The sequence below is a fragment of the Lactuca virosa genome, chromosome 8 (genome assembly GCF_052849685.1).
Source record: "Lactuca virosa cultivar CGN04683 chromosome 8, Lactuca_virosa_CGN04683_v6, whole genome shotgun sequence".
In the NCBI taxonomy this organism is placed as follows: domain Eukaryota; kingdom Viridiplantae; phylum Streptophyta; class Magnoliopsida; order Asterales; family Asteraceae; genus Lactuca; species Lactuca virosa.
Genome location: NC_136433.1, coordinates 358,629,928 through 358,918,285, shown reverse-complemented (window position 1 = coordinate 358,918,285; position 288,358 = coordinate 358,629,928). Strand labels below are relative to the sequence as shown.

The 288,358-nt window shown below is 38.3% G+C and overlaps 1 protein-coding gene and 1 long non-coding RNA gene across 2 annotated transcripts; both read left to right on the top strand.

Annotated features, from left to right (window-relative positions):
- The first annotated feature begins 203,209 nt into the window (after positions 1-203,209).
- Positions 203,210-204,367, top strand: LOC145134926 (transcription factor bHLH168-like). The gene is made up of 3 exons (XM_079069730.1): positions 203,210-203,333; positions 203,407-203,727; positions 204,196-204,367. Exons 1-3 carry the CDS (start codon positions 203,217-203,219, stop codon positions 204,268-204,270), a joined length of 513 nt encoding a protein of 170 aa, XP_078925856.1. The 5' UTR covers positions 203,210-203,216; the 3' UTR covers positions 204,271-204,367.
- Positions 204,368-206,121: 1,754 nt separating this feature from the next.
- LOC145129579 (uncharacterized) lies at positions 206,122-206,572 on the top strand. The gene is made up of 3 exons (XR_013717553.1): positions 206,122-206,199; positions 206,274-206,397; positions 206,482-206,572. It is a non-coding gene; the product is annotated as an uncharacterized LOC145129579 (long non-coding RNA).
- Positions 206,573-288,358: the final 81,786 nt, after the last annotated feature.

The following is a 288,358-nucleotide window of genomic DNA, read 5'->3' as shown; positions in this document are numbered from 1 at the left end:
TAACCTAAGTGGTTAACCTAGCACTTGATAAGGGATAAGATTATTTCTAAATAAAGGCATTGTTATAAAAGTGCACTTAGTTTCTAAGTGTATCTAGATGAATGCCTATAATATGCAATGCCCGTACGCACACCGAAAAATATTGTTTTTCAAAAGTTTAAGTTGAAAATCGTTTTGAACATAATTCTACTATAACCGTTTCAAGCCTCACATTAAGTTTCCTTAATTAAGCATAGTTGGCCAGGCTATACTTAATTAAAGTCCAATAATGCGTACTCGAATTAGTTATACCAGTAGTATGTTCTATATTTTAAAAACGTTTAGAAATTTTTTGGCTATAGTTGTGGTTTTCCAAAGGAAAATCGGTATTCTCTATAACCTTCGGCTCTGATAATGACCCCTCTCTAACTGACTGCCGGGATACCTGTTTTTAACTAATTAATTATGATTAATGCAAGATAATTTATATTTCTATTTCATTGGTATAATCCATAATTTGATTAATAAAATGACCCCTCTCTAACTGACTGCCGGGATACCTGTTTCATTGGTTTTTCCAAAATAACATTGTTCAAAGAAAACTCCACAATTAACTTCAACACGATGCAGCATGCTCTATGATGATGAATCTTTATATCCACTTACTAATTATTTCCTGAAAAAGCATGTAAAACGAGCGTCAACTATGAAAATAGTTGGTGAGTTCACAAGTTTATAAAATCGAGCTTGGAATAAGGCTTTTCGTAAATACAAGTACATTGCTTTGATGATAAACAAAGTTGATTGCTATTAATGCATACAAGATTATTGCTATAACGAGAAACGAGTTTGTATGTGTATGAGCAAACAATGAGTCTCAACCAAACCTATGACTGAAGCCCTATCGAGATCTATGCTTATCGTTCCATAGATGAATATGGTATCATGCACTCCAGCGATTCGGGCGAGTGAGGAGTTGTCAATTCCTAATAGCGCTATCCATAATGACCATTGGCTCAAAGAGTTAATGGTTAGAGATAAGGGAAGGGCCTTAGTACGATAAGTTCTCATGTTCCGTGTTGCATAGACATACATAAAGAGACATAGCAATACAATAGCAATCATGTTTGATAATAATCAATTTAAATACAACATGCAAACAATAGTTTTTCTGGACATGCTTTTCCACCCCAAAACATAAAACGGAAAATAGGGGAGTGCGTGAATACTCACAATGTTTCGAGTAGGTACAAGGGGTACTTCGGAATGCACCAACGTCTTACTACCGGGATCCTACGACATCAAACACACACTAGTGAGTTTCCATGTCGAAATCTAATGCTAATATACTAAATTCTACATATAGTGAAATGCCAATTTATGTTTTAGTATTTGATTTTATATTAATTGGTTACACGTTTTCTGAAATAATGAAATTCTACAAATCGTGCGATTAATTACAACATTGGAATATAAATTTTCCAAATTTTTAAGTCCTTATTACAACATAAATTTACGAAAATAGCATTCAAAGGATAAAAATTCTCAAACTTTTTATTTAACTGTTATTACACAATACTAAGCTGGGAAAATTATAAAAATGGATTTCCAAGCTGTTTAATTATATTTTATGATTTTTGAGCATTTATTCCAATAAAAATTGAAATAAATAGAAAACAGTTTCCAAAATTACCCAAACTTTTTAATTAACTGTTATTGTACATAAATAGGCTGGGAAAAATATAAAAGATATTTTTCAGTGGGTATTTCTATTTTTCCTTGTTTTATTCCTTTAAATAATCATTAATTGAAGAAATAATATTAAACAGTTAAAATAATTTACCAAAAATTTTTGTAACATCATTTACAGTATAAATAACCTGAGAAAAATGCCAAAAGTGGTTTTTATATTGTATAATCCGGTTTTGGGTATTTATGTGAATTTAAGTGTAATTATCTTTAGAAATTAAGAGAAAAATAGTTTACAGTGGAGAAAAATCCTCAAAATTTTTATGTAACCTCCTACTGTACAACATGATGTTCTGGTAAATTTTCATGAATTTTGGATAATCATAACTATTTTTCCTATTTTTAAACCATTATAATTACCAAAAATTGGGAAAAATAGCAAGGCATGATGAAAAATGTTGAAATTATTTTTCTGAGTCATCCATCACAGGTAAGGTATGCGAAAATTGTTAGATAAAATTTTTACACTCTCTAAAGTGGTTTTGTGATTTATTATATCCTAACAAAAAGAAAATCGGAAATCATACCAAACAGCAACAAAAATTAATGAAATTTAGTGAGGGGTCATTATCCATCATAAGGGTCATCCATGAATTTGTTCCGGATTTATTGACCTCTAGAAGTATTTTATGTGATTTATGCCCTTGGTTTCTAGCAATAATTTAAATAAATCAAAGAAATAATAAAAGCTTTTGGTATTTTACAGATTATCACATGCATGTGAGGGCTTTCAAAAGGAAAAATGTTCGGAATTTATTCTATGTCATTGCTTGTCATCGCCTGGGAAAAGTTGTTGATACTTTTCCTTCATGAAGTCCTCACGCTCCCAGGTGTACTCCGGCCCGCGTTTTGAGTTCCATCGAACTTTCACAATCGGGATCTTACTCCGCTTAAGTTGTTTTACCTCCCTGCCAAGGATTTCTATCTGTTCCTCAACGAAGTTTAGCTTATCATTGATCTTAATTTCCTCCAGGGGTACTATCAATGCTTCGTCGGCTAGACATTTCTTAAGGTTGGAGACGTGGAATGTGTCATGAATGGCGCTTAACTCTTGGGGCAACTGGAGTTTATAAGCTACCGGACCAATCCTTTCAATGACTTCAAAGGGTCCAACATATCTCGGGCTTAGTTTTCCTTTCTTACCAAAACGTATAAGCCCTTTCCAAGGCGACACCTTTAGTAGTGCCTTGTCTCCAACTTGGAATTCTAATGGTTTACGACGATTATTCGCATAACTTTTCTGACGATCTCTAGCAGCTTTAAGCCTATCCTTGATGATAGCAATCTTGTCAGATGTTTTCTGGATAAGTTCGACTTTAGTCAACTGTCTGTCTCCGATTTCTGTCCAGCATAAGGGCGAACGACACTTGCGTCCATACAATGCTTCATATGGAGCACATTGGATACTCGTGTGGTAACTGTTATTGTAGGAAAACTCAATTAGAGGCAAATGAGTATCCCAATTTCCTTTGAACTCAATGACACACGCTCGTAGCATGTCTTCCAATGTTTGTATTGTTCTCTCTGTTTGCCCATCTGTCTGAGGGTGGTAAGTTGTGCTCAAATCTATCTTGGTTCCTAGTGCCTTCTGTAACATCCACCAAAATCGAGATGTGAAACGACTATCTCTATCCGAAATGATAGACAGGGGTACACCATGCAGAGAAACAATTTTGTCGATGTAGATTTGGGCCAATTTTTCCATCTTGAAATCTTCCCGAATGGGGAGAAAGTGAGCAGATTTCGTCAGTCGATCCACTATGACCCAAATTGAGTCATGACCTTTAGCAGTTCTAGGAAGTTTGGTAACGAAATCCATAGATATTTGCTCCCATTTCCATTGGGGAATTTCAGGTTGTTGCAACAACCTGGATGGTTTTTGATGTTCAGCTTTGACTATTGAGCATGTCAAACACTTCCCAACATACAAGGCAATATCCTTTTTCATTCCAGGCCACCAATAGTACTTTTTAAGATCCTTGTACATCTTATCCGCTCTAGGGTGGATTGAGTATTTAGATCGATGAGACTCCTCTAGTACCATGTCTCTCAGATTGTTAACCCTTGGAATCCAGACTCTGTCCTTAAAATAACGAACTCCATCAGGTTTGGTTTCAAATCTTTCTTCCAAACCATGTAAAGTCTCGCCTGGAAGATTTTCCTTGAATAACGCTTTCTCCTGGGCATCAATGATTTGAGATTTCAAGCTTGTCTGAATTACCATTCCTAAAGCTCTCACACAGGAAGGTTTCACTCTTTCTTTCCTACTAAGAGCGTCGGCTACTACGTTAGCCTTTCCTGGGTGATATCGTATCTCACAATCATAATCACTAAACAACTCTACCCATCTTCTCTGCCGCATGTTTAACATTTTCTGATCCAGGATATGCTGAAGGCTTTTGTGATCGGTATAAATGGTGCACTTGGTTCCGTACAAATAATGCCTCCATATCTTAAGAGCGAAAACTATTGCTCTTAGTTCAAGATCATGGGTGGTATAATTCTTCTCGTGCGGTTTGAGTTGTCTGGAAGCATACGCAATGACCTTATCTTTCTGCATTAACACACATCCTAATCCTTGATGAGACGCAGCACAATACACCACAAAGTTCTCTGATCCTTCTGGTAAAGCCAGAATTGGTGCATTGCACAGCTTGTTTTTCAGGATTTGAAACGCCTCTTCTTGTTTCTCTTCCCAGAGAAATTTTCTGTCCTTTTGGGTCAAAGATGTTAATGGTTGGGCAATCCTATAGAAATTCTCAATGAAGCGTCTATAGTACCCAGCTAATCCTAGGAACTGTCGTATTTCTGTCGGGGTTTTGGGGGCTTCCCATTTCTTGATTGCCTCAATCTTAGCTGGATCTACATGAATTCCTCTTTCGCCGATCACATGACCAAGAAAATGTACTTCCCGAATCCAAAATTCACACTTAGTGAACTTGGCATACAATTTCTGCTCCTTCAACATCTCCAACACTAGCTTCAGATGTCTATTGTGATCTTCTTTGGTTTGCGAGTAAACAAGTATGTCATCGATAAATACAATTACAAACTTGTCTAGGTATGGTCTACAGACCCTATTCATCAAATCCATGAATACAGCGGGTGCGTTCGTTAGTCCAAAAGGCATGACTAAGAACTCATAATGTCCATAACGGGTTCTAAATGCTGTTTTGTGAATGTCCCCTTCGTGAATTCTTAGTCGATGATACCCTGACCGAAGGTCGATTTTTGAGAAGTAGGAAGCGCCCTGCAACTGATCAAACAAGTCATCTATTCTAGGGAGGGGATATCGATTCTTGATTGTCATCTTGTTCAGTTCTCTGTAATCAATGCACATTCGGAAACGCAAGGTATGACAGCGATAACGGTTTCATTGCAAAAGATAATGATCCATCACCATAGCAGTATTTAAAAGTTTACAACCCATAGCTTCAAAAGAAACAAAATACAAGTTTTTCCAAAATAACACTGTTCAAAGAAAACTCCACAAATAACTTCAACACGATGCAGCATGCTCTATGATGATGAATCTTTATATCCACTTACTAATTATTTCCTGAAAAAGCATGTAAAACGAGCGTCAACTATGAAAATAGTTGGTGAGTTCACAAGTTTATAAAATCGAGCTTGGAATAAGGCTTTTCGTAAATACAAGTACATTGCTTTGATGATAAACAAAGTTGATTGCTATTAATGAATACAAGATTATTGCTATAACGAGAAACGAGTTTGTATGTGTATGAGCAAACAATGAGTCTCAACCAAACCTATGACTGAAGCCCTATCGAGATCTATGCTTATCGTTCCATAGATGAATATGGTATCATGCACTCCAGCGATTCGGGCGAGTGAGGAGTTGTCAATTCCTAATAGCGCTATCCATAATGACCATTGGCTCAAAGAGTTAATGGTTAGAGATAAGGGAAGGGCCTTAGTACGATAACTTCTCATGTTCCGTGATGCATAGACATACATAGAGAGACATAGCAATAAAATAGCAATCATGTTTGATACAAATCAATTTAAATACAAAATTCAAATAATAGTTTTTCGGGACATGCTTTTCCACCGCAAAACATAAAAACTGAAAATAGGAGAGTGGTGAATACTCACAATATGCAAAATATAGCAACGAACATAAATAGTTTATACGAGTCAAATAAATACAACGAACATAAATAGTTTAGGACATGCTTTTCCACCCCAAAACGTAAAAACCGAAAATAGGGGAGTGGTGAATACTCACAATGTTTCGAGTAGGTACAAGTGGTACTTCGGAATGCACCAACGTCTTACTACCGGGATCCTACGACATCAAACACACACTAGTGAGTTTCCATGTCGAAATCTAATGCTAATATACTAAACTCTACATATAGTGAAATGCCAATTTATGTTTTAGTATTTGATTTTATATTAATTGGTTACACTTTTTCTGAAATAATGAAATTCTACAAATCGTGCGATTAATTACAACATTGGAATATAAATTTTCCAAATTTTTAAGTCCTTATTACAACATAAATTCACGAAAATAGCATTCAAAGGATAAAAATTCTCAAACTTTTTATTTAACTGTTATTACACAATACTAAGCTGGGAAAATTATAAAAAGATATTTTTCAGTGGGTATTTCTATTTTTCCTTGTTTTATTCCTTTAAATAATCATTAATTGAAGAAATAATATTAAACACTTAAAATAATTTACCAAAATTTTTTGTAACATCATTTACAGTATAAATAACCTGAGAAAAATGCCAAAAGTGGTTTTTATATTGTATAATCCGGTTTTGGGTATTTATGTGAATTTAAGTGTAATTATCTTTAGAAATTAAGAGAAAAATAGTTTACAGCGGAGAAAAATCCTCAAAATTTTTATGTAACCTCCTACTGTACAACATGATGTTCTGGTAAATTTTCATGAATTTTGGATAATCATAACTATTTTTCCTATTTTTAAACCATTATAATTACCAAAAATTGGGAAAAATAGCAAGGCATGATGAAAAATGTTGAAATTATTTTTCTGAGTCATACATCACAGGTAAGGTATGCGAAAATTGTTAGATAAAATTTTCACACTCTCTAAAGTGGTTTTGTGATTTATTATATCCTAACAAAAAGAAAATCGGAAATCATACCAAACAGCAACAAAAGTTAATGAAATTTAGTGAGGGGTCATTATCCATCATAAGGTTCATCCATGAATTTGTTCCGGATTTATTGACCTCTGGAAGTATTTTATGTGATTTATGCCCTTGGTTTCTAGCAATAATTTAAATAAATCAAAGAAATAATAAAAGCTTTTGGTATTTTACAGATTATCACATGCATGTGAGGGCTTTCAAAAGGAAAAATGTTCAAAATTTAATCAGAAGGGAAATAGGGGTATTGAACCCAAACAAGATAAGAAATGTTGCATGCAATGGTGCATGATATGTAAATGTGGCTGAAGTTCATGAATTTATGAAGCACATTCTGTGGGGTTTTAAGCCACGAAATTTCAACCATCATTCACTGGATATGTTAAGTTTCTAAAGTATTTTTCCCCAGATTTATGGTTGGGTTTAAGGCCATTGATCATGCAAGGCAAAAATGGTGATCATAGAAAAAGAGCTGTTTGCGCAACCATTTTGTAAAATTTGCCAAAAATCGGATATTTAATATTTTACAGTGAGACCAGTTGGGTTTGAAAGTTAACTCATGGAACTATCCAATACAAAAAGAATATCATGATTTGGTTAAGTAATGACCGAGATATGGTCGTTCAAAGCTGAATAAAATAATCTGGCAGATTGCATGTTTGCTTTGAGTGCATCCTTAGGACATTTTGACAAGAACATCATGCATGCCTTTGATAAGGTCCGATTTCTAGCACATGCATGGAGTGAATGAGCATCCAAGATGTACTAGAAATGGTTTAAATGCTTTTGATCATGCAAGAACACAAAAGAAATGGAGAAGAAGATGTAATACTTGTTTTTGAAGTCACATGAACATATGTGCATCATTTTCACTCCTTGCATGGGTTTGATCCCGGATTTTCACCATTTCAAACACATGCATTGTGTTATGGTGAGAATCTACAAACCACAAGGGAAAAATAAAGATTTCTAGCCATGGAAAGGCATAGAATCCGAAAAGAAGAGAAAACTAAGAAGAAGGGGTAGTAGAATCATGAAATTATGGAAGAAGATGTTGTTGTTTACCTTGGTTTTGATCTTGAGGGAAGTAAGAACACTTCAAAGTCTTCAAAATCTCGAAATTTGGCAGAGGAATGAGAGAAATTTCGTGAGTTAGAGAGAGAGAGGAAGAGAGTTTATGTGTTAGGAGGGTGGAGTGTGAGAGAGTGAAGAGAGAAGAGGTAGAGTGAAGGTTTAAGTCTAATGATTGAGTTTTTGGAAGAGAGAGTGCATGGGGAGGGGAGAATGGCTGGCTCTATCATGCATTAGGCCTCCTCTCTCCTAATTTCAAATTTTATAAAATTCCCTCCATTATTTTTATAAAAACCCCAATTTTTATAAAAGCATTTATTAAGCAATTCTTGATTTATTTTAAAATCTTGTTTTTAACTAATAAATTATGATTATTGCATGATAATTTAATTTCTATTTCATTGATTAAAATCCATAATTTGATTAATAAAAATTTGATATTAGAAAGTTTATAGCCAAATTTTATAAGGTTTTTAAGCTTTATGATTTATAAATTTGGATTTTTAGCTCTTTTAGGGTTTTTGGAATATTGTTTGATATTCATCACCATAATGAAGTATAATTAGAATATTTTAATTTATTTTTAGGGTTTTATACCCTTTTTAAATTATAACAAAGGTAGAAAGTTTCATTCAAATTATAGCATTGACATTTCCTATTGTAGTTAAGCAACTTACTAGAATCGTAAGTGTCAAGTATATTAGTCCTAGGTCTTAGATGGATCCTAGTTTATGCAAGATTTTGACCTAATTTATACTACTAGGCCATGGCATGATGTGCATGAATGGTTATTATAAAGATGCATGAGTCCAAGAATGACCTGAATTGACAGTTGTCACAGTATCCCCCACTTAAAAAGAATTTCGTCCCGAAATTCATTCTATGTCATCGCTTGCATCGCATGGGAAAAGTTGTGGATACTTTTCCTTCATGAAGTCCTCACGCTCCCAGGTGTACTCCGGCCCGCGTTTTGAGTTCCATCGAACTTTCACAATTGGGATCTTACTCCGCTTAAGTTGTTTTACCTCCCTGTCAAGGATTTCTATCGGTTCCTCAACGAAGTTTAGCTTATCATTGATATTGATTTCCTCCAGGGGTACTATCAATGCTTCGTCGGCTAAACATTTCTTAAGATTGGAGACGTGGAATGTGTCGTGAATGGCGCTTAACTCCTGGGGTAATTGGAGTTTATATGCCACCGGACCAATCCTTTCAATGATCTCAAAGGGTCCAACATATCTTGGGCTTAGTTTTCCTTTCTTACCAAAACGCACAAGCCCTTTCCAAGGCGACACCTTTAGTAGTGCCTTGTCTCCAACTTGGAATTCTAATGGTTTCCGACGATTATCCGCATAACTTTTCTGACGATCTCTGGCGGCTTTAAGCCTATCCTTGATGATAGCAATCTTGTCAGTTGTTTCCTGGATAAGGTCGAGTCTAGTCAATTGTCTGTCTCCGATTTCTGTCCAACACAATGGAGAACGACACTTGCGTCCATACAATGCTTCGTATGGGGCACATTGGATACTCGTGTGGTAACTGTTATTGTAGGAAAACTCAATTAGAGGCAAATGAGTATCCCAATTTCCTTGGAACTCAATGACACACGCTCGTAGCATGTCTTCCAATGTTTGTATTGTTCTCTCTGTTTGCCCATCTGTCTGAGGGTGGTAAGCTGTGCTCAAATCTATCTTGGTTCCTAGTGCCTTCTGTAACATCCACCAAAATCGAGATGTAAAGCGACTATCTCTATCAGAAATGATAGACAGGGGTACACCATGCAGAGAAACAATTTTGTCGATGTAGATTTGGGCCAATTTTTCCATCTTGAAATCTTCCCGAATGGGGAGAAAGTGAGCAGATTTCGTCAGTCGATCCACTATGACCCAAATTGAGTCGTGACCTTTAGAAGTTCTAGGAAGTTTGGTAACGAAATCCATGGATATCTGCTCCCATTTCCATTGGGGAATTTCAGGTACTTGTGAACCTTCACGCTTGATACTATATTTAAACTTCTTCCTGGCTTCTCACCGTGTATGATAAGGGTTTCTCTATTAGGGAGAGGCACTCTAATGACTTTCTCGAAACAACCAATATCTGCTTTAGTTTTGGATAACCAATCCATCCCTACTATCACATCAAAACTACCTAGCTCTATAGGAATTAGGTCAATGCTAAAGAGTTTATCAGCTAAATTCAGAGTACAACCAGGAATTATATCATTAGCCCTAATTTCATACCCATCAGCAAGTTCAATAGCATAAGCATTCCTCATCTTTCTCGATTTCAAGCCAATTAACGGTCTAAATGCTAAAGAAACAAAACTCCTATCTGCTCCCGCATCGAATATTACTGATGCAAAATGGTTGTTCAGGAGAAACGTACCTGTTATCACTTCAGGGTTCTGACGAGCTTCTTCTGCACCAATCACAAAGGCTACACCTCATGGCCGTCCAACTTGATTTCCTTGAAAGTTTTGCCTGGCTTGGCCTTGTCCATTGTTACCAGGTCCATTGTTCAGTTTGGGACATGCTCTACGGAGATGATCGGTACTCCCACACTCGTAACATGTCCTTTTTCCCTCCTTATTCACCTTACAATACTTCGAGTAATGGCCTGTTTGCTTACAGTTTTGGCACACTGGGCAAGCTCCCTTGTGATGGAAGTTACACTTATTGCACTTCGGAAGCGGCCCTGAGTACTGCTTTCGTTCCTGCACTTCCCGTTCTTGAGTTTTCACTGATTCTTGCTCCTGGGCTCTTACTATAAAGTTTCTTGAGACTTTCTGCTTCCTCCCTGACTTGCCTCCATACTTCTTCTCTCCCTGATCTGCTGGCTTCCTCTTGCTACTAGAGCTTTCCTTTGTCGATGCTCCCATCCTAATCACATCATTGGTTAGTCGATTTTCTAGGCTTACTGCACTTTGAATAGTAGTTGGGTTTGCTGAGGTAACCATTCCCCGAATCTCTGGTGCCAGACCCCAGATGTAACGATCTATCCGTTTCTCCTCAGGAGTAACCATGTGAGGTACCAGTTTTGCTAGTTCATTAAATCGGACTGTGTACTTCTCTATTTGTGTTCCAACCATAGAATGGTTCCAGAATTCAGATTCAAGTTTCTGAAGTTCATCCTTGGGACAATACTCCTCTATCAGTAGCTTCTTTAGGTCTTCCCAAGTTAGCTGATATGCCGCTGTACGGCCTCGGGTTTGCACTAGAGTATTCCACCAGGTTAATGCCCTATCTTGGAATAGGCAAGATGCATACTCAACTTTGTTGCGCTCGAGGCATTTGCTAATGTGAAGGACCGACTCCATGCTGTCAATCCATTGCAGCAACCCGACCGCACCTTCCTTTCCATGGAATTCCTTAGGTTTACAGGCCATAAAGGACTTGTAGTTACATTCTCTTTCATTGTTTCCCCGGTTTCCTCCACTACTTCCTTGGTTAGCATTAAGTCTTGCAGTTACTTGAGTAACAATGTTTGGAATTGCTTCCATGAGTTGTTGTGCTACAATTTAAGCAACATCGGGTGTTTCGTTCTGTGGGCGCCCGCGATTAGGCCTTCCTGACATGGTTCTATTACACAGGAGAAGAATACTGAAATCAGAACCAAACACTAATCGCTATCCCAACAAGAAACATCAACACCACAATCAGTAATAGCCCAACAAGCACATAATATGCGGTCATCGCACGACATGCCACTCGTCTAGCAGTACTAGCAGTGTCAGCAGTCTCCGTCGAATGCTGAAACATGATTTCCATTCCTGTCAAGACTTCATCCAAAACTTCCCGATGTCCAGCTATCACAGCGAGACTGTGACGTAGGCTCGCTGCTATCTACTGCAATCTCCGGGACTCCTCCGGGGTCATACCTGGCTGTCTGACAGGTATCCCTATGACTTGCTGTGGTGAGGGTGCTCTCGGTCCTGCATCGCTGGGTCCTACCCCGCTAGGTCCTGCCGTGCCATGTCCTGCTGTGCTGGTGGGTATCCTTCCTGGAATGGGAACACTCTTCCTCGCCGTCCTCCGAATACGAAGTCCATAAAGTGGTAGCTGTGGCAACACTGATGTAGGTGATGCCTCGCGTTGTTGACTCGGGGCGTTGTCATCGCTGATCTCCACCGAGTTCCCTGTATCTTCCGTATCCTCTGATGGGTCTTCTTCTACCGAGGCAGGGGGATTACGTCGAGGGATAATAGTGACGTAGCCGGACTCATCGGCTGAGGCGGCAGCGTGGGAAGATGTCGATGTTGACATAGTGGACTGAGACATAATTTCAATGAGATATGGAATAAATAACAATGTATACCTATAATATGCAATGCTTACACACACCAAAATTAACCTTTTTGAATTTTTGAAATAAAGTTTTCTCAAATATTTTTGTGGAACATATTCCCATTATAATTAGCTCAAGCTTTGTATAAATCTTTCCTTAATTAAACATAGGTGATCAGGCTATGTTTAATCGAGGTCCAATAATACAACTCCCGACCTAATTATACTCGTAATATGTTTGATGTAAAAAGAATTTCTTTGTAAGTTTTAGTTATAGGTTGTGTTTTCTTAAAGAAAAACCGATGTTCTCTATAAATTTAGCTCTGATACCACTTCTGTCACACCCCGCTAAAGCGGAAACGCAAGGTATGACAGCGATAACGGTTTCATTGCAAAAGATAATGATACATCACCATAGCAGTATTTAAAAGTTTACAACCCATAGCTTCAAAAGAAACAAAATACAAGTTTTTCCAAAATAACATTGTTCAAAGAAAACTCCACAATTAACTTCAACACGATGCAGCATGCTCTATGATGATGAATCTTTATATCCACTTACTAATTATTTCCTGAAAAAGCATGTAAAACGAGCGTCAACTATGAAAATAGTTGGTGAGTTCACAAGTTTATAAAATCGAGCTTGGAATAAGGCTTTTCGTAAATACAAGTACATTGCTTTGATGATAAACAAAGTTGATTGCTATTAATGAATACAAGATTATTGCTATAACGAGAAACGAGTTTGTATGTGTATGAGCAAACAATGAGTCTCAACCAAACCTATGACTGAAGCCCTATCGAGATCTATGCTTATCGTTCCATAGATGAATATGGTATCATGCACTCCAGCGATTCGGGCGAGTGAGGAGTTGTCAATTCCTAATAGCGCTATCCATAATGACCATTGGCTCAAAGAGTTAATGGTTAGAGATAAGGGAAGGGCCTTAGTACGATAACTTCTCATGTTCCGTGATGCATATACATACATAGAGAGACATAGCAATAAAATAGCAATCATGTTTGATACAAATCAATTTAAATACAACATTCAAATAATGGTTTTTCGGGACATGCTTTTCCACCGCAAAACATAAAAACTGAAAATAGGAGAGTGGTGAATACTCACAATATGCAAAATATAGCAACCAAGTTTATACGAGTCAAATAAATACAACGAACATAAATAGTTTAGGACATGCTTTTCCACCCCAAAACGTAAAAACCGAAAATAGGGGAGTGGTGAATACTCACAATGTTTCGAGTAGGTACAAGTGGTACTTCGGAATGCACCAACGTCTTACTACCGGGATCCTACGACATCAAACACACACTAGTGAGTTTCCATGTCGAAATCTAATGCTAATCTACTAAACTCTACATATAGTGAAATGCCAATTTATGTTTTAGTATTTGATTTTATATTAATTGGTTACACTTTTTCTGAAATAATGAAATTCTACAAATCGTGCGATTAATTACAACAATGGAATATAAATTTTCCAAATTTTTAAGTCCTTATTACAACATAAATTTACGAAAATAGCATTCAAAGGATAAAAATTCTCAAACTTTTTATTTAACTGTTATTACACAATACTAAGCTGGGAAAATTATAAAAATGGATTTCCAAGCTGTTTAATTATATTTTATGATTTTTGAGCATTTATTCCAATAAAAATTGAAATAAATAGAAAACAGTTTCCAAAATTACCCAAACTTTTTAATTAACTGTTATTGTACATAAATAGGCTGGGAAAAATATAAAAGATATTTTTCAGTGGGTATTTCTATTTTTCCTTGTTTTATTCCTTTAAATAATCATTAATTGAAGAAATAATATTAAACAGTTAAAATAATTTACCAAAAATTTTTGTAACATCATTTACAGTATAAATAACCTGAGAAAAATGCCAAAAGTGGTTTTTATATTGTATAATCCGGTTTTGGGTATTTATGTGAATTTAAGTGTAATTATCTTTAGAAATTAAGAGAAAAATAGTTTACAGTGGAGAAAAATCCTCAAAATTTTTATGTAACCTCCTACTGTACAACATGATGTTCTGGTAAATTTTCATGAATTTTGGATAATCATAACTATTTTTCCTATTTTTAAACCATTATAATTACCAAAAATTGGGAAAAATAGCAAGGCATGATGAAAAATGTTGAAATTATTTTTCTGAGTCATCCATCACAGGTAAGATATGCAAAAATTGTTAGATAAAATTTTCACACTCTCTAAAGTGGTTTTGTGATTTATTATATCCTAACAAAAAGAAAATCGGAAATCATACCAAACAGCAACAAAAATTAATGAAATTTAGTGAGGGGTCGTTATCCATCATAAGGGTCATCCATGAATTTGTTCCGGATTTATTGACCTCTGGAAGTATTTTATGTGATTTATGCCCTTGGTTTCTAGCAATAATTTAAATAAATCAAAGAAATAATAAAAGCTTTTGGTATTTTACAGATTATCACATGCATGTGAGGGCTTTCAAAAGGAAAAATGTTCGAAATTTATTCAGAAGGGAAATAGGGGTATTGAACCCAAACAAGATAAGAAATGTTGCATGCAATGGTGCATGAGATATAATGTGGCTGAAGTTCATGAATTTATGAAGCACATTCTGTGGGGTTTTAAGCCACGAAATTTCAACCATCATTCACTAGATATGTTAAGTTTCTAAAGTATTTTTCCCCAGATTTATGGTTGGGTTTAAGGCCATTGATCATGCAAGACAAAAATGGTGATCATAGAAAAAGAGCTGTTTGCGCAACCATTTTGTAAAATTTGCCAAAAATCGGATATTTAATATTTTACAGTGAGACCAGTTGGGTTTGAAAGTTAACTCATGGAACTATCCAATACAAAAAGAATATCATGATTTGGTTAAGTAATGACCGAGATATGGTCGTTCAAAGCTGAATAAAGTAATCTGGCAGATTGCATGTTTGCTTTGAGTGCATCCTTAGGACATTTTGACAAGAACATCATGCATGCCTTTGATAAGGTCCGATTTCTAGCACATGCATCGAGTGAATGAGCATCCAAGATGTACTAGAAGTGGTTTAAATCCTTTTGACCATGCAAGAACACAAAAGAAATGGAGAAGAAGATGTAATACTTGTTTTTGAAGTCACATGAACATATGTGCATCATTTTCACTCCTTGCATGAGTTTGATCCCGGATTTTCACCATTTCAAACACATGCATTGTGTTATGGTGAGAATCTACAAACCACAAGGGAAAAATAAAGATTTCTAGCCATGGAAAGGCATAGAATCCGAAAAGAAGAGAAAACTAAGAAGAAGAGGTAGTAGAATCATGAAATTATGGAAGAAGATGTTGTTGTTTACCTTGGTTTTGATCTTGAGGGAAGTAAGAACACTTCAAAGTCTTCAAAATATCGAAATTTGGCAGAGGAATGAGAGAAATTTCGTGGGTTAGAGAGAGAGAGGAAGAGAGTTTGTGGGTTAGGAGGGTGGAGTGTGAGAGAGTGAAGAGAGAAGAGGTAGAGTGAAGGTTTAAGAGAGAGTGCATGGGGAGGGGAGAATGGCTGGCTCTATCATGCATTAGGCCTCCTCTCTCCTAATTTCAAATTTTATAAAATTCCCTCCAATATTTTTATAAAAACCCTAATTTTTATAAAAATATTTATTAAGCAATTCTTGATTTATTTGTAAAAAATCTTGTTTTTAACTAATAAATTATGATTATTGCATGATAATTTAATTCGTATTTCAATGATTATAATCCATAATTTGATTAATAAAAATTTGATATTAGAAAGTTTATAGCCAAATTTTATAAAGTTTTTAAGCTTTATGATTTATAAATTTGGATTTTTAGCTCTCTTAGGGTTTTTGGAATATTGTTTGATATTCATCATCATAATGAAGTATAATTAGAATATTTTAATTTATTTTTAGGGTTTTATACCCTTTTTCAATTATAACAAAGCTTGAAAGTTTCATTCAAATTATAACATTGTCATTTCCTATTGTAGTTAAGCAACTTACTAGAATCGTAAGTGTCAAGTATATTAGCCCTAGGTCTTAGATGGATCCTAGTTTATGAAAGATTTTGACCTAATTTATACTACTAGGCCATGGCATGATGTGCATGAATGGTTATTATAAAGATGCATGAGTCCGAGAATGACCTGAATTGACAGTTGTCACATGTAGGCTCATAACCTACAGACATAGATGAAAGGAAATCTCATATTCTTCAAATACTCTAATGGCTCATGTACCTTTATGACTTAAACTATCCAAGGAAGCTCCTAGCTATGTAGTCCATCCCTTTAAACTATTCATCGAGTAAGATAAAAGTTCCTGATAATCGTGGACTAGGATTTGTTGGGATCAATTAGGATGGGTAGAGGGTTCTATAGATATTTAAATTGTATCTATATTTTTTGGTAATTGTTGGTTTTGCAGGTTTGATAAATAAGGAATATTATCATGAAACCATTATGGGATTGAAATCCATATGTGTCTTACCAGGTTTCCTAACCTAACCCACTCCGTTTACATGAATCATCAGTGGCAAGACTTAATCTACTAGAACTTGATTAGGATGCTGAGTGATTAAGAGACAACATGCAATAGAGTTTAGGACCATTAGGTCTTTACGTTGTAACTTATGTTTCTGTTTCGATTATGAAATCCGTAGATTTTTATTAATACAATCACTGGTACTCAAAATATTTCAAATGTACTGGGAATTTCCGCATCAATGATAATATATTTGTAAAAGCAAAAAGAAAATTTTTAATTTGTTCTGAAAATTTGAGGATATCACACTTGGTATTAGAGCAAAGCGAACTTGGAATAAAGATTTATTTCTAGACTTAAAATTATAATGCTAAGCGATGATGATGAGATTAGTGTCTAGAATTGTATACCTAAAAAGACACATGCACTAAAATATTTTAGGGTAAATGCCTTAAATAATATTAGGTTCTAAATAAGAAATTTTTATATAGCATAACTTAGGTTGTATTCCTTACTTTCAATAATATTCCCTAGCATACTTTAGGAAGAGATGACTTATATGCTAACTGATATATAACAGAGCATACATTAGGTGCTTACCTACCTTGCTATAATTAGAGAAGTTTAGATCTATTGCCGACCTAGAATCAGGAAACCTTTGTGTCCACTATTCTAAACATATCATTACTGTACTAGAACATGAATGTAATGTTTTAGAGTGATAGGGAGGACTAATGCGTCTAAAACATAAATAAAACCTTCCCTGTCATAATATATTCACAGCCAGACAACTAAAATCTGGAGTGTTGAGTTGGTGGAAACGGATGGCTAATGTTATGCCAAAAGGAGAAGCAAGGAAGATGTCATGGTAGGAATTCCTTAAGCAATTAAAATGAGAATACCTCTTAGAGAGAGACCTCTTGGAATCATGTAATGAATTCCAGAACTTGAAGAAAGGAGAGATAAACGTCAGCCAATATGTTGTAGACTTTCTGGAAACGTTTTAGCTAGTTCCTTACCTAACTCCTACCGAACTCTCCAATATATGGAAATTTGCTAATGGACTACCAGCGAATTTCGTTCCAATGCTAAAACTAGCAATTATGTTAGTAGTAGCTATCCGAGTTGCAAAATCGTTGGAATATGTATTGAAAAGCGTAACCACATATAAAGCAGAAGTTGGAGGAAAGAGGAAGAATGAAGAATCCTTGGAAGTTAATAAAAAGGAAAGGTGAAATGGTGTAAAGAATGCAAGAAGAAGCATTTCACATAATGCAAGGAAATGTAATCGGGCACAAGTATGGAATTGATGTTAATTATGCTAGCGAAGGCATATATATCAAGAAGGTATCCTTTAAATGTAGACAAGAAGGATATGTAGTGAAGGACTGCCCACGAAAGAAAGGAGTTGCACAAGAATTTCGGACGACTCGTAGGACTGTAAAGAAGGAAGTAGACATCGCTTCCGGAAGTCAATAGTATGGAGCTGCTTACCCAGGAAGATAAAAGTATAGAGTGGTCATTCCACATAGATAATTTATAGTACCTAGCCTGATATAATAGGCATATAGTATAATAAACTTTGAATATTGTGACAACCCGAAATTTCTATGTTGTAAAGATATAGATCTATACACAAATTCACGCTCTCCCTCTAGGAGACTCTGGGTACAAAACGTGACACAACAGTATATTGCCGAGCCATGAAGTAGTATCTCACATTAATGTTATAGTATTGTTGTATTTATATAGTATGTTCTAGTGTAGTGTATGTTCTCTCTGTCTAGTATATAGTATGTTCTCTAGTGTATAGTGTGCAGTATGTATTGTTTCTCGTAATAGTATGTACTCTTTCTCTTTATAGTAAGTATTGTCTCTCATTATAGTATGCTCTATCTGTTTCTCTTTATAGTGAGTATTGTCTCTCGTTATAGTATGCTCTATCTATTTCTCTTTATAGTGAGTATTGTCTCTCGTTATAGTATTTTTGTACTGACTCATGTATGAACTGACTCTTTGTATGTTCCATTGTTCTAGTAATAGTATTAGTGACTTCCTAAGCTATACATATTATAGTTTACTAGAAATGTTGTTTGTATGAATGAACATGTTTGTACACCTTTGCTACCCAAAGGTATTGAACTGAATGAAGAACTTTCATATATATATATATATATATATATATATATATATATATATATATACATACACATAATATATAACTAAGATTCAAACGACCTTCGGACAAACAACCGATACGCTAAGTCCACAACCAAACAAGGAACAGGAAGTAAGGCGAGTCATTAGTACTAAGTCCTTTCAATCCTACTTATATAACTATATCTATATAGACATGCTTTTGACAAAATATAAGTTTAAAAGAGTTTGATAAAGAGTTTTGCATATAAAAGAGTTTATCAATTAAATCAAAATTCAGACTTGTTTCTGTTATGTTGTAGCTTTGTTAAGGATCTGTTTGAGAGTTTCTAAGCCTAGTACACTCAAGGATTGTATGTTAGGAAGTGTTAGCTTGAGTTCTTTGAGTTGCAATCGAGCCGGAAACACCATCAAAAGGAGTTCACAACCACATCTAGGTTCATGGCCGTGAACAACTCCCCATATATATATATATATATATATATATATATATATATATATATATATATATATATATATATATATATATATATATATATATATATATATATATATATATATATATATATATATATGTATGTATATAAAAGAAATTGGCTCATTTTCTTCAGTTCTTCAACTCTACCCGTGAACACACCCATTCTCTGTCAACTTTCTTCAACCGTGAACAAGATAAAGGCTACCAATAAGTAAGTATCTCATCCATATTCTTGTTTTCCATTAGAAACACTTGAATTCCACCATGTTACAAACTCTTATTTGCATGAATCTTCAAGAGTTCACAGCCGTGAACCATTCATAGGGCCATGAACCCTTCTTAGATGAAAGTTTGGCCGTAAACCCTTCATATGATGAAGCTTGGGCCGTAAACACATCATGTGTTCTATGGCAGTGAACACTCATTGTGTGGCTGTGAACACCCTTCAATCAATCATATGTGATTCTAACACTCCATTGAGAGTGTTTCATAGTTCCTAAGATTGTTTCCCTTACATGTTAGTTGTTATATACACTAATTGTATGCATATATGTGTCATTATATTCTTAATAGGATACGTTTGTGCTCAAGACTTCACTTGGCATACTTAGCATCCTATATCGATCTTTCATTCAAATCACTCACTACAGGTGAGTTCATACCCCTACAACTACACTTTTAAATGCTTTTTAAATGCTTTTAGGGGGGAATACAAGTAGAACACAATGAAATTGTGTTAATCATTTACATATGAAAACAACATCCAAAAAGGATTTCTTATACTCAAAACTTGTTAAAACTCTTTTAAAGCTTTTATAAACTTCTTTTATATCAAATCATATTCGTCTAACTATTTACGTATAAGTATGCTTTAACAGACTTAGGACTATTGCTAGATACCACTCCTGTTCCTTGTTTGGTTGTGGGCTTGGAGTAGGATTACTAGGCCGAATGTCGGTTAAATCATAGTTATACTTATTAAATACATATATAAATATTAAACTCATTTTTAAGGTACATACTTAACTTAGTTGCTTATGGTTAGTAATTAAGTCTTTTCTACAAATAGTAACAGTCAAACAATCATACTTGTAAACTATAATAGGTATAGTTTAGAGGATTACCACTTACTACTTCTAGAACAGTGAAACTTAGATGAGTCAGTTCTTACAGGAGTCAGTTCATAATGAGTCAGTTCAAACATACTATAACTAGAATGAGAAGGAACATACTATAACTAGAACGAGAAGGAACATAGTATAACTAGAACAAGAAGGAACATCCTATAACTAGAACAGAAAGGAACATACATACTATAACTAGAACAGGAAGGAACATACATACTAATACAAGAACAAGATAACATTAATGTGAGCCACTACTTCATGGAATAGCAATATACTGCTGTGTCACGATTTGTAACCAGAGTCTCCTGGAGGGAGAGCGTGAGTTTGTGTATAGATCTATATAGGATTGACCATCTTACACCTTTCTGCTAGCTACAGTGGGACCTGCAGGTCTACAGGTGACAAATGTCATACCATTTCGATGTCTTTAGAACGTCGTGTTTATACTAGTCAATCAAGCATGGTTGTAACCTCATCACATTTTACCTTAATTTAACTTATTGGTTTTAAGGTAGTCAGTATGTTTGTAGTTACTTTATACAATACTACCGTACACTTTCATTTTCCCATTACATTCATATAGTGATATTCTCACATAAAAGGTAATGCAAACTATTTTCTTGTAAAGATAGTCATAAACTTGGGAAAACATACATTATTACAAAAGAAAAAACATACAAAAAAGTCGAGTCTTGGTAGAAGACTACTTTCCATTTTAGTAGAAAATATAGGATTTTCTAGGAAGTATACAAACACTTACATTAAAACACTTACAAACATTTTCATGAAGCTAATGAAATCATTTGACACTAAAATACTTATGAACTCACCAACTTAAATGTTGATCTACTCTTTCAAAATAACTTGTATTCTCAGGTCACCAGTAGACAGGTGCACTGGACCAGGTTTTGAGAAGACGAAGCATGTTCAAGACTCTTATTTTATTTTGATTACATATTTTGGTGTCTTTCAAACTTTACACAGAACACACTTGTATTAAATTATATTATTAATGCAATGGATGATGTTGTTGCTTTTTTTACTATTGTGCATTGTTATGATACGGTACGCGACGTCCTCCGCCACCGAACGTTTCTGCCGTTCCGGTTTGGGGGTGTGAAAGATTGGTATCAGAGCTTTGTTTATAGTGAATTGGTTATATCAACCCATAAAAGATATACAACTATAAACACATCAGGATTAAAGCACTCTAACCAAGAGTTTATACTTTTAAAATAATAAAATATTTTACTAAAAGTATACATACAAGAATTCATACTAGGATCAGTGTCATACTGGAACAGAAAAAAGTATTGCGGTTGTTGAACATCGCAAGTAGGCTTGGGGACATATAATCAGTTCTGAGATGGATATAGCTTGATCAACTATATCTACCCAAGAAGTGATTAGCATGTGCCTAGGGATGATTGTGGTGTTGCAACAAGTCTAAAAACTTACCAACTCTACTACAATGAAAACTTTAGAACATAACATAAACTTAAAATACTATAGGATTATTTTGTGGTACTAGAATTACTTATGTGAGAACTAAAAGGTATTTACTAGTAGGTCAATACTTGCTGAGTGGATACGCTAAGGTTATATATGACTAAGGTGTCATAGACTGAGAATCTATGATCTTTGCTTTACTTCCCGTTCCTTGTTTGGTTGTGGACTTAGAGTTAGGGTCACTTATTCTAAGGTGTATTCTATCTTGGTTACATATGACTGGTATGCACTACACAAATATTGAAGTAACTAGTAAGGATCATCTTATAATTATCTATAGTAGTACGTCTATTATATGTTTCTTACACTCATTTTCTCGCTTAGATAACATGGCTGGATTCCATCTCCTTAGCGACCCGTACTTTCCTGATCAAGGGCGTGGTAGATGGCTTGAGGCTGAACCCGAAGAAGAAAACCTGATGGTCCCACCAGAAGAAGACCCCAAGGATAACTCTGATGAGGATAACGAGGATGATCATGAAGACTCCGACTCATACCCCGAGGTCTATAATCTACCCCAAGTTGCTCAGAATCCTAACCCATGTCCGACTTTTCATGGCCCGACGCCTCTGTGGGCGGTGAATTTGGAAAGGTGGAGCAACGAACAGGGACAACCACCTCCTTACAATAAGGACCAAAGCTTCTACAACCTGAATGAGGGAGGCTCAGCAAACAGAGTCCTTCCTGTCTTGGTGCGTCGAGTTGCTCGCAATGGTGAGCAGGGAAGAGCAAACTTCGACCAAGTCATGGAGATCCGTGTTATCTCTTGTTGGATAAGGTGTCTAAGTCCATAACTATTTATGGTATGTACTTGACCTGGTTTGGCATGGTCCATTTGGGTTGCATGACATCATGCATTTCGATGGATTAAAATGAGAGAAATAACACTTATGGTTTATTAATATATTATAAGTTCTAATATATTAATAATATTATTTAATTAGTATTGATCAAGAATTAACCTAGAATTAATTAACTGATCAAAAGGAGACTAATTAAGTATATGGGTTGATTGTGTAAATCATCCATACTTGTATAGTGGGCTAGATGCTCCATGGATTATCAAGTTGGGCTAAGGTCCATAGGATGCTCCATGGATGCTCCATGGGAGTTACAAACCCATGGGTCATGGAAATGAAGAGTCATGTCACATTAGGGTTTACATGGCGTAACCCTAATTGTAACACACTAAATAAAGGATATGAAGCTCACCAAAATCGGCCACTAGAAGCAATACAAAGGGCAAGCCGATTTCTAAGTGTGACATTCTCTCTCAAAGTTTATTTCAAGAGCATTTGGTGTTGTGTGAAATATTTGAGGCATCACACTTGGGGTGCTAGGCTCTCAAGGTTTTCAAGGAATCAAATCAACTACAAGGTATGTAAATCTTGCTAACTTTTATGTATAAAAGTTCCTCATGTATGCTACATAGGATTAAGAACCTTGAAAATCAAATTTTGCATGTATTTTAGACAAACATAGATCCAAGGTTTCTAGGGTTTCATTTACACCTTAGGAGTATTATAATGCTCAACACCCATAAGTGGTATTAGAGCCTAGGCTTGTTTATTTGATACTTGATGCAAAAGAGTTGGAAAAATCGAAATTCTTGCTGTCTGCACAGGGGACTCGCCGAGTCCATGGGGGGACTCGACGAGTCCAAGCGTATCTTCAACCAACTCGGCGAGTCACTTCATGCACTCGACGAGTTGGTCAGGTAGAATGCAGATTTTCGATTTTAGCTGCTGGAAATGGACTAGAAACATTACCCTAAACTGTTTTGGTGTTTTAAAACTTGTTTTAGATGGAGTAATGGTTGTTCTAATCCATTTACAATGGCTAATATCAAAATTCCATGTTTATATGTGTTCATATGTTCTTGGAATTTTGATATGAATATTCATGTTCTTCTGAGTTCTTGATAGATCATAGGAATTACTTGTTAAAATTGTTTAATGTTTAATTCATGATCATTATGTGTTTTAATGGAATCCATAATTTGTCCTCAAGTTATGGATTACCAAAAGTCTTTCTTTTAAAGTCCATTAAAGAAAGACATAGGTTACATAAAATGAAGAGTCACTCATTTTATTACATCATTAACTCATAAGTTATGAAAGATGAAAAGTTTTGAAAGTTACAAAACTTGCCCTCAAGTTTTGGAACATGTAAAGTCACTTTAAAAACTTTAGTTCCAACCCCTAGAAATTTTAAAGTTAAAATTCAACCCTTATACTTTATAATATTATAATTTAATAATATATATATGTATAAGATCAAGTCGTTTTATCGTTAGTAGGCCTCATTCACGAACTCGGTCTATAAGGGGGGTATAAGGTTGTTGCCTATAAAATGGCAGCTTAATGGGTGTCCATTCTCACCCACCGCTTCCTTGATCGGTGGAGAGTCGTTAGCCGAACGGGTAGGACAATGACTTAATAATTCTCATTAAAAGTATAATGATTATTATAAAGTAACTAAATGTTTTTATAAATTCCCAATCTTAGTTACTTTAGGAAAATGTGAAAAAAGGTGCTAACCCATGAAATTACACTTTGCACTTTGATTAAGTCGTTAGTGGAACATGTGTGGTTAACCGACACACTAACATGGACTTAACAAGGTAGGTAAAGGGTGACTTAAGGTTTTTCATAGGTCGGTGGAGCACGTGTGGTTAACCCGAACATCGATTAAGTGAAAAACATTAAGGGTACCAAGTAATTTGCATAGTTACTTCACACCTTGTTTTGTGATCCTCAGCATCCCAGTCGCAAAACCCGAAGGGCACACTCGAGATTGAAACATGTCATTGAAAAGTTCAATGAATCTCAAAAGAATCTAGGAGTTTTCTAAGACCAAATAAAACCTAATAATTTAATATTTCGTTTTTTCCATGGTGGAAACTGGTGAATCGTCATTCACCTACCTTTCAAATATGTTATAGCCTAGATTACGACATCCCTCTTCTAAGTTGTAATATATTGTGATTGGGTCCAAGCCTTAACATTACATTTGGGTGTTTTATTTAGGACTATCTGTATATCTAAACTAAACTTGTTTTTTCTTCTTTTTCAGATGTCTTCCAACAATGTTGCTTCTGGCTCAAACCCTACCGGCTCCTTGTCTCTCATGAACCTTTGTGGGAGAGTCATCTTTGATGGATCCAACTTTACAGTTTGGATCAGAAACATCAGGATGGTTACTCGGTATGAGAACAAGGAATATGTTCTCGACAAGGAGCTTAAGGTACCCGAGCCATCTGCTACTCCTGAGGAGATCGCTGAATATGAGACAGATGAAAGAGATGCTACCAAAGTGTCATGCATCATGTTGGCCACTATGACAGCCGACCTTCAAAAGTCCTATGAGGACTACTATCCTTTTGAGATGCACCAGGATTTGATGGACCGCTACCATCAGAGTGCTCATCAAGAGCGATATGAAATCATCTCCTCCATGATAACAACCCGAGTGAAGGATAGTGAACCCATCACGGGCCACATGCAGAAAATGCAAAGGTATGTGGACCGTTTGATGAAGCTGAATGTGAACTTCCCCGAGGAGTTGGCAATAGATATCATTTTGCACTCCTTAACTTTGTGTTATGAACAATTACGCATGACATACCACATGAACACGGAGGAATTTACACTTAGCAAACTTCAAGGACTCCTAAAAACGGCTGAAAGTGGTCTTAAAGGAAAGTCGGTTGTTACCACTCCTACTTCTACTCAAAACTCCACCCCTGTCTTGGCAATCGGGAAAAGTAGAGGGAAGAAGAGGAAGAACCCTTCGAAGGGTACCAAGGGTAAGACCCTTGATTGCTCCTCTACAAGTGGAACCAAGAAAGGTTTCGTCACTTCTTCTTCTGATCCAAAAGAGGCTGAATGCTTCTATTGCTATGAAAAGGCGCACTGGAAGCGGACCTACCCAAAGTACCAGCAAGATCTGAAGGGTGGGAAAGTAAAACCCAAACATGCAGGTATTTACACTATATTATCTGATAACTCACTCTATTCTAACTCTTGGGTCCTTGATACCGGCTGTGGTATTCATATTTGTTCTGATTTGCAGGGACTAAGAAGAAGTGAGAATGTGGAGCATGGAAAGATAAACTTGATCATGGGGAATAAGAAAGCTTCACCTGTCACCCAGATTGGAGTTTACTCTTTATTTATCATCAAATGTCAATTACACATTACAAATTTAAAAGCTATCTAACTACTAGAACTAATATCATCCTTTAGCCCTATGCGTCTCGCATGCTGGAGATGCTTAACCCTACCCAGTCCCTTCGTGAGGGGATCTGTTGGGTTCTCATCCGATGATACCCTCTTTGCGACGAAGAGTCCTTCTTCTATTCGATGTCTGATGAAATGGTATTTTCTGTCGATGTGTCTGGATCTCCTGTGATCCCTTCGTTCCTTGGCTAAGGCAACTGCACTTTCACTATCACAAAAAATCTCCATAGGCTCCTTTATCGCTGGTACAACCCCAAGGTATACAATGAAGTTCTTTAGCCATATAGCCTCCTTTGCTGCCTCGCTTGCTGCTATATACTCTGATTCGCAAGTTGAATCAGCCACTGTCTCCTGCTTGGAACTTTTCCAAGAAATTGACCCTCCGTTTAAGGTAAAGACCCAGCCTGACTGAGAGCGGAAATTATCCATATCAGTCTGAACTCTAGCATCAATATACCCTACTACTCTCAAGTCATCACTCCCACCGAGGGTAAGGACCCAGTCCTTAGTCATCCGCAAGTACTTGAGAATGTTCTTTACCGTAGTCCAGTGACCCTTGCTAGGGTTCCCCTGATATCTTCTGACCATGCTCAAAGCAAAGGACACATCAGGACGAGTACAAGTCATAGCATAAATGATCGAGCCTACAACGGAAGCATACGGTACTCGACTCATCTCAGCTATTTCAGCCTCTGTACTCGGGCTCTGAGTCTTACTCAATCTGGCATTACTCTGGATCGGTAACTCTCCTTTCTTGGAATTTTGCATGCTAAACCTATTCAACAGCTTATCCAAGTAGGTACTCTAACTAAGTCCAATTAGTCTTTTACTCCTGTCTCTCAAAATCCTTATCCCTAGGATATAGGCAGCTTCACCAAGGTCCTTCATAGTGAAACACTTCCCATGACAGGACTTCACTTCCTGTAGATTTGGGATGTCATTTCCTATGAGTAGTATGTCATCCACATACAATACCAAAAAGCTAACTATACTCCCACTAGCCTTGACATATACACATGAATCATCTTCACTCCTCGAAAAACCATACTCTTTGACTTTCTCATTAAAACAAAGATTTCATCTACGAGGTGCTTGTTTCAATCCATAGATGGATTTCTCAAGCTTACACACTCTATTCGGGTACTCTATGCTGAAAAAACCCTCTGGCTGACTCATGTAAACATCCTCAGCCAACTTTCCATTAAGGAAAGCGGTTTTGATATCCATTTGCCATATTTCATAATCATTAAATGTAGCAATGGATAACATAACCCTAATAGACTTAATCTTTGCTACTGGTGAAAAGGTCTCATCATAATCAACTCCCGTTGTTTGAGAAAAGCCCTTTGCAACCAGTCGCGCCTTATAAGTGTGTACATTACCATCCATGTCGGCCTTCTTCTTGAAGATCCATTTGCACCCGACTGTCTTACGACCTGGTACATTGTCAACCAAGTCCCAATCTTGATTGTCATACATGGACTGTATCTCGATGTCTATAACCTCTTTCCATTTAGCAACCTCAGTGCCTGCCATGGCTTCCATGTAGTTGTTAGGCTCAACCAGACATACCAGTATGCTATCACTGATAAGTGTATCACCTTCCACAGTAATATGGAAACCATAGTAATGCTCAGGTGCATTCCTAACTCTCGTGGAACGCCTCGGGGGTATAGACTCATCTGTCGGATTAACAACAGTTTCCTCCTCAGGTTGATTGCTAGGGTTTGAGGTTCCTTCACCACTTGACTCTTGAATTTATTAAAGGTCAATTTGCCTCCCACTGTTTCCTTGGTTTATGAATTCTCTCTCGCGAAAGACTCCTCTCCTTGCTACAAAGACCACATTATCATTGGTTCTGTAGAAGAGGTAACCAAAGGATTTCTGTGGGTAGCCGATGAAAATACACCTCTCACTTTGAGGTTCGAGCTTATCGTGAGTCTCGCGCCTCACGAAAGCCTCGCAACTCTAAATCTTGATGTGGTCTAGATTGGGAACTTTTCCAGTCCACATCTCGTGAGGTGTTTTGGCAACCTTCTTTGTAGGGACTAGATTAAGGATATGAGCGGCAGTCTCCAAGACATACCCCCAAAATGAGATTGGTAGCTAAGCTCGACTCATAATGGAACGAACCATACAAGGTTCGATTGCGCCTCTCAGCCATACCATTCAACTGCGGTGTCCTGGGAGGTGTCAATTATGAGACAATCCCACATTCCTTAAGATAGTCAAGGAAGTCTGTACTAAGATACTCACCACCTTGATCGGATCGAAGCATCTTAGTGTTCCTTCCCAACTGATTCTCCACTTCCTATTTAAACTCCTTGAACTTTTCAAAGGTTTCTAACTTATGCTTGTTTAAGTAGACATATCCATGTCTACTAAAATCATCAGTAAAAGTCACATAGAAGCGGTTAGCATCCCTTGTGGTGGTTCTGAAAGGTCCACACACATCTGTGTGTACAAGATCCAACAAACCTTCACCCCTAGCACAAGTACCAGTGAAGGGTGACTTTGTCAATTTTCCAAGTAAACAAGATTCGCAACTATCATCCGACTTTAGGTCAAATGACTCCAAGACTCCATCCTTTTGGAGTTGGCCTATGTGTTTCTTGCTTATATGTCCAAGACGACAATGCCATAATGATGCTTTATCCAAGCTAGTGGAAGAATAGATACACAACACATTATTTCCTAGGTTATCAACAACCGACATAGTTTCATATACACCATCACAAGGTAACGCTTTAAAATAAAGAACATTATTAAAGAAAACATTAATACCACCACATTCATTATCAAACGAAAAGGTAAACCCTTGTTTGTACAAACCATGAAAGGAAATAATATTTCTCGCCATTTCAGACGAGTAACAACATTTATTCAAATCTAATGTTAACCTACTACTTAGCAACAAAGAATAAACTCCAATCTTGGTGACAGGTGAAGCTTTCCTATTCCCCATGATTAAGTTTATCTTCCCATGCTCCACATTCTCACTTCTTCTTAGTCCCAGCAAATCAGTACATATGTGAATACCACAACCTGTATCAAGGAACCAAGAATTAGAATAGAGTGAATTATTAGACAATATAGTGTAAATACCTGCATGGTTGGGTTTTACTTTCCCATCCTTAACATCTTGTAGGTACTTCGGGCAGTTTCGCTTCCAGTGCGACTTTTCATGGCAATAGAAGCATTCAGCCTCTTTAGGGTTAGCAGAAGGACTGACAAAACCTTTCTTGGTTCCACTTAAAGAGGATCCATCATGGGAGTTTCCCTTGGTACCCTTCGAAGGGCTCTTCTTATTCTTTCCTTTTCCTTCCCCGATTGCCAAGACAGGGGCCGCGGTAGGAGTAGGAGTGGTAACAACCGATTTACCCTTAAGACCACTTTCGGCGGTCTTCAAGAGTCCTTGAAGTTTGCTGAGTGTAACTTCCTCCTTGTTCATGTGGTATGTCATTCGGAATTGATCATAACACGAAGGTAAGGAGTGCAAAATGATGTCAATTGTCAACTCCTCGGGGAAGTTCACATTCAGTTTCAACAAACATTCCACATAGTCCTCATCTGTGTTGTTATCATGGAGGAGATGATTTCATACCACTCTTGACGAGCACTCTGATGGTAGCGGTTGTAACAACTCGAAATTTCTTTCTTGTACAACCAATCACTTCAATAGAAGTAAGATTTGTTTCTGCCAACTTTTAAGCATTTTTGAGTCAGTTTGAGTGTTCTAAAGCCTTGTACTTCAAGAGGTAATTATAGGAAGTATACTTTAGAGTAAATTGTGCAACATTTAAGTGCCAAAACTCCACGATTTTGGGGGTTTACGGCCCAAAAATGGTGTTAGGGCCGTAAACCCTAAAGGGTATATAAATGACACTTTGAAGCCAAAACTCCAAGATTTTTAGCCATTTTTACCATTTTGAAGCCAAGAACCCATTCTCTCTCAAGTATCATCCGATTTTTCTTCAAGATCTTCAAGATTGTAAGTGTTTCTTTCCTTGTTTAGTGGATACCTTTCATTATCTAGTGATCTTACATGATTTCATCCATGAAATCATTCCATTTTCGTAGATCTTCAAGTGTTCTTCATTTCACCAAGAACACCAAGAACACACACTAGTGTTCTTGGGCCGTGAACCCCCTTACAAGCCTCTATATTGTAACTACTCTTACCTTGGCTTGATATAGGCTTGTTTCACTTGTTAATCAACTAGAAAACATCAAGAAACACAAGTTCATAAGGTGTTTACGGCCAAGACAATGTTCTTGAGCCGTAAACCCTAATAAAGGGGACATAATGAGCCCTAGTCCCTTCCTAAGCCTTGGATACAAGTCTAGATCACTTCCTTGAAGAGTTTAGGACCTTAATCATCAAAGGAATCAAGAACACATGAAGTTTACAGCCAAGATAATGACCTTGGGCCGTAAACTCTAAGAAGTGGTGCAAGTGTGCCACTATTACTTCCTAAGGCTTGGACTTGATCATAAGATACTAAACCTTGACTTATAAGACCTTTAAACACAAAATGGTACATAATACCATGAGTTTACGGCCGTAAACTCATGGGGAAATGACCATGGGCCGTAAACTGAAGTAATATGACCATTATGGCCATAAACTCTAATGTGAGGCCATACTCCCATTAGATGCAACCCTTACGTACTCCAGACACTTGAATCAAAGTGTTATCCATGTTTTAGGGTGTCTTTACTAGATTAATTAGTTGTTAATTGACTAATTGGATGCATATATGTGTCATTATATGTTAAATAGGATCTGTGTGTGTGTTCAAGTCTTCACTTGACACTTAGCATCCTATACCAACCGTTCATCCAGACCACTCACTACAGGTGAGTTCATACCTCTTAATCAACCTTTTAAATGATTTTAAATGCTTTTATGGGGGGGAATAGAAGTTTAACTATTATAGTTATTATATCAATCACATGTGATTAATAACTATCAAGCATATGGATTTTCTTACTTTTCAAACTATGTTATCAAACAAACTACTTCAAACTATTTTGCAAACTCTTTTACATGTTAAATACTTTTATTAAACTCTTTTAAACTTATACTTTGTTAAATGTGTATCTATATAGATATAGTTATATAAGTAGGATTGAAAGGACTTAGGACTGATAGCTCACCTTACCTCCTGTTCCTTGTTTGGTTGTGGACTTAGGGTATCGGTTGTTTGTCCGAACGTCGTTTGAATCCTACTTATATATTATGTATATGTATATAGATATAAAAGTTCCTTCTTTCAATTCAATACCTTTGGGTAGCAAAGGTATACAAACATGTTCATACATACAAACAATATTACTAGTAAACTATAATAGGTATAGTTTAGGAAGTTACTAATACTATTACTAGAACAATGAAACATTCAATGAGTCACTTCATACATGAGTCCATACATACTATAACGAGATACAGATAGAGAATACTATGATGAGAAACAAACAAAACATACAAATAGAGAATACTATGATGAGAAACAAACATAACATACAAATAGAGAATATTATGATGAGAAACAAACATAACACACAGAGAGAACATACATACATGCTAGACAGAGAGAGCATACAATACAGCTAGTACATACATTACACTAGTACATACAATACATATACAAGAACATTACAACAGTTATGTGAGCCACGTAACGGGGCATGGCATCACCTGTCATGGCTCGCTTTGTATCCAGAATCTCCTTAAATGGGGAGCGTTGAATTTGTGTATAGATCTATACTAGATTGACTATCCTACACCTTGCTGCTCGCTACAGTGGGACTTGCAAGTCTACGGGTGCCAAATGTCATTTCTTCCGACGTCTTTCATCGTCGTGTTTATAGTCGGTTGTATGGTACAGGCATATCACATGTTACTTTAAATAACAATTGGTTTAAGGTAAGTAGTACCTCAGTAGTTACTTAATACAACACTACAGTACTTTATTATTATTTCCCCATTGCATTCACTTTGTGATCTTCACACAATGAACAGTAATGTAAAACTGTATTTTTGGTTAATGATAGTCATACTTGGGGAAAATACACACTTTTACATATAACAAACATACAAGACATTTGATGCCTTGGTAAAAGGCTACTTTTAGTAGAAAACATAGGGTTTTCTAGGAGATACAAACATTTACAAACATTTACAAACTTATACATCAAGTACTTACAAACACTTTCATACAAACAATGACACTAAAATGCTTATGAACTCACCAACTTTAAAGCTGATAAACTCTTTCAAAATCACTTGTATTCTCAGGTGTGACAACCCAAAATTTTCACTTGTACAAAATCTAAAGTCAAGCACTTCAATTTATAGTCAAATCCATCTTTATTGATTTTAGCCGGTTTCAAGTCCGTTTGGGTGTTTTGATTTTAAATTCGTCAAACGAACAAATAAAAAGGAAGTATCTTCAAGGAGTGATGTGTAACAAATAAACAAATAACACCTTAATTAGGTGTTTATGGCCAAACATGAGGAGTTTGGGCCGTAAACTCCCCTTTGACCATGAACTCATGCTTAAGGCATGAGTTTACTCCTCATTTTCCCCACTTCTCACTTCCAAGCTCAAGAACACCCAACTTTCTCTCTCAAGTATCATAACATAGTTCTTCCAATCTTCCAAAAATGTATGTGTTTATTCTCTTGATTTGTTGTTATAACACTTCATCTAGTAGTTATACATGATTTCATTCATGAAATCTTGTCTTTTTCATAGATCTTCAAGTGTTCTTCAAAACACCAAGAACACCAAGAACACACACTAGTGTTCTTGGACCTTAAACACTCTTACAAGCTTCCTATAAGTAAGTACACTCCTCCTAACTAGTTATTTACTTAGAATACTTGTTAAACCATTGAAAAACATCAAGAACACCCAAGAACACATGGGTTTACGTCCAAGTCAATCTCCTTGGACCGTAACCACCATAAGGTGGTGCATATGCACCACCATTACCTTCTAGGGCTTGGATAATGGACTGGAACCTTGCATGCATGATCTAAAGACCTTAAACCACGAAATGGTAGGAGTTACCATGGATTTACGGCCGTAAACCCACTTGGACAAGAAACCCAAAACCGTAAACTCCATGGGAGTTGGTGTCACACCCCAAAACCAAGAACGGCGGAAACGTTCGGGGGCGGAGAACGTCATGTACAGTATCACAACAATGAATAGTAGTAAACAAGCAACAACATCATCCATTGCATTAATAATAATATTTTAATACAAGTGTATTCTGTCAAGTTAAATAGACACCAAAATATAAATCAAAATGAAAGATGAGTCTTGAACGAGCTCCATCTTCTCTAAACCCTGCATCGGTACTTGTCTACTGGTGACCTGAAGATACAAGTTATTTTGAAAGAGAGTATCAGCTTTAAAGCTGTTGAGATCATAAGTATTTTAGTGTCTGTATTTGTATGAAAGTGCTTGTAAGTATGTGTTGTGTAAGTTTGTAAAAGTTTGTGAATGTTTGTAAAAGGTTTGAATCTCCTAGAAAACCCTATGTCTCCTACTAAAAGTAGCCTTCTACCAAGGCATCAAGTAACTGTGTGTGTCTCTTGTAAGAGTATGTATTTTCCCAAATCTGACTATCATTAACCAAAAATATAGTTTTTGCATTACTGTTTATTGTGTGAAGATCACAAAGTGAATGCAATGGGAAAAAGAAATAGTACTGTAGTGTTGTATTAAGTAACTACTGCTGTACTAACTACCTTAAACCAATTATTATTTAAAGTAGCATGTGATAGGCCTGTATCCTGCTACCGACTATAGAACGCGACGATGTAAGACGTCGGAAGAAATGACGTTTGGCACCCGTAGACTTGCAAAGTCCCACTGTAGCGAGCAGCGAGGTGTAAGATAGTCAATCCAGTATAGATCTATACGGAAACTCATATGCTCCCCACTTAAGGAGATTCTGGATACAAAACGGTCATGACATGTGATGCCATGCCCCGTTACGTGGCTTACATAACTGAAATCGTATTCTTGTGTATGTACTGTATGTACTAGCTGTATTGTATGTTCTCTCTCTGTCTAGTATGCATGTATGTTCTCTCTGTAAAATGTATAGTATGTACTAACTGTTTTGTAATGTATTGTATGTACTAGCTGTATTGACTCATGTATGAACTGACTCATTATATGTTTCATTGTTCTAGTAATAGTATTAGTAACTTCCTAAACAACGCCTATCGTAGCTTACTAGTAATGTTGTTTGAATGTATGAGCATGTGTGTATACCCTTGCTACCCAAAGTTATTGAACTGAATGAAATAAGGAACCTTTATACCTATATACATATACATGATATATAACTAGGATTCAAATGACCTTCGGACAAATAACCGATACCCTAAGTCCACAACCAAACGAGGAACAGGACGTAAGGTGAGTTATCAGTCCTAAGTCCTTTCAATCCTACTTATATAACTATATCTATAAAGATATACAGTTTGAAAAAGAGTTTGTAAAACAGTTTAAGTAAAAGTATTTGACATGTAAAAGAGTTTGTAAAACAGTTTGAAGTAAAACAGTTTGGTAACACAGTTTGAAAAGTAAGAAATCCACTTGTTTGGTAGTTATTAATCACATGTGATTGATATAATAACTATAATAGTTCAACTTGTATCCCCCCCATAAAAGCATTTAAAAACATTTAAAAGGTTAATTAAGGGGTATGAACCTACCTGTAGTGAGTGGTCTGGATGAACGGATGATACAGGATGCTAAGTGTCAAGTGAAGAGTTGAACACACACAAGGATCCTAGTTAACATATAATAACACATATATGTATTCAATTAGTCATTTAACAACTAATTTACCAAGTTAAGGCATCCTAAGACATGTAAAACACTTGATTTAAGTGCTATAAGCACTAAGGATTGCATCTAAGGGTTGTAGGACCTTGCATTTGAGTTTAGGGTTCAAGGGGACACTCTTTTTGAGTTTACGGTTTTGTGACCAACTCCTTTGGAGTTTATGGTCGTAAACCCATGAGTTTACGGCCGTAAACTCATGGTAATTCCACCATTTTGTGTTTTGAAGCTTTACAAGTCATAAGAAGCATTCCTACTTTAAGTATAAGCCTTTTGGAAGTGATTAGGGCAACATTTCACCTCTTTATCGAGTTTACGGCCCATGGACCATTTCTTCATGTGTTTACGGCCGTAAACCCATATGCTTTATGGTCTTTTTGGTGTTTTAAGTCCTAAGCACATCAAGGATGGGATCTAGACTAGTATACAAGGCTTGGTAAGGGACTAGGGCACACTTTGGCCCCTTCATTAGGGTTTACGGTCCAAGAACATCTTGGACCGTAAACACCTTTGATCTTGTGTTTCCTTGTGTTTTCTAGATGATTAAGAAGTGTAACAAGTCTTATAACACACTACGGTAAGAGTACTTACTATGTAGAAGCTTGAAAGGGTGTTAAAAGTCCAAGAACACTAGTGTGTGTTCTTGGTGAAACTTGAAGTCTACACATATGGAATGATTTCACAGATGTAATCACGTAAGATCACTTGATTAAGTAAGATATCAACTTATTAGGGTAAGAAACACTTACATAGTTGAAGATCAAGAAGGAAATTCAGATGCTACTTGAGAGGAATTGAGTTTCTAGTTCTTGAAAATGTGAAAAAGTGAATAAAATGGCTAAGTGCCATATTTATACCTGTTGGGGTTTACGGCCGTAAACACCATGTTTAGGCCGTAAACTCCAAACTCTTGGAGTTTTGGTACTTTATTGTTGCACAATAAACCCTAGGGCATCCTCTCTCCTGTTATCTCCTGAAGTACTAGGCTTTAGAACACTTAAACTGACTCTACACAGCTCAAAAGTTAGCAGAAACTGTTCTGACTTCTATTGAAGTGAATGGATGTACAGAATAGAAATTTCGGGTTGTCACATCACCCCCCCGTTAGAAGGAATTTCGTACCGAAATTAGAGTCTAAGAAAATAAGTAGTTACAAATAAATAAGTAAAAAGATGAGGACATTTCAGTTTCATTTGATCCTCTCGCTCCCAAGTGAATTCAGGTCCTCGCTTGGCATTCCAGCGAACCTTCACTATCGGGATACGGCTCTGTTTCGTTTGCTTGACCTCCCGGTCCATGATCTCTACAGGTTCTTCCATAAAGTTGAGGCTCTCGTTGATCTCGATCTCGTCGAGTGGGATTACAAGAGTCTCTTCGGACAGGCACTTTTTCAAGTTCGAGATGTGGAAAGTAGAATGTACGTTACTGAGTTCACGAGGTAAGTTAAGTTTGTAAACTATAGGGCCGATTCTGGCAAGAATCTCGAAAGGCCCTACGTACCTTGGATTTAGCTTTCCACGCTTTCCGAAGCGTATCAAGCCATTCCAGGGTGAGACCTTCAATAGAACACGGTCGCCCACCTGGATTTCCAATGGTTTCCTTCGTTTATCAGTGTAGCTTTTCTGTCGGTCTCTAGAGGCTTTCAATCGTTTACGAATCTGAACTATCTTCTCTGTCGTTTCCCGAATGATCTCCGGACCCGTGAGAGTGCTTTCAGGAAATTGTCCCTTAGCTAACTGGGTATCACCCACCTCAGCCCAGCACAGAGGGGATCTGCACTTTCGGCCATAGAGGGCCTCGAATGGAGCATCCTTTATGCTCGTGTGATAACTGTTGTTTTAGGAAAATTCGACAAGGGGTAAATGAGTATCCCATGCTTTCCCAAAGTCGATCACACAGGCTCGCAACATATCTTCCAAGGTTTGGATAGTTCTCTCACTTTGTCTGTAGGTCTGTGGATGGTAGGTTGTACTCAAGTTCAGCCTAGTTCCTAGGGAACTTTGTAGCGACTGCCAGAACCTCGAAGTGAACCTACTATCTCTGACTGAGATAATGGATATGGGAGCACCGTGCAGTCGTACAATCTCCCAATGTAAGTTCTTGTAAGCTTCTCCATCTTGTCTGTTTCCTTGATAGGCAGGAAGTGTGCGGACTTGGTCAATCTATCGATGATGACCCATATGGTATCAAGTCCACCCGTTGTCTTGGGCAACTTGGTTATGAAGTCCATTGTGATCCGTTCCCACTTCCATTCCGGTATCTCCGGCTGTTGTAGCAGACTCGAGGGTTTCCGGTATTCGACCTTGACGTTGCGGAGGAAATCCTGGGAGTTTTCTGTTCTATTTGAATCTATCGTCTCGATTGGTGGGAAAAGTATCTGATTGGAATCTAAGTTTATCCGCATGGCAGTACGATCACTCGTAGTCTTGGACAGTCTCCGTCCTAAAGTTCATATCAGAAGTCATATTTGGTTCATCAACCACAGCTTCGTGTATACGAGTCGTATATAATTAAGACTGAAAAGGCAGTCGAATAAATGATTCTTCCTTAAGCTCACATCCAAACAAGGAAAAGAAGTTAAAGCGGAATCATCAATTCTAAGCCTTTAGAACCTTGATTATATACCACCCTTGCGTATACCTTTTCCAGCGATAGATCAACCTTATGGATCTTCGGGTTGAACTTGACGTACTGTACGAGTGGTACTCCGGGGAGTTTTGCCGAAGTGCCTTCGGGAAGGATACAAGACATAAGGTACTCTCTGCACGAGTACCTCGGAGTTCTGGAATGACGGCTTCGCTAGAAGGGCGATTTCGGAGAAAAGAATCTACGCATGAAACTGGCATTGTGAGGATCGAATTTACTCAAGTTAAACGATAATGTCGGACTACTCTGAATAAAAGGGCGTTAGACTAGATCATAAAGGTGTTACAACACATAACGGTGCAACTTTTACAGAGTTTAAGTACTTTAGTTTTATCTATCAGACTACTGCTGCGAACAGGAATACTACAAAAAGCTTGTTCATGCAGCACGAGAGTCTCTTGACTGACGGGGTCTCGCAAAAAGATTAGGCTCGAGTTGCACTAGTTTTTAACAGTATATAAGTCTACTAAAACGAAACGCCCTAGTATTTCAACGTGGGTCCGGAGTAGTCTCTCCTGCGGCGGTGATCCTTAGTATCTTCCCGTCTGCACCGGAGTTTTTCGTTATTGGACAATCCTTCTCGAGGTGTCCTATCTCACCGCATAGGTGACATATCTGGCTTGCAACTGCATTGGTGGTGGAAATGATGTGCCGGGTCAGAGTTATGTGGACACGGTTGCTTTCGCTGCTCCTCCGTTTCGAACAATTCCTCTTAAGGTGTCCGATTTCACCGCAACCATAGTAAGCCTGGTTGCCTCCTATGTCAGGGACTTGAGTGATGGGTCGTGCCGGTGCTCCACAGCTACGAGCATGGTGCCCTATTTTGTGGCAATTGCAGCATTGCATTTCATTGCAAGTCCCATTATGGTGAAATCTACACTTGTCACAATTCGAAAGTTTTCCCTCATATGGTCTGATCGGTGTTGGGATGGCAGCGGTTGCCACTTGTTGCTGTTTCATGGCAAGTCTTTGGGATCGCTTGCGCTCCTTTTGGGCTTGGCGCTTTCGTTTTCTTTTCTCGGTTTTACGGCTTGGCAAGTCTGTGACTTTTATCATTTGTTGGTTTCCCGGACTGATACAACGATCCAAATTATCAACCCCCTTGTCAGCCTCGCTTGCGTTGTTAGCGCTGAGGTTTGCAAGGACAGTTGCCACGGCAGCTGATACCACGGCTTGGAAAGTAGCGGCGTCGATATGAAGGATAGGGTTTTCGTTGCTCGGCTGGTTATTTCTGGGTGACGACATGATTTTGTTATGCAAAAGAAAATGAGTTCGTGAGTGATTATGGTCGGCCCTAGATGTATGCTACTCAATCATGTAATTGTAAAGATTCTGTTTTGCTAAACTGTTCTCGATGGCTTGACCTACATCCCTATGATGCAGAACTGGAAAAAGTTGAAGTAAGTTCGTAGAATGTTTAGTAGACAATTGTTATTTCGCACTAGACTATCATTGGTTGGTGGATAACCGGATCCAACTTTTGACAAGAATTTGAAAGAAATCATTGAGTTAATTCACCACAGCTCAATAATTTGACGAAGAGAGTGTTTAGATAGGATTCTAATGATAACAAAACGGAAGTATTTGAACAATGATTGGCACCAAAAATTTGCCGACTTTCAATATCATTGATATTTAAGATGTAATACGTTTGGGAAAAATGACCTTGGAGTAGGTCTTACATCATATTCGAAGTAACAAAAGTTTTGACGGCATACTGGCCTAACTAGAAGGTACTTACAGTACAAAGTTAGTTACTTAGAAAAGTAGTACTTAGAGCATAGCTAGGAAGGCTATTCTTTCAACCAGGGAAAGAAAGGTAGAATATCTCCTACTGGGGACGGTTATCCCTTGGGTGAACCCTTAGTTCAGCCAGCTGACGCTCCATATCAATTAGGTGCCTTTCGTACACCCTTTGGCCTACTCGGAGCTCTATGACTTCAGCTCGAGTTTTAGCTAGCTCTTGCTGCAGGGTCTCATGATTAACTCTAGATCTCTCATGAGCATCTTCCAGACGAATGGTACAGATTGTATGCATTCTTGCATTGGTGTCAACTTCCGTGATTCAATGGAGGGCTGTCCTGCCTTGAATCTCATTTCGGTCCACTCTGCGGACCAGGATTGGCAAGAATCTGTCTGCTGAGCCCCCCTCGCTCAGGTCATAAAAGCTTCAGTCTCCATTGAATGGCATGGGCTGATCCTGCCCTTGGCTCCACGTTTCCAAGCTTTCCACCCACGGAGGCGTCGGGCCTTGAAAAGCCGGACGAGGGTTAGGATTTGGAACAAGAGCCATCGGGGGTAGGTTCTTAACTTCAGGCTCGGAGTTAGAACCATCTGCAAAGCCTTCAACCTGGTGACCATCCACAAGGATTGGGTGATTATTTTCTGGCTCGGCTTCAAACCCTCCTTCATTACCTTGGTTAGGGAAGTACAAGTTGCCGTGGGGATGGAATCCAGCCATATTATCTACGCGAGAAAAGGGATATAAGAAATAAGCACGTAAGTAATTTATAGTAACACAAAATACCCCTATAGTATTTTAGGTTTATGTTCTGTTCTAAGGTTTTCATTGTGGTAGTGTTGGTAAGTTTTTAGACTTGTTGCAACCTCACAACCATACTTAGGCACATGCTAGTCAATCCTCGGATAATATAGTTGATCAGGCTATATCTTCCCAGTTTTGACTATATATCTCTAAGTCTACTTGTGCTGCCCAACAATCGTAATACTTTTGTTTTGTCCTAGTGACACTGATTTTAGTATGAATGCAGGCATGTATACTTATTTAAATATTTTATTATTTAAAAGTATCAACTCTTGGTCAAAGTATTTTAATCCCATTGTATTTATAGTCTGTATATCTTTTATGGGTTGATATACTCAATTCACTATAAACAATGCTCTGATACCAATCTGTCACACCCCAAAACCAAGAACGGCGGAAACGTTCGGGGGCGGAGGACGTCATGTACAGTATCACAACAATGAATAGTAGTAAACAAGCAACAACATCATCCATTGCATTAATAATAATATTTTAATACAAGTGTATTCTGTCAAGTTAAATAGACACCAAAATATAAATCAAAATGAAAGATCAGTCTTGAACGAGCTCCATCTTCTCTAAACCCTGCATCGGTACCTGTCTACTGGTGACCTGAAGATAAAAGTTATTTTGAAAGAGAGTATCAGCTTTAAAGCTGGTGAGATCATAAGTATTTTAGTGTCTGTATTTGTATGAAAGTGCTTGTAAGTATGTGCTGTGTAAGTTTGTAAAAGTTTGTGAATGTTTGTAAAAAGTTTGAATCTCCTAGAAAACCCTATGTTTCCTACTAAAAGTAGCCTTCTACCAAGGCATCAAGTAACTATGTGTGTCTCTTGTAAGAGTGTGTATTTTACCAAATCTGACTATCATTAACCAAAAATATAGTTTTTGCATTACTGTTTATTGTGTGAAGATCACAAAGTGAATGCAATGGGAAAATGAAATAGTACTGTAGTGTTGTATTAAGTAACTACTGTTGTACTAACTACCTTAAACTAATTATTATTTAAAGTACCATGTGATCGGCCTGTATCCTGCTACCGACTATAGAACGCGACGATGTAAGACGTCGGAAGAAATGACGATTGGCACCTGTAGACTTGCAAAGTCCCACTGTAGTGAGCAGCAAGGTGTAGGATAGTCAATCCAGTATAGATCTATACGCAAACACATACGCTCCCCACTTAAGGAGATTCTGGATACAAAACGGTCATGACAGGTGATGCCATGCCCCGTTACGTGGCTCACATAATTGAAATCGTATTCTTGTATATGTACTGTATGTACTAGCTGTATTGTATGTTCTCTCTCTGTCTAGTATGTATGTATGTTCTCTCTGTAAAATGTAAAGTATGTACTAACTGTTTTGTATTGTATTGTATGTACTAGTTGTATTGACTCATGTATGAACTGACTCATTGTATGTTTCATTGTTCTAGTAATAGTATTAGTAACTTCCTAAACTACGCCTATTGTAGCTTACTAGTAATGTTGTTTGAATGTATGAGCATGTGTGAATACCCTTGCTACCCAAAGGTATTAAACTGAATGAAAGAAGGAACCTTTATACCTATATACATATACATGATATATAACTAGGATTCAAACGACCTTCGGACAAATAACCGATACCCTAAGTCCACAACCAAACGAGGAACAGGAGGTAAGGTGAGTTATCAGTCCTAAGTCCTCTCAATCCTACTTATATAACTATATCTATAAAGATATACATTTAACAGAATATAAGTGTAAAAGAGTTTAAGTAAAAGTATTTGACATGTAAAAGAGTTTGTAAAACAGTTTGAAGTAAAACAGTTTGGTAACACAGTTTGAAAAGTAAGAAATCCACTTGTTTGGTAGTTATTAATCACATGTGATTGATATAATAACTATATTAGTTCAACTTGTATCCCCCCCATAAAAGCATTTAAAAACATTTAAAAGGTTAATTAAGGGGTATGAACTCACCTGTAGTGAGTGGTTTGGATGAACGGATGATACAGGATGCTAAGTGTCAAGTGAAGAGTTGAACACACACAAGGATCCTAGTTAACATATAATAACACATATATGTATTCAATTAGTCATTTAACAAATAATTTACCAAGTTAATGCATCCTAAGACATGTAAAACCCTTGATTTAAGTGCTATAAGTACTAAGGATTGCATCTAAGGGTTGTAGGACCTTGCATTTGAGTTTAGGGTTCAAGGGGACACTCTTTTGGAGTTTACGGTTTTGTGACCAACTCCTTTGGAGTTTACGGTCGTAAACCCATGAGTTTACGGCCGTAAACTCATGGTACTTCCACCATTTTGCGTTTTGAAGCTTTATAAGTCATAAGAAGCATTCCTACTTTAAGTATAAGCCTTTGGAAGTGATTAGGGCAACATTTCACCCCTTTATGGAGTTTACGGCCCATGGACCATTTCTCCATGTGTTTACGGCCGTAAACCCATATGCTATATGGTCTTTTTGGTGTTTTAAGTCCTAAGCACATCAAGGATGGGATCTAGACTAGTATACAAGGCTTGGTAAGGGACTAGGGCACACTTTGGCCCCTTCATTAGGGTTTACGGTCCAAGAACATCTTGGACCGTAAACACCTTTGATCTTGTGTTTTCTTGTGTTTTCTAGATGATTAAAAGTGTAACAAGTCTTATAACAGACTAGGGTAAGAGTACTTACTATGTAGAAGCTTGAAACGGTGTTAAAAGTCCAAGAACACTAGTGTGTGTTCTTGGTGTTCTTGGTGAAACTTGATGATCTACACATATGGAATGATTTCACGGATGGAATCACGTAAGATCACTAGATTAAGTAAGATATCAACTTATTAGGGTAAGAAACACTTACATAGTTGAAGATCAAGAAGGAAATTCGGATGCTACTTGAGAGGATTTGAGTTTCTAGTTCTTGAAAATGTGAAAAAGTGAATAAAATGGCTAAGTGCCATATTTATACCTCTTGGGGTTTACGGCCGTAAACACCATGTTTAGGCCGTAAACTCCAAACTTTTGGAGTTTTGGTACTTTATTGTTGCACAATAAACCCTAGGGCATCCTTTCTCCTGTTATCTCCTGAAGTACTAGGCTTTAGAACACTCAAACTGACTCTACACAGCTGAAAAGTTAGCAGAAACTGTTCTGACTTCTATTGAAGTGAATGGATGTACATAATAGAAATTTCGGGTTGTCACAGTTGGTCCATGAACCGTAAACCCTAATAAGGGGGCCATATGAGGCCTAGTCCTTTCCTTAGCCTTGGATACTAGTCTAGATCACTTCCTTGAAGTGTTTAGAACCTTAAACATCAAAAAGTTCAAGAACACATAGAGTTTACAGCCGTAAACTCATTGGGAATGGTCCATGGGCCGTAAACTCTATAAAGTGGTGCCATTGTGCCACCACGACTTCCTAAGGCTTGGACATGACTATAAGATGCTAAATCATGACTTGTAAGACCTTTTAGCACACAATGGTACAAATTACCATGAGTTTACGGTTGTAAACTCATGGGGGAAATGACCATAAACCGTAAACTTATGTGGTGTTACCATATGGGAAGTAAACTCCAATGTGAGGCCATATTCTCTTTAGATACAACCCCTTGATACTCCTAGCACTTGAATCAAAGTGTTATCCATGTTTTAGGGTGTCCTTAACTGATTAATTAGTTGTTAAATGACTCATTAGATACATATATGTGTCATTACATGTTAAATAGGATCCGTATGTGTGTTCAAGTCTCCACTTGACACTTAGCATCCTATCCGGCACTTCCATCCAAACCACTCACTGCAGGTGAGTTCATACCCCTTAATCAAACTTTGAAATGATTTTAAATGCTTTTATGGGGGGAATACAAGTTGAAATATTCTAGTTATTGCTTTAATCACATGTGATTAATGACTAGAACAAACAAAAAGATTTACTACTACTTTCAAGTTACTATCCAATTTATGGTTTTCAAGCGTTTCAAAACCCTTTTATTAAATTTTATATACTAAAACTGTTTCCAAACTCTTTTAAACTTGCATTGTTTTCAAACTCATATCTACACTAATATATTTATATAAATAAGACTTGAAGGACTTAGGACTGATAGCTCACCTTATTTCATGTTCCTTGTTTGGTTGTGGACTTAGGGTATCCTGTTATTTGTCCGAATGTCGTTGAAATCTTAGTTATATATCATATATATATATATATATATATATATATATATATATATATATATATATATATATATATATATATATATATATATATGTGTGTGTTAGATATAAAAGCTTTCACTGCAGTACAGTACCTTTGTGTAACAAAGGCATACAAACAACTTTACTATGTAACTATAATAGGTATAGTTAAGGGATTACTACTTACTATTACTATTACAACGACCTATACAAGAGAACACACTATACACTATACAAGAGAACATACTATACACTATACAAAGGAACATACTATATACTAGAAAGGAGAAAACATCACTACACTATGAATTACTACACAAACATTTGAATACTATAACAGAATGTGACATACTACTTCTCGATACGACACTTCTTCGTGGTATCACTTTGTAACCAGAGTCTCCTGGAGGGAGAACGGGCATTGCGTGTATAGATTCATACGTGACATACACTCCCACATCCTGACTGCTAGCTATAGTCCCAGCCGAAAGGCCAAGGGGTGACAGAATTTTACCTCACTATATATGACATGGAGGATCATCCGTTGTTCAGCCATCGATCAGCATGGTTACATACGAGTTCACATTCAAAACTTTAATTAACCAATTAAGAATTAAAGGCAAAACGGACTCCCCGAGGTGTATTGTACATTTAATAGTACCTGGAATCTGCATTTTCATCACTATTAGTCGGCAGTGATACTGCTGGGGTAAAAAATTAATTTCCCCTATTACACTTATTTTGTAATCACCTTACAAGAGTGAAGTCTAAAACTATATTTTCATACTGATAGTTTCACTGGGGAAAACCCTTACATTTACAAAAGAACAAACATACAAACAATCGGGTCTTGGTAGAAGACTACATCTTACTGGAAAATATAGGATTTTCTAGGGAGTATACTATTTACAAACATGTGAAATCAGTTACTACATTACATTATTACAAACATTTTTATACAAGAAATGACACTAATTACTTATAAACTCACCAGCTTTATGCTGATAAACTCTTTCAAAATAACTTGTATTCTCAGGTCATCAGTAGACAGGTACCGATGAAGCCTTTTGAGAAGATGGAGCACATACAAGACTCATCTTTTATTTTGATCATACTTTTGGTGTCTTACAAACTATACAGAACACGCTTGTATTACAATTATTATATTAATCCAATGGATGTTGTTTCTTGTCTTTACTATTATGCATTGTTGTGATACTGTACATGACGTCCTCCACCCCAGAACGTTTCCGCCGTTCCGGTTTTGGGGTGTGACAGATTGGTATCAGAGCATTGTTTATAGTGAATCGAGTATATCAACCCATAAAAAATATACAAACTATAAACGCATCGGGATTAAAACACTCTGACCAAGAAGTTATACTTTTAAATAATAAAATATTTAACTAAGTATATATACATCTATTCATACCAAGGTCAATATCATACTAGAACATAACAAAAGTATTATGATTGTTGAACATCACAATTAGGCTTAGAGACATATAGTCAAACCTAGGGGGATATAGCCTGATCAACTATATTTTCTGACGAGTGACTAGCATGTGCCTAAGAATGATTGTAGTGTTGCAACAAGTCTAAAAACTTACCAACACTACTACAACGGGAACATTAGAACAGAATACTATAGGAGCATTCTGTGTTACTATAAGTTACATATGTGAGAACTAAAAAGGTCGTTACTAGTAGGGCAATAGTTGCTAGGTAGATACTCTAAGGTTACATGTGACTAAGGCGCTATAGACTTAGAATCTGTGATCTTTGCTTTATTTCTTGTTCCTTGTTTGGTTGTGGATTTAGAGTTAGGGTCACTTATTCGATGGTCTATCCTGTTTTGGTTGCATGTAATTGCTATGCACTATGCAAGTATTGAATTAACGAATAACGATCATCTTATAATTATCTTAATTAGTGCGTCTATTAACTATTCTTTTCCCCCTATTCTCGCGTAGATAGCATGGCTGGTTTCCATCTCCCCGACGATCTGTATTACCCCAACCAAGGCATTGGTGGATGGCTTGATGAGGAGCCAGAAGATGATTACCCAATCCCTTTGGATGATCACCTCGCAGAAGGCTTTTCGGATGGCTCCGACTCCGAACAAGAGGTCAACAACCTACCCCAAGAAGGTCAAGTTCCAAACCTCAACCCCCGCCCGACATTTCAAGGTCCCACTCCCTTGTGGGCAACAACCTTAAATCGTTGGAGTGATGAGCAGGGTCAGCCTTTGCCTTACAATGGAGACCGGAGTTTTTTTACAATCTAAGAGAGGGAGGATCAGCTGACCGAGTCCTACCCATCATGGTCCATAGGATTGCTCGGAACATCGAACAAGGTCATGCAGCCATCGACCGAGTAGTGGAAATTGACGCCAACTCTGGCCTTAACACGGTTCGTATTCGTCAACTCGAAGAGGCTATGGAAAGAACCAGGAGAACCAATGAGACTCTACAGTAACAACTAGCTGCATACCGAGCCGAAGTCATGGAACTCCGAATGCGTCGGAGAGCGCATGAACGACATCTTCAGGAAGTTGTACGTCAGCTGGCAGAACTGAGGGTTCGCCCGAAGGATACCCGTCGCCGGTAGAAGATGTCGACTCATCTTTACTTTTGAATTAAGGAATAGCCTTTCTTTTCTGTGCCCTATGGAGCACTTTTCTGTAAACATTCCTAACTTTGAAAGTACTCTAACTAGACTTCTAAGGTGCCAACATTTTCCCTTATGGTTTGATGTAAGACCTACTGTTAGGTCATTTTTCCCGAACTCATTTTACATCATTAATACCAGTAATATTGGCAGTTGTCTAATCTATGGGAAAGTCTATACTTTTGTGTTTCCCTACTCTATTGTAATGACTCTATCTGATAGTTGGACTATGGCGATTTAGTCCACGAAACACGCTCATCATACTTGCAATTGATTCTTACTATTATCATCATCTTTATGAAGTTTCAGTAAAAGATGCCGCCTCGAAAGCCTCCGACCAGAAACACGCCAGCAAATCAAACTCCACCACCACCAACCCCTCCGCAGTTCGATGCGGTGATGTTTCAGGCAGCTGTGACCGCAGCCATGGCCTAAGTAAACTCTGGTGGCGTTAGTGGAACGGGGACTGGCACCAACTCTAGCCATGGTGAAATCCATCCACGTGCACGGGAGTGTACCTGTAAAGATTTCATCAGCTGCAAACCTACATACTTCAATGGAACCAGAGGGATCATTGTACTGTCCTAATGGATCGAGAGAACATAAGCAATCTTCGAGATGTGCTCATGCCCTGAAGGAAGCAAGATAAAGTTCGCTGCTTGCACCTTCACCCAAAGGGCCCTGACGTGGTGGAATGGCCATGTCAAATCACTCTCACTGGTAACAGCTAACGCCATGGGCTGGGATACATTGAAGGACCTTATGACAAGGGAGTACTTCCCGAGGGGCAAAATTCAGAAACTCGAGGAGGAACTGTGGAACCACAAAATGCAGGGTTCCGACATAGTGGCTTATACAGCCAGGTTCTGGGACCTGGTGACTCTATGTCCTAACATGGTCCCCACCGAAAACAAAAAGATCGAAAGATACATCTGGGGTCTGGCACCCCCATATCGAGGGAACGTTCTAGCATTACACCCTGCGACCTTCGATAGTGCCAAAGAATTGGCCCAAAGACTCATCGATCACGAGGTTCCTTCTAGTCCAACAACAACTACAACGACTGCCCCCGCACCAACCAAAAGCACTGACAACAAGACCAAACGTTGGGACCGAAAGAAGGGAAACCAGCTCAACCCTCTTCCAAGAACCAACATACCGTGGCTGTCCATGCTGCCACTACTCCTGATGCCCCTGTACCAGCCAAACCATATGCAGGGAGCCTACCTAAGTGCACCAAGTGCTCCTTCCATCATAACGGCCCCTGCCGTGAAATGCACTGCACAAATTGCGACCGGAAGGGCCATACCGCCTGGTTTTGCAGAACACAACCTAAACCCATCAATCAGGTTCCCGGTGCAGGAGTGAGTCAGGCCTGCTAGAGGTGCGGCGAGACAGGACACTTCAAAAGAAATTGTCCGAAAGCTGGGAGTACGGGAGGAGCAGGAAGACTACTTGCTATTGGCGACAATGAAGCCGTGGCAGACCCCACAGTAGTCACGGGTACGTTGCTTCTCGATAACTCTTATGCTTGTATCCTATTCGATAGTGGGGCAGAAAGGAGCTTCGTAAACCAAAAATTTAAACACTTACTTAAACAATCACCACAAACACTAAAAGAAACCTTCGTCGTAGAAATGGCCAATGGCAAGACAGAGAGTTCTAACGAGATTTACATAGGTTGTACCCTCACGCTAGATAACTATTCATTCCCAATCGATCTCATACCCGTATTGATCAAGAGTTTCGATGTCATTGTGGGCATGGACTGGTTGAGTCTCCATCGTACCGACATTCTGTGCTTCGAAAAGGCATTCCGCCTGATCCTACCGAATAACGAAACCTGGTTGATCTACGGAGACAAACTGAAGGACCCTGGAAATGGTTTGGTCTAGGCTTTCATTTTTTTGTGTTCAGAATGAGTCTGTTATAGTGTTTATGGGTTGTTTGTTGATTGTTGAACTTTTTGTGTGTTTACGACCGTAAACTGTGTTTACGGCCGTAAACACGTTTACGACCGTAAACTCTGTTTACGGTCGCAAACCTAGTTTATGATCGTGTCTTGTATATATAGAGGAGGTGTTAGTCTTATAGTGGTTGTTGATGCCATAGAGTCCTATCGAGTTGTACCAGACGATTTTCTCAATATAATCGTGTGCAAGCTTGATTTCTTTTCATCTTATTCTTATTCTGTGATTGATTGTTGCTTAACTACTGGTAAAGATCCATATTTGGACCTTATAATTGGTATCAGAGCAATAACCGGTGTTAAAGCTTCTTTCAATCGATTTTTGGGCTATTTCAACCGATATCTTTGAAGTTCGAACCTGCTGTTAGTGTTTACGTAGTGAAGGGAATCGTTTCTACTGAAAAATCGTGTTCATAAGGGTTTTCTGGGAGTTTGCTGTAAACCGTAAACTCCATTTACGGTTGTTGAATCAAAAACATCAACAATCGTAAACACTGAATCTTCATAAACCGTAAACCAAGTTTCAAGAACCGTAAACACATAAACCGGAAACTCACAAACCGTAAACTGTTCAACCGTAAACACAGTTTACGGTCATAAGCTCAGAGCCGTAAACTCCGTTTACGGTCGAAATCATCTGGACCGTAAACTCGGTTTACGGTCGTAAACCCTTTCAACTGTAAACTCAAATTTTGAACTTAATTTGCTTAATTTGCATAATCTCAAATGGATTCTCATGGTCAAAATCATTTCCGTGAACTTGACGCTGTTATGGGCACCACCACACGAATTTCAAGATTGATGTCTGCTGATGGTTTCCCCGAATGGAAGTATAGAATTGAAAAGTACATCAAAATGAAGGACTTTAAGGTATGGAGAAGCATTCTTAGAGGCCCTATTAGAATCACTACAACAGTTGCAGGCCAAGTGATTGACAAGGAGGTTGAAAACTACACTGATGAGGAGTTTGAGAAAATAGAAGACCAAGAAAGAGCTTTAGCCACTTTAACCATGGCATTATCTCCTGATATTGCTGAAGGTTTTCGTGAGTACACTTCAGCTAAAGATCTATGGGAAGCCCTAATTGAAGTTTATGAGGGCAATGAGGATATGAAGGAGAGTCGCCAGGACATGTTGAGGCAAAAGTTCAACATGTTCAACTACATTCCAGGAGAGACTCTTGAGGCTCAATTGCAGAGGTTCACAACTCTCACAATGGATATGAACATATCTGGGATTTACTTGACCAAGTCAGAAATCAACAAAAAGCTTCTCAATGCTCTTCCCATATCATGGGATATGAATGTTGCTGTGATCAAGAAGACTAAGGATCTAAACCGCCTCACTCTTGCTGAAACCATGGCAATCATCAAATCTTGTGATATTGATGACAAACATAGAGAGATCAATCACGTGAGCTCATACTCTACTACAAATCTTGGGATCTCATCCAACAATGCTCTTTCCTCAATCATGTCCTCTTCAGGTCAAGGGTTTACTGCTAAACCACCTCAAATTCAGACCTTCGCTGCTGCATCACCTATTCCTCATCCTCAGAATCAACCATTTATCTCCCCACAAGTTGTTCCTTCCCCAAATGTACCTACTGTAGCCTCTTCCTCAAACCCTAAGGATACTGATGAAAATCTGGCTCTAGCTACTGGGCTTGTTAACTGCTATAATGCTTTTGTAGCTGGAGAGCTTCCACCTCAGCTGTCATTTGCTGACCTGGACCAGATTCATCCTGAAGACGTAGAAGAGATGTACATCACGTGGCAGATTGCTATGGCTGTTTTCAGGGCCAAGCAGTTTGCTAAGAAGACTGGGAAGAGCAATTGGGGCATGAATGCTGACAAGAAGTTGGGATTCAACAAGAGCACGCTGAGATGTTTCAACTGCCACGAGCCGGGTCACTTTGCTCGTGAATGTCCTAAACCAGATCGCAGGGTCAACAACAACAGAATGATGGTAGCAGTGGGAAACAACCGTGCAGGTGTTGCAGCTAATGGTGAGACCGCTATGGTCGCTCAGTCTTTTGACTGGGAGGACCAGATTCAGGCTTTGAACATTTCAGGGCCAGAAAATGCTCACCTTGCTCAGATCGATGATGCCTCATTAAAGACTGATGAAGCTGATCCCGAGGCAGAAATGATGGAGCTGCAGTTTGCTTTCATGGCGTCTACTTCTTCTGAGCCTAAGAGAAGCAAGGTAATCCTACCATCCTGTTCTTATGCATGTAAAGAATATGTTAAAGTTCTTCGTGATGAAGTCCAATTATTGCGTAGAGAAGTAGAGGACCTTAGATATGAGGGCTACCAACTTAGGAAAGGACAAAAGCCTCTTAAAGTCCAATTAGAAGCTAAGATAAACGATTTTAGAAGAATCCAGGGAGAGTACAGTGAGAAATGTGAACTGTATAATTATGTTAAAAGACAAAATGATGCGCTAACTGCCGAGCTTGATACATTAAAGGAAAGGTTTAATTCTGCAAACTTTGCTTTTCAAAAATTTGATGGATTAAGCGAGGTAGTTGCCACCATGATTGATCACTGCATGGACTTTAAACGAAATCAGTCTAAGGGTTTAGGATATGATAGCGTGCCTCCTCCATATAATCATACCTATCAGTATCAACCCTTGTCCAAAGATGAGATTGCCAATGAATCTTTTATGGTTTATGGCAATCCATCTAGCTTCGTTTCAGGAGGATTTATAAATGTTGAAAGTACTGACGCTTCTTCTTCCTCTGCAGATCATCCTTTAGATCAGGCAAAGCATGGAGTTGGTGTTTCTGTTTCTGTTCCTATTTCTGATGTTTCTATTCCTATTTGTGATTCTAATGTTAAGACTGATAGTATTTTGTGTGATGTTCCTATTTCTGATTCTGTTGAATTTAATTTCTTTGATATGTTTGATGAACTTTTTGGTAATTCTGATGCTGGCAATTCTCATGAAAAACCATCAATTCCACATGTCATACCTTCTGAGGCACCCTCACTTATATCACAATCTGTCTCTCATGTATGCTCCTCTGAGAAAAGTAAGAGTGTCCATCAAGAAAATAAATCTGATAAATGTAGCACAAGTTCAAATAATAAACAGACTTGTTTTAATTGTGGCGTTGGTGGTCACATAGCTAGGAATTGCCATAACAGGATCTTTGTGAACTATCTGTCACCAAGAGGAGAGAACGAATCTCGAGGAAGGTCTTTACTTAGAAAATCCTCAAGAAATTGTTCTCGAATTGATGATTGGAAAGATGACCGAAGTAGAAAAAGAGCTGTTTTTCAAAAGAATAAAAGGTTTTTATCAACAAAACTCAAAAGAGCTTGCTAAAACCGAACAAGGCTCCGCCAAGATCGGTTTCGTCAAAAAGCAATTCTAGATCTTCAACCACTTCTGGTAGAACATCCAGAAGCTTTGTGCAAACTCCTAAGAAATCTATTTCAAAACCACAAGAGAATGTTGTAAAACCTAAACTTCAATGGAAGCCTAAATCACTTTCTAATCCATCTTTGCCACCCTCTGAAGTAATTAGGAATGAGGATCCTAGTTTGAAACCTTTAAATGTTAATTCAGAGAAAGTAAAAAGGAAACCCAGGACTGTAATGACCTGGGTTCCTAAATCTAAATGATTCCGCTTAATTTGGAGGGACAGTTGCGGAGGAATGTCGTTCGTCCCTGGTACGTCGACAGTGGCTGCTCCCGGCATATGACTGGAGACATATCCCAATTGAGCGAAATTCAATCCTTTAATGGGGGGTATGTTTCCTTTGCGGGCGGAGATGGAGGAAAGATCACGCAAAGAGGAACTATTACAAATGGAGTGTTAAGCTTTGAGAATGTCAACTTCGCTCCCGAGTTAAAGCACAGCTTGTTGAGCGTTTCCCAAATTTGCGACAAAGGCTACTCCACCCATTTTACCGACAAGGAATGTATGATCTTAAAGCCAGGCATTGTCATCCCGGAAGAATGGATCCTCGTCAAATCTAAGCGGGATGGGAATGCTTACATTATTGACATGAACACCAATCTCCCTGAACAAGTCACTTGCCTCTTCTCAAAAGTCGCCGAACAAAACGCAATGCTGTGGCACCGAAGGCTCGGTCATGCTAACGCGAAAAACTTGAATCGCCTTACCAAGAATGAGATGGTCCGAGGCCTACCTGTCAGAGACTTTATTATATTTGAAAAGTACGTTTCCTGTGCTCAAGGCAAACACCATCGGAAACCACACCTGCCCAAGCATGTCAACTCAATAAGTCAAGTGCTCCAATTGTTACACATGGACCTATTTGGTCCGGTCAACGTCCTGAGCATCAACAGAAGCTCATACTGCCTCGTTGTGATCGACGATTTCTCTCGGTTTACGTGGTTTTTCTTCTTATCAAACAAAGCGGAGGTTGCTGACCTGATAAAGAAGTTCGTGGTGATGATTGAGAAACAGACCAACAATCAAGTGAAAGCGCTTCGTATTGACAATGGAACTGAGTTCAAGAATTCGGTTCTTGACCATTTTTGCACAGAAAAGGGGATAGTGCGTCAATATTGCTCCGCTCACACGCCTCAACAGAACGGTGTTGCTGAAAGGAGAAATAGAACATTGAAAGACGCCGCAAGGACGATGCTTTGTGATTCCAAACTACCTGTTTTCTTCTGGGCCGAGGCGATTAATACTGCTTGCTACGTGCAGAATCGTGTTCTAATCAACAAAGCACAGATGAAGACACCGTATGAAATTCTCTATGGACACAAGCCCTCTGTCAGCCATTTCCGTGTATTTGGCTGCCCCTGCACCCTTCTTCATTTGGAATCCAACCCTAAATTCCACGCCAAAGCCGATGATTGTTACTTTGTAGGGTATGCTGCGCGCACCGCGTATAGGGTTTACAACAAGAAGACTAAGCAGATAGTCGAATCCTATGACGTACGCTGGCTGGAGGAGAATGAAACAGACGCTCGAGTGGGTCCTGACTGGTTATTTGATTACACATTGCTTTTGAAATCTTTAAATGTGTCTTCAAATAGTTCAAGTGGATCCTCTTCTGGTTCGAAGATCGTGTATGAAGACGAAGACGAAGAAGTTGTCTACAGACCTCCAACGATTAAGGGGGAGTCCTCTGCTCCATCTGGGGAGGAGTCCTCTGATCCACCTGAGGGGGAGCCATCTGATCAACCTAATAGTCCAGAGGCTAAAGTTCAAGATGGAACTCCTAATACTGATGCTACACCTCTTACACCCGTTGAAAGAGAGTTCATGTCCAGAGACGCTTCCGCTGTCAATCCAACGTTTATGGAACTCCTCTTTCCCGAAGAAATCGCAAATGAGTTTGTAGCAGATTCATCTAATGTGAATCAATCAGTAAATGATGGAAGTTTCAATATTCACACTCTTCCTGTTTCTATCAATGATATCAGCCAAGACATTCCCTCACGTATTCAACGCAATCATCTGATCGATAACGTCATTGGCCGGCTGGGAGATGGAGTTAAAACCAGAAGTCAGAGTGGAGACGTTAATGCATGTCTCTACTCTTGCTTTATATCTCAAATAGAGCCGAAGAATGTTGACATGGCTTTGAATGATCCTAGCTGGGTGGATGCAATGCATGAAGAGCTGAATCAGTTTGAAAAGCTCGGGGTTTGGAAGTTGGTTGACTTACCGAAGGGAAAAAGGGCTCTTGACACGCGTTGGGTCTATCGTAATAAGCAAGATGATTCGGGTGTGATCGTACGAAATAAAGCAAGGCTGGTGGTTCGCGGGTTTCGACAAATTAAGGGTCTTGACTATACTGAGGTATTTGCTCCCGTGGCTCGGTTGGAGGCTATTCGCATCTTTCTCGCATATGCTTCCTACATGAATTTCACGGTCTACTAAATGGATGTCAAGACTGCCTTCTTGTATGGCAAGGTGAAGGAAGAAATTTATGTTGATCAACCCCCTGGGTTTGTTGACTCAAAGTTCCCTAATCGTGTCTACAAGTTGGACAAAGCATTGTATGGGTTACATCAAGCTCCTCGAGCATGGTATGCGACTCTAACAAAGCATTTGCTCGAGCATGGATACTCTCGCGACACCATTGATCAAACTTTGTTTATCAAGCATGTGGGTAATGATCAGATGCTAGTTCAAATCTATGTTGACGATATTATCTTCGGGTCAACCTGTCCACATCTTTGCAAGGAATTTGAAGGTGTGATGAAGAAAAGGTTTGAGATGAGTTCTCTTGCGGAGATGACCATGTTTCTGGGGCTTCAGGTCAAACAATCTTCTACCGGAATCCTAATTCACCAAGCGAAGTATGTGGATGATATGCTGGAGAAGTTCGGGTTCCAAGACGCGAAACCTGCTCTTACACCCATGGCGGAGAGACCTTTACTGACTCCTGATCTTGAAGGCGAATCCGTAGATCAGACGTATTATCGATCAATGATCGGATCGCTTATGTATCTGACTGCCAGCCGCCCAGATGTAATGTTTGCGGTCTGTCAATGCGCACGCTACCAGGCCAATCCTAAACTCTCTCATCTAATTGCTGTTAAACGGATTTTTCGGTATCTTAAAGGTTGCCCAAAATTGGGCCTTTGGTATCCGAAAAATCCCGAATTTGACCTTTATGCTTTTGCAGACAGCAACTATGGCGGGTGTGAGCTTGATAGAAAATCGACTTCAGGAGGATGCCAGTTTCTTGGAGATAGACTGGTCTCATGGCAGTGCAAGAAGCAGCATACGGTCTCAACCTCAACAGCAGAAGCGGAATATGTAGCTGTGTCTGCCTGTTCTTCTCAAGTCATATGGATCGAACATCAGCTGTTGGACTACGGTTTGAATTATCTAGAAACCCCAATTTTTGGTGATAATGAGGCTGCTATTCAAATCGCTAAAAATCCTGTCCAACATTCCAAAACCAAGCACATTGACATCAAAATTCATTTTATTAGAGATTGCTATGAGCGTTCGCTCATTAGGCTAGAACATGTTCACACTGATAATAATGTAGCGGACTTGTTCACAAAGCCTTTTCACAAATCTCGATTCGATGTGCTTGTGGGATTTTTAAAAATGATTCGTTTTGAGGATTTTTTTTAGGTTTTTCTTAGTTTAAATTTGAGCATTTCAGTCATTTCATTCTCTTCCATGCACAAATTTAGGGGGAGAAATAAACAAAAATCCAAAAACATTAAAAATTTCAGAAAAGTCAAAAATATTGTCTCTAACAGTTTTGCTTGTTAATAAAAGACTGGGAAGTGATATTATCAAGTGATAACAGGCAATCTGAGTCTGCGTAACGTACCCAAAATTGAAGGGTCTTTACTCTGGGCTGATGCATCGGTAGGCACGAAAGATTATAAATGGACTTGACTAGGCAGAGTTGAACTTAAGAAATTCTTAGACTTAACAAATCTTGACCTAGTTAGATCCGGTTAGCCTGACAATACGATGCTTGGATAGTTTGAGCAGGGAGATATATATGGGAATCGACTCGTCACATTAAATGAACCCGTACTTGGAACCGTGTATTAACTTCTCCTCGATGTGCGGATTCTGTCCTTAAATCCGGTATTGATGGGGCGACTGGTAAATTCCGATAAGTTAGGTCTGTAGAAAATTGTTTTCTTTCTCTTCCTATCTGTCAGTCATATGTTGCCTCCTCTGCGTGATTGGAAGAGATCCGACCTGGACAGCAACATATGCAAATCTATCTTTCTGCATATTAAATCTATGAAATTCTTCCCATCTGTTAGCCATATACTGTCTCCTTTGCGTCACTCATAATCCGACCTGGTACACAGTATATGCACCCTTCTACATCTTAATCCCTCTAAAAACTATAATTAATAATAGTCTGAATTCATCCTCTCTCTTAATGATTGTCTTCTCACCCGATGTAAGGAGTACTCTGGAAGTTCTTGATTACAGGGGCATATCAGGAAGCGGGAAACATGTTCCAGTACAATTAACAATTGAACTCTCAAAGATTGTCTATAGATCTCGCTGCTCAATTTAGGTGGACAACAATATCCCTGGTCGTCGTCAGCTGAATGGTCCTTAAGATATAGTGTCTAGGAACTTAAGCTCACCTGTCTTGTAACAAATAGTAATGTCCAAAATCTGTCACAATTTTTCGTGTTTAAGTAGACCACAATACTGGCGATCGACCAGATAAAGATGTGAAGATGAAAGGTACCGACAAGCAGATTAAGGCTGTCTAACAACTTTGATCCCAGTGTCACAAGATCTTGTTAGTAGTGTTGAAATAAATTTTGTTTGTTCAAAATTTAAATTTTCCTTTGTTTTATTTTATTTTTAATTTTTATTCTAATTTTATTTTATTTTTTATAATTGTCAAAATTTATTTTTTAAATCCTTTAATTCTTAAATTTTAGAAATTAGTTTATTTTTAGTTTAATTTTAATTTTATTTTATTTTTTATTTTTATTTTATTTTTATTTTAAAAAAATCCTCAAGAGATTTATTCTTAAAAATTTTATCGGGATAAAAGACTGAGTTTTACACTGTGTGGGAGACTGGTTACTTCGAGGAAGTATAAAACAAAGAGTTTACTTCCGTAAACCCTTTTCCACCTCCTCCTCTCCCTTTACAGTCGCAATCACATTCTCTCTCTCTACTCTCTCTCATCGAAATTTTTGTTGAAGTTTTTGAGAAATCGGCCTAGTACATCTCGAAGGTATGATGAATCCGACCAAGGATATGCTCTCTATTCGCCATTCCGACCAAAAACGAAGGAGTAATCGAAGTTTAAAGTTCTGTCGGCGTTTACTGTTCACGAGGAGTTTACGGTTTCAGATCATTCAAGAACCGTAAACCCAAAGTGGTCTTACGACCGTACACCCGAGTTTTGGTCTTACGACCGTAAACCCGAGTTTTGGTCTTACGACCGTAAACCCAAGTTTTGGTCTTACGACCGTAAACTCAGTTTACGGTCTGTTGACCATCTTTGACCGTAAACCCATGCTTGACTTCCTTTGACCGTAAACTCCAATGTTTGACTATTTTGACCATAAACTCCAATATTTTGTAGTCAAACTAATTTTTAAAAGCCAAAATAAATTGTCTAATTGAGAAAACTAAATGATTTAACTTGTTAAAATCCTGTGTTTTCTTACTTGGCTTGTTTAGTGCAAAAAAAATGGCCAATCTTAAGTTCGCGGATATGCACAATTTGGCGATTGTGTTGGATGATCCTCCAGTCGCTCATGTGGAGTTCAAATCCATGATCTACAGGCTAAGGGAGTCCTGCTTATCCTATGCCATCACAGTAAATCCCATCATTTATCAAAACATCATCCGGGAATTTTAGCAAACTGTAAAAATGGAAAAGGTTAACGGAGAGATAACAATTGAAGCCATAGTCAAAGGTTGCAAGATCACTATTACGGAGGAGTACATCTGAAATACTTTGCTTGTCGTTGATGAATCTAATTTCCCTACTGAAATTGGAATTGAAGATGTACAAAGGGTTCTTGAGGGGATGGGATACGAGGGTATCTACCCTCCCACAGTGAAGAAGCTCCTGCCTCCTTACTGGCGATTCCTGGCACACGTGTTCGTGAGCTGCATTTCTGGCAGGAGATCAGGAGCCGATGAGATCTCTCTCAGAAACACCGGGGCAATTGTCTCCTTGGCTGCTGGCATAAAGTTTAATTTCTCAAAGTTCATTCTTGATGAGTTCTCGGTGAACATTAATGCCATTACGCGGGGGACCAGAGATGCATTTCTACTTTATCCAAGGCTTATCCAAGTGTTTGTCGACGATCAGTTTCCAGAAATGGTCAAGGATGGTGACAAGTTGGATATCAAATCCTTATGCCCTCACACAGTTGGTCTTATCAAGCAAAATAGAAAGGGCAAAGTCGTTTTTCAAGGATTGCATCCTCTGGTCAAATTTGGAAAATTTGCTGAAATTGACAAGTCTTCTGAGTCGTATGGAACGTCAGAGAAAATGTCATCTGAGCCAACTTCCTCCGAGAGGGTCATTTCTGAAAATGTCATCACTGTCTCATATCATGAAGAAGAAGAAGATCCAGCTGTTAATGCTGATGTAGCTTCGGAACATGAATTGACATCTGCTTGGGTTGAAGAAGATTCTCACAGGGGGTCGGGGTCAGAAACTGACTTGTATGAAGACCTAGATCTCACAGGTTTTGACAATGATGAAATTCCTGTTAATTTTGGGAGTAACGAGGATTTCCTGACAGGGGTAAACCTCAATGAGTTGCTCGACAATGTCAATGAAGTTGCTAAACCGGCAACTGAGACAAGGGAAGAAGAAGATGTTCTTGAAGCTACACCTCCACCAACCAAAACATCGGCGGAAATAGCAATTCCTATGGTGATGACGTCAGGAATTCCTCCCCTTGATGTTGTCTTACCTACATCTGCGCCGATGGAAAGTGATCCTCCAGTCACTCAAACTACACCTTCTCCTAGCAAAAGACGAAGACTTGACCCAAGACTGGTGACTCAAAGTGCTTCAGCTCCACCAACAACAACCCCAGTCATAGTCTCAACTGAGCCAATCAGTGAAGGTCCCAGTACCTTCTACGAAACCGGTGGCTCGTCCTTCCCAACGGACTTCTCTCCTCCGAGGCAAGAGCACGACGCTACCTCTGTCAAGTTAGCAACGCTCTTGGCCAGAGAACCATTTTCAACATCACCCTTGCGTGGCAAAGGAATTTATATAGGGGGTGATAACACAGGAGAAGAAGGTCTTACACTTTTTGGTCTTCAGAAGCAGGTCGATGCTCTGAGTCAGAAAAATGTCGAGTTGGATCTGAGGAATATTGAGCTTGACATTAAGGTCGCAGGCCTTCAAGCTGAAAACACACAACTCAGTATTCAAATGGCAGAACTTAATGAAGAAAATGCTGCGAAGACCAAACAAATTACAGATAAGTTTGGGCGCGAATTCAAGTCATCTGTTGAAGAGCCACAGATTTATCTTCCTAATCAAGATGCTCCCATTGCTCCTACAACTATCAGAACCACCACCGTCGTAGACCGCTTTGAAAAGGAACCAGAGCAAGCTCCACGTGGAAAGGCCTTAAAACGCAAGAAGTCGACCCAGGAATCTGAAAAGGGTCAACTTCTATTCAAACGAAGCGCAGATCATAAGGCGCCCTGGGATAAACAACAGGTTACTGTTACGGATCTGGGCAAAAATCGCTTCAGAGACATTTATGGTGACAGGTCTGGAATCATCTCATGGGGATTCCATGACACGATGAACATGTTCATGGTAAGGAGAAAGAGCGGCAAAAATGAACTATACAAAGACGCTCACGACTTTGACTCTTTTACCAAGATTGATCTTATTGAGCTGTCTAAGGCTCCTTTCTCCAATCCTTCAAATAATCCCAGGGCGAGCCAGTTTAAATCGTTTTTGGAAGATCAAGTTGCCAAAGGATTTCCTTCGATGAAGACTGCTCAGTCAATCGTCAAGGTTCACCCCAATGTGCTTGATCCCAAGACTGATCAGCCACTTAAACAAGTGATGTGGCCAGCTACCACACAAGTGAAACAAGTCCCTGTTCTTCAAAACTACCCTGATGGTTCTCTTGCATCCATGCTGTATTGGGTATATGATGAATTAACAGATGCCGCTGTCATCAAGCTTAAAGATGATTGCATCCGTCTCTATGAGAAAAGGGACTTGCTTCAATTTCACAAATGGGACATTCATCATCTTGCTACTCAGCAGATTAAGGTGGCTGAAACAATATTCGAGCCCGCGGCGAAAGAATACACGGTGATGGTGGCTGAGATCATTGAAAAGAAGATGTGGAATGGAGCGATGGGAACGTCGGATGTTCTGGTGGTCGACAAGGATTGAGTCTAAGCTAGAACCAAACCAAGGGGGAGATTGAAGGACCCTGGAAATGGTTTGGTCTAGGCTTTCATTGTTTTGTGTTCAAAATGAGTCTGTTATAGTGTTTATGGGTTGTTTGTTGATTGTTGAAGTTTTTGTGTGTTTACGACCGTAAACTGTGTTTACGACCGTAAACACGTTTACGACCGTAAACTCTGTTTACGGTCGCAAACCCAGTTTATGATCGTGTCTTGTATATATAGAGGAGGTGTTAGTCTTTTAGTGGTTGTTGATGCAACAGAGTCCTATCGAGTTGTACCAGACGATTTTCTCAATATAATCGTGTGCAAGCTTGATTTCTTTTCATCTTATTCTTATTCTGTGATTGATTGTTGCTTAACTACTGGTAAAGATCCATATTTGGACCTTACACAAACCCAGTACGAGCCTTCGTATCATCTCAAGTATCAAGCCCAAAAGTACCTGCATAAGGAATATCGTGCATTCCTGGCGCACGTTGTCGATACAAACCAGAAAACAAAAGACCTAAAAGACCTCCTCGTAGTACGCGATTTTCCGGATGTCTTTCCGGAAGAACTCCCAGGATTACCCCCGCAATGTCAAGTCGAGTTCCGAATCGACTTAATTCCGGGAGCGACCCCCGTAGCCAAATCATCCTATCGTCTAGCACCTACTGAGATGCAAGAACTGTCCGGTCAACTTAACGAACTGCTCAACAAGGGCTTTATAAGACCAAGCTTCTCACCCTGGGGAGCACCAGTCTTGTTCGTAAAGAAGAAAGACAGATCGTTCCATATGTGCATCGATTACAGGGAACTCAACAAGCTTGCAATCAAGAATCGTTACCCTCTTCCTCGCGTAGACGATTTATTCGACAAACTGCAAGGGGCGAGCTACTTTTCCAAGATTGATCTGAGGTCCGGGTATCACCAGTTACGAGTGCTTGAGGAGGATGTTCCGAAGACAGCCTTCCGAACTCGTTACGGACACTACGAATTCGTAGTAATGCCATTCGGATTGACCAATGCACGCGCAGTATTCATGGACTTAATGAATAGGGTATGTCGTCCTTACTTGGATCAGTTCGTCATCGTATTCATCGATGACATACTTAGCTACTCTCGAAGTAAGGAGGAACATAGCGATCATTTACGACAAGTCCTAGGAACATTGCGATCAGAGAAGCTTTATGCGAAGTTCTCTAAATGCAAATTTTGGATCCGAAGAGTCGAATTCTTAGGACACGTGGTTAGCGAAGAAGGAATCCATGTGGACCCTTCCAAAATTAAAGCCATCGAGAACTGGTCAGCACCGAAGACGCCTATGGAAATTCGTCAATTTCTAGGCCTCGCTGGCTACTACCGTAGGTTCATTCAGAACTTCTCTCGAATTGCGAAACCCCTTACAACATTGACCCAGAAAGGCGTGGCCTTTGACTGGGAAGAGAAGCAGGAGAAAGCGTTCCAAACGCTAAAACGAGCCTTGTGCACCGCACCGATACTGTCCCTCCCCGAAGGAACAGAAGACTTCGTGGTCTATTGCGATGCGTCAAATCAAGGGCTCGGTTTTGTTCTGATGCAACGAGGAAAGGTCATCGCCTATGCCTCAAGACAGCTGAAGACACACGAGGTTAACTACACCACTCACGACCTCGAATTAGGAGTAGTTGTATTTGCCCTGAAGATCTGGAGACACTACCTGTATGGTACGAAGAGCACTATATTTACAGACCACAAAAGCCTACAACCCATATTCAACCAGAAGGAGCTCAATATGAGACAATGACGGTGGGTCGAACTACTCAATGACTACGAATGCGAAATTCATTATCATCCGAGTAAAGCCAACGTAGTAGCAGACACCTTAAGTCAGAAAGAATATTATGGTCGAAGATTCAAGTCATTAACAATGACTATCCATTTGAATCTATCCGCACAAATTAAAGAGGCTCAGCTCGATGCCTTAAAACCTGAAAATGTGGTGGGAGAATCCATGCGTGGAATGGATAAGAACTTGGAAGTCAAGGGTGACAGAGCCTTATATCTCATGGACCGGATCTGGACACCGAAACATGGTGGCTTCAGAGACTTGGTCATGAAAGAAGCACACAACACTCGATACTCCGTCCACCCTGGTTCAGATAAGATGTATCTGGATCTTAAAAAGTCATACTGGTGGCCTAACATGAAAGCAGAAATTGCTACCTTCGTAGGAAAATGCTTTACTGGCGCAAAGGTTAAGGTCAAATACCAGAAACCATCAGGTTTACTTCAGCAACCAGAGATACCTGAATGGAAGTGGGAGCGGATCACTATGGACTTCATAACCAAGCTACCAAAGACAACGGGTGGGCTAGATACCATTCGGGTCGTCGTCGACAGATTGACCAAGTCTGCACACTTCCTGCCTATCAAAGAGACTGACAAGATGGAGAATCTCACAAGAACATACATTAGGGAGATCGTACGACTGCATGGTGTTCCTATATCTATTATCTCCGACAGAGATAGTAGATTCACTTCGAGGTTCTGGCAGTCATTACAAAGCTCCTTAGGAACAAGGTTGGATATGAGTACGGCCTACCATCCACAGACCGACGGACAAAGTGAGAGGACTATTCAAAAATTAGAAGATATGTTGCGAGCCTGTGTGATCGACTTTGGGAAGGCATGGGATACCCACCTACCCCTTGCTGAATTCTCCTACAACAACAGTTATCACACGAGCATAAAGGCTGCTCCATTTGAAGCCCTCTACGGCCGGAAGTGCAGATCTCCTCTGTGCTGGGCTGAGGTGGGTGACACCCAATTAGCTAAAGGACGAGTTCCTGAAAGCACTCTCACGGGTCCGGAGATCAATTAAAAGTTTCGACGTCATTATCGGCATGGATTGGTTGAGTCTTCATCGTGCCGACATCATGTGTTATGAAAAGGTTGTTCGCCTTAATCTGCCGTCTAGAGAAACTCTAGTAATCTACGGCGACAAACCCGACACGAACTTTCGTATCATCTCAAGCATTCAAGCCCATAAATTCTTGCGAAAGGAATGTCGCGCATTCGTTGCTCATGTTGTAGATGTGAGCCAAGAAACGAAAGACATTAAGAACATTCCAGTAGTACGCGATTTTCCCCATATCTTTCCAGAAGAACTCCTAGGATTACCTCCGCAACGTCAAGTCGAGTTCAGAATCGACTTAGTTCCAGGGGCTACCCCAGTAGCCAAATCGCCCTATCGTCTAGCACCTGCAGAGATACAAGAACTGTCCGGGCAACTTAACAAACTGCTCAGCAAGGGCTTTACAAGACCAAGCTTCTCGCCAGGGGGAGCTCCGGTCTTGTTCGTCAAGAAGAAAGATGGATCGTTTCGCATGTGCATCAACTACAGGGAGCTCAACAAGCTAACCATCAAAAATTGTTACCCTCTACCTCGCATAGACGATTTTTTTGATCAACTACAAGGGGCGAACTTCTTTTCGAAAATCGATCTAAGATCTGGATATCACCAACTACGAGTACTAGGGGAGGATGTTCCGAAGACAGCCTTCGGAACTCGTTATGGGCACTACGAATTCGTAGTGATGCCGTTCGGATTAACAAACGCGCCCGCAATATTCATGGATTTAATGAATAGGGTGTGTCGTCCTTACTTGGATCAGTTCGTCATCATCTTCATTGATGACATACTTATCTACTCTCATAGTAAGGAGGAGCATAGTCAACATCTGCGACTGGTCTTAGAAACACTGCGTTTGGAGAAGCTCTATGCGAAGTTCTCGAAATGCGAATTTTGGATCCGAAGAGTCGAATTCTTAGGGCACGTGGTTAGCGAATAGGGAATAGACGTGGACCCTTCCAAAATCAAAGCCATTGAGAGCTGGTCAGCACCGAAGACGCCTACCGAAATTCGTCAATTTCTAGGCCTCGCTGGCTACTGTCGCAGGTTCATACAGAACTGCTCCCAAATTGTGAAACCCCTTACCACTTTAACCCAGAAGGGCGTGGCCTTTGACTGGGAAGAGAAGCAAGAGAAAGCGTTCCAAACGCTCAAGCGATCCTTATGCACCGCACCAATACTATCCCTCCCCGAAGGAATAGAAGACTTCGTTGTCTATTGCGATGCGTCAAATCAGGGGCTCGGATGTGTTCTGATGCAGCGAGGTAAGGTCATCGCCTATGCCTCGAGACAGCTGAAGACACTCGAGGTCAACTACACTACACACGATCTTGAGCTAGGAGCAGTTGTGTTTGCTCTGAATATCTAGAGACACTACCTATACGGTACGAAGAGCACTATCTTTATAGACCACAAAAGCGTCCAACACATATTCGACCAGAAAGAGCTCAACATGAGACAACGACGGTGGGTCGAGCTACTCAGTGATTACGAATGTGAAATTCGATATCATCCGGGTAAAGCCAACGTAGTAGCTGACGCCCTAAGTCGGAAAGAATAATCTGGTCGTAGAGTCAAATCATTGACTATGACTATCCATCCACACTTGTCCACACAAATTAAGGAGGCTCAGCTCGACGCTTTGAAACCTGAAAATGTGGCGAGTGAATCCCTGAGAGGGATGGATAAGAACTTGGAAGTCAAGGGTGGCGGAGCCTTATATTTTGTGGATCGGATCTGGACACCGAATCACGGTGGCTTCAGAGACTTGATCATGTCATAAGCTCACAACACACGATATTCCGTCCACCCAGGTTCAGATAAGATCTATCTGGATCTTAAAAAGCTATACTGGTGGCCTAAGATGAAAGCAGAGATTGCTACCTTCGTAAGTAAATGCCTTACTTGCGCCAAGGTCAAGGTCGAATACCAGAAACCCTCAGGTCTACTACAACAGCCGGAGATACCGGAATGGAAGTGGGAGCGGATCACTATGGACTTCATAACCAAGTTGCCCAAGACAACGGGTGGACTTGATACCATATAGGTCATCGTCGACAGATTGACCAAGTCCGCACACTTCGTTCCTATCAAAGAAACAGACAATATGGAAAAGCTAACAAGAACCTACATAAGGGAGATCGTACGACTGCATGGTGTTCCTATATCTATTATCTCCGATAGAGATAGTAGATTCACTTCGAGGTTCTGGCAGTCGCTACAAAGTTCCCTAGGAACTAGGCTGGACATGAGTACAGCCTACCATGCATAGACCGACGGACAAAGTGAGAGGACTATCCAAACCTTGGAAGATATGTTGCGAGCCTGTGTGATCGACTTTTGGAAAGCATGGGATACTATTTTACCCCTTGTCGAATTTTCCTACAACAACAGTTATGACACGAGCATAAAGGCTACTCCATTCGAAGCCATCTATGGCCGAAAGTGCAGATCCGCTCTGTGATGGGTTGAGGTGGGTGATACCTAGTTAGCTGAAGGACGAGTTCCTGACAGCACTCTCACAGGTCCGGACATCATACGGGAAACTACAGAGAAGATCGTTCAGATTCGTGAACGATTGAAAGCCTCTAGAGACCGACAGAAAAGCTACGCAGATAAACGAAGGAAACCGTTGGAATTCCAGGTGGGCGACCGTGTTCTATTGAAGGTCTCACCCTGGAAAGGCTTGATACGCTTCGGAAAGCGTGGAAAGCTAAATCCAAGATACATAGGGCCTTTCCAGATTCTCGCTAGAATCGGCCCTGTAGCTTACAAACTTAACTTACCTCGTGAACTCAATAACGTACATTCTACTTTCCACGTCACGAACTTGAAAAAGTGCCTGTCCGACGAGACTCTTTTAATTCCACTCGACGAGATCGAGATCAACGAGAGCCTCAACTTCATGGAAGAACCTATAGAAATCATGGACCGAGAGGTCAAGAAAACAAAGCAAAGCCGTATCCCGATAGTGAAGGTTCGCTGGAACGCCAAGCGAGGACCTGAATTCACTTGGGAGCGAGAGGATCAGATGAAACTGAAATACCCTCATCTTTTTACTTAGTTATTTGTAACTACTTATTTGATTAAACTCTAATTTCGGGACGAAATTCCCTCTAACGGGGGGATGATGTGACAACTCGAAATTTCTATCTTGTAAAACCAATCACTTCAATAGAAGTCAGATTTGTTTCTGCCAACTTTTAAGCTGTTTTAAGTTAGTTTGAGTGTTCTAAAGCCTTGTACTTCAAGAGGTAATTATAGGAAGTATACTTTAGAGTAAATTGTGCAACATTTAAGTCCCAAAACTCCAAGATTTTGGGGTTTACGGCCCAAAAATTGTGTTAGGGCCGTAAACCCTAAAGAGTATATAAATGACACTTAGTCATTTTTAGCCATTTTTACCATTTTGAAGCCAAGAACCCATTCTCTCTCAAGTATCATCCGATTTTTCTTCAAGATCTTCAAGATTGTCAGTGTTTCTTTCCTTGTTTAGTGGATACCTTTCATTATCTAGTGATCTTACATGATTTCATCCATGAAATCATTCCATTTTCATAGATCTTCAAGTGTTCTTCATTTCACCAAGAACACCAAGAACACACACTAGTGTTCTTGGGCCGTGAACCCCCTTACAAGCCTCTATATTGTAAGTACTCTTACCTTGGCTTGATATAGGCTTGTTTCACTTGTTAATCAACTAGAAAACATCAAGAAACACAAGTTCATAAGGTGTTTACGGCCAAGACAATGTTCTTGAGCCGTAAACCCTAATAAAGGGGGCATAGTGAGCCCTAGTCCCTTCCTAAGCCTTGGATACAAGTCTATATCACTTCCTTGAAGAGTTTAGGAACTTAACCATCAAAGGAATCAAGAACACATGGAGTTTACGGCCAAGATAATGACCTTGGGCCGTAAACTCTAAGAAGTGGTGCAAGTGTGCCACTATTACTTCCTAAGGCTTGGACTTGATCATAGGATACTAAACCTTGACTTATAAGACCTTTAAACACAAAATGGTACATAATACCATGAGTTTACAGCCGTAAACTCATGGGGAAATGACCATGGGCCGTAAACTCAAGTAATATGACCATTATGGCCATAAACTCTAATGTGAGGCCATACTCCCATTAGATGCAACCCTTAGGTACTCCTAGCACTTGAATCAAAGTGTTATACATGTTTTAGGGTGTCTTTACTTGATTAATTAGTTGTTAATTGACTAATTGGATGCATATATGTGTCATTATATGTTAAATAGGATCCGTGTGTGTGTTCAAGTCTTCACTTGACACTTAGCATCCTATACCAACCGTTCATCCAAACCACTCACTACAGGTGAGTTCATACCCCTTAATCAACCTTTTAAATGATTTTAAATGCTTTTAAAGGGGGAATACAAGTTGAACTATTATAGTTATTATATCAATCACATGTGATTAATAACTATCAAGCATATGGATTTTCTTACTTTTCAAACTGTGTTATCAAACAAACTACTTCAAACTGTTTTGCAAACTCTTTTACATGTTAAATACTTTAATTAAACTCTTTTAAACTTATACTTTGTTAAATGTGTATCTATATAGATATAGTTATATAAGTAGGATTGAAAGGACTTAGGACTGATAGCTCACCTTACCTCCTATTCCTTGTTTGGTTGTGGACTTAGGGTATCGGTTGTTTGTCCGAAGGTCATTTGAATCCTAGTTATATATTATGTATATGTATACAGATATAAAAGTTCCTTCTTTCAATTCAATACCTTTGGGTAGCAAAGTTATACAAACATGTTCATACATACAAACAATATTACTAGTAAACTATAATAGGTATAGTTTAGGAAGTTACTAATACTATTACTAGAACAATGAAACATTCAATGAGTCAGTTCATACATGAGTCAATACATACTATAACGAGATACAGATAGAGAATACTATGATGAGAAAAAAACATAACATACAGATAGAGAATACTATGATGAGAAACAAACATAACATATAGAGAGAACATACATACATGCTAGACAGAGAGATCATACAATACAGCTAGTACATACATTACACTAGTACATACAATACATACACAAGAACATTACAACAGTTATGTGAGCCACGTAACGGGGCATGACATCACCTGTCATGGCTCGCTTTGTATCCAGAATCTCCTTAAATGGGTAGCGTTGAATTTGTGTATAGATGTATACTGGATTGACTATCCTACACCTTGCTGCTCGCTACAGTGGGACTTGCAAGTCTACGAGTGCCAAATGTCATTTCTTCCGACGTCTTTCATCGTAGTGTTTATAGTCGGTAGTATGGTACAGGCATATCACATGTTACTTTAAATAACAATTTGTTTAAGGTAAGTAGTACAACAATAGTTACTTAATACAACACTACAGTACTTTATTATTATTTCCCCATTGCATTCACTTTATGATCTTCACACAATTCACAGTAATGTAAAACTATATTTTTTGTTAATGATAGTCATACTTGGGGAAAATACACACTTTTACATATAATAAACATACATGACATTTGATGCCTTGGTAGAAGGCTACTTTTAGTAGAAAACATAGGGTTTTCTAGGAGATACAAACATTTACAAACATTTACAAACTTATACATCAAGTACTTACAAACACTTTCATACAAATAATGACACTAAAATACTTATGAACTCACCAGCTTTAAAGCTGATAAACTCTTTCAAAATAACTTGTATTCTCAGGTCACCAGTAGACAGGTACCGGTGCCAGGTTTTGAGAAGATGGAGCTCGTTCAAGATTCATCTTTTATTTTGATTTATATTTTTGGTGTATAATAAACTTCACAGAACACACTTGTATTAAATTATATTATTAATGCAATGGAAGATGTTGTTGCTTGTTTACTACTATGCATTGTTTTGATAGTGTACATGACGTCCTCCACCCATGAACGTTTCTGCCGTTCCGATTTTTGGGGTGTGACAGCGGTCGATCAAGTCCTGGTGCATCTCAAAAGGGTAATAGTCCTCATAGGACTTTTGGAGCTCGGCTGTCATTATGGCCAACATGACCCATGCCACTTTGGTGGCATCTCTTTCATGAGTCCGGTATTCAGTGATCTCCTCAGGAGTAGCAGACGACTCATCAAGTTCCTTAAGCTCCTTGTCGAGGACATATTCCTTGTCCTCATACCGAGTTACCATCCTGATGTTCCTGATCCAATCCATAAAGTTGGATCCATCAAAGATGACTCTCCCACAAAGGTTCATGAGAGAGAAGGAGCCCGTAGGGTTGAGCCAGAAGCAGCATTGGTGGAAGACATCTGAAAAGAAGAAAGACAAGTTTAGATTAGATATAAAGATAGTCCTTAATAAGACACTCAAATGTAATATTAAGGCTAGGACCCAACACAATATTTTATAACATAGAAGAGGATGTCGTAATCCAAGCTATAAAATATTTGAAGGTAGGTGAATGACGATTCGCCAATTTCCACCATGAAAAACGAGATAAATTATTAGGTTTTAATTGGTTTTTGAAACTCCAAGATTCTGTGAGATTCATTGAACTTTTCAATGGCATGTTTCAATCTCGAGTGTGCCCTTCAAGTTTTGTGACTAGGATGCAGAGGATCACAAAATAAGGTGTGAAGTAATCATGCAAATTACTTGGTACTCTTAATGTTTTATCACTCAATCGATGTGCCGATTAACCACACGCGCTCCACCGACCTATAATAAACCTTAAGCCACCCTTTGCCTACCTTGTTAAGTCCAGGTTACTGTGCTGGTTAACCACACACTAACGGTAAAACGACTTGTTCTTCTACATATATAATTATTATTAAACTTATAATATTATAAAGTATAAGGGTTGAATATTAACTTTTAAAATTCTAAGGGTTGGAACTAAAGTTTTTAAGGTGACTTTACATGTTCCAAGACTTGAGGGAAAGTTTTGTAATTTTCAAAACTTTTCATCTTTCATAACTTATGAGTTAATGGTTTATTAAAATGAGAGACTTTTCATTTTATGTAACCTATGTGTTTATTAATGGACTTTAAAAGGATGACTTTTGGTAATCCATAACTTGAGGACAAATTATGGATTCCATTAAAACACATAATGATCAAGAATTAAACTAACAAGCAAGATGCAAATAATTCTTATGATCTTCTAAACTCATAAGTTTATGAACATTCATATCAAAAATTTCAAGAATCATAAATAAACCATACAAAACTTGAAATTTTGATAATAGCCATGCAAAAATGGATTAGCATAACCATGACACCAACCAAAACAGTTTAGGGTAATGTTTTTAGTCCATTCCTAATAGCAAAACTCGAAAAACTGCACTCTGGGCATTCTACTCGTCGAGTGCATGAACCTATTCGACGAGTAGGATGATTTTACACATGGACTCGTCGAGTCCCCCCATGGACTCGGCGAGTTCATTCAGCAGAATACATAAATTTTGACTTTATTCAACAATTTGCATCAAGTATCAAGAAAACAAGCCTAGGCTCTGATACCACTGAAGGGTTTTAAGCATTCTAACTCTCCTAAGGTGTACATGCAACCCTAGAAACCTTGGATCTATGTTTTACTAAGATACATGAAAATTTGATTTCCAAGGTTCTTAACGTATCTAACATGGCATTGGGAACTTGAATCATAAAAGCAAGTAAGAAAACATACCTTTCTTGTTCCTTGGATTCGTTGAGAACCTTGTGAGCCTAGCACCTCAAGTGTGATACCTCAAATGTCTCACACAACACTTCAGCACTTGGAATAACCTTGACAGATGACACTTATCATTCAAAATTGGCTAGCCCTCTTGTTCTTCACTTAGTGGCCGGTTTTTGCTTACCATAGGGCTTCTTATATAGTGTCCCACATGTAGGGTTACTCCATGTAAACCCTAATGTGCATGGCTTTTCATATTCCATGATCCATGGGTTTATAACATCCTGGAGCAACTTATGGGTGTTAGCCCAATTCACATAAACCATGCATCATTGGCCCACTGTACAAGAATGGATTATTTACACAATCAACCCCGTATATTTAATTAGTCTCTTTTTGATCAGTTAATTAATTCCAAATTAATTCTTGATCAATAATAATTAAATAATATTATTAGAATATTAGAACTTATAATATATTAATAAACCTTAAGTGTCCTTTCTCTCATTTGGTCTATCCAAGTATTGTGTCACAACTAGGAATTTTGATGCTTTGTAACAACAACAATGATAACATTTGTGAACCAAAAATGTGAAAGCATGTATGATGCTTATTCAATAAGAACAAAACTTCCATCAAACACTTTATACAAGCACTGCAAATAGTCAACAAAGAATTGGAAACCCTAGAAATCCCGGTTTAAGTCCATTTTGGACTAGGATTTTCTTGTTGGGCCTAATGGACCGATAAGCTTCCAATTTGACTATTTTGGGCTTAGAACTCTTAAATGGACCCTAATTGGACCCATATGCATGGAAATTAATATTTTGGGCCTTATAAGCCTAAAATGAACTAGGATATATTCAATGGGCCTTATTGGGCCATAACAAATTTAAATAGCCCTAATGGGCCATAAAACTCATTCCTTGACTTATTTTGGACTGTGAACCCTCTCTAAAGACCAATTGGGCCAAAAATCATCTAATTGGGCCAAAATATGGACTTAAGCACAAAAATGCCCAATTCCTTTTCTTTCTCCTCCTTCTCTCGGCCCAACTACACAAATTGGGGGGGGGGGGGGGGAAAGAGTTGACGTTCCTACATGCCACCTCAGAATTACACATATGATATCCATGCAACATCTCATACTTCCAAGCACGTATCACTTCACACTCTCTCTTCTCCCCTCTCTTTTCTTCTTCGGCCGAGAACACATCACACATACTCACACTCTTCCAAATTCTCTCAAACACTCACAAGAACATCCTTATACTTTCCCTCAAAATTTCGAGAATCACAAGGGCTACAAGGAGATCTTTTCTTAATATCACAAATCTTTGGTAAATTATTGCTTGATCCATACTTTAACTTCTTGATTTCCTTAAAAATCTTCCCTTAACTCATACAAAATTCGTGATCTTGCCTCTTAGAACACATCTAAGCCAAAAATCCTCCAAGAAGCTTGCTAGGCCGAGAATAGCATCAAACTTCTTCCATTCTTCTTCAAAACCGAACCCACAAACTCAAGGTGAGTTCATACCCCTCTATTTTCGGTTTTCATAAGTTTTATGGGGGAGAATACAAGTAAAATGTGTAGATCTATGTGTATGTGTATGCTATGTATGATTTTATGCATGTATGTGAGATTATATGTGTTTATGTGGTAAATATGTAACAAAAAAGGAAGAAATCACGAAATCTATGGCATAATAAGGAAAACAAACATGATCTATGAAATATTACACTAAACAAGTCAAGAATATTACCCTCTAAGATTATGATAAAAACATTTCAACATAAAACCAATTTTTGGGCTTAAATTGTCAAATAAACAAAAGTTGGGTTAAAAATTGCCCTTCACGGTTTTCTTAAGGGTCAAAAGAGTCAAAACAGTTAAAATAAATGTTTTTATGAATACTATGCTTTTCAAAGGACTTGAAATGTAAATTGTAGCTTAATGGGCCAATTTTTGGGCCTTTCAGCCCATTAAGCCCAAAATTGCGGAAAACATGATTTCAAGGGGATGAAATGATAAATTCCTCAAAACAAGGGATAAAAAGTTAAACAAAACTATTTCAAGGGTTAAAATGCTTTTCTTTTCCAAAAAGGATAAAAAATGTAAAGTTTTTGGATTTTAGGCCAAAATTGTAAAAGTTGCAAAAAGTTTGGACTTTAACCGAAAAACACTTTTCTGGAAGGGCTGAAACTGCTAAAGAATAAGTTTTGAGCTAAAAATATCACTTGAACAAGTCTATGGGTCAAATGTGTCAAGAAAATGGTTTAAGGGCTAAAATGTCTTTTTTATATATAAGGGACTAAAATTGTCATTTTTGTTAAAGAAAGGCGGAAAAGGTCAAACCAATATTTTGAATCAATTATTTCACTATTAAGATTTTTGAGTCAAAAATACCAAAAACTACAACTCATGAAAATGGGAAGAGGAATATATGTATAATTCCAAAAATCGTTATAAACAACCGAAGGGCCTCGTGCCAATCCAAAAATATCAATCGTTCAATCAAACCTTCTAACAATTATACAATACCTAAAACAAGTAAACATTCAAAACTTTGGGCTTGAAAGCTCCAATCATGCTTGTTGGGCCTTCGTGATCCATTAACATGATCTTTGGGCCCAAGGGATAATAATAATAAATGTTATTGGGCCTTCTATAACCCAATTTCATATTAAAGGGACCCTCGATGGCTTTTAAGTGCTATTGAGCCTTAGTGACCCATTAGCATTGCTAGTAAGGTCCAAGTAATCAAATGCGAGATGGGCCAATGTGTCCTTCGTATACCCAACAGCCTAAAATAACTCACGAAAGTAGCAGGACTTTGTATTCCTCTTCTCCTCGTTTGTTATGCTTATGTGTAATCAAAGTAAACAAATTCAGGTCGTTAATCAATAGTTATCAATGTTGTTTGGATTAAGTGAGTAATAACGGGCGACACTTCTAAGGGTCGTTCGTAGTCTGTAGTTATAACTAGTCATTATCATGCATGGTTATAACGACTCACGAAATTAATTAATCCAATACCATCCGAGTAATCAAGGAAGAGTAATCAAAATCATTCGTTGTGGCGGTATAGCAATGTGAAAAACAATTATATTTTTACGTATTCGGAAAACAACGGGTTTTTCGAGGAAATCAACATCACTCGCTTGTATTTTTCTATGACTATAATACAAAACTCCCTTTTATACACGTTTTGAAATCATTCATGCATCAACTTATGGATCTTCACACTTTGGTAAACAATTGTCTTTTCAGAAAATATCGGATTTTCTGGGTTTTTATAAACAACACAAATCATTTTTATCACAACCCTGCTTATGAACTCACCAACATGTCATATGTTGATGTTTTTCAAAATAACTTGTATTCTCAGGTAACAGGTAAGTTGAAGGGTAATACCAAGTATGTTAGGATGTTATGTTTTGAAAACTCTCAAACAATTTATGTTATGGATGTGTAATATTTAAAACAATGTACTGGATGTGAACAATATCAGTTGTAATGTATTGATGCATGGTGATGTTTATGTTATGATTCATGTATATTCATTGTGATGATATTCAATTTAAGTCACGCGAGCCCTCAGACGTTTCCGCCGTCTGGTTTCGGGGGTGTGACAGGTTGGTATCAGAGCTCTGTTTATAGTGAACTGGCATATCTAACCACACATTGATATGCAACTATAAACCAAAGAGGGACTGAAACAACTCTGAACAAAACAAAATAAAACACAACGATAAAAACACCTTTACTTGTGCGATATAGGAAAAAGAACATAATACCAAATCAAATAAGATAATGCTGACATCTCAGTTAAGTCGGGACTGTTCATGGTTGTAGTAAGGGGTGAATGTAGCCTGATCAACTACATTTTCTCCGAGGTACAACTATCACATGCCTCGGTAAAAACCTTGATGGACGGTAAACCTAAAAACATACCCCTTGTTACCAAGAAAAGAACATCAACTTAAATTACATAATAACTAAGACATCTTAGGAGTAATAATAGTTTATTCATATACCTCCTCTCAGTCGCAATGGAAGGAGAACACCAAGGCATTCAGTTTCATCAGGTCTTAGTGGCCCACGGGATGATCGAGGATGAGCCTAAGGGAGATCAGGGAGGAGCACACGGCGTGGGGCCCGATCGAGGATGAGCCTGAGGGAGATCAGGGAGGAGCACACGAAAACAGACTACGAGTTTGATGGGACCAACGACGACATGGATGAAGAACAAGACTCAGGCAAGGATTCTGCCACATCACCTACCAGTGAGATGCAGCAGGACTACCCCGCCCCACCAGGGAATCCCGCGAGGGAGAATCGCTCTCCAGAAGCTGAGATTGCTGCTCTGCGGCAACAGCTATTCGCCATGGAAGCACGAGCGGTGCAAGCTGGACATAAAGATGCCCCAACGACCAACCCATGGAAACCCTGGACCAACCCCACCCGAAGTTAACTCACCTGCATTCCAAGCAGTTGTATCTGCTGCGGTTACTGCAGCCATGGCGCAAATCCACCAAGGGAACAATGGTGGAGTCAATGGACAAGGGGCTGGAAGTTCGAACAACCGAATAAATCAAGGACCTACCAAGGCATGCTCCTACAAGGATTTCACCAACGCCAAGCCACAAACCTTTAATGGCACGGGTGGAATGATAACCCTAAAGAGATGGATGGAAAAAGTGGAATCGGTATTTGAGATATGTGAATGACCCGAGCAGGTGAAAGTGAAGTTCGCCGCATGCACATTCGTTGACCAAGCTCTCACTTGGTGGAATGGACATGTAGAGGCCATGACTCTCCCCGTAGCCAACGCTATGCCGTGGGCAGAGTTGAAAGAAATGTTGATGACCGAATACTGCCCGCGAGGCGAAATTTAGAAAATGGAGCAAGAGTTATGGAATCTCACCGTCCGAAACGCTGACATAGATCCATACATATCAAGGTTTAGCGAGCTGTCATTGTTGTGCCCTGGCATGATTACTTCAGAGGGAAAGAAAATCGAACGATTCATCTGGGGATTAACCTCCCCAATTCAAGGAAATCTAATAGCTGCAAATCTTGAAACATTCGACAGTGCCAAGAGGTTGGCCAAGAAACTATACGATCACAGAAACAAAAAGGGCGAGAAGCCAGTGGAAACTGAGAGCAAGAAGGAGAGTGACAACAAGAAAGGAAAGAACAACAAAAGAAAAGGGCGACAAGGCTCAGAGTCGTCAAAGAAGCAACAGACAGTGACATTCAATGCTGCAACCACCCAAGTACCCTCCACACCACATGCTCCAGCCTCAGCTAATCCAAGTGCCCCTAGGCAGTATTCTGGGAATCTCCCAAAGTGCAACAAGTGCAGCCTCCATCATAATGGTGAATGCAGGGAGATGCATTGTACCAGTTGCAATCGGAAGGGTCACACGGCAAAATATTGCAGGACCTATCCTCCCCAAAACCAGCAACAAGGAAACAACAACAACAACAACCGCAACAACAACAACACCAACAACAACGGCAATTTGAAAGTAAGACTTGAAGGACTTAGGACTGATAGCTCACCTTATTTCCTGTTCCTTGTTTGGTTGTGGACTTAGGGTATCCTGTTATTTGTCCGAATGTCGTTGAAATCTTAGTTATATATCATATATATATATATATATATATATATATATATATATATATATATATATATATATGTGTGTGTGTGTGTGTGTGTGTGTGTGTTGGATATAAAAGCTTTCACTTCAGTTCAGTACCTTTGTGTAACGAAGGCATACAAATAACATTACTATTTAACTATAATAGGTATAGTTAAGGGTTTACTACTCACTACTACTATTACATCCACACATACAAGAGTCAGTACATATATGAGTCAATACACACTATATACTATAAAAGAAAACATACTATACACTATACAAGAGAACATGCTCTACACTATACAAGAGAATATACTATATATCAATACAGAGAAAACATCACTACACTATGACATACTATACAAACATTTGAATACGTTAAATCAGAATGTGACATACTACTTCTCTATACGACACTTCATTGTGGTATCACTTTGTAACCAGAGTCTCCTGGAGGGAGAGCGGGCATTGTGTGTATAGATCTATACGGGAGAGACACTCCCACATCCCGACTGCTAGCTACAGTCCCAACCGATAAGGCCAAGGGGTGACAGAATGTTACCTCACTACATATGACACCGGAGGGTCATCGGTTATTCAGCCGTCGATCAGCATGGTTACATACGAGTTCACATTCAAACCTTTAATTAACCAATTAAGAATTAAAGGCAAAATAGACTCTCCGAGGCGTATTGTTCATTTAATACCACCTGGAGTCTACATTTTCATTACCTTAGACTCCCTGAGGTGTACTGTACGTTTAGTACTACCTGGAATCTGTATTTCATCACTTTATGACCAGCAGTGTCACTGCTGAGGAAAAACATTATTTTCCTATGACATTTACTTTGTGATTCTGTCACATACACATTTAAGTAAACTATATTTTTCATAATGATAGTTTTATTGGAGAAAACTCTTACATTTACAAAAGAGCAAACATACAAATAGTCGGGTCTTGGTAGAAGACTACATTTCAGTAGAAAATATAGGATTTTCTAGAGTGTTCAACTATTTACAAACATTTACAAACAATTATGAACATTTACTCTACGTTGTTACAAACATTTTTATACATGCAATGACACTAAATACTTATGAACTCACCAGCGTTATGCTGATAAACTCTTTCAAAATAACTTGTATTCTCAGGTCATCAGTAGACAGGTACCGATGAAGCTTTTGAGAAGATGGAGCACATACAAGACTCATCTTTTATTTTGATCATACATTTTGGTGTCTTACATACTATACAGAACACGCTTGTATTAAAATTATTCTATTAATGCAATGGATGTTGTTGCTTGTCTTTACTATTATGCATTGTTATGATACTGTACATGACGTCCTCCACCCCAGAACGTTTCCGTCGTTCCGGTTTTTGGGTGTTACAGACTCTGACATTACTGCTTACACAACCAGATTCAGTGACCTGGCTATTCTGTGTCCTGGGATGGTCACTACGGAAAGTAAGAAAGTAGAGAGATACATCTGGGGACTATCTCCTTAGATCCAAGGGAATGTGATAGCTGCAAATCCACTCACTTTCGATAGTGCCAAGCGTCTGGCACAAACACTAGTGGATCATGGAGTTCGCCAAAGCTTCATGACAGTTGTTCCTGAGCATCCCAAAAAGACTGGAAGTAAAAAGAAGTCATGGAACAAAATAAAGGGCCAATCTTCGCAAGAGTCCTCAAAGAAACAGCAAACCGTGGCAGTCCACGCTGCTACTATTCCTGGTGTTATTCTTGCCGCTCCAGCACCTATCAGTTGATATGCTGGAAACCTTCCTAAGTGTAACAAGTGTAACTACCATCACATTGAAGTTTGCTGGGAGATGTATTGTAGAAATTGCAACAGGAAGGGGCATGCTGCCCATTTCTATAGAGCACCAGCACAACCGATCTCCCAAGTTCCATGCGTCGGAGTAAGCCAGGCTTGCTATGGGTGTGGTGAAACGGGAAACTTCAAAAGGGATTGTCTGATAGCAAGGAATGCTGGTCAAGATGGAAGAGTGCTAATGATCACCGCAGGAGAGAATTGATAGGTTTTGAGCATTCTAACACTCCTATGGTGTACATGCAACCCTAGAAACCTTGGATCTATGTTTGACTAAGATACATGCAAATAATTATTTTTCCAAGGTTCTTATCCTATCTAGCATGGCATGGGGAACTTGAATCAAATAAAGCTAGTAGAATTACTTACCTTGTAGTTTTAGTTGATTGCTTGGAGTTTTAGAGCCTAGCACCAATAGTGTGGATGCCTCAAATGGAAATCACAAATCACCACAAACTTGGAACTTTGAGAGAATAGTAATCACCTTCTTGAAATCGGCCCTCTTACTTTACTCACCACAACTCGTGTGATTTCAAGAACCAAAGCCTCCTTTATATAGTGTGGTGGATTAGGGTTACACCTATGTAAACCCTAATACCCATGTCTTTTCATTTCCATGAGATCCATGGGTTAAAGCTCCATGGAGTATCCATGGACTTTCCATGCAAGCCTAGCCCATTCCAAATAAGCATTAGCCCACACTATATAAATACAAGAGCCCATATTTAATTAGTCATACTTTGATCTCTAAATTAATTCTAGATTAAGTATAGGTCAATACTAATTAAATAATATGATTTTATATTAATATATTAGGACTTATAATATATTAATAAATCATAACTTATACTATTCTCAAACGATTATCCATAAATTGTTCGGGTGAAGTGCAACCCAAATGGACCATGCCAGGTCGGGTCAAGTACATACCAAATATAGTTATGGACTTAGACACTATATCCAACAGTCTCCCACTTGGATAAGTCTAATAACTATAGTTGCAAGTATGACTTCAGGAACCGATCAGCAATCGTAGCTCTTTAAACTCTGTTGAACTATGAAGCGCCATTTTAGATAAGTGATCATATAATCCTCTGTTCTAGATATCAGCCGGACAAATACATGGAACATGGTCTTGCTTATTGTCCTGCATTTGTTTCCCGATTTCCGATTTATTTGACATAGAACTTAACTGAACACATCAATTTAGTTCTGACCGGGCCCGGTACATAGGTCAAAACAAAATCATCGAGGGGCCCAAATATTGCTTCTAATCCTAGAAGGAACAGATAAACTTCAACTCATATGTTTGCTCTACTACTTGTTGAATTATACACAAAACCACGGTTTATAACATCGAGTTACCAATGCGTTTTCGTGCAATCAATGCATAACCAACTCATAGGCAACAAATCATATCTCTAGGTTTGAAGACTTATATGATATTATCGTCTCACGATCACTCGAGATAAATTCCATGAAGTGATACAAGTGAGCATGGGTTGAATCCAATACTCAGAACTTATGAGCACTCATGAGTGCTGTAGCCCCGCTTTGTCTAACATCTTAGACCTCTACAAGCCAACCCATGACAGTCTTGATTCATATCTACTTCCAACATATGACCGACTGTGGAGAGTTTGAATAATATGATATAAACCATAACATAATTATTCTGGAAGTCAAAACATGCAAAAAAGAAATAATAGTAAACGATTGACAAGAGATAGCAACACTTTACTCATAAATAACAACTTTTATTTATCATCAAATGTCAATTACATTTTACAAATTTCAAGATTATCTAACTACTAAAACTAATATCATCCTTCAGCCCTATGCTCCGAGCATGCTGGAGATGCTTAGCCGGAGTCAGTCCCTTCGTGAGGGGATCTGCTGGGTTCTCATCCGATGATACCCTCTTTGCCACGAGGATTCCTTCTTCTATTCGATATAAATGAAGTGATATTTTCTGTCAATGTGTCTGGATCTCCCATGATCTCTTGGTTCCTTGGCTAAGGCAACCGCACTATTGCTGTCACAGAAAATCTCCATTGGTTCCTTTATAGCTGGTACAACTCCAAGGTCTCTGATGAAGTTCTTTAGCCATATAGCCTCCTTTGCTGCCTCGCTTGCTGCTATATACTCTGATTCACAAGTGGAATCAGCCACTGTCTCCTGCTTGGAACTTTTCCAAGTAATTGCCCCTCCGTTTAGAGTAAAGACCCAGCTCGACTGAGAGCGGAAATTATCCCTGTCAGTCTGAAAGCTAGCATCACTGTACCCTACAACTCTCAAGTCCTCACTGCCACCAAGGGTAAGGACCCAGTCCTTAGTCCTCCGTAGGTACTTGAGGATATTCTTACCGCAGTCCAGTGTGCCTTGCCAGGGTTCCCCTGATACCTGCTAACCATGCTCAAAGCAAATGCTACATCAGGTCGAGTATACGTCATAACATACATGATCGATCCTACAGCTGAAACATAAGGTATTCGACTCATTTCTGCTATCTCAGCCTCAGTACTAGGGCTTTGTGTCTTACTCAATCTGGCATTACTCTGGATGGGTAACTCTCCTTTCTTGGAGTTATGCATGTTGAACCTTTTCAACACTTTATCCACATAGGTGCTTTGACTAAGTCCAATTAGTCTTTTACTCCTGTTTCTCAAAATCCTTATCCCTAGGATATAGGCAGCTTCTCCAAGGTCCTTCATAGCGAAACACTTCCCATGCCAGGACTTTACTTCCTGCAGGGTTGGGATGTCATTTCCTATGAGTAGTATGTCATCCACATACAGTACCAAAAAGCTAACTATACTCCCACTAGCCTTGATATAGACACAAGATTCATCTTCACTCCTTGAAAAGCTAAATTCTTTGACTTTCTCATCAAAGCAAAGATTCCATATGCGAGGTGCCTGTTTTAATCCATAAATGGATTTCTCGAGCTTACACACTCTACTGGGGTACTCTGTACTGACAAAACCCTCTGGCTGAACCATGTAAACATCTTCAGCCAACTTTCCATTAAGGAAAGCGGTTTTGACATCCATTTGCCATATTTCATAATCATGAAATGCAGCAATGGCTAACAGAACCCTAATAGACTTAATCTTGGCCACTAGTGAAAAGGTCTCATCATAATCAACTCCCGGAGTTTGAGAATAACCCTTTGCAACCAGTCGTGCCTTATAAGTATGTACATTACCATCCATGTCGGTCTTCTTCTTGAAGATCCATTTGCACCCAACTATCTTACGATCAGGTACATTTTCCACCAAGTTCCAAACTTGATTGTCATACATGGACTGTATCTCGCTATCCATAGCCTCTTTCCATTTAGCAGCCTCAGGGCCTGCCATGGCTTCCGTGTAGCTGTTAGGCTCATCCAGATTTACCAGTGTGTTATCACTGATAAGTGTCTCACCTTCTGCAGTAATATGAAAACCATAATAATGCTCAGGTGCATTCCTAACTCTGGTGGAACGCCTCAGAGGTATATATTCTTCAGTCGGCTCAACATGAGTTTTCTCCTCAGGTTGAGGGCTAGGGTTTGAGGTTCCTTCACCACTTGACTCTTGAATTTCCTCAAGGTCAATTTGCCTCCCACTGTCTCCTTGGCTCATGAATTCTCTCTCTCTCTCGAAAGAATCCTCTTCTTGCTACAAAGACCACATTATCACTGGGTCTGTAGAAGATGTAACCAAAGGATTTCTGTGGGTAGCCGATGAAAATACACCTTTCACTTCGGGGTTCGAGCTTATCGTGAGTCTCGCGTCTCACGAAAGCCTCGCAACCCCAAATCTTGATGTGGTCTAGATTGGGAACTTTTCCAGTCCACACCTCGTGAGGTGTTTTGGCAACGTTCTTTGTAGGGACTAGATTAAGGATATGGGCGGTAGTCTCTAAGGCATACCCCCAAAATGAGATTGGTAGCGAAGCTCGACTCATCATGGAACGAACCATGTCCAACAAGGTCCGATTGCGCCTCTCAGCTACACCATTCAACTGTGGTGTCCTAGGAGGTGTCAATTGTGAGACAATCCCACATTCCTTAAGATAGTCAAGGAACTCAGTACTAAGATACTCACCACCACGATCGGATCGAAGCATCTTAATGTTCCTGCCCAACTGATTCTCCACTTCTTGCTTAAACTCTTTGAATTTCTCAAAGGTTTCTGACTTATGCTTGATTAGGTAGACATATCCATATCTACTAAAATCATCAGTAAAAGTCACAGAGAACCGATTAGCCTCTCTTGTGGCGGTTCTGAAGGGTCCACACACATCCGTGTGTATGAGGTCCAACAAACCTTCACCCCTAGCACAAGTGCCAGTAAAAGGTGACTTTGTCATTTTACCAAGCAAACAAGATTCACAACTATCATCTGACTTTAGGTCAAATGACTCCAAGACTCCATCCTTTTGAAGTTGGCCTATGCGTTTCTTGCTTACATGTCCAAGACGACAATGCCATAAGGATGCTTTATCTAAGCTAGTGGAAGAGTTAATACACAATACATTATTTCCTAGATTATCTACAACAAATACAGTTTCACACACGCCATCACAAGGTAATCCTTTAAAATAAAGAACATTATTAAAGAAAGCATCAATACTACCATTATTATTATCAAAATAAAAGGTAAAACCTTGTTTATACAATGCATGAAAGGAAATAACATTTCTTGCCATTTCTGGCGAATAATAACATTTATTCAAATCTAATGTAAACCCACTATTTAGCACTAAGGAATAAACTCCAATCTTGGTGACAGGTGAAGCTTTCCTGTTTCCCATGATCAAGTTTATCTTTCCCTGCTCCACATTCTCACTTCTTTTTAGTCCCTACAAATCACAACATATGTGAATACCACAACCTGTATCAAGGACCCAAGACTTAGAATGACGTGAGTTATTACACAATATAGTGTATATACCTGCATGGTTGGGTTTTACTTTCCCATCCTTCAAATCTTGCTGGTACTTTGGGCAGTTTCGCTTCCAGTGCGACTTTTCATGGCAATAGAAGCATTTAGCCTCATTAGGGTTAGCAGAAGGAGTGACAAAACCTTTCTTGGTTTTGCTTGAAGAGGAGCCTTCAAGGGTCTTACCCTTGGTACCCTTAGAAGGGTTCTTTCTCTTCTTCCCTTTGCCATGCCCGATTTCCAAGACATTGGCCGCAGTTGGAGTAGGAGTAGGAGTAGTAACAACCGACTTACCCTTTAGACCACTTTCGGCGGTCTTCAAGATTCCTTGAAGTTTGCTGAGGGTGACTTCTTCCTTGTTCATGTGATATGTCATGCGGAATTGATCATAACACGATGGCAAGGAGTGCAAAATGATGTCTATTGCTAACTCCTCAGGGAAGTTTACATTCAGCTTCAGTAAACGGTCCACATACCTTTGCATTTTCTACATGTGGCCCGTGATGGGTTCAGCATCCTTCATTCGGGTTGTTATCATGGAGGAGATTATTTCATATCGCTCTTGACGAGCACTTTGATGGTAGCGGTCCATCAAGTCCTGGTGCATCTCAAAAGGATAATAGTCCTCATAGGACTTTTGGAGCTCGGCTGTCATGGTGGCCATCATGATGCATGCCACTTTTGTAGCATCTCTTTCATGTACCTCATATTCAGCAAGCTCTTCAGGAGTAGCAGTTGGCTCGGGTACCTTCAGCTCCTTGTCGAGAACATATTCTTTGTTCTCATACCGAGTGACCATCCTGATGTTTCTGATCCAATCTGTAAAGTTGGACCCATCAAAGATGACTCTCCCACAAAGATTCATGAGAGAGAAGGAGCTAGTAGGGTTTAAGCCAGAAGCATTGTTATTGGAAGACATCTGAAAAGAAGAGGGAACAGATTAGATTAGATATAGAGATAGTCCTTAACAAAACACCCAAATGTAAAATTAAGGCTAGGACCCAACACAATATTTTATAACTTAGAAGAGGGATGCCGTAATCTAAGCTATAAGATATTTGAAGGTAGGTGAATGACGATTCACCAATTTCCACCATGAAAAACGAAATATTTAATTAGGTTTTAATTGGTTTAGAAACTCCTAGATTCTTTGAGATTCATTGAACTTTCTTCAATGGCATGTTTCAATCTCGAGTGTGCCCTTCAAGTTTTGTGACTGGGATGCCGAGGATCACAAAACAAGGTGTGAAGTAACCATGCAAATTACTTGGTACCCTTAATGTATTACCCCTCAATCGATGTGCCGGTTAACCACACACGCTCCATCGATACTATGATAAAGATTAAGTCACCCTTTACCTACCTTGTTAAGTTCAAGTTAGTGTGCCAGTTAACTACACACGCTCCACTAACGACTTAAACAAAGTGTAAAGTGTAATTTCACGGATTAGCACCTTATTCACATTTTCCTAAAATAACTAAGATTGGGAATTCAATAAAGTTTAGTTACTTTAGTATTATCATTATACTTTTAATGAGAATTTATAAGTCCTTGTCCTACCCGTTCGGCTAACGACCCTCCACCGATCAAGGAAGCGGTGGGTGAGAGTGGACACCCATTAAGTTGCCATTTTATAGGCAACAACCTTATACCCCCCTTATAGACCGGCTTCGTGAATGAGGCGTACTAGCGGTAAGACGACTTGATCTTATACATATATAAATATTATTAAACTTATAATATTATAAAGTATAAGGGTTGAATTTTAAGTTTTAAAATTCTAGGGGTTGGAACTAAAGTTTTTAATATGACTTTACATGTTCCAAAACTTGAGGGCAAGTTTTGTAAACTTTCAAAACTTTTCATTTCTCATAACTTATGAGTTAATGGTTATTAAGAATGAAGACTCTTCATTTTTTGTAACCTATGTGTTCTTTTAATGGTTATTTATAAATGTGACTTTTGGTTATCCATAACTTAAGAACTAGTTATGGACTCCATTAAAACACATAAAGATCAAGAATTAATCTAATCAATTATTAGCACATAATTTCTATGATCTTCTAAACTCATATGTTTATGAATGTTCATATCAAAAATTTCAAGAATCGTAAGTACATATACAAAACTTGAAATTTTGATACGAGCTTTTGAACAAAACTTCGATTTTCAAGTTTTTTTTTTTTTTTTTTTTTTTTTTTGCATCAAGTATCAAATAAACAAACCAGGCTCTGATACCACTGATGGGTTTTGAGCATTCTAACACTCCTATGGTGTACATGCAACCTTAGAAACCTTGGATCTATGTTTGACTAAGATACATGGCATGGGGAACTTGAATCAAATAAAGCTAGTAGAATTACTTACCTTGTAGTTGTAGTTGATTGCTTGGAGTTTTAGAGCCTAGCACCAATAGTGTGGATGTCTCAAATGGAAATCACAAATCACCACAAACTTGGAACTTTGAGAGAATAGTAATCACCTTCTTCAAATCGGCCCTCTTACTTTACTCACCACAACTCGTGTGATTTCAAGAACCAAAACCTCCTTTATATAGTGTGGTGGATTAGGGTTACACCTATGTAAACCCTAATACCCATGTCTTTTCATTTCCATGAGATCCATGGGTTAAAGCTCCATGGAGTATCCATGGACTTTCCATGCAAGCCTAGCCCATTCCAAATAAGCATTAGCCCACACTATATAAATACAAGAGCCCATATTTAATTAGTCATACTTTTGATCTCTAAATTAATTCTAGATTAATTATAGATCAATACTAATTAAATAATATGATTTTATATTAATATATTAGGACTTATAATATATTAATAAATCATAACTTATACTATTCTCAAACGATTATCCATTAATTGTTCGGGTGAAGTGCAACCTAAATGGACCATGCCAGGTCGGGTCAAGTACATACCAAATATAGTTATGGACTTAGACACTATATCCAACAAGAATCTCCCGGAACCACATGTGAATAACGGTACGCTTCCAAATAAAAATATTTAAAGCTTAAATTTTTCTAAAACTGGTGAAAGTTAAATCATAATCGTAAATTGCTCCCTCATCCGAATAAAACACATCATTCATATTAAAACTAAGGAACCTTGAAGGTAAGCTATGATGGCTTAGTGTAAACATTAGATTCATATATAATTAAGATTCTATAGGCTTAGAATGAGTGATTCCGCCTTATTTCCTGTTTCTGGTTTGATTGTGGATTTAGGGGAGAGTTACTCAGTCGACGATCTTTTCAATCTTAATTATATATGACTTGTATATACTAAGCGATTATAGAGGGACTGGGTAGGGATCATATTACCAGCTTTCATCACTAATTTTCGGAGCACTCGTACTGCCTGTACTCGCTAAATGTGGTACACATGTTCACATTAATAATAACAAGGATAAAACGGAAAGCACTAAAGACATAAACATAGAATACACCATCGCTCTAAACAGTCACTCCTTCCAAATTGACTTAAAACCTGTCACCATAAGAAGTTCTGATGTCGTCATTTGACATGGATTGGCTTGGTCCTCACCATACCAATTTCATGTGCTATGAAAAGACCCTTCACCTTAACCGACCGTCAAATGAAATCTTTTCAATCTATACCGACAAATCCGACACAAACCTTTGTATCGTCTATCGCTTCCTAACCCACTCCGTAGATAGGATGATTGAAGCAAAAAACACTGAGGATGTTCCGGAAGTCCGTAACGTTCCTGAAAGTATTCCCATCAGACCTCCCAAGAATACCACTCGTACAGCAAGTCAAGTTCAAGAATAGAGACTAAGAACCCATACGGCTAACTTATCACTGCTAAGTATATCCGCGAGGGCGGTATATAATTAAGATTATATGGACTTCATATGTTTCATTCCTCCCTACCTCTTGTTTCTTGTCTGGTTGTGGACTTGGGGCAGAGTCACCCATCCGGTTGTCTTTACAATCTTAATTATATGTGACTTGTATACACGATGTGATGATAGATGAACCAAGTATGAGTTCAACCATGAACTTCAGGACAAAGCTGCCAAGACTACAAGTCGATATGCTACTATTCGAGTGAACGTAGACAAGTAAATCAAACCCACACTCTCTCTCCCGTCTTAAGTACAATTTACCATCCCTAGACAGGCAGTCAGATTAAACGAAACAAAGTCACATAATAATAAAGGTCCGCTGGAACACCAAGCGAGGACCTAAATTCACAAGGGAACGAGAATATCAAATGGAACCAAAGTACACACCTCTAACGGAAGGATAATATCACAACCAGAAATTTTTTGATCAAGCAAGGTCTAAACCCTAACCGAGTACAAGCGAAACTACATTGCAATCCTTGCTGCATTTAAGTTATCTATAACCATGAAGGCATGATTATAAACTAGTAACTAAGCATGCATTGAAACCTAAGTTAATTTGGCTTAGTATAAAACAACCTAAGGAAAAAGGTTAAACTTAAAACCATGGAATAACACCCCACATTGGTGTTTTCGGTCATAGGATTCTAAAACAAGTAGTTTTCGGTCCGAAGATCTAAGAATCATATAGTTTTCGGTCAAAGGAATCTAATCTAAATGGAGATTTCGGTTTGGAATCAATTCAAAAAGGGGTTTACGGTTTGGAGCATGACTGAAATCTCAAAGTATTCACTCTATGGTCGAAATCTCTAAATCCAAGGTTCATTAAGGACCGAAAACCCAAAGCCTTTTTAAGGATGAAAACACATTGTGTATATATATATATATATATATATATATATATATATATATATATATATATATATATATATATATATATATATATATATATATGTTTAACCGTGAACTCAATTCATTTCTCAATTCCCAAACCTTAAAAATCTCAAATTTGCTCTCAAGTATCATCCATAAACCCCATATGTTCCTAAGAATTTTGCCCATATCTTCTTATTTTCACAAAGAACACCAAGAACAAGCTTCATATCTTCAAGTTTTCACCCAAGAACACCAAGAACACTTCAAACAATTTTAAGAATTGTTTTTGTAAGTATTTCTTACATAATTTAGTGTTGTCTAGAACATTAAGTTATTATTTAAATTATTATTATTAATTTAAATACGATATCGTGTATAAATATTATTCGGATACGGCTACTTTCACGTATTCTAACTCGAGGATTATTCACAACCACTTTGTATCTAAACAAGAACACGCGCTCAAGGTGAGTTCATACCCCTACGTTTTCAAGATTTTTCAATTTTTTTTTTGGGGGGGGGGGGGGATACAAGTAAAACACAAGAAATCTTGTGTTTAAAAATATAAATTGCATATTATGTTTTCTTACCGTTAATATGCATTTAAACGTGAAATTTATTAAATACTCAAAACATCGTTACTATCAAATTTAAAAATGTTTACAAAACATGTTAAGACATAACGGTTTTCATAACAATGGAAACAAACATATAAACTATAATAGGTATAGTTTATGGAACATACGTATTATTTAACAAAGTTCAGGTTACAATAAGGAAACAAACATATAAACTATAATAGGTACAATTCATGGAACATACGTACTATTTTACAAAGTTCAGGTACAATACGGAAACAAACATATAAACTATAATAGGTATAGTTTATGGAACAGATATACAGTTTATTCATTACAAAGTTATATTTTTATTTACTAAAAGGGTTTTCAGTTCATTAATTGTAAACTCGTTGAAGGAATTTGTGAGACGTCTTCGTGTACTTACCTAAGTACCATCCAAGTCCTAACTTATAACTTGAGTCTCTTGTAGAGAGAGAGAGAGAGAGAGAGAGAGAGAGAGATATTTGTGTATAGATCTATACGGGACTGACAATCCCGCATCTTGACGATTAGCTACAGTTAGGCCGGCAGGCCTGGGGTGACAAATGTCGTTAACATTCCGACACCTGAAGAATGTCGCGATCATGCCATCTTAGGTCATAGTATGGTTATAAGAACTCACATGGAGAAAACAATGATACATTTACAGAGTAATATATGTTCAAATAATTTTATTTGAACATGAACTTTACAAATGGATTACAGGGAAAACATACTTTCAATGGTTTTATTTAAATAATAAAACTATATTACATTATTTGCAAGTACAATATTTCATACACATCGGTTTTAGGACAACAGAGAATCATATTTCCTTCTATAATTGCTTAGCGTGTACGCTAGAGTTATATAAAATTAAAACCCGATCGACTTAGAATTTTTGGGTCCGCCTTACTTCTTGTTGCTTGTTTGGTTGTGGGCTTAGGGCAGATCCATTACATTCGACGACCTATTGAACCTTGATTTTATATAACTTGTGTACACTAAGGAATTATAGAAGGAAGCTACGAGATTTCTAGATTTACACATAGTTACACAAAAAGCAATACATTATACTACTTAGTAATACGGTACGAATAGAAGTTCAGAAAAACATATATCGAGGACTCTTTTTGCTAAAGTCTATGATTACATTCGACGACCTATTGAACCTTGATTTTATATAACTTATATACACTAAGGAATTATAGAAGGAAGCTACGGGATTTCTAGATTTACACATAGTTACACAAAAAGCAATACGTTATACTACTTACTAATACGGTACAAATAGAAGTTCAGAAAAACATATATCGAGGACTCTTTATATAACTTTTGTACACTAAGGAATTATAGAAGGAAGCTACGCGATTTCCGCCTTACTTCCTGTTCCTTGTTTGGTTGTGGGCTTAGGGCAGAATCACCCAATCGACTGTTCGTTTGATCTTAATTATATATAATTTGTTTACACTAAGCAATCAAAGGAGGTAACAGTACAGGTCATACCAATTACATGAATCAGAACCTCGAATCACAGATTATAAACATAAGAAACTTATAATTGTTGGTCTTGAAGTACTAAGACTATAACTTATTTACGATGAAAATATTGGATTTTCTGGAAGAAAACATTAACGTTTTCAATAAAAAACAACATACCTTTTCAAACAAAATACTTATGAACTCACCAACTTAAATGCTGTCACTTTTTAAAACCACTTGTATTCTCAGGAAATTAGTAGACACATACCCCCATAGGTTTTACGAAGACGGATCATAGTAGCATCATGTCTTATCTTTTGCTATAGTTTTAATGTTAAACAAACAATGTTTTGAACACAATGTAAGTACTATGTTATCAATACAATGGTTGTTGTTACTTTGATTACTATAATACATTTGTTTAGATACTGTACATGACGTCATCCACCGCCGAACGTTTCCGTCATTCCGGTTTGGGGGTATGACAACACTCACCTCGACAGCAGAGCCCACGAATAAATATCTGACTGTAGATCCGCTAGAACCCCCGCACTATCAAACATGAATAACATTCAATTAATGACTGGGTCCCGACTCAAACTAGGAGTCCAAATCAGCGTAAAAGACCTTTTTACCTTTCTCCAAACTTGGCCCAAGGCCAATGCCCAAAATAGATGACCTAAAAACCAAAAATCTAACAAAAGCACCCAAGGCCCAAATATGGGCCAATTTTCCAAATTGGGCCCAATCCCTTTCATGGGCCTTCACCGAAGAGAGTCCAATAAAGTCTCAATAGCCTACCCATAAAATCCAGATACCCTAACATGGCCCAAGACAACCAAGCACATCCTAGCCCAAAACCGAAGCCCAAAATGAAGGAATCCAAGCATGCTGAGTACGCAGGGCGTACTCATCCTGTACGCTCAGCGTACTGCATAAAAGTCTTGTACGTATAGCGTACAAACTTATACGCCCAACATAGTCACCAATCTTGGCCAACTTTCCAAATCATCTCTTAATCCATTAATACTTTGATCCAAACTCAGATCTGACTTCCCCAAGGTGGTTAATCACATAAACTTGGCAAATTTATGTACATGCATAGCTAAATGGGACTCAAGAGATCAAAGGAGCTTAATACTTGACTTAATACATGCATGGGACCAAAACCACCACAACGTTTGTAGCTTTATGCCCAATGAACCCATAATATATACATATCTACAAAGATAAGTTCCAAAACAACCTTAACTCCCAATCACCAACCAAAAGGAGCAAAATGACCAAAAATGTGCCAAGAAGTAGATCCATGAAATGAAACGACAAGGTTTGAACTTCATACCTTCCAAGCCACCAAAAGAAGATGCTAACGTTGGATCTCAAAGCCTTCATCCAAAGAAAACATCTTCATGCTTCTTCTTCTCCTTCTAGGTGCCGAAAACCCTCCACAAAAACTTCACAAGAGCTCAAGATCATCAAACGTGGGCTATGTAACGAGTTAGGGTTTTTAGGGTATGGAGGATGGCAAGGAAATGATCAAAAAAAGATAACCTAAGGATTATATAGGGTACACTATAGAAATTAGGGTTTTCATACCTCCCCCTCGAATGACCAGCATACTCCTCATATGCCCAGCGTACGGGGCCTCAGACATGCGACCATCCATCACTAGTACGTTAAGCATACACATGAGGTATACCCCGCGTACTAGCTTCATCTAGTACACTAAGTGTATCATGTTGTATGCCCCGCATATGACTTACTAGGGTCAAAAATGCAACTCTTCCAATGCCAAAGGGAAACTAGGAACATCTTCATTCTCGACACACCACACAGCTTGAACAACACAATCACAACCCCACGCATACCTTAACCTTCCCAATGGCGACCAAAGCAAACCCTAGCAGAAGCTTTCCAACCCGCTTAAGAACAAATCCTTAATACCAAACAGAACACCACCTCTACTTTCCCGAAACCTGAAATCTCGAATTTGGTCTGAATCCCCGACAGACCGCCCACATTGAATCACTACGGGGCCAAAACCTCATCGAAGTCCAACTTAAACAAAACGATTCCAATCCTTGACTATTTAGATGCTTCTATAAGGACAAAATGATTGGATTAGGTGTCTAAGCCCATAACTATAATTGGTCTATAATTAAATTAATAGTAGCACAGTCCTTTTGAGTTCCCTTTGAACCTGGCAATTGAATAGGATGATTGTTAGAGATAGAAGAATGATTTGTTAATTTATTACATGCTTAATAAATTAATTAGAAATCAAAATAACTGATTAATAAATGTATTATGGAAATAATATATTAATTATAAATCATATTGTTTAATTAATAATTAATCAGAAATTAACTGGATTAATTTTGGGATTAATTGGATTAATTGAAAGTAGGAGGACTAAAGGAGATAATGTTCAATAGTTGAGCATTGGACAATTCTAGAACCTCCCTAAAGAGGAGGGGGATGAAATCTAGAGTATCTCTAGGGTTTCCTTGGGCTCTAAGTGTGCCTTGGATGCCTTAGGGAGGAAGTTAAGGGAATAGGGTTATCTTGGAGGTACATGCCTTATCCAATACCTTCCTAACACCTATATAAATCCTCCTTAGGGTAAAATTTCGGCCAAGACTTCGTTCTAAGTGCCTTGGACGAAATTTTGGTGTCGTCCCTCTCTCTTTATAGTTTTCCTTGGTTGTTAGGGTTTGTTTATTAACCATTATAGGCACGACACTTGTGGTGCTTGCTACCAAAGGTCTTTCAAGCAAGGATTCAAGATTGTTTACAATAACAATCTTAAAGGTATGTATCATTACCTTTATCATGTGAATTAATTGATTGCATTATTGTTCATATTGTATGTTCAGTTAGAGAGAACATACATCTTAATTAGGGTTGCATGCATACATAGGATTGTATGTTATGGTTAAACCCATCAATGGTATTAGAGCCTAGGTTTAGTTTTCTATTGAATTGAGACTAATATGAACTTGAAGAAAAGAAGAAAACATAATCATCATTCTGTTTTTCAAACACGGCGTGTTGGATTACAACACGGAATGTTGGCATGCCAGCACGGAGTGTTGGCATGCCAACACATAGTGTTGTGCTGTCATATCCTTATTTTTGGATTTTCATGCCTAACTTGATTTATTTGGTTATTATTATCTTTTATTAAATCTACCATAATCTGATTTTTGGTAGTATTATCTAATTAAATAAGTCCTAAATGTTAGGAGATAATTATACATTAGATAATGATGAATTTATTTGATTATAATTATCTTTATGGAAGCTATTAATATTTTAATCAATTGATTAATTAAAGGATAATTATTAAATCCATAATTTGTTTAAATTTAATTAAATTAAAAGTTACTTTATTAAAAGATTAAACCCTTGTTATTTTAAAATGTTTTAAAATACACCCTTTTATATATATATATATATATATATATATATATATATATATATATATATAACAATTCAATTGAACCGCTAGTACGCCTCATTCATGAAGCCGATCTATAAGGGGAGTTTAAGGAAGTGGCCTATAAAAAGACCGTCATTGGGTATCCACTCTTACCCACCGCTCCCTTGATTGGTGGAGGGTCGTCGGGTTATATAGGACATAACCTCATTAAAAGTATAATGATGAAATGTAACTAAACTAGTTTCTAAAATCCCACTCTTTGTTACTTTAGGAAAAATGTGAATTTGATGCTAACCCATGAAATTGCACATTGCACCTTATTAGTCGTTAGTGGAGCGTGTGTGGTTAACCGGCACACTAATATGGACTAATATTGTTGGCAATGGGTGTCTCGTAAATTATCATTGATTAATGGAGTGTGTGTGGCTAACCGGCACATTAATTAGATGATAAATGACATCGAGAGTACCAAGCTAATTTGCCTGGTTATTCACATCTCGTTTGTGATCCTCGGATCCCAGTCACAAAGTGAGAGCATAATCGAGATTAGACTTTCCATTGAATAGTTCAATGAATCTCAAAGATCTAGGAGTTTCATGAGATTGAAATTGGTAAATGATTTACCTACCTAAAATAGATTCGAATTTTATTACGGCATCCCTCTTAAAATTTCGAATCAAAAGTATGGCTCCTAGCCTTAATTTAAATTTTAGGATAATAATTAAGAATTAAAAATAAACTAACTTGAATTATATTTTCTCCCTTTATATATGTCAAGTTCAGACAAAAATGGTCTCCCTCGTCTTTCTGTAAATGTTTTTCCCCTATTTGAAGATGATATTTCACATGTTGATCAAGGTAAAAGAATGTTCCCTACTTCAAGCAATGGTGGAACTGGAAATCATGCTTCTCCAACTCTTCCTCCACCTCCTCCAGTAACTCTCCCTGAGCCACGTTTTCTTCAAGCTGAAAAATACAAAGTCACTCAAGCCCTATTGGCATGCAAACATCAAGATGGAAAGTCTATGTGTGCACATGTTCTCAATATGAAATCGCACATTAACAGATTGGGGATATCGGGTGTTGTTTTCCAGAAGGAGTTGGTCATTGACTTGGTTCTACTTTCGCTTCCTAAGTTATATAGTCAGTTGATTAAGGACTATTATATGAGGGACGACGACGTGACCGTAAACGATCTGACATATATGTCGGTTGCTGTTGAAGCATAAATTCTTAAGATCACAAATGAAGCAAATGTGTTTGAAGGATTTGTCTCCAAAATTTTCATGGACGTTGAGAATGGCGATGGTAGTCCAGAACAAATTTCTCTTCCCAATGGAAAGGGATCGGCCAAGGTCAAACCGTTTGACCGTATGGTAAAGAGAAAGGCTAGTTCTGAGATAGTTCCATGTGCTATTCCTGAGAGGTCCATATGTTTCTATTTCCAATTGAAGGGGCGTTGGATGTCAAGCTGCCTAGACTGCTTGAAAGATCTTAAATATAGTAAATTCAAGTCGTGTGACTCTACTTCAGGTACATCCACTATCTAACTCGATTATTTTATTACGTTCCTATTCATAGATTCTTAAGAAATGATGTGATAGTCACATTTTGATGTTTTGCAGGATCTAAGAGAAATAAGGAAGCTTAAGGAGAGTAAGCTAAATTTGATCATGAGAGATGGATTTTGGTCGCATGGTTCAATGATAAGATTTTGGAGACTACTGTATAAGAGTTATGATAGATTAAATGATTGCTTAGGAAATATTTAGAGACATAGTTTTCATATATTTGCATTGTAAGGACAAATTTTTCCGCTTATTATCAATAAAAGTGATTTTTGATTGATTTACTTTATATTTCCTTGCAATGGAATTCATGAAAAATGGTGGTTATATTTCTAATATTAGCAATTTTAAATATGGATTTAATTCTTAGTTATATCATTTGTGCTAAATGTCATAATTGACCAAGTAAAAAGGAATTCTCATCTTCTAGGTTTCAATTGGATAGAAACTTGGAGTCATGCAATTCGAATTGTGTGATGTATGAGAATCCTGATCGTTGGAAGATCATGGCTAATTTATTGGTCACATGTTTATATGAGTCAAGTGAAGGACTAAAGAATCTAGTGCACATTGATGTGGACTATTCAGATCTGCCAGAAAGGATGATAACTTTATTTGTCATGATTTGCTGATGCTTTCAATAAATATGGTTGTGTTTATAAGATTAAGCATAATTCTAACACTTTGAAAAGTTCTCAAAGAGTGGTAGAACGAATAAGAAGAACCTGTTAGGCAGAAAGATAAAAGTTTCTCCAATCTGAAAGGAAATGAGAGTATTTCAGTATCATGTTTTATGATCGTCTTAATGGTTATATAACTATATCACAATTGATCCTTGATTATCGTCTTAGTGCAATTATTTGACTAATAAGTGGAATCATATATTGTTCAAATAGTTCAATCGAGAGATGTGTCATACTTCATTTCCAATCAAGTTTTAGAGTCGTACTCTAGTAAATATAAATCGAATGTAGAAGCTTGTTTCGTACTAAGTAGGTTTATAACACCTCATGAAATATGGAGTAATAATGTTTTCTTACTTTAGCACAATCGGGATTGGAAGTCGCAATGTTTTGGGTAAAACAAACGATAAACTTAGACCAATTCTATGAAGTGTTTTCTTGTGGAGAATCCATACTAAATTTGAATATGTGTTTCTTGCTCATCAAAGATTGTTCCTCAAAAGAGAAACTTATATCTCAAAAAGTCAGTGGGAGTCTCATTGTTCTTGAAAAGTTTCAGGAGTCAATCGACAATGAACCTTTTAGTCATCACTAGCACACGATTTGAGGTTGATAACCTATCATATTAAGTTGACACATTCTTGTTTTTGTGCATCTTCTAGTTGAGTTGCCAATGCTTATGAGTTCTATGGTTCTCATTTGACTGTAAAGGTAGAGCACGTTGGTCAGTGATGGTACATTGGTCAATGGAAGTGAGCTGCTTAAAGAACATGGAAGTGTTGGTAGGCCCTTATACTACCAGAAGGCAAGAAATTAAGAATGAGCGAAGTTCAGTCCATGTAAGCTAAATTTGAATTTGGTTTCGTCATAAACCTTGTCTTATGACTGTACGTTGGATATGATGGATTTACATGGATAGGAAGACGTACACCATAAAATCTAGGTGGAAAAACGTTTCGCTCTAATTCATGAAAATGATTACCAGGAAACACTTTGGCTAGTAGATTTTAAAGATTTGATAAATATCATTATGGTTAGCAGTTATGATAATTGCATTCTTAAATTCGTATACGATTACGACATCCCTTTTATAGTTTGAATTGTGAGAAATGGCAAGGTACAGTTTGAACGTTTAGGACTTATAACTGTAGTTCTGAAAGGGTTAAACACACATATGCTATCTAATTAAAGGTGTATAAGATTGAGAAGTCTAGTTGAAGACTTATCAAAGCATCACGTATTAGAAATTTACACTTTAGTAAGAGAATCAAAGAGTATTGATTTCTAAAAGTCCGACTGATTTCTGGGTACATGTCAAAGCTAGTGGGAGCATAATTGTTATGCAGATGGAAGAATAATTCTTATGCAAGTGGGAGCATAGTTGTTATACTAAGTATTGCAGGTTGGCAATACTGGTTGTAGGAAACAAATATTTCAGTTTACAAGTTGCAAATATTGGGAATTGTTTCGCTACAAAAAGATTTAGGGGAGAGGGCGCTCATACTTCATTTCAAATCTAAAAGTTTAGATTGAAGTTTTAATAAAACTTAGTCTTGGACATATATGAATATCATGTTGAATTGGTTCAACATAGGAAATTCGATATATGGAAATATTATAGCAAGAAGCTGATCAGATATCAGGAATTTATGTAAGACATTATGAATCGAATTACATATGCTTCGGATATAGGATCGATCTCATATGTTATAATATTCACTTGTTCTGATTTTTCCAAATGCCTAGTGCATTTAGAAGAAAAAAGGACTAGAACTTGATGTGAGTAAAGTTGTTAACAAACTATCAAGAACACTCTGAGGTTTACTGAAGATTGGTTGCTTGAGGACAGTTGGAAGTATAGCATCGGTTGGAAGGACCATAATGACATTTTTTAGATTGGGATGATTCTTTATCAAAATTAAGGTTCATATAGGAATATGGAAATATTTCCATAGTGGGAGTTAGTTATTGAAATCTACATGTTAGTTAGGAACTTTAATGCAAGGAAGGTATTCGAGGATTGTATCTTGAATTTGATACTTCGTTTCCATAGAATTGTTTTAAGTAACAAAGTTTCAATGGTGCATTTTGTAATATCGTTGGCAAAGTCTCGATGACTTTGAAGCCTTAACATTGTAGAAGATCATTGCATGTAAGGTTGTACTCTAACATATTCTAGTAGGGACTAGACTCAGGAATTGTGAAATGAGCATCGTTGGAATAATGTCCAATCGATATGTTCACAAAGGAAGGACCATAGAGAGACATAGTATACATGTTTATAACATGACATGACTTATGTTTAATTCAAGTGTTTAGTTGATTACTGGAAACATTATACAATGAATAAAGTCTAATTAATATGGTGATTAAATAATAAGAGTTTTATTTATATTCAATAGTTTTGAGACCATAGTTAATTAGGTTATTATTGTGTTTCACTTCACATGTTTTTACTTCCCGAATAATTGGATTATTCAAAACTCGACATTCGATCGTACTTTTAGAAGTAAGTAGCAAATTAAGACTATCATGAATTGATTTTTAGATTTTCTAAGGGTTTAGACATAGCAATAGTTTTGCTGGAATGTTCATTAGTATTTGAAAATGGGGATTTTAAGTATTGGATAAACCCACACTCATAGAATTACTTCATAGATTATATCACGAGTAATATTGAGACGATAATATCTTATATTCTTAAAATGAAGATATATGAGTTGTTGTTTACAAGTCAGTTGTGCATTGATAATACGTACACGCAACAGTAACTTGATGTCATAAATCGTATTGTTGTGTGTGATTTGATGAGTGCATAATGCAAGCATATAATTCGAAGTTTATCCGTTCCATTTTCCCAAACAGGAAAAGCAATATGTGTGGGCCCCTTGATGATTTGATGATGACATCTAAGCGCTTGGCCAAGCCTGGACTAAATTGATGTGTTCATTTAGTAGTCTGATTTCAATCATCATAAATAAGAAATCGGGAAATAAATCTTAGATAGAAATTGATTATAATCCATGTCTCATGTCTGCGTGATATCTTGTATAACGGAGGAATAGTTGATCACTTATCTAAAGACATGTCACTGACTCGGTCAAAGTTCGACATCGGCTTTTGGTAGCTACAATTTGTTAGACAATTTGGTAGTTATACTGGCAGTTATATTTATTAGACTAATCCAAGTGGGAGACTGTTGGATTAGGTGTCTAAGCCCATAACTATAATTGTTATATACTTGAATTGATAGTAGCATAGTCCTTTTGGGTTACCTTCAAACCTGACAATTGAATAGGATGACCGTTAGAGAGAGAAGAATAATTTATTAATTTATTACTTGGTTAATAAATTAATTAGAAATCAAAATAAATGATTTATTAATGTATTATGGAAATAATATATTAATTATAAATCATATTGTTTAATTAATATTTAATCTGAAATTAATTGGATTAATTTTGGAATTAGTTGGATTAATTGAAAGTAGGAGGACTAAAGGTGATAATGTTTAATAGTTGAGCATTGGGAAATTCTAGAACCTCCCTAAGAGTGGGGGAGGGAACGAAATCTAGATTATCTTTAGGGTTTCTTTGGGCTCTAACGACGCCTTGGATGCCTTAGGGAGGAAGTTAAGAGATTAGGGTTATCTTGGAGATATCTGCCTTATCCAGTAGCTTCCTAACACCTATATAAACCCTCCTTAGGTTAGAATTTCAGCCAAGACTTCTTTCTATGTGCCTTGGACGAAATTTTGGTCCCTTCCCTCTCTCTCTTTATAGTTTTCCTTGGTTGGTAGGGTTTGGTTGTGAACCATTAGAGGCGCGACATTTGTGGCACTTGCTACCAAAGGTCTTTCAAGCAAGGATTCAAGATTGTTTACAATAACAATCTTAAAGGTATGTATCATTACCTTTATCATGTGAATTAATTGATTATATTATAGAGATCTAGAGTTTACAATTGATTGTTCATATTGTATGTTCAATTAGAGAGAACATAGATCTTAATTAGGGTTCCATGCACACATAGGATTGTATGTTATGGGCAAAACCCATTAAAAATCACTGACCATATAATACTGCAGAACACTTAAACTTGACAAAAAGCTCAGATAATCCTTCGAGTAGAAGACTCATCCCTGTAACGGTTAGACTCAGAAAAGAGTTGCGCAACAGGGTCAAATCAATTACTCTGAGATTATTTAATCCAAACTGCAAGTGGCTTAGCATATTCCCCGATTAACAAGCAACTCCACACATGAATTCCCAAATCACAATACCGTCGCGACCCATCTTGTTTCCTCCTAGCTGCTTTCCAAAAGAAACCAAAACCTCCCATGTCCCACTTCACTGCCAACTAACCGCTTCACTGGATCCCCACCCGGTTACTGAGTCCAAAGACATACACAGTCACCCTATACGACTTCCGAATGAAAAGCTCATCTGGAAATAATTGCCCTTTTTATCTCGTCACTCATGGTTCCAACAATCCTTTTGATCCAACCGATCATAACAGCCCGATACAACAGGCTCCACCAAGACCCATGCTAAGAGTGAATGCTACATGACCAACTGTAGTCTTATATCATAATCGGCCTCCAATGACCTATCACTCCCTGATTCCATGCATGTTGTGGCCCTCCGACAGTCTTTCGAACTGACCCACCCTAGTCTAATCCATCTGAAGAAATCCATGACTAATCATGGACTTGCAATTCCCTCACCGTTGCACAAGAACCGGTGAATGTTACGGGCCACCTCGTGGTCTTACAACACTCCCACACTATCTGCCAACCTAGTGAATGCTACAGGTCATCCCACAGTCTTACAACACTCCTACACTATCTGCATAACTAGTGGATGCTACGGGCCACCCCACAGTCTTACAACACTCATATCTTTCCATGGGCACTTCCCATTGTCTTACCGCTCATCGATCAATCCATCCATTATCATCATGTGTCGAACACGCACCATACTATGCACCCAAACCGGGGCTCGGTTCGCGCTTGGAACCCCAACCTGGGTCCATCAAAACCTGCTATCCATCACCAAAAATGTGTGAACCAACTACTGGAAGTTTCCTAAACTCCCAGCTCACGCAACCCTCAATCTAGACGGCCACTAGAGTTGTCTTCCCTCCCAACGGGAATTTCAAACTCATTCAAGTTTCACGCCTGATTCGGCTTTCGGAAATCTGAACAATTCTCCCTCACTTGAATTCGTTGAAGCTCTCCCGGCACACCAAGTTGAAGGATTCCCAATCCATCTTAACCTTTATAATATTATCGTTGACAACCTACGCTTACCAATGCTAGTGTTCCATCACTAGCCAAACCCAAAGACCGCACAACAATTGAAGACCAAATGAAAACTCCAAGAAATCTCAAAAATTCCAACAACCCCAAATGTTTCTGATGATACAGCCCCCAAAATCCTGAAATCCTTTATGCTCGTGACAAGACCAAAACCCTAGTGATAGATTAATTTCCTGACACTCCCAGACGCTAACCAAGCTCAAGCGACTGCCACCACTATCTTCTGTCTACCGTTCCTTCCCTAGCAACGGTAGTGATTGAACTCAAAAGTTCTTCCACAGATGACTGCCAACCCCACCAAATCAAATGGTAAAACCATTGAACCCTAAACTTAATGGAAAACCAAACCATTGACCTTAATTATAGACCTTCCAAACGATACCCCTGAACCTCGCGACAAAGAACCGGAACAACCAACTGTGACAACCCGAAATTTTTTTGCTTTTTAAAGCTCAGTCAGTCAACTCATCAGAGTGTCAGACTCATTGGTAATGAGTTCTAGCCTGGTTAAAGGCCATTCTAGGGAGTTTTAAGCCCATACACTTAAGGAATGAGTGTTAGAATGTATCTGCTAGAGACACTGTACAACAAATCAAGCATTAACCTCATTATAAGGAGTTCACGGCCACCATGCCAATGAGTTTAAGGCCATAAACTCATGTGGCAGTAAACTCAAGAGTATATATGTGGTCCTTGATCATTTTCAGCCATTTCTCACATTCCAACCTCAAGAACACTCCAAATCCTCTCAGGTATCATCGAGTTCATCATCTTAGATCATCAAAAACGTAAGTGTTCTTTCCTTGATTTGTTGTTACACTTCATCTCCTAGTTACACTCCTTGATTTCATCCATGAAAACATTTATTTTCATCTAGATCTTCAAATCTTCAAGTTTCACCAAGAACACACACTAGTGTTCTTGGCCAAAATCGACCATTTCAAGCATGTAGATAGTAAGTACTCCTTCCTATACTTCATATCTACTAAGAAGTCTTGGATCACACCCTTGAAACTGATGGGTTTTGAGCACTACAACAATCATATTGTGTACATGCAAACCCTAATAGCTTTGGATCTAGTTTGTCTAATGAACAAGCAATTGATAATCCAAAGCCATAAACCCTAGATCTAATAAACTATACTGAAATTAGGGTTTAGATCTTACATTTGATTGTTATATAGCAATAACAATCAATCCTTGGCTTTAGAAAGCTTAGTGCCTCAAGTGTTGCACCTCTAATGGAGTCACAAACACTACTAAGCAACTTGGATGAAGAGGGAGGAGAGAGGAGGCACCAAAAACGGATGGAAACCCTAAAGGAACCTTTTGCCACGTTTTTGGGGCACAGGGGTCCTTTATATACATGTAGGCTATTAGGGTTTGCAACTAGGAAACCCTAATCTGACTGCTTAGGCCTTAAGCAGTCCAATGGACCATTCCAGAAGGCCCTTGGACGATTTCTTTATGGACCTCCATATAGAATTCGTCCATTACCATCTAATGGATCCAAAGCCCAACTTTGTAACTATCTTATAAGTACAATATCAGTCCTCTTAATTTAATTAATCTCTTTTAGCCACAAAATTAATTCTTAATTAATTCTTGACTAATATTAATTAAACAATATGATTTCTCCTTTAGTATATTATTCTCATAATATATTAATAAATCATAATTAAACCTTTCTCTCCTTAATTCATCCCACATATTGCTATGGTGAAGGCAACCCAAAAGGACCATGCTCACAATCGGGTCAAGTACATACCAAAATAGTTATGGACTTAGACACTAATCCAACAGTCTCGCACTTGGATAAGTCTAATAACTATTTTCCATAACTTTAGAACCTGATCAACAATCGTAGCTTTGAAAAGCTGCTGTCAACTCTGATCTTATCAGATACGAGTGTCTTTTAGATAAGGGATCATATATTCCTCCATTCTCAAGATATCGTATAGACACAAGACATGAATTTCGATCATTCTCTCTATACTGTTTCCCGACTTCCGATTTATGACGACTGAAAACAGACTACAATTGAACACATCAACTTAGTCCCGGCTTGGCCAAGCGCTTAGGGTGTCATCACAAAATCATCGAGGGGCCCACAGATATCGATTTTATCCCACTTTGGTTAAAAGGAATGGATAAACTTTGACTCAAATGCTTGCTTGCACTGACTCATCAAATTACACACATAACTAAGTTTTATGACACCAAGTTACTGGTGCGTTTACTTATTATCAATGTGCAACCGACCAGCAAATAGGAACTTACACGTTTTGGTTTCAAGAATACCGGTGCCAGGTTTTGAGAAGATGGAGCTCGTTCAAGACTCATCTTTTATTTTGATCTATATTTTTGGTGTCTATATAACTTGACAGAACACACTTGTATGAAATTATATTATTAATGCAATGTATGATGTTGTTGCTTGTTTACTACTTTGCATTGTTGTGATACTGAACATGACGTCCTCCACCCCCGAACGATTCCGTCGTTCCGGTTTTAGGGGTGTGACATATGCCCCTTCTCTTGGAAATAGAAGCAAATGGACTCCTTTGGCAAAGCACATGGGACAATCTCATACTAAGTCCTTTCTGGACTTCCAATGTTGCCAGTGTCCATTGAAGTTTGGGAGTTTGATTCACCAAACAAATTTGCTTGATAAGCACGCCAAATCATTGCTGATTCAGCAGCTATAAGCAAATAGGTCAAATCAATGAGGGTCACGTCGTGGTCCATCATATAGTACTCTCTTACAAACTCACTATATGATTCAGGAAGTGACTGAAGAACCCAGTCAACAGCCAACTCACCTGAAATCTCGACACCCAACATCCTTAACCTGTCAATGTGTGACTTCATCTCTAAGACGTGTGCACACACAGGTTTCCCATCTTCGTGTTTACTTGCCAAAAGGGCTTGAGTGAGCTTGAACTTTTCAAGCCTTCGAACTTGTGGGTCAGGGAGAATAATTGGAGGAGGTGGAGGAAGTGAAGCATGATTTCTGGTTCCTTGATCATAGCGAGGAATATCATCTTCATTTGGAAGACTTGTTCCATGGGATTTGGGAAGACCATTGTTAGATTCAGACATCTACCAAACGGGAGAAAATTCAAGTTAGTGATGGGTTTTATGTATAAGAAACAATCCTATGTGCTCATACAAACCCTAATGCTTGGATCTAGGTTTCTCTATTGTACATGCTTTGAATCCAAGACTTACAAACCCTAGATCTATCAAATAAGAACTGAAATAAGGGTTTAGTAATTACCTTTGATTGTTATATAGCAATAACAATCAATCCTTGCTTTGATTTGCTTCAGAAAGCTTACTGCCTCAAGTGTTGCACCTCTAATGGAGTCACAAACACCACTCAGCAACTAGGTGAAGAAGGAGAAGAGAGGAGGCACCAAAAAAACGTCTAGAAACCCTAAGGATTCAGTTAGCCACGTTTTTGGGGCCTAAGGGGTCCTTTATATATTTGTTTGGGTTGCTAGGGTTTCAGTCAAAACCCTAATGGACAACTTAAACTCTAAGCAGCCCATGAAACCTTCTGGATAAGGCCATGGACGAAAATATGATGGACTCCCATCATAATTTCGTTCACCCCTTGTTCCTTTAGCATTCCTTAGCCTAATAACTCAATTATCCAATAATTGCAGTCTAGTCCCCTATATTTAATTAATCTCTTTTAGTCACTAAATTAATTCTTAATTAATTCTTGACTAATATTAATTAAACAATATGATTTCTCCTTTAATATATTATTCTCATAATATATTAATAAATCATAATTAAACCTTTCTTTCCTTAATTCCTCCTACATATTGCTATGGTGAAGGCAACCCAAAAGGACCATGCTCATAATCGGGTCAAGTACATACCAAAATAGTTATGGGCTTAGACACTAATCCAACAGTCTCCCACTTGGATAAGTCTAATAACTATTCTGCGTATGACTTCAGAACCTGATCAGCAATCGTAGCTTTCAAAGCCGCTGTCAACTCTGATCTTATCAGATACGCGTGTCCTTTAAATAAGGGATTATATATTCCTCCATTCTACAATATATCGTATAGACATGAGACATGGTTTGAAATCATTCTCTCAGTCTACGTGTCTTTTCCCGATTTCCGATTTATGACAACTGACTAATTGAACAAATCAAATCAGTCCTGGCCCGGCCGAGCACTTTCCTTTGTCATCACTAAATCATCGAGGGGCCCACATATATCTCTTTTATCCCACCTTGGGTAAAAGGAATGGATAAACTTTGACTCAAATGCTTGCTTGCACCTACTAATCGAATCACACACAACAATAAGTTTTATAACACCAAGTTACTGGTGTGTTTACTTATCATCAATGTGCAACCGACCAGCACATAACAACTCACACGTCTTGGTTTCAAGAATATACAATGTTATCGTCTCACCAATCACTCGTGATAAAACCATGAAGTGATTCAAGTGAGCGTGGGTTTAATCCAATACTTTAATCTTATCAAAGCACTCATGAACTCTGCAGCAAACTTGTGCTATGTCTAAACACTTTAGACAATCTACAGACAGATTCATGACAGTCTTCCTTCATACTTACTTCCAACGTATGACCGACTGTGGAGGTTCGAATAACCTAGTTATTCTGGAAGTCAAAACATGCAAAATGAAACGCAATAATAATATTAATCCTATATGGTCCCAAAACTTTTGAGCGTAAATGAAAACCCTTTTATTTAAACACCATATTGATTACTCGTTATTCATTGCTTACTGTTTCAGAAAATCAACTTATTACTCGAATTATAACCACACTTGTCCCATGCTCCAAGCATGCACACTTTGGTTTCCTATGGTCCATACTTTATGAAATAGATCACTTGGAAAACTTTTCCAATGAAACTCATTTCATAATCCCCAATATGTCAGATTCTAACATTTTATGCAACGATCCTTTCGTAAAGTCATAGCACAAAAGACATCAAGACTTGGCCAATGAAATCACAAAGTACTCTATCTGAAATTGTTACAAAACAATTATATAGATGTGATGTCTCTCACTCAAAGTACATTCCTTTGAACATCCTTTTTGCATAAAGGTTTCTAATCTAGACATATTTCTTAATATCCAACTCCCATTAATGGAAACATTTCCATATTTACCATATGACAACTCATTCTTAATAGAATCTTATCTATTCACAATAATGTCAATATAGTCCATCCAATACTATACTTCCAACTACTCACAAGCGACAAATCCTCAGTCAACCTCAGATCGTCCTTTGATAGTTGTTTAATTATTTTAGTCAGAACCAGTTCTAGTCCCTTTTCCCTCTTAATGCCCTAGGCATTTGGAAAATTTTAGAATGGTCAAATAATATAGCATATGCAATCGATCCTATACCCGAAGCGTATTGGACACGATGCATAATGTCTCACATAAAGACATGATACTTCATCATCCTTCAGCCATAATATTTTATGTGCCATGTTCCCACAATTCGAACTATGAAGAAGGATGCCGTAATCATAATCGAATTTTGAGAATGCACTATGTATCCTTGACTAAATTTATTAACATTTCTTGATCTAAGCTTTAGAATTTTGAAACGAAGTATAATATTCTCTCCCTTAATTATAGCAAAACAACTTTTCAACCCTTACAACTTTGCAAAACGAATCTTTGTTTTCTATAATTAATATTGCTAACTTGCAATAGTTACCATAATAATCATGCTCCCACTAACATGATGATTATTTTCTTACCAGCATAACACTTATGCTCCCACTAGCTTTGACATGTATTCAGAAAACAATTGAACTTCTAGAAAAACAATGCTTATTGAATTCCTTAAGTTCATATTTCTAATACCTAATGCTTTGATAAGCCTTTATCTAAGCTTTTTAAGCTCATACACCTTTGCCTTAGATATCTCACATGTGTGTCTAAACAATTCAGAATTTATGTTACTAAGTCCCAAATGTTCAGATCAATTGCCAAATCTCACAATTCGAACTATGAAAAGGGATGCCGTAATCATAATCGAATTTGAGAATACAATTTTCTCAATTGCTATCTTCTTAAAATCTCTCTTAGTGAAAGCATTTCCTCACAATCATTTTCATGAAGGAGGAAAACCTTATGACACTTAGATTTTATGATGTATGTGTTCCTATCCATGTGAATTTGTCAAAACAAAGGTTTGCGACAAATCCAAAACCATATGGACTGAACTTGTTCAATCTTGATTTCTTGCCTCATGGTAACATGAATGCCCACCATGTCTTCCAAGCAACTCACCCTTTCATATCAATGTACTTTCCATTGATCAAGGTGCTTTGTCTTTATGCATTCAAATGAGAACTCATAGAACTTACACATATAATTAACTCAATTGGAATGGCACAGAAAAAGAGTATGTCATCCACGATAGCTTTAAACCTCAATTCGAGTGCTAGTGATGATCAACTAGGTTTACTCTTGATTTGTTCTTGAAACTTTTCAAGACCATTAAGACTCCCACTGACTCCTTGACATATAAGATTCTCTTGTCAAGAAACATTTCTTGACAAACAAATATTCAAGAGTTAGTGTAGCCTTTTGTCAAGTTTAACACTTCACATAATTGGTCCTGGTTGGTCTTTGTCTTATCCAAGACATCACAACTTACCAATTTCAAATGTGCAAGAATAAGAAAACTTTTCCAAATTCCACATTTGTCGAGTGTCATAAACCTACTTAAGACTTGTCACTCATGTCAGAATCTTGACTCTAAGACTTGATATTGGAACGAAGTATGATTGACTTCTTGATTTAACCATTTCTACAATTCTCGATTCCTCTTCTTAGTCATGCAATTGCACTAAGACTCACTTAGAGGATCAATTGAGATATGGTTCTTAATCATTAAGACTTATCATAAAACACAATAAAAGGTACTCTCCCTTCTTCTTAGAATAGAGAAACTTTTATCTTTCTGCCTACTTGATTCTTCTTATTCGTTCTGCTATTGATTGAAACTCTTTCAATCAACTCAGAATTATACTTAATCTTATAAGTATAATCATATTTACTAAACATTAGTAAATCATGACGAATATCTTTATTACTCTTGTGGTGGACTTGATCAACGCACAACCTAGTGTACTCGATCTCCTAGTCCTTCTCTTGACACTTTGCCAAAGAATTAGTCTAATTTCCAAAATATGAAGTTTCTCACTCATCACGCAACCAAGTTCCATGACTCCAAGTTTCTGTCCAACTGAAACTTGGGCGATGAGAATCTTCCTTTATTTGGAAAATCCTCGACATTTCACAAATAACATAATCAAGAATCACATCCAATTCAACATTGCTAAAATTAGAAATACATAAACATCCATTTTCACATATGCCATTGCAAGGATAAATAAATAGGATGAAATCAAAATTCATTTTATCGCGGAAATACTTGTCCTTACAATGCAATTCAAATGAAAACTATGTTATTTCAATTTCTAAGCAATCTATTCTAACTCTAAAGTAGTAGCTCAAAAATCCGATCTTCAAGCAATGCGATCGAAATCCATTTCTGCACGATCAGATTCAGCTTACTTCTTCCCTTAAGCTTCCTCTCTTTTCTTCGATCCTACAAAACATCAAAATGTAATCTTATCACATCATGTATTGAAAATCAAAGAATAGGAACTTATAGAGTTAGTTATTGGATTTTACCTGAAGTAGAGCCATACGTCTTGACTCTCCCATCTCTTAGATCTCTCAGGTAAACAGGGCAGCTTCGTCTCCAATGCCCCTTCTCTTGGCAGTAGAAGTAGATGGACTCTTTTGGAATGGCACAAGGAACTATCTCAAAATTTACCTTTTCTGGATTTCCAATGTCACTATTATAAATGTCCATTGAAGTTTGGGAGTTTGATTTGCCAGACAAATTTGCTCGATTAGCATGCCAAATCATTTCTGATTCAGCAGCTATAAGCAAATAGGTCAAATCAATGAGGGTCACGTCATGGTCCATCATATAGTACTCTCTAACGAACTTACTATATGATTCAGGAAGTGACTGAAGAACCCAGTCAACAGCCAACATTTCTGAGATATCGACACCCATCATTCTTAACCTATCAATGTGTGACTTCATCTCTAAGACGTGTGCACACACAGGTTTCCTATCTTAGTGTTTACTTGCCAAAAGGGCTTGAGTGAGCTTGAACTTTTCAAGCCTTTGAACTTGTGGGTTAGGGAGAATAATTGGAGGAGGTGGAGGAAGTGAAGCATGACTCTCATTTCCTTGATCGTATCGAGGAACGTCATCTTCATTTGGAAAGCTTGTTCCAAGGGACTTGGGAAGACCATTGTAAGATTTAGACATCTACAAAACGGGAGAATATTCAAGTTAGTTGATAAGAATCCTTGATGTAACACCCAAATGAAACATCAAGGCTAGGATCCAACACAACATTCTACAACCTAGAAGAGGGATGCCGTAATCTAGTTGCAGAATATTTGAAGGTAGGTAAATGACGATTTACCAATTTCCACCATGAAAAGCAAAAAAGAAATTTAAGTTTTAAATGAATTGAAACTCCTAGATCTTTTTGAGATTCATTGAACTTTTCAATGGCATGTTTTATCTCGATTATGCCTTTCTATTTGTGACTGGGATGCCGAGGATCACAAATAAGGTGTGAATAACCATGCGAATGTACTTGGTGCACTCAATGTCATGCTCACCTAATCAATGTGTCGGTTAACCACACACGCTCCATTGATCTATGACAGACATCGAATCACCCTTCGCCACCAATGCCAAACCCAAATTAGTGTGCCGGTTAACCACACACGCTCCACTAACGTTTCGACAAAAGTACAAAGTGTAATTTCATGGATTAGCATACAATTCCACATTTTTTCCTAAAGTAACTATGATTTGGGAATTTATAAAAACATTTAGTTACTTTGTACTTCATTATACTTATAATGGAAGGTTTCGTCCTATCCTACCCGTTCGGCTAACGACCCTCCACTAGTCAAGAGTGCGGTGGGTAAGAGTGGATACCCATTCAATCGCCATTTTATAGGCAATTTCCTTAAACACCCCTTGTAGACCAGCTTCGTGAATGAGGCCTACTAACGGTAAGACTGACTCTTTACTCATATATAATATTAGACTTTTAATGTTACATATATATAGTATAGGTTGTATTTTACACTTTTAAAATACTAGGTGATTTTATTAACTTTCTCTTTTAATTAAACTTTTAATTAACTTAACAAAACCATGAAGGTATAATTTGAACTTTTCAAAATACTAGAGTTTTAGAATTTAAATATTACATAATTAAACTATTAATCAAAATTTTAAATTCCAAAACTTGAGGGCAAGTTTTGAAACATTTCAAAACATTAGGGTTTAACTATTTAAATTTCAAAAACAAAACTTTTAAGTTCAATTTTAAACTATAAAACCTAAAGGGAGTAATCTGAAACTATTCAAACTTACTATGGATCAAATAACAAATAATATAAATCAAATAATTAATTTAGTGATTATCTATATTTGACCTAATCTAATTTTCGTCATTAGATAATTACCAAATAACTTTAAATAATCCATATTTATCAAATAAACAACTAATATTCAAAAGATTTGAAATTATCTATTGTTTTGGCAAGGATAATCATTTAATTAAGATAAAATTCGGATTTTAACTCTAAAAAACGATTTAGGCATCAAATCCAAGACAAAACAGCAACTAAATCTCGAAATATCCTCTGCCTGACGCACAAACTCGCCGAGTCAGCTCTGAACTCGCCGAGTTGAGTCGGGCAGAGGCAAGAAAACGTTTTTTCAGCAAACAAAATAGTTAAGCATCACATACAATTGAAACCAATCAAGGCTCTGATACCACTGATGGGTTTTATGCATAAGAAACAATCCTATGTGCTCATACAAACCCTAATGCTTGGATCTAGGTTTCTCTATTGTACATGCTTTGAATCCAAGACTTACAAACCCTAGATCTATCAAATAAGAACTGAAATAAGGGTTTAGTAATTACCTTTGATTGTTATATAGCAATAACAATCAATCCTTGCTTTGATTTGCTTCAGAAAGCTTAGTGCCTCAAGTGTTGCACCTCTAATGGAGTCACAAACACCACTAAGCAACTAGGTGAAGAAGGAGAAGAGAGGAGGCACCAAAAAAACGTCTAGAAACCCTAAGGATTCAGTTAGCCACGTTTTTGGGGCCTAAGGGGTCCTTTATACATTTGTTTGGGCTGCTAGGGTTTCAGTCAAAACCCTAATGGACAGCTTAAACTCTAAGCAGCCCATGGAACCTTCTGGATAAGGCCATGGACGAAAATATGATAGACTCCCATCATAATTTCGTTCACCCCTTGTTCCTTTAGCATTCCTTAGCCCAATAACTCAATTATCCAATAATTGCAGTCTAGTCCCCTATATTTAATTAATCTCTTTTAGTCACTAAATTAATTCTTAATTAATTCTTGACTAATATTAATTAAACAATATTATTTCTCCTTTAATATATTATTCTCATAATATATTAATAAATCACAATTAAACCTTTCTTTCCTTAATTCATCCTACATATTGCTGTGGTGAAGGCAACCCAAAAGGACCATGCTCATAATCGGGTCAAGTACATACCAAAATAGTTATGGGCTTAGACACTAATCCAACAGTTAGTTGATAAGAATCCTTGATGTAACACTCAAATGAAACATCAAGGCTAGGATCCAACACAATATTCTACAACCTAGAAGAGGGATGTCGTAATCTAGTTGCAGAATATTTGAAGGTAGGTAAATGACGATTTACCAATTTCCACCGTGAAAAACAAAAATGAAGTTTAAGTTTTAAATGAATTTGAAACTCCTAGATCTTTTGAGATTCATTGAACTTTTCAATGGCATGTTTAATCTCGATTATGCCCTTCATGTTTGCGACTGGGATGCCGAGGATCACAAACAAGATGTGAATAACCATGCGAATCTACGTGGTGCACTCAATGCTACTATCACCTAATCAATGTGCCGGTTAGCCACACACGCTCCATTGATCTATGATAAACATCGAGCCACCCTTCACTACCAATGCCAATCCCAAATTAGTGTGCCAGTTAACCACACACGCTCCACTAACGTTTCAGCAAGGGTACAAAGTGTAATTCCATGGATTAGCATACTATTTCACATTTTGCCTAAAGTAACTATGATTTGGGAATTTGAAAAACATTTAGTTACTTTGTACTTCATTATACTTATAATGGAAGGTTTCTGTCCTATCCTACCCGTTCGTCTAACGACCCTCCACTAGTCAAGAGTGCGGTGGGTAAGAGTGGATACCCATTCAATCGCCATTTTATAGGAAATTTCCTTAAACACCCCTTATAGACCAGCTTCGTGAATGAGGCCTACTAACGGTAAGACTGACTCTTTACTCATATATACATATATATATATATATATATATATATATATATATATATATATATATATATATATATATATATATATATATATATATATATATATATATATATATAATATTAGACTTTTAATGTTACATATATATAGTATAGGGTGTATTTTACACTTTTAAAATACTAGAGTTTTAGAATTTAAATACTACATAATTAAACTATTAATCAAAATTTTAAATTCCAAAACTTGAGGGCAAGTTTTGAAACATTTCAAAACATTAGGGTTTAGAATTTAAATATTTCAAAATTAAACTTGTAATTAAAAAATTTTAATTCCAAAACTTGAGGGCAAGTTTTGAAACTTTTCAAAACATTAGGGTTTAACTATTTAAATTTCAAAAACAAAACTTTTAAGTTCAAATTTAAACTATAAAACCTAAAGGGGAAAATTGAAACTTTTTCACAAGATAATTCAAATCTAAATTACAAATAATCAATCTTTATCTAATAAAAAAAAAGATTATCTAAATTTTGACAATTATCTTCTATTTTGGCAAGGATAATCTCCAAATATTGATAAAAATTGTTTTTTATTAATAAAATTCGTTTTAGATAAATATCCATAGCCAAAACAGGTCAAAATCCCGAAATCAGCTCCATCTGACTCTCTGACTCGTCCAGTCAGGCTTGGACTCGTCGAGTTCACTATGGACTCGGCGAGTCAAGTCGAAAAAACTCAAGAAATTCGATTTTCAGCCATATTTCGATCAAATAAGCATCAAATTCACTACCAAACAGCCCTAGTCTCTGATACCACTGATGGGTTTTGAGCACTACATCAATCCTATGGTGTACATGCAAACCCTAATAGCTTTGGATCTAGTTTGTATAATGAACATGCAATTGATAATCCAAAGCCATAAACCCTAGATCTAATAAACTATAACTGAAATTAGGGTTTAGATCTTACCTTTGATTGTTATATAGCAATAACAATCAATCCTTGGCTTCAGAAAGCTTAGTGCCTCAAGTGTTGCATCTCTAAACACCACTAAGCAACTTGGATGAAGAGGGAGGAGAGAGGAGGCACCAAAAACGGCTGGAAACCCTAAAGGAACCTTTTGCCACGTTTTTGGGGCATATGGGTCCTTTATATACATGTAGGCTATTACGGTTTTCAACTAGGAAACCCTAATCTGACTGCTTAGGCCTTAAGCAGTCCAATGGACCATTCCAGAAGGCCCTTGGACGATTTCTTTATGAACCTCCATATAGACTTCGTCCATTGCCATCTAATGGATCCAAAGCCTAACTTTGTAACTATCTTATAATTACAATATCAGTCCCCTTAATTTAATTAATCTCTTTTAGCCACAAAATTAATTCTTAATTAATTCTTGACTAATATTAATTAAACAATATGATTTCTCCTTTAATATATTATTCTCATAATATATTAATAAATCATAATTAAACCTTTCTCTCCTTAATTCATCCCACATATTGCTATGGTGAAGGCAACCCAAAAGGACCATGCTCACAATCGGGTCAAGTACATACCAAAATAGTTATGGACTTAGACACTAATCCAACAAAAACATGCATTTCCCAAGAACATCTTGAGTTTACGGCCCAAGATCTCCCTTGGCCGTAAACTCAATGTTATGGCATGTGTGGGCCATAAACCCTCCTAGATGCAAAGCTAGTGACCCAGAACCCTTCCTTGATGAGTATAGGACCTTAAACCACCCTCACTTCATAATGTCCATGAGTTTACGGCCGTAAGCTCCTTGCTTGGCCGTAAACTCATCAAAAGCCTCAATAGAGGTGGTCTTTTTCATACTAGGGTAGAGCAAAAATCCCTAAAGCTTCCCTAGCCTTCAAATACCATCATGTGCAACTTTGACCATGAGTTTACGGCTGTAAACTCCCTTGGCGGTAAACACATGACCGTAAACACCAAACCATGGCCATAAACACTCTTTAGAAGAATCACATGTGATTCCAACACTTGGCCAAAGTGTTTCCTAGTCCCGTGAAGTGTTTTCTTGCATTTGGTTGCTTCCAAGCACTATATTTATGTCAATACATGTCAATATATGTCATTTAGGACTTTTAGTGTCTCGGGACTTCACTCGTGGAACTTCTCATCCTTACACGCGTATTCGTTGAATCACCCGCATCAGGTGAGTTTATACCCCGTAATGAATCTTTTAACTGTTTTAAATGTTTTAAGGGGGGGAATACAAGTTGAACACAATGTTATTTATGTAATTGTTTGTTATAAACATTTTCAAAAGGATTACTTATGTCATTTATAAGTTGTCAAAACATTTCAAAAACTCTTTTAAAGTTATGTTACTTTATAGTTTTACCAAAACTCCGTTTTAAAGTGCAAGCATAAGTTAGTAGATAAAAGAGTCTTTTCAATAACAGTTCAAGGAAAACATTACTAGTAAACTATAATAGGTATAGTTTGGAGTCAGTTCATACATGAGTCAGAACACACTATTATGAGAAACAGTACACACTATACACTATACAAGAGAGTATACTATACACTAGTACAGAGTCAACATTACTACACTATACAAACATTTGAATACTATAACTAGAATGTGACATACTACTTCTCGATACAACACTTCATTGTGGTATCACCTTGTAACCAGAGTCTCCTGGAGGGAGAGCGGGCATTGTGTGTGTAGATCTATACGGGACAGACACTCCCACACCCCGACTGCTAGCTACAGTCCCAGCCGATAAGGCCAAGGGGTGACAAAATGTTACCTCACTACATATGACACCGGAGGGTCATGAGTTATTCAGCCGTCGATCAGCATGGTTACATACAAGTTCACATTTAAACCTTTAATTAACCAACTTAGGATTAAAGGCTACTTTAGACTCCCCGAGGTGTATTGTACATTTAATACTACTTGGAGTCTGTATTTCATAACCAGCAGTGTCACTGCTGAGGCAAAACATTATTTTCCCTATTACATTTACTTTGTGATCTCCTCACATAGTCATTAATGTATAAATTATATTTAGTTAATGAGAGTCTCATTCGGGAAAATACACACTCATATAAGAAACAAACACATGTAACATTTGATGCCTTGGTAGAAGGCTACGTTTAGTAGAAAGGACCATAATGCTAACCTTATGATTCCTTAATGTATACATCAAATGATACATATATATCAATAGGATCCGACAGGTAATAGGATGTGTGTTCTCCGCTTCATTTCATGTTCCTTGTTTGGTTGTGGGCTTGGAGCAGGTTCGCCCGGTCTATTATCTATTCGATTCTAGATATATATGTCCAGTATACATTGAGGTACCAGGAATGGGTCAAGTCATAGGACACAGAGTCAATGCACATCTTTCTAGGACAAAACATACTTTCCAAATCAGAACGTTTGGTATACAAAAATAGAAAGTTACCAGTTAAGGGTTTAATCCATTTTATTAAACCAGTATAAACTCGAAGGACCTTAGGTGACTAACTCTATATTACTTCATTTTATACAACACGGTTATATATCATTAATACCCAATAGATATTTGGATGTGTGCTTTGCGCCTTACTTCTTGTTCCTTGTTTGGTTGTAGGGTTAGGGCAGATTCACCCAATTAACTATCTAATCGATATTAGATTATATATAGCCAGTATAAACTAAGTGATTATAGAAGTAATCACTATGGTCACCATTTTATTATAAGAAATAAGGGTTTTCTTACAAATACAAAGGAACTATTACAGTTAACTTCGTGAGTACCAAAGGAATACACTAGGGTTATACACAATAAGGATCTAACAACCAATGGGATGTGTGTCATCTGCCTCATTTCCTGTTCCTTGTTTGGTTGTGGGCTTAGGGCGGATACACACAATCGATTGTTTGTTTACTCCGAGTTTTATGTAACTTGTATCCATTTAGTACACATACAAAGGATGGTAGAGTCATTTTTACGTATCTTTCTTCAAGGCAGGAAATATAGGATTTCCTAGAGGAACAAGCGAGCTTTTCTAAACAGAACTTACAACTTACTACATTTTTTCAACTACATTTTCAACAGCAGTTTACCACAACATTTTACAACTTACGTCACTAAAATCATATGAACTCACCAGCTTAATTGTTGATCAACTCTTTCAAATAACTTGTATTCTCAGGAGCCTAGTAGACAGGTACTCGCACTGGGATTCAGAAGATGGAGCAGTATAGCTTCAAGTCTTGATTGTTATTTGCTTATGTATTCTATGTTTTGTGAACACACCCGTTGTAAACACTTTCTTTCTAATGAAATGGTTGTTCATTACTTTGCTTACTATGATACATGTCTTGTGATACTAAACATGACGTCCTCCACCCCCGAACGTTTCCGTCGTTCCGGTTTTGGGGTGTGACATATTGGTATCAGAGCATTGTTTATAGTGAACTAAGTATATCAACCGAGAAAAGATATACAACTATAAATACAATGGGGCTTAAGTGCTCAGGATAATGGTATAGTTTAAGAGTATAATGATGAGTTATAAAAATATACCTACTTGCTTATACATGTACATACTAGGCCAAGTATCACAAGAAGAACAAAACTAAAAGTATTTAAAGGTTGAACACTGTCGTCAAACCTAAACAGTTATGTAATCATAGCTAGGATCAATATAGCGTGATCAACTATATTCATTCGATATGTGACCGACATGTGTTTGGGAGTGATGTGGTGTTGCAGCAGTCTTAAAACTTACCGAATACTAAGTCAAGAGAATACTAGAACAAGTACATTTGAGTTAGAATACTATAGGAGTATTTTATGATACTATAACGCGATAACAATTTCGAAACATACCAAGTACCTTACATTAAAATACTATAGGAGTATTTTAGGCTCTATATAAACAACTTACATGATAACTTAAAAGACCCCTACGGATAGGTCTATAATCTTGCAATGTATACTTCCAAGGTTATATATAATTGGGAATCTATAGACTTAGAATTTGTGATCTACGCTCCACTACATGTTCCTTGTTTGGTTGTGGTTTTGGAGTAGGATCACTTATTCGAAGGTCTATTTAATCTTAAGTTATATACAACTTGTATACATTGTGTAATTATAGGAGGAATCTGTAAGGATCACCCCATAAAGTTACCTTAAATCTCATAGATTCTTTAGTCATTTCCATTCTCGCACGACAGACCCAGATAGATGTAACCACTTCCTCGTAGTAAACAACAGAAGAATCCAGAAGGAACAAGAGCAAGTTCAGGAGAAGTTTTCAGAGAAGGATCAACCAAAATAACCAAAACGTCTTATGCGTCACACTAATAAATAATAATCTTGTTAACTTAATGAGCGAGTGGAAGCACTGCTCACATTATGTGTTAGGATTATTTTCTTACATGCAGCTGGTAACAGTTAGTCAGGTAACAGATATTGTCACACCCCAAAACCGGAACGGCAGAAACGTTCTGGGGTGGAGGACGTCATGTCAAGTATCACAACATATGCAGTATAGTAATCAAAGTACAACAACCATTGCATTAATAGTAATAATTTTACATAGGTTACATTTAACAACAACATCAAATTAGATATAGGAAATAACATAAGCTGCAGCTTGGTACTAGGCTGACTTCGCAAAAGCTCCCGGAGTGTACCTGTCTACTGATGACCTGAGAATACAAGTTATTTTGAAAGCGACTATCAGCATGTTAATGCTGGTGAGTTCATAAGTATTTAATGACATTGGTATAAATACATGTTTTTCTTCAAAATAATCTCACTAGATAATGGTGATTTGAGTTTACAGAGTATTAGAATTCTTTCCAGAAAATCCTATATTTTCTAATAAAAGTAGCATTCTACTAAGACCCAATTGTTTTATGTTTAAGGAGTAATTTCCCCCAAAGGTAATTATTATTATCAAAATATAGTTTATACTTTAAGGAATATGTGAGAAGATCACAAGCAATAGTAATAGGGAAAATACTATTTTACCTCAGCAGTAACGCTGCTGACTAAAAATGAATAAAACATAGACTCCAGGTGGTATCGAATGAACCATATGCCTCGGAGAGTCTAAAGGAATGAAGTATAGACTCCAGGGAGTATTAAGTGAACAATACGCCTCGGAGAGTCTAAGTGAATGAAATACAGACTCCAGGCAGTATTAAGTGAACAATACGCCTCGGAGAGTCTAAGTGAATGAAATACAGACTCCAGGCAGTATTAAGAGAACAATACGCCTCGGAGAGTCTAAGTGAATGAAATACAGACTCCAGGCGGTATTAAGTGAACAATACGCCTCGGAGAGTCTAAGTTAACCTTTAATCCTAAGTAGGTCAGTTTAAAGGTTTAATATGAGGCCTAGTGTATAACTAGGAAAATATATTATGATGGTTTCAAATGTAGAAAATACCGTGATAATAGTTATTACCTTAAAGCCATGAATTATAAGGTAAATATAAAGATACTCGTAACCATACTGATTGACGGATGTAAACACGACGACCTGCTGGCGTCGAAATGAATGTGACATTTTTCACCCCTTGGCTTGGTCGGCCGGGACTGTAGCTAGCAGTCAGGATGTGGGATGGTCTGTCCCGTATAGATCTATACACACAATGCCCGCTCTCCCTCCAGGAGACTCTGGTTACCAACTAGACAACGGTGAAATCTGCGTCATGAGGATGTATCTCGTGTTTTGATTTCTATAAACCTTTCTTTTTACTAAAAGTACAAGTTCTTAGAATATAGATATAACTAAGTTCTCCTTCATGAAAGTTATGGTTGGTTTCTAAACTATACCTATTATAGTTTACTCGAGAGGTTATCTAGATGCCTTTGCTACCCAAAGGTGTTGAACTGGATTAAGAGTATTAACATCTAACCAGATATACATAATATATAACTAGGACTTCAACGACACTCGGACAAATAACCGGATGCTCTTAGTCCACAACCAAACAAAGAACAGGAAGTAAAGCGGGTTATCAGTCCTAAGCCCTTTAAACCCTACTTATATAACTATATCTATATAGACATGAATCTATCAAGAATATAAGTTTAAAAGACTTTGATAAAAGCTTGGTAATTTAAAAGAGACTTTGGTACTTTAAAAGAGATTTGAAAACAAGATATGAAAACCTTTAGCTGGATAAAACAGTTTAACATGCAGAAATCTTTTTTCTATATAGTTATTAATCACATGTGGTTGATATAATAACTTTATGGTTCAACTTGTATTCCCCCCCCCCATAAAAGCATTTAAAATCATTTAAAAAGGTTGATTAAGGGGTATGAACTCACCTGAAGTAGGTGATTCGGATGAACGGGTGGTATAGGATCCTATTGATCATGCAATGATACATTTATGTATCTAATTAGTCATTTAATAACTAATTAAGCAATTAAAGACACCCAAATACATGAAAACACTTTGTTTCAAGTGCTAGGAGTGCTAAGGGTTGCATCTTAAGAGAGTATGGCCTCACATTGGAGTTTACTCCCCATATGGTAGCACCATATGGGTTTACGGTTCTGGGACCATTTCCCCCATGAGTTTACGGCCGTAAACTCATGGTAATGGTTCCATTGGGTGTTTTAAGGTCCTACACCACACAAGGAAGTAAGCTAGACTCGAATCCAAGGCTTAGGAAGTGACTAGGGCTCGAAATGGCTCTTCTTTGGAGTTTGCGGTCCTTGGACCACTCCTTGGGAGTTTACGGTCGTAAACTCATGGTTACCCAACCATTCCGTGTTATGGTGTTTCTAGCTCATGCATGCAAGGTTCTAGTCCTTTATACAAGCCATAGAAGGTGTTAGGGGCACCTAAACCCCACTTGAAGGTGTTTACGGTCTAAGGAGATCTCCTTGAACCGTAAAAACATATGTTCTTGGGGATTTTGATGTTCTTCAAAGGTTTAACATGTATTCTAAGCAAACAACTAGTTAGGAGGAGTGTACTTCCTCATGGGAAGCTTGAAGGAGTGTTTAAGGGCCAAAAACACTATTGTGTGTTCTTGGTGTTTTGAAGAACACTTGAAGATCTAAGAAAAGAGGAGATTTCCATGGATGAAATCGAGTATAAACACTAGATAAAGTGTTATTTGAACGAAACAAGGAAGGAAACGCTTACATTTTTGGCGGATTTGAAGAAATGTGATATGATACTTGAGCGAGAATCTTGGGTGTTCTTGAGTTAGGAAGTGAAAAGTGAGCTAAAACTGACTAAGTGTCATATTTATACTCTTTAGAGTTTACGGCCGTAAACTCCATGTTTGGGGCCGTAAACTCCAAACTCTTGGAGTTTTGAGACTTACGTGATGCCCGACAACCTCTAAACTATATTTCCTTTTATTTGATCGCTTGACGAGTATAAAATAAAAACACCCAACGGACTGAAAACCGGCCAAAAACATACTAAAATGAATTTGGATTTAATTTGATGTGCTTGACTGCGGAGTTTATACAAATGAAAATTTCGGGTCGTCACATTATCCCCCCGTTAGAGGGAAGTTCGTCCCGAAATTAAAGTTCAAGCACACGCGTAGATACAACTTAGTGAAGCAAAAAGATGAGGATAATTTAGCTTCATCAGATCCTCTTACTCCAAAGTGAAATCAGGTCTTCGCTTGGCGTTCCAGCGAACCTCCACTATCGGGATACGGCTTTGCTTTGTTCGCTTGACCTCTCGGTCCATGATCTCTACAGGTTCCTACACGAAGTTGGGGCTCTCATTGATTTCGATCTCGACGAGTGGGATTACATGAGTCACGTCGGACAAGCACTTTTTCAAGTTGAGACGTGGGATAGATTCAGATGGAAATTATGGAATCCCTAAAGTAGTTGAGGTCTGACGGAGGTTGGACCAATTCTTATCAAGAATCCCTGATTGTCCTAGGTTCTTGGGAAGATATAATGTTTCAGTACTTGGAACATAATGTACTTCCATGGTTAGATCATCACTTGGCGTGATCGCCATTCTGAAGTTCCACAAGTTCTCTCTTACTGGAGTGCAGTCTTCCGGGTTGGTTCTTAGAAGGCTCAGGTCGTCTTCGGATTTGTATTTCCTACTGATTGGTTTTCGGAGGTTTTCTGGATCATAGGAAGTATTGGCTATATACTGGCATCTATTGGTTACGTGGCATCTATCTCGACCCTGTACAAAATGGACCTGCACTTCTGACTCTCGAGGTGTTTCTAACAGAAACTCTCAAAGTCAGCGAGATAGAGGGTTTTACGAGACGATGCTTAGAAAATTGCAACTTTTCTCATCGTCTAGTAGATGCTTTCCCAGTATGATTCCTAACTGGAAAGAATCATTCCCTTACTCGCTTCGCTATTTCATGGATAGCAGTCTCTGGTCGGGGCTAGCTTCGCCTTTAAAGATTTTCTGAAGTGATTGACTATATCGGGAGGTGGATCTACTATCTCTTTCGGGATACTATTATTTGGAACACCTAGTAGTCTAACAAATCTCTAAGACTTGCACCATTCTCCATCGCGTCTGCTCCCTCCAGTTTGCAGGAAGCGCGTGTTCTTGTATAACCCATCGACTAACATCTAGACTGGTGTCGAGTCTACAATCTCTTTATGATCTGGGTTATAAAGCTTAACGCAATTTACCATCTACTTTATTCAAGTATTCTTGGTTGCGGAGGTAGTCATGTGGTTCTTAGCATTTTAGTATTTACTTTGGAGAATGCAGTCTATCGTCTATAGGGTGACGGTGACTTTTCTCGCATGAGGAGGCGTTGTATCCTAGGCACTCCTCGTCTGTATTTGGATGGACGAAGTGACTGAGTAATGCGAGTATCCCTTGCAACTAGTCTTCCGGTGTTACCGAGTTTCTCTATCTAGATTAAACCTAGATAGCATAAGATTCTGCTACTCAGAACCTCTATTTTCCTCATCCATTCATCTCTGTCACAGCTTTCCAGGTTTCATAGCCCACTACTGAGATGCTTAATTTGTGGGATTAGGCGCGAATGGATGGTCGTAGTCAATATTTTTGACTCTTACTACTTGAGTTACTTTTCCTAACTGAGGGTGTTAGCTACTATGTTGGCTTAACCGGGATGAGAACAAATTTCGAATTCGTCGTCATTTTAGTAGCTCAACCCACAGTGGTTCTCTTGACTCTAGCTCCTTTATCTATGGGATAGGATGAAGGGTCTTATTATAAGGTTCGTGGTAGACCTCATATTCGGCTCAATCACTAATACTCGGTGTATGTAAGTCGTATATAATTGAGATTTACAGGATGTTCAGATGTGTGGCCCCACCCCAAACCCACAACCATACAAGGAACAGGGAGTATGGAGGAAGCACCCATCTTAACTCTTATCGATCTAAATCATATACCACTCTAATGCATATACTCAGTAGTAGTAAGTTAATCCCATGAGTTCTTTCTCTTGGTTCACGAACCTGGTTGTGTGGTGCTAATGGCCTTTCTGGGGGCTCCACTGAGTAGGCCTCGGGCGGTTATTGTCTTCCGGAATATCTGCAGTGCCTTTCGTTTCTGGTTTTAAAGTCTAACGGGGTAGGTTAACAGCGCGCGGTACCCCTCTCCTGGTTACTTCTGAAGGTTGGATGAGAGAAACTACTGACGGTTCGCATTAGGTTTTCCTTATTTGGTTCGAAAGAATTTTCATTCGATGCTTAGGATACGGTGAAAGTTCTTTTACACAGCACCAGGAATTCTCGCATGGTTGAACTAAGTCAAGCCATGACTGACGGTAGTGTCGAAATTTACAATCATCGACACGATATGGAATGAAGATCGATAGGACTATGTGTTGAACAGGGTACACAAGTTCTTAGCGTCTCGGGTTTCGTCCACGGCATCACTATCGTGGATACTTGGACCGACATGGTTGACGCTGAACTTTAGGGGTCCTGATGTTTCGGAATAATGTACTTTTCATGAACGTATTTCTCACGAGGCCTCTCTATAACCGCCTAGTATACACTAGTCATGTATAATTAAGATTAAAAGGACTATTGACTGAGAGACTCCGCCCTAAATCCACAACCAAACAAGGAACAGGAGATAAGGCAGCATCACTCACTCGAGGTCTATCAATCTTAATTATAAATGGCCTTAACATATATACTAAGCCATCATAGCTTTACCTAATGGGTTTTTAAGTGTTACAACAGTGCTGCAACTTTCGCCTTAACGAGGGAGTAATTACAATTAGAACGGATTATTTTAAGTTTTCGATTAGCTACTTAAGGTTTGAGAAATGTACCAAAATTCTACCGGGTTCTTGATGTTCCCCTAGGCATTAGGGTTAAACTCCTCCTGCGTTCTTGTCATTCCCTTCAGTTGGGCAGTCCCTCTTGAAGTGCCCAATCTCACCACATAGGTGGCATACTGGACTGGTCCCTACATTGGTGGTTGATGTAATGAACTCAACCGGGGTCCTGCAGTTGCGAGCGGTATGCCCCTTGATGTTGTACCTAACACAAAAGAGTTCTTGACAGGTACCATGATGATGGTAGTTACATTTGCTGTAGCGGGGGAGGTTTCCTAGGTATGGTCTTCCAGGTGTCGAGGCAGAAGGGTTGACAGAGGCATTGACCACTTCAGCTCGTTTTCCTTCGGAAGGTCCTTGAGTCGAGGTACTTCCCTCCTCGTTCTCAAACTTCCTTTTTCAGTGGGTTAGGTTGGAGTTCTTGGGTGGCTTTACACACCGGTGCTCGTTGCTGCTGTCCGTTGCTATGATCGGGATTCCCGATAGGGCTCCTGCTAACATTGGCGTTGTTAGCGTTCAGGTGAGCCATGACAGCTGCTACGGCTGCTGAAACTGCAGCTTGAAACGTAGCTTCATCGATTTGAAGAATCGGTGTCTTACCAGCGGGTTGGTTATGTTTCTTTGGAGGCATGGTTTTTCCTACACGAAAAGGAACACAGGCTGATGAGAAACGATGGTTAACCCTAGATGTATCTTTCTTTACTATGATAGGCATAAATTTTTCCCGCGCCTTGATTTATGGTTATCTGAGCGTCGACCTACATCCCTATGATGGAGTCTGGGAAACAGAGTAGGAGTAAGTGTATCGGAAAGCCATCAAATGGGTGTCATTCCTACTAAGTTATCTTTATATCGGAGAGGTTCACTCTCCGGCTTTGAAAAGATTTGAGAGAAGTTTGGAACGAAGATTACGAAAGAAAAGGCTCATGAAAACTTATGGCTAAACACTCTCAATCGAGGTTTTGTGATCTGATCTATTTATATTAATCGCGATGGGAAATACGATTTGCCTAGCACATAGTGTGAGTAGTGTAATCACTAACTCACTAAATTGTATTATTTTATGGATTATTAGCGTGACGTTAAAGAGGTAGAAACACTTCTCGGCTCCATGCATTGGCTCTCTGTCCACCTCTTATTCCTGACTGGAACAAGCGTTGGTTTCCTTCGGGTATCTATATAGGGTTCTCCGCTCTCGTAGACATATTGAATTTCTGCTCCGCCTTACTTCTGATTCTGATTCTGAGTGTCATCACTTCATAATGGATGACTGGAATCTCAGAAGTTCAGGTGAATTTCCCCACCGATGTCCCTAAAAGGTATAGGCACATGGTGATTTCAATAGCCTCATCACTGTTCGTTTACTTCCTACTTGGAAATCTTTCTCAATGAACCTCTTCTGGGTCTTTATCGACTCCTCATCTAATTACTGAAGTGGATAAGGTTTCCTAAAGGGGTTTGTGCGAGAATGGGAATGTCTAAAGAATCTTAAGAGATTATTAAAACATTTTACTGGGTGATCCATATCGAGTCCGGCTATAATTACATAGTGTACACAAATCATATATAACTTAGATCTGATAGGCCTTCGAATATATGATACTACCTTATATCCACATCCAAACAAGGAAAAGGAAGTAGAGCGAAACTACACATTCTTAGCCTATGAGATCCTCACTATATATAACCTTGGGAGTATATACTCTGTAATCATAGGTCTATCAATAAGGATCTCTTTTAGTTTTCACGCAAGGTTATTTATGGTTCCTAAAATACCCCTATAGTATTTTAATTACATGTTTGATTCCTAACTTCTGAACATTCTTTTGGGTTTATTGCGAGTCTTTTAGTATCCTAAAATACTCCTATAGTATTTTAACTTTATGTTTGGCTCTAGCATTCCTATTTGGTAAGTTTCAGATTCATTGCAACACCACCATCACTCCTAAGCACACGTTAGTCGCATCTCGAATAAATGTAGTTGATCAGGTTACATTTATTCCAGCTTACGATTACATAACTGTCCAGGTTTGACGGTAATGCTCAAAATCCAAAGACTTTTATTCTTGTTCTTCTTGTGATACTTGTTCGGGTTTTCATATTCTGGATGTTCTTATACTTTTGTAAAATATGGTTATATTTTAATGTATAATTCTTGGTCAGTGTATTTTATCCCATTGTATTTATAGGTTGTATATCTTTTATGATTTGATATACTGAGCTCACTATAAACAATGCTCTGATACCAATCTGTCACACCCCAAAACCGGAACGGCGGAAACGTTCTGGGGTGGAGGACGTCATGTCAAGTATCACAACATATGCAGTATAGTAATCAAAGTACAACAACCATTGCATTAATAGTAATAATTTTACATAGGTTACATTTAACAACAACATCAAAGTAGATATAGGAAATAACATAAGCTGCAGCTTGGTACTAGGCTGACTTCGCAAAAGCTCCCGGAGTGTACCTGTCTACTGATGACCTGAGAATACAAGTTATTTTGAAAGCGAGTATCAGCATTTTAATGCTGGTGAGTTCATAAGTATTTAATGAAATTGGTATAAATACATGTTTTTCTTCAAAATAATCTCACTAGATAATGGTGATTTGAGTTTACAGAGTATAAGAATTCTTTTCCAGAAAATCCTATATTTTCTAATAAAAGTAGTCTTCTACCAAGACCCAATTGTTTTATGTTTAAGGAGTAATTTCCCCCAAAGGTAACTATTATTATCAAAATATAGTTTATACTTTAAGGAATATGTGAGAAGATCCCAAGCAAAAGAAATAGGGAAAATACTATTTTACCTCAGCAGTAACGATGCTGACTAAAAGTGAATAAAACATAGACTCCAAGTGGTATCGAATGAACCATACGCCTCGGAGAGTCTAAAGGAATGAAGTATAGACTCCAGGCGGTATTAAGTGAACAATACGCCTCGGAGAGTCTAAGTGAATGAAATACAGACTCCAGGCAGTATTAAGTGAACAATATGCCTCGGAGAGTCTAAGTGAATGAAATACAGACTCCAGGCGGTATTAAGAGAACAATACGCCTCGGAGAGTCTAAGTGAATGAAATACAGACTCCAGACGGTATTAAGTGAACAATACGCCTCGGAGAGTCTAAGTTAACCTTTAATCCTAAGTAGGTCAGTTTAAAGGTTTAATATGAGGCCTATTGTATAACGAGGAAAATATATTATGATGGTTTCATATGTAGAAAATACCGCGATAATACTTATTACCTTAAAGCCATGAATTATAAGGTAAATGTAAAGATACTCGTAACCATACTGATTGACGGATGTAAACACGACGACCTGCTGGCGTCGAAATGAATGTGACATTTGTCACCCCTTGGCTTGGTCGGCCGGGACTGTAGCTAGCAGTCAGGATGTGGGATGGTCTGTCCCGTATAGATCTATGCACACAATGCCCGCTCTCCCTCCAGGAGACTCTGGTTACCAACTTGACAACGGTGAAATCCGCGTCATGAGGATGTATCTCGTGTTTTGATATCTATAAACCTTTCTTTTTACTAAAAGTACAAGTTCTTAGAATATAGATATAACTAAGTTCTCCTTCATGAAAGTTATGGTTGGTTTCTAAACTATACCTATTATAGTTTACTCGAGAGGTTATCTAGATGCCTTTGCTACCGAAAGGTGTTGAACTGGATTAAGAGTATTAACATCTAACCAGATATACATAATATATAACTAGGACTTCAACGACACTCGGACAAATAACCGGATGCTCTAAGTCCACAACCAAACAAGAAACAGGAAGTAAAGCGGGTTATCAGTCCTAAGTCCTTCAAACCCTACTTATATAACTATATTTATATAGACATGAATCTATCAAGAATATAAGTTTAAAAGACTTTGATAAAAGCTTGGTAATTTAAAAGAGACTTTGGTACTTTAAAAGAGATTTGAAAACAAGATATGAAAACCTTTAGCTGGATAAAACAGTTTAACATGCAGAAATCTTTTTGCTATACAGTTATTAATCACATGTGGTTGATATAATAACTTTAGGTTCAACTTGTATTCCCCCTATAAAAGAATTTAAAATCTTTTAAAAGGGTTGATTAAGGGGTATGAACTCACCTGAAGTGGGTGATTCGGATGAACGGGTGGTATAGGATGCTAAGTATCAAGTGAGGACTTGAACACACACGCGGATCCTATTGAGCATGCAATGATGCATTTATGTATCTAATTAGTCATTTAATAACTAATTAAGCAAGTAAAGACACCCAAATAAATGAAAACACTTTGTTTCAAGTGCTAGGAGTGCTAAGGGTTGAATCTTAAGAGAGTATGGCCTCACATTGGAGTTTACTCCCCATATGGTAGCACCATATTGGTTTACGGTTTTGGGACCATTTCCCCCATGATTTTATGGCCGTAAACTCATGGTAATTGTGCCAGTGGGTGTTTTAAGGTCCTACACCACACAAGGAAGTAATCTAGACTCGAATCCAAGGCTTAGGAAGTGACTAGGGCTCGAAATGGCCCTTCTTTGGAGTTTATGGTCCTTGGACCACTCCTTGGGAGTTTACGGTCGTAAACACATGTGTTTATGGTCGTAAACCCATGAGTTTACGGCCATAAACTCATGGTTACCCAACCATTCCGTGTTTTGGTGTTTCTAGCTCATGCATGCAAGGTTCTAGTCCTTTATACAAGCCATAGAAGGTGTTAGGGGCACCTAAACCCCACTTGAAGGTGTTTACGGTCTAAGGAGATCTCCTTGAACCGTAAACACATATGTTCTTGGGGATTTTGATGTTCTTCAAAGCTTTAACATGTATTCTAAGCAAATAACTAGTTAGGAGGAGTGTACTTACTCATGGGAAGCTTGAAGGAGTGTTTAAGGGCCAAAAACACTAGTGTGTGTTCTTGGTGTTCTTGGTGTTTTGAAGAACACTTGAAGATCTAAGAAAAGAGGAGATTTCCATGGATGAAATCGAGTATAAACACTAGATAAAGTGTTATTTGAATGAAACAAGGAAGGAAACACTTACATTTTTGGCGGATTTGAAGAAATGCGATATGATACTTGAGAGAGAATCTTGGGTGTTCTTGAGTTAGGAAGTGAAAAGTGAGCTAAAAATGACTAAGTGTCATATTTATACTCGTTAGAGTTTACGGCCGTAAACTCCATGTTTGGGGCCGTAAACTCTAAACTCCTGGAGTTTTGAGACTTACGTGATGCACGACAACCTCTAAAGTATACTTCCTTTTATTTGTTCGCTTGACGAGTATAAAATCAAAACACCCAACAAACTGAAAACCGGCCAAAAACGTACTAAAATGAATTTGGATTTAATTTGATGTGCTTGACCGCGGAGTTTATACAAATGAAAATTCCGGGTTGTCACAGATATTCATTCGAGGATAACCATTTCAAATTCATAGAGTTTATTAGGTATAGACTCCATTATGAATTGTTTCTAGAAACCTGTGGAAGTCAGGACCCGATACACTCAAAACTGGAATAACCTTGTATTTTCAGCTTTCGGCTTGTGTCCATTGCTATAGACTTATTCCATCTCATCTTTGTATTCTTTTAGCAAAGATGCCTCCTCGCAAATCGAACAGACGCGCTATTCCGATAACTCCAACTCAACCGCCACTACCCCCGTCACAATTCGACCTAGCTGCTTTTCAGGCAGCGATAACAGCAGCAACGACAGCCGCCTTAACCCAAATTCGCGCAAGTGGTATCAGTGGATCTGGTGGTAGTGCTCACCTAAACAACCACGGAGATACCCACGACTACCCGCGGGAATGTTCGTATAAAGACTTCATGAAATGCAAACCCAATTCCTTCGACGGAAATGGTGGAGTCATCGCTCTGATGCAATGGTTCGAGAGAACAGAGTCGATTTTCGAGATCTGTTCGTGCCCTGAAGGGAGCAAAGTGAAGTTTGCTGCCTGCACATTCTTCGGCAGAACCTTAACATGGTGGAATGGCCATGTCAAGTCACTCACCTTAACAGTGGCTAACTTTATGGGTTGGAAAAACCTGAAGGAAATGATGATGAGAGAGTACTGCCCAAGGGGCGAAGTACAAGTACTGGAACAAGAACTATGGGAGCTCAAGATGGTGGGCTCAGACATTATGGCCTACACTGACAGGTTTAGCGACCTGGCAGCAATATCCCCCGGGATGGTTACCCCGGAGAGCAAGAAGATAGAACGATACATTTGGGGTCTGACTGCCCCGACCCAAGGAAATGTGTTGTCTTCTAAACCAGCCACATTCGATAGTGCCAAATGCCTGGCCCAACTATTCATCGACCATGAAGTCCATTATGGCGTAGAAGTCCCGGTTCCTGAGCCATCAAGGGAAGGGCACTATGGACAGAAGTCAGAGAACAAGGGGAAGAAGAAGCGAACAACACCGGACACCCCGTAGGAGGAACGAACGAGTACTATGTACACTTCCACAAAACCTGCTACTCCAGCACCTGCCAGTCGATATGCTGGAACTCTTCCGAAGTGTGGAAAGTGCAACTATCACCACACCGGAGTGTGCCGGAAAATGCAGTGTCTGAACTACCACAGAAAAGGACACACAGTCCGTTTCTGTAGTGCACCAGCTCGACCGATCTCCCAAGTCCCCGGAGTTACAGAAAACCAAGCCTGCTATGGCTGTGGTGAGACTGGACACTACCAGGAAGACTGCCCGATAACAAAGAACTCAGGAGCGGATGGACGAATTCTGATGATCACCGCAGGGGAATCGACCTCGAAGTCGCCTTCGAGCAGCGGTACATTTTTTTTCCGACCTAGTAATTGCTTTGAAACTTAATTTATATTATATTAGATTAACACCTGGGGATAACACTTAAAAGTAATTATAATAACTCACTCATAGGAATCAGTCACACTATCCAAGAGAACTAAAGGACCCGTTTGGGGATTCAGTTCATACTAGATACACTACACGATAATACAGGGAGGAGCATACTATAACATATACATAGAGAAACATACTATATAAAGTACAAAGGAAAACATACTAAGTACCAATGAAAAGCACATTTAGTACCAGGGAAAAGCACACAAAGTACCAGGGAAAAGCACATTAAGTACCAAGGAAAAGCACGTAAAATATATCTTTCTGACCTTGCGTTGACACTGGTACGATTTCACATACTAGGACTAGCAGGCACGAGGTGATAAACTTAATAATATATATCTTTCCGACCTTGCGTTGACACTGGTACGATTTCACGTACTAGGACTAGCAGGCACGAGGTGATAAACTTAATAATATATATCTTTCCGACCTTGCGTTGACACTGGTACGATTTCACATACTAGGACTAGCAGGCACGAGGTGATAAACTTAATAATATATCTTTCACGGTATGTACGCGCACATCGCGGCACGATACGTAGGAGTACATTTTCGAACACACTAGAAGTACATTTTCGAACGCACTAAGAGTACGCAGTCCGTTACTATCATTCATCATGAATTGGAGTGGTCCTCACCATACTAATTTCATATGTTTCTATCGCCTCGATCGGCAAGTTCTCAAAACTTTCGTCATTTCATATCGATAGTCCGACCTAAATCTCAGTTTTATCTTTCGTATTCTAAACCCCGAAGTACTCATGCGAAGAGTACTTTGTCCTCCGCAACCTTATCGTTGAATGTCCGCAGACCGTCACGAAATACCACTCGTCCAACAGACCAAGTTCGAGCACAGAGGCTATGGACGAATACAGCCCACCTATCACTATTCAGTGTATACGCGAGGGTGGTATATGATTATGATTACGCAGACTTAGTATATGTGTTTCCGCCCTATCTCTTGTTCCTTGTTTGGTTGTGGACCTGGGGCAGAGTCACACATCCAATCGTCTTACTAATCCTAATTGTATACGACTTGTATACACGAGGAAATGATAGATGGACCGAGTATAAATCCTATCATGAACAGAAAGGCAAAGTGCCAGGTCTACGAGTGGGTATTCTGCCAATCAGAGGAGCGCAACCCTAGTAGTACTACTAAGAAAGTTAATTTCGGGTTGAAATTCCATCTAACGGGGGGATGATGTGACAACCCGAAAATTTTTTGCTTTTTAAAGCTCAGTCAGTCAACTCATCAAAGTGCCAGACTCATTGGTAATGAGTTCTAGCTTGGTTAAAGGTCATTCTAGGGAGTTTTAAGCCAATACACTTAAGGAATGAGTGTTAGAATGTATCTGCTAGAGACACTGTACAACAAATCAAGCATTAACCTCATTATAAGGAGTTCACGGCGACCATGCCAATGAGTTTACGGCCGTAAACTCATGTGGCCGTAAACTCAAGAGTATATATGTGGTCCTTGATCATTTTCCGCCATTTCTCACATTCCAACCTCAAGAACACTCCAAATCCTCTCAAGTATCATCGAGTTCATCATCTTAGATCATCAAAAACGTAAGTGTTATTTCCTTGATTTGTTGTTACACTTCATCTCCTAGTTACACTCCTTGATTTCATCCATGAAAACATTCATTTTCATCTAGATCTTCAAATCTTCAAGTTTCACCAAGAACACCAAGAACACACACTAGTGTTCTTGGCCAAAATCGACCATTTCAAGCATCTAGATAGTAAGTACTCCTTCCTATACTTCATATCTACTAAGAATCCTTGGATCACACCCTTGAAACATGCATTTCCCAAGAACATCTTGAGTTTACGACCCAAGATCTCCCTTGGCCGTAAACTCAATGTTATGGCATGTGTGGGCCATAAACCCTCCTAGATGCAAAGCTAGTGACCCAGAACCCTTCTTTGATGAGTATAGGACCTTAAACCACCCTCACTTCATAATGTCCATGAGTTTACGGCCGTAAGCTCCTTGCTTGGTCGTAAACTCATCAAAAGCCTCAGTAGAGGTGGTCTTTTTCATACTAGGGTAGAGCAAAAATCCCTAAAGCTTCCCTAGCCTTCAAATACCTGTTGGATTAATGCCTAAGGCCATAACTCTAATTGGTAAGACTTGACCCGACCCGGCATGGTCCATTTGGGTTGCATGGCATCATGCATTTGGATAGACTATAATGAGAGAAATAACACTTAAGGTTGGTTAATATATTATAAGTTCTAATATATTAATAAGGTTATTTAATTAGTATTGATCAAGAATTAATTTGGAATTAGTTAAGTGATCAAAAGGAGACTAATTAAATATATGGGTTGATTGTGTAAATCATTCATTCTTATATATGTGGGCTTGTGATCCAAGATTCCTTATGTTGGACTAAGTCTATGGGGTGACCCATGGATACTCCATGGAGGTTAAAATCCATGGAGCATAAGGAATGGGTAAAGTTATGAGTTACATGGTGTAACCCTAATAGCCACCATATAAAAGAATCCCATGGCTCAAGAAATCGTGCACTAATGTGTGAGTGTGAGGGCTAGACGATTTCAAGGAGTGTTCAAGTTTCTCTCAAGTTATTCCAAGTGTATTTGGTGTTGTGTGAACCATTTGAGGTGTCACACTTGGGGCACTAGGCACTCAAGCTTCATGAAGACATTCTACATCAAAGAGGTATGTATTCTATCTTGTTATATTTATTATTTTGTATGCTAGATTAGGATAATACCTTGGATGTTCATAATTGTATGTATAATAGAGAAAACATAGATCCAAGGTATTTAGGGTTGCATGTACACTTAGGAGTGTTAGAATGCTCATAACCCAACAGTGGTATCAGAGCCAGGTTTGTTTTCTTCTTATACTTGCAAAAGTAGCTGAAAAATCGAGTTGGATGCATATATTCGATTGTTTTGGCTGGAATTGGACTAGGAACATTACCCTAAGATGTTTTTGGACTTATAAACTTGTTTTTGATGTGGTAATGTTCATGCTAATCCAATTTCTAAGATAATTGTCATAATTTCAAGATTTGTATTAGTTTGTATGTTCATGCTAATTTCTTGAAGATTGATGATTTGAATTATCTTGTTCTTATGAGGTTCTTAGATTAATAGAAAAGTTGTGTGAAATAGTTGTTTTCAATCCATTTTAATCTAAGAGTTGATTCCAAAGTGTGTTTTTGTAACTTGTCCTCAAGTTATATGAAAAGTCACATTTAAGAATCATAAAACTCATAAAAGTTGGCAAAGGTTACAAAATGAAGAGTCTAGTTCTAATTAAATGGTTTTATGACTCCATAACTTGTCCTGAAGTTATGGAGGTTCAAGAGTCTCTTCATTAAATTAAAAAAAAAAATGTAACCTTAATTAGTTCCATAAGTTACAATAAAAAAATTATTTTTTTTTATTAATTAGTTTAAAGTCTTCCATAACTTGTCCCCAAGTTATGGAACTTGAAGAGTTTTTTTTTTTTTTTAATTAAAACTACTTTAAACTCATAAGTTATGGAATTAATTACTTTTGAATAGTTTCAAAACTTGCCCTCAATTTTTGGAATTTGAAAAGTTTTCACTTATGAATACTTTAATTCCAAGTTAGCCCTTAGAATTTTAAAAGTTAAAATTCAACCCTTATACTTTATAATATTATAAGTTAATAATATTTATATATATGTATAAGAGTAAAGTCAGTCTTACCGTTAGTAGGCCTCATTCACAAAGCCGGTCTATAAGGGGGGTATAAGGTTACTGCCTATAAAATGGCAGTTTAATGGGTGTCCACTCTCACCCACCGCTTCCTTGACTGGTGGAGGGTCGTTAGCCGAACGGGTAGGACAAGGACTATAATTCTCCTTTCATTAAAAGTATTAATGATAAATAGTAAGTAACTAAACTCTTATTAATACCCAATCTTAGTTACTTAGGAAAATGTGAATTTGGTGCTAACCCATGAAATTACACTTTGCACTTTGCTTAAGTCGTTAGTGGAGCGTGTGTGGTTAACCGGCACACTAACCTGGACTTAACAAGGTAGGCAAAGGGTAACTTAATATTTATCATAGTATCGGTGGAGCGTGTATGGTTAACCGGCACACTGATTAAGGGGTAACTATTAAGGGTACCAAGTATATTTGCATGGTTATTCACACCTTGTTTTGTGATCCTCGGCATCCCAGTCACAAAACCTGAAGGGCACACTCGAGATTGAAACATGCCTTTGAACAGTTCAATGAATCTCAAAGATCTAGGACTTTCAAATCCAATTAAAACCTAATAAATTATTTCGTTTTTCATGGTGGAAATTGGTGAATCGTCATTCACCTACCTTCAAATATTTTATAGCTTGGATTACGGCATCCCTCTTCTAAGTTATAAAATAGTTTGTTGGGTCCTAGCCTTAATATTTCATATTGGGTGTCATATTAAGGACTTTAAATCAACTATCTTGAATATCTCCCAAAAAGATGTCTGGTCTAGACATTTATGATCTTCCCAAATCTCTTGAAACAAGCTTTCCTAAATAAAGATGATGTCCAATGGATATCATACTTCTTTCACCTCCTCCAATTATTCTCCCTAACCCACAAGTTCCTAAAAAGTTTAAGGTCACTCAAGCCCTATTGGCAAGGCAAGGTCTAGGTGTGATCACATCTTGGAGATGCAGTCACATATTGACAACCCGGGAGAGTTGGGTGTCAAAGTCTTGAGAAAGTTGGTGACTCAACTACTTTCTAAGTCACATAGTGAGTTCTTTTGGGAATCCGATGAAACAGACTAAGACAGGACCCTTAATGATCTTATCTATTTGCTAAGATCAACTTCCTAAAACGCTATGGACATTGACAATGATGACATTGGATATCCAGTAAAGCTCTCTCTTCCCAATGGAAAGGGATCGGCCATAGTCAACTCGGTTGACCCAATGGTAAAGTGAGAGGCGAAGTCTGAGATAGTCTCATTATCAAGGGTCCATAGGTAACTATTGCCAAAGGAAGGGGCATTGGTTACGAAGCTGCCAAATTTACCTAAGGATGTTAAAGTCAATAAGTTTGGCTCTACTTCAGGTAAAGTCCATTGTCTAACTCTATTAAGTACATGCTGATTCTGATCGTGAAGATGGATTTCAATCGCATGGTTCGGTGATCAGAATTTTGGGCTATTACTTAAGAGTTATGATATTTATATTGCTTAGGAATAGATAACAACAAGGTTTTCATATGGATTGTAAGGATAAGTTTTTCCGCAAAGTTTTAAAATAAAAGAAAAAGGTTTTGATTTTATTTATTTTAAGTATCCTTACAATGGCATTTGTGAAAAGTTGTTGCTTATAAGATTCCATTGATAGCAATATTGGAAAAATGGATTTGATTCTTTCGATTGTGGTAGTGTCTAATATTACCAAATAAGGAAAGATTCTCATCACCCAAGGTTCAATTGGACCGAAACTTGGAATCATGCAAGTTGTATAGTATGATGAATGAGAACTTTCAGCTTGGAAAATTAAGACTAATTCCTTATGTGAATAAGGAAAGGACTAAGGGATCGAGTACACATTCTTGTGCACTGGTCAAGTCCACCACAAAAGATCAAGAAGACTATTCGTCATGATTTACTTAAGTTCAGTAAATATGGTTATACTTATAAGTTTAAGTATAAGTCTGTAGCATTGGAGAAGTTTCAATGTGAGACAGAACGAATAAGAAGAATCAAAGTATGGCAGAAAGATAAAAGTTTCTCAAATCTGAAAAGATGGGAGAGTACTTTAGTATCATGTTTATGATCATCTTAATGATTAAGATACCATATCACAATTGGTCCTCTAAAGTCATCTTAGTGCATTCTTATGACTAAGAAGAGGAGTCATGAATTGTTGAAATGGTTAAATCAAAAAGATGAGTCATACTTCGTTCTAAAACAATTCTTAGAGTCATACTCCAAGATTGTAACTTGAGTGACATATCTTAAAGAGGGTTTGTTAACACTAGTCAAATGTAAGAGTAAAAGGTTATCTACTCTTGTACATTTGAAATTGGTAAGTTGTGATGTTTTGGATAAAACAGAGACCAACTTAGGCCAATTGTGTAAAGTGTTAGTCTTGATAAAGAATCCGCACTATCTCTTGAATATTTGACAAGGGAGTCTTATATGTCAAGAGGATAGTGGGAGTCTTAAAGCTCTTGAAAGTTTCAAGACTTAATCAAGAATAAAACCTAAAGTCCTTCACTAGCACACGACTTGAGGTTTATAACCTATCGTGTTGAAATTTGTGTGCCTATTCAAGTTGGCTTTGCATAGGAGTTCTGAGATTTCTCAATTGGTTGCATAACTACTTGGAAGCAATGGCAGGCACCTGAGCTGCCAAATGGCAAGAATTTAAGATTGCACAAGTTTAATCAATATGAGTTTGGATTTGTCACTAACCTTGTCTTGTGATTATGGTTTTGACAAATTCACGTGGATAAGAACACATATACTATTAAATCTAAGTGTCATAAGGTTTCTCTCCGATTCATGAAAATGATGGTGAGGAAACACTTTCACTAAGTAGATTTTAGCTAGATAGCAATTGTGATATTTGCATTCTCAAAGTCGTTAGTGGAGCGTGTGTGGTTTACCGGCACACTAACATGGACTTGTGAGAAGTGGCAAAGGTCAAAACAATTGAGACTATGATTACGGCATCCCTTTTCATAGTTCTAAAATTGTTTAGACACACATGTGAGCTATCTAAGAGAGGTGTATGATTTTGATAAAGTTTTATCAAAACAATCTAGTATCAGAAATCGAAACTTTGGTAAGAAAGTCAGCTGATTTCTAAGTGCATGTCAAAGCTAGTGGGAGCATAAGTGTTATGCTAATAATCATCATGTTAGTGGGAGCATGATAATTATGACAAAGGTTGCAAGTTAGCAATGTTAATTATAGAAAACAAAAGTTTCAATTCGTGAGGTTGCAGGGGTTGAAAAAGTTGTTTTGCTATAATTAAGGGAGAGAATATTATACTTCATTTCAATTCTAAAAGCTTAGATTGAGATTTTAATCGTATTTAATCAAGGATATATCTATGAATTTCATGTTGGAATGGCTCAACATAAGGAAATTCTATATATGGGTCCATTATTTGCGTTCTAAAATTCGATTATGATTACGGCATCCCTTTTCATAATCTGAATTTTGAGAACTTGGCAAATTGAAATGGAAATATTATAGCAAAAGACTGGTTTAGTCTTTATGTGAGACATCATGAATCGTGTCCCATATGCTTCGGATATAGGATCGATTTCATGTGCTATATTCATCCTTTCTAAAATTTTCCAAATGCCTGGGGCATTATGAAGGGAAAAGGTCTAGAATTGGATATGACTAAAATGATTAAGCAATTGTCGAGGACAATCAAAGGTTTACAAAAGATTGGTTGCTCAAGGACAGTTGGAAGTATAATGTTAATTCTGGAAGGACCATATTGACGTAATCTGTAAGGAGGCAACTCTTGTTCAGAAGTGATAGTCAAAATGGAATATGGAAATGTTTCAAAGTTAGAAATTATTCAATCTGTGTAAGATTAGGAAACTTAATGAAAGAAGGATGTTTCCAAGGAGCTGATCTCCTTTGGAATGCTCTGTAATGATTGTTGTCAAGTCTTTCTGACTTTGTGCATAATCAATAAGAGGATCAATGCATATAAGTTTAGAATCTAACAGATTTCAGTAAATGGCATGAATTTGGAATTCCTGCATTTGTAGTAAGGATTTGGGACTGTGAAAAGAGGATCATTGGAGTGATCTTCAATTGATCTATTTTACAAAGTAAAGATCATAGACAAACATAGTATGCATACTTGGTGTATGGCATGACTAGTGTTTAGAAAACAAAGTGTACATGCTTGGAGCATGGGACAACTATTGTTTTAAATTCAAGTATAAAGTTGATAAAACCGAAACAATGAATAATGAGTAATCAGTATGGTGATAAATAAAAGTGTTTATTTATATTCATAGGGTTTGATACCATATTTGATTCATTTATTCTTGTGTTTCACTTTGCATGTTTTGACTTCCAGAATAACTAAGTCGCTCTTCCTGAATGATTAAGTTATTCAAACCATCCATAGTCGGTCATATGTTGGAAGTAGATATGAATCAAGACTGTCATGGGTTGGTTTGTAGAGGTCCAAGTTGGTGGACAAAGTGGTGCTACAACACTCATGAGTGCTCATAAGTTCTGAGTATTGGATTCAACCCGCGCTCATTTGAATCACTTCATGCATTTTATCATGAGTGATCATGAGACGATAATATCTTATATTCTTCAAACCTAGAGATATGAGTTGTTACTATGAGTTGGTTATACATTGATTGCACGAAAACGCATTGGTAACTCGATGTTATAAAACGTGCCTTTGTGTATGATTCAACAAGTAGTAGAACAAGCCATATGAGTCGAAGTTTATCCATTCCTTTTACCTTCGGGATAAAAGCGATATCTGTGGGCCCCTCGATGATTTAAATATGATACATGTGGGTGCTTGGCCAAGCCAGGACCGATTTGATTTGTTCAATCAGTCAGTCATCATGAATCGGAAATCGGGAAACAACAAATGGACAGAGAGAATGATTGATAATCCATGTCTCAGTCCATATGATATCTAGAATGAAGGAATATATGATCCCTTATCTAATGGACAAGTCATTGACAAAGGTCAGAGTTTATCAACAAGGTCAGAGTTCGACAGAAGCTTTTGAGAGCTACGATTGCTGATCGGTTCCTGAAGTCATACTCAATAATAGTTTTAGACTTATCCAAGTGGGAGACTATTGGATTAATGTCTAAGTCCATAACTATAATTGGTAAGACTTGACCCGACCCGGCATGGTCCATTTGGGTTGCATGGCATCATGCATTTGGATAGACTATAATGAGAGAAATAACACTTAAGTTTGGTTAATATATTATAAGTTCTAATATATTAATAAGGTTATTTAATTAGTATTGATCAAGAATTAATTTGGAATTAATTAAGTGATCAAAAGGAGACTAATTAAATATATGGGTTGATTGTGTAAATCATTCATTCTTATATATGTGGGCTTGTGATCCAAGATTCCTTATGTTGGACTAAGTCCATGGGGTGACCCATGGATACTCCATGGAGGTTAAAATCCATGGAGCATAAGGAATGGGTAAAGTTATGAGTTACATGGTGTAACCCTAATAGCCACCATATAAAAGAATCCCATGGCTCAAGAAATCGTGCACTAATGTGTGAGTGTGAGGGCTAGACGATTTCAAGGAGTGTTCATGTTTCTCTCAAGTTATTCCAAGTGTATTTGGTGTTGTGTGAACCATTTGAGGTGTCATACTTGGGGCACTAGGCACTCAAGCTTCATGAAGATATTCTACATCAAAGAGGTATGTATTCTATCTTGTTATATTTATTATTTTGTATGCTAGATTAGGATAATACCTTGGATGTTCATAATTGTATGTATAATAGAGAAAACATAGATCCAATGTATTTAGGGTTGCATGTACACTTAGGAGTGTTAGAATGCTAATAACCCAACAATACCATCATGAGCAATTTTGACCATGAGTTTACGGCCGTAAACTCCCTTGGCCGTAAACACATGGCCGTAAACACCAAACCATGGCCATAAACACTCTTTAGATGAATCACATGTGATTCCAACACTTGGCCAAAGTGTTTCCTAGTCCCGTGAGGTGTTTCCTTGCATTTGGTTGCTTCCAAGCACTATATTTATGTCAATACATGTCAATATATGTCATTTAGAACTTGTAGTGTCTCGGGACTTCACTCGTGGAACTTCTCATCCTTACACGCGTATTCGTTGAATCACCCGCACCAGGTGAGTTCATACCCCGTAATGAATCTTTTAACTGTTTTAAATGTTTTAAGGGCGGGAATACAAGTTGAACACAATGTTATTTGTGTAATTGTTTGTTATAAACATTTTCAAAAGGATTACTTATGTCATTTATAAGTTGTCAAAACATTTCAAAAACTCTTTTAAAGTTATGTTACTTTATAGTTTTACCAAAACTCCGTTTTAAAGTGCAAGCATAACTTAGTAGATAAAAGAGTCTTTTCAATAACAGTTCAAGGAAAACATTACTAGTAAACTATAATAGGTATAGTTTGGAGTCAGTTCATACACGAGTCAGAACACACTATTATGAGAAACAGTACACACCATACACTATACAAGAGAGTACACTACACACTAGTACAGAGTGAACATTACTACACTATACAAACATTTGAATATGATAACTAGAATGTGACATATTACTTCTCGATACAACACTTCATTGTGGTATCACCTTGTAACCAGAGTCTCCTGGAGGGAGAGCGGGCATTGTGTGTATAGATCTATACGGGACAGACAATCCCACACCCCGACTGCTAGCTACAGTCCCAGCCGATAAGGCCAAGGGGTGACAGAATGTTACCTCACTACATATGACACCGGAGGGTCATGAGTTATTCAGCCGTTGATCAGCATGGTTACATACAAGTTCACATTTAAACCTTTAATTAACCAACTTAGGATTAAAGGCTACTTTAGACTCCCCAAGGTGGATTGTACATTTAATACTACATGGAGTCTGTATTTCATCACCAGTAGTGTCACTGCTGAGGCAAAACATTATTTTCCCTATTACATTTACTTTGTGATCTCCTCCGATAGTCATTAATGTATAAATTATATTTAGTTAATGGGAGTCTCATTCAGGAAAATACACACTCATACAAGAAACAAACACACGTAACATTTGATGCCTTGGTAGAAGGCTACGTTTAGTAGAAAGGACCATAATGCTAACCTTATGATTCCTTAATGTGTACATCAAAGGATACATATATATCAATCGGATCCGACAGGTAATAGAATGTGTGTTCTCCGCTTCATTTCCTGTTCCTTGTTTGGTTGTGGGCTTGGAGCAGATTCACCCAGTCTATTATCTATTCGATTGTAGATATATATGTCCAGTATACATTGAGTTATCATAAGGGTACCAGGTATGGGTCAAGTCATAGGACACAGAGTCAATGCACAACTTTCTAGTACAAAACATACTTTCCAAATCATAACGTTTGGTATACAAAACTAGAAACTTACCAGTTAAGGGTTTAATCCATTTTATTAAACCAGTATAAACTCAAAGGACCTTAGGTGACTAACTCTATATTACTTCAGTTTATACAGCACGATTATATATCATTAATACCCAATAGATAGTCGGATGTGTGCTTTCCGCCTTACTTCTTGTTCCTTGTTTGGTTGTGGGCTTAGGGCAGATTCACCCAATTAACTATCTAATCGATATTAGATTATATATAGCCAGTATAAACTAAGTGATTATAGAAGTAATCACTCTGGTCACAATTTTATTATAAGAAATAAGGGTTTTCTTAAAGAATCTTTTCATTCAAATACAAAGGAACTATTACAGTAAACTCCGTGAGTACCAAAGGAATACACCAGGGTTATATACAATAAGGATCTAACAACCAATGGGATGTGTGTCATCTGCCTCATTTCCTGTTCCTTGTTTGGTTGTAGGCTTAGGGCGGATACATGCAATCGATTGTTTGTTTACTCCGAGTTTTATGTAACTTGTATCCATTTAGTACACACAGAAAGGATGGTAGAGTCATTTTTACGTATCTTTCTTCAAGGCAGGAAATATAGGATTTCCTGGAGGAACAGGCGAGCTTTTCTAAACAGAACTTACAACTTACTACATTTTTTCAACTACATTTTCAACAGCAGTTTACCACAACATTTTACAACTTATGTCACTAAAATCTTATGAACTTACCAGCTTAATTGCTGATCAACTCTTTCAAATAACTTGTATTCTCAGGAGCCTAGTAGACAGGTACTCGCACTAGGATTCAGAAGATGGAGCAGTATAGCTTCAAGTCTTGATTGTTATTTGCTTATGTATTCTATGTTTTGTGAACACGCCCGTTGTAAACACTTTCTTTCTAATGAAATGGTTGTTCATTACTTTGCTTACTATGATACATGTCTTGTAATACTAATCATGACGTCCTCCACCCCAGAACGTTTCCGCCGTTCCGGTTTTGGGGTGTGACACCAACGAACTCAATGAACCCCGCTCCACAAGATACAACCCCTTACTGACCCACTAATGATTCACGGCATGCAAATGGGATAAAACAATTCTTGATGATACAAATCAAACAATAATAGAGAATTAAACCAAACATAATACTTATCCAAACCGATACATAATTAAAAACAACATAAATACTGATATCAACCAAAAAGAAGGCAAAATATAGCATACCCGCAATATCACCTACTGTAGTCCTGGCCTCCCCTGTCTGAAACTGCAATGCCTGACTCCTCTCTGTTGGGGCTCCTGACCTACCCTCACAACCATCAGTGATCCTCAAAGTAGTCGAAGCAGGTACACTCACTTCTCCTCCTCTCAACATCGAACATTTGGCCTTCTTGTGGCCCACTTGGTTATAGTGAAAACATAACGGGCTTGCCCCCTGACGACAAACCCTGCTGACATGACCAACCCTGCGACACTTGTAGCAGCCCAAACCCCTAGAGCGTCAAACCCCATCGTGCAGTTTCCCGAACTTGCTGCACTGACCCCGACCTTACTAGCCCCTCAATCGGAGATCTGTAGTCTTGGGTCTCTTACCGGGAACCTCCACTACATGCACCTGATCTAACACCCTCTTCCCTAGGTGATCTAAACCGATCTCCAGTTCTCGGGCTCTAGAAATCATATCATTCCGGGTCTTGCACACTAATATACTCACAAACTCCCTGATGTCATCACTCGGCATATCATTATACATTACCTTCTTCATTTCCTCATCTGCTACATACAGCGGAACCAATAAAGCCCTTTCCCGGAACTTGGCAGTGACCTCTGCCACAGTCTCAGTAGTTTGGAAGAGATCCTAAAACTTTCGCGCCAACTGCTACACCTCAATTACTGGTGCAAGCCCGGTTCGGAACCTGGTTGAAAAACCATCCCTTTTCATCACATCAACAGCATCATCACCCACCTCACGTCCTACCTCCTCCCACCAATCCCATGTCCTGTCCTTCAAAAGGCAGGAAGTAAATCTGACTTTCGACTCCTAGGGACAGAAACTCATCCTGATTGTGTTAGCCATATCCGTTAACCATCTCCTACTGGCAATGGGGTCCTTCTCCGCAGAGAACGTGGGAGCTCCACAAGCATGAAACTCAAAGAAAGTAAGAGTGTAAGCTCCAACGATAGCCATAACTTCATCACGGAATTCGCCCAAGCGCTCATCCAAAGATCACAGGAGTCTGATCCAAAATACCACGGGTATTCTCCAACGAGATGAACTCCCGCATATATTCGCTAATCGGATCAGTAACTGAACCTGAGCCGGAACCAGAACTAGAACCTCCTTCCTGAGTGCTCGTCACCAAACTAAAATACAACATGCAAATGAACAGAACAAACCAAAGGATCCTCCTCCCACAAGCTTCCTAGATTCTCCATGACTCTCCCTAATTCGAATATGGATCATGTGCTCTGAGTACTACGGGCCCAATACTACCTTCCACAACTATCCATACTTTCCTGAAGAATCATCCCGAATCCTCTAAGTCACCTTCTCAAACTGATGCACCAAATACTAACTAAATAGCACAACTAAACCACTGAAGCACTTCCTAGGTTTTCCTAGGTTCCCGACCTCACCTTGCCATCAGTTGCTGAAAGATTATCCCTGATGTCAACCAACTACCTCACGAATATAGTCACATGCAAAAGACATTAGATAATCCTTCCAGTAAAAGACTCAACCCCAGAACGGTTGGACTCAGACAAGAGTTGGACTGAGATTATTTAACATGTGCAACATGTGACTTAGCACATTCACTTAGTAGTTTATCCACATCACTAAGAGTCCCACAAAGCACAAAGCAAGCAGCATTCAGGCAACAGAAAATCTAACCAACATATCCCTACTCAAGCCATTCTATCCACTGATCCGCAAATCAAACTAGCATGTAATTCTAAAAGCTCATGCAATCATGCATATAAAGGCATCTCCTCTATCATATAATTCTGAGCAGATCCTTAACGCTAATCTAGCATGCAATTCTCATAATCATATCATATATCATAATAAACACGTATTGGTATTCTGGGAACCACTTACTTGAGCTCGGCAGATTGCACGCATCACACCCCTTTCTTTGATTAGAAACCCCTTTAATAAAACATTAAATTTATGAAAATTTTCACCAAACCCTCATTTTGAATTCAGGCATACCCGAGAGTATGCTCGAATCCCTCAAACCAAGTCTCTGATACCAACTTGTAACACCCCAAAAATATGAAGGTAAAAATTTCATTTCTAAAACAACTAAAACACCCATTGATCATTTATTTGAACACTTAAAGGTATTTTACAATAAAAATTGTTATCAGAGTACAATCCCAAAATCTCAGGGTTGCGGAAAAATATGGGTGTATGCAATGCGTACAAGCCAGACCCTTCCTTTTCGAACCGGAAGTACCTGAAACCATAAACAACAACTGTAAGCACAAAGCTTAGTGAGTTCCCAAAATACCACATGTCATAAATATCATATGATTCATACTTATCAAACATGCAATAGGAGGTGCTATGTGCCAAGCATTGTCTTGCCATTATGTCACGAGCCGTATCATGGTCTTTCCTTGCCAGGCCGTGAACCAAAACCCTAGGTCTTACAGAAAAATGCCAGGAGCCACCTCCTAGTCTACCATGAAAGCATCACAAAGACAACTAGCATATAATCAACAACTACTTATCTACTTAACCGTCAGAGTCCAAACTCTGGTCTTGCATACATATCTGCCAGGAGCCACCTCCTGGACTTTCATACAAATGCCAAGGGCCACCCCCTGGTCTTCCTATAATACATAAACCAAATAGGCCGGCATTGGTGCCTTCGACCAATAGCACAGTGAGGAGACTCACATTGACAGCTGAGCCCACGAATAAATCTCTGACTGCAGATTCGCTAGAACCCCCACGCTATCAAACATAAATAACATTCAATTAACGAGTGGGTCCTGGCTCACACTAGAAGTCCAAATCAGGGTAAAAGACCTTTTTACCCTTCCTCAAACTTGGCCCAAGACCAAGGCCCAAACTAGATGACCCAAAACCCCAAAATCTAACAAAAGCACCCAAGGCCCAAATAATTTTCTAAATTGGGCCCAATCCCTTTCATGGGCCTTCACCCAAGAGAGTCCAATAAAGTCTCAATACCCAACCATAAAATCCAGATAACCCAACATGGCCCATGACAACCAAGCCCATCCTAGCCCAAAACGAAGGAATCCAAGGTTGTTGAGTACGCGGGGCGTACTCAACATGTACGCTCAGCGTACTGCATAAAAGGCTTGTACGCGCAGCGTAAAAACTTATACGCCCAGCGTAGTCACCAGTCATGGCCAACTTTCTAAATCAGCTCTTAATCCATTAATACTTTGATCCAAACTCATATCTGACTTCCCCAAGGTGGTTAATTGCATAAAGTTGCCAACTTTATGTGCATGCATGGCTAAATGGGACTCTAGAGTTCAAAGAAGCATAATACTTGACTTAATACATGCATGGGACCAAAACCACCACAAATTTGCACCTTTATGCCCAATGCACCCTTAATATATCCAGATCTACAAAGATAAGTTCCAAAACGACCTTAACTCCCAATCACCAACCAAAGGACCAAAATGACCAAAAATGTGCCAAGATGTAGATCCATGAAATGAAATGGCAAGCCTTGAAATTTATACCTTCCAAGCCACCAAAAGAAGGTATTAACGTTGGATCTCAAAGCCTTCCTCCAAAGAACAAATCTTCAAGCTTCTTCTTCTCCTTCTAAGTGCACAAAACCCTCCACAAAAACTTCACAAGAGCTCAAGATCACCAAACATGGGCTATGGAATAGATTAGGGTTTTCAGGGTATGGAGGCTGGTTAGGAAATGATCAAAAGAAGCTTACATAAGGCTTATATAGGGTGCACTAAAAAAATTAGGCTTTTCTTACATATCCCTCGTATGCCCAACGTACTCCTCGTACGTCTAGCGTACGAGGCCTCGGACACGTGACCATCCATTACTAGTACGCTAATGTCATGAGGGCAGCAGATCCTATAAGAACTCTGCAATTAAGCGTGCCCGGGCAAGAGCAATCCAGGGATGGGTGACCCCCTGGGAAGTTTTCGTGTCAGGAGCCCAAATTGGACAATATTGTAATACGTGCCAGAGGGGGGTGTTGCAATTTTCTCATCATATCCACATTTCACGTATTTCTCAAATAACACGCCATGAGTAGGATGACGCATTTCTTCGTCCTCAGATCCATACAACCAAATTTGATAAGTGTCATCGCTATCATAACCTCCTTTGGCCATTAGCGAAAGACTATTCATCTGAGCAAGAACTTCCTCAATCCTTTTCACATAATAGGCTTCATATTTCCCCTTTTTTTCTTTTCTTCCTTCTTTCTCAACATGCAATCCTTGGCCAAGTGGTTGTAGCCATTACAGTAATTGCAGTTGTAACCTGAATCTTCCTTCGTTATCACGTCAGGATTCTTCTCTTCCTCTTTCTCTCAACTTTCGCCAACACTTTTTGATTTCCACCAACATTCGACATTGATTTCTTCCCCATGCTGTTTTTAAAGTTTCCACTCATAGGCTTCTGGAAAAACTTTTTCACCTTATTATTTGAATAATAGGAAACAACTTCATCGTTGGAGTTAAGCATAGATCCTTCTTGATCTTCTTTTGTATCTTCTTCAGACTCATCTTTTTTCACATTTGTTTTCGACACAAACACCATTGGACCACCATAGCTTAACTTGTTTTCTTCAGCGATTTCCATTACCTCTGATTCTTGCATTTTTATAATGTTGTACATATTCGATAACAAATATGTATCAAAATTCTCATGTGTCTTGATCGTCAAGCAGATGTTTCGCAATTCTTTTTTGAGTGCATAAATGAAAGTCAGGTTGAATTAAAAAGTTTTACGAATAACCCCATACTGATTGCACTTGAAGAGTGAAACGAATTAAGTTTGAATCAATCGATGAAAAGAAAGCGATTAAGAACATAGAGATCTAAATAAGATATGTTTTCAGCTCAATTAGTTGTCCTTAACAACACAAAAAGATTTTGAGTTTATGTCTGAGAAAGTTCTTACTCTAACCCCTAAGTACATATCCTATTTTGTAAGGTACTCACGGACCAAAACATAAAAGCGCTAGACATTACATGAGAAACTCTAAAATTCCTTCTAAATAGATAATGATAACGAAAGTCCTTAAACTTTTGCGATTTACAGATGCTAATACAAAGACATTACTTTCGACTCTACACCATCCTCAGCCCGAACAACCATAACCGATAAACCAGATAAGACGGAAGCACATTGCAATAAATCATGGGACCAAACAATACAATTTACCCTCAATCAGCACATCTTTGTCTGTATCTATCGCAGTGACAATAATGAAAGATAATTTTGAGGAATCAACACATTCCACTTTCTAGATTTCACTGATATTGTCAGATTAATCTTCAATATCTACAAAAAAAATTTAGTACTTTGTGTCGAATTCTCGGTCTTGTTCAAAAATTTTATTTGTTTGTTTTTATTCAAAGTCTCATTCACTATATTAACAAGTTCATCGGCATTTAAAAAATCATTTATGTTAACCACACCATAATCATATGAATCATTTGGAATGATGGCATAGTCAGCAACTTTACTCTGACAGTTGAAAGTAGTGTCACACCCTGCTAAAGCGGAAACACAGGGCGTGGCAGTACAAAGGGTTTCATCCCAAAAGTTAAAAGACAACACCAACCATAGTATTAAAAATCATTACAAATTCACAATGGGTTTGAACAACTTTTAAAAGAAATTACAATGTAAATTGAAATACAACACATGCGAATGCTCCTAAAAGTGAAGTGTCCCTAAGTGCCACTTACTCGATGATTCCTGAAAAAGCATGTAAAACGAGCGTCAACTATAAAAATAGTTGGTGAGTACTCACAGATAAACAAAATAATACTGGTTCCATGAATTGAAATCAAAGTTTTGATAAAAGTTTCCAATAATAAAAGTATATTGTTAAAATGAGTAAATAAGTTTGTAAAAACAAAGTTCTTTGTCATCATGAGAGATAAGGTATGTTGCCCAAATAAGATGCAACATTCATATTCTCATGGAAGATAAAGTTCGTTACTCAAACGAGTAAACAAGTTTCATTGCTAAAATGAGCAATCAATTTCGTTGCTACAAGGAGCAAACAATTTCATTGCTAAAACATGTATATAAGTTTTCAGTAATAACAGTTCGTTGTTGTAATGAGAAACAAAGTTCATTGCTATAATTAATAAACAAGTTTATTGCTATAACGAGAAACGAGTTTGTATGTGTATGAGAAAACAATGAGTCTCAACCAAACTTATGACTGAAGCCCTATCAAGATCTATGCTTATCGTTCCATAGATGAATATGGTATCATGCACTCCAGCAATAGGGTGAGTGAGGAGTTCTCAATTCCTAATAGCGCTATCCATAATGACCATTGGCTCAAAGAGTTAATGGTTAGAGATAAGGGAAGGGCCTTAGTACGATAAGTTCTCATGTTCCGTGTTGCATAGACATACATAGAGAGACATAGCAATAAAATAGCAATCATGTTTGATACAAATCAATTTAAATACAACATTCAAATAATAGTTTTGCGGGACATGCTTTTCCACCCCAAAACATAAAAACTGAAAATAGGGGAGTGCGTGAATACTCACAATATGCAAAATATAGCAACCAAGTTTATACGAGTCAAATAAATACAACGAACATAAATAGTTTAGGACATGCTTTTCCACCCCAAAACATTTAAAAACCGAAAATAGGGGGAGTCGTGAATACTCACAATATGCAAAATATAGCAACCAAGTTTATACGAGTCAAATAAATACAACGAACATAAATAGTTTAGGACATGCTTTTCCACCCTAAAACATTTAAAAACCGAAAATAGGGGGAGTCGTGAATACTCACAATGCATTGAGATGATGCAAATGGTGCCTTGATCTACGCTCCACTCGTACCACTATCGTTTTTCCTACAACGACGTTACACACTAATGAGTCCCTAATTGAAATCTAATACTAGTATACTTACTACTACAATAGAATTATGCCAATAATGTGTCAAAATTTAATACTGATAAGTTACAAACATTTTTATGTGGAAATTAAGTTTCAAAGAATCAATTGTTATATAACAATTTAAGTGGAAAATTTCCATTATTGAAATGTTAATATTTAACATTTTAGAGGTGTTCCAATGATTAAATATTCAAAACGAAATCAATTTAGTTCTAAACTTTCCCAAACTTTGTATTTCATTTTTAATTGAAGTCAAACACCTTAAGATAAATTTTCTTGAATTTTTGATTTGTCTAACTATTTTTCACCATTTAATTCCATGAATAATCATAAAATCATGGAAAATAGTAAATTATCATGAAAAATTCTTGTAATTTTTGTGTAACTATTTTACAGTGTACATAATTTAGGAAAAATATTAATATGTGTTTTCAAAAAGTTTAACACAATTTTTCTGATTTTTGTACATTTAAGTGTATTAAATCTTGGGAAAATAAAAGAAAAATAGCATACAGAAGATAAAAATCATCAAAATTTTTATGTATCATCCTAACATATTATAAGAGTTTCTGGTAAATTTTCATGAATTTTGGATGAGTAAAACTATTTTTCCTGTTTTTAGTCCATTATAAACACAAAAATTCAAGAAAAATAGATATACATTTTCAAAAATTCCCAAAATATTTTTCGGAGTCTTAAATATAAGGTACAACTGCGAAACTTTATGAGAGATGTTTATTAACTTAAAGGGTCATCCACAAATATTTCCAGAATTTATTTACAAGTTTAAGTATTTTATATGCTTTAACACTCTATTTTATTATTATTTTCATGTAAAAATAAAGAAAATATATATTGAGCTGAAAATTTCCAGAATGCAACTTCAAACAATTTAATAACAATGAAAAATTGTTTTCTTATTTTTGATGTCGAAAATAATGCCTAAAGGCTCAAACAATTATAGAGAAAACTTGATTCTTGTGATTTTGGTAAAAATTATTGATGTTACTTTGAGAATTTTTGCAACATGTTCCAAAGGCTTTTGAATCAAGATATTTTTATACCTCTTAATACATGATGTTAAGTGCTCAAATTAATTTTTCCTTGATTTTTAGTGATGAATAAGATCTTTGAACATGCAATACAAAACTAGTATTCACAAAAAGGTGCTGATTGAGCAACAGTTTTGTAAAAATTGGTAAAAATCAAAATATTTGAATTTTCCAGTGAGGTCAGATGGGTTTGAAAGTTAACTCAAAATATTAGATTTCAGAAAAAGAATCCCGAATTTTGGTTAAGAAATGAGTGAGATATGACAGTTTAAAGTCAGGTAAAGAAATCTGGCAGATTGCATGCATGGTGATTGGTTAGAAAAATGAGTTTTCATCATTTGTTTGAGTAAATCTTTTGAAATATTTTAAAAGATATCATGATAAACTTATATTCTAGTCATGTTTCTAGAGATCAAAAGATTAAAACTTATCAAAATGTATACATTCATTTATGAACAAAATTTTGTTTCTCAAAAACTCTTAACTTGAGTTTGATGTTTTAATCCTTAAAATCGATTTTTGCACTAAGATCATGAACATGCAACTTTGTTTATCATACATGCATGGTGTTAAAACACATCCATGATGTTCTAAAAACCATTTTAACAAAAAGAAAACAAGTTTGAAGAAGATGAAGAAGTAGAAGTCGGTTTTTGAAGTAAAATGCACATGCATGGCTTAAATCATTGTTGTGGATCTTCAAGAGATGTATGCTCTTTACCTTAAATTTATTTGTGGCTTGAAAAACCCTTATGAATCTCCATAATTTCGTGGTTAAGAGGCTGTGGTTGTGGTGTTTGGAGAAAAAAAATTAGAGAGAAGGTAGAGAGAGTTTTCTAGAGAGAGAAAGAAGAGAGATGTGTGTGTGTTGGAGAATGAGAGTGTGAGAGAGAGATATGGGAAGAGAGGGGTCCGAAATTTTGAGTATAATAACCCTTTCTCATTCATTTTGTTTTATAAAATTTAAGTTATTTTATAAAATATCTAAATTTTATATAAAATGTGCACTAAAATCAAGTTTTTATTCATGAAACCTTGATTTTTGACTTATAAATTAAGGATGAATGTTAATGACTTAAATTTTTATTTTCCTTGATTATATTTCCCTGAATTTAATTGTTTTAAGATAATATTATAAGTTTCATAACTATTTTTATAGAATTCTTGATGTTAAACTTTATAAAATTTAAGTTTTAGGGTTTTTAGGGTTTTTGAGAGTTTGTAAAAATTTGGATATCAAAATAAATAGAATATTTGAGACTTTAAATTATCTTATGGTATTATAACTCTTTTATAGTTATAAATAATGTTTGTAATTTATTTTTATCGGTTTATTGGCATTTTATGTAGTGATTCCGAGATTCAACCGAAATTGAGGAATCAAGTATACTAGTCCTAGTCTTCAACTTTGACTTAAGTTTCTATGAGACTTTGACCTAATTTATACTTCTAGGTCAAGTGCATGATGTGTGTATATGATTCATGAAAAGGTGTTCGAGTCAAAGAGTGACCCGAATATGGATAGCCTCTACAGTTAAGTAGTTATAGAATTCACATATCAATGTGAAATCTAAGTACATTATCCATTGTTTCTAGTTGCTTCTAAGTTTCTAGTAGGTTATAACTGAGCTTCTAGTCACTAAGTCCAGTATGTGTCGTGCCTATATATGCAACTAAGTTTATTCAAATGTAGAACCGACTCGAATTTTGACGGTTGTCACATTCTCCCCCGGTTGAAAGAATTTTGCCCCGAAATTCAATTCGTGACGTATTCTATTAGAACTCAGTCGAATACAATTATATAGTTGGAGAGGTGGTGACTTGCAATGTTCTTCGATTATTTCGGGTTTATTTCCTCAAGGGAAAAGCCCAATTCTTTAGCTATAGTCAAATTAATGTTTCCATAATTCGAGTTCTATAATTTAGATTGCGAGAAATTAGGATCATGGAAATCATGATCCAAACATGGCGACCTAGTCGAAAAAGATCATCTAGTTAGATATTATCTGAATTAAGAGAGCTATAAGTTTTGCTGAAGCACTAACTGCACTGAGCGTTAAATCCGCATTGATCCTTAAGTCGCGTTCTAAATTAGCACTAAGTGTAAATTCGCCGCCTAATAAAGAAGAGATTAGGAACAATTTGTTCACTTCCGGGCTGGCTACTACATCTGGAAAAGATATATTTTGAAATAAGAAGGGGTAGCACGAATGAAAGAGAAGCGATTGAGGGTAAGTTCCTAAAAATTCGTACTAAGGGTAGGCAACGAAGTTTTGGTACATCTCAAATGTAAAGGCTAATTAAGTGTCGTCGACAAAATAAATTACGAATGATTGAGGATCTCCGAGGCTATAATTACTACTACGGTTACTCTTACAATAATAAAACCTTATTCGAAGAATAAATATATTTAGAGAGTCATTGTTGCAAATGGAGGCGATGAAAATTTATGATAAATTAAATCACATTGTGTATATAGCATTTTAAGTGTTTAGAAGTGATTAAAAATATCATTGTTATCAAAATGTCTGTTTAGAAATGATAATTAATCTCACTATTATCAAAATGTGTAATAATTCCAAGATAATGAAGATACATGTGTGGCGATCCAACAAAGTAGTAAAATAATATAAAGATTAATTAAAGTTAAAGGTTTAAGTCGTCATTAAGGGAAATTTTTTTTTATTGAAATTATTGATATTACGCTATTTGAAAAATTGACTAATTGTCTAAGTCAGGACAAATCTATGTTTACGAAGAGTCAAAATACTTATGAAAACAAGCTTGAGAGTTTAGGAACTCACTGAAAATTGCAAAGTAAATTACTATTTTAAGAAAGGTGTAAAAATGTCAATCTTCAAAATAGGGCATTCATAGTTTAGTGTTTCTACAAAAACAATCATTTAGAGAATAGATAATCGTAAAATTCAAAATTCTTGATGTATTTAAAGAAAAGAAGAAACATAAGGATACATATCCTTCACATATATTTTCCGGATATAGAAAAATTATAAGCATAAGAGTATTCATCTTATGTATTAATTATAAGGAAAAATACAATGAAAATTGCATTTTATATCAAGTTTCTGAATTTAGAACGAAAGAGCAAATGTAAATAAGGATCACTTGTTTATAGAGATTTCAAAATAAAAACAAGATGTATATGATAAAAAGGCGTAATTGAATATATCAAAGTTGACTAAATAAAAATTATTCCTCACGGCTATACATGTATTAATCGCTCAAAACGAAAGGATAGACTTCTAGTATGTATGTGTACAAACATGATACCCGGAGAAGCAAAATAGACAGAAACAAAGTTAGACAATGTATTATGTTACTATTATGGGTGTGCGAGATCTAAAATCATAAGGAGAGCAAGAAATCAAGTGCGGGGGAAAGGAGAAGGAAGGTAGCGGCGGCAATGATTGTTATTGTTAGAATTATAAGAATAATACCTATAGGTAGATTAAAACCAGGTTGAGATATATTTCAAACTTTAATATTTGATGTATATTGATGATTAAATAGACATGTGAGAGTCTTAGAATGTTTGCTAATAATCACGAGTTACCTTATTAAGTTAAACTCCATTTGTGAAAAAGAAGAAGCACTATAAACGGTAGTTGAAAATCTGACAATTTGACTTTTTAGAATGGAATTCAATAATAGTTAAAACATATAAGGTAAAGACTCAATAGATTTAGAAGAGTAATTATACATTGTTGAAGGTGTCACTGGAAATTTAAAAGTGAACACTAAGTTTTGCAATGTTGTAAGTTTTATAAACACAGATTATAAAACTAATTTGAAATAAAATAAACAAATAAGGTGTGTTTTAAAATGTAGGCATCAATGATGTCTTGTAAACACATTTGGATTAGAAAGTTGTAAAAATACCATGTTGGGTTTCAAGAAAACACATTTAAGTAAAGTACGATACCTAAATGGGGAAGTAGTCAAAAGTCTTAAAACAAAAGTGGTTTGAAGATCCGATGAAGCTTTTACACATAATATGAACTTTAACGTCATATGTTTAAGTTTTATAGTAAAGAGTTTAAACACGATTATAAAAGAAAATGTTTCTAGTTTTTCGAAGACGTGTCAAAATGGTAAGCAATGTTTAAAATGGTTTATATGCCCTTAAAAGCACATCAATCCATTGAAATGAATTTGAAATGAAACTGAAATAGCAAGGTTAAAACCAATATTGGTTAAATTGAGTTTTGAAGAAAAGTGTTAAGTTAAAGCAAGTTGTCAAAAGATTTTTAGCGAGAATATGGCTTACATTGTTAGGAAATGTCTAGTAAGTTGTATGAAGTGGTTATAAAGTATTTTATCGATGATAAATAAAACCGATGAAACGAAATAATTTTTCGATGGAAGATTAAGAAGTAAGGAATAAGTATATTAGTGTAGCTGATCGTACCTAAATACTAAGGCGAGTACAAGGCGAGTATAAGACAAGTACCGATGTCTTTTTCCCTAAGATAAAGGGCAACAAAAATTGTTTCAAAAACGTTTTATGGTGTCAATGCAGTTTCGTGGCCTTTTATAGAGGTCAAAGGGATATCCTATGTTAAGTTTTAACCTGAAGGTGGAAACAACCTAAAGCTAAATCGTAGCATAGTAATAAGGTCTCACGTATTAGTAGCAATAGGTTAAACCTTTGTGTCTCCTTGTGAGTCAAATCCGGAATGCCCGCCAATGGTATCCAACTGGCTACATAGAAACGACTCATCTACCTCCTTACGTGATGCTCCAATTTTCATCCATGTCGGTATCAGAACGCTTTCCTAGTTGTAACTACAGTACGAAGACGATGAAGAGGTATTGAGGAATAATTGGTATAGGTTTCGACTTAAGATTATTACTTGTGTATATCTAGCTACTAATCTTACATCTAAAGTCAATAGCTACCGAGGAATACCCGTTCTTAGTACTATGTGCATTGCTCCTTGAGTGGCTAGTGATATAACCTAAGTGGTTAACCTAGCACTTGATAAGGGATAAGAATATTTCTAAATAAGGGCATTGATATAACAGTGAACTTAGTTTCTAAGTGTATCTAGATGAATGCCTATAATATGCAATGCCCGTACGCACACCAAAAATTTTGTTTTTCAAAAGTTTAAGTTGAAAATTGTTTTGAACATAATTTTACTATAACCGTTTCAAGCCTCGCATTAAGTTTCCTTAATTAAGCATAGTTGGCCAGACTATACTTAGTTAAAGTCCAATAATATGTACTCGAATTAGTTATACTAGTAGTATGTTCGGTATTTTAAAAACATTTTGAATTTTTTTTTTTTGGCTATAGTTGTGGTTCTCCAAAGGAAAACCGGTATTCTCTATAACCTTCGGCTCTGATACCATTTCCTGTCACACCCCGCTAAAGCGGAAACACAGGGCGTGGCAGTACAAAGGGTTTCATCACAAAAGTTAAAAGACAACACCAACCATAGTATTAAAAATCATTACAAATTCACAATGGGTTTGAACAACTTTTAAAAGAAATTACAATGTAAATTGAAATACAACACATGCGAGTGCTCCTAAAAGTGAAGTGTCCCTAAGTGCCACTTACTCGATGATTCCTGAAAAAGCATGTAAAACGAGCGTCAACTATAAAAATAGTTGGTGAGTACTCACAGATAAACAAAATAATACTGGTTCCATGAATTGAAATCAAAGTTTTGATAAAAGTTTCCAATAATAAAAGTATATTGTTAAAATGAGTAAATAAGTTTGTAAAAACAAAGTTCTTTGTCATCATGAGAGATAAGGTATGTTGCCCAAATAAGATGCAACATTCATATTCTCATGGAAGATAAAGTTCGTTACTCAAACGAGTAAACAAGTTTCATTGCTAAAATGAGCAATCAATTTCGTTGCTACAAGGAGCAAACAATTTCATTGCTAAAACATGTATATAAGTTTTCAGTAATAACAGTTCGTTGTTGTAATGAGAAACAAAGTTCATTGCTATAATTAATAAACAAGTTTATTGCTATAACGAGAAACAAGTTTGTATGTGTATGAGAAAACAATGAGTCTCAACCAAACTTATGACTGAAGCCCTATCAAGATCTATGCTTATCGTTCCATAGATGAATATGGTATCATGCACTCCAGCAATAGGGTGAGTGAGGAGTTCTCAATTCCTAATAGCGCTATCCATAATGACCATTGGCTCAAAGAGTTAATGGTTAGAGATAAGGGAAGGGCCTTAGTACGATAAGTTCTCATGTTCCGTGTTGCATAGACATACATAGAGAGACATAGCAATAAAATAGCAATCATGTTTGATACAAATCAATTTAAATACAACATTCAAATAATAGTTTTGCGGGACATGCTTTTCCACCCCAAAACATAAAAACTGAAAATAAGGGAGTGCGTGAATACTCACAATATGCAAAATATAGCAACCAAGTTTATACGAGTCAAATAAATACAACGAACATAAATAGTTTAGCACATGCTTTTCCACCCCAAAACATTTAAAAACCGAAAATAGGGGGAGTCGTGAATACGCACAATATGCAAAATATAGCAACCAAGTTTATACGAGTCAAATAAATACAACGAACATAAATAGTTTAGGACATGCTTTTCCACCCCAAAACATTTAAAAACCGAAAATAGGGGGAGTCGTGAATACTCACAATGCATTGAGATGATGCAAATGGTGCCTTGATCTACGCTCCACTCGTACCACTATCGTTTTTCCTACAACGACGTTACACACTAATGAGTCCCTAATTGAAATCTAATACTAGTATACTTACTACTACAATAGAATTATGCCAATAATGTGTCAAAATTTAATATTGGTAAGTTACAAACATTTTTCTGTGGAAATTAAGTTTCAAAGAATCAATTGTTATATAACAATTTAAGTGGAAAATTTCCATTATTGAAATGTTAATATTTAACATTTTAGAGGTGTTCCAATGATTAAATATTCAAAACGAAATCAATTTAGTTCTAAACTTTCCCAAACTTTGTATTTCATTTTTAATTGAAGTCAAACACCTTAAGATAAATTTTCTTGAATTTTTGATTTGTCTAACTATTTTTCACCATTTAATTCCATGAATAATCATAAAATCATGGAAAAATAGTAAATTATCATGAAAAATTCTTGTAATTTTTGTGTAACTATTTTACAGTGTACATAATCTAGGAAAAATATTAATATGTGTTTTCAAAAAGTTTAACACAATTTTTCTGATTTTTGTACATTTAAGTGTATTAAATCTTGGGAAAATAGAAGAAAAATAGCATACAGAAGATAAAAATCATCAAAATTTTTATGTATCATACTAACATATTATAAGAGTTTCTGGTAAATTTTCATGAATTTTGGATGAGTAAAACTATTTTTCCTGTTTTTAGTCCATTATAAACACAAAAATTCAAGAAAAATAGATATACATTTTCAAAAATTCCCAAAATATTTTTCGGAGTCTTAAATATAAGGTACAAGCTGCGAAAAATAAGAAATAATATTTTCACATTCCCTAAAGTGGTTTTATGATTTATTAGAGCTAAATAAAAAGAAAATTAAAAACCATACTAAACAGTAATAAAAATCGATGAAGCTTTATGAGAGATGTTTATTAACTTAAAGGGTCATCCACAAATATTTGCAGAATTTATTTACAAGTTTAAGTATTTTATATGCTTTAACACTCTATTTTATTATTATTTTCATGTAAAAATAAAGAAAATATATATTGAGCTGAAAATTTCCAGAATGCAACTTCAAACAATTTAATAACAATGAAAAATTGTTTTCTTATTTTTGATGTCGAAAAACATGCCTAAAGGCTCAAACAATTATAGAGAAAACTTGATTCTTGTGATTTTGGTAAAAATTATTGATGTTACTTTGAGAATTTTTGCAACATGTTCCAAAGGCTTTTGAATCAAGATATTTTTATACCTCTTAATACATGATGTTAAGTGCTAAAGTTAATTTTTCCTATATTTTTAGTGATGAATAAGATCTTTGAACATGCAATACAAAACTAGTATTCACAAAAAGCTGCTGATTGAGCAACGGTTTTGTAAAAATTGCTAAAAATCGAAATATTTGAATTTTCCAGTGAGGTCAGATGGGTCTGAAAGCTAACTCAAAATATTATATTTCAGAAAAAGAATCCCGAATTTTGGTTAAGAAATGAGTGAGATATGACAGTTTAAAGTCAGGTAAAGAAATCTGGCAGATTGCATGCATGGTGATTGGTTAGAAAAATGAGTTTTCATCATTTCTTTGAGTAAATCTTTTGAAATATTTTAAAAGATATCATGATAAACTTATATTCTAGTCATGTTTCTAGAGATCAAAAGATTAAAACTTATCAAAATGTATACATTCATTTATGAACAAAATTTTGTTTCTCAAAAACTCTTAACTTGAGTTTGATGTTTTAATCCTTAAAAACGATTTTTGCACTAAGATCATGAACATGCAACCTTTTTTATCATACATGCATGGTGTTAAAACACATCCATGATGTTCTAAAAACCATTTTAACAAAAAGAAAACAAGTTTGAAGAAGATGAAGAAGTAGAAGTCGGTTTTTGAAGTAAAATACACATGCATGGCTTAAATCATTGTTGTGGATCTTCAAGAGATGTATGCTCTTTACCTTAAATTTATTTATGGCTTGAAAAACCCTTATGAATCTCCATAATTTCGTGGTTAAGAGGCTGTGGTTGTGGTGTTTGGAGAAAAAAAATTAGAGAGAAGGTAGAGAGAGTTTTCTAGAGAGAGAAAGAAGAGAGATGTGTGTGTGTTGGAGAATGAGAGTGTGAGAGAGAGATATGGGAAGAGAGGGGTCCGAAATTTTGAGTATAATAACGCTTTCTCATTCATTTTGTTTTATAAAATTTAAGTTATTTTATAAAATATCTAAATTTTATATAAAATGTGCACTAAAATCAAGTTTTTATTCATGAAACCTTGATTTTTGACTTATAAATTAAGGATGAATGTTAATGACTTAAATTTTTAGTTTCCTTGATTATATTTCCCTGAATTTAATTGTTTTAAGATAATATTATAAGTTTCATAACTATTTTTATAGAATTCTTGATGTTAAACTTTATAAAATTTAAGTTTTAGGGTTTTTAGGGTTTTTGAGAATTTGTAAAAATTTAGATATCAAAATAAATAGAATATTTGAGACTTTAAATTATCTTATGGTATTATAACTCTTTTATAGTTATAAATAATGTTTGTAATTTATTTTTATCTGTTTATTGGCATTTTATGTAGTGATTCCGAGATTCAAGCGAAATTGAGGAATCAAGTATACTAGTCCTAGTCTTCAACTTTGACTTAAGTTTCTATGAGACTTTGACCTAATTTATACTTCTAGGTCAAGTGCATGATGTGTGTATATGATTCATGAAAAGGTGTTCGAGTCAAAGAGTGACCCGAATATGGATAGCCTCTACAGTTAAGTAGTTGTAGAATTCACATATCAATGTGAAATCTAAGTACATTATCCATTGTTTCTAGTTGCTTCTAAGTTTCTAGTAGGTTATAACTGAGCTTCTAGTCACTAAGTCCAGTATGTGTCGTGCCTATATATGCAACTAAGTTTATTCAAATCTAGAACCGACTCAAATTTTGACGGTTGTCACAAGTAGTCTCACCAACTAACTCTCGTTTGAAAGTTGATGACGCGCCCCTTAGTGCGGGCTCGACACAGGCGAGCCTCGACAAAGCGCCTCCGAGGGGGAGCCGACTCAGCGACCCCGGACTCCCGCGAGGCGCTCGCACAGAAGGCTCGCCCTCGCCAGAATATTGTCTTTTAGCCACAGTCCAGAGACAGCGGCTCCAGGCGACAAAGCGTCCAGACAGAGCACAATCGCCTGGAACAATCACTGGGCTGAACAAGAATGTGGAGCAGGACTCCCCAATAAGAGCGACGGATCCTGTCGGGATTGCAGTACCGGTCTCTAGTACGGACCGAGGAAGATCTCCAGTATAAAAGGACCTCACCTTGGTCCCGGTAAGGCAAGTAATTCCTTCTCCATTCTCATACCTCCACTATAACCTTCAACATACAAACTTGATCGTCAGAGCGCCTTTTCGGGACCTCCTCCAGGGAAGCGGCTGACGTATTTCTTCCTTGTGTGACCTTTCAGGATCAAGGACTGGCTAATCGTTCTCACGAAAAGTGGTTCGGAGCCAGGTCGCAACATTTGGCGCCATCTGTTTGTGTGACAACAGATACGCAAACCCCTCACTCTTTGTCCCCTCACGCAACCAACCATGGTGGAGAAAGCAACCGGAGAACCATCGGAGCCACCACAGAATCCGATACATCCAATGGGACCACTGGAGGTAGTCGACACCCTAGTCGTCTCACTTCCTAGAGAACAACCGTCAGTCCTCGAAGCACCATCGTCATCAGGGGACCCGTCGCCAAACCCTCCAGCCACGCCAGCTCCCGGCGGCCCGCTGCCACACATTGCAACGGCTATGCCACGAGATTCATCCTTAACTCCTACCACCACCATCACACATACTAACTTACCCCAAAACCAGCCAATATTCACCACGCCATTTCCGTTCTTCAACACCGTTACCCCTCATGGCACCCAAATAACAGCCGTCACATCTCCCATGAATAACCTATATGCACACAACACCATGTTTAATACGAGCACTGCATCATAACCACGAAACCACCAATTACTAACATCAGGCGTTCCGCCAACGATGCAATCTTCTTTTTACCAGCAAACACCCATAGTCCAACAGCCAATATCCATGGCCCAACAGCAAGCACCCATAACCCAACAGCCAATGACCATGGCCCAACAATAGACGCCCTTAATCCAGCAACAAATCCCTTTGACATATAATCTCCTAACTCTGAACCAGCCACTTAACCAGTACGGCTTACCGATACCAAATCTGAGCGCCTACAACAACATGCTCGTACAACCTTTCCTGGAAATGCAACAACCATGATACCATTTCAACCAGCAAATCCTAACCCAGGATTGCTCGTGACGAAGCGTTTTGTCGCCGTTCGTCAAGGAACTCTTGGAATACGAAATCTCCAACACCGCTAAACTACCCCACCTTAAGGCGTATGACGGAACTACCGACCCAGATAGTCATATCGACACATACGAATGGACCATGATGTCCCTCAAGTTAGATGAGAGATTCTGGTGTACGTATTTCCCCACTACCCTAGACGGTAACGCAGGAACATGGTTCAAAACGCTACGACCGGACTGTTGGGTTTTAGTATACTACAACATCCTATGGTGCACATACAACCCTAAATACCTTGGATCTATGTTTTCTCTATTATACATGAAAATGGTTTCCAAGGCATTAAACCTATAACTAGCATGCATTTGACATAAACCATATAATATACTAGTTAGGGAAACATACCTTTTATGTGGCTTGAAGTCTTGATGTATTTGGCCTTAAGAGCTTAGAACCAATAGTATGAAATGCCTCAAATGGAATCACAACACACCTAGGACAAAGGTGGCTCTTGAGAGAGAACTTCATGCACCAAAACACCTCCATATTTGTCTAAGAAAAGAAGTGGTGATTTTGGCTATGGAGTAACCTATTTATATGTAGGATTCCAAGGGTCATGGGTATAACCCATAATCCATACCCATGGGTTTTATGATCCATGGTTCATGTGGCCCAACTCTTTATGTATCCATACATAAACTTGGTCCAACATGGATCATAAGCCCAACACATATAAATATAACTAATTATCATAATTAGTCCCCATAGATTTAATTAGTCTCTTTTGATCACTAAATTAATTCCAAATTAATTCTTGATCGATACTAATTAAAACATAAGATTTCATATTAATATATTATAACTTATAATATATTAATAAACCATAAATAACCTTCTCTCAAAAGTCCATCCTAACAAATTATCCTGATGATATGCAACCCAAATGGACCATGGTACTCTCGGGTTAAGTACATACCAATAATAGTTATGGGCTTAGACATCTAATCCAACAGTCTCCCACTTGGATAAGTCTAAAACTATTATTGCAAGTACGACTTCATAACCCGACTAGCAATCTTAGCTCTTAAAGTCGCTGTCGAACTCTGAACTTGTCAATAACTTGTCCATTAGATAAGGGATCATATATTCCTCCATTCTAGATATAATATGGACTAAGACATGGATTATAATCATTCTCTCTGTCTATTTGTTGTTTCCCGATTTTCGATTTATGATGACTGACTGATTGAACAAATCAAATCAGTCCTGGCTTGGCCAAGCACTCACATGTGTCATCGCTAAATCATCGAGGGCCCACAAATATCGCTTTTATCCTGAAGGTAAAAGGAATGGATAAACTTCGACTCATATGGCTTGTTCTACTACTTGTTGAATCATACACAAAGGCACGTTTTATAACATCGAGTTACCAAATGCGTTTTCATGCAATCAATGTATAACCAACTCATAGTAACAACTCATATCTCTAGGTTTGAAGAATAAAGATATTATCGTCTCATGATCACTCGTGATAAAATCCATGAAGTGATTCAAATGAGTGCGGGTTGAATCCAATACTCAGAACTTATGAGCACTCATGAGTGTTGTAGCACCACTTTGTCCACCAACTTGGACCTCTACAAACCAACCCATAACAGTCTTGATTCATATCTACTTCCAACATATGACCGACTGTGGATGGTTTGAATAACTTAATCATTCAGGAAGAGCGACTTAGTTATTCTGGAAGTCAAAACATGCAAAGTGAAACACAAGAATAAATGAATCAAATATGGTATCAAACCCTATGAATATAAATAAACACTTTTATTTATCACCATACTGATTACTCATTATTCATTGTTTCGGTTTTATCAACTGTATACTTGAATTAAAAACACTAGTTGTCCCATGCTCCAAGCATGTACACTATGTTTTTCTTAAACAATAGCTTTGCCATACACCAAGTATGCACTCTATGTTTGTCTATGATCCTTACTTTGTGAAATAAACCAATTGAACATAATTTCAATGATTCTAATTCCACACTCCCAAATCCTTATCGAAAAATGTGAGAATTTCAAATTCCTATCATTTATCGAAATCTGTTTAGATTTTAAACTTATATGCACTGACCCTCCTGTAATGAATATGTACAAAGTCACAAAGACTTGTCAACAGTCATTATAAGGTATTCCAATGGAGATCAACTCCATGGAAACTAAGTCTCATATTCAAAGTACATTGCTTTGGACATGCTTCTTGCATTAAGTTTTCTAATCTTACACAGATAACTTCCACCTATGGAGACAACTCCATATTCTCATTTTGACTATCACTTCTGAATAAGAGATGCCTCTTTTCAGAATATGTCAATATGGTCCTTCCAAAATTAGCACTATACTTCCAACTGTCCCTGAGCAACCAATCTTTGGTAAACCTCAGATTGTCCTCGACAATTGCTTAATCATTTTAGCCATATCCAATTCTAGAAATGGTACACTATTTTTATTTGGTAAGCCTCAGATTGTCCTCGATCCTGTACCCAAAGAAAATGGTACACGATTCATGATGTCTCACATAAAGACATGATTCTAGACCAGTCTTTTGCTACAATATTTTTATTTGCCATGTTTTCAAAATTTGACTATGAAGAGGGATCCCGTAATCATAATCGAATTTTGAGAACGCAATATATAGAAATTCCTTAAGTTGAACCAATCCAACATGAAATTCATATATATATATTCTTGACTAAAGATGATTAAGGTCTCAATCTAAGCCTTTAGAACTGAAATGAAGTATATCCTCTCCCTTAATTATAGCAAAACAACTTTTTCAATCCCTGCAGCCTCACGAATTGAAACTTTTGTTTTCTATAATTAACATTGCTAACTTGCAACACTAACAATAATTATCATGCTCCCACTAACATGATGATTATTAGCATAACACTTATGCTCCCACTAGCTTTGACACGTAGCAAGAAATCAGCTGGACTTCTAGAAGTCAATACTTTACAGACTTTCTTACCAAAGTTCAGATTTTTGAGACGAGATTGCCTTGATAAGACTTTATCGAAATCATACACCTTTCCTTAGATAGCATGCATGTGTGTCTAAACAATTTCAGAACTATGAAAAGGGTTGTCGTAATCATAGTCTCAATTGTCTAGACCTTTTGCCATCTGCTTCAAATCTACTTGGTGGAAGTGTTTCCTCACCATCATTTTCATGAATCGGAGAGAAACCTTATGACCCTTAGATTTTACGGTGTATGTGTTCTTATCCATGTGAATCGTCAAAACCATAGTCACAAGACAAGGATAATGACAAATCCAAACTCATATGGACTGAACTTATGCAATCTTAACTTCTTGCCACCTGGCAGTACAGGGCCTGCCATTGCTTCCAAGTTGTTATGCAACCAATTGAGAACTTTCAGAACTCCTATGCAAAGCCAACTTTAACTGGAATGGGCACAGAATATGTCAACACGATAGGTTATAAACCTCAAGTCGTGTGCTAGTGAAGAACCTCAGGTTTTATTCTTGATTAGTTCTTGAAATTCTTTTTAGGATCTTTAAGACTCCCACTATCCTCTTGACATATAAGACTATCTTGCCAAATATTCAAGAGATAGTGCGGATTCTTTATCAAGACAAACACTTCACACAATTGGCCTTAGTTGGTCTTTGTTTTACCCAAAACATCACAACTTACCAATTTCAAATGTACAAGAGTAGGACACTTTTACTCTTACATTTGACAAGTGTTTTAAACCTTTCTTTAAGATATGTCACTCAAGTTACAATCATGGAGTATGACTCTAAGAATTGTTTTGGAACGAAGTATGACTCATCTTCCTGATCTAACCATTTCAACAATTCATGACTCCTCTTCTTAGTCATAAGAATGCACTAAGATGACCTTTAGAGGACTAATTGTGATATGATTTCTAAATCATTAAGATGATCACAAACATGATACTAAAGTACTCTCCCATTTTTTCAGATTTGAGAAACTTTTATCTTTCTGCCTAATTTGATTCTTCCCATTCGTTCTGCCATACATTGAGACTTTTCCAATGTTTCAGAATTATACTTAAACTTGTAAGTATAACCATATTTACTAAACTTTAGTAAATCAAATAGTCTTAACGAGCTTTGTGGTGGACATGACCAGTGCACAAGAATATGTACTTAATCCCTTTAGTCCTTCACTTGACTCACACATCCATGTGAACAAGTAATTAGTCTTGATTTTCCAATGCTTGAAAGTTCTCATTCATTATACTATTCAACTTGCATGATTCCAAGTTTCGGTCCAATTGAAACTTGGGCGATGAGGAACTTTCTTGATTTGGTAAATTTAGACACTACCACAAATGAAAGAATCAAATCCATTTTCCAATATTGCTGTCAGTGGAATCATATAAGCAATAATTTTCCATAAATTCCATGGTAAGGATACTTCAAATAAATAAAATTAAACAATTTTCTTTTATTTTAAAACTTTGCGGAAAAACTTATCCTTACAATCCACATGGAAATTTGTTGTTATCTATTCCTTAGCAATATATCATAACTTCTTAAGCAACTGCTCAAAATTCTGATGCGATCGAAATCCACCTTCGCGATCAGAATCAGCATATACTTCCTTTAAGATTTCTCTCTATTCTTTGATTCTTAAAACATCAACATGTGACCCAGTCACATCATGTAATGAGGATCTCAGAATAGAACTTAACAGAGTTAGATAATGGGCTCTACCTGATGTAGAGTCAAACTTATTGACTTTAACATCCTTAGCTAAATTTGGCAGCTTTGCAATCAACGCTCCTTCCTTTGGCAAAATAAACATATGGACCCTTTGGTAATGGGACTATCTCAGACTTAGCCTTTCTCTTTACCATTTGGTCAACCGGGTTGACTATGGCCAATCCCTTTCCATTGGGAAGAGAATGCTTTTTCTGGATTTCCAGTGTCACCATTGTCACTATCCATAAATTTTTTTTGGAAGTTGATCTTCTAATCAAATTTGCTTTACTATCGTTCCAAATCATTGCTGATTCAGCAGCACCAAGCAAATAGATATGATCATTAAGGTTCATGTCATAGTCTGTTTCATAGTAGTCCCAAAGGAACTCACTATGTGACTTAGAAAGTGATTGAACATCCAACTTTCTCAAGACTTTAACACCCAACTCTCCCGGCTTGTCAATATGTGACTTCATCTCTAAGATGTGATCACACATAGACCTTGCTTTCCATTAGGGCTTGAGTGACCTTGAACTTGTGGGTTAGGGAGAATAATTGGAGGAGGTGGAGGAAGAGAAGTATGACTTCCATGAGCCAAACTCGGGAAGTCATATTCATTAGGAAAGCTTGGTTTGGGAAGATCGTTGTTGTCTAAACCAGACATCAACAATGGGAGAAATTCACGTAAAGTTGATTTAAGTCCTTAATATAACACCCAATATGATATATTAAGGCTAGGACCCAACAAACTATTTTATAACTTGGAAGAGGGATGCCGTAATCCAAGCTATAAAATATTTGAAGGTAGGTGAATGACGATTCACCAATTTCCACCAAGATAAACGAAATGTATTATTAGGTTTTAATTGGTTTTGAAACTCCTAGATTCTTTTGAGATTCATTGAACTTTTCAATGGCATGTTTCAATCTCGAGTGTGCCCTTCAGGTTTTGTGACTGGGATGCCGAGGATCACAAAACAAGGTGTGAAGTAACCATGCAAATATACTTGGTACCCTTAATATTTACCCCTCAATCGTTGTGTCGGTTAACCACACACGCTCCAACGATACTATGATAAACATTAAGTTACCCTTTGCCTACCTTGTTAAGTCCAGGTTAGTGTGCCGGTTAACCACACACGCTCCACTAACAGCTTAAACAAAGTGCAAAGTGTAATTTCATGGATTAGCACCTTATTCACATTTTCCTAAGTAACTAAGATTGGGAATTTATAAGTGTTTAGTTACTTAGTATTTATCATTATACTTACAATGAAGGGAGAATTATAGTCCTTGTCCTACCTGTTCGGCTAACGACCCTCCACCGGTCAAGGAAGCGGTGAGTGAGAGTGGACACCCATTAAACTGCCATTTTATAGGCAGTAACCTTATACCCCCCTTATAGACCGGCTTCGTGAATGAGGCCGACTAATGGTAAGACGACTTTATCTTATACATATCTATATAATTAAAATTATAATAATAGTATAAGGGTTGAATTTTAAACTTTTAAAATTCTAAGGTCTAGTTAGGAATTGAAGTATACGTGGGGGGTAACGTTACAAATTCCAAAACATGAGGACAAGTTTTGAAACCTTTAAAAACTCTTGGATTTTTCATAACTTATGAGTTTAATTAAGGTTTAATGAAAAAAAAATTCAAGTTCCATAACTTGAGCACAAGTTGTGGAAGACATTAAATCATTTAATGATGACATTAAAAATAGTGACTCTTCTATTTTCATAACCTATGAGACTTAATGACACTTAAAAAAGAAAAACTTTTCACTTTCCATAACTTGAGGACAAGTTATGGAGTTCATAAAACCATTAAGATCAAATATTCCAATTAACACAATAATCAAATAATTTTTCTATGATCTAGATTAAACTCATAAGTAAAGATAATTCACATCAACAATTTTCAAGAAATTAGATAATCATATAAACTAATATAAATCTTGAAACTTTGACAATTATCCTTTGAAGACTCTTGGAATTCATAACCTAAAGAGTTAATAAATGAGACATTTCACATCCATAACTTATGGAAGTTTCAAAACTCTTAAGATCATAACTTTAAAAAAAACTTTTGAGTTCCAAAATTTTATGACAAAATTTGTAACTCCTTAAAATCTTTTAGATCAAACTTTTAAAACAAATAAAATAATCATATCATTCTATCTTTTAATAAATTGACCTAATTCAGCTCTTGTAGTAAAGTGACTCAAATTTTATAAATAATTAGTTTTTCATAAAATCAAGTAATTATCATAAAATTTGACAAACTTCATGTTTTTTTTTCTTTTTTTTTTCCTTCGACTTGAAAAAAAATACATTTGCATCAAATATAATAGAAAACAACCCATGGCTCTGATACCACTGTTGGGTTTTAGTATACTACAACATCCTATGGTGCACATACAACCCTAAATACCTTGGATCTATGTTTTCTCTATTATACATGCAAATGGTTTCCAAGGAATTAAACCTATAACTAGCATGCATTTGACATAAACCATATAATATACTAGTTAGGGAAACATACCTTTTATGTGGCTTGAAGTCTTGATGTATTTGGCCTTAAGAGCTTAGCACCAATAGTATGAAATGCCTCAAATGGAATCACAACACACCTAGGACAAAGGTGGCTCTTGAGAGAGAATTCCATGCACCAAAACACCTCCATATTTCTCTAAGAAAAGAAGTGGTAATTTTGGCTATGGAGTAACCTATTTATATGTACGATTCCAAGGGTCATGGGTATAACCCATAATCCATACCCATAGGTTTTATGATCCATGGTTCATGTGGCCCAACTCTTTATGTATCCATACATAAACTTGGTCCAACATGGATCATAAGCCCAACACATATAAATATAACTAATTATCATAATTAGTCCCCATAGATTTAATTAGTCTCTTTTGATCACTAAATTAACTCCAAATTAATTCTTGATCGATACTAATTAAAATATATGATTTTATATTAATATATTATAATTTATAATATATTAATAAACCATAAATAACCTTCTCTCAAAAGTCCATCCTAACAAATTGTCCTGATGATATGCAACCCAAATGGACCATGCTACTCTCGGGTCAAGTACATACCAATAATAGTTATGGGCTTAGACATCTAATCCAACACGGACAGCATTAGCAACTTCAGCCAGTTGAAATACCTGTTCCTAACAAACTTCATGCAGCTCCGGAAATACAAAGGCGATTGCCACTCAATCATTGGGTGCAAACAAAGGGAAGGAAAGTCAGTCAAGGACTACTTCGCCAGATTCACCAAGGCTACGTTAGATATCACAGGTCACGATGAAGGGCTAATTGCAGGCGCATTTACCTGGGGACTGTTGTCGGGATCGTTATCCCAGAAACTCATGGGCAAACAACCCAAAACAAGGGCCGAACTAAAAGAAGGAGTGGAGCGTTACCTACGCCAAGAAGAAGGTGAAGCGTCAAAGCAGGCATACCTCAATGCCATGACAACTTCAGCTGGGAGGCGTAATAGCTACCCCACAACCCCTCTCGACCCCCGGGGAAGTAACAGATTCAGGAGACGAGACAGGCGCCCTCCAGGCCGTTTCCGACCATTCTCCAGGGACGACAGGCGGGGTAGACGGGCAGAAGTATACACGGTCGATGAGAAACCAGCAGCAAAAGGAACTAAAAGACGGTACTGCGAGTACCACAAGAGTCGAACGCATGACACAGTCAATTGCACGGTCCTAAAAAGGGAAATCGAAGAAAAACAGCTGAAAGGAAATGTGGTGGAAATCGCCAAAAGCCTACGACGCAGACAACCCAAAAGACGCTCCCAAAAAAATGGATCAAAAACTGGAGATTCTAACAATCCACCACAAAAGGGGGAGGGAAGAGCATATGGAGGGCACGCGAGACATCACAGAGGCAATGCAGGAGCTGACATTCTCCATGCGTGACCCACGCCCGACCGGGTGGAACGGGAACGACCCCCTAGTCATTCAGGGATCAATCAAGAATGCAGTCATCCACCGGGTATACATCGACACCGGAAGCTCAGTAGACGTCATCTATGAGCACTGTTTCAGACTCTTGCTGTCACACCCCCACACCAGAATGGCGGAAACATTCGGGGGTGGATGACTTCATGTAGTATCATAAAAGTTGAATATTTGCAAAGAAAGTAAACACAACCATCATAAATATAATTTAAAAGTTACATTGTTGAATACAATACATGTCTCAAAATAAATTACAATATGATGATTTAATAAGTTTTAAGACTAACGTCTTAGCGTCCCTTCTCCAAAAGCTGATGTTTTACCTGTATTACTAAATCTCTGAGAAATACAAGTAGTTTTGAAAAAGTGTCAACAATTAAGTTGGTGAGTTCATAAGCGTTTTTGTATTAGAATTGTATGCCTTTCTGTATAAGATAACTGAGTTTGTTTCTAGAAAATCCAATATTTTCCATAAATATGTGGTAGTTTGAAAAGTTCCAAAGATTGGAAGGCATAAGTATTTTTCATACCTAAAATAGTGTAAGTAGGTTTATATATGTATATATAATCACTAATGTGTTTGATAGCCCCGTAAATCAAAATGTTTTAATACTCCATGTGAGTTTTATAACCATGCTATTGACCCAGACTGCCTGTAACAATGTTCTTCAGGCGTTGGAGTGTTATGACATTTGTCACCCCAGACCTACCGGTCTAACTGTAGTTAACAGTTTAGGTGCGGTATTGTCAATCCCGTATAGATCTATACACAAGTATCACGCTCTCCCTACAAGAGATTATGGTTTATAATACAGGACTTGAAATGCGTAATTGAAAGTACGGTGAAGTCAAATGTCTCACAAATATTAGTATCAATATATTTACGAAATGAAAAGTCCATCTTCCTTGTAAATGTACGTATTTCCTCTTTATAGTGTTTATAGTATGTAAAATCTCATGAATAACTCGTAAACTATACCTATTATAGTTTTTTCGAAAATGTGTTCCATTAGAATGATAAAACTTGGTGTGTTACTAACTTCCCATGTAAAGTGTGGCATTAGTAGTAATATTGTTTAACAAAAATGTAGACGAAGCATTTGAAATCCTATGTAACGATTTGTATTTTTACATAAGTTTTTCTTGTGTTTCACTTGTATTCCCCCCCCCCCCCCCCTTAAAGTATAGTAAAAACATGAAAATAAAGCGATATGAACTCACCTGGAAAGTGTGGCGATTTGAAGAAAACGATGTTTTGCTTGGTAAGCACTTCGACAGGAAAGAAGTCGATTTCTCGAAAATCTCGGAACTTCAGACCTTCGTCGGAGCTTGGATATGAAACCGGGGTGTCGGGGTAGTCTCGAGATAGTAGAAGTATGAAACTCGGGAGAGAAAATGGTAAATTAGAAATTAAATCTCGAAAGTCTCGCATGCTATTTATAGGAGGGCTGCCAGGCCTTGTACGCTGGGCCTACCCCAAAGTACGCGGGGCGTACCTCGTACGCGAGGCGTGCGTCAGGCATGACGACATCATCGGCCACCGGTCTTCGGATGGGACGGGGCTAGAGTGTCATAGGGGAGACATGGCTGATCCGACACTGCGTATGGCGTACGCTGGGCGTACCCTCGTACGCGGGGCGTACACCCTCTCCGTTCGTGTGCCCCGATCTTCTAAATTGCGTAACTTTCGCATACGAGCTCTGTTTTTGACGTTCTTTATATCCATGCGTAGGTGAGAATATACTCTACAACTCTCATTTAGACTTAGTCGGCTAATTTTGAATTTATTTTTAATTATATATTTTTAATAGGCCGAGGCAGGAAAAATCCGTTAGAAATTCATAACTCCTTCATCCGACGTCCGTTTTCGTCTGTCTTTTTACTGTTGTGCTACTATTTTCGAGACCTTCAATTCTCGTTTAGGTTGCGTCGGCCAAAAATCGCTCGATCTTTATTTCGAGTTTTTAGGTGTCTACTGCTGTTCTAAAATTCCTCATACGAAGTCAGATTTGGACATTCTTTTTATGTACGTTCACGGTTTGTTATTATCTACGACTTTCGTCTAGATATCTAAGGCTAAAAAGTATTTTATTGAAATTTCACTTTTTACGCTTAACAGTGTTTTACCGGTTTTTGTTGTGGATCTTTGATTGGTCATAACTTCTTCGTTATAACTCGGATTTGAGTGTTCTTTATATTTCTTAAAACCTTGTCACGATATCTAACGTTTTATGTATCCCAATTGAGACTTTTGAACATTTCATTTTTTGACGCTACTTTTCTTTTATTCCAAAAAAAATAGATTATAATATTTGACTTTTTGAACATTACATTGACTTGAAATATCGGGTTGTCACTTCATCCCCCCGTTAGAGGGAATTTCGTCCCGAAATTAATTCTATATCAAGTATTTATGGACTAGGGAAAAGATGGGGGTATTTTGTTTCATCTGATCTTCTCGCTCCCAGGTGTATTCAGGTCCTCGCTTGGCATTCCAACGGACCTTCACAATGGGTATGCGACTTTGTTTTGTTCTTTTAATTTACCGATCCATGATTTCTACTGGCTTTTCTACGAAGTGGAGACTCTCGTTGATTTCAATTTCGTCTAGAGGGATGACGAGGGTCTCATCGGAAAAGCACTTCTTTAAGTTGGACACATGAAAGGTAGGATGTACGTTATTGAGTTCCTGCGGTAATCGAAGTTTGTATGCTACCGGGCCGATCCTGGCAAGGATCTCGAATGGTCCGATATACCTAGGGTTTAGTTTCCCACATTTTCCAAAACGTATTAATCCCTTCCAGGGTGAGACTTTCAATAGTACTCGGTCCCCAACCTGGAATTCCAAGGGTTTTCGTCTTTTGTCCGCATAACTCTTTTGCATGTCTCTTGAAGCCTTTAATCGTTCTCGGATTTGGACAATTTTCTCGGTAGTTTCCCTTATGATTTTCGGGCCAGTGAGAGTGTTGTCAGGTACTTGTCATCTAGCTAGTTGTGTGTCATCCACTTCAGCCCAGCACATAGGTGATCTGCACTTGCGGCCATAGAGGGCTTCGAATGGAGCAACCATGATGCTAGTGTGGTAGCTATTGTTGTACAAGAACTCGATCAATGGTAAATGGGTATCCCATGCCTTACCAAAATTGATCACACAAGCTCTTATCATATCTTCCAAGGTTTGAATGGTTCTCTCGCTCTGGCCGTCGGTTTGTGGGTGGTAGGCGGTACTCATGTCTAGTCTCGTTCCTAGAGATTTTTGTAGTGACTACCAGAACCTCGAGGTGAATCTAATATCTCGGTCCAAGATAATGGATATTCGCACACCATGCAATCGCACAATCTCCCTGATGTATGTTCTAGTTAGTTTCTCCAGCTTGTCTGTTTCCTTTATTGGTAGGAAGTGTGCAGATTTGGTTAACCTGCCGACGATCACCCAGATAGTGTCAAGTCCAGTCGTTGTCTTGGGTAACTTGGTTATGAAATCCATGGTTATTCTCTCCCACTTCCACTCGGGTATTTCCGGTTGTTGCAACAATCCCGAGGGCTTTTGGTACTCTACCTTGACTTTGGCACAGGTCAAACATTTGCCTACATATGTAGCAATTTCGGCTTTCATGCTTGTCCACCAATACAGTTTCTTGAGATCCAGATACATCTTGTCTAAACCAGGATGTACGGAGTATCGAGTCTTATGGGCCTCATTCATGACAACGTCTCTGAATCCGCCAAATTTCGGCGTCCAGATCCGATTCATGAAATAGCAAACTCCGTCATCCTTGACTTTAAGATTCTTATCCATTCCTCTTAAGGCTTCACCCGCCACATTTTCGGATTTCAAGGCTTCTAATTGAGCTTCCTTGATTTGTGTGGACAAGTGCGAATAGATCGTCATGGTTAAGGATTTCACTCGGCGGCCCGAGTATTCCTTTCGGCTGAGGGCATCAGCTACTACATTAGCTTTTCCGAGATGATAACGAATTTCGCATTCGTAATTGTTTAGAAGTTCTACCCACCGTCTTTGCCTCATGTTGAGTTCCTTTTGATTGAGGATGTGCTGAAGGCTCTTATAATCGGTGAAGATTGTGCATTTTGTGCCGTAGAGATAATGTCTCCAGATCTTTAGAGCGAAAACAATTGCTCCCAGTTCGAGATCGTGTGTAGTGTAGTTGACCTCGTGCGTCTTGAGCTGTCTCGAGGCATATGCGATGAACTTTCCTCGTTGCATTAGAACACATCCAAGGCCTTGGTTTGACGCATCATAGTAGCCCACAAAGTCTTCTGTTCCTTCTGGCAAAGATAATATAGGTGCACTACGTAGGGCTCGCTTCAGTGTTTGGAATGCAGCGTCTTGTTTTTCTCCCCAACTGAAGGTTACGCCTTTCTGAGTCAGGGTGTTAAGTGGTTTAGCAATCTTCGAAAAGTTTTGTATCAACCTTCGGTAATACCCAGCAAGGCCCAAGAATTGTCGGATTTCCTTTGGAGTCCTTGGAGTTGACCAGTTCTCGATTGCCTTGATTTTGGAAGGGTCCACGTGTATCCCTTATTTGCCGACCAGGTGACCTAGGAAATTTACTTTCCGAATCCAAAATTCGCACTTTGAGAATTTTGCGTACAGCTTCTCTGTCCTTAATGTTTCCAAGACATGAGGAGGTGTTAGCTATGTTCCTCTTTACTCCTTGAATAGATGAGTATATCATCTATGAACACGATCACAAATTTTTCCAGGAAAGGAAGACATACTCGGTTCATCAACTCCATGAACACCGCCGGTGCATTTGTCAATCCGAAGGGCATCACTACAAACTCGTAGTGACCTTAGCGAGTTCGTAATGCCGTTTTGGGAACGTCTCCTTCCAAGACTCGCAGTTGGTGATACCCAGATCTTAAATCGATCTTTGAGAAGTAGCTCGCTCCTTGTAGTTGGTCGAACAGATCGTCTATGCATGGTAAGGGATATCGGTTCTTGATCGTGAGTTTGTTCAGTTCCCGGTAATCGATGCACATACGAAAAAATCCATCCTTCTTCTTTACGAATAGAACCGGTGCTCCTCAACGTGAAAAGCTCGGACTGATGAATCCTTTTCTTAGAAGTTCGTTCAGCTGGCTGGATAATTCCTTCATCTCTACCGGTGCTAGACGGTACGGCGATTTTGCTACGGGGGTAGCTCCGGGAATCAAGTCGATTCTAAACTCGACTTGACGTTCTGGTGGGACTCCTGGAAGATCTTTAAGGAAGATGTCGCGGAAGTTGCAGACCTCTGGAATGTCTTTAATGTCTTTGGGTTCTTGTTTCTTATCTACCACGTGGGCTAGGAAGGCATGATATTCCTTGCGCAGATATTTTCGGGCTTTGATGCAAGAGATGATTTGTAAATTGGTACCGGGCTTGTCACCATAAATGACAAGAGTTTCGCCACTTGGAAGATTAAGGCAAACGACCCTTTCGTGACACAGTATATCGGCATGGTGAAGGCTTAACCAATCCATACCGATGATGACATCCAAGCTTCTTATAGTGATCGGTATTAGATCGATTTGGAAAAAGTGTTCATTTAGAGCTAGTGTGCAGCCTACATACAAATCGTTTGTGCTTTCTGTTTTACCGTTTGCCATTTCTACTGTAAATATCTTATTGAGTGATTGGTGTTTTTAATTAAGTAAGTGTTTGAATTTATGGCTCACGAAACTTCTCTACGCACCACAGTCAAAGAGTATGCATGCATAAATGTTGTCGAGGACAAACGTACACGTAACCACCGTGGGATTGGCTATTGCTTCGTTCTGCCCTATTATCAGCACTCTTCCTATGCTACCAACATTCCTTGCCTTAGGGCAATCCATCTTGTAGTGCCCAATTTCCCCACACCCATAACACGCCTGGCCCACTCCGGCACCAGGAACTTGGGTGATTGGTCGCGCCGGTGCCTTACAGAAACGGCAAGTGTGCCCTTTCCTGTTGCAGTTATTACAGTGCATCTCCCAGCAATTTCTGTTGTGATGGTTATTGCATTTATCACACTTTGGTAGGTTCCCAGCATATTGCTTTGTCGGTGTAGGGGTAACAGGAACAGCAGTGGGGGCAGTAGCGGAATGGACTGCCACTATCTGTTGTTTCTTGGAAGGCTCTTGTGAAGATTGACTCTTCCTCTTATTCCAAAACTTCTTCTTGTTTTTGTTTTTGGCATTGTTGTTATTGTTGTTGCTTCCTATGGTTGGTTCTGGGACGACGGTCATGATGCCTTGGCAGATTCCATGGTCAACAAGCAACTGTGCCAGTTGTTTGGCACTATCGAATGTAACGAGCTTGGAAGCTAGCACACTTCCTCGAAGTTGGCGTGACAGCCCCCAGATATACCTTTCTATCTTCTTGCTCTCTAGGGCCATCATCCCCGGGCAAAGTATTGCTAAGTCACTGAACCTATTTGTATAGGTTGTGATGTCGGAGCCCAGCATAGTAAGGCCCCAAAGCTCTTGTTCGAGCTTCTGAACCTCGCCCCTTGGGCAGTACTCTTGCATTAGCATTTGCTTCAGGTTCTCCCAACCCATGGAGTTAGCCACCACCAGAGTTAGTGACTTAACATGGCCATTCCACCATGTTAGGGCTCGTTCGGAGAAAATGCAGGCAGCAAATTTCACCTTTCTCCCTTCTGGACATGAGCAGATCTCAAAGACTGCTTCCGTTTTCTCTATCCATTGAGATAGAGCCATTACTCCCCCAGTCCCATTAAAGGGTATGGGTTTGCTGTTGGTGAAGTCCTTGTAAGTACATTCCCCGGAACGACCCTGGTTTTGGCCATTAGTAGAGCTATTTTTTCCTCCTCCTGATCCGTTGTTACAGCAGCCTGAAAGGTAGCAGTATCCATTGATGGAGGTGGTGGTGGTGGGCGTGGTGCTCCTGTAGTATTGACGCGTCGTGGATTCCTCCTTGGCGGCATGATTCTGCCATAAGTTAAAAGACAAATTCTTGAAAAGTCTTCAGCAATGGTTATAGAGAGTTCTAGTATTATATGCTTTATGTTCTGAACATTAATGAATTTGTAAGTTAATTGCCAAGATGGAAACTTACAAAATAAGTACATGATTTCTTAGTATTTTGTAGACATTAACGAAAATACCCTAAGAATTAATAATGCGTGTCAATATCATTGATATTAATATTTGATACAACGATCAGGAAAATTTGACCTTACATAGGTCTATGGTACATCAATGAAAGCGGGGAAAATTTAACAGCAATTAGACCCCCGAATTGTGTACTCACAATTCGTCGGGTTTACATTCATAAAAGAAAGAGTAGAACCAACGCTCAATCGATAAGTCTAATATATAACATAGAGCAAGTAGTACGCGTTCTACTCCGAACGGGTGGTACACTGTGGACCATGGTATGCGTTCGTGGAAGTCTGAGCTCGGGCTACTTGACGTTCAGCCTCAATGACGCGCCTCTCCATTGCGGCTTGGCTTTTACGGAACTCCCTCACTTCGGCTCTAGCAGCAGTAATGTCTTTCTGAAGGGAAAAGGTGTGCTCTATTGTTCGCTCATGTTCTTCGTCCAGACGACAAAGACGTACCGCAGTGACTGCAGTGGTGGCGCCAATGTCCAAGAGTCGGTCGGCATTCACTCTTGCTTGCTCGCCTTGGTTGGCGATGCGACGAACCAAGACAGGGAGTGCGCTGAGGTTATAAAAGCCTTGTCTCATGCTGTAAGGTCGGCGTTGTCCTTGTTCCCTGCTCCATCGTTTCAGATCCACAGCCCAGCGGAGCGTCGGGCCCTGAAAGTTCCGTCGGGGATTTGCTGCTCCCCGTGGAAGATTGTGGACCTCCGGTTTCGAGTCAATGCTCCCATCATCTCCTTCCTCTTTTGAATCCTCTTCTGGGTCTTCCTCGGGATCCTCTTTGGAATCCTCTTCTGGCTCTTCCTCGGGAATCTCCTCGGGATCCTCTTCTGAATCCTCCTCGATCCAGCCTCCATTTCCCTGGTTAGGGTAGTAGGGATCCCTGGGGATGTGAAATCCTGCCATTTCGTCTGATCGAGAATAGAGATAAGAGAATTATATATAAAACTTGAGAGTAAAAAGATAATTTTTGATAAGCATAATTCTATTTATTTGACGATTCCTAGTTCTAAATAAATATCGAGGTTCGCACGATTATTACAGTTCTTATAGTACTATAAAATACTCCTACAGTATTTCAAATTTGTAAGTTTAATTCTAGTATTTTCTTTGTTAAGTTTTTGACTTTTTGCTCACTATGACTATTCCTCGACATACGTTGATCACATCTTGGATAAATATAGTTGATCAGGCTATATTTATCCTCGATTTGATTACATACCCCGAGGCCTAATCGTAGTGTCCAACTTCTCTTAATACTTTTGTATAGTGTTGACTATGATACTAGACCGATGCATGCATGTACTTATACTTTTATAAAACTAGCATTTTAGTTTATTAAAAGTATATTTTTTTAAGAAAACGTTTTGTCAAAGGGTTTTAGTCCCTTTGCATTTATAGTTTGTATATCTTATGTGGTTCGATATACTTAGTTCACTATAAACATTGCTCTGATACCAATCTGTCACACCCCCAAACCAGAATGGCGGAAACATTCGGGGGTGGATGACTTCATGTAATATCATAATAGTTGAATATTTATAAAGAAAGTAAACACAACCATCATAAATATAATTTAAAAATTACATTGTTGAATACAATACATGTCTCAAAATAAATTACAATATGATGATTTAATAAGTTTTAAGACTGACGTCTTAGCGTCCCATCTCCAAAAGCTGATGTTTTACCTGTATTACTGAATCCCTGAGAAATACAAGTAGTTTTGAAAAAGTGTCAACAATTAAGTTGGTGAGTTCATAAGCGTTTTTGTATTAGAATTGTTTGCCTTTCTGTATAAAATAACTGAGTTCGTTTCTAGAAAATCCAATCTTTTCTATAAATATGTGGTAGTTTGAAAAGTTCCAAAGATTGGAAGGCATAAGTATTTTTCATACGTAAAATAGTGTAAGTAGGTTTATATATGTATATATAATCACTAATGCGTTTGATAGCCCCGTAAATAAAAATGTTTTAATACTCCATGTGAGTTTTATAACCATGCTATTGACCCAGACTGCCTGTAATAACGTTCTTCAGGCGTTGGAGTGTTATGACGTTTGTCACCCCAGACCTGCCGGTCTAACTGTAGCTAACAGTTTAGGTGCGGGATTGTCAATCCCGTATAGATCTATACACAAGTATCACGCTCTCCCTACAAGATATTATGGTTTATAATAGAAGACTTGAAATGCGTACTTGAAAGTACGGTGAAGTCAAATGTCTCACAAAATTTAGTATCAATAGATTTACGAAATGAAAAGTCCATCTTCCTTGTAAATCTACGTATTTCCTCTTTATAGTGTTTATATTATGTAAAATGTCATGAATAACTCGTAAACTATACCTATTATAGTTTTTTCGAAAATGTGTTCCATTAGAATGATAAAACTTGGTGTATTACTAACTTCGCAGTAAAGTGTGGCATTAGTAGTAATATTGTTTAACAAAAATGTAGATGAAGCATTTGAAATCCTATGTAACGATTTATATTTTTACATAAGTTTTTCTTGTGTTTCACTTGTATTCCCCCCCCCCCCCTAAAGTAAAGTAAAAACGTGAAAATAAAGGGGTATGAACTCACCTGGAAAGTGTGGCGATTTGAAGAAAACGATGTTTTGCTCGGTAAGCACTTCGACAGGAAAGAAGTCGATTTCTCGGAAATCTCGGAACTTCAGACCTTCGTCGGAGCTTGGATATGAAACTGGGGTGTCGGGGTAGTCTCGAGATAGTAGAAGTATGAAACTCGGGAGAGAAAATGGTAAATTAGCCATTAAATCTCGGAAGTCTCGCATGCTATTGATAGGAGGGCTGCAAGGCCTTGTACGCTGGGCCTACCCCGAAGTACGCGGGGCGTACCTCGTACGTCGGGTGTACTCTCGTACGCAAGGCGTACGTCAGGCATGACGACATCATCGGGTGCCGGTCTTCGGATGGGACGGGGGTAGAGTGGCATAGGGGAGACGTGGCCGATCCGATGCCGCTTATGGCGTACACTGGGCGTACCCTCGTACGCGGGGCGTACACCCTCTGGGTTTGTGTGCCCCGATCTTCTAAATTACATAACTTTCGCATACGAGCTCCGTTTTTGACGTTCTTTATATCCACACGTAGGTGAGAATATACTCTACAACTCTCGATTAGACTTTGTCGGCTAATTTTGATCTTATTTTTAATTATATATTTTTAAAAGGCCGAGGCAGGAAAAATCCGTTAGAAATTCATAACTCCTTCATCCGACGTCCGTTTTCGTCTGTCTTTTTACTTTTGTGCTACTATTGTCGAGACCTTCAATTCTCATTTAGGTTGCGTCGGCCAAAAATTGCTCAATCTTTATTTCTAGTTTTTAGCTGTCTATTGCTGTTCTGAAACTTAGATAAATCATAACTTGCTCATACGAAGTCAGATTTGGACGTTCTTTTTATGTACGTTCACGTTTTGTTATTATCTATGACTTTCGTTTAGATATCTAAGGCTAAAAAGTATTTTATTGAAATTTCACTTTTTACGCTTAACAGTGTTTTACCGGTTTTTGTCGTGGATCTTTGATTGGTCATAACTTCTTCGTTATAACTCGGATTTGAGTGTTCTTTATTTTTCTTAAAACCTTGTCACGATATCTAACGTTTTGTGTATCCCAATTGAGACTTTTGAACATTTCATTTTTTGATGCTATTTTTTTATTGATTCCAAAAAAAATAGATTATAATATTTGACTTTTTGAACATTACATTGACTTGAAATATCGGGTTGTCACAGTTGCCAAGTGTGTGGAAAGAAGGCTTAAGGCCAGCCACAGGCCAGCTCACAGGATTCACCGGGCACAGCCTATGGCCGCTAGGTACGATCCATTTACCATTCACACTAGTCAGCCAGGACAAAACTAGATGACGGACTGCCCTAATCGACTTCGTAGTCATACGACACCCCTCAGAACACAACATTATATTAGGGCGTCCAGCCCCATTAAGATTCGGAGCAGTCTCGTCGACGGTCCACAGGATAGTCAAATTCAGCACAAGTCAAGGGTCGGGCGTAGTCCTGGCCACACCACCGAAGGAAGTAAAATGTTACGAAATCATGCAACCGAAAGACATCTCAGCGGGGACCAAAAAGCCAAAACCAGAACTGTCGGACGGGGGAGAGGTGATCAACAGGGAGCACCCATACCAACGGGTGACCGTAGGTACGGCCCTCCCTGCAAAAACAAGAGAAGCACTGGTCTTACTACTACAAAGGTACAAACATGTGTTTGCATGGACCCCCGCTGACATGGTAGGGGTCGATCGTGGTATTATAGAACACAAGCTGATTATAAAGCCAGGAACCCAGGACATGAAGCAAAAGAACCAGGTCCAGGGAGGAGATCGAAACAAGGCAATCAACATGGAAGTGGCAAAGCTAACCAATGCAGGAATTCTCAGAGAAGCAATCTTCCCCACATGGATCGCCAACCTAGTAATGGTGAGGAAAAATGACGGTAGCTAGCGCATGTGCGTTGACTACTCCGACCTAAACAAAGCATGCCCCAAAGACTGTTACCCGCTACCAGAAATAGACCAAAAGGTAGAGTCTTTGCAAGGTTTCCAATGGAAGTGTTTCCCAGATACATACAAGGGATACCTCTAGATATTGATGAACACAAACGATGAAGAGAAAACGTCTTTCTACACGGATCACGACACTTTCTGTTATACAAAAATGTCGTTTGGACTAAAAAATGCGGGGGCGACCTGTCACCGGCTCGTGGATTCCCTGTTCATCAACGAGATCGGTCGGAACATCGAAGTCTATGTCGATGATATGGTCATAAAAAGCCCGGACGAGAACATGCTGCTACGAGATGTGGAAGAAACGTTGCAGACTCTGGAGAAGGCTAGAATGAAATTAAACCCCGCTAAGTGCACCTTTGGAGTCGAGGAGGGTCAATTTTTGGGATACTATGTCACGAAGGAAGGAATCCAGCCAAGCCCGATCAAGGTAAATGAGTTGGAGGAAACACCTTCACCCTGCTCGCTGAGGGATGCGCAAGCCTTGAATGGAAAGCTGATCGCACTCAGCCGGTTCATCTCCAAGTCGGCTGAAAAAGCCATGCCACTGTTCAACACGCTGAAAGGATGCATAGAGAAAAACAACTTTAAATGGACCACAGAAGTCGAATCGGCACTGCAATAGATAAAGAAAGTACTCCACACACTCCCCACTCTGGCCAGCCCGATACCCGGAGAGGTGCTGCAAGTGTACCTGTCCACATTAAAAGATGCAATTTCGTCGGTGCTAACGGTCGACAGACAGGGACTCCAACTACCGGTTTATTTTGTGAGTCGGGCACTACAAGGACCGGATATGAACTACCCGGTCATCGAAAAACTGGTGCTCGCCTTAGTCTACGCAACACGGAGACTCCGTTGGTACTTCCAGGCCCACCAAATAGAGGTATTGACAAATTGCCCGATCAAACAAATACTCCTGAAGTCGGAGACGTCAGGACGACTTGAAAAATGGGCCATAGAGCTAGGAGAACACGACATCACCTACCACCCTAGAGCAAGCATTAAAAGGGAAAGCCCCAGCGGATTTCCTACTCAAAGTCCTAGCAGAACTCCAGCAGGAAGCAACCAAGGCAGACAACCAAGTGCACTCGAAGAAAGCGGACAGCCAACGGTGGACCCTTTACACAGATGGGGCCTCCAGCAAAGAAGGATCAGGTGCAGGCCTGATCCTAACTAGCCCAACAGGAGAAGAACTCACATACTCCTTACACTTCGATTTTCACACGTCCAACAACGAGGCAGAATATGAAGCCCTCTTGGCCGGCCTCAGATTAGCGGTAACAATGGGGGCGGAGAGAGTCATAGCCATGACCGACTCGTGCTTGGCAGCTAACCAGGTGTCAGGGGAGTTCGAAACAAAAGACAAGCGAATGGAGAAATATGTCAAACCAGTACAGCAAATTACGAGTGCCCTAAAGAGCTTTGAGATAAAACAAATTTCAAGGGGAAGCAACAAGAGAGCAAATGCCCTCAGCAAACTGGCTTCAACATGCTTCGGACATCTTTCAAAGGAAATATTGGTGGAAGTACTGAAGGAAAGGAGTAGCGACGAGCGGCAGGTCAATTCCCTGTCAATAGAACAACCCAACTGGATGACGCCCATCATAGACTACCTACAGCGTGACATACTTCCTGACGACCCCACAGTAGGCGATGATAAAAGGGACGCTGTACAGGAAGGGCCATACGGCTCCATGGCTCAAGTGCATAGATGGCGCAGCAGGAAATTTGTCCCTAAAGGAAGCCCATGCAGGGTCGGCCGGAGCTCAAGAGGGAGCAAGAGCGCTCACAGGCAAGGTATTACGCATGAGCCTCTACTAGCCAGATATACACCAGGACGCGGTCGAGTTAACACGGACCTGCGTGGAGTGCCAGACTTTCTCACCAACGCAAGAAGTCCCACCATCGAATTTAACAAGCATCGTTAGCCCCTGGCCCTTCTACCAATGCGGAATCGATATAGTCGGCCCTTTCCCAGAAGCACCTGGGAAAGTAAATTTCTTAATTGTGGTGGTCGACTACTTCAGAAAGTGGATAGAAGTAGAGCCAATGGCATGCATCAATGGGAAAAAAGTAATCAAGTTTGCCTGGAAAAACATCATGACAAGATTCGGGACAACAAGGGTCCTAATCAGCGACAATGGCCTTCAGTTCGCAGAAAACCCCTTTGGGGATTAGTGTAAAGAAAAGGGAATAGAGAAAATGTTCACTTTTGTGGCGCACCCTCAGGCTAACGGGGAAACAAAGGTGTCCAATAGAACACTGGTACAAGGGATGAAAAAACGTTTGGGCAAAGCAAAAGGCAATTAGGTAGATGAACTGCCGGAGGTTCTCTGGTCGTATCGAACCACACCACGAACCAGCACGAAAGAGACACCATTCTATCTAGCCTATGGAGCCGAAGCGATGCTAGCGGCAGAAATAAGGGTAGGATCAATACGCACGGAATACTGCAGGGAGCAGGAAAACAACGAAGGTCTAAGGGAAAACTTTGATCTCTTGGAAGAACAACGCGAACGCTCAAGCATACGCCAAGCCGCCTATAAGAAGGCAGTAGAAAGATACTACAATCAGCGAGTAAGAAACAAGGCGTTCCGAGTAGGAGACTATGTTTTACGGAAAAACGAAGTCAGCCACGCCCAACCCCGGGGGAAGTTAAGCCAAACCTGGGAAGGACCATACAAGGTAATCGAGGCGTACTGCAACGGCTCCTACTCCATTGAAACTCCGGAAGGGAGGGAGATACATAGGACATGGAACGCGAGGAACTTAAGGAAGTTCCACAACTAAGCAATGGCAGAACCCTATGCAGAAGGGAAGATGGAGGCACACAACCCCCAAGCAAAGTCGTAAACCCCTAAGCAGTAGGGAAAACAGGAAAAAACAGCTCAGGGCCGGGCTGATAACCCGGACCAATAGGTGGACTCTCAGAGAAGTCCAATAGGGAATTATTGTATGAAACAACCATATATCAGAACTACATAAATAAAAGAACATGCATTATCTTTAGCACGTAATGCAGTGAGCACATCTAACATTCTAGCAAATATAGCATAAAGGATACTCAGTGAATCCAAGATACAACATACATAGAAAGCATAATATAGAAGAAGGCCTAACAAATAACCAACCTACATAGAAGGTTCGATACAATTGATAAAAAGCATAACAGTTCAGCAATTAAAGATAGACCATTATCTGCTTGCACAGAAAAGCCTTAGAGGCTGCAAGCTAAGAACATCAAAAAACAAAGGCCTCAGAGGCCATAAAATAACTAAAAGAAAATAACACAAAAGCTTCAACGAGATTTTTTTTTCACACCCCAGAAGGGTATCTCTAAACAGCACCACCACCATCCCCACCAGCACCATCACCGCCATCCCCACCATCCCCACCAGAACCATCACCGCCATCCCCACCGCCACCCCCACCAGCACCACCATCGCCGCCTGTACCTGCACCCAACTCGCCCACACCTTCCTCACCATCGTCAAATGTACATAATGCCCTAACCCCATCAACGTCCATATCACCTAACCGAAGCAAACCAGCGAAATCCATATTTACGAAGGCCAGTAAAGCATCATCCAAGGCTGAAGAATGACTGGACCGCGAGTCGCTAACTGAAGGTTCGTACGTCCTGGCATCAACCTGGACTTTCAAATTCGCCGAACCCAACTCCTCGCCAGCAACAAAAGCAGCATGTCGAATGCGATTAATGCCACCAGTGAACTCAGGGTGCTCAAGGAGTTTGTGCATCACGCGTACAAGACCCACCTAGAGGCGCCAACTACGGTCCGCCCTCAACACCTCTACCTCCCACTCGCGGTCGACAACATCTCGCTCCAAGCTCTCATTCTGAATCATCAAACCTTCATTTGCTTGGGTCAAAGACTCCACTTGACCCTCCAAAACACCACGAACATCCTCCAACACTGACTTCCCCGACACCAAAGACCTGTTCTCATCCTCCAGCCGAACAACCATAGCACTTAAGTCCGCTACCCAACTCCTCAAGCTAGCTTCACTTTTAACCAAGGAAGAATGCACACGTTCCAAATCGTCAAACCGTTGCACACGACTGGACCCGGCGACTAAGTATGGCATAGCCTGCGCAGCGGCGTATGCAAGGTTGTAGGCCAAAACGGCATTGCTCATGGAATCCATGTCGTCCAGGGTGGCCGGAGGGAGAGCATGGCGGGTAAAATCTAAAGCGGTGGAGCACACAGACAACCGAGAATCGGGTCGCAAACTCCATCCCGGGATAAATACAGGAATAGCAGGGGAGACCCCTGAAACAACTGCTCCGGGCTACTTCTTGGAGACGGAGGATTAACACCAACACTCACATGAATCGGAACCAGGGGCTGATGAGACACCCTCTTAATACCCTCAGATTGTTGAACATCATCATCGGGTATCACCAACACATCCCCTGGATCGGAGGAAGGAGAAGATAACAAGCGCATAAGACCGCAACGCTGCATCACCCGCCGCCCAATGGGTTCTGAACTACCCTCGGGCGCTGGTCCGCTCATCGCCTATATGGCCTTCCTTTTTCCGGCAATACGGCGGGCGCTGGCCACTATCCCAACCTTGCTATCCACCACGTCATCAGTAGCCGACCCGGTAGGGCCAGGAGATGCTGTCGCAGGGGTAACAACAGTGTGCGAACCTGGGAGGCTCCCCGATGCGGTCGAACTACCTACGGGCTGAGGAGGCACTGGAATAACAGCAGCCAAGCGGCGGGGAGGAGGCAATGTCTCATATAGAGGCATTGCATGGTGCAACAGCTTCCCCTGGTAGCGACCCCGTAGTACAGAATCCATAGAAACGGAGCATTCAACACCTGTTAAGCAAAACATGTATGAAAAGAAAAGAAAAAAAATAGGGGAGAGAAGGAGAAAGGAAGCAGGAGAAAGAAAGAAGAAAGGTGGGAACAACTCACCCTTTGAGATGGTGTAGAATACAGACATCTCCCCCCGGGACCGCCAATTGGGGCTCATTCCGACACCATCAAGAATCACCTCAGACATCACGTCAACATTCACTTGAAGAGAACGCAGGAGATCTGTAGTTGTCTGGTTATGAGGAAACAACTTGGGAATAGTATCCGAAGGCATCGTCGCCTGGGGATACTCATCGCCGAGCAACTCCTGGTTAACCCACAGCCACCGGTCTTGCCAATTCTCGGGAGGCTTACTATCAATAACAAGATTATACCCCCCTCGACAGGTGGAGAACGTATACTTATCATTAGTGGCAGCAAACCGGAAGAAGTACTTGAAGACGAAATAATCGGGCATGATGCCGTTAGCACGACATATCATTTCGAAAGCCACCACTTTGTGAATAGCGCCGGGAGTCAGCATTTGCACGTTACACCCACAGCGGCAGAGTATCTCCTCCTGAAAGTTGGTCAACGGAATACGAAGACCAGCGTCAAAAGTCTTCAGGTAAACAACCACCTTCCCAGGAGGAGGTCGAGTAATCAAAGAGTCGGGGACAGGAAATTCTACCCCGTCAGCCGGAGTGAGACCATACGCCTCTTGAAGTGTGTCTAATTCAGAAGAACTAGGGGTTGAACCTTGAACGATAGCCATGGCGGAAAATAGAGAGAAAAAGAGAAAGGAGGGTGAAAAGGAAGAAGGAGAAATAAATAGGAAACCGTTTGAAGAGCAATAAAAGGAAAAAAGTGGGGTCTGCGAAAATCTCTAACACGTGACGTAAACCGCCGCGCGCACGTCGAAACGTCACATCGTCGAAAATGGAGCGACAGCCTAGTGAGACAACGACGCGTGTACCAATAGTTAAGTCCAGAACATCATAGCTAGGTAGCATACGCTATGACTACTGGACTAGGGGACTTGATGACGCGCCCCTTAGTGCGGGCCCGAGACAGGCAAGCCTCGACAAAGCGCCTCCGAGGGGGAGCCGACTCAGCGATCCCGGACTCCCGCGAGACGATCGCACAGAAGGCTCGCCCTCGCCAGAATATTGTCTTTTAGCCACAGTCCAGAGACAGCGGCTCCAGGCAACAAAGCGTCCAGACAGAGCACAATCGCCTGGACCAATCACTGGGCTCAACACGAATGTGGAGCAGGACTCCCCAATAATAGCGACGGATCCTGTCGGGATTTCAGTACCGGTCTCTAGTACGGACCGAGGAAGATCTCCACTATAAAAGGACCTCACCTTGGTCCCGGTAAGGCAAGTGATTCCTTGTCCAGTCTCATACCTCCACTATACCCTTCAACATACTAACTTGACCGCCGGAGCACCTTTCCGGGACCTCCTCCCAGGAAGCGGCTGACGTATTTCTTCCTTGTGTGACCTTTCAGGCTCAAGGACAGGCTAATCCTTCTCACGACAAGTGGTTCGGAGCCAAGTCGCAACAAAAGTAATTAAGGGAAGCAACTTCCTATGCTGTTCAACACAAATATCGGTAGAGTGATAAAGATCAGTCAATTTACCATACATGCATTTTGTAGTATTACAGTAAATATTACGCTGTTTGACTACATTTTACTATCAATCCTAAGACCATCCCTATCACACATGATATTGGTTATTTTAAGATCTAAACACTCTATCATACTATTCTTCTCTTCCAACCTATTTTGAGCTTCATAAAGGGAAGCCTTAGATTTCTCAGATTCAGTACTCATTGAAATAAGCATGTCATTCAAATAAGAGAAAGTTTCATCTAAATCACATAAAACAGCATGATAATAATTTAAAGGAATATTAAGGGAAAAAAGAAGATCACGCACCTTGGCAGTCATTGGAGATTTTGGAGTTGCCGAAACGAAACAACTTCTCGTGATCTCCACACCTTCTTCATCACTTCCCTCAACTTTCACATTCTCCTCCAATTCCACATCATTGTCTTCCTCATCTTTCTCAAAAAAGCTTTTCTCACCAGATCCAACTTCCTCATATTTCACAAATAACACACCATGAGTAGGATGACAAATTTCTTCGTCGTCAGATCCAGACAATCAAATTTGATAAGTGTCATCGCTATCATCACCTCCTTTGGCCATTAGCGAAAGATTCTTCGTCTGAGCACTAATTTCCTCAAGCCTTTTCGCATAACAGGCTTCATATTTCACCTTCTTTTTCTTCTCTTCCTTCTTTATCAACATGCAATCCTTAGCCAAGTGGTTGTAGCCATTACAGTAATTGCAGTTATAACCTGAATCTCTCTTCGGGTTCACGTCAGGATTCTTCTCTTCCTCTTTATTCTCAACTTTCGCCAACACTTTTTGATTTCCACCAACATTCGACATTGGCTTCTTCTCCATGTTGTTTTTAAAGTTTCCACTCATAGGCTTCTGAAAAACTCTTTCGTATCTTCTTTAGACTCATCTTCTTTCACATTTATTTTCGACACCAACACCATTGGACCACCATAGCTTAACTTGTTTTCTTCAGAAATTTCCATTACCTCTGATTCGTGCATTTTTAGAATGTTGTACAAATTCGATAACGAATGAGTATCAAAATTCTCATGTGTCTTGATCGTCAAACACATGTTTCGCCATTCTTTTATGAGTCCATAACCGAAAGTGAGGTTGAATTCAAAAGTTGTAAGAATCACCCCATACCGATTGCAGTTGAAGAGTGAAACGGATTTTGTTTGAATCAATCGATGAAAAGAAAGCGAGTAAGAACATAGAGATCTAAATAAGATCTATTTTCCGCTCAATTATTTGTCCGAAACAATACAAAGAGATTTCGAGTATACGAGAATATCTGAGAAAATTCTTACACTAACCACTAAGTAGTTATCTATTTATAGGGTATTCACGGACCAAAAAATACAAGGGCTAGACATTACATGAGAAACTCTACAATTCCTTGTAAATAAATAACGATAACGAAATTCCTTAAACTTTTTCTATTTACAGATGCTAGTACAAAAACGCTACTTTCGACTCTTATAACAACTTTCGACTCTACACCACCCTCAGCCTGAACAATGGTAACTGATAAACCGGATAAACGGAAACACATTGCAATGAATCATGGTACCAAACCATACAATCTACTCTCAATCAGCTCCTCATAATCCCTGAAATTTTCATAGATTCGAGTATGGATCCTATTCTTTCAATAGTATGGGCCCAATACTACTTTCCACACCTATCCGTATTTTCCTCAAGAATCGTTATGGATCCTCTAAGTAACTACTCATGCTGATACTCTCAAAATCCGCTAAACAGCACATCAATTTCACTAAAGCACTTCCTAGGGTACCCATACATTCTATACTCACTCTCTCGAGAGTGGTTAATCATTCCCCATGCTGGCAAACTTAAAACCATACTCACTCATGAAACTTCCACTAACCCTGTAGTCGCTTGTGTATGCTAGTCATACATAACATTAGACTCAATAAACATTTCGACCTGATTCAACCTTAACTCCACAACCAAACAAGGAACAGGAAATAAGGTAGAATCAAACATCCTCAGGCTATAAAATCTTAGTTATATACAACTATGACGCATACACCAAGCAACCATAATAATAATGCCAGTTCAAAATAGCATAACAAGATATTCTCCTAGGCTACCAGGCCTCATACATCAGGAATTTCTATCATACAATTCCTGAAGATCTTTAGCCTACATACTATCATGCAATTCTATCATATCAACATTATAAAGATGTATGTTCGTATCTTGGGGAATCACTTTCCTTGACTCCGAATGAACGTACACAACGCATCCCTTCTGCCGATTCTTTTGAGTTAAATTTTGATACAAATTCTGAAAACATTTTGCATATCCTTACTTTGAGTCTAGAATCACAGAAGTGTTTATCCACATATCTCAAACCAGGGCTCTAAGACCAACTTGTAGCGTCCCAAAAATCACGATAAAAATTTTCGTTTTTCATTTAGATAAAACCATTGTTTTCATAAGACCTTAGTCACAAAACACAAGTGTCACATACAAACATCCAAAAATCATAGTATCCAAAATAGGTGGAAATGAAAATTGCAGAGGATGTGTATGATAAATCCTTCGCCTTTCCCCAAACATCTAAGTACATGAGACAAGAAATTCACAACTTTAAGGCCAAGCTTAGTTACTTTCCCCCAAAGTACCACCACATAATCATATAACAGCATGCATATTGGGTCCACGACCATCAGACTGGATTACCCTTGAGCCCACAGCATAAGTCTGGATTGCCTTCCTAGCCCACAACTTATGTATGGATTGCTCCCAGGTTTATTGGCTTCCGCAAAAAGCAGTATTGCCTCAATCTAACCGCCCTATGTCGACATATGCAACAGATAATGTTGGTGCATGGAAATGCTCCACAAATAATGAGTGTTTATTAGGTTGTATTTTCCCTTTATTGTATTTTAGGTGTAAATACTTTCCCTCCTATATAAAGGGAGAGTTGGTCATTTATTTAAAAAAGCTAGCTTATCTTTTCCTTAGTTAGAGTTACACTTCTTACAATGTAATCTCTAGAGAGAGAAAGTTGGTGGGTTCTCCCACCCAGGGAGAGTTTCTCGCCCACCATGTTCTTCATGAATATTATTATTATTCTCTCTTGTTCTTAGTCTTTTTCAACGAACTCATAATATGTTCTTCGTGTTCATACTTACAAAAACACAATTAATCTCGAGATATCTTACTTCCGCATTCACCGTTCGTTATAAAAATGGGTCTTTACAATTGGTATCAGAGCCATAGTGGTTGCTTTTTGAAAACATAACTCTGATTTTCAAAGGGCCTTCTATACCACTGAAACTCATTTCTTAAAAACTTCAAAAATAAATATGGCACAATCGTTATCTCTGAATGTTTCAAACAGTGTTGGTGGTTCTAATCGAGCCCCAATACTGGTAGCAAATGAATATCATCACTGGTCCCAAAGACTGGAAAGATACTTAAGGAGACTTGGTAGAGATGTGTGGCGATCCGTAGAAGAAGCACCACATGTCCCAGTCCTTACACCAGTCCAAACTGACGGCGCTACAACCAGACTAGGAGGAGGTCAACCAGTCATGAACCTTCCCACCAAGGATGATCTCGATAAAATGGAAAATGATGCTGTTGCTTTTTATGAAATCTCTTGTGGAGTTGCTCCTGACAACTTCGATATTATCATAAATTGCAAATCAGCAAAAGAGATCAGGGAAGTTCTCAAGAATTTGTACGAAGGCTCAGAACAAGCACAGGACAAGAAGCTTACTACCGCACTCAATGAGTTCAACAACTTCAAAGCTCATACTGGCGAAAGCTTGGAAGACTCCTTCAAAAGGTTCAACCTGATAGTCACCAACTTATCCAATGCGGGCACCATCCGCAGTAACCATGAAACAAATCTTCATTTTCTTAATGGTTTGGGAAGACATTGGACTACAGCTAAGATGATAGTCCAAGGCGATAGAAAGATTCATTCTTTGTCACTCTACAAGCTCTATGGAGAACTGTAAGCACAAGAATCCACCGTACTCAAAGACTGTGCTGACTTCGGAGGACCACTTGCTCTCATAGCACAAGCTCCACATAATCAATCTTACTCTCCCTCGTATGACACTCCACCACAGTCATACGAAGCTGATTCAGAGTATGAGGATGAAGAAGAATTTCAGAAGGCTATTGCTCTGGTTAGCCAACAGTTCAAGCGTCTACCACCTCCTTCCTTCCGCAAGAATCAACAGTTCAACAAACCTCCATTCAACCGTAACTTCAGTCCCCAGAATAACCATCCTCGATATCCCAAAAGTTCTCATCCACCACCACAATCTCAAAATACTCAACCGAAGGAGGCACCGCAGTCTACTCAAACCACTGACTCCGGCACTCCCTCAGAAGACAAGACTGATGTTGTAATTTGCCACAAATGCAACAAAAAGAATCATTTTGCAATAGATTGTAAGGCCAATGTAGTAAAAGACAGAGCATTCTACCTTAGAATGGCTCAAGAGTTGGAAGATAAGGAAAAGGCAAGGGCATACGTAGCCCATGTCAAAAGAGACCATCAAGTTTGATCATCCGGAGACGAAGATGAAGCCATCAGCAGTGTCAAAGGAAAAGGGAAAATATGCATGCTGGCAACTGCGGATGATGATGGGTCTACAAAGCTGGACAAGAACTACTGCTACATGGCAAAGGATGGAACTCTAAGCATCGTCGAATAGGTAAAACTCATGTTCCAAACTCTAAACTATAGCATGCATGACTGTCAACCTTACATAGATAATCTTAATGACACATGTGATGTCGTCCTTACAGACTATAACAAAGCCTTAGATGAGAAGAACATTGCGTCCCAAGAGATGTTCCATGTGAGAGGACGACTGGATAACAAAAGACTCAAAATGGCTATGTTAGAAAAGGGCTTAGAGTTAGAAAAAGATGCAAGAATGTTGAGTGAAACACAATTAGAGATAGCTTTGAACCAGAGAGATTTAGCTCAGAGTGAAATTGTACGCTTAAATCTCTTAATCGAAAAATTGTTCAATGAAAGTGAAGCTATTGAAAATTTGGTAAATAATGGAACCGTGGACAATACATACAATTGGGGTTGGTCAAATGGATATCCTACCGCAATGGATTCCTCACCCCGGTTCAACAAAGACAGACTGTATGTCCCTCCAGACCGAGAATTTCATTTCCCAGTCAATGACAAGACCTTTCCCGAAGACATCAAAACTCACTTCGGTAGACTGCATAATCTAAGCAATAATTGTGTCATTGAGGAGATTGTGCCTGAGGTCTCGGGTCACACAAGTGATCAAATTCCTATATGTGGCACTATTTACCCAAATTCTCAAACCTCATCTGTAGTTGATGAAGAAATTGTCATAGAGGGCCTCGAAGTCTCGAAAGACTTTCCATCTTTTCCCTCAGACCGCAGTGTCTCACACTGTAATCAAAAGTCCCACAAAAGTCACACTGAAGTCCCAACTCAGACTTACTCTGCAGTAGTCAAATCATCACTACCGCAGTCATCAGTAAAAGGAACTGTGACTCTTCAGCCAATTCATCATGAATTACCCATAGAAAACTTTGAAGTAGGTCAATGCTCTCAAACCCTTGAATCTTCAAGTTCGGATGACTCAAGCCCACGTTTTCAAGATTTTTCTAAGAATTCCAGGAAAGAGCAGTTGAACATCAAAGACTGTGGTTCTCCAAAAATTTTAGCAAAAAAGGCTTTCAAAGAGGAAATTCGCTCCCGAGGCACAAATAGATAAATTTTTTCGAAAAACAAGAAGCATGTCAGATTTCTAAAGTCCAACAGTCCAGAAAAATTTGTTTTCTCACACTATTTTTTGAAAAACTCTCCCATCAAGAAAACATACAAAAAGGAATGTACAGTTTCAACAGTCATTCCTAATTCATCTGACACAACCCAAAAAGGTGTAAAGTCTTTTCGAAACAATGGTTTTCAAATCTATTCCTCAGATGATCCGAAATGGAAAGGTATCTTACCCACTCCAACACTTTTAAAGTCACATCAAAATTTTTATAAGTGGAAGGGTATTCTACCAAATCCAACAAAAAGGACACAAAGATCTACACGTGCTAAACCTTTTTCAAAACAAACTTTTCCGAAACCAAGCAACACTCATGTCAGATCTTTTCAACCTCGGACCGGTCATAAGCCCAACTCATCCTTTAGACCGCTGACCAAACGTGGTGTCAGAATAAAAGACAAAATCTCAACCTGCAAATGTCACTGTAGTTGCCAAAAAGATTCATCCTATGTCAAATCTAGTTGGAGTCCGAAACCTCGTAACTTTTCCAAAACACACAACACTCCAAAACTACACAAACACCCAGGACTAGGATTAAAAGTTGACAAGAAACCTGTCCCTGCAACCTCGGTCCATGCATCATTCAGAAACTCATCTGTTTTCCCAGGCTCCAAACTAGTTTGGATGCCTAAACTAACCGTGTAATTCTCAAGCTTTGTGCAAGGAGGAACAAGAAGAAGAATGGTTAATCGACAGTGCCTGCTCCTTGCACATGTCCGGAAGGTTAGAATACCTTCGGGATTTCAGGCCAATTTGCAACGGTGGAAATGTTACATTCGGCAAAAATGCGAATGGGATCATCCGAGGTTATGGTGTTCTCACTACAGGGAACTTTTCTATTCAAAAGGTTGCTTATGTAGAAAGCCTTAAACACAATCTCATCAGTGTTGGCCAGCTATGTAAGGCAGGCCATCAAGCCGAATTTGATGATCAATTTTGCTATGTAATGACAAGTGATAGGAACACATGTTTGATCAAATCTCGATCCGAAGGTACTATGTATCCTCTGGATGTCTGATCATAGGCAAACCGTAGTTATGTTTCCTATCCAAAGCAGTATCCGAAGTCAGCTGGCTATGGCACCGCAAGCTAGCTCATCTCAACTTCAGATACATCAACAATTTGGTCACTGGAGAACTAGTCAGAGGACTCCCTATTCTCAAGTTCAGCAATGATACTCTCTGCCTTGCATGTGAATGTGGAAAGCAATCCAAAGCAAGTCACCCCATGGTGATTGACTCTTCAATTTCTGAACCACTAGAGCTCCTTCACATTGATCTTTGCGGTCCATCAACCGTTGCCAGTCTCCATCACCAGAAGTACATACTGGTTATAGTAGATGACTTCGCACGCTTCACATGGGTTTTCTTCCTCAGACTCAAGTCAGAAACACCGCAGATTCTTATCAATTTCATCAAGGAAATAGAACTTCAGATAAAGCTCCCAGTACGACAAATCCACAGTGATAATGGAACCGAGTTTACTAATCATCTCCTCAACAGTTTCTTGGTGTCCAAGGGCATCACTCACAACTTCTCAGCTCCCTACACACGCAACAAAATGGAGTAGTAGAGAGAAGGAACCACACTCTAGTAGAAGCAGCCAGATCCATGCTCAACTTCGCACACCTTCCTCTCTACTTCTGGGCTGAAGCAGTAGCAACCGCATGCTTTGTACAAAACTGAAGCATTGTGTGCAAACGCCTCAATAAAACACCGTATGAGGTCCTTAACAACCGCAAGCCAAATGTTCGCTTCTTTCATATCTTTGGGTGTAGATGTTTTATGATCAACAACAGAGATCAGCTTAACAAGTTTGCACCGAAGTCTGATGAAGGCATCTTCCTTGGCTACTCCAATAACAAGGTTGCTTATCGAGTTCTCATTAGACGCACAAGGTTGATCATTGAAAGCTTCGATGTGAAATTTGATGACTATCACATCCGCAACACCCCTCCATCCACTGAAACCACCGCAATCCTGGAAAGTGATATTCCTGCCTCTTCGGGTCCATTAAATCTTGTTGAAGTCAATTATGACGATCTCTTCGACCCTGTAGAAACAGCCAAGTTATCCGAAGTTCTTGTGTCTCAAGAAGCTCAACAGCAGCACGTTGATGTATCTGGTCCTTCGCTATCCGAAGTAGCATCTCTCAATACTTCCACCTCGCCGGTTGAGGGGGAAGGCTCCACTCCGGATCAAGCAACAACCATCGAGGTTCCAGTACTTGATACAGCTCAAGTTCCCATCCGTAGAGAATCATTACCATCCAACGTTTCTTCCGACTCGGATGATGAAAACATAGAAAACATCGACATAAGAACAGACTCTAGGATTATCACTCTTCCATCCGCAGTCCAGGGGGAACCTTCTCAGGTTCCAGAGGAACTCCCATCAGCAATCCAGGGGGAACCTCTTCCAACTGCTCAAGAAAATTCCATTCTCGCCCCAACAATCCAAGATGATTCCGCAGGATGTTCTCAAGTCCAGGGGGAACTGACATCTCCAACCGCAGAATCTTCTGATGTCGAAGACATTCCCTCTACCGCAGCTGCTGATCATCTGCAACCCCGTCTATACGTATGGACAAAGGACCACCCACCAGGTCAAATCATTGGCAACCCATCCGCACGTATCCAGACTCGATCTTCCAAGGACTTGTCTGATCATTGTCACTACGCAGCCTTTATGTCCTCGGTCGAGCCCCGAACGATCAAAGAAGCATTACTAGAACCTGATTGGATATCCGCAATGCAAGAAGAGCTAGAAGAATTCAAAAGAAACTAAGTGTGGAAGCTCATCCCGAAGCCACATGGTCACACCATTGTTGGTACTAGATGGGTATTCAAAAACAAGCTGGATGAATCTGGTGCGGTAGTCAGAAACAAGGCAAGGTTAGTTGCAAAGGGCTACAGTCAACTTGAAGGTGTTGACTATGATGAAACGTATGCTCCGGTGGCACGAATGGAAGCCATCCGAATCTTCTTAGCATACGCAGCCCACAAAAACATCAAGGTACACCAAATGGACGTAAAGAGTGCATTTCTTAATGGGGAATTAAAAGAAGAGGTTTATCTTCAGCAACCTCCAGGCTTTGAGAGTATTGAATTCCCAGACCACTGCTACAAACTTGAAAAAGCAGTCTACGGTCTGAAGCAAGCCCCAAGAGCGTGGTACAAGACTCTCTCTGAATTTCTTGTCTCGTCCGGATACAAAAGAGGAGTGATTGATCCCACTTTATTTGGAAAAGCAAATGGTGACCACCTTATGCTTGTACAAATATATGTGGATGATATCATCTTCGGATCGACTGATCAAGGAATGGTGGATGAATTTGCTAAGCTCATGACCAACAAGTTCAAAATGAGCATGAATAGAGAGATTAACTTCTTTCTAGGACTTCAAGTGAAACAAGTTCCGCAAGGGATATTCATTCATCAGGAGAAATACACCACTGAACTGTTAAAGAAATATTCTATGGACAACTGTTCTTCGACTAAGGTCCCCATGGCCTTCGGATATAAGATCTCTGCTGATCCCTCAGACGAATCTGTGGATCACAAGACTTATAGAGGTGTCATAGGCTCTTTAATGTACCTCACCGCAAGCAGGCCAGACATTGTCTTTGCAACAGGTGTGTGCACAAGGTATCAAGCTAACCCAAAAGTGTCACATATGACCGCAGCCAAACAAATTCTACGGTACCTGAAAGGAAGCAAGTCTCTTGGATTATGGTACCCCGCAGGCAATGATTTCAGCCTTCAAGCATTCACAGATGCGGATCACGCCGGATGCAGACTAGATCGAAAAACCACCTCAGGTGGATGTCAATTTATGGGTGGAAGACTCGTCAGCTAGTCATCAAGGAAACAAAGTTGTGTATCTCTGTCTACCGCAGAAGCAGAATATGTGGCCGCAGCCAGCTGTTGTTCACAAGTTTTATGGATGAAGACACAACTTACGGACTACGGATACAGAATGCTGCGGATACCAATTTACTGTGATTTAGAAAGTGCTATAGCGATTTCTCACAATCCTATTCAGCACTCCAATACCAAGCATGTTGAACTACGATATCACTTCGTCAAAGACCACATCCTAAAAGCACGTCCCATCCGTTACAACTTTTTTTTGCACAACGGATCAAACAAACCCTCACCACATGATCACCAGACGTGATGATGTACGTCTGACTTTTCATTAAATGCAAACCCCTTTTTAGCAAAATCTCAAAATTTTAAACCGTTTCATAATATGTGGCTGAGATTTCACCTCCCAAATCGAAAGAACCCCCATTTTTTTACCTTATCCTTTTCACCTAGGGTAAATAAAAAAAAACGTTTCCCGCTCCCATAAGCCCCTATAAAACCCTTTCTTCTTCCCCAAGAACAGTTTACGCTCTCTGAACTTTGAACCCTTTCTCCATTATCACACTCTGTTTCTTCACTTTTTCTCAAACTGCTACAATGGTGAAATCCGGTGTATCCAAGAAACACTCCAAAGCTTCTGGATCAGTGAACCCTACTGGTTCAGACTCTGCTTCAAGACATCCCACTCCCACGATAGCATCAAGCAATTTCAGAGCGGTGTTCGAAGACCATTCATCTTACAATGCTCCAATCAAGCTGATGATCAAGTTCTTGAACAATCACCCCCAGTTTGGCCCCTTCGATTCGTTCACAGACGTTGTTCCCCTTTCTACCCTATTCAAATGTGCCTTTTCAGCCTATCGACCACTCGGGAACCCACAAGAAGTGCATCTAAACCTAGTTAACGATTCTTTAGTAATTTTGTCTAAAGAAAAGTTTCTTTCTGCCATTAACCTTCTTGTTCATCCTTCAATCAAGATTTTTACTCCATCAATGGCGGACATCACTTCTGCACTTTACCAAATGGGATATCAGAAGAAAATCAAAGGGATTGGAGAATTCAAGAAAAACCAACTGCCTGCGGTCTAGCAATTCGTTTGCCATTTTGTCATCTGCAGTCTATCCGGCAGAACCGGAGGCACGGATAATATGGGACTCAAGCTCCTAGAGTTAGTATGGAGCATCTTCACTGGCCATGATGTAAACTACGGTCAGATTCTATGGGATGATTTTCTACAACACATTCCCAAGGTGAGCCCAAGGGAGAACCCTACCGAGCTTATGTTTGCAAGATTCTGGTCCCTCTGCATTTCAGATCTCCATGCGGACGCAGGAATCAGCATGGGCAACGACATCAACTTCTTTGTCACCAAGGATCTTAAAATGTATAATCCCTCATCTGATCAATCTATTTTTGGACCAATTAGAAGACTTCCAACCCACATTCTCAACACTCTTGGTCTTGAGACTGCTGATGTCTCAGATCATATTGAGGCTACGGACGGTATTGCCCCATACCTTCCTACCCCGCCTCTTCAAACCCCATCTGCAATCATTACCCCTTGAAGTACCGCAATCCCATCTTCCACTACTCTCTCCAATCTTTCTCAAAGAAGAAAGAAATTAGCCTCAACTCATTAAGGCCCCCGCAACATCTCAAAGAAACAAAGAACCCCAAAGAAAGATGCTCCCAAACCAACCGCACCCTCCAAGAAACGCAAAACCAAACCAACCGCAACCACAAATGACAGTGACTCTGATGAGGATGCGTAACCAATTGTCATCCTTAATAAAAGAATAAACAATCCCACTGGCCAAATGCGTGACCGGACTGATAACCTAGCCTCTCAAAAGGCTCCGGTAGTCCTTGGGGTGGCCGCAGACTCATTCACCTCCACAATCGAAAAACTTATTTTAAAATGTGGTGACTTTTTTTTTAACCTTTAAAAAATATGAGTATTTCAATATTCATATATATAATATAATTTTTTTATAACTTATAAAAATAATTAAATAAGCCTTATGAACGTCTTTTATTTTATTACTAGGGGCAAGACGTGTGTATTACATGATTTCATTTAATAAATAAATAAATAAATATGAAATTCTGAACATTTGTGAAGTTTAAATTTATAAGAAAAATTAGTTTATGATCCATAGGAACCACATTTACAAATTAATTAAATTAAAAACTCAAAATTATTAATCAGTATTTTTAAATAAATTACTAATTAAGGTATATCTTTTTTTAGTTATAGATAATTATAATCATTGAATTAATTAAATATGTGACTATATAATTTGTATTAATTTTATTTTAATTTTTATTCTAATGTTACTAATTTAAAGTAATTAGAGTGAGAAATTTAAAATTTAAAATTTGAAATGGAGAATTAATATGTTGACATGTGCATGACATTAATTATAAAGTCTAATAGGATGACACATGACAAAATGAGAATAAACATATTTTTTACTAGTTTATAACCCGTAGGAATCAAAATTACAAAAATAAGTAAACTTTCATACTAAAAACTCAAAATTATTAATCAGTTGTTTTAAATAAATTATTAATTAAGAGATATTTTTTAGTTATATAAGATTATAATCGTTGATATAAATAAATAAGTGAAATTATATCACCTTATAATATATATTATTTATTTTAATTTTTAATTTTGATGTTATTAATTTAATGTAATTAGATTTGGAAATTTAAAATTTGAAATTTGAAATTGAAAATTAATATGTTGACAAGGGACGCGACATTAATTAGAAGGCCTAATAAGATGACACGTGAGAAAAGAAAAATAAACATATTCTTTTGCTGGTTTATAATCCGTAGTAAAGATGATTACAAAATTAATTAAACTTTCATAGTAAAAACTCAAATTTATTGATCAATTATTTGAAATAAATTATTAATTAAGAGATATTTTTTTAGTTATATAAAATTATAAAAGTTGATTTAAATAAATAAATGGAATTATATCACCTTATGATTTGTATTAATTATAATTTATTTTTACTTTTAATGTTATTAATTTAATTTAATTAGAATGAAAAATATATTTTGAAATTTGAAAGTGAAAATCAATAGTTGAGAAGTGACATGACATTACGACACCTAATAGAAGAACACATGACAAAAGAGGAATAAACATATTTTTGTATTAAAATATGAAGATTGGAATAGAGATTAAAAAAAATTATTGAATTATTTTTTCTCTTTTAAATTTAAATAAAAAATTTAGATAAATAAACATAGAAAAATAATGAAGCTTTAATTTTTAAGTTTTAAAATAAGAATAAAAATGGATAAATGAAATTAATAGGTATGGATTTATTACATTTAAAGATTATATAGAATTTAATAAAATAGAAAAAAACATAAAATAAGATATAAAAAAACTAATTTACAATAACTATAAAATGGCATCTGATAAAATAAATATCAATAGCACACGTGACAAAAAAAAGTTATTTATTAGAACAAAATTAAATAAAAATCATCTACTCTATATCGTAGTCGAGGAAATAGTAAACTACTAAAACATTGGTATTTTGGAAAAAGAAACGGGTTCTTTGAATTGTTACAAAATACGGTGGAATGTGATAATGATGTTGGTCCTATTTTTGCTTCACATAGATAACGACTCTTTCAGTCGTCTAATTTCGTGGTGATTACTGTACATGAGTAGACCTAGTCTGATCGACCCAACAGTACCGATCTATAAAGCCCAACCCTAAACTCCACTAGTGATGCACAACCGCAATTAACACAGATCCAGATGACCGGCAGCAGTTCATCTCTTCCCCGGAAGCCGGCCGCTTCTGAAAGACAACGCCGTGATCGGATGAAACACCTTTACTCTACTCTTGCCTCTTTCCTTCATCTTCAACCATACGTACATCTCTCTCTCTCTCTCTCTCTCTCTCTCTCTCTCTCTCTCTCTCTCTCTAACATCATACCTGATACAGGAGAGGATGCCATTGCCAGAGTTCTTGGACCGTGCAGCAAATGCACTGATACAGCGGAAAGAAAGAGTGGAACGATTGAACGCTAGGAAAGAAGAGCTTGAAAACGAGCTTAGATGTGCTTCAAATAACGGACAGAGTTTGCAGCTTGTCCGAGTGACTGAAATTGATTCGAAACTTGAGGTTAACTTGATCATCTCGGCCAATAACAAGAAAGCGGAGCCTTTTCACGTATTGAGTGTTATAGAGCAAGGTGGTGCCGAAATTACGAACTCTAGTTTCTGCACAGTTGGTCAACTCATCTATTGCACCATCCATGCTCAGGTAACAGTGGTTCTATGAATTTCGAAAACCCTTTGTGTTCATTATACTACCAAAAAAGCTTTCAGTTCGGTCATTCCCTCCGTGCAACTGTTTAGAATGATTGTTTACACATATACAAGTAAATATTTATAGTTTTTTTTTTAAAAAAAAGAACAAAACGGCAGTTCTTTTATTAAAATAAGTAACAACTGTTATTGTACTGTATTACATAAAGCTGGAATACGTCATAAACAAAATCTATTGGAATTGGAACATGCATACATGGTTAAAAATCTTCCATCGAACACTTCATGTGAATTTATCCCCACTGATTAGGCTACTCCAAAAGGAACACATTAAGTGTTCGATGGAAGATTTTTAACACTAAAACTAAGCCCATGTATACAAATGCGTACATAATTAGCATAAGCAATAATTGTATCCAGCTTCATAGCTAATGACTGCATTTTGTATAATGTATGTATGCAGGCTTTTCAAGCTCGGGTAGGGTTCGATGTTGCATTGATAGAGTCCCAGTTGTTGGAACTGGTTTACTTATCATAAGGAATTGGGATACGATTGTCTGCTGAATTATTGGATGTCACACAGTTATAGTAAGATTGCAGGATGATTAAAATATACGCATCAAAGCGGAAAAGATACAAGGTTGTAAATTAAAAGATTTTGTACGTAAGATATGTATTTTAGATTGTATTTGCACAAATATCGTGCATTGGCTAATGAATAAAAGTTGTGTGTAACACTACTAGAAAATTCTTATTTACCTACAAAAATCACCTACGGAATAAAATCTGCTGGTAATTACATACGAAATTCCTACGAAATAACCATTAAAATATTTGCCCTAAATCACCTACAAACTACCTATATATTAACAACAAAAATAATTTCTGTAGGTAATCCGTTGATAATCACCTACAGATTACCTACGAATAATAATATTATATTCTAAGTTAGAATTCTGTAGTTATTCTGTAGGAATTTACCTATAGATTATCTACAAATTTTTTTTTGTATTTTTCATTTTCGAAGGATCAGATGTCTTTTTTTTTTGTTTCAATTTTTTCACAACATTATTATATATTGATTACTTTGTTTTCTCCAAGTTATACATCATATTAATATGCATACATCCATGTACACAGTCGAAACTCGTTACTCATTTCAAGTTTAATCATTTTTGTGTATGTGTATGTATAAAATGGTGTACATGGATGTATGTATGTTTATATGATGTATAACTTTGTGAAAAAACAAAATAATCAACATATAATAATGTTGTGAAAAGAATGAAGCGAAAAGAATGACATTCAACCTTTCGAAAATGAAAAATACAAAATAATTTGTAGGTAATCCGTAGGTAATTGCCTACGGATTACCTACGGATTATGTATTCTGTAGGTAATCTGTAGTTAAATACCTACAAGTCTCGACTTGGTTTGATAACAACAACGGTGTAATCGTTAACAAAAATAAGATGGTTGATGTCAAATATAAGTCTCGACTTCAAACGAACGACCCTTTTTGCTTGGCATCACAAGCGGAACAAGTATTTTATACACCATACCCTACAATGACTAGGGAAACAAAAGAAGTGTGGGCGGTTGTCAAAACAAAACCAAGAGGGGTATTTGAAGTCACCCAAGATGAAATTGATGCAGACGGGTTCTTTCAGATTGATGAGCGGTTTGAATTACCGAATGAAGTAACTCGTACTGACCGTCTATGCCTAGCATTAAATACAAATACCTATGATGAAGTATCTGATGAGGACAACGTGGGATCTCAACACGATCAACATGAGGAACAACTTGAAGACGAAGATGATATAGAGGATAATGGAAATGAACTTGTTTATTCTGACGACGGTTCTGATTATGATGAGGAGTGATGTTAGGAACATTGCTTATTGTTGTGCACTTCAAATTATTACAATTAATTAAATGACATGTTCACTTTAAGTTATTTGTGATTATAAACTTTATTTGTGATTTATGATACGAATATTATTAACATTGTTTTTTGTTGTACATGTCAATCTGATATTATATATCTGACCTTTTTTTTGTGATTTGTTAAACGCAGCATGTCGGAACGAGGTCGAGCATCTTTCTCTAATCTGGCTGGAAATACATGTGGTAATTTGCATAGAGTTGTGTCGTCACCCGACTCTAATCTAGGTGGTAGTATGGGTGGTAACTTACAACGAGGTCGGACATCTTTACGTAATCTAGGCATCGCTGATCCCCAGACAGATTTTGCGGAGGTGTTTAGTCAAGTTACCCCACACGACCTTCAGATGATTGGCGGCCGTGGCGAGGAGCGAGATGATAATTATTACACTCAGGAGGATGATTGTGGTATAAACATGCAGACACCTCGCCACTCGAATGTTGAAGATACGCCGGGTGGCTCTAATGTTGCAGATTCGCATGGTTCTCAGTTACCGTTGATCCACCGAGATGGGAAGGGGTTAGTCTTTTTGTTATTTAAATTTATGATTATTGATGTTATGATTATAATTATATAGTTATTTCGATTTTTAGGTTTGCAGACCATTCTATACATGGGTACATTGCATAAATGGCATGGGATTGTTTGGATCATGCTTGGCCTACATATAAGAGTATCCCACGGGAGGTTGTCAAACAATGGTTTGCGCGTTTTAAGGTAATATATTGATTATTTGTTTGTATATTTTATCCTTATTCTATTTTAATTTGCAAATTAAGTTTACTTCTTATTTTTTTGCAGACTCGTTATCGGTGGAATTCACAAGAAGAAGGTGACATCTTCGATTGTTTTGAGAGTGTTTTGAAAGAGCGTTTTAGAGACAAAATGGGGGATGTTAATAAAACATCAGCAAGAATGGCAAGAAAAGCAGGGCATACTATCCATGAAATTAATGACTCATATCAGATCCTCCATAATTTTGCTCCTCGTCCCATATATGAAGACGTTTGGAGGCGTTTGTGTGCTGTAAGTGATATGGTTCATTATTGTTTACTTTTGTTTCTTATATATATATATATATATATATATATATATATATATATATATATATATATATATATATATATATATATATATATATATATATATATATTCTTTTTACAGTATTGGGACACAGATGAATGGAAGAAAAAATCTCTTATCGGGAAGAGGAACCGTAGCACTTCTATTGATTCTAGGGTAATAACTATGTATACAGGTGGCAGCATCGGAGTCAGCGAGACTCGTAAGCGGATGGTAAGTAATCATAATTATAAATTTTATTAATATGTTTTCTCTTGGAACTAATTACATCAACTATATTTTCGTTTATGTAGAAAAAGTTGACGGGTAAAAACCAGACTAGGTCGATGTGTTTATGAAGACACGTCTTACAACAGAGTCGAAGGCAATGTATTTTAATGGAGATGGTGAGGGATTGCAATATATCACTAGTACATCGCAACAAGCATATGTAAGTTATCTTTTATCATTTTCATATAGACTGTTTTGGTTTTCTGTACAATTAAAATGGTGTTGTTTTGATAAATTATAGGAGGCATATAGGAGAGGCCTCGTCGAGAAGTATGGAGACGATCCGACTCAGCAAAGAACTAATGATCCTGAGTTGTGGGCCGCCACACAGATGCAGAGGCAGGGAGGGAAAGGCAAAGGTTGCATCTATGGGATTGGATCATCTAATCTTCATTTTGGTGTTAGCGGGACATATTCTTTTGGGTCTACCTCGTCCTAGGCTGAACAATCACAACAAGAGGTATACTTATTCGATAAATGCATTATGTTTTATAGAGAAAAATAAAAATATGTCGTTGCCATTATGGATAGTACATGGATGAAAATAAAGTATGTTTCTATTATGGGTGGTCGAATTGAAATGCATTGCTTATTATGGATGAATACTATAGTATGTTGCTATTATGGATATTATAAGTTAAAGTATATTGCTATTATGGATTGTTGATATAAAATAAAGTATGTTGGTATTATTGATTACATTACTTATATTTTCTTATAATGAATTAAAAATAAAGTGCATTGCTATTATGGTTTAAAAGTGAAGTTGACTTGCTGATTTTAATGTTCTTACCATTTTTAGGTGCTAAGGTTGAGAGAGAAAATGGAAACCATGCAAATCGAGATGCAAGCTAAATTGGATTTGCAATTAAAAGAAATAGAAGCTGAAATGGATGCACGATTTCAAATAAGACAACATGAAATGGATGTGCGACACGCTCAATTAGAAGAACAAGTTGCGGTCATTTTGAGAAAGTTGAACCCATCGGGTAATCCGCCTAATAGTTCCTACTTTTATGAATGTTAAGCATTAGAAATGTATTAGACTATAAACAACCCATTCGGTAATCCGCTAGATAGTTTCTAGCTTTTTGTGAATGTCAGTGACATTTTATTTTGGCCGGTAATCCGCTAAATGGTTTCTAGCTTTTTGTGAATGTTAGTGACATTTTATTTTGGCCGGTAATCCGCTAGATAGTTCCTAGCTTTTTGTGAATGTTAATGACATTTTATTTTGACCGGTTGAATATGAATGTAATGGGTTTTTTCTGCATTTGTAATGTATTATTGGTTTTTCTATATTTTAGGTAGAAAAAACCTGGATATTTTTCAGTTTTTTCAGTTTTTTTTAAAGGAAATCATTTAGCTATGGATTTGCGACAGATATATTTGTCACAAATAATTGGAAAAGTCGTATGGAATCAGTAGGTAATATTTATTGTAGGAAATCTGTAGGTCATATTTTTTTTGTTGGAAATTTGTAGATAATATTTATTGTAGGTAATCCGTAGCTAAAATTCCGTAGGTAATCTGTAGATAAAAGTTTCGCCTGCAGTAAAACAGCTTATCTAGCTAATTCGTAGGTGGCTAGAGTTGTAGGCAATCCGTAGGAAAATTACCTACAGAAAATTCCATTAGTAGTCTGTAGAAAATTCCGTAGGCAATCCGTTACAACCATTTACCCACGAGCTATATTCCTACGGAGCTTTTTCCGTAGGTAATCCGTAGGCAAACCGTTTTACGTACAACTTACCTACGGAATTTATTGTAGGTGATGGAGCAGTTTTCTAGTAGTGTAAGTTCACAAGATATTAATTTCAAGCATGCAGAAAACAATAATATACACAACACATCAAGAAAAAACAAAGAATATTATATTTTATAACAAGAATGTAATAGAAATTTTATTAAGCGCCAATCTTCATATTTATTCCGTAGGAAAGAAACATAAATTGAGAATAGCTTTTACAATTTTTGAGTATGTAAGTTTCTTCCAAAGAATCAAAACTATTTTCACGATACTTAATTTCGTAGAAAAGGATGGATAACTTTTAAAGAAAATAGTAATTCTTGTCTTCGAATATTAAAAATTATGATTTTTGAACATTAGAATACAAAACAAAAAACATAACCTTTAGTGACGACAAAAAACGTCGCAATAGATGCCTCGTGTCATCGCTAATACCTTAGCGACAACATGTCATCGCTAAAGGATCGTCGCTATTACCTTGTAGCTAATAATCGTTTGTCATCGCAAATGGCGTTGTCTCTATTGATATTCCAACCATCGGTCGGAGTTTTTCCGGCACTCTTCCCGGAATCCGGAGCCGTCGCAATTGGTCGATGTCGTCCATAAAAGTGTCACTGCTAATGTTTTTTTTTTTTTTTTTTTTTTGAAAAAACAATTTATTTATGATATTAGTTTATATGTATTATAAAATGCAGATTTGATAAAAATACATAAATAAATACATAACACATTACATAAAACATTAAATATACCACATTACATAAACTATCTAATAAATCTAAAATAAACATCAAATATATCATCCATAAACTATGTAATAAATCCAAAATAACATCATCAATAACATAAAACAAGAAATATTATGTGTGTTCGTCTTCCCCATCGTTATTTCCCTCGTTGTTGAGTTGGTTCTTAAACGGGCGGATAATATCTCCAATTGTCGTCACAAACGTCGGGTTTTGAAGAAAAGCATTCACATCAACATCCTACAATTAAGTATGAAGCACATTAAGTTATTAACAATTTAACAAACTATCAAACTATCAAACCACTAAATGAATTAAGTCGTTAACAGTTTAAAAGACTATTAAACCACCAAATCAATTAAGTCTTTAACAATTTAACAAACCATCAAACTACCAAACTACCAAAAATTAGTATAAATGCATCAATTTCTTAACAATATAGCAAAGCTACCAAATTCTTTAAGAATTTAACAAGTACATGTGTTGATTGTGGTGCGTGTGACTATGATTGTCATTGAGATGGAGCACTTGTACCCGCTGCAGAAGAAGGTTTAGGCGCAATGCCTCTCACATGCTCCCTTCCAGCACCTAACACTTTCTCAAATATTGCGATCCAATCAATGGAGTCTGGATCACCACCAGAGTCTGCTATGTGCTGAGTCTGTAAAGCAACCTCAGCAACTAACGTATTCTGTATTTCACTAAGATTTTTAACATACGTTAAAACTAACACAAAAAAACAACAATCTACATCATTTGTAAGTAATAATAACTTACATATTGGTCTTCAACCAAATGATCAACAAATTCCGCTTTTTTATTCACACGCCCACTATGAAATTTTTCAAGTCTATTCAAATTTTGCTTAAGATTTCAAAATATGTTATACTTGAATAAACATTAAAAAATATGTTATAACTGAATAAACATTATTCTAGCTTATGTTCTTAAAACAAACACTACTGTAGTTGCACGTCCGTCCACGATTCTTAAGTACTTGCTTCTTCCATCATTCTTTGTTTTCAGCGGATATTTTTTATTCTTTTCTTTTAAGAAGTGGTTAATAGCATCACTCCAATGTTGCGGATCCATACCCTCAGGGGCTTGAGCCCTTGTTGCCTCCACATCGCCTACAAAACCAGTAAAATGAGTATTTGCAATATGTTTGCGGCATCTATGCCGCGCACATATCAGATTGTTCAGTGACGCCCAATAAACTATGACATGGGATCATTTGAAATCGCTCCAAAATATAACCATGTCTACAAAAAAAATAGAGAAATTAAAAATAAATCAAAATTAAACATATTAAATATAACTTTATAAAATTTTACCGAAAAATACTAGAACATGCCAACCCTTTTGGCTTTAGAAACTTCTTTCCATGTGTCCTTATTGAAAGTGATGTCGCGCCACATATAGCTCCCAACCTCCTGAATGAAACATTTGTATACTTCCCCAATCGGCATGTGAGTATTTATGTAAAATATTATCTTCAGAGGCCGTTTGCCATTAGCTGCAAATAACTTGTACATTTTTTTGTTTACTGATATGCCTCTTCGTTTTGGAGTCACCGCTGCATAAAAAAATATTTGTCAAAATAATTTTTTATATACATACAATATGAAATACAATAAATTAGAATAAATCTTAATTATCATCGATTTGGTGATCACCAAAACCTCCATGGAACGGATGTGGTGGCTCGTCACCAACGTCACCTCCATGACCCATCACAGCAACCATGAAATTGAGCAATACAATCCAAAAATATGACATCCTTTAAAATTATAACATAAGAAATAAGCCCATTAGCAACGTCGTCTATAGCGACGACAATAACCTTTAGCGGCGATGTTTTCTGATGTCGCCGGTGAAGGTTACCGTCGTCGCTATAGACGACGTCGCTAATGTGCTTATTTCTTGTTGTAATAATTCTTATGAACCAAGAATCACTATTTGTAACTCCAAAATAAATATTTAAAGATACTAAACACTTAGAAATATGCATCTAAAATCGAAGACTTGCGCCTACCATTCATTTCAGTGGCTGCTCAACCAGTTTAGGGGCTCTAAGCGAACCAAAATTTTTGGCCCCTTTGGCCTTTCCTATAATCCTCAATTGTATTCACATAGATGTTCGCTCTTTAAGTTTTCTTCATCGACAATTTTAGTTTGAGATAAAGGAGTTTTCATGTTGTAATAACCTAAATCAACAAGAATTTGATAAAAATTTCTATATGATTCTTATAACACCTAATATACCAAAAGTACATAACAAACTTGTTACTAAAACCTATCATTCACTGTCAAGAATTTATGGTATTGAGGACTAGATAGCTCAATCACATAGTTATATTCTAATCGAAAAAGTAATTGAGAGTGATCTGACTAACAAATCAAATAATCCCAACATTGTGCTTTCTATAACATTGACCAGTTTGCTTAAGGATTTCTGGTTATTCTAGGTGAACAACTTGAAATCCTTTATTGATTCTTAAACTATTTCCTAAATCATACCTTCTAAAGTTTTTATGCATCAAATTCCCATATATTTTCAGCATTTCATCACTATGGACGCCATAAAATAATAGAAAGCAATGCAAAGACTCGTATTGAGTCATAAGATCCATAAATAAATTGTTATAAGATGTGATTTTAGTCATATCCATTTCAATAAATGATATTACATGTAGAAGATTCTAATAGAGAATCGATAATCGACATAAAAGAATACTAGAATAGATTAGCGACAGGAAAATTGTCTAACAGTAATAGAATACTACGAAAGTGAAACACAATATGATGAGGATTTGAATCGAGAATCAAGTTAGAAGTCAAAAGAATAGAAGATGAATGTGTATTGCTACAGACTCGTTCACTCGGAAATCGAAAATGGATGATATGAATGTGTTGCAGAAATCAAAAGTGGTATAAGAATACAACATCGTTTCAGTTTCATGAGTGCAACAATCGTTGATTTATTCTTCCGCTTGATTTATTTTGTGGTTACCGGATTGGATGTTTTAATGAAATAAACTTTTAGACTTTGCAGAATATGGGGCCCCGTAGAATTGGGGGCCCTAAGCCCTAGCTAATAAAACTTATAAATAGAGTCGGCCATGGGTCAATTTCAGGTGCCCATGATCCATCTATTGTATCGATTCATTTTGAACATATCAACATGTAATTGTTGGGTGTTTGTACGACCTTTTTCTAGATCTTCTAACACAATTGTTGCTAAAAAACATTGTAACTTATAATTAGAAATGACAGTCAGAGCTAATTTTTTAATGGAGGGTCCAACTTCTTCTTCAACATTCCAGATGAGCTGACAAGAAAGCAGTGCCCTTTCTATATAATTAGAAATGACTGTCTGAGCTTATATTTTGAAAGTTGAGTCCAACTTCTTCACAAAGGGATATACATAAAATATTCTATATAAATACAAATATAAAATCATAAGTATCTCCTAATAAGCCCCCAACATTTAAGTGGGAGGTCGTCCAATGTCACACCCCAAAACCGGAACGGCGGAAACGTTCTGGGGTGGAGGACGTCATGTTTAGTATCACAAGACATGCATCATAGTAAGCAAAGTAATAAACAACCATTTCATTAGAAAGAAAGTGTTTACAAAGTATGTGTTCACAAAACATAGAATACATAAGCAAATAACAAAACAAGACTTGGAGCTATACTGCTCCATCTTCTGAATTCCCAGTGCGAGTACCTGTCTACTAGTTACCTGAGAATACAAGTTATTTTGAAAGAGTTGATCAGCAATTAAGCTGGTGAGTTCATAAGGTTTTAGTGATGTAAGTAAGTTGTAGAAAGTTGTAAGTTTTGTTTAGAAAAGTTCGCCTGTTCCTCCAGAAAATCCTATATTTCCTGCTTTGATGAAAGATAAGTAAAAATGACTCTACAATCTTTTCTATGAGTACTAAATGGATACAAGTTATATAAAACATAGAGGAAACAAACAATCGATTGTGTGTATCTGCCCTAATCCCACAACCAAACAAGGAACAGGGAATGAGGCAGATGACACACATCCCATTGGTTGTTAGATCCTTATTGTATATAACCCTGGTGTATTCCCTTGGTACTCACGGAATTAACTGTAATAGTTCCTTTATATTTGATGAAAATATTCTTTAAGAAAACCCTTATTTCTTATGATAAAATAGTAACCATAGTGATTCCTTCTATAATTACTTAGTTTATACTAGCTATATATAATCTAATATTGAACAGATAGTTAATTGGGTGAATCTGCCCTAAGCCCACAACCAAACAAGGAACAGGGAATGAGGCGGAAAGCACACATCCAATTACCTATCAAATATTAATTATATATAACATTGATGTATAAACTAAGGTATTATAGGATTGCCCACTTAAGGTCCTTAAAGTTACACTGATTTAATAAAATGGATTAAACCCTTTACTGGTAAGTTTCTAGTTTTGTATACCAACAGTTCTATTTGAAAAGTTTGTTTTGTACTAGAAAACTGTGCATTGAATTACTGTCTTATGACCTGACCCATACCTGGTACCCCTTATGATGACTTAATGTATACGGAATATATATAACTAAGATCGAATGGATAATAGGCTGGGTGAATCCGCTTTAAGCCCACAACCAAACAAGGAACAGGAAATGAAGCGGAAAGCACACATCCTATTACCTATCGAATCCTATTAACATATATCCCTTTATGTATACATTAAAGAATCATAAGGTTAGCATTATAGGTCCCCTTCTACTGAATGTTCGTGTTACGACTAAGTTATGTATCTTGTTTATTATCGTAGGGTACTTTACAGATGTACCCTTTTTAAATAACTTAGGTTGGGTATAACTATTATTAAGTTTATCACCTCGTGCCTGCTAGTCCTGGTACGTGAAATCGTACCAGTGTCAACGCAAACCCGGAAAGATATATTATTAAGTTTATCACCTCGTGCCTGCTAATCCTGGTACGTGAAATCGTACCAGTGTCAACGCAAACTCGGAAAGATATATTATTAAGTTTATCACCTCGTGCCTGCTAGTCCTGGTACGTGAAATCGTACCAGTGTCAACGCAAACCCAGAAAGATATATTAACGTGTTTTTCCCGGTACTTAGTGTAGTGTGTTCCTCCATGTACTTGTTATAGTATGTTCCTCTATGTACTTGTTATGGTATGCTCCTCTATGTACTTGTTATAGTATGTTCCTCTATGTACTTGTTATAGTATGTTCCTCTATGTACTTGTTATAGTATGAACTGAACCCTTAAACTATACCTATTATAGTTTACTAGTAATGTACTTGAACTGTTCTTGAAAATACTCGTTTTACTACTAAGTTATGCTTGTACTTTAAAAACGGAGTTTTGTAAAACTATAAAGTAGCATAACTTGAAAAGAGTTTTTGAAATGTTTTGACAACTTATAAATGACATAAGTAATCTTTTGAAAATGTTTATAACAAACAATTACACAATTATCATTGTGTTCAACCTGTATTCCCCCCTTAAAACATTTAAAACAATTAAAAGATTCATTACGGGGTATGAACTCACCTGATGTGGGTGATTCAACGAATATGCACGTAAGGATGAGAAGTTCCACGAATGAAGTCCCGAGATACAACAAGTCCTACATGACATATATTGGCATATACTGACATAAATATAGTGTTTGGAAACAACCAAATGCAAGGAAACACCGCACGGGACTAGGAAGCACTTTGACCACGTGTTGGAATCACATGTGATTCATCAAAGGAAAGTGGAATGGCACTACCATGAGTTTACTGCCATGGGTTTACGGCTAAGGGAGTGTACGGTCGTAAACTCATGGTCAAACATGCATAAGAGGGTGTTTGAAGGCTAGGGAAGCTTGAGGGACTTTTGCTCTACACAAGGATGAGAAAGACCAAATCAATGGAGAGTGTTGAGGTGTTTACGGCCAAGGGAGGTTACTCCTGGCCGTAAACTCTCTAAATGGTCACATTTAGGGTCTTAAAGGTAAGGAGTTTCAAAGGCTTAAATATCCCAAAGGTTAGCAAAGGCCTAGATGTGTTTAAGGTCCAAGACGTGACCAATATTGGAGTTTACGACCAAGGGTGTTTACTCTTGGGCTGTAAACTCTCTAAATGATGAGTTTGGTGATGATTCAAGGTCTTACAAAGCACAAGGGAGTGTTCTAGCCTCAAATACAAGCCTTAGGAAGAGTTTATGGCCTTAATAGCATACTAATAGGGGTTTACGGCCATGGGAGATTTCTTTGCCATAAACTCTTTTTGGTCTTGCATTCTTGATGATTTCAAGGTTCTAAGCATGAGTATTAACTAGATATCAAGTGTAGGGAAGAGTACTTACGATCTAGAGGCTTGAAATGGTTTATTTTGGCCAAGAACACTAGTGTGTGTTCTTGGTGTTCTTGGTGTTTCTTGAAGATCTAAGAAAAGATGATTTCCATGGATGAAATCATAAGATGATACTAGATTAAGAGATGTATCAACAAATCAAGGAAGAACACTTACAACTTTTGAAGATCTAGGATGAAAATTGGGATGATAGTTGAGAGAGAAATGGAGTGTTCTTGAGTTGGAAATGAAAGAATGAAGAAAGTTGAAGGATATGAGCCTATAAGGAGGGAGTTTACGGCCCACCTTGAGTTTACGTGTGACAACCCGAAACTTTTATCCTGTACAATCGATCTTTATATCAATATTTAAACTCGATTCCGTTACCTTTTAACGCCATTTAAGGGTCCATTTAAGTGTTCTAAGCTTTAGTACAGTTGGGAATGAGATTAGGAATGAGTCAACATGTCGTTTAGAAGCAAAATCGGGCCATACACCCTCATGAGAGGTGTGTACGGCCGCACACACGGGTGTGCGGCCACACACCCATCCTCCAGCCGTACACCCACCTCCATATAAAGGAGGAGACCCCTTCACTCAATCCTTTCCTTTGGCTGCACTCTACTTTCTCTCACTACTTTCTCTCTCTAAAATCTTCATCCAAGAACACTCTAAAGGCCTCAAAAACGTGAACTACTTCATCATTCAGCTTGTTATATTGGTAAGACACCTGAATCTAAGCCTAAAACTCATAGTGTTCTTTGTGTTCTTCATACTTTGAAGGTGTACGGCCGCACACCTTCATAAGGTGGCCGTACACACCTTAAAGACTCTCCAAAGTGAAGAGTTTGGCCTCCATTTACTAGTAGGACTTGGTATTAGCACCAGAACATCTAAAAATCGACATTTCGGGCACAAATGAGGAGTGTACGGCCGCACACACCCTCTGTACGGCTGCACACTCCTGTGTGCAACTGCACACACCTGCTGACCGCACACCCTGGCCGCACACACACCCTTTTGGCCGTACACCTCCCTTGTTTGATCATATAGGGTCCCGACAAGCATTTCCACGTCTTTAGGGTGGTTTTCCGTCATGTTTAGCCATGAAACACCCTAATTCTAACACATATATGTGTTATCACATGTTAATAGGATCCACTTGCGTACGAAACATCGGTTGACACTCAACATTCGTAACCGATCATACACCCAGATCCTACGTCAAACTGTGACTTCATACCCCTACGCTTTTTCCGAGTTTTTCATGTTTTCAGGGGGGGGGATACAAGAAAAAGTACAAGGAACCTTGTACTCAAATTATCTTATTTTGTATAGAATGATTTTGTGTTCAGTATGCTTTCAACTCAGAAAACAGTTTTACCAATCGATTAAGAAATCAACTCATAGAAACAGTTTTCAAATCTAAAGCAAGAAACTTGTGAATCATGTTATAATATGTATCATCTTATAAAGGATTCATGTAAATCATAAACCGGATTTTTGTACTATTACTTGTAAATTTGTTAGGCTAAGTTTGAGACTTGTCCTTGGTAACACTCCCTCGGATTCGTGAGTGGATGACTACGACTTATAACTAGAATCTCTTGGAGGGAGAGCGTGACTATTGTGTATAGATCTATATGGGACTGACTATCCCGCACCCTCGCTGCTAGCTACAGTACAACCGTTAGGTTCAGGGGTGACAAAGTCATAAAAGATACTGGCCCCGTTTCGTGCCTTATCCAGTCTAAGTATGGTTATGACACTCACAACTTAGGTAGCGAAAATTTATTTATGTAATACGACTAATATACTCCTCTGGGTGTAACCAGAGTTTCGATAATACGGCTAATATACTCCTCTAGGTGTAACCAGAGTTTCGATAATACGAATAATATACTCCTCTGGGTGTAACCAGAGTTTCAATAATACGGCTAATATACTCCTCTGGGTGTAACCAGAGCTTCGAAAAGAAAACTGCGGTCCGAGTATGGTAGATACTCGCGTATGGATAATCAATCATCAACTTTTAAGGGAAAATATAGGATTTTCCCAGGATAACCCGGCTATTCAAAAATCAGATTGTTCAACATGTAATTAATGGATATTCATATTCCTTCCACGACACCTAGGATTGTACATCTCTGGTACGAATCTGGAAGTCATGGAAGGAATGGGTTTTAAACACACTTTCTATAAGAAAATATAGGATTTTCTTAAGGAACGCTTCCAAAAAGGATCAAAGAACATTTTTCCACCAAAACTAAATGCTTATGAACTCACCAGCTTTATGCTGATATATTTCAAAACTGCTTGTATTCTCAGGGAATTAGTAGACAGGTACTTCCAGGAGTTCAGAGAAGACGAAGCGTTAGAGTCACGTCTTTACTTTTGATATGAACAAAACTATGTATTAAACAATGTAAACCTTTTTCATGTATGTATTCAATGTTTGCTTGAGTTTACTATGCTTGCTATGATACAATTGTGTGATACTACGCATGTCATCCTCCACCCCGGAACTTATCCGCCATCGGTTTCGGGGTGTGACAGATTGATATCAAAGCTATTGTTTATAGTGAACTATGTATACCGAACCTTACATGGTATACAACTATAAACATTAAGGGGCCTAAGTGCTCTAAACTAAAATTATACTTTCAAAAATATAAGTATTTTTATAACAAAGTATACAAGTATACCCGAGTACCAGAATCCGTGTCATAATTAGAACAAAATAAAAGTATTTGGATGTTGGACACTGCGGTTAAACCTGGGCAGTTATGTAATCATGTCTAGGATCAATATAGCCTGATCAACTATATTCATTCGAGACATGACCAACATGTGCTTGGGAGTGACTATGGTGTTACAGCAAGTCTAAATCTTACCTAGATACTAGAGGAATTCTAGAGCCAAACTTAAGGATTAAAATACTATAGGAGTATTTTAGGATGCTATAGCAACTAAGCCGAAAACTTACCTAAGGACCCATCCTTCAAGAGTCAAGCACGTAGCCATGATACATTGGAAGTATTATTAGATTCGATGCCTATTGACTATTACTTTACCATCGCCGCGCGTAGATAGCATGGCTGGATTCCATCTCCTTGGCGACCCGTACTTTCCCAACCAAGGAGATGGTGGATGGATCGAACCAGAGCCAGAAGAAAACCATGAAATCCCTTTCGACGATGGCTTTGCCGAACCATTTCCTGAAGTCGAGAACTTACCCCAGTGGCTCCAATACTGAATCCTAATTCTCGAGTTGAATTCTAAGGTCCAACGCCCATGTGGGCCGGGAGTTGAATAGGTGGAGCCACGAGCAAGACCAACCCCTCCTATACGACGGAAACCGCAACTTCTTCAATTTGAATGAAGGAGGACCCGCAGACAGGGCTCTTGAAATCCTGATACGCTGAGTGGCTTGCAATGTGGAGCTAGGTGTGGCAACCCTACAACGAACTATGGAACTTGAGGCAAACTCGGAGGCCAACACAAACCACATTCGTAATCTTGAAGTTGCTCACGGGAGAACTACGAGAAACAATGAAACTCTGCAGTGAGAGTTAGCTATAACCCGAGCCGAGGTCATAGAGCTCCGAGTCCGCCAGTCAGAGTATGAAGGACGCCTGCTTTACGCAACAGCGACAGCTGGCCGAATCAGGGTTTCACTTGAGGAGTGCCCGTCGCCAATAGAGGAACACTCTACTCGTTCTTCCTTATTTCGTCTACGGAATAACTTTCATGTTTATGTTCTGAGTAGCTCTTTCCCCGTAAACATCTCTGTCTTCCATATTGCCGAAATTTTCTCTTTATTATTAAGACTTAGACCTATTGTTAGGTCCTGAGTTCCGGAATATATAATCTCAGTTTCAGTTGTGATGACAACAATCGTATTTCAGCTAAATCATGCATCATAGGATGTGCTCTTACCTTAGACGATCATTCCGTTTTCCCATCGATTTCATATCAGTATCCATGAAAAGCTTCAATGAGCCTCACATCGTGCCAATGTCCTTGCTTCGAGAAAGCGATTCGTCTCGATCGTCCCTCTGACGGAGTCCTCACTAGTTTCAGTGATAAGATCGTTCGAACCTTCGTCTCGTTTCCTGCGTCAAAGCCTAGGACCATCTACAAAAGGAATGTTATGCATTCCTGGCTCGTGTTGTCGATGAGACGCAAAAAGTTAAAGACCTCGAGAGCATTTCCGAAGTCCGCGACTTTCCCGATGTCTTCCCCAGAGACATTCCAGGGATTTCTCCCGAGCATCAAGTTGAATCCCGTGTCGACTTGATACCTGTAACTACTCTTATAGCTAACCCTTCATTTCATCTGGAGCCGAAGAGATGGGAGAGTTACTCAGCCAGCTCGATGGGCTGAGCAAACAAGAATTCTTAAACTTATTTTATGTGATCTTGTGTACTCAAATCTTTTCTATCCTTGCTAAGACCACATCATGGGGATGTGGGTTGTATCAAAGAGAGTCAGTTAGCAAAACGGGAAATATCAATGCATAGACAAACATTTAGGATACAGCCAGAGGCAACCATTGTTGCTCTCAAACTCTTTTCTTGACATGTAGCATATCATGCCTCCGATAAAGCAGAACCAATCCACCAGTAAGGCACCAATCCTCCAAATGGACTCAGCAACGTTCCAAGCTACTGTCACCGCAGCCGTAGCAGCCGCCCTAGCTGTTCTTAACACTCACAACCTGAATGGGAATGGGAACGACTCCCACACCTCAAGCTGTAACAACACACCAGGAAATCTGCAAGGGCTTGTCCAAGAGAACATTCCAACTCCCAAACCTAAGAGCGCCAAACGGAAATTTTGGTCCGAGAGGAAGGACAAGTCGTCTCAGAAACTTGCCAGGAAACGACAACTCGAGATAACTTCTACAACCGCCACATCCGCCCAACCGGTGCCAACACCAGCGCGGCAATATGCTGGAAAACTTCCAAGTTGCGAGAAATGCAACTTCCACCACGTAGGAAAGTGCCGCGAACTTCGATGTGAGAACTGCAATAGACAAGGACACACCACGCGATGTTGTAGGGCACCTGCACAGCCAAACACCTCGATTCCTATCATACAGATGGGTCAGGTTTGCTACAATTGTGGTGAACCCGGACATTACAAAAGAAATTGTCCAAGACTTAAGGATGGCAAGGAAGCCCGCTTCGCAAAGACCCCGACCCAACACATCACTTCCACTACTGATGCTAGCATAGTCCAAGTGTGCTGCGTATGTGGCGAAATGGGACATCTCAAAAGAGACTGCCCAACAGAGAAGAACAATGAGGAAACAGGAGGAGTCTAACCTCAGGGAATGAGGACGCATCAAAGAAATCTGTTGTGTATTGGTACGTTTCCGAAAACCTCAATAAATATTCATAATCGTGATTTTTTTTCCCGTCCAAATTTAATCACGACGTACTTTTAAAACTTGACGCCCTAATGGGTAAATTATGGTAGCCTAGTGTATACATTAGGGCCAGTTGTAATCATACATGACTTGTATACGCCAAGCAGTCATAGGAAAATCTAGTGAGAACCATTCCATCGAGAGCCCATAGTTTCAAAACATTTGGACCCCCACATTAGTAGTAGTACCTACCAAGTCCAAATCAAAAGCAAAAAAAAATAAAATACCAGAGACGTTCATTTAGGGATGCCAATGTGCTAGCAAAACGATCCTCCCGGACTGACTTGACGCGCGATTCTACGACACCATTCTGTCTAGCTCGCCTGAGTCTATGTTATACCAAACCCTTTTGTCTTAAGTCGTTCGATCACGAAACTCCCGTCGCTCGTGACGACAACCAGATGCGAACTTCAAAGAATTCATCTCTCTTCGAAATCCGAAAGTATTCATACGAAGATTACCATCCGCAAAGAGAAGGACAAATTAAGAGAACCATCCAGACAATTGAAGATGTGTCATGGGACCCACATCTATCCTTAATTGAACCTTCTTGCAACAACGGCGACCTTTCCAGTAGCAAGGCTGCGCCGTTCGAAGCCCTGTGCAGCCATAAGTACAGACTCCATATGTGTTGGGATGAGGCGGGCGACACGCAAATAGACAAGAGTCAAGTCCCCGACAGCACTCTCACGCGTCCTGAAATCACCCGAGAGACGGCATAAAAGATCGTACGAAAGGGGCTATGTCGTTAATAGACAAAAACCATTGGAGTCCCCGATTGGCGAACGTGTCTTTCTTACAGGTTTCACCCTAGAAAAGCCTGATACGCTTCGGAAAGCGTAGAAAGCTAAATCCAAGATACGTTAGACCGTCCGAGATCCTTGCTAGGATCGATCCCATAGCGCACAAACTGCAGTTACCTCGAGCGCTTAGCAACGCTCATCTCGTCTTCCTCATTCCAAGCCAAAATGAGTGTCCGGCCGATGAGACACTTACGATTTCCTCTCGACAGCCTCAAATTAGACGAGAGTCTACACTTTGTGAGAGAATCATCCGAGCCCACGGATGGAGGAGTCAAACGAACGAATAACGTCACATCCCGATAGTGAAGGTCCGCTAGAATGTCAAACAGGAACTTGGATTCACATGGGAGTATGAGAGTCCAATGAACCTTAAATACCTACATCTTTTTCCAAGAGCATGAGTTATATTCTAATTCTTGAATTTCAGGACGAAATTCCCTCTAACGGGGGGATGATGTGACAACCCGAAACTTTTATCCTGTACAATCGATCTTTATATCAATATTTAAAATCGATTTCGTTACCTTTTAACGCCATTTAAGGGTCCGTTTAAGTGTTCTAAGCTTGAGTACAGTTGGTAATGAGATTAGGAATGAGTCAACATGTCGTTTAGAAGCAAAATCGGGCCATACACCCTCATGAGAGGTGTGTACGGCCGCACACCCATCCTCCAGCCGTACACCCACCTCCATATAAAGGAGGAGACCCTTCACTCATTCCTTTCCTTTGGCTGCACTCTACTTTCTCTCACTACTTTCTCTCTCTAAAAACTTCATCCAAGAACACTCTAAAGGCCTCAAAAACGTGAACTACTTCATCATTCAGCTTGTTATATTGCTAAGACACCTGAATCTAAGCCTAAAACTCATAGTGTTCTTCGTGTTCTTCATCCTTTGAAGGTGTATGGCCGCACACCTTCATAAGGTGGCCGTACACACCTTAAAGACTCTCCAAAGTGAAGAGTTTGGCCTCCATTTACTAGTAGGACTTGGTATTAGCACCAGAACATCTAAAAATCGACATTTCGGGCACAAATGAGGAGTGTACGACCGTACACTCCTGTTTACGGCCGCACACACCCTCTGTACGGCTGCACACTCCTGTGTGCAACCGCACACACCTGCTGACCGCACACCCTGGCCGCACACACACCCTTTTGGCCTTACACCTCCCTTGTTTGATCATATAGGGTCCCGACAAGAATTTCCACGTCTTTAGGGTGGTTTTCCATCATGTTTAGCTATGAAACACCCTAATTCTAACACACATATGTGTTATCACATGTTAATAGGATCCACTTGCGTATGAAACATTGGTTGACACTCAACATTCGTAACCGATCATACACCCAGATCCTACGTCAAACGGTGAGTTCATACCCCTATGTTTTTTCCGAGTTTTTAATGTTTTCAGGGGGGATACAAGCAAAAGTACAAGGAAACTTGTATTCAAATTATCTTATTTTGTATACAATGATTTTGTGTTCAGTAAGCTTTCAACTCAGAAAACAGTTTTACCAATCGATTAAGAAATCAACTCGTAGAAACAGTTTTCAAATCTAAAGCAAGAAACTTGTGAATCATGTTATAATATGTATCATCTTATAAAGGATTCATGTAAATCATAAACCGGATTTTTGTACTATTACTTGTAAATTTGTTAGGCTAAGTTTGAGACTTGTCCTTGGTAACACTCCCTCGGATTCGTGAGTGGATGACTACGACTTATAACCAGAATCTCTTGGAGGGAGAGCGTGACTATTGTGTATAGATCTATATGGGACTGACTATCCCGCACCCTCGCTGCTAGCTACAGCGCAACCGTTAGGTTCAGGGGTGACAAAGTCATAAAAGATACTGGCCCCGTTTCGTGCCTTATCCAGTCTAAGTACGGTTATGGCACTCACAACTTAGGTAGCGAAAATTTATTTATGTAATACGGCTAATATACTCCTATGGGTGTAACCAGAGTTTCGATAATACGGCTAATATACTCCTCTGGGTGTAACCAAAGTTTCGATAATACGGCTAATATACTCCTCTGGGTGTAACCAGAGTTTCGATAATACGACTAATATACTCCTCTGGGTGTAACCAGAGTTTCGATAATTTGCTAATATACTCCTCTGGGTGTAACCAGAGTTCGATAATATGACTAATATACTCCTCTGGGTGTAACCAGAGCTTCGAAAAGAAAACTGCGGTATTCAATGGAGTGTTAGAGTCACGTCTTTACTTTTGATATGAACAAAACTATGTATTAAACAATGTAAACCTTTTTCATGTATGTATTCAATGTTTGGTTGAGTTTACTATGCTTGCTATGATACAATTGTGTGATACTACGCATGACGTCCTCCACCCCAGAACGTTTCCGCCATTGGTTTAGGGGTGTGACATTACGGCCGTAAACTCAAGTGTTGTGGCCGTGAACTCCATTTGATGAGGATTAAGGACCGAGTGTTATGGCCGTGAACTCCTTAGAATGACCTTTAACCAGGCTAGAACTCATTACCAATGAGTCTGACACTCAGTTGAGTTGACTGACTGAGCTTTCAAAGCAAAAAATTTCCGGGTTGTCGCATCATCCCCCCGTTAGATGGAATTTCGTCCCAAAATTAGCTTTCTTAGTAGTACTAGTGGGGTTGTAGTCCTCTGATTGGCAGAATACCTACTCGTAGACCTGGCAACTTTGCCCTGGCGTTCATGATAGGATTTGTACTTGGTCTATCTATCATTACCTCGTGTATACAAGTCATATATAATTAGGATTAGTAAGACGGTCGGATGTGCGACTCTGCCCCAGGTCCACAACCAAACAAGGAACAGGAGATAGGGTGGAAACACACATACTAAATATGCGTAATCATAATCATATACCACCCTCACGTATATACTAAATAGTGATAGGTGGGCTGTATTCGTCCATAGCCTCTGTGCTCGAACTTGGTCTGGTGGACGAGTGGTATTTCGTGACGGTCTGCGGACATCCGACGATAAGGCTTCGGAGGACAAAGTACTCTTCGCACGAGTACTTTGGGGTTTAGAATACGGAAGATAAAACTGAGGTTTTGGTCGGACAGTCGATACGAATGACGAAGGTTTCGAGAACTTGACGATCGAGGCGATAGAAACGTATGAACTTAGTATGGTGAGGACCACGCCAATTCATGACGAATGATAGTAACGGACTCTTTACTGAACAAATTTTTGGCCAATTTGAAAGAAACGTCTGTTATACGATGATGTACCCCTAGTGTGTTCGACAATGTACTTCTGGCGTGTTTGACAATGTACTTCTAGTGTGTTCGACAATGTACTCTTAGTGTGTTCGACAATGTACTCCAAGTGTGTTCGACAATGTACTCCTAGTGTGTTCGACAATGTACTCTTAGTGTGTTCGACAATGTACTCTTTTTAAATGTTCTTGTGCTTTCTGTTTTCCCTTTGATGTTAACACTCCTACGTATCGTACCGCTATGTGCGCATACATACAAATGAAAGTGCTTTGATAACTGCTGATGATACTTTATATCATGATCCTCCTCGGTACCACTACGATCGCCTGTCATATACAAGTTATGAATATTTAAGATGAACAAGACGGTCGACTGAGTAACTTTGCCTCACATCCACAACCAAACAAGGAACAAGAATTAAGGCATAATTACTCACTCTAAGTCTGCAACATCTTAGTTATGCACAACCCTGATGTATATGTTGAGCCATCATGGCTTCTCTAAACGGATCCTTTAGTTCTCTTGAATATTGTGACTTGTTCCTATGAGTGAGTTATTATAATTACTTTTAAGTGTTATCCCCAAGTTTTAATCTTATATAAATATAAATTAATTTTCAAAGAAATTACTAAATCGAAACGTACCGCTACTCGATGGCGACTCCGAGGTCGATTCTCCTTCGGTGATCATTAGAATTCTTCCATCCACGCCTAAGTTCTTTGTTATCGGGCAGTCCCTCTGGTAGTGTCCAGTCTCACCACAGCCATAACAAAGCTTGGTTTTCTTCAACTCCGACGACTTGGGAGATCGGTTGAGTCGGTGCCCTGCAGAAACGGACTGTGTGTCCCTTTCTGTGGCAGTTCAGACACTCAATTTTCCGGCATACTCCGTTGTGGTGATAGTTGCACTTCCCACACTTCGGAAGGGTTCCAGCATATCGACGGGCAGGTGCTGGAGTATTAGGTGTTGTGGTGGTGTACATAGTACTCGTTCGTTCCTCCTGCAGGGTGTCCTGTGTTGTTTGCTTCTTCCTCCTCTTGTTCCCCGACTTCTGTCCATAGTCCTCTTCCCTCGATCGATCGGGAACTGGGACTTCTACGCCATGGTGGACTTCATGGTCGATGCGTCGCTGGGCCAGGCGTTTGGCACTATCGAATGTGGCTGGGTTAGAAGACAACACATCTCCTTGGGTCGGGGCAGTCAGACCCTAGATGTACCTTTCTATCTTCTTGCTCTCCGGGGTAACCATCCCGGGGCATAGTGCTGCCAAGTCGCTAAACCTGTCAGTGTAGGCCACTATGTCTGAGCCAACCATCTTGAGCTCCCATAGCTCTTGTTCCAGCTTTTGTACTTCGCCCCTTGGGCAGTACTCTCCCATCATCATTTCCTTCAAGTTTTCCCAGCCCATAGAGTTTGCCACTATTAGAGTCAGTGAATTAACATGGCCATTCCACCATGTTAGGGGTCTTCCAGAGAAGGTGCAGGCAGCAAACTTGACTTTGCTCCCTTCTAGGCATGAACAGATTTCGAAGACCGAATTTGTTTTCTTGAACCATTGCATCAAAGCGATGACTCCACCATTTCCGTCGAAGGAATTGGGATTGCAGTTCATGAAGTCTTTATACGAACATTCTCTTGGGTGTTCGTGGGTATCTCCATGGTTGTTTAGGTGAGCACCGCTACCAGATCCACTGATACCTCTTGCGCGAATTTGGGTTAGGGCGGCTGTCGTTGCTGCTGTTACCGCTGCCTGAAAAGCAGCTAGGTCGAACTGTGGCGGGGGTAGTGGCGGTTGAGTTGGAGTTATCGGAGTAGTACGTCTGTTTGATCTGCGAGGAGGCATCTTTGCTAAAAGAATACAAAGATGAGACGAAATAAGTCTATAGCAGTGGACACAAGCCGATAGCTGAAAAGACAATGTTATCTTAGTTCTGAGTGCATCGGGTCCTGACTTCCACAGGGTTCTAGAAATAATTCATAAAAGAGTCTATACCTAATAAACTCTATGAATTTGAAATGGCTATCCTCGAATGAATATCTGTTACCTGAATAACTGTTACCAGCTGCATGTAAGAAAATAATCCTAATACATAATGTGAGCACTGTCTCCACTCGCTCATTAAGTTAACAAGATTATTATTTATTAGTGTGACGTGTAAGACGTTTTGGTTACTTCGGTTGATCCCTCTTTGAAAGCTCCTCATGATCTTGCTCTCGTTTCCTCCTGACTCTTCTGTTGTCTACTATGAGGAAGTGGTTACATCTATCTGGGTTTGTCGATCATACACCCAAATCATACGTCAAACGGTGAGTTCATACCCCTACATTTTTTCCGAGTTTTTCATGTTTTCAGGGGTGGGGGATACAAGCAAAAGTACAAGGAAACTTGTACTCAAATTATCTCATTTTGTATAGAATGATTTTGTGTTCAGTATGCTTTCAACTCAGAAAACAGTTTTACCAATCGATTAAGAAATCAACTCGTAGAAACAGTTTTCAAATCTAAAGCAAGAAACTTGTGAATTATGTTATAATATGTATCATCTTATAAAGGATTCATGTAAATCATAAACCGGATTTTTGTACTATTACTTGTAAATTTGTTAGGCTAAGTTTGAGACTTGTCCTTGCTAACACTCCCTCGGATTCGTGAGTGGAGGACTACGACTTATAACTAGAATCTCTTGGAGGGAGAGCGTGACTATTGTGTATAGATCTATATGGGACTGACTATCCCGCACCCTCGCTGCTAGCTACAGCGGAACCGTTAAGTTCAGGGGTGACAAAGTCATAAATGATACTGGCCCCGTTTCGTGCCTTATCCAGTCTAAGTACGGTTATGACACTCACAACTTAGGTAGCAAAAATTTATTTATGTAATACGGCTAATATACTCCTCTGGGTGTAACCAGAGTTTCGATAATACGGCTAATATACTCCTCTGGGTGTAACCAGAGTTTCGATAATACGGCTAATATACTCCTCTGGGTGTAACCAGAGTTTCGATAATACGACTAATATACTCCTCTGGGTGTAACCAGAGTTTCGATAATTTGCTAATATACTCCTCTGGGTGTAACCAGAGTTTCGATAATACGACTAATATACTCCTCTAGGTGTAACCAGAGCTTCGAAAAGAAAACTGCGGTCTGAGTATGGTAGATACTCGCGTATGGATAATCAATCATCAACTTTTAAGGGAAAATATAGGATTTTCCCTGGATAACCCGGCTATTCAAAAATCAGATTGTTCAACATGTAATTAATGGATATTCATATTCCTTCCACGACACCTAGGATTGTACATCTCTGGTACGAATCTGGAAGTCATGGAAGGAATGGGTTTTAAACACACTTTCTATAAGAAAATATAGGATTTTCTTCAGGAACGCTTCCAAAAAGGATCAAAGAACATTTTTCCACCAAAACAAAATGCTTATGAACTCACCAGCTTTATGCTGATATATTTCAAAACTGCTTGTATTCTCAGGGAATTAGTAGACAGGTACTTCCAGGAGTTCGGAGAAGATGGAGCGTTAGAGTCACGTCTTTACTTTTCATATGAACAAAACTATGTATTAAACAATGTAAACCTTTTTCATGTATGTATTCAATGTTTGGTTGAGTTTACTATGCTTGCTATGATACAATTGTGTGATACTACGCATGACGTCTTCCACCCCAGAACGTTTCCGCCATCGGTTTCGGGGTGTGACATTACGGCCGTAAACTCAAGTGTTGTGGCCGTGAACTCCATTTGATGAGGATTAAGGCCCGAGTGTTGTGGCCGTGAACTCCTTAGAATGACCTTTAACCAGGCTAGAACTCATTACCAATGAGTCTGAAACTCAGTTGAGTTGACTGACTGAGCTTTCAAAGCAAAAAATTTCCGGGTTGTCACATCATCCCCCCGTTAGATGGAATTTCGTCCTGAAATTAGCTTTCTTAGTAGTACTAGTGGGGTTGTAGTCCTCTGATTGGCAGAATACCTACTCGTAGACCTGGAAACTTTGCCATGGCGTTCATGATAGGATTTGTACTTGGTCTATCTATCATTACCTCGTGTATACAAGTCATATATAATTAGGATTAGTAAGACGGTCAGATGTGCGACTCTGCCCCAGGTCCACAACCAAACAAGGAACAGGAGATAGGGCGGAAACACACATACTAAATTTGCGTAATCATAACCATATACCACCCTCACGTATATACTAAATAGTGATAGGTGGGCTGTATTCGTCCATAGCCTCTATGCTCGAACTTGGTGTGGTGGACGAGTGGTATTTCGTGACGGTCTGTGGACATCCGACGATAAGGCTTCGGAAGACAAAGTACTCTTCGCACGAGTACTTTGGGGTTTAGAATACGGAAGATAAAACTGAGGTTTTGGTCCGACAGTCGATACGAATGATGAAGGTTTCGAGAACTTGACGATCGAGGCGATAGAAACATATGAACTTAGTATGGTGAGGACCACGCCAATTCATGACGACTGATAGTAACAGACTCTTTACTGAACAAAGTTTTGGCCAATTTGAAAGAAACGTCAGTTATACGATGATGTACCCCTAGTTTGTTCGACAATGTACTTCTGGCGTGTTTGACAATGTACTTCTAGTGTGTTCGACAATGTACTCTTAGTGTGTTCGACAATGTACTCCTAGTGTGTTCGACAATGTACTCCTAGTGTGTTCGACAATGTACTCTTAGTGTGTTCGACAATGTACTCTTTTTAAATGTTCTTGTGCTTTCTGTTTTCCCTTTGATGTTAACACTCCTACGTATCGTACCGCTATGTGCGCATACATACAAATGAAAGTGCTTTGATAACTGCTGATGATACTTTATATCATGATCCTCCTCGGTACCACTACGATCGCCTGTCATATACAAGTTATGAATATTTAAGATGAACAAGACAGTCGACTGAGTAACTCTGCCTAACATCCACAACCAAACAAGGAAGAAGAATTAAGGCGTAATTACTCACTCTAAATCTGCAACATCTTAGTTATGCACAACCCTGATGTATATGTTGAGCCATCATAGCTTCTCTTAACGGATCCTTTAGTTCTCTTGAATACTGTGACTTGTTCCTATGAGTGAGTTATTATAATTACTTTTAAGTGTTATCCCCAAGTTTTAATCCTATATAAATATAAATTAATTTTCAAAGCAATTACTAAATCGAAACGTACCGCTGCTCGATGGCGACTCCGAGGTCGATTCTCCTGCGGTGATCATTAGAATTCTTCCATCCACGCCTGAGTTCTTTGTTATCGGGCAGTCCCTCTGGTAGTGTCCTGTCTCACCACAGCCATAGCAAAGCTTGGTTTTCTTCAACTACGGGGACTTGGGAGATCGGTTGAGCCGGTGCCCTGCAGAAACGGACTGTGTGTCCTTTTTTGTGGCAGTTCAGACACTGGCATACTCCGGTGTGGTGATAGTTGCACTTCCCACACTTCGGAAGGGTTTCAGCATATCGACGGGCAGGTGCTGGAGTATCAGGTGTTGTGGTGGTGTACATAGTACTCGTTCGTTCCTCCTGCATGGTGTCCTGTGTTGTTTGCTTCTTCCTCCTCTTGTTCCCCGACTTCTGTCCATAGTCCACTTCCCTCGATGGATCGGGAACCGGGACTTCTACGCCATGGTGGACTTCATGGTCGATGAGTCGCTGGGCCAGGCGTTTGGCAGTATCGAATGTGGCTGGGTTAGAAGACAACACATCTCCTTGGGTCGGGACAGTCAGACCCCAGATGTACCTTTCTATCTTCTTGCTCTCCGGGGTAACCATCCCGGGGCATAGTGCTGCCAAGTCGCTAAACCTGTCAGTGTAGGCCACTATGTCTGAGCCAACCATCTTGAGCTCCCATAGCTCTTGTTCCAGCTTTTGTACTTCGCCCCTTGGGCAGTACTCTCCCATCATCATTTCCTTCAAGTTTTCCCAGCCCATAGAGTTTGCCACTGTTAGAGTCAGTGAATTAACATGGCCATTCCACCATGTTAGGGCTCTTCCGGAGAAGGTGCAGGCAGCAAACTTGACTTTGCTCCCTTCTGGGCATGAACAGATTTCGAAGAACGAATTTGTTTTCTCGAATCATTGCATCAAAGCGATGACTCCACCATTTCCGTTGAAGGAATTGGGTTTGCAGTTCATGAAGTCTTTATACGAACATTCTCTTGGGTGTTCGTGGGTATCTCCGTGGTTGTTTAGGTGAGCACCGCTACCAGATCCACTGATACCTCTTGCGCGAATTTGGGTTAGGGCGGCTGTCGTTGCTGCTGTTACCGCTGCCTGAAAAGCAGCTAGGTCTAACTGTGGCGGGGGTAGTGGCGGTTGAGTTGGAGTTATCGGAGTAGTGCGTCTGTTTGATTTGCGAGGAGGCATCTTTGCTATAAGAATACAAAGATGAGACGAAATAAGTCTATAGCAGTGGACACAAGCCGATAGCTGAAAAGACAAGGTTATCTTAGTTCTGAGTGCATCGGGTCCTGACTTCCACAGGGTTCTAGAAATAAGTCATAAAAGAATCTATACCTAATAAACTCTATGAATTTGAAATGGCTATCCTCGAATGAATATCTGTTACCTGAATAACTGTTACCAGATGCATGTAAGAAAATAATCCTAATACATAATGTGAGCGCTATCTCCACTCGCTCATTAAGTTAACAAGATTATTATTTATTAGTGTGACGCGTAAGACGTTTTGGTTACTTCGGTTGATCCCTCTTTGAAAGCTCCTCATGATCTCGCTCTCGTTTCCTCCTGACTCTTCTATTGTCTACTATGAGGAAGTGGTTACATCTATCTGGGTTTGTCGTGCGAGAATGGATGTGACTAAAGAATCTATGAGATTTAAGGTAAGTTTATGGGGTGATCCTTACAGAGTCCTCCTATAATTGCACAAGGTATACAAGTTGTATATAATTCAAGAATAAATAGACTTCGAATAAGTGATCCTACTCCAAAACCACAACCATAAGAGGAATGGGTAGCGAAGCGTAGATCACAAATTCTAAGTCTATAAGATCTCAATTATATAAAATCTTCGGAGTATACATTGTAAGATTATAGACCTATCCGTAAGGGTCCTTTAAGTTATCATGTAAGTTGTTTATATAGTGCCTAAAATACTCCTATAGTATTTTAATGTAATCTACTTGGTATGTTTCAAACTTGTTATCGCGTTATAGTATCATAAAATACTCCTATAGTATTCTAACTCTAATGTACTTGATCTAGTATTCTCTTGACTGGTGTTTAGGTAAGTTTTAAGACTGTTTCAACACCACATCACTCCCAAACACATGTCGGTCACATCTCGAATAAATGTAGTTGATCAGGCTATATTGATCCTAGCTATGATTACATAATTGTTCAGGTTTGACGACAATGTTCAACCTTTAAATACTTTAGTTCTGTTCTTCTTGTGATACTTGGTCTAGTATGTACATGTATAAGCAAGTAGGTATATTTTATAACTTATCGTTATACTCTTAAAATATATCATTATCCAGAGCACTTAAGCCCCATTGTATTTATAGTTGTATATCTTTTATCGGTTGATATACTTAGTTCACTATAAACAATGATCTGATACCAATCTGTCACACCCCAAAACCGGAACGGCGGAAACGTTATGGGGTGGAGGACGTCATGTTTAGTATCACAAGACATGCATCATAGTAAGCAAAGTAATAAACAACCATTTCATTAGAAAGAAAGTGTTTACAAAGTATGTGTTCACAAAACATAGAATACATAAGCAAATAACAAAACAAGACTTGGAGCTATACTGCTCCATCTTCTGAATTCCCAGTGCGAGTACCTGTCTACTAGTAACCTGAGAAAGTTATTTTGAAAGAGTTGATCAGCAATTAAGCTGGTGAGTTCATAAGGTTTTAGTGATGTAAGTAAGTTGTAGAAAGTTGTAAGTTTTGTTTAGAAAAGTTCGCTTGTTCCTCCATAAAATCCTATATTTCCTGCTTTGATGAAAGATAAGTAAAAATGACTCTACAATCCTTTCTATGAGTACTAAATGGATACAAGTTATATAAAAAATAGAGTAAACAAACAATCGATTGTGTGTATCTGCCCTAATCCCACAACCAAACAAGGAATAGGGAATGAGGCAGATGACACACATCCCATTGGTTGTTAGATCCTTCAGAGCTTCCCATCCCATAGCATTAGCCACTATAAGGGTTAGTGACTTGACATGGATATTCCACCACGTCAGGGCTCTATCTGCGAAGGTGCAGGCAACAAATTTAACTTTGCTCCCTTCCGGACAGGAGCAGATCTCGAAGATCGACTCCCTCTTTTCGAACCATTACGAGAGGGCAATGATTTCACCAGTCCCGTTAAAGGTCATGGGCTTGCAGTTCGTTAAGTCCTTATACGAACACTCCCTATGGTGCCCGTGACTACCACCTTGGGTGTACTCAACACCCGATCCACTCCCGTTGGTACCGGTAGTGTTGAATGGAGCTAGGGCTGTCGTAACAGCCGCAGCCACTGTAGCTTGGATAGTCGCCGAATCGAATTGTCGAGGAGGTAGTGGAGTTTGATTTGGAGTTACCGGAGTAGTGCGCCTGTTCGATCTACGAGGAGGCATCTTGTAGCTATAAGATCACAAGATGAATATATCGATAAGAATTCAATAGTGAGAAAATGAGAGTGATCCATGGACAAAATCACCATAGTCCAACAAAACAGATGAGAGTATGATTGTAATAGAGATCGAACAATAGAGGATGAAAGCATTTGGATAACGATTTCCCATGAGATTAAATATCTGTCAATAATATTGGTATTAAAGATGTAACGAGTTCAGGAAAATGACCTAAGAGTAGGTCTTACATCAAACCAGAATAAGAAAATTTGACAGGAAATTCAAGGTTTTTAAGATAAACAGGAAATTAACACTAGAGTCTATACATAGACTTAATTATATCCAAAAATACAAAGTAGAGTAGACTCTACTTGCAACGAGAACCGCTCGGACGAGCTTTTGGTTCTGCCTGATGACGTTCCATTACCCGCATACACCTTTCAAATGTTGCCTGACGTGCTCGAAGTTCCCTAACATCAGCTTGGCTTGCAGTAAGTTCTCTCTGAAGGGTCTTGTTGTGGGCCAGAGTCCTTCCATAAGCAGCTTGCAGATGGCGAATATGGACTGTATTGACTCCTGTATCGGCATCAACTTCCATGATTCGGTTGATAGCTGCCCTACCTTACACGTCATTTCGAGCAACCCTGCAAACCAGAATATGCAGGACTCTGTCTACTGAGCCTCCCTCGCTCAGGTTGTAGAAGCTTCTGTCTCCGTTGTATGGTATGGATTGACCCTGTTCCTGAATCCATCTTCCCAAGTTCTCAGCCCACAAAGGCTTCGGGCCTTGAAAAGTCGGACGAGGGTTAGGATTTGGGATTGGAGCCACTAGGGGTAGATCATTGACTTCTGGCTCTAGGTCAAAATCCTCAGGGAAGTCTTCTATAAAGTCATCATCTAACGGAATTGCATGATTCTCTTCTGGCTCTGCATCAAGCCATCCACTATTTCCTTGGTTGGGGAAGTACGGGTCGCCGTGGGGATGGAATCCAGCCATGTTATTTACGCGAGAATAGGGGTAAAAGAAATAGTTAATAGACGTACTACTTAAGATAATTATAGGATGATCCTTACCAGTTACTCTAATATTTGTGTAGTGTATACCAGTCATATGTAACCAAGATAGATAGACCTTCGAATAAGTGACCCTAACTCTAAGCCCACAACCAAACAAGGAACAGGAAGTAAAGCAAAGATCACAGATTCTAAGTCTATGACACCTTATGTTCTAAAGTTTTCATTGTAGTCGTGTTGGTAAGTTTTTAGACTTGCTGCAACACCACAACCATTCCTAGGAACATGCTAATCACTTCTCGGAAAGATATAGTTGATCAAGCTATATCACTCCCAAATCTGATCATATGTCCCCAAGCCTACTTGTGTTGTCCTACAATCGTAATACTTTTCTTCTTTTCTAGTTGTGTTGTCCTACACTGATCCTAGTATGAATACTCATATGTATACTTTAGTTAAATATTTAATTATTTAAAAGTATAAACTCTTGGTCAGAGTATTTTAATCCTGATGTGTTTATAGTTGTATATCTTTTATGGGTTGATACACTCAATTCACTATAAACAGAGCTCTGATACCAATCTGTCACACCCCCAAACCAGAACGGCGGAAACGTTTGGGGCGGAGGACGTCATGTACAGTATCATAACAATGCACGATAGTAAACAAGCAACAACATCATCCATTACATTAATAATATAATTCAATACAGGTGTGTTCAGTGTATAGTTTGAAAGACACCAAAATATGAATCAAAAATAAAAGACGAGTCTTGAGCGTGCTCCGTCTTCTCAAAACCTGGTCATCGGTACCTGTCTACTAGTGACCTGAGAATACAAGTTATTTTGAAAGCGTAGATCAACATTTAAGCTGGTGAGTTCATAAGTATTTTAGTGTCAATGTTTGTATAAGTTTGATGAAAATGTTTGTATGTGTTTGATGTAAATGTTTGTATGTGTTTGATGTAAATGTTTGTATACTTCCTAGAAAATCCTATATTTTCTACTAAAGTAGTCTTCTACCAAGACTCGACTGTTTTGTATGTTTATCCTTTTGTAAAAGTGAGTGTTTTTCCCAAGTATGACTATCATTACCAAAATATAGTTTACATTACCGTTTATGTGAGAAAATCACAATATGAATGTAATGGGAAAATAAAGACATACTGTAGTATTGTATATAAGTAACTACCGATGTACTAACTACCTTAAACCAGTTTGTTTAATAAAGGTAAAATGTGATGAGATTATAACCATACTTGATTGACTAGTAAACACGACGAACAAAGACGTCGAAATGATATGACATTTGTCAACCGTAGACCTACAGGTCCCACTGTAGCTAGCAGCAAGGTGTAGGATGGTTAATCCCGTATAGATCTATACACAAACTCACGCTCTCCCTCCAGGAGACTCTGGTTATAAAACGTGACACAACAGTATATTTCCATGCCATGAAGTTGTGGCTCACATTATTGTTATAGTGTTCTTGTATTTGTATAGTATGTTCTCTCTGTTCTAGTGTATTGTATGTTCTCTTTGTTCTAGTGTATAGTATGTTCCTCCCTGTTTCTCATTATATTATGTTCTTTCTGTTTCTCGTTATAGTATGTTTGAACTGACTCATGTATGAACTGACTCTTGTACGTTTCATTGTACTAGAAATAGTGAGTAGTAATCCTCTAAACTATACCTATTATAGTTTACTAGTAATGTTGTTTGAATGACTGATCATGTTTGTACACCTTTGCTACCCAAAGGTATTGAACTGATGTAAGAACTTTTATATCTATACACATACACATAATATATAACTAAGATCCAAACGACACTCGGACAAACAACCGGTACTCTAAGTCCACAACCAAACAAGGAACAGGAAATAAAGCGAGTTATCAGTCCTAAGCCCTTTCAACGTTATTTATATAACTATATCTATATAGACATGATTTTGAAAATATATAAGTTTAAAAGAGTTTGATAAAGAGTTTAGCATATAAAAGTGTTACAACCATTTGAATGGTTATAGATGACATGATGTCAGTTTATAAAATGTTTTGAAATAGTTTGCTTGATAACACAGTTTTGAAGTATAAGAAATCCACTTGCTTATAGTTATTAATCACATGTGATTGATACAATAACTATAATGTTTTCTACTTGTATCCCCCCCCATAAAAGCATTTAAAATCATTTAAAAGATAGGTTAAGGGGTATGAATGAAAGATCGATATAGGATGTTAAGTGTCAAGTTAAGTTTCGAACACAAACGGATCCTATTAAGCATATAATGACATATATATGGATATAATTAGTGTATATAACAACTAATCTTGATAGGGAACAACCTTAGGGACTAGGAAACACTTGGAATGAAGTGTTACAATCACATATGATTGCACTAAAGGTGTTTACGGCCACACACAAGGGTGTGTTTACGGCCTAGGTGTGTTTACGACCATGTGTTCAAGGCCATTGATGTTCACGGCCATTGATGTTTACGACCCATGAAGATCATGAGAAGGGTTTACGGCCAAGGGAGATGATATGGCCGTAAACTCTTGATGCTCAATCTAAAATGGTCGATTCTTGGACGTATTTCAAGAGCTTCCAATGAATAACTAGTATACGGAAAGGATACTTACGTTTTGAAGTTTGAAGGGGGTGTTCACGGCCCAAAGAACTAGTTTTTTCTTGGTGTTCTTGAAGATCTAACCCAAAAGAGATGAATTCACGGATGAAATCATAGGGTGTTACTAGATTAAGAAGGCTATCAACTAACATAGAAAGATTCACTTACCAATTTGTCGAGAAATAGAAGCATTCTTGATGATAATCGAGAGAGAATTGAGTGTTCTTGAGTTGAAGGTGTGAGAAGTGAAGGGACATGTAGGAATATCACCCTTAAGGGTGGAGTTCATGGCCAGACAAGAGATTACGGTCGTAATCTAAAGTTTACGGCCGTAAACTCCAAGTGATTGAGTTTTTCGGCTTGAATTTTGCACAATGAACTCTAAGAGATACTTCCTAACACTCAATCCTTGAACGTACTAGGCTTGGAACACTCAAATAGACCCTTAACAATGCTAAAAGATAGCAGTAACAAGTTTGACTGATGATTGAATTGAATGGCTTTACAAGATAGAAATTTCGGGTTGTCATAATATATATATATATATATATATATATATATATATATATATATATATATCCATCTCGATATGTTTAGAAACTAATGTTGTACCAAGGTTTCCAGATTGGTGGATAGCATAGATGTTATAGCAGTAGACTAATATGGCATGACGCAGGGGGACATATTGCTCGAGAGGTCAATCTGAAGCTAGCCAGCCTTAGCAACATCATTTTCCACCCCTAATACTTGGCCTCAGCACTAGAACATTAAATTGTAGCTTGTCTTTTGGCTAACAATGAAATTAAGTTTTCTCCCAAAAAGACGTAATACCAAAGGTGGACAGACGTGTGTCCGACAGACACCCAGATCAACATCTATATAAATGATGAGTTGTGTGGGGGCCAAAGGTGTTGGAGACCAAGGTCAATAGTACCTGGAAGGTATTAGATAATTCGCTTAAAATCATTAAAGTGTGTAACTCGTGGGACATCTATAAATAAGCAAATTTGTTGCACGGTGTATATGACATATCAGGACGTATGAGGGTATGGTACTATAATGCACCCACTAAGTTGTGAAAAATATATGGGTTGATAATGTGGTCACCATCAAGGCTTAGTTTGGAGTTTGTTTCGCCCATTATAGTTGTGGTTTTGTAGTTTTCCATATTAGCCCATTTAATGATGGCTTTAGCATACTTGATTTGATTAAGGAACATTGAACTCTTTGTCTAAGTAGCTGAAATGCCAAAAAATTAAGTAAGATGCTCCAAATCCTTCATGTCAAATTCCAATTTCAAAACATCTATGATTGTTGTTTTGATAATCGAGGAAGACATTGTTTGCACAATGTCAGCAACATATACTAATAGATACCTTAGGTGGTGATCAAGTTGAAAAATGAACATAAACATGTCACTTTCACTATAAATAAAGTCGAGTTATAGAAGATATTTGCAAACTACTCGTATGAAGCACATGGTTTGCACTATGTCAGCAACATATATGACCCAGGTAGTATGGGTGCAAATATCAAAGAGATTTTATATATATATATATATATATATATATATATATATATATATATATATATATATATATATATATATGGGAAAAGCAAATATACCTTTCCATGTATATAAGCTTAGGTACCGAAATCCACCATATTACGTCCAAGATTTCCGATATTTCACTATTATCTTTTTGTTACATCATCTGTTTCTGTCGGACACCTAGCAGAGTATATATTGTTGGGTTTTATTTTAAACATAGTTTGATAAACTAGTAAAATGGCAAATGGAAGGCTTGTATTTTTCGAAAATAACATTACAAATTATATTCACCAAGAATCATCTTGCAAGTTGTAAAAAGTTTAAACAACAACCAAAGAAGTAGAAGAGCATAACAGCTTTTGTAGTCTTGCAAAATGAACTTTTTATGGGACTACAACTAGTTTTATTTCGTTCAAAATCAAAGTCTTCCACTGCTACGTTTGTGTTTATGAAACAACTTTTGAATAAAAACCCAAGAGTTTCTATCAGAGCCATTTTTGTAAGATTAGGTAGATTAGTTGTTAAGTTGATGAAATCTTTGTTTTTGTAAAACATGGATGGTTTTCTCTTTGCAAGAAAAATTTATACATATTTTCTATGAAAACTTTAAGATCTTTATAATTGTTATTTTATGACTAAAAGTTTACATGCATCTTTTAGACATAAAAGTTGTCTTAGAAAAAGAAAAAGTTGTTTTATATAATTTTGAATATATATAAAATTATATATATATATATATATATATATATATATATATATATATATATATATATATATATATATATATATATATATATATATGTATAATGTGCATAAACTAGCCATTGACCTTTTTTTTGTTGCATGTATTGATTTATTTAAAATGGTTGCAATTATTTATTTATTCATGTTGTATGTAATAATTAAATAGATAGTTTCATTCGTTAATTTTTGTAAGTAATAGATTAGTTTTAGAAATAGTTTATTTTTATGAAAATGTAACAAGAATGAATATGGTGACCATTTTGAAGATCAAAAATTTATAAACTTGAAGATAAAGGTCCATTATGTCCCTTTAGGAATAGACTTGATATTTTTGTGACGACTCACAAAAATGTCACTAGTTTATGGCTTGGTTTATGCATATGTGTTTTTAATATGTTTGTGTTGTTTTATATTTATGTTGTTATTACTATGTTATAGTTGATAAATTAGTTTTCCAAAGGATGATTATTTATACATAAAAGACATCACAAAGGAGTTTGGTTTTAATGAAATTTACCTTTTAACATAAGGTGGTAAAAATAGTTTTAAAATAAAACAAGTTTAATTTATTAAAACTAAAAATAGATAAAATTTTGGGAATAAAATGATATAAGTTTAAAATAGAGATTTATAAACTTATCAAAATCCAAACCTTATTTTACTAAAGGAAGTTTTATTAAAAGGTTTACAAATGTTCTAAAGAGCTCAAACGTCGAATTTAATACTTGCTATTAAAATTCGATCGCATCAATTTTATAAAACCGGATTTTATAAAAGAACATTGTTAAAATGTTATTTTACATAAAATAAGATTTTTTAAAGCATACCATGGTTTATTGGATGCATGCAATAACCATGATATAATATGTTTTTAAAAGCTAGAATTTTAAAAACATCAAAGACCCTTTACAAAACTTAAATATATGCAATCCTTTTGAGGAACACTCGCACATATGTTGTATGCACTAGCTAGATAAAGGTCGTCTAACTGCTTAGTGTTATCTTTTGATGGCCAGATGTATTTGTGATTTCTATAACCAAGTTTTAGGCAGATTACAAATGTTTTTTCAAATTGGATGATTTGATCGGGAATCTGTTGTGATAAATATTACATAAGCAAGAGAGTTCTGAGGCATACATGAGATCAAACATATCTAATTAAATTTGTTATTAGCGATCCTAGAAATCTAGAAATTATATAGTAGAATATAATTGATAATCGATATCTACCGGGTTGGATTCAAATTAATGGGATGAAGGTCACCTAACCATTTATTTGTTTTGCAACTTGGATCCTAGACTTTTATAATTAAAATTTTTTTTGGAATCTAAAAGGGTATTAATTATTAAAGATTAAATATTGAAAATACTAAATGAATTTTGATAAAATTTTGTATATATACATAATCCACTCTGATAACCATGAGTTGTCGCGTTCTTTGAATGACTTAATGAAACAATTAAATTTAATAGATATAACTTCAATGAATGGGTTCATGTCTTGAGAGACAATCTTGTGATAGATATGAAATTGTATACACTTAAAGGTCCTATTCCTAACGAACTTGATTTAAGCAATAAACCTGAATGTGATACCTAGTAAAAGCATCAATACGATGCTCAAAATGGTTCTTGCATCACACTAGGAATAGTTATTCCTGACTTCCAGGAAGTCTTGGATAATTTAGATATATATATCTGATGATATAACAGGTTAATCAATAATCAAATAAATACAGTGATATTTGTTTTAAACTTGTTCAAACAATAGAATAATTGAGGGCTAAAAAGAGTCACTTTGTGTCATCTAAGAAGCCCATGTTTTACGGGTTGAACACCTTTAAGCCCAAGAAATTCAAGAAGTCCACATAGATCGATCTTGTTTCTTTTTTTGAGAAACTGGACACTCGAAAAGGAACTGTTCCTCTTATCTGAAAAGAAAGTCTGGAAAAAACTAGTTGAGCACAAGCATCTTGGAACTACACTCTCGGAGTTTAGTTTATTATTTATGTTTAGAATATAAATTACTTGTAATATATATATATATATATATATATATATATATATATATATATATATATATATATATATATGTCTCGGTTATTATATTTTTTATTATGTACTTGATCGTTTTTCATAACGATAATACTCGTATTCCGAAATGAATAAATTCTATTTATGAGACTAGATCTCTTAATAAAATTATAAAGTAAATATCAATACTTTACTAAATAAATATAAGTTCTATATGCAAGCACTTTTGACTTGAACTTGTTTTAAATCAAACTTATTTATAACATTTTATCTTTATTATATAAATGAAATGCACATATTCCAAATTAAAGAAATGGATCTTTGAAGGAAAATAATATGGTTTATTTGGCATATGTGAATCTTATTTATATGTAAACGATTCCTACTAATATTTTCACTAATCTGTAGAGGAAATAATTATTTAGGAACTATACATTGTGATGTATGCCTTCCTTTCTTGTGACAACCCGAAATTTCTATCTTGTACAACTATTCAATTCAATCAATGTCAGACTCGTTTATGCTATCTATTAGCATTGTTTAGAGTCTGTTGGGGTGTTCTAAGTCTTATACATTCAAGAATAGGGCATAGGAATGAGTTGCTAAAGTTCATAGTTTTAAATTCGGGCCAAACACTCCTTCAAGAGGAGTGTACGGCCGTACACATGGGTGTACGACCATACTTGTAAGGTCCTCAATATAAGGATCTTAACCAGTGATCAATCAAACAATCAAATAAAGTAAGAAATGAGTAGAAGAAGAATAAGGATCAAGCTTGCACACGTTAATAACTGAAAAACGTTAGGTACAACTTGATGACCGTAAACTCAACTGACTGACAACCACTCTAACAGATTCTGACAAGCTATATATATAGGAAGATAGACCATAAACCTGATTACGGTCAGGCAGACCGTAAACAGGTTTACGGTCACAACAAACCGTAAAACAAAATAAGACCTATAATTACCACAAAAGCCCTATAACATCTATACATTCAATTGCCTAGCCCAAACCACAAAATAAGACCTTTCAATCTCCCCCTTGGTTTGGAACTATCTTGACTTAGTCCTTATCAACAAGAAGAACATCTTATTTGCCCATCGCCCCGTTCCACATCCTTTTGTTGATGATATCAGCAACCATGGAAATATACTCTTTAGCAGCTGGCTTAACAATGTCTTCTACAACCTTGATCTGATGAAGGTTCAACTGATGAATATCCCGTCTTCCAAATTGAAACAGATCTCTTTTGTCACACAATCGAATGCATCCATCTTGAAGTTTTATGACAGCAGAGGCTGTAGTTACATCAAAAACCCAGTAGAGCATGGACTTTAATGATCCATCTGGATAATTCTCAAGCATAGGAATCTGTTTTACTTGACTGGTAGCAGGCCACATCACAGTTCGAATAGGAAGTTTAGTTTTGGGATCAAGTACACTTGGGTATAGTTTGATGATTGACTCTGCAGTCTTCATTGAAGGAAAACCCTTTTTCACTTGATCTTCCAAAAAGAGCTTGAATTGTGTTGCCTTGGAATTTTGTGCAGGATTTGCAAAAGGAGCTTTTGATAATTCTGAAAGATCAACCCTGGTCCAGGAATGGAAATCATGAGAGTCTTTATAGTATTCTGTGTTGCCACTCTTGCGTCTCACGAGCCACATGTCTAGCGTATCATGAAAGCCCCATAAGACGATTCCTGAACTATCACCATATGTGTCTCTAAAACGTTTTTCTTGAAGGTCTGTGACGGTGATTTTTGGCTGATCTCCCGGAGCATTTTGATCTATGCTCCTTTTAAACAAGAGTTGACTTTTCTCAGCTACTTTGGCCAATTTGGCACGTTTCAGAGTTACGACATTTGGAGCTTGAGCTAGTTTTTTTCAAAACGATCCACAATTCGAGATGTTTGAACAGGTAGTGGCACAACCGGGGGAGCTTGGGAAGGTAGATGTATCCTTGACTCATCAACAGAGGACTTGAACTTATCTCTAAATTCCTCTTCTAACTTCTTCTTCAGAACAAAGTAGCTGGAAGTGAGGAGACCAAAGTGAGTCTAAAGATTGGAAATTTGCTTTTTCTTCAGTGATTTATCAGCTTCAAGATCATGAATTTGAATAATAAGCTGAGCATTTTTGGCCTCAAGATCAGCTATTCGAGTGGCATGCTGGCTGATTACAAGATCTTTTTCAATAATTTTCTGGTTCAGGACACCAATTTGTTTTCTAAGCTCGGGCACAGATGGATCATCATCTCCAGAGTAGCTTTCCTCTAAAGATATACCTTTGCCATGAGAGGAAGGCATTGAACTTAGTTGCTAAGCCATATGCATTGCCAGCCTCTCAGAGGCAGCATCGTGTGAAGGCCTGGTAGGAGATGATCTCTGACCAGCTGATGAACCGCCAACTTCATGAATTAAGCTTGGACCTTCTTGTGTTGGAACAGATGATGCAGAGACAAAAGTAATTGAAGGAGGAATCACAGGTGCTTGAGCTTGTTCAGGAGTGAGCACTCCCTGCCTTGGATCATGTCTTCTTCTTTTCAATGGAGGCTGGGAGGTCAGAGTCGTCAGTGGATCACTCATGAGAGGCTCAGTGGTAGGAACAACATTATCAAGGAGAGGAATCCCTGATGATGTGTCCATTGGAATTGAAGTATCGGCCATCTGGATGGAAGTAGGAGGTGTCGTCTCTCGAACATCTTCTTTCTCCCTTATCTCCGTTGGTTGATGAGCAACATCATCGATATTGTCAAAAAAATTGTCAAGTTCATCATTATGCAAAAGGTTGTCATTGACTCCAAAATTCATAGGAATATCATCTTTGTCAAAACCCGATAAATCAATATTTTCAAGAGAAGCATCTTCTCCTTCTTCAGTTTCAGTCAAAACCTCCATTGTTCCTTCACTGTAGTCACTATCAACCCGCACAGATTGTAAATCATGTTCTTCGGCCACAATTGCACTAGGAGTGACCACATTCTCTTCATTATCAGAGACCGGAATCACATCATCTTCAGATGAGACACGCTCTGATGATCCATGAGATTCATAAGCCTCACCAGAGGCAGCGAACATACCAAACTTTTCAAGAGGATACTTTCCTTGAAAGTTGATCTTTCCTTTCCTGTTTTGCTTGATAAGCCCTACTGTGTTCGGTCCTAGGGACTTCATGTCAAGAGTGTCTCCAGCCTTGATAATGTCCGGAAATTGTTCATCAATAAACGCTTGAACAAATCTTGGATACAACAAGAATTTCTCCCTGACCTTTCCGTTGGCATTGGCAGACATCTCTTCAAGTATAAACCTTGAGAAATTAAAGTCAATTCCTGCAGCCAGAGCAATGATGGCTTGAGTGTTACGAGAGGAAATCTCATCAAATCCTGACTTTCTCCCAGATATTTAGCTCACAAACACATGAGCCAGAAACCTCCAATAGGGTGGAAGCAGCTTCTTTATTGTTGGTGGAAAGTCGCCTTCATAACCCATCTTGATCAAAAATCTTTCAATCTGGCTGGCCTCAATCTCAGTAGGAAAGGATGATTGATCATCAATCTTGAGAGCATCCCGGATGAACTGGTCAGTAATTATCACCTTGCACTTTTTGACAGTGGCTTGAATAGAAATCACACCATCATCTCCTTTCATCACTTTTGCAGAACTCCAAAATTCTTTTATCAATCCTTGAAAGATGGTTCGGTTTACAGTGAGTGCAGTAGCCAGGCAGCAATTCCTTAATCCATGCATCATTGATCTAAACTCTGCATGAGAAGCAGGAGGGTCAGCCAAGATGATAGCCACATTGTGATTGTCTGCGAATTTCATGCTTGCCATCTTATCCTGCACAAACCAAGCCAAGTGAGAAAACCTTTTATTTAACAATTAAATTTTTGTTTTTCTCATTGAAACAAATTAAATTGGCCTTGGAAATGATAAAAATCAAATTTTATTGGTTAAAGACAAGTTTACGGTCAAAATGGTCAAGACCGTAAGCTCAGACTGTAAGCTCAGGACCGTAAGTTCAGGACCGTAAGCCGACCGTAATCCGTTTTTGACCGTAAGCCGTTTTGGACCGTAAGCCGACCGTAAGCCGTTTTGGACCGTAAGCTCTGGTCTGACCGTAAACTCGCCGACAGTTCGTTTTAGACGATTAAACCCTGAAAACTCAACGATTTGATGCGAGATATGCTTTGCTAGAATCGAAATCATCATACCTTTGAGATAAACAGATCAATTTTACAAGAAATCGGAAAAAAATTTGAGAGAGTGAGAGCAGTTTACGGTTGGAGTTCAAAAAAATGAGGAGGAGGAGTTTTTGGTTGAGACATTTTTATTTTTATACCTGGCCCAAAGACCAATGGGCCGCAAACCTTAATGCTTAAAAATAGAGTCCAAAATAAAACTAAAGGCTATTTAAAAATAATTCATTTTGAGGAATAAAAATTAAAAAATAAAATAAAATAAAATAAAACTAAAATGAATTAGCACTAATATTACCACAACTACTGCTAATAAACCTTTTGTGATATTGGGATCAAAGTTGTTAGACATCCTTTATCCATTTATCAGTACCTTTAATTTCATGTCGATGTCTGGTCGATCGCCGGTATTGTGGTCCACTTAAGCACGAAAGAAAGTGACAAAATTAGGATATATTATAAGTGACAAGGCATTAGATCCAATGAACTTAAATAATATTCCTAAATGACCATTCATCTGACGACGACCAAGGATATTGTTGTCCACCTAAATTGAGCAGCGAGATCTACAGACAACCTATAATTGTTCAATTTTAGTTGTACTAGAACGTGTTTACCGCTTCATATTATACCCCAATAATCAAGGACTTCCGAGATACTCCTTACTTTAGGTGAGCAGACAAATATTCGTAGAGTGGATAGATTTAGAATGCATATGTTGTACACCCAGGTCGGATCTCTTCCAATCACGCAGATGGAACAACATATGACTAACATAGATAGAGGGATTGAGAGGTAGAATGTTGCATATGTTGTGTCCCAGGTCGGATCGTCCGATCACGCAGAGGGGACAGCATATGGATAACAGATAGAAAGACTTGCATATATAATACTGCATATGTTGCAGTCCAGGTCGGATGTATGTCAATCGCGCAGAGGAGGCAACATATGACTAACAGTAAGAAAGAAAGAAAACAATTTTCTACAGACCTAATTTATCGGAATTCCCCAGTCACCTCGTCAATACCAGAATTAAGGACATGAGTCCGTACATCAAGGAAAAAGTTAAACCACAGTTCTAGATGCGGGTTCTTTTAATGTGACCGGTAGATTCCCATGTATATCTCCCTTCTCAACCTACCTGAGCGACGTATTGTCAGACAAAATGGAACTATCTAGGTCAAGATTTGTCAAGTCATTTGATTCCTTAAGTTCATCTATGCCTAGTCAAGTCCATAAAAATCTTTCGTGCCTACCAGCGCATCGAACACAGAGCCTAGACAATTCATCTTTGGTACCTTACACAGATTCAGATTGTCTGTAATCACTTAATTGATATCACTTCCCAAAACATCACCTACAGAAAGAAACTATCAATAATAATAATTTTTTTTGTTTTTTTGAATTTTTAATGTTTTTGGATTTTTGAGTTTTTAATATTTTTGTTTGGTTTTTGTTTATTTCTCCCCCTAAATTTGTGCATGGGTGAGAATGAAAATAACATGCGCAAATTTAAACCAACCTAACAAAATTTAATCCTCAAAATGAATCATTTTCAAAAATCCTACAAGAACATCAAATCGAGCTTTGTTAAACGGCTTTTTGAACAGATCTGCCACATTATTAGCAGTGGGAACCTGTTCTAGCTGAATGAGCGATCGCTCATAACAATCTCTGATAAAATGAATTTTGATATCAATGTGCTTGGTTTTTGAATGTTGGACTGGATTTTTAGCAATGTGAATCGCAGCCTCATTGTCACAAAAAATAGGGGTTTCTTAATAATTCAAACCGTAATCCAACAGCTGATATGGGATCCATATGACTTGAGAGCAACAAGCAGATGTAGCAACATATTCCGCCTCTGCTGTTGAGGTTGAGACAGTGTGCTGTTTCTTGCACTGCCATGACACCAGCCGGTCACCAAGGAATTGACACCCTCCTGAAGTTGATTTCCTGCCAAGCTCACAGCCTCCATAATTACTGTCAGCAAAAGCATATAAATCAAATTCAGAATTTTTTGGATACCAAAGACCCAATTTTGGGCTGCCTTTAAGATACAGAAAAATTCTTTTGACAGCAATAAGATGTGAAAGTTTAGGATTAGCCTGATAACGCGCGCATTGACAAACTGCAAACATAATGTTTGGTCGACTTGCAGTTAAATACATCAACGAACCGATCATCGATCTGTAGTAAGTTTGATCTACGGATTCGCCATCAGTATCTGGAGTCAGCAGGGGTCTCTCCTGATGGGTTTTGAGCATTCTAACACTCCTATGGTGTACATGCAACCCTAGAAACCTTGGATCTATGTTTCACTAAGATACATGCAAATAATTATTTTTCCAAGGTTCTTATCTTAACTAGCATGGCATGGGATACTTGAATCAAATAAAACTAGTAGAATTACATACCTTGTAGTAGTAGTTGATTGCTTGGAGTTTGAGAGCGTAGCACCAATAATGTGGATGCCTCAAATGGAAGTCACAAATCACCACAAACTTGGAAACTTGAGAGAATAGTCACAAACTTCTTGAAATCGGCCCTCTTAGTATACACACATCAACTAGTGCAATTTCAAGAACCAGAGCCTCCTTTATATAGTGTGGTGGATTAGGGTTACATCCATGTAAACCCTAATACCCATGTCTTTTCATTTCCATGAGATCCATGGGTTAAAGCTCCATGGAGTATCCATGGACTTTCCATGCAAGCCTAGCCCATTCCAAATAAGCATTAGCCCACACTATATAAATACAAGAGCCCATATTTAATTAGTCATACTTTTGATCTCTAAATTAATTCTAAATTAATTATAGATCAATACTAATTAAATAATATGATTTTATATTAATATATTAGGACTTATAATATATTAATAAATCATAACTTATACTATTCTCAAACGATTATCCATAAATTGTTCGGGTGAAGTGTAACCCAAATGGACCATGCCGGGTCGGGTCAAGTACATACCAAATATAGTTATGGACTTAGACACTATATCCAACAGTCTCCCACTTGGATAAGTCTAATAACTATAGTTGCAAGTATGACTTCAGGAACCGATCAGCAATCGTAGCTCTTTAAACTCGGTTGAACTATGAAGCGCCATTTTAGATAAGTGATCATATAATCCTCTGTTGTAGATATTAGCCAGACAAATACGTGGAACATGGTCTTACTTATTGTCCAGCATTTGTTTCCCGATTTCCGATTTGTTTGACATAGAACTTAACTGAACACATCAATTTAGTTCTGACCGGGCCCGGTACATAGGTCAAAACAAAATCATCGAGGGGCCCAGATATCGCTTCTAATCCTAGAAGGAATAGATAAACTTCGACTCATATGTTTGCTCTACTACTTGTTGAATTACACACAAAAGCACGGTTTATAACATCGAGTTACCAATGCGTTTTCGTGCAATCAATGCATAACCAACTCATAGGCAACAAATCATATCTCTAGGTTTGAAGACTTATATGATATTACCGTCTCACGATCACTCGAGATAAATTCCATGAAGTGATACAAGTGAGCGTGGGTTGAATCCAATACTCAGAACTTATGAGCACTCATGAGTGTTGTAGCCCCGCTTTGTCTAACATCTTAGACCTCTACAAGCCAACCCATGACAGTCTTGATTCATATCTACTTCCAACATATGACCGACTGTGGAGAGTTTGAATAATATGATATAAACCATAACATAATTATTCTGGAAGTCAAAACATGCAAAAAGAAATAATAGTAAACGATTGACAAGAGATAGCAACACTTTACTCATAAATAACAGCTTTTATTTATCATCAAATGTCAATTACATTTTACAAATTTCAAGATTATCTAACTACTAAAACTAATATCATCCTTCAGCCCTATGCTCCGAGCGTGCTGGAGATGCTTAGCCCGAGTCAGTCCCTTCGTGAGGGGATCTGCTGGGTTCTCATCCGATGATACCCTCTTTGCCACGAGGATTCCTTCTTCTATTCGATGTCTGATAAAGTGATATTTTCTGTCAATGTGTCTGGATCTCCTATGATCTCTTGGTTCCTTGGCTAAGGCAACTGCACTATTGCTGTCACAAAAAATCTCCATTGGCTCCTTTATAGCTGGTACAACTCCAAGGTCTCCGATGAAGTTCTTTAGCCATATAGCCTCCTTTGTTGTCTCGCTTGCTGCTATATACTCTGATTCACAAGTGGAATCAACCACTGTCTCCTGCTTGGAACTTTTCCAAGTAATTGCCCCTCCATTTAGAGTAAAGACCCAGCCCGACTGAGAGCGGAAATTATCCCTGTCAGTCTGAAAGCTAGCAGCACTGTACCCTACAACTCTGAAGTCCTCACTGCCACCGAGGGTAAGGACCCAGTCCTTAGTCCTCCGTAGGTACTTGAGGATATTCTTTACCGCAGTCCAGTGTGCCTTGCCAGGGTTCCCCTGATACCTGCTAACCATGCTCAAAGCAAAGGCTACATCAGGTCGAGTACACGTCATAACATACATGATCGATCCTACAGCTGAAGCATAAGGTATTCGACTCATTTCTGCTATCTCAGCCTCAATACTAGGGCTTTGTGTCTTACTCAATCTGGCGTTACTCTGGATGGGTAACTCTCCTTTCTTGGAGTTATGCATGTTGAACCTTTTCAACACTTTGTCCACATAGGTGCTTTGACTAAGTCCAATTAGTCTTTTACTCCTGTTTCTCAAAATCCTTATCCCTAGGATATAGGCAGCTTCTCCAAGGTCCTTCATAGCGAAACACTTCCCAAGCCAGGACTTTACTTCCTGCAGGGTTGGGATGTCATTTCCTATGAGTAGTATGACATCCACATACAGTACCAAAAATCTGACTATACTCCCACTAGCCTTGATATAGACACAAGATTCATCTTCACTCCTTGAAAAGCCAAATTCTTTGAATTTCTCATCAAAGCAAATATTTCATCTGCGAGGTGCCTGTTTTAATCCATAAATGGATTTCTCGAGCTTACACACTCTATTGGGGTACTCTGTACTGACAAAACCCTCTGGCTGAAGCATGTAAACATCTTCAGCCAACTTTCCATTAAGGAAAGCGGTTTTGACATCCATTTGCCATATTTCATAATCATGAAATGCAGCAATGGCTCACAGAACCCTAATAGACTTAATCTTGGCCACTGGTGAAAAGGTCTCATCATAATCAACTCCCGGAGTTTGAGAATAACCCTTTGCAACCAGTCGTGCCTTATAAGTGTGTACATTACCATCCATGTCGGTCTTCTTCTTGAAGATCCATTTGCACCTAACTATCGTACGATCAGGTACATTGTCAACCAAGTTCCAAACTTGATTGTCATACATGGACTGTATCTCGCTATCCATAGCCTCTTTCCATTTAGCAGCCTCAGGGCCTGCCATGGCTTCCGTGTAGCTGTTTTCTCATCCAGATTTACCAGTGTGTTATCACTGATAAGTGTCTCACCTTCTGCAGTAATATGAAAACCATAATAATGCTCAGGTGCATTCCTAACTCTGGTGGAACGCCTTAGAGGTATAGATTCTTCAGTCGGCTCAACAGGAGTTTCCTCCTCAGGTTGAGGGCTAGGGTTTGAGGTTCCTTCACCACTTGACACTTGAATTTCCTCAAGGTCAATTTGCCTCCCACTGTCTCCTTGGCTCATGAATTCTCTCTCTCGAAAGAATCCTCTTCTTGATACAAAGACCACATTATCACTGGGTCTGTAGAAGATGTAACCAAAGGATTTCTGTGGGTAGCCGATGAAAATACACCTTTCGCTTTGGGGTTCGAGCTTATCGTGAGTCTCGCGTCTCACGAAAGCCTCGCAACCCCAAATCTTGATGTGGTCTAGATTGAGAACTTTTCCAGTCCACAACTCGTGAGGTGTTTTGGCAACCTTCTTTGTAGCGACTAGATTAAGGATATGGGCGGCAGTCCCTAAGGCATACCCCCAAAAAGAGATTGGTAGCGAAGCTCGACTCATCATGGAACGAACCATGTCCAACAAGGTCCGATTGCGCCTCTTAGCTACACCATTCAACTGTGGTGTCCTAGGAGGTGTCAATTGTGAGACAATCCCACATTCCTTAAGATGGTCAAGGAACTCAGTACTAAGATACTCACCACCACGATCGGATCGAAGCATCTTAATGTTCCTTCCCAACTGATTCTCCACTTCTTGCTTATACTCTTTGAATTTCTCAAAGGTTTTTGACTTATGCTTGATTAGGTAGACATATCCATATCTACTAAAATCATCAGTAAAAGTCACATAGAACCGATTAGCATCTCTTGTGGCGGTTCTGAAGGGTCCACACACATCCGTGTGTATGAGGTCCAACAAACCTTCACCCCTAGCACAAGTGCCAGTAAAAGGTGACTTTGGCATTTTACCAAGCAAACAAGATTCACAACTATCATCTGACTTTAGGTCAAATGACTCCAAGACTCCATCCTTTTGGAGTTGGCCTATGCGTTTCTTGCTTACATGTCCAAGACGACAATGCCATAAGGATGCTTTATCTAAGCTAGTGGAAGAGTTAATACACAATACATTATTTCCTAGATTATCTACAACAGATACAGTTTCATACACGCCATTACAAGGTAATGCTTTAAAATAAAGAACATTATTAAAGAAAGCATCAATACTACCATTATTATTATCAAAATAAAAGGTAAAACCTTGTTTCTACAATGCATGAAAGGAAATAACATTTCTTGCCATTTCTGGCGAATAATAACATTTATTCAAATCTAATGTAAACCCACTATTTAGCACTAAGGAATAAACTCCTATCTTGGTGACAGGTGAAGCTTTCCTGTTTCCCATGATCAAGTCTATCTTTCCCTGCTCCACATTCTCACTTCTTTTTAGTCTCTGCAAATCACAACATATGTGAATACCACAACCTGTATCAAGGACCCAAGACTTAGAATGAGGTGAGTTATTAGACAATATAGTGTATATACCTGCATGGTTGGGTTTTACTTTCCCATCCTTCAAATCTTGCTGGTACTTTGGGCAGTTTCGCTTCCAGTGCGACTTTTCATGGCAATAGAAGCATTTAGCCTCATTAGGGTTAGTAGAAGGATTGACAAAACCTTTCTTGGTTTTGCTTGAAGAGGAGCCTTCAAGGGTCTTACCCTTGGTACCCTTAGAAGGGTTCTTTCTCTTATTCTCTTTGCCATGCCCGATTGCCAAGACATTGGCCGCAGTTGGAGTAGGAGTAGGAGTAGTAACAACCGACTTACCCTTTAGACCACTTTCGGCGGTCTTCAAGAGTCCTTGAAGTTTGCTGAGGGTGACTTCTTCCTTGTTCATGTGATATGTCATGCGGAATTGATCATAACACGATGGCAAGGAGTGCAAAATGATGTCTATTGCTAACTCCTCAGGGACGTTCACATTCAGCTTCAGTAAACGGTCCACATACCTTTGCATTTTCTGCATGTGGCCCGTGATGGGTTCACCATCCTTCATTCGAGTTGTTATCATGGAGGAGATTATTTCATATCGCTCTTGACGAGCACTTTGATGGTAGCGGTCCATCAAGTCCTGGTGCATCTCAAAAGGATAATAGTCCTCATAGGACTTTTGGAGCTCGGATGTCATGGTGGCCATCATGATGCATGCCACTTTTGTAGCATCTCTTTCATGTACCTCATATTCAGCAAGCTCTTCAGGTGTAGCAGTTGGCTTGGGTACCTTCAGCTCCTTGTCGAGAACATATTCTTTGTTCTCATACCGAGTGACCATCCTGATGTTTCTGATCCAATCTGTAAAGTTGGACCCATCAAAGATGACTCTCCCACAAAGATTGATGAGAGAGAAGGAGCTAGTAGGGTTTGAGCTAGAAGCATTGTTATTGGAAGACATTTGAAAAGAAGAGGGAATAGATTAGATTAGATATAGAGATAGTACTTAACAAAACACCCAAATGTAATATTAAGGCTAGGACCCAACACAATATTTTATAACTTAGAAGAGGGATGCCGTAATCTAAGCTATAAGATATTTGAAGGTAGGTGAATGACGATTCACCAATTTCCACCATGAAAAACGAAATATTTAATTAGGTTTTAATTGGTTTAGAAACTCCTAGATTCTTTGAGATTCATTGAACTTTCTTCAATGGCATGTTTCAATCTCGAGTGTGCCCTTCAAGTTTTGTGACTGGGATGCCGAGGATCACAAAACAAGGTGTGAAGTAACCATGCAAATTACTTGGCACCCTTAATGTATTACCCCTCAATCGATGTGCCGGTTAACCACACACGCTCCATCGATACTATGATAAACATTAAGTCACCCTTTACCTACCTTGTTAAGTTCAAGTTAGTGTGCCGGTTAACCACACACGCTCCACTAACGACTTAAACAAAGTGTAAAGTGTAATTTCATGGATTAGCACCTTATTCACATTTTCCTAAAATAACTAAGATTGGGAATTCAATAAAGTTTAGTTACTTTAGTATTATCATCATACTTTTAATGAGAATTTATAAGTCCTTGTCCTACCCGTTCTGCTAACGACCCTCCACCAATCAAGGAAGCGGTGGGTGAGAGTGGACACCCATTAAGTTGCCATTTTATAGGCAACAACCTTATACCCCCCTTATAGACCGGCTTCGTGAATGAGGCGTACTAGCGGTAAGACGACTTGATCTTATACATATATAAATATTATTAAACTTATAATATTATAAAGTATAAGGGTTGAATTTTAACTTTTAAAATTCTAGGGGTTGGAACTAAAGTTTTTAATATGACTTTACATGTTCCAAAACTTGAGGGCAAGTTTTGTTAACTTTCAAAACTTTTCATTTCTCATAACTTATGAGTTAATGGTTATTAAAAATGAAGACTGTTCATTTTTTGTAACCTATGTATTCTTTTAATGGTTATTTATAAATGTGACTTTCGGTTATCCATAACTTAAGAACTAGTTATGGACTCCATTAAAACACATAAAGATCAAGAATTAATCTAATCAATTATTAGCACATAATTTCTATGATCTTCTAAACTCATATGTTTATGAATGTTCATATCAAAAATTTCAAGAATCGTAAGTACATATACAAAACTTGAAATTTTGATACGAGCTTCTGAACAAAACTTCGATTTTCAAGTTTTTTTTTTTTTTTTTTTTTTTTTTTTTTTTTGCATCAAGTATCAAATAAACAAACCAGGCTCTGATACCACTGATGGGTTTTGAGCATTCTAACACTCCTATGGTGTACATGCAACCCTAGAAACCTTGGATCTATGTTTGACTAAGATACATGCAAATAATTATTTTTCCAAGGTTCTTATCTTAACTAGCATGGCATGGGATACTTGAATCAAATAAAACTAGTAGAATTACTTACCTTGTAGTAGTAGTTGATTGCTTGGAGTTTGAGAGCGTAGCACCAATAATGTGGATGCCTCAAATGGAAGTCACAAATCACCACAAACTTGGAAACTTGATAGAATAGTCACAAACTTCTTGAAATCGACACTCTTAGTTTACACACATCAACTAGTGCAATTTCAAGAACCAAAGCCTCCTTTATATAGTGTGGTGGATTAGGGTTACATCCATGTAAACCCTAATACCCATGTCTTTTCATTTCCATGAGATCCATGGGTTAAAGCTCCATGGAGTATCCATGGACTTTCCATGCAAGCCTAGCCCATTCCAAATAAGCATTAGCCCACACTATATAAATACAAGAGCCCATATTTAATTAGTCATACTTTTAATCTCTAAATTAATTCTAAATTAATTATAGATCAATACTAATTAAATAATATGATTTTATATTAATATATTAGGACTTATAATATATTAATAAATCATAACTTATACTATTCTCAAACGATTATCCATAAATTGTTCGGGTGAAGTGCAACCCAAATGGACCATGCCGGGTCGGGTCAAGTACATACCAAATATAGTTATGGACTTAGACACTATATCCAACATCTCCACCATCGGTGTCAGGGCAGGTTTTGCATCTCTAAATCCAAACTTCTCAAGCATATCCTCCATATACTTTGCTTGATGGAGCAGGATCCCGGTTGATCTTTGTTGGACCTGAAGCCCTAGAAACATGGTCATCTCTCCCAACGAACTCATCTCAAACCTCTTCTTCATAACGCCTTCAAACTCTTTGCACAGCTGCGGACACGTAGACCCGAGGATGATGTCGTCAACATAGATTTGCACCAAGATTTGAGCCGCACCAACATGCTTTATGAACAAGGTTTGGTCAATTGTTCCTCGCGAGTAGCCATGTTCGAGCAAATGCTTTGTGAGAGTCGCATACCATGCTCTAGGAGCTTGATGCAATCTATACAGAGCCTTGTCTAACTTATAGACATGGTTGGGAAAATTCGAGTTAACGAACCCAGGGGGTTGATCAACATAGATTTCTTCCTTCACCTTGCCATACAGGAAAGCAGTCTTGACGTCCATCTGATATACTTTGAAGTTCATGTAGGAAGCATAAGCAAGGAAGATACGGATAGCATCCAAGCGGGCTACCGGAGCATAGACTTGAGTGTAATCAAGACCCTCGATCTGTTTGAACCCACGAACAACCAACCTAGCCTTATTTCGTACAATTATCCCTGAATCATCCTGCTTACTACGAAAACCCCAACGTGTGTCAAGAGACTTCTTGCCCTTGGGTGACTCAACCAGCGTCCAAACCCCAAGCTTTTCAAATTGATTCAGGTCTTCATGCATAGCATCTACCCAGTTGGGCTCATTCAAAGCCATTTCTACATTCTTTGGCTCAATTTGAGAGATAAGGCAAGAATAGAGACATGTATTAACATCTCCACTCTGACTTCTTGTTTTCACACCATCGCCCAGCTGGCCAATGAGATTCTCGATCGGATGATCGCGTTGAATACGAGATGGGATCTCCTGGCTGATATCATTGAGTGAAACGGCAAGATTATGAATGCTGATAGCTCCATCATTTGCTGACGAATCCACTGCAGATGAATCAGTCTCATTAGTTGGATTTGCGACAAACTCATCAACAATTTGTTCAGGAAAGAGTAGTTCCATAAGTGTTTGAGTAACAGCGGAAGCGTCTCTAGGCATGAACTCTCTTTCAACAGAAGTGAGAGGTGTAGCATCAGCATCTGGAGCAATTTGTTGACTTGAAGATTCTGGAGAAGCAATTGGAATAGATGACTCCACCGAAGGATTAATAGAAGAAACCATTGGCGGTCTGTAAACAACCTCTTCATCTTCGTATTCAATTGCATTCTTCGAGCCATAAGTAGAACCAGTTAGGTCATCAGATGACACACAAAAATATTTGAATAATGATGTGTAATCACACAACCAATCAGGACCCACTCTAGCATCCGTTTCATTCTCCTCCAACCAGCACACATCAAAGGATTCCACAATTTGCTTTCTCTTCTTGTTGTAGACCCTATATGCAGTGCGAGCAGCATACCCCACAAAATAACAGTCATCAGCTTTGGCATTAAATTTAGGGTTGGACTCCAGGTGAAGAAGGGTGCAAGGACAACCAAATACGCAGAAGTGGCTGACTGATGGCTTGTGTCCATATAAAATTTCATACAGAGTCTTCATCTGGGCTTTGTTGATCAAGACACGATTTTGAACATAGCATGCAGTGTTGATCGCCTCAGCCCAAAAGAAGACAGGAAGCTTGGAATCACAGAGCATCGTCCTTGCAGCGTCTTGCAGCGTTCGATTTCTCCGCTCAGCAACACCATTTTGTTGGGGTGTGCGAACGAAACTATATTGACGCATAATTCCCTTTCCTGCGCAAAAGTGATCAAGAACTGCATTCTTGAATTCTGTTCCATTATCAGTTCGTAGCGCCTTCACCTGGTGGTTTGTTTGATTCTCAATCATCACAATAAACTTCTTGATCAGATCAACAATCCCAACTTTGTTGGATAAGAAGAAGACCCACGTAAAACGCAAGAAATCATCTATCACAACCAGACAGTATGAATTTCTGTTGATGTTTAGGACATTGACCGGACCAAATAAGTCCATGTGCAACAATTGAAGCACTTGACTAATTGAGTTAACCTGTTTTGGCAGATGTGGTTTTCGATGATGTTTACCCTGAGCACATGACACACATTTCTCACAAGTTATGAAGTCTCTGACTGGAAGACCACGGACCATTTCGTTTTTCGCAAGACGATTCAGGTTCTTTGCATTGGCATGCCTGAGTCTTCGATGCCACAGCATAGCATTTTGTTCGGAGACCTTTGAAAAGAGGAAAGTAACTTGATCAGGGACGTTGCTATTCATGTCAATTATGTAGGCATTTCCATCTCACATTGATTTAACAAGAATCCATTCTCCCGGGATGACAATGCCAGGCTTTAAGATCAGACATTCCTTATCAGTGAAGTGGGTTGAATAACCTTTGTCGCATATCTAAGAAACGCTCAACAAGCTATGTTTTAACTCCGGAGCATAGTTGACGTTCTCGAAACTAAGCACTCCATTAGACAAAGTTCCTTTTCGAGTGATTTTACCACCTTCTCCACCCGCAAAGGAAACAAAACCCCCATTAAAAGTCTGAATGTTGTTCAATTGGGAGATGTCTCTTGTCATATGCCGGGAACAGCTGATGTCGACATACCAAGGTCTGACTACATTCCTCCGTAAATGTCGCTGCAAAATGAGTGGGATTATTGAGATTTGGGGACCCAGGTCATTACAACCCTTGGTTTACCCTTGGCAATCACAGATTTATCTTTTGAGACTTTTTGTTTTTGAATTTTTACTTAAAACACTTTTAGAGGTTGATGATGATTGGCTGGAAACAGATTTAGGCACCCATTGAAATTTAGGTTTTTGAAAAGACACAGGTGATTTTGAAATGTTTTTCTTTTCTTTTTGCTCTGAGCATTTGGAGTTTTGACCATTACTGGTTGAAAATCCAGATCCTCCTTTTGACGAAACCGATCTCGGCTTAGCTTTGTTCGATTTCGGCAAAGTATTTGTGACTTTATATTTAAAAACCTATCTGTTTGGTTGAAAAACTGCCCTTTTCGTGTTATTATTTGCCTTCCATTCATCATCTCGAGGACGAGATCTCGAGGACTTTCTAGTTAAAGACCTTCCACGAGATTCGTTCTCTCCTCTTGGGGACAGGAAACGCACAAACACTCGATTGAAACAGTTCCGAGCAATATGACCTGAAGTACCACAATTAAAGCAGATTTTCTTATTATTACTAGACTTGGTACCATTCTTATCAGATTTCAGGCTTTTATTATCTTTTCTAACATTTCCACATTTGCAAGTGCACGTATTAGATTGCGTAGCAAATGTAGAAGATGTAGATGCACTCGAATCAGATTTTGCAAAATTTTCAAAAACAACATCACGATTTTCAAAAACATTAGTCTGAGACATCACATTATCACAAACAAAATCATCAGTTTTAGAATTTGACACAGACTCATCACACATTTGAACACCAAACTTATACACCAAATTATTTGACACAAACTTCTCAGCCTCTTGCTCCCCCTGGATTACTGACATATCTGCACTTGGAGTAGAAATGTTAGTATCCAAAACCCTAACACTAGGTCCTGTAGCCTGTTCAGTAGCAGGTTTGCCATAAACCATAAAAGGTTCTCTGTCGATCTCTTCTTTTGTTAAAGGAGTAACATAATATGAATGATTAAATGGAGGGGGAACACTCTCATATCCTATTCCTATTTGTCTTTGGTCCCTCCACTGCATTTTTTCCTCGATTATTTTTGCAACCCTTTCGCTTGACACATCGAATTTTTTAAAATTAAAATCAGCATTTTCAAAACGGATTTTCAATGTGTCAAGTTCAGCGGTTACAGCAGCAAGTTTTCTTTTAATATGATCATAATTCTCACACTTGTTGCTATAATCTTCTTGCAATTTCTTGAAATCTTTTATTTTGTTCTCTAATTGAGTTTTCAGAGGTTTCTGACTTTTTCTGAGGGTATAGCCTTCATACTTAAGGTCCTCATTCTCTCTCTTAATTATCTCAGTTTGGTCACGTAAAAATTGAACAGTTTTAATACAAGATTGAGAGCAACCTATTTCACTGACCTCTGGTTTAGCAGACTCTGGTGTGGACTGAACCATAAATGCAAATTGAAGATTCATCATTTCCGCCTCAGGATCCGTTTCAGCTTCTTTATCCGCACCATCATTGATCTGGGCAAGATGAGCATCTTCAGGTCCTGAAATGTTCAGGGCTTGAATTTGATCTTCCCAATCAAATGATTGAGCCACCATAGCAAGATTTGCTGTCTGATTGTTGACAGTAGATCCCCTGTTGTTGTTTACCGGCACCAGAGTTCGTTCAGTATTTTCTCTTCTATCTGGTTTTGGACATTCTCTGGCGAAATGTCCAGGTTTATGACAGTTATAGCACCGCAGCTTTCCCTTATTAAATCCCACCTTCTTGTCAGAATTCATTCCCCAGTTGTTCTTTCCGGTTTTCTTTGCAAACTGTTTTGCTCTAAATACAGCCATTGCCATTTGCCACGTGATATCCATTTCTTCAACATCTTCTGGATGAATTTGATCCAGATCAGCAAACGACAATTTAGGGGAAAGTTCTCCAGCTACAAAAGCATTATAACAATTCACAAGTCCAGTAGCAAGGGCCAGATTTTCATCATTTTCTTTAGATGTCGGTGCTTGAGAAGTATTTCCAGGAGTCTGAACAGATGCAATTGAAGATGAACCAACTTGTTGAAAAGAAGTTGGAGTTTGAGAAACTTGAACGTTTTTCACAGATGTAATGACATATGATGTGGGCTGATGAGCAGGGAAGGGCTGAACTTGAGGAGTAGCGAAAGGATGAAAAGGCATTGTTGGATTGAATGCCAAGATTAGCAGAAGAATATGAATTAACGTGATTAATTTCTCTCTGCTTGTCATCTAGATCACAAGCTTTAATAATCGCCATTGTCTCAGCTAGGCTCAACCGATTCAGATCTTTAGTCTTATTTATTACAGATACATTCATATCCCAAGATTTTGGCAACGAATTCAGCAATTTCTTGTTGATTTCGGATTTTGTAACCAGAACGCCAGCAGAACTCATCTCAGTGGTGAGAGTGATGAAACTTTGCAGGTGAGTTTCAGGATATTCCCCCAAGACATAATTGAACATGTTGAACTTTTGTCTTAACATGTCTTGACGACTTTGCTTCATATCTTCATTCCCTTCATATACTTCAATCAACGCTTCCCATAACGCTTTTGCAGAAGTGTACTCACGAAAGCCCTGTGCAATTTCTAGGGACAGAGCCATGGTAAGAGTGGCAAGTGCCTTTTCTTGTTCTTCAACTTTTTCAAAATCATCATCAGTATAGTTTTCAACTTGCTTGTCTGTAACAGTTCCATCTTGAAGTGTTGTGGTGATGCGAATTGGTCCTCTCAAGATGCTTCTCCAAATTTTGAAATCTTTCATCTTAATGTATTTTTCAATGCGATACTTCCACTCAGGAAAACCTTCAGTGGATAACAATCCTAGGAATGCGTGAGGTCGTACCCATGTTGGCATCCAATTCATGATGAGCAGATATAGTTTGAGATTCCATTTTTTGTTTTTGATTTTGTTGTTTTGTTTGTTTTTTTTAATTAAAAATCTTAAAAAAACTTTAATCAAAAGGCTAGATTACGGTTGAAAAACTTTTGACCGTAAACACAGTTTACGGTCGAGAATACGGTTGTGAATACGGTTGAGAATGCGGTTGAGAATACGGTTGGAGTTTTCGGTTGATGAAGATTGTCTGTATACGGTTTTTGAAGATTGGCTGTATACGGTTTCTGAAGATCTTGAGATTACGGTTGAAGTAGAGTTCACGGTTGTAACTAATTTGACCGTAAACACCCAGATTTCGACGAAAACACAGATTTTAAAGCTGAATTGATTCCCCACGCTATGAAAACACTAAGCCAAGCTTCAAATGCAGACGAATACAAACCTATTGAGATCGTAAACGTGAAAAGAAGTGAGTTGACACCGGTTTGAGCTCTGATACCAATTATAAGGTTCTCAATACAAGGATCTTAACCAGTGATCAATCTAACAATCAAATAAAGTAAAAAATGAGTAGAAGAAGAATAAGGATCAAGGTTGCACACGTTAATAACTGAAAAACGTGAGGTACAACTTGAAAGGGCTTAGGACTGATATATTGTTCAAATCATGTCTATATGGATATAGTTATATAAGTAAGATTGAAAGGGCTTAGGACTGATAACTCGTGTTATTTCCTGTTCCTTGTTTGGTTGTGGACTTAGGGTATTCAGATGTTTGTCCGAATGTCATTTGAATCTTAGTTATATATTATGTATATGTATATAGATATAAAGGTTCTTTCTTTCAGTTCAATACCTTTGGGTAGCAAAGGTGTTCTAACATAAACAGTCATTCAAACAACTTTACTAGTAAAGTATAATAGGTATAGTTTAGGAAGTTACTACTTACTATTTCTAGAACAATGAAACATACAAGAGTCAGTTCATACATGAGTCAGTTCAAAAATACTATAATGAGAAACAGAGAGAACATACTAAATACTAGAACAGAGAGAACATACTATATACTAGAGACAGAGAGAACATACTATGCTAATACAATAACAAGATAAAATTTATGTGAGCTACTACTTCATGGCGCGGCAATATACTGTCGTGTCACGTTTTGTAACCAGAGTCTCCTGGAGGGAGAGCGTGAATTTGTGTATAGATCTATACGGGATTGACCATTCTACACCTTGCTGCTAGCTACAGTGGGACCTGCAGGTCTACGGGTGACAAATGTCATACCATTTTGGCGTCTCGAACGTCGTGTCTTACTAGTCAATCAAGTATGGTTATAATCTTATCACATTTTAACTTAATTAAACAAACAGGTTTAAGTTAGTTCATGCATTGGTAGTTACTTAGATAAAACTACGGTACAACTTTATTTTCCATTTTCATTCATATTGTGATCTTCTCACATAAACGGTAATGAAAACTATATTTTGGTAATGATAGTTATACTTTGGGAAAACAATCACTTTTACAAAAGAACAAACTTACAAAACAGTCGAGTCTTGGTAGAAGACTACTTTAGTAGAAAATATAGGATTTTGTAGGAAGTATTCAAACATTCACAAACAACACTTACAAACTTTTACATCAAACATTTACAAACATTTTATTCAAACTTATACAAACAATGACATTAAATACTTATGAACTCGTCAGCTTTAATGCTGATCTACGCTTTCAAAATAACTTGTATTCTCAGGTCACCAATAGACAGGTACCGATGACCAGGTTTTGAGAAGACGGAGCACGTTCAACACTCGTCTTTCATTTTGATTCATATTTTGGTGTCTTATATACTACATAATACACTTGTATTAAAATTATATTATTAATGCAATGGATGATGTTGTTGCTTGTTTTACTATTATGCATTGTTGTGATACTGTACATGATCTCCTCCGCCCCCAAACATTTCCGCCGTTCTGGTTTTGGGGTGTGACATTTCTAATGAATGCCTAAGTTTGAATGTAAGATAGAAAATCAACGTTATTGTCATTTATGGTAGTTAAAATTATAATTTACATGGTAAAACATAATTAAGAAATCTTGTTTGAAGCTTTTAAATATAAAGTTGATATACAATCAAGTAACACCATCTAAAGCTTCAAGTGATAATAAATGATGAATTAAACCTTGTCGGATAAAGTTTACTTTTTAATTAGTAGAAATATCTTCCTTTACATTTTGCAATTATACCTTAATCACTCTTAATTGTATCTTGAAAGCAAACACCAACAAATTACATGTATGTAGAATATTCTAAAATGGCATTTAGATTATTATATACAAACCCACAAAGAATAAGTTTTCTTATTATTCTGAATGTTGAGTCAGCAGAAAGCAAGCTTCTACTAACAAAAGAAGTGAGAGGCACATAGAACTTGGATAAGCTCAAGACCCATAGCCTGATGTAGCAATTGTTGGCACTAGTTTCAATAAGGAATTGTTGAACTGTTCTCATTAATGGTAGAAATCATCTTTGTGACAACCCGATATTTCAAGACAATGTAATGATCTAAAGTCTAGAATTGTAATCTATTTTCAATATAATAAAGAAATAGCATCTAAAATAAAATAATAAAAAAGTCCCAATTGAGGTACATAATATCTTAGATATCGTATCATGATTTTCAGAAATATAAAGAACACAAAAATCCGAGATATAACGAAGAAGTTATGACTAATCAAAGATTCGCGACAAAACCGGTAAAACACTGTCAAATGTAAAAAGTGAAATTTCAATAAAATACTTTTTAGCCTTAGGTATCTAAACGAAAATTGTAGATTATGTTAAACCGTAAACGTGTATAAAAAGAACGTCCAAATCTGACTTCGTATGAGGAAGTTATGATTTTTCTAAGTTTCGGATATAGCAGTAGACAGCTAAAAACTCGAAATAGAGATCGAGCAACTTTTAGCCAACGCAACCTTAACGAAAATCGAAGATCCTGACAATAGTTGAAGTATGGTAAAAAGACAGACGAAAACGGACGTCAGATGAAGAAGATATGAATTTTTAACAGACTTTTCCTGTCCCGGCCTGTTAAAAATATAATATTTAAAACATAAATCAAAATTGGCCGACGGAGTCTAAAAGAAAGTTGTAGAGCATAATCTCACCTACGCGTGGATATAAAAAACGTCGAAATCGGAGCTCGTATACGAGAGATATGATTTTCTGAAGTTCGGGGCACGCAAACCAACCTTATCCGAAGACCCACGACGTGAACTAGAGACTCACGACATGACTCTATGACTGATGTGTGCCAGGGTTAGACCACCAGACGTCGCGTCTACGGACCAAGCTCACGACGTGAGCCATCCCATGCCCATGACATGAGTCCTGAAATTGCACCCTATAAATAGAAACTGAGGGTTTCGGTTTTAGTTGCTCATTTCTATCCTCTCTCCCACTCTTACTCTGCGTTAAGCACCCCGAGACAACCCCGACACCCCGGTTACATATCCTAACCCCGACGAAGGCCCGAAACTTCGAAACTCCAGAGAAATTTACCACTTTGCAGTCGAAGTACTGCCCGAGTAGAGTCTGGTTGTCATGAAATCATCCCACTTTCCAGGTGAGTTCATACCCCTACATTTTCACGTCTTTTTCATGTTTTAGGGGGGGGGGGATACAAGTGAAACACAAGAAAAAGTAATGTTAAAATACGAATCATTACATATGGTTTCAAATATTTTACCTACATTTTGTTTATAAATGTTAAACAATATTACTACCAACGTTACACTTTACATGCAAAGTTGGTATTACGCCGAGTTTTTATCATCAAATGGAACACACTTTTGAAAAACTATAATGGGTATAGTTTGGAAGTTATTCATGACAATTTACATACTATAAACGCTATAACAAGGAAATAGTTACATTTACAACAAGATGGACTTTTCATTTCATAAATCTATTGATACTAAATTTTGTGAGACATCTGGCTTCATCGTACTCTCACGTACGTATTTCAAGTCCTGTACTATAAACCATAATCTCTTGTAGGGAGAGCGTGATACTTGTGTATAGATCTATACGGGATTGACAATACCGCACCTAAACTGTTAGCTACAGTTAGACCGGCAGGTCTGGGGTGACAAACATCATAACACTGCAACGCCTGAAGAATGTTGTTACAGGCAGTCTGGGTCAATAGCATGGTTATAAAACTCACATGGAGTATCGAAATATCTTTGATTTACCAAAGAAAATACTAGAAGCAAACTTACAAATTTGAAATACTATAGGAGTATTATATAGAACTATAAGAACTGTAATAATCGTGCGAACCTCGATATTTAGTTAAAATTAGGAATCGTCAAATAAATAGAATTATGCTTATCAAAAATTATCTTTTGACCCCCCAAGTTTTATATATAATTCTCGTACCTCTATTCTCGATCAGACGAAATGGCAGGATTTCACATTCCCGGGGATCCCTACTACCCTAACCAGGGTAATGGAGGCTGGATTGAGGAGGACCCAGAAGAAGATCCCGAAGAGATTCCCGAGGAAGAGCCAGAAGAGGAGTCCGAAGAGGATCCCGAGGAAGACCCAGACGAAGATTCAGAAAAGGAAGGAGATGGTGGGAGCACTGACTCAGAACCAGAGGTCTACAATCCTCCTCGAGGAGCAGCAAATCCCCGAAGGAACTTTCAGGGTCCGACGCCCCATTGGGATGTGGAACTGAAACGATGGAGCAAGGAACAAGGACAACGCCCGCCTTACGGCATGGGACAAGGCTTTTATAACCTCAGCAACGGAGGTTCGGTTGACAGGGCACTCCATGTCATGGTTCGTCGCCTCGCCAACCAAGGCGAGCAAGCAGGAGTGAATTCCAGCCAACTCTTGGACATTGGGGCCACCACTACTGTCACTGCAGTATGCCTTCGTCGTCTGGACGAAGAACATGAGCGAACGATAGAGCACACCTTTTCCCTTCATAAGGATATTACTGCTACTAGAGCCGAAGTGAGGGAGTTCCGTAAAAGCCAAGCCGCAATGGAGAGGCGTGTCATCGAGGCTGAACGTCAAGTAGCCCGAGCTCAGACTTCCATAACCACATACCATGGTCGACAGCGTACCACCCGTTCGGTTTAGAACGCGTACTACTTTGTCACACCCCCAAACCAAGGATGGCGGAAACGTCCGGGGGTGGAGGACTTCATGTATAGTATCATAACAACAATTGTAATAGAAATTCAAGCAAACACAACCAACATATATATAATTGAAAAAGTTACATCATTGTATGAATTACATGTTTACGAATCAATTACAATATGTTGACAAAATATGAAATAGTAGACGCCTTAGCGTCCCATCCTCAAAAGCACTTGGTTACCTGTTTAATGATTTCCTGAGAATACAAGTTGTTTGAAAAAGTGTCAACACAAAGGTTGGTGAGTTCATAAGCTTTTGTTTGGTATTATTAAAAGCCTTTCGTTTGTAAAAGTAGTATTTGTTTTAGAAAAATCCAATATTTTCCTTAAAATGTATATGTAGTCTTAAATCCAAAGACCGAAATGTATAAGTAACTTTTCTTACTTATAATAAATAATGTAAGTTAAAATCGACATAAACTCGTTTAATTTTAATGAAGTTCCCGTAAATTCCAATATTTTCCTTAAAATGTATATGTAGCCTTAAATTCAAAGACCGAAATGTATAAGTAACTTTTCTTACTTATAATAAATAATGTAAGTTTAAATCGACATAAACTCGTTTAATTTTAATGAAGTTCCCGTAAATTCCAATATTTATTAATACTTTGTGTGAGTTTATTATAACCATGCTATGACCAAGGTTGCCTAAAACGACGTTCTTCGGGCGTCGGAAATGTTATGACATTTGTCACCCCAGACCTATCGGTCTAACTGTTGCATGCAGTTTAGGTGTGGGTTTGTCAAACCCAATATAGATCTATACATAACTATCACGCTCTCCCTCAAGGAGACTCTGGTTACAATATAGGACTTAATGGTAGTTTGAAGTAAATGTCTCACAAAGTCATTAACGGAATTACGTGTTATGAAAACTTGGTACCGTATGGCCGTACCTTGCTTAATGAAAATATCCTTTGTATAAATGTACCCTTTTTAAATGTATGTGTTATGTAATGTATCATAAACTATACCTATTATAGTTTATCAACCAAGGGTAGTACGTAGTAATGTATGCAAACTATATTCAAAATAGTTTATTAAATGTTTGAATGTATCGGTTGTACTTTGATTATAATCACTTGTTATTCTTTATATTTTATATGTCCAAATCCATTTGTAAACTGATGTGTGTCTAAATATTAAGATGAAATGTCATATATTGCAATAACATATAATCACATAAAGATATACACCTTGCTCAACATGTTACAAGGTGAAATGAAATTGAAAGCAACTTTTCGTTGAATACAGTTTCTGTTACTGTTCTTAGAAAATTTATAGAAAAATCATCAAAGCTCTAAATCCAAATCCGCAAATTCTGAGAGTTTGGAATATGAGTCTAGTTTGTTCGTAAATTTTATCATGATTTTTAGTGATCTCTAACAGATGTGAAAATGTTCATAATCACAGACTGGTCCGGGTTTGCCTCTGAAATGACAGGCAGTTTCGTAAAAATCACCATAAATTGTAGAAAAATCATATGGAGATGTGCAAGTAGCCATTTTAAAGCTAAGAGTTTGAACTACTTGTACCTGGAACAGTTTTGAAAACTAAAATATTTAAGTTGACAAAAACAGTCCGTGATCGAAGTCCATCTTTTCTGATGTAATCTGTTAGAAAAAGTTTAATTGTGTTCTTGATGATTTTACTTGTATTCCCCCCTTAAAACTTAAGAAAAACATGTAAATGTAGGGGTATGAACTCACCCTATGTGGTTTCAGTAGATGAAAGTGAGAGAGAGGAAGTGTTCAACCCAAGGACACTAAGAAGATGTCTTGATGATTCGAGAATCTAACATCGAATAAGATGGAATTTGTGTAAGATATCAATGATTTGAGTAGAATGGAGTGTAATAATTATATGAATGATGAAGCTACTTACTAATTGAAGAAATAAATCCCTGAAGAAATCCTTGAAGTTCTTGAAGTTGAGAGAAAAGATGAGAGAATTTTGAAGAGTGTCCTTTGGTTGCTAAGTGTAGAATGAAAGAACTTTATGGAGAATGAGGAGAGAGGATCAATCCTCCAGCTCTTAGAACGTGGGAAGAGCTGGAGATTGGGTGTAAAGGTCCACTAAGGATACAAGGGGTAGTGGGAAAGAGTGGCTGATCATAGAGTGAGGTGGTGGTGGTTTGCTTTTGCCATAAATTAAGGAAAAGCAAATATTCCCTCAATAATTAGTTCAACCACTAATTCTTTTAATATATTTTTATAAAACCCTGGAGATTTATATATTTTGGGGCCTTAGTTTATAAAATAAAGTTTTGGGTGAAAATCCCACGTTAAAATAATGAAAAACGGAGTTAAAACGAAGTTGTAGTCGAAAAACCGGTAAAAAGGGGCCGTCTGCGAGACCTCTCGCATGGAGGCCGGATTCGGACCCTCGCATGCGAGGCTGCTGTTTGATGGCTTCGGATTCGGTCTCCTGAGAGGCTTCAGCTTCGGTCCTGATGAGAGGCTTCGGATCCGAGGCCTCGGATGAGAGGCTTCGGTCCTGAAGCTTCAGTTCCAGGTCCTTAAGGCTATTTTACCCGTTTTTACCCCGTTTCAAGCGATTTTTGACCCGGTTAAGGGTCGATATGACCCAAATGATTACAAAAAGTTAAAGTAACTTTTGAGAGAGATTTGGGAGAGATTTTGGAGAGATTTCAAATAGAAAGAGATAGAGTGAAAACGATTTAGAGAGGTTTCGTTTGTGATTAATTTGAGTGTCCGGCTTCACAACGCAAGGTTCGTAAACCACGTTAAACCGTGTTTTAGTGTCGTACACAATCCCGATGATTGTGCAATAGTGTTTTATCGCTTTGGTTCGTTGTTTAGCACTGTTAAGGCTAAGGAAAATCAAACACATGAACTTTCCAAATGATGATTTCTCATTAAAATAGCGAATTGTATAGTGATTACATAACTTAAACCCTAACATACAAGGGTTATTGGAGTTGACCGGTTTGACTTGTTGACTTTGTTTGACTTTGACTTGACCGAAATTTGACGGTTGTCACATACTTGCACTAATGTTATAGATTAGACTTGTCGAGTGAGCGTTGGTGCTACTCTTTCCTTTATGAATGTAAACCCGACGGATTGTAAGTACACAGTTTGGGGGTCGGAATGCTGCCAAATTTTCCCACTTTCATTGATGTAACCTAGACCTATGTAAGGTCAAATTTTCCTGATTGTTGTATCTAATATTAATATCAATGAGATTGACACGCATTATAAATTCCTCGAGTATTTTCTTTAATGTCTAAAGATACTAAGAAATCATGTACTTAACTTGTAAGTTTCCATCTTGGCAATTAACTTACAAATTCTATTATGTCCAGAACATAAAGCAAATAATACTAGGACTCTCTATAACCATTTCTCAGGGCTTATCAAGATTTAGTCTTTTAACTGATGGCAAAATCATGCCGCCAAGAAAGAATCCCCGACGCTTTAATACTACAGGAGCACCAACACCAACACCACCTCCACCACCACCTCCATCGATGGATGATGCTACCTTTCAGGCTGCTATAACAACTATTGTAACCGCAACAATGGCATAAATGAGTAACAACGGATCAGGAGGAGGAATAAATAGCTCTACTAATGGCCAAAACCAAGGTCGTTCTGGGGAATGTACTTACAAGGACTTCACCAACAGCAAACCCATACCCTTTAATGGGACTGGGGGAGTAATGGCTCTATCCCAATGGATAGAGAAAACGGAAGCCGTATTCGAGATCTTCTCATTCCCCGAAGGGAGCAAAGTAAAATTTGTTGCATGTACTTTCTCCGAACGAGGCCTAACATGGTGGAATGGCCACGTCAAGCCACTAACTCTGGTGGTGGCAAACTCCATGGGTTGGGAGAACCTGAAGCAAATGCTACTGCAAGAGTACTGCCCAAGGGGCGAGATTCAGAAGCTTGAACAGGAGCTTTGGGGCCTTACTATGGTGGGCTCGGACATCACAACCTATACAAATAGGTTCAGTGACTTGACAATACTTTGCCCGGGGATGATGGTGCTCGAGAGCAAGAAGATAGAAAGGTATATCTGGGGACTGTCACCCCAGCTTCGAGGAAGTGTGCTAGCTTCCAAGCCTGTTACGTTCGATAGTGCCAAACAACTGGCACAATCCTTTGTTGACCATGGAATCTACCAAGATGTAGTGACCGTCGTCCCAGAACCAACTAGAGGAAGCAACAACAATAACAACAATGCCAACAACACCAAGAAGAAGAAGTTTTGGAATAAGAGGAAGAGTCAATCTTCGCAAGAATCTTCCAAGAAACAACAAATAGTGGCACTCTGTGACATCCCCTAATTTCTCGGCCAGAAAAGACCGATTTAATTTATGCTTTTTAAAATAAAATCAGAGAAATCCTTTTAGAAGATGTTTCGGAATTGGTCCCCAAAACAAAACATGATAAAAGTTTATCAAAACCTTTCCTTAAGAAATATATAATTTCATTTCATATCAGAACCTCGAGATGTCATGTTCCGATACAGATCAAAAGCATAAACAAGACATTATAAGCCTTACAACAGTTATTTACAACGACTGGCCTATAATCCAAAAATCTCTCATCATCCTCCGACTATGCTTGGGGTCCACTACTGTCACACCCCAAAATCGGAACGGCGGAAACGTTTGGGGGTGGAGGACGTCATGTACAGTATCACAACAATGCAAAGTAGTAAACAAGCAACAACATCATCCATTGCATTAATAATATAATTTAATACACGTGTGTTCTGTCAAGTTTTATAGACACCAAAAATATACATCAAAATAAAAGATGAGTCTTGAACGAGCTCCATCTTCTCTCCTACCTGGCTCCGGTACCTGTCTACTGGCGACCTGAGAATACAAGTTATTTTGAAAGAGTTTATCAGCTTTAAAGCTGGTGAGATCATAAGTATATTAGTGTCTTGTATTTGTATGAAAGTGTTTGTAAGTCTGCAATGTATAAGTTTTGTAAAAGTTTGTAATTGTTTGAACTCTCCTAGAAAACCCTATGTTTCCTACTAAAAGTAGCCTTCTACCAAGGCATCTAGTGTCTGTGTGTGTGTCTCTTGTAAGAGTATGTATTTTCCCAAATCTGACTATCATTAACCAAAAATATAGTTTTTACATTATTGTTTATTGTGTGAATATCACAAAGTAAATGTAAAGGGAAAATGAAATAGTATTGTAGTGTTGTATTAAGTAACTACTGCTGTACAAACTACTTTAAACCAATTGTTATTTAAAGTACCATGTGATCGGCCTGTATCCTGCTACCGACTCTAGTAAAATGACGATGTAAGACGTCGTAAGAAATGACGATTGGCATCCGTAGACTTGCAAGTCCCACTGTAGCGAGCAGCAAGGTGTAGGATAGTCAATCCAGTATAGATCTATACACAAACTCATACGCTCCCCATTTAAGGAGATTCTGGATATAAAACGGGTCATGACAGGTAGTGCCATGCCCCCGTTAAGTGGCTCACATAACTGTAAGTAATGTATATGTATATGTATATGTATGTGCTAGCTGTATTGTGTGTTCTTTCTCTGTCTAGCCTGTATGTTTTGTTTCTCATCACTGTGTATTATGTTTGTTTCTCATCACTATGTATTATGTTTGTTTCTCATCACTATGTATTATTTTTGTTTCTCATCACTATGTATTATGTTTGTTTCTCATCACTATGTATTACTCATGAATGAACTGACTCATTGTATGTTTCATTGTTCTAGTAATAGTATCTTCCTAAACTATACCTATTATAATTTACTAGTAATGTTGTTTGTGTATATGAACATGTTTTTATACCTTTGCTACCCAAAGGCATTGAACTGAATGAAAGAAGTAACCTTTTATATCTATACACATATACATGATATATAACTAGGATTCAAACGACCTTCGGACAAATAACCCGAATACCCTAAGTCCACAACCAAACAAGGAACAGGAAGTAAGGTGAGCTATCAGTCCTAAGTCCTTTCAATCCTACTTATATAATTATATCCATATAGATCCACAGAATATAAGTTAAAAGAGTTTAATAAAAGTATTTGATGTGTAAAAGAGTTTGTAAAACAGTTTGAAGTAAAACAGTTTGATAACACAGTTTAAAAAGTAAGAAATCCACTTGTTTGGTAGTTATTAATCACATGTGATTGATATAATAATTATAATAGTTCAACTTGTATCACCCCCCCAATCATGTAATGTGATTTTTTTTAAACTAGTAATGTGATAAAGTTACTATGTAATAAATGTTAAAGTATGAACTCTCATGCAGCATTTATGATACAACTCAAAGTATACATCCATACGATTCCAAAAATATAGAGAACGTCTAAATCTGACTTCGCATGAAGAAGTTATGATAAACCGAACACCATAAAATCTCTATAATAAGAGGAATTTAAAATAGACTTCGAATCAGCAATTGGAGTCTAAAAGAAAGTTGTAGTACTCGGAATTAGCTACGCGTGCATATAAAGAACGTCAAAAGAGTTTAAGTAAAAGTATTTAACATGTAAAGGAGTTTAAGTAAAAGTATTTAACATGTAAAAGAGTTTGATAAAAGCATTTGGTATGTAAAAGAGTTTGTAAGACAGTTTGAAGTAAAACAGTTTGGTAACACAGTTTGAAAAGTAAGAAATCCACTTGTTTGGTAGTTATTAATCACATGTGATTGATATAATAACTATAATTGTTCAACTTGTATTCCCCCCCCCCCCCCATAAAAGCATTTAAAAACATTTAAAAGGTTAATTAAGGGGTATGAACTCACCTGTAGTGAGTGGTTTGGATGAACGGAATGTATAGGATGCTAGGTGTCAAGTGAAGACTTATACACACACTATGATCCTAGTTAACATATAATATCACATATATGTATCCAATTAGTCTTTAAACAACTAATTAACAAAGTTAAGATATCCTAGGACATGTAAAACACCTTATTTAAGTGCTATAAGTCCTAAGGATTGCATCTAAGTGTTGTAGGACATTGCTATTGAGTTTAGGGTTCAAGGGAACCCTTTATTGGAGTTTACGGTTTTGTGACCATAACTCATTGAGTTTACGGTCGTAAGCCCATGAGTTTATGGCCGTAAACTCATGTTTCTTTGATCATCTTGTGTTTTGAAGCCTTAAAGATCACAAGAAGCATTCCTACTTCATGTTTAAGCCTTAGGAAGAGATTAGGGCACCATTTCACTCCTTTTAGGAGTTTACGGTCCTTGGACCATTTCCCTTTGGGTTTACGGCCGTAAACCAAAATGGTTTATGGTCTTTTGATGTTTTCAAGTACTAAGCACATCAAGGAATGGATCTAGGCTAGTTTCCAAGGCTTAGAAGGGACTAGGGCACACTTTGGCACCCTTTTTGGGCTTTACGGTCCAAGAACATCTTGGACCGTAAACACCTTTGATCTTTGGTTTCTTGGGTGTTTTGTTGATGTTTAGAAGTGTAACAAGCTCTATAATACTCTAGGATAGAAGTACTTACTAGGTAGAAGCTTGAAAAGGTGCTAAAAGTCCAAGAACACTAGTGTGTGTTCTTGGTGAAACTTGAAGATCTACACTTTTGGAATGATTTCACGGATGGAATCATGTTAGATCACTAGATTAAGGTATATATAAACTTATTAGGTTAAGAAACACGTACAAATTGAAGATCTTGAAGAAATTTTGGATGATACTTGAGAGAGAATTGAGATTTGGATCTTGAAAATGTGAAAAATGGTAAAATATGACTAAGTGTCATATTTATACCCCCTTTTAGGGTTTACGGCCGTAAACACCTTTGTTTAGGCTGTAAACTCCAAACTCTTGGAGTTTTGGAATAATATTGTTGCACAAGAAACCCTAGGGCATCCTCTCTCCTGTTATCTCCTAAAGTACTAATCTTAAAATACTCAAACTTATTCCAAAAAGCTTGAAAATTAGCAGAAACAGTTTTGACTCCTATTGAAGTGAATGGTTATACATAATAGAAATTTCGGGTTGTCACATCATCCCCCCGTTAGAAGGAATTTCGTCCCGAAATTAGAATTTAAGCAAATAAGTAGTTACAAATAACTAAGTAAAAAGACGAGGATATTTCAGTTTCATCTGATCCTCTCGCTCCCAAGTGAATTCAGGTCCTCGCTTGGTGTTCCAGCGAACATTCACTATCGGGATACGGCTTTGTTTTGTTTGCTTGACCTCCCGGTCCATGATCTCTACTTGTTCTTCCACGAAGTTGAGGCTCTCGTTGATCTCGATCTCGTCGAGTGGGATTACAAGAGTCTCGTCGGACAGACACTTTTTCAAGTTCGAGACGTGGAAAGTAGAATGTACGTTACTGAGTTCGCGCGGTAAGTTAAGTTTGTAAGCTACAGGGCCGATTCTTGCGAGAATCTCGAAAGGCCCTATGTACCTTGGATTTAGCTTTTCACGCTTTCCAAAGCGTATCAAGCCCTTCTAGGGTGAGACCTTCAATAGAACACGGTCGCCCACCTAGAATTCCAACGGTTTCCTTCGTTTATCAGCGTAGCTTTTCTGTCGGTCTCTAGAGGCTTTCAATCATTCACGAATCTGAACGATCTTCTCTGTCGTTTCCCGATTGATCTCCGGACCTGTGAGAGAGCTTTCAGGAACTCGTCCTTTAGCTAACTGGGTATCACCCACCTCAGCCCAGCACAGAGGGGATCTGCACTTTCGGCCATAGAGGGCCTCGAATGGAGCAGCCTTTATGCTCGTGTGATAACTGTTGTTGTAGGAACATTCTACAAGGGGTAAATGAGTATCCCATGCTTTCCCAAAGTCGATCACACAGGCTCACAGCATATCTTCCAAGGCTTGGATAGTCCTCTCACTTTGCCGGTCTGTCTGTGGATGGTAGGTTGTACTCATGTCCAGCCTAGTTCCTAGGGAACTTTGTAACGACTGCCAGAACCTCGAAGTGAATCTACTATCTCTGTCAGAGATAATGGATATGGGAACACCGTGCAGTCGTACAATCTCCCTAATGTAAGTTCTTGTATGCTTCTCCATCTTGTCTGTTTCCTTGATAGGCAGGAAGTGTGCGGACTTGGTCAATCTGTCGACGATGACCCATAAGGTATCAAGTCCACCCGTTGCCTTGGGCAACTTGGTTATGAAATCCATAGTGATCCACTCCCACTTCCATTCCAGTATCTCTGGCTGTTGTAGTAGACCAGAGGGTTTCTGGTATTCGACCTTGACCTTGGCGCAAGTAAGGCATTTACTCACGAAGGTAGCAATCTCTGCTTTCATGTTAGGCCACCAGTATAACTTTTTAAGATCCAGATACATCTTATCTGAACCCGGGTGGACGGAATAACGAGTGTTGTGCGCCTCGTTCATGACCAAGTCTCTGAAACCACCGCATTTTGGGGTCCAGATCCGATCCATGAGAAAATAAGCTCTGCCACCCTTAACCTCCAAGTTCTTATCCATCCCTCTCAGGGATTCACCCGCCACATTTTCAGGTTTCAAAGCGTCGAGCGGAGCCTCCTTAATTTGCGTGGACAAGTGTGAATGGATAGTCATAGTCAATGATTTGACTCTACGACCAGAATATTCTTTCCGACTTAGGGCGTCAGCTACTACGTTGGCTTTACCCGGATGATAACGAATTTTGCATTCGTAATCACTGAGTAGCTCGACCCACCGTCGTTGTCTCATGTTGAGCTCCTTCTGGTCGAATATTTGTTGTAGGCTTTTGTGGTCTGTAAAGATTGTGCTCTTTGTACTGTACAGGTAGTGTCTCCAGATCTTCAGAGCAAACACAACTGCTCCTAGCTCAAGATCGTGGGTAGTGTAGTTGACCTCATGTGTCTTTAGCTGTCTCGAGGCATAGGCGATGACCTTACCTCGCTGCATCAGAACACATCCGAGTCCTTGATTTGACGCGTCGCAATAGACAACGAAGTCTTCTATCCCTTCGGGGAGGGATAGTATTGGTGCGGTGCACAAGGCTCGCTTGAGCGTTTGGAACGCTCTCTCCTGCTTCTCTTCCCAGTCAAAGGCCACGCCCTTCTGGGTCAGTGTCGTAAGAGGTTTCGCAATGCGGGAGAAGTTCTGAATGAACCTGCGATAGTATCCAGCGAGGCCTAGAAATTGACGAATTACTGTAGGCGTCTTCGGTGCTGACCAGCTCTCAATGGCTTTGATTTTGGAAGGGTCCACGTGTATTCCCTCTTCGCTAACCACGTGCCCTAAGAATTCGACTCGCCGGATCCAAAATTCGCATTTCGAGAACTTCGCGTAGAGCTTCTTCGAACGAAGTGTTTCTAAGACCTGTCGCAGATGTTGACTATGTTATTCCTTACTACGAGAGTAGATAAGTATGTCATCGATGAAGACGATGACGAACTGATCAAAGTAAGGACGACACACCCTATTCATTAAGTCCATGAATACTGCGGGCGCGTTTGTTAATCTGAACGGCATCACTACGAATTCGTAGTGCCCATAACGAGTTCGGAAGGCTGTCTTTAGAACATCCTCCCCTAGCACTCGTAGTTGGTGATATCCGGATCTTAAGTCGATCTTTGAAAAGAAATTCTCCCCTTGAAGTTGGTCAAATAAATCTTCAATACGAGGCAAAGGATAACGATTTTTGACGATCAGTTTGTTGAGCTCCCTGTAGTCGATGCACATACGAAACGATCCGTCTTTGTTTTTGACGAACAAGACTGGAGCTCCCTAGGGTGAGAAGCTTGGTCTTATAAAGCCCTTGCTGAGCAATTCGTTAAGTTGACAGGACAGTTCTTGCATCTCTGCAGGTGCTAGACGATAGGGCGATTTGGCTACGGGGGTAGCCCCTGGAACTAAGTCGATTCTGAACTCGACTTGACGTTACGGAGGTAGTCCTGGGAGTTCTTCTGGAAAGATGTCGGGATAATCGTGTACTACTAGAATGTTCTGAATGTCTTTCGTTTCTTGGCTCACGTCGACCACATGAGCAAGGAATGCGCGACATTCCTTTCGCAAGAATTTCTGAGCTTGAATGCTCGAGATGATACGAAGGTTCGTGCCGGGTTTGTCGCCATATACTACTAGAGTTTCGCCAGATGACAGATTAAGGCGTACATCCTTTTCGTAACACATAATGTTGGCACGATGAAGACTCAATTAATCCATGCCGATAATGACGTCGACACTTTTAATTGAGACCGGCATGAGATCGATTGAAAAAGAATGGCCATCTAAAGTTAGGGTACACCCTATGTATATACTGCTAGTGCTCTCTATCTTTCCATTAGCCATTTCTACAGTGAACGGTTCTTTAAGTGCTCGTGATTTTTGCTGAAGTAAATGAGCAAATTTTTGGTTCACGAAGCTCCTCTCCGCTCCACTATCAAACAGTATGCATGCATAAGAGTTATCGAGGAGAAACGTACCAGTGACCACTGTGGGGTCGGCAACCGCTTCCTCGTGGCCTATGGCCAGAACTCTTGCCACTCCATCGACATTCCCTGCCTTCGGACAGTTCCTTTTGTACTGGCCTACATCGCCACAACCGTAGCAAGTTTGGCTCACACCAGCGCCGGGGACTTGGGTGATTGGCCTCGCCGGAGCTTTGCAGAAACGAACAGTGTGCCCCTTCCTGTTGCAGTTCAAACACTGCATTTCCCGGTAGGCTCCTACGTGGTGGAAGTTGCACTTGTTGCACTTGGGCAAACTTCCAGCGTACTGCTTTACTGGAGCAGCAGCAGTGGCAGGTGCTATCGCACTATGAACTGCCACGATTTGCTGCTTTTTGGCAGCCTTCTTCTTTTTCTTGTCATCCCAGAATTTCCGCTTGATATCAGCGGTTCTGGCGGGTTCCGAGATGGCCAGGGTTGTTGTTGCGGCCGGGGTACGAACCCCATGGTCTATGAGCCGCTGTGCCAATCGCTTGGCACTATCAAATGTAGTGGGGTTTGAAGCCAAAACATTTCCCTGGAATGGAGGCACCAGCCCCCATATGTATCTTTCAATCTTCTTGCCCTCTATATGAACCATGTTGGGACAGAGGGACACTAGTTCATAGAACCTGGCGGTGTAGGAGACTATGTTGGAGCCCTTCATGGTTAGGCTCCACAGTTCTTCCTCCAGTTTTTGGATTTCGCCCCTCGGGCAGTACTCTTCAACCATTAGTTCTCTCAGGGCTTCCCAAACCATAGCATTTGCCACTATAAGGGATAGCGACTTGACATGGCTATTCCACCATGTTAGGGCTTTTGCCTCGAAGGTGCAAGCAGCAAACTTGACCTTGCTCCCTTCTGGACAGGAGCAGGTCTCGAAGACCAACTCTGTCTTTTCGAACCATTGCGATAGGGCAATGACTCTGCCAGTCCCTTTAAAGGACAATGGTTTGCAGTTTGGGAAGTCCTTGTAGGAGCACTCTCTGGAGCGCACAGGGTTTTCACCATGAGTAGATAGGACAGGGGTTCCTCCTCCAGTGGAACCAGAAGAATGATATTATGCCATGGCTGTAGCCACAGCCGCAGCTACAACAGCATTCAGGGCTGCCGTGTCGAATTGAGGAGCAGGTGGTGTTGGTGCAGGAGGATCGCGTCTTGTAGATTTACGAGGAGGCATTTTTCAACTATAAGATTAGAAACATGAAGGTATTGATAATAATTTAAAAGGGAAATTGATGAAAATGACTCATGGACTAACTCTCCATAGCCCAACAGCACAATTGAATAGCACGATTGAGTAGCACCATTGAATAGCACGATTGAATAGTATGATTGAATGAAGATCTAGTACTAACAGATGATAGCAATTGGATATTGATTTCCATAAGATTAGATATCTGTCAATAATACTGAAATTACAGATGTAATGAGTTCGGGAAAAATGACCTAGAAGTAGGTCTTACATCAACCAAGATGGAAAATTTTGACAGACTACTACCTATCAAGACCTAACGGGTCTAAGATTTACAAAGATAGGAAATTAGACTAGAGTTTTTACACTAACTAGGTTACATCCAAAAGAGAAGTCGATGAGACTCTAACGGCGACGAGAACTACTAGAGTGAGTTCTTGAATCCGACAATAGACGTTCTATGTCTCTCACGCGCCTATCAGATCTTACTTCCTGAGCTCGAAGTTCCCTGACTTCAGCTTGGGTTTCAGCAAGTTCCCTCTGTAGAACTGCATTGCGGACCTGAGTCCTTTCATGAGCAGACTCTAGTTGGCGAATGCGGACTGTGTTAACGCCAGAGTTGGCGTCAATCTCCACGACTCGGTCGATAGCTGCTCGACCTTGCTCAGTGTTCCGAGAAATCCTTCGAACCATGATGGGTAGGACCCTGTCAGCTGAACCTCCCTCAGTGAGGTTGTACAAGCTTCTGTCTCCATTGTAGGGTATGGGTTGGCCCTGTTCATGACTCCATCTATTCAAGTTTGTGGCCCACAGAGGTGTGGGTCCTTGAAATGCTGGACGAGGATTCAGGTTTGGGTCTTGAGCAGCTGGGGGTTGGTTGTTGACTTCAGGCTCTGAGTCAGAACCATCAGAAAAGCCTTCAGCTTCGTGATCATCCAAAGGGATTGGGTGATCATCTTCTGGCTCTTCTCCCAGCCATCCTGCATTGCCGTTGTTAGGGTAGTACGGGTCTCCGGGGATATGGAATTCATCCATGAAATCTACGCGAGAAAAGGGATAACGAAATAACTAAATAGACGAACTAATTAGATAATTATAAAATGATCTTTATCAGTTACTTCAACATTCGCCTAGTGCATACCAGTCATATGTAACCAAGACAGGGTAGACCTTCGAATAAGCGACCCTAACTCTAAGCCCACAACCAAACAAGGAACAGGAAGTAATGCAAAGATCACGGATTCTAAGTCAATGATATCCTAGACACATATAACCTTAGCGTATCCACTCCGCAACTATTGACATACTTAATAAAGACCTTTAGTTCTCAGATAGGTAATTAATAGCAACACAAAATACTCCTATAGTATTTTAAGTTTATGTTCTGTTCTACTGTTCTCGTTGTAGTAGTGTTGGTAAGTTTTTAGACTTGTTGCAACCTCACAACCACACTTAGGCACATGCTAATCACTCCTCGGATAATGTAGTTGATCAGGCTACATCTTCCCAGGGTTGACCATATGTCTCTAAGTCTACTTGTGCTGCCCAACAATCGTAATACTTTTGTTCTGTCCTAGTGACACTGATTTTAGTATGAATGCAGGTATGTATACTTGGTTAAATATTTTATTATTTAAAAGTATAAACTCTTTATCAGAGTATTTTAATCCCGCTGTGTTTATAGTTTGTATATCTTTTATAGGTTGATACACTCGATTCACTATAAACAATGCTCTGATACCAATCTATCACAACCCAAAACCGGAACGGCGGAAACGTTCGGGGGTGGAGGACGTCATGTACAGTATCACAACAATGCAAAGTAGTAAACAAGCAACAACATCATCCATTGCATTAATAATATAATTTAATACACGTGTGTTCTGTCAAGTTTTATAGACACCAAAAATATACATCAAAATAAAAGATGAGTCTTGAACGAGCTCCATCTTCTCTCCTACCTGGCTCCGGTACTTGTCTACTGGCGACCTGAGAATACAAGTTATTTTGAAAGAGTTTATCAGCTTTAAAGTTGGTGAGATCATAACTATATTAGTGTCTTGTATTTGTATGAAAGTGTTTGTAAGTCTGCAATGTATAAGTTTTGTAAAAGTTTGTAATTGTTTGAACTCTCCTAGAAAACCCTATGTTTCCTACTAAAAGTAGCCTTCTACCAAGGCATCTAGTGTCTGTGTGTGTGTCTCTTGTAAGAGTATGTATTTTCCCAAATATGACTATCATTAACCAAAAATATAGTTTTTACATTATTCTTTATTGTGTGAATATCACAAAGTAAATGTAAAGGGAAAATGAAATAGTACTGTAGTGTTGTATTAAGTAACTACTGTTGTACTAACTACTTTAAACCAATTGTTATTTAAAGTACCATGTGATCAGCCTGTATCCTGCTACCGACTCTAGTAAAACGACGATGTAAGACGTCGTAAGAAATGACGTTTGGCACCCGTAGACTTGCAAGTCCCACTGTAGCGAGCAACAAGGTGTATGATAGTCAATCCAGTATAGATCTATACACAAACTCATACGCTCCCCATTTAAGGAGACTCTGGATACAAAACGGGTCATGACAGGTAGTGTCATGCCCCCGTTAAGTGGCTCACATAACTGTAAGTAATGTATATGTATATGTATATGTATGTGCTAGCTGTATTGTGTGTTCTTTCTCTGTCTAGCCTGTATGTTTTGTTTCTCATCACTGTGTATTATGTTTGTTTCTCATCACTATGTATTATGTTTGTTTCTCATCACTATGTATTATGTTTGTTTCTCATCACTATGTATTACTCATGAATGAACTGACTCATTGTATGTTTCATTGTTCTAGTAATAGTATCTTCCTAAACTATACCTATTATAGTTTACTAGTAATGTTGTTTGTGTATATGAACATGTTTGTATACCTTTTCTACCCAAAGGCATTGAACTGAATGAAAGAAGTAACCTTTTATATCTATACACATATACATGATATATAACTAGGATTCAAACGACCTTCGGACAAATAACCCGAATACCCTAAGTCCACAACCAAACAAGGAACAGGAAGTAAGGTGAGCTATCAGTCCTAGGTCCTTTCAATCCTACTTATATAATTATATCCATATAGATATACTGAATATAAGTTAAAAGTGTTTAATAAAAGTATTTGATATGTAAAAGAGTTTGTAAAACAGTTTGATAACACAGTTTGAAAAGTAATAAATCCACTTGTTTGGTAGTTATTAATCACATGTGATTGATATAATAACTATAACAGTTCAACTTGTATCCCCCCCATAAAAGCATTTAAAAACATTTAAAAGGTTAATTAAGGGGTATGAACTCACCTGTAGTGAGTGGTTTGGATGAACGGAATGTATAGGATGCTAGGTGTGAAGTGAAGACTTGTACACACACGATGATCCTAGTTAACATATAATATCACATATATGTATCCAATTAGTCTTTAAACAACTAATTAACAAAGTTAAGACATCCTAGGACGTGTAAAACACCTTATTTAAGTGCTATAAGTCCTAAGGATTGCATCTAAGTGTTGTAGGACATTGCTATTGAGTTTAGGGTTCAAGGGAACCCTTTATTGGAGTTTACGGTTTTGTGACCATAACTCATTGAGTTTACGGTCGTAAGCCCATGAGTTTACGACCGTAAACTCATGTTTCTTTGACCATCTTGTGTTTTGAAGCCTTAAAGATCACAAGAAGCATTCCTACTTCATGTTTAAGCCTTAGGAAGAGATTAGGGCACCATTTCACTCCTTTTAGGAGTTTACGGTCCTTGGACCATTTCCCTTTGGGTTTACGGCCGTAAACCCAAATGGTTTATGGTCTTTTGATGTTTTCAAGTACTAAGCACGTCAAGGAATGGATCTAGGGTAGTTTCCAAGGCTTAGAAGGGACTAGGGCACACTTTGGCACCCTTTTTGGGGTTTACGGTCCAAGAACATCTTGGACCGTAAATACCTTTGATCCTTGGTTTCTTGGGTGTTTTCTTGATGTTTAGAAGTGTAACAAGCTCTATAATACTATAGGATAGAAGTACTTACTAGGTAGAAGCTTGAAAAGGTGCTAAAAGTCCAAGAACACTAGTGTGTGCTCTTGGTGTTCTTGGTGAAACTTGATGATCTACACTTTTGGAACGATTTCACGGATGGAATCATGTTAGATCACTAGATTAAAGTATATATATTAACTTATTAGGGTAAGAAACACTTACAAGTTGAAGATCTTGAAGAAATGTTGGATGATACTTGAGAGAGAATTGAGATTTGGATCTTGAAAATGTGAAAAATGGTAAAATATGACTAAGTGTCATATTTATACCCCCTTTTAGGGTTTACGGCCGTAAACACCTTTGTTTAGGCCGTAAACTCCAAACTCTTGGAGTTTTGGAATAATATTGTTACACAACAAACCCTAGGGCATCCTCTCTTCTGTTATCTCCTGAAGTACTAATCTTAAAATACTCAAACTTATTCCAAAAAGCTTGAAAATTAGCAGAAACAGTTTTGACTCCTATTGAAGTGAATGGTTGTACAGAATAGAAATTTCGGGTTGTCACAACTACCTGTAATAATAAAAAGCTGAGTGGGTCAGGCTTGGGAGCCTGGTGAGCATATAGGGTTTTCAACCCACAATAATAATAACTCATTAAGTTCACCAATCAACAATAACCCTGATTACCCATTCCCGTTATCCTCACTTTACGTCCCTAAACACCTATCACAGGGGACCTAGCCTAAGGAATATCATCTCGATGGACACTACTGCTAAGGGGACTCCTCAGCCATACATGTCCTAAAGGCAACCATGAGGGGGATGGAGTACGCCAAGGAACATTTAGTTCACCAACACCTACAAGTTGCGAACCTGCTAGTGTTCCACTGGACTGTCTAGAAAGGTCAGTGGTCGTCATCTATACTCCGCTAGACGACTACAACAACAACAACAACAACAACAACAACAACAACATCGAGGCCTCTCACCATTTTAACACACATCGACTATTTTGTCTACCCATGTTTTACCCAACATATTTGTAGATAGAATATATATACAGTTTAAAACTTGTATAAAACATCTATTCAACAGTCACCTCAAATAAACAATTAATATATTTACACATAGCACGTATTTTAAGGTAAATACTTCATATCTATGTGTAAGCTGAAAGTGACTACACACTCACTTGATTTAATGATAATCGGGCAGCACTTCGTTTCCTAAAACGATCGTTTCTAATAAAACTGAGAGTTTTATTGAGAAACCGGGCTCTGCGAGGGTCGGGCTTCAAAACCGAAAAGATAAATTTCTCGGGCTTCTCGGGCACTTCGGGACGTGTTTCAGGTGTTTGGTATGATACCGGGGCTTTGGGGGAAGTTGGAATGAAAGAAATATTGAACGACGGGTTAAAAATGACAATTTTTCAAAGTATCACCGGGAGGTCTCGCACCCTTCTATTTATAGGGGCGAGGTTCCTGATCCAACGACCGAGAGGCTTCCAGGTGGCAGCAGATCCGAAGAGGGGTCACATGGGTCGCACGTGCGAGGGGTGAGTTGCTGACTTCTGATTGGACCGAAGTCTAGGTCCGAGGTTCGGACCCGAAGCAAGAGGGGAGGGAGACAGCTGGTGCGAAGGTCGGACACGCGGCAGGTGGTGCGAGACTCGGACGAGGCTGCACACGCGTCACTCCTCGGATGCGCCACAGCTTCGGATGACTCAGCAAATTTCAGACACGTGGCACGCATGCAGCGAAGGTGACGTGGCCGAAGTCCACCACACGAAATTTCTCGGATTTGACATTTTTTCTCGATTTCTGTGCAAAAACTTCTAAAATCCATAACTTTCGCATACGAGCTCCGTTTTTGATGTTCTTTATATACGCGCGTAGGTAAAATTACGCTCTACAACTTTCGTTTAGACTTCGTCGGCTAATTTTGAATTTAATTTTTATATTATTATTTTTAACAGACCGGGACAGGAAATCCGTTAAAAATTCATAACTTCTTCATCCGACGTCCGTTTTCGTCTGTCTTTTTACCGTTGTACTACTATTGACCAGACCTTCAATTCTCGTTTAGGTTGTGTCCGCTAAAAATCACTCGATCTAAAATTCGAGTTTTTAGATGTCTACTACTAAGCTGAAACTTAGAAAAATCATAACCTCCTCATACGAAGTCAGATTTGGGCATTCTTTTTATACATACTCTCGGTTTGACAAACACTACGACTTTCGTTTATATCACTAAGGCTGAAACGTAGTTTATCAAAAACTCACTTTTTACGTCATTCAGCACCGTGCCGGTTTTGTCGCGAAACTTCGACAGGTCATAACTTCTTCGTTATAACTCGGATTTCGGTATTCTTTATATATCCGTAATCCTTGTCACGACCACTACAACTTTCTTAATAGATATCGGATTTATCTAATATTTATTTTCGACGCTCATTTTTTTATTCTTAATTAATTAAACCCTAATAATTAAGCATAAAACACATAATTCACATAATATTCACATAATTCCTTTTCATTTCTTCAAAATGAGTTACAAAGGTTAACCTAGACTATCACATCAATATTAATGCCTAGCCTAGAAACACGGGCATTACAATTCTCTCCCCCTTAGGATGATTCCGTCCCCGGAATCACACATCAACAAACAAATGCGGGTAGCGACTCATCATGTCACTCTCCGTTTCCCAGGTGAGATTTGGCCCATTCGCATGTTTCCAACGCACAAGCACTAAATCGACCATCTTGCGTCGCAACTTCTTAGTCTTACGGTCAACCTCTTGTTTTCATCCAACCTTAATTCAGAAATGGGAATTATGTCGGGCACATCTCCCGTGAACTTTCTCAAATAACACACATGAAAGGTGTTATGAATACCCTCCAGTTCTTCCGGTAATTCTAGCTTGTAAGCTTGATTCCCGATCCTCTAAAGAACTTTAAATGGTCCAATAAACCTTGGACTCAATTTTCCCCTTTTACCAAATCTTATAAGTCCCTTCCACGGCGAGACTTTAAGTAAAACCGAATCTCCAACTTCGAATGATATCGGTTGTCTTTTCTTGTCAGCATAGCTCTTTTGTCGATCTTGAGCTGCTAACATCCTTTCCCTAATCACTTTCAACTTTTCAGCAGTCTGATGGACTATTTCAGGTCCCATAAACTGCTTTTCCCCAGCTTCCAACCAACATGACGGCGTTCGACACTTTTCTCCATACAAAGCGTGATAAGGTGCCATCTTGATGCTTGAGTGAAAACTATTATTACAGGAAACTTCTACTAGATGTAAGTGTTCACCCCAGTTACCCTGGAATTCCAGGGTACATGCTCTCAGCATATCCTCCAACGTTTGAATTGTTCGTTCGCTTTGACCATCAGTTTGCGGATGGTAATCTGTACTCAAACACAACTTGGTACCCATTTCCTCTTGTAGACTTCTCCAAAACCTTGAGGTAAAACGGCTGTCACGATCGGATACAATCGTTAACGGAACACCGTGAAGCCTCACAATTTCCTTCACGTAAGAATTCGCAAGTTTATCCATAGACCATTTCTCGTTGGCTGCTATGAAATGCGCACTCTTAGTGAAGCGATCAACGACCACCCAAATCATGTCGTGACCGTTCCTTGTTCTGGGCAGTTTAGTCACGAAATCCATGGTGATGACTTCCCCTTTACCCATAGGTACAGTTAAAGGTTCTAAACTCCCATACGGTTTCTGATGTTGTGCCTTAACCCTAGCCCAAGTTACACACTCGGCCACATACTTAGCAACATCGAGCTTCATCGTCGGCCACCAGTAATAGGGTTTTAGATCCCTATACATTTTTGTACTGCCGGGATGAATCGAGTACATGGTCTTGTGAGCTTCTTCCATCAGAAGATCTCTTACTCCCCCCGTCTTAGGTACCCAAATCCTATCTTTGAATACCTTCAGTCCTTGACCGTTTGTATCAAACACCAACGTTTTGCCTAAACGTTCCTCCTTTCGGTCATTTTTCTCTAAAGCTTCCTCCTGAGCTTTCTTTACACTTTCCACAATTGTAGAGACAACTTCAATTCTCAACGCTCTTGGCCTTTTCTTTTCAAGATTTACCTTCCGACTGAGAGTATCAGCAACAACATTTGCTTTACCAGGGTGGTAAAGTATCTCACAGTCGTAGTCCTTGAGTAACTCTAGCCAGCGCTGTTGCCTCATGTTTAATTCCTTCTGATTAAAGAGATATTGAAGACTCTTATGATCAGTGAAAAGTTTGCATTTAGTACCATAAAGATAGTGCCTCCATATCTTTAAGGCGAATACTACCGCTGCCAACTCCAGATCATGAGTGGGGTAGTTCTTTTCATGCTCTTTCAATTGCCTCGATGCATACGCTATCACTTTATCCCTTTGGGTCAGAACACAACCTAACCCAACTCCAGAGGCATCACTATAAACTGCGAAGTCATCAACTCCTTCAGGTAACGAAAGAATCGGTGCTTCACACAATCTCTTCTTTAAGTTCTCAAAGTCTTCCTTATGGTTCTCATTCCAAGTATAAGTAGCTCCTTTATGGGTCAAAGTTGTTAATGGAGTAGCAATCGAAGAAAAGCCTTGGATAAATCGGCGATAATATCCGGCTAATCCTAAAAAGCTTCGAATCTCCGTAGGACTTTTTGGTTCTTCCCACTTCATTACAGCTTCAATCTTTGCTGGGTCAACCATTATTCCTTATTGGTTAACCACATGACCTAAAAATTAGACTTCTTGAATCCAAAATTCACATTT

Coding starts and splice junctions, on each gene's coding strand:
- LOC145134926 (XM_079069730.1), top strand. CDS start 203,217: ATGACCGGCAGCAGTTCATCTCTTCCCCGGAAGCCGGCCGCTTCTGAA. Junction 203,334..203,406: donor TCCTTCATCTTCAACCATAC/GTACATCTCTCT, acceptor TACCTGATACAG/GAGAGGATGCCATTGCCAGA. Junction 203,728..204,195: donor ATTGCACCATCCATGCTCAG/GTAACAGTGGTT, acceptor GTATGTATGCAG/GCTTTTCAAGCTCGGGTAGG.